General features: G+C 41.1%; 11 protein-coding genes across 16 annotated transcripts in view; 9 read left to right on the top strand and 2 right to left on the bottom strand.

Annotated features, from left to right (window-relative positions):
* Window positions 1-13,908: 13,908 nt before the first annotated feature.
* tkta (transketolase a) lies at window positions 13,909-27,260 on the top strand (the record flags this gene model as incomplete). The annotated part of the gene is made up of 14 exons (XM_084062631.1): window positions 13,909-14,015; window positions 16,158-16,275; window positions 16,538-16,651; window positions 17,185-17,282; window positions 19,300-19,491; window positions 20,499-20,617; window positions 20,775-20,971; window positions 21,598-21,762; window positions 23,555-23,711; window positions 24,568-24,698; window positions 24,842-24,925; window positions 25,196-25,289; window positions 25,901-26,023; window positions 26,927-27,260. The coding sequence occupies 14 exons, from the start codon at window positions 13,909-13,911 to the stop codon at window positions 27,112-27,114; spliced, it is 1,887 nt and encodes a 628-aa protein (XP_083918757.1). The 3' UTR covers window positions 27,115-27,260.
* Window positions 27,261-27,418: 158 nt separating this feature from the next.
* Window positions 27,419-30,565, bottom strand: LOC311048716 (uncharacterized protein). Of its 2 annotated transcripts, XM_084061986.1 has the most exons (8): window positions 30,307-30,565; window positions 29,764-29,801; window positions 29,572-29,643; window positions 29,390-29,458; window positions 29,009-29,059; window positions 28,832-28,894; window positions 28,660-28,735; window positions 27,419-28,488 (listed from the first exon to the last, which is right to left on the bottom strand). In XM_084061986.1, exons 2-8 carry the CDS (start codon window positions 29,795-29,797, stop codon window positions 28,467-28,469), a joined length of 387 nt encoding a protein of 128 aa, XP_083918112.1. In that variant the 5' UTR covers window positions 29,798-29,801; window positions 30,307-30,565; the 3' UTR covers window positions 27,419-28,466. The 2 variants fall into 2 exon arrangements, 1 of the variants encoding a protein (XP_083918112.1); XR_014601106.1 differs by lacking the exon at window positions 28,832-28,894.
* Window positions 30,566-31,589: 1,024 nt separating this feature from the next.
* bicd2 (bicaudal D homolog 2) lies at window positions 31,590-51,585 on the top strand. Of its 2 annotated transcripts, XM_084061192.1 has the most exons (8): window positions 31,590-32,172; window positions 39,887-40,099; window positions 42,446-42,598; window positions 43,255-43,716; window positions 44,710-45,675; window positions 46,398-46,549; window positions 48,972-49,206; window positions 50,339-51,585. In XM_084061192.1, exons 1-8 carry the CDS (start codon window positions 31,933-31,935, stop codon window positions 50,339-50,341), a joined length of 2,424 nt encoding a protein of 807 aa, XP_083917318.1. In that variant the 5' UTR covers window positions 31,590-31,932; the 3' UTR covers window positions 50,342-51,585. The 2 variants fall into 2 exon arrangements, with proteins under 2 accessions (XP_083917318.1, XP_083917317.1); XM_084061191.1 differs by having other exon boundaries at window positions 48,972-51,585.
* Window positions 51,586-53,131: 1,546 nt separating this feature from the next.
* Window positions 53,132-58,633, top strand: card19 (caspase recruitment domain family, member 19). The gene is made up of 6 exons (XM_084062124.1): window positions 53,132-53,215; window positions 53,948-54,087; window positions 54,909-55,065; window positions 55,768-55,830; window positions 55,963-56,028; window positions 56,182-58,633. The coding sequence occupies exons 1-6, from the start codon at window positions 53,209-53,211 to the stop codon at window positions 56,292-56,294; spliced, it is 546 nt and encodes a 181-aa protein (XP_083918250.1). The 5' UTR covers window positions 53,132-53,208; the 3' UTR covers window positions 56,295-58,633.
* Window positions 58,634-60,511: 1,878 nt separating this feature from the next.
* On the bottom strand, window positions 60,512-77,109 carry ninj1 (ninjurin 1). Its single transcript, XM_084062125.1, has 4 exons — window positions 76,972-77,109; window positions 65,081-65,321; window positions 60,978-61,167; window positions 60,512-60,879 (listed from the first exon to the last, which is right to left on the bottom strand). The coding sequence occupies exons 1-3, from the start codon at window positions 77,029-77,031 to the stop codon at window positions 61,028-61,030; spliced, it is 441 nt and encodes a 146-aa protein (XP_083918251.1). The 5' UTR covers window positions 77,032-77,109; the 3' UTR covers window positions 60,512-60,879; window positions 60,978-61,027.
* A 7,483-nt stretch (window positions 77,110-84,592) lies between these two features.
* Window positions 84,593-123,909, top strand: wnk2 (WNK lysine deficient protein kinase 2). 2 transcript variants are annotated; one of them, XM_084062520.1, is made up of 27 exons: window positions 84,593-85,888; window positions 92,271-92,443; window positions 92,563-92,783; window positions 93,867-94,024; window positions 94,453-94,541; window positions 94,922-95,141; window positions 96,556-96,826; window positions 97,460-97,788; window positions 97,940-98,824; window positions 99,516-99,623; window positions 102,246-102,350; window positions 102,725-102,904; window positions 103,283-104,065; window positions 108,998-109,047; window positions 109,181-109,343; window positions 109,437-109,553; window positions 109,688-109,861; window positions 110,521-110,560; window positions 110,939-111,100; window positions 111,358-112,232; window positions 112,419-112,476; window positions 112,619-112,677; window positions 112,796-113,373; window positions 114,055-114,287; window positions 114,892-115,110; window positions 119,568-119,890; window positions 121,116-123,909. In XM_084062520.1, exons 1-27 carry the CDS (start codon window positions 85,151-85,153, stop codon window positions 121,437-121,439), a joined length of 7,635 nt encoding a protein of 2,544 aa, XP_083918646.1. In that variant the 5' UTR covers window positions 84,593-85,150; the 3' UTR covers window positions 121,440-123,909. The 2 variants fall into 2 exon arrangements, with proteins under 2 accessions (XP_083918646.1, XP_083918645.1); XM_084062519.1 differs by having other exon boundaries at window positions 97,937-98,824.
* A 978-nt stretch (window positions 123,910-124,887) lies between these two features.
* Window positions 124,888-140,387, top strand: LOC311048582 (inter-alpha-trypsin inhibitor heavy chain H3-like). The gene is made up of 20 exons (XM_084061845.1): window positions 124,888-124,962; window positions 126,353-126,513; window positions 126,946-127,050; window positions 127,139-127,301; window positions 127,443-127,553; window positions 129,552-129,680; window positions 130,470-130,586; window positions 130,732-130,900; window positions 130,988-131,098; window positions 131,678-131,859; window positions 133,049-133,228; window positions 133,572-133,699; window positions 134,251-134,552; window positions 135,394-135,612; window positions 136,170-136,295; window positions 137,453-137,557; window positions 138,044-138,212; window positions 139,066-139,214; window positions 139,518-139,605; window positions 139,824-140,387. The coding sequence occupies exons 1-20, from the start codon at window positions 124,894-124,896 to the stop codon at window positions 139,936-139,938; spliced, it is 2,898 nt and encodes a 965-aa protein (XP_083917971.1). The 5' UTR covers window positions 124,888-124,893; the 3' UTR covers window positions 139,939-140,387.
* A 3,745-nt stretch (window positions 140,388-144,132) lies between these two features.
* On the top strand, window positions 144,133-165,000 carry LOC311048581 (inter-alpha-trypsin inhibitor heavy chain H4-like; the record flags this gene model as incomplete). The annotated part of the gene is made up of 19 exons (XM_084061844.1): window positions 144,133-144,201; window positions 145,937-146,097; window positions 146,347-146,451; window positions 147,322-147,484; window positions 147,606-147,716; window positions 148,760-148,882; window positions 149,172-149,291; window positions 149,988-150,156; window positions 150,257-150,367; window positions 150,755-150,936; window positions 152,896-153,075; window positions 153,778-153,905; window positions 154,034-154,245; window positions 154,340-154,575; window positions 157,409-157,481; window positions 158,476-158,580; window positions 159,222-159,393; window positions 160,019-160,167; window positions 164,984-165,000. 19 exons carry the CDS (start codon window positions 144,133-144,135, stop codon window positions 164,998-165,000), a joined length of 2,586 nt encoding a protein of 861 aa, XP_083917970.1.
* On the top strand, window positions 163,476-175,082 carry LOC311048953 (uncharacterized protein). Of its 3 annotated transcripts, none has more exons than XM_084062328.1 (15): window positions 163,476-163,561; window positions 164,984-165,238; window positions 166,001-166,253; window positions 166,620-166,717; window positions 167,156-167,267; window positions 167,532-167,573; window positions 168,012-168,133; window positions 168,246-168,302; window positions 168,470-168,533; window positions 169,239-169,465; window positions 169,946-169,999; window positions 170,114-170,165; window positions 170,715-170,810; window positions 171,032-171,070; window positions 172,169-175,082. In XM_084062328.1, the coding sequence occupies exons 2-15, from the start codon at window positions 165,131-165,133 to the stop codon at window positions 172,867-172,869; spliced, it is 2,025 nt and encodes a 674-aa protein (XP_083918454.1). In that variant the 5' UTR covers window positions 163,476-163,561; window positions 164,984-165,130; the 3' UTR covers window positions 172,870-175,082. The 3 variants fall into 3 exon arrangements, with proteins under 3 accessions (XP_083918454.1, XP_083918453.1, XP_083918452.1); XM_084062327.1 differs by having other exon boundaries at window positions 166,001-166,262; window positions 172,175-175,082; XM_084062326.1 differs by having other exon boundaries at window positions 166,001-166,262.
* Window positions 175,083-176,343: 1,261 nt separating this feature from the next.
* Window positions 176,344-180,620, top strand: creld1a (cysteine-rich with EGF-like domains 1a). Its single transcript, XM_084061622.1, has 6 exons — window positions 176,344-176,458; window positions 177,614-177,780; window positions 178,459-178,542; window positions 179,156-179,251; window positions 179,589-179,729; window positions 180,109-180,620. The coding sequence occupies exons 2-6, from the start codon at window positions 177,618-177,620 to the stop codon at window positions 180,327-180,329; spliced, it is 705 nt and encodes a 234-aa protein (XP_083917748.1). The 5' UTR covers window positions 176,344-176,458; window positions 177,614-177,617; the 3' UTR covers window positions 180,330-180,620.
* Window positions 180,621-198,901: 18,281 nt separating this feature from the next.
* The window catches only part of erc2 (ELKS/RAB6-interacting/CAST family member 2), a gene marked incomplete at its 5' end in the record, with an annotated part of 60,496 nt that continues 35,903 nt past the window's right edge, over window positions 198,902-223,494 (top strand). Inside the window, 4 exons of the mRNA XM_084061843.1 lie at window positions 198,902-199,582; window positions 219,763-219,936; window positions 220,849-221,115; window positions 222,371-222,445. Coding sequence (XP_083917969.1) covers window positions 198,902-199,582; window positions 219,763-219,936; window positions 220,849-221,115; window positions 222,371-222,445 — 1,197 coding nt within the window. The remainder of the gene's footprint in view (window positions 199,583-219,762; window positions 219,937-220,848; window positions 221,116-222,370; window positions 222,446-223,494) is intronic.

Raw genomic sequence — 223,494 nt, 5'->3', positions numbered from 1 at the left:
GGGAAGGGGTTCATCAGGTTTAAATATAATCTTTTACTCTTCAAAATCTCAACAAGGATCCCAACATTAAGCCTTTCAAATGAAACGGGTATTATGGGAGATAAAGCCAGCTTATTATCGCAGCACTGATTGCAAAATGGTACACAGTGAAATCATCCGTGTTAATTGAACTCTGAGTCAGTGTAAAAATAGATCAAAATGCACCCTTGTGGGGTCCATTTTACACTCTTGCCACAAACGTGGTTATAGGTGATCACAGTGATCAACCCTGTAATGCTTCAGGTCCTTGTGTTCTTCAGTATTGACTAATATAAAGATGCTTTAAAGGAATAGTTAACTCCTCAAAAAAACGTATTTTCTATCATGAATTCAAGGCTTCATAGGGTGTGTAATTGATAGAAAATAAGTCTTTTTTAGGGGTGAACTACTCCTTTAAATCTAAAACAGACATTACTGTTTCAAGAACCCCATCTTAAGGAAAACATAACCTAACCAAAAAGCAATCCTGAATTACTTGAGTGTGTGTGTGTGTGTGTGTGTGTGTGTGTGTGTGTGTGTGTGTGTGTGTGTGTGTGTGTGTGTGTGTGTGTGTGTGTGTGTGTGTGTGTGTGTGTGTGTGTGTCTGTGTGTCTGTGTGTGTGTACATGTACAGTGCATGTATGACAAGTATGACTCCAGCTCAAACCTATGGCTCAAACACACACACACACACACACACACACACACACACACACACCGATTAATATGTAAGTCCTTGAATTGCAAGCAGGCCCCGCAGAGAAAGAAAGACAGAAACAAACAGAGAAGGTCACATTGCAGGGATCCATGTTCCAACAGGATTTAAATGTTATTACATTCCAGGAAAAGACATGTAGCCAATAGTGATTATTTTTGCAAATATAGGCCTAAATTACCCAACAGTCAGTGCAATTAGCCTCCTCAGCAGCTGCTGTACAATGCTATGCTACCACTGTGATGTGCATGGCCCAGGCTATGCAGAGATCGGACGGAGACACACACAATGCATTTCATCTATGCGGCTCATTCATTCATTTCAATGCTACATCGATGACATCGACCTGGCGACCGAGATGAAAATAGACACACTGGTGACATTCCCACGGGCGACGCGTGACATAATGCCACCATTAAACGTGCCCGTTGCTTCTCCTTGAACGCAGTCAGGTAGGAGAATGAGCTCAAATACAGCCACAATAAAGCCTAATAATGTATCATAATCCAATTACGCGAAGCAGGTGTCACTTTGCCCCACAAAAGCACAGACCTACAAGCTTATTATAGCTAACAATGCCATGGCGATGCGACGCGTTGTTGTGGGCTGTTAGATCTGTTCTTGTCTTTTTGGCAACAATGTATCCGCGCTGATACATTGTTGCCAAAAAGATCAGATGCTCCCCAGGAGGAACAGCTGGCAGCCGTTGTTACAACAAAGCTCCATCACTAGCCTACAGTAACCTGCCTGCTGGCGGTCACATTGTAGCGTTAGGCTACTGTACACATGCACACACACAGTACAAATGACATTAATTAACCAACTTAAAACCGAAAGCAAGTTCCCATTGTAGAATGTGGTGATGGCTGGGCCATGCATTAGTGTCTGTGAACAGGAGGTGAGCTTATTATAGCAGCTACTCTTTTGGTTTGGGAAAAACGAAGGACGACCTGGGTCAGAGCCTGGGAAATGGTCCATTATTTAAGTGTTTGTCCTCCTCTGAACATAACGAGGACAGCGAGACCATTGAGAACATGATATAGATCTTAATGCTATAGCAGCAGCAGCGCTATTAGATTATAGACACAAAGACACCGGCGTTGCTGCCAATCCGTTCATTTACCTTTTCTGAAGACTTGTTTTCATGGCCTCAGTCCTCTCTCAATAAGAGAAAAAAGTCCCAGTTCTTCTACGAAGAAAGAAACGCAGCAGCAGGTCCTGAAGTCTCAAACGGCGAATTCAAATGCATCGGCTTCTCCAGGGTGAGAGGAGACACATAATAGAGAGCCATGCATTAATGAAGCCCTTTTCCTTCCATGGTTGCTGTGTTGAGAGCAGCAGGAAGAGAGAGAGAGACAGCCAGGAGGAGAGAGAGAGTGCAGTGCGCACAGAGCACAGAACACTACTGAGCATCATCATCATCATCATCATCCCAGTCCACCGTCAGTGAGTATAATGAGTGCATCATCATATCCTCATTTACATGGCATTATCTACAATATATGTTTTTTGGTGTGTTTTTACTGAGGAACACAAACATACATGATGATTTTCACAATCTAAATTGTTATAACAACTGCATCTGTGTCAGAGATTATCAACCTTATTAATTGCAAAGACCCCCACTTTGATATGCATTACAGGCCACAGAAACCAAATTTGATTTTAACCACTTAAAGGGATAGTTCACCTCCCAAAATTACTTTTTTTTCCCTATCGATTAGTCACCCCATGGAGACGTGAATTTATGGATTTAGTTTTTTTTTTTTCTTCACATTCCTAAACCAATAATTTGATGACCGACAGCAGTTCTGGAAGGAGACACAAATAGTCTCCTTTCTGTCTCCCAACGGAACCGCTGCCTACCTACCTACTGGTAATCAAATTATTGGCTTAGGAATGCAACAAAAACTGACTAATCGATAGAAAATAAGTAATTTTTTGGGTGAACTATCCCTTTACACCCCATGTAAGTAACCGGAGTCCCTCAGGGCTCAATACTAGTATCTTTTCTATTTTATGTTATTGTTGGGAAAGCTTTCGTTGAAAATAGCAGATCGACAAGCTCAAAACGCGACGCAACGCGTCACATTGTGAGCTTGTCGATCTGCTATTTTTTCAGTGAAAGCTTTCCCCACATTACACATTGCTGGGGTTTTCGGTCTATCTATTCCTAACTATAAATCATAAGAACACCGGCATACACAGTACACCCACCATCAGTTTTTATATCAACTGCATCTGCTTCTAAAAGACCACGGCAAATTGAGATGTTTACTTGTCATTGGCTAGGTAGATTGAACTGTGTTGCTGGGAAACTGTGGCATACTAATATTGATTTTGTTTGGTCATTTAGATTGCATGATGTCTTCATTTAAGAGAACAATGGAACAATAGAAAAAGGAAAACACCATGCAAATTGGTGCCAAAAACACTGCAGTTCCATCATGGTCTGGTTTTAGGTTTAGGGGTCCCTGACTGTCCATCAAGACTGTAAAGATTAGATTCTATATCACAAAATGCAAGAGCATTTTAATGGTAAAAAAAGGAGACCATACTGTTTCTTAGCTGAAGTTACATAAATGCTGGCTTATGGGGCATGCTCACCTTTCTCTGGAGATTAGGTGTAATTTAAGTACCTTGTTGAAGGCGTATACAACACTGAAGGGCTGACATAACGTCCTTAATGGTGTGTCTGTCCACTCCCTCATCTGCGCCTATAGCATACCTCTGTGACTATGACCACATCGAATATTGTATTCAGAGTATAGTGCAATTAATTGTACTTTAAATACAATATGCAGTTACAGCAGCCTATACATAGTTTTTTTTCCTTTTTTGGAAGTTTTTGTTTTTGTACAGTTTTTGTACATTTTCTGCTACTTTTATCGCTACCTATAGGCATAGCAGTGGCCATTTTGTGGTGCCACCGATCGAGAGCCCATACATTTTTCCCGTAGAGATTTCCGAAAATATTTATATTAATTATTCTAAGCCTGGAACCAAGCCATCCAGGCAGTAGACACTTGATTCTGTGTCAAAAAATATTTGAATGTTGAATATATTTGTTTTTATTAAATATAGTATATCATATAATAAAATATCCTGATGTTTTTTGACACATAATCAAATGTTTTATGGTCATTATCTCATCAGGAGCCTGGATGGCTTGGTTCCAGGCTTAAAATAATTCATATAAATATTTTCGGAAATCTCTATGGGAACAATGAATGGGCTCTCGATTGGTGGCACCACAAAATGGCCGCCACTGCTATGCCCTATTGAGTGTGTTCTTAATGAGAAAGTAAGCCAACACCTCAATGGCTGATCTACTTTCACACTCATGACTATCTCCCATTACATTACAGCTGTTCCAGTAATCAGCCACTTTCTGGAATATTCATGGGGGAATAAACAGCATAGTACTGGTTTTAAAAAATATAATTTTGTTCTAATATTGTAAGCAGCACACATTAATGATATCTGTTGACATTCGACGCTGTTGAGTTGTCTCCATACTGTAGATCCACAAATGTCTTTTTTGAGACTCTATAACACTCATCTTTCTATGAAATGTGAGAGATGAATTATTAGGACTTAATAGAGTATCCTAAATAAAAACATAAATACTCATTTAAGTTTACTCTAAAGTAAAAGAGTTAACCATGTAGAATGAAGCATACCAATACACAAAGACATAATTACCAAAGCACCTGTACAACACCTGCCACATGTAGTGTATGAATCCCACCTTTATTAAAAACTAATGAGCACTTGATACACTTAACCCCCAGAACACCCTTCAAAAAGTCAGTCAGGCCGCATTAAACACTTATAAGGTCAATATTCCATCTGTGGTGAGGGTAATCATTCTGAAATCATAAACCTTCACATTGAGTATCGCTTTGTAGTTGCCGTACTACTGAGAGTTGAGCTGTTTTGTTTACAGGTATTACAGAGTTAGTGTTGCTTTTTTTAACCCACATAGTCTCACCTGCTGTATTGCCTTAGTTTTACACTTATAAAAATACCTGACAGAAAATCTATCGGCAGAATTTTCCTTCGAGAGCAGTTTGCTCAAATAAATAACAGCTACCACAACATAACATCACTCTGTACTGTGAGCTGACAAGCTAGTTACCTTCAAGAGATAACAAACCTTTTGAGAGAGCACCTACCTACCTGAATACTGTAGAAGGGCAGAGATGTGGCTTTGTCATTACCTGTTAAGTCCCAGTTAATAACAATAACAACAAGGGTCCTCTCATTATCTTCTCTGGTTAGTGAATGAATTAAAGTAAGTAAGTTGTGCACCTAAAGCCTTCGTGAATGATGGAGAAATAGTAAGGATTGGGTTTGCGTGTCATATCAACTTACCTGTCTGCCCAGGATAATGGTTTCTTCTAGAATCTTCTTGAATTATTCATTTCTGGATGAGCTGGGGTGCTTAAGTGTGTATTGACAGTGGGTAACTCACCAGCCATTGATAACAGCTGTTCATAATGATTACCTTTGTTGAATATAATCAGACACAATTAGCGGTACAATGTAACTAAATACCCTGGTTACTTCTCTGTAAAAATGATAGTGTCAATTTAACTATGAGGGTTAAAAATTGATCCTTATATACTGTATATATATATATATATATATATATATATATATATATATATATATATATATATATATATATATATATATATATATATATATATATATATATATATATATATATATATATATATATATATATATCTTTAATAAACAGAAAATACATTTCCGGTAGGTGTCAAAATCTCAGCCAATCAGGAGAATGTACCCATTTTTAAGCTTATTTTTTATAGTGTTCCAGTTCCAATTTTGCATGCTCATTTCTTAGTGTCATCACTTCCAATTTCACTTATCTCAACCTATCCTGGTTGAGTTATCTATCCTGATTGGATAAAATTGGAAATGAAACTGAAACTGAAACGAAAATGCATTTTCTGTTTAATGAAGAGCTGGAGAGACAAGGGGACTCCTTTTACTGAACAAACACTCTATAGCAATGAGTACTATCAGAATATAGAGCTATTTAACACTTATTTTAACCAAAGAAAATCACTTACCCTACCTTTAATATGGTCTTTGCGCACTTTAAGTGAAATAATAACTGTACATTTGTATATCAGATACTCAATAACGATGTTAAACATTTATTTAGCTGTGTTCATACTGATGAAGTATTACATATATGATGATCTTTATTGACTTGCCAACCACTTTCAACCTGGCAACCCAATTTTGGCCAAGTCATTTATAAGCCACATTTTTCAATTTTCTTTTGAAAATTTCAAGAAAGAAAATGTAAGAAATTAAAAACTCAACATTTTTAAATAATAGCGACAATAGCAGATGTGAGCTTGTAGCTCTGCTATATTCAGTATTCCCAGTAGGGTTGTCCGATATTGGCTTTTTTACCGATAACCGATATACCGATATTGTCCAACTCTTAATTACCGATACCGATATCAACCGATACCGATATATGCGGGGATTATTGTGATTAGGGTAAGCTCAAATTTCATATCACACACACCATATACAGTAAGAACTCCTGTAACTTATTTATAAAGCAAAAAAAAAAAAAATTTTTTTTTTTTTTTTCAAAAACCGATACCGATATTTTCCCGATATCAATTTTTATGCTAATATCGGCCGATAATATCGGGAGGCCGATAATATCGGACATCCCTAATTCCCAGCATATAAGTATATAGGACTTAAAAAAACAAAATGGTTGGTTAAAAACAAAAATATGTCCCATCCCATCATCCATCATCTCTTTTCTCACTCTATTAACGTAAGTAAGCAGGTCGTACATAACTGGCTGGTTGCGCTCATCCCTCTGGGACCTATTATATTGGAGAGGGTCAGCATTTTGCCCTTCTCCAATATGAAATTTGGATGCAGTTGCAGACATTACATTCCTGCTTCTTTACAAATATACACACTGGCTTGGCTTTTTTTTTTACTCTGCCTTGAAGAATGGTTTGTCTTCGCCCTTCTCTTGAGATGTTCTTGACCTGGTTTTCTTCCATAACGACAGAGATCACTTCATGTGGTAGTGACTATGGTGCTACTGCTATATTTTATGATGTTCATTCACCTGAAATGACTCTCTTTCACTCTCTCTCTCTCTCTCTCTCTCTCTCTCTCTCTCTCTCTCTCTCTCTCTCTCTCTCTCTGTTTGTGCACCCCCCCCAATAATAATAATATATACCCCTACTCGATGGTCCCCAAGAGACTGGCGCATTGCAGTTCATCATTCACAGACAACATAGTTAAAACACAGATAGCAGTGGCCCCCAGGGTGCATTAATGATTAGAGATTGAGTGCCGTGGCCCCCAGAATGCATGGATGCCATAGCGAGAGGGTGCAGTGATTAGGCTTTTGGTCTTCAGGCATCATGATCATTTTTCGGGATGAATCAAAAACGACATCTAATTATACATGGTTTCCGTTGTGTCTGACATCAGTGCATGTTGAAGATCTCTATATGTGCTTTTTACATGGTTTCTGTTGTGTGACTTGTGTATGATATCAGTGCATGTTGATCTCCATACATGCACATGCATTTGACAGGGGCTATTTGCATTTGACGTTTGGCGGTGGCCGGTGGGATTTCACGTCATCTAGGGTTACCCATAGAGTTAAAAATAATAGAGAGGGCACCTGGAAATCCCTGCCCATCCACTTGCATTCAGTTGCTCACTCACCCAGCGCATAGTCCTAAATCACCCCTTCTTCCAGGTTGTGAAATGTGATGGGCGGGGCCTATTTGGGGCTTCTGCGACACGTTATGCGTCACGGAGGTGACGCGTTTTACGTCACCTCCGTGACGCATAGCACCACCCCGTGCACAAGCTTGTGCGCAAGCTCGTGAGTTGAGCCCATTGGTCAAAACCGTTTTCGCTCGTTCGTGACAGTGGCCCCAGGCCGTTTTAAGCTGCAGTACCTAGTATGAATGGAGGAAAACATGCAAGGCAGTTCGGTACCTGTGCTCATCGGTAGCAGTTAGGGGTTCAGTGTCTTGCTCAAAGTACACTTCGACACGTAGCAAGAAGGAGCCGGGTATTTAACGTGGAACCTTCGGATTCCAAGGCGGCCACCACTCTACCTCCTGAGCCACTGCCGGTTGACATAGAGCTCCTTATACGGAACACGGATATGATTTGTTTGAGTATGATGCCATATTTGGGCGTAGCTGCAGTGGGAACTCTATATATGGTTATGTCTGAGTCATAGTGAACTCTATAGATACGGTTGTGTCTGAGTCATAGTGATGGGGCCCCCAAGGGCCACGGTGGTCCACTGAGTGTGTGTGAGAGAGAGAGAGAGAGAGAGAGAGAGAGAGAGAGAGAGAGAGAGAGAGAGAGAGAGAGAGAGAGAGAGAGAGAGAGCAAAATGAGCTACAAGACACGCCATGCGGGGAGATTTACTTAAAGACAATTTCACACACTGAACAAAAATCTGCTTTGTTTTATTTAATGTTTTTATTATACCAATAGGATGGTGAAAGACATTTGCCAAAACAATTCTGTGCCTTTGATTAAACATCAAATATTTAGACCCGAACATAAATGATAGTATTGCAGCATAGCTACATATCCATGTGCACTCACGCGATGATCACTGGTTTTGCATGTTTATGTGCATCGATGGTTTTGAGTCATGTAGTGTGTGTGTGTGTGTGTGTGTGTGTGTGTGTGTGTGTGTGTGTGTGTGTGTGTGTGTGTGTGTGTGTGTGTGTGTGTGTGTGTGTGTGTGTGTGTGTGCGTGTGTGTGTACTTGCGTGTGCGTGCGTGTGTGTGTGCATGCAGTGTATGTGTGTGTGCATGCACAGCAAAATCCCGAGCATTAATTTACATCTGAGAGCATAACAATGGACCCATAAGGGTCCGTTTTTACACTTTTCGTGTAAAACAAACACTCAGCATTTTTGCTGTGCAGAGGGTGGGGGTTCTTGAAGGAGAGCAGTGGTGATGGAGCTGAAAGCCCTGCAGCACAGCTGTTCTCCCTGTGCATCGTCAACTCTCTACCACGGAGACCACAACACACGCTCAGCCAACCCCCCCCCCCCCTCTATGCACCCCCCCTCTGCACCCCCCCCCCCCCCCCCTCATGCATTCTCTTCTTCCTTTCTCCGCCCCCTCCTCCTCTCCCCTTTCGTCTCCTTACTTCCCTTCCCAGTTTTCTTGCTGATCTATCGCTTGTCAATCTATTGTCATACAGTGATTCTCATTAGATCTGCTAATAGCTCCTCTTGTTTTCTTGACGTTTGAATAAAAAAAGAGAAAAGAAATACACCACCCCCCAAGGATGGTCATGTAATTGTGCTGGGAGGGCAGTAAATGGCTGTCTAATTGAATGCTCCATTGATTATTCAATCATAAGTGCTGTGTTCTTGTCATGCTCTCTGATGGGGGGAGGGGTAGGAGCTCCCAGATGGAAGGGTAAGCGCTGTGTCATCATGGTGACCGCAGAGCCATTTAAGGAAATGGAGTGATAAAAGCAGAGTGGAAGAGGCTCAAAGCCTGAAGGTGCATCTGGCATTAAGGCAAATGTAGCAAAGTCCACCAATGTGTGTGTAATTGTTTGATTTCCATGAAGTGTGGGAATATTATCACACTCACATACATAGAGTAATTTAATATAGTTGATGTGTGTGTGTGTGTGTGTGTGTGTGTGTGTGTGTGTGTGTGTGTGTGTGTGTGTGTGTGTGTGTGTGTGTGCGCGTGTGCGCGTGCACGCACATGTACAGTGCATGTTCACGTGACTTCTGCATTGATCCCGCTCTTAACCCTCTGTAAGCCAGTCGTCGAGGCAGCCGAGGCTGTTGGCACAATATGTTTTTGATTTATTGAGTTTAGTGGCTACTGTGTTATAGTAAGACCTTGTCTCATTTGCTCTTCTTTTTCTGCCACCGTGATTAAATATAGAAACATTCTCTCTCACTGAACGTACTTTCGCTTCAGGAAGTGTGCAGCTGTGGATGTCTGAGATTGGTCGAGGTTTGACACGTGGCACTGTCTTCTCAAACTGCCATTGGCTGGGACCGGTGGGGGCTTTTTGAAGAAAAGTGTTTCTGACGGGGGCCCAGGAGCCCAGAGGAAGTGCTGGGAAATGGGAGATGGACAATGTTGGTGGGAACAGGAGGATGGTGGTCTGGGTGGGGGTTGGAGAGATGCCATCACTGTGTCTTGTAGGGCGAAGGTGCTACGAAATGACCTCAGAGAGCAGCAAAGGCTTTGCTGTATAGGAGAGGATGAACATTGGTTAAAGCAGTAATTTTCAACCTTTTTTTTCTTTCAAGGACCCCCAGTTTGATATGCGTTGAGCCAGGGACCCCCATTTGATCTGGGGAACCCAACCTTTACTGTAAAATCCTCAGTGTTAATTTAACTCTGAGAGTGTACTCAAGTAGTTAAAGAACCGTAAGGGTCCATTTGGTTGTCAACTATCAATAGTTTATTTTGGGACCCCCCAGAACCCACTCAAGGACCCCATGCTGAGTACCACTGGTGTACGAGAGCATCCATGAGAGATAGAGGTGCACAATAATTTGGAAAACACAGTGACCTTAGTGAGAGCATTTTAGAGAGACAATTATTCACAGAGAACACAGCAAACGATCATACAATGTGACTGGACTCAACTTATATCAACGATACTTTATATTCTGCTCTACAGTGATAGGCAGGCTTCCATTTTGCTCCATCTAAATACGTTAATTAGGCAATGGTTTGATTGTCTAGGCAAAATAGTAAATGCAGCAATCTCCTCAAGCGTGGAGCCTTGTTGCCTTACACTTATTGGGAGACAGTGTCCTCTAGTGGGTAATGTTTGAAACACACAAGTCTATTTTTAAGCTTGAGTGAGTTCAATTAATGCCTTCGGATTTGATTCTGTCACCTGTGCTGTAAAGTCATTAAGAATAGAGTAGAAAGTGTGCACAGGCAGTGGTGGAAAGTAAGTACATTTAAGTAAGTACAAGTAAGTACATTTATTTATTTATTTAAGTACAATTTTCAATACTTTTACTTTTGCTCCACTACATCTCTGAGACAAATATTGTACATTTACTCCACTACAATTATTTGAAAACTTTAGTTACTAGTAGTTACTGATTACTATTACAAAACGTATATTAACCACTTCAGACCTATTTAAACTTTGGCTATTTGAAAATAGCCAAAGATCTACAATTATTTGAAAACTTTAGTTACTAGTAGTTACTGATTACTATTACAGAACGTACATTAACCTCTTCAGACCTATTTAAACTTTGGCTATTTGAAAATAGCCAAAGATCTACAAGCTCACAACACAATGAGTACTTTTACTTTTGGTACATTCAGTATATTTTGATGCCAATACTTTTGTATTTTTAACCAAGTACATTTTGAACACTGGACGTTTACTTGTAACAGAGTATTTCTACATGATGGTATTGATACTTTTACTTAAGTAAAAAGCAATTTGTACTTTTTCCACCACTGTGCACAGGGACTATGAACATAGTTGTCCACTGTGACCAGCCTATTTACCGAATATCTAAGATGTGCATCTGATCTATTGGTAATAAATGAAAGCAACCTCTTCTGTTAGTGTTTAGTGTTAGGTGTTTTATGATTACTAGGATAATGCCATTTTGTTTCTTCAAACATCCACCACTCACGCACATCCCCTACTTATAATTTCAAGGACTGTTGTTCTGGATTGTACCACAGATCCATTTGTATAGACTGATAGATAGACTGATATACTTAGTCATATGAAAATAGACATAAATCTACATTCCATTAGCTCTTCACCAGTGCACTAAGGTTTTTGAAGCACACACATTTTCAGTTTTTCTATTCCTATATTAATGACACATTTGTGAATATTTTTCACAATATTATACAAGAACGCGTAAGTCTTATCACTCCCCACCACTCAGATTTTTGTGACTCTACCGTATTAGCCTGTATTTAGTCTCTTCCAGATTATCTGTTTCTACATATTGTGAAGGGATTAAAAAAATCCATTGGGCAGATGGTAAAAAGGGCAAAGTTTCGACCAATTTTGTCCCTACATCTTCCATGCACTTTCAGATACTGATGCATGTTGGAAACAGGTCAAATGTACTTCCAAAGTTGTCCCCCTAGATGGCAGGCATACCTTCTACTTTAAAACAGTCACATGTCAGATATTATGTGCACATGAATGGACATCTTGGTCCAAATGTTCCATTCTATCCAAATATTTGACGGTAAAATTGTGCAATGAATTTCACTGTCATTTCCTCCCACAATTCTTATTACTATTCATCGGAATACAATACAATAAATAGTATATATCTGTTCTATAAATTCTGATCTATAAATTAAATTAAGGATAAGATTTTAACCATTTTTAATTATATTGGTAAGTAATCCTCAGTGGCAAAAGAAAATACATCTATCTAGAAACGATAATAGCATCCGTGGTAGAAGACATGCTGGTTTAGTGGCTATTAATCTCTCAAGAAAGGAAAAAAAACGGCAGAGAGCGCTGTTTTTTCCTTTTTTTTTGACGATTGAGTTCCATGTCTGTTCCAACATAGATATAGAAACCTAGATACCTCATTGGCCTCTGCAGTTCATTGGTGCGACCTGTATCACGGCCGCCATTTTGGAGAAGGCAAGCCTCCTGACTGCTGGCCAATCACAGCGCGTCTTTTCCGGGACTTGGCAGAATCTAGTTGTATAAAAATATTATTTTATATTTTTATACAACTAGATTCTGCCAAGTCCCGGAAAAGACGTGCTGTGATTGGCCAGTAGTCAGGAAGCTTGCCGTCTCCAAAATGGCGCCCGAGATACAGACGCCTCAGAGCCGGAGGAGGCGTCTACCTTTATACTGTACGCACTGTATGTGTTCCAAACTCTGGGTCATTCAGAAGACAGGTTTAGCGGATTGGTGCAAAATATTACGTCTGAGGACTCTAGCAGGAGCACTCATCCAATGTCACTTTGAGTATGCATGCACCTCATGGTACTATAGCACCACAAAGGCCTTAAAAACAAGTCTTCAGACATCCCAAAACAAACTGGTCAGGCTACTGCTTGGCCTTACACCTACAACTCATTTAACTCCTGCTCATTATGCTATAGGGTGGGAGTACAGCAACTTGCTATGAGCCTGGTCTACAAGACACCCATGTACCTGTCAAACTACTATACAGTTCTGGACTTGTGCTCTTCTATCACCCTCTACTGCTTACTGGCTTTTAAATGTCCTGTATGCAATTCACATTGCACAAACTGTACCTTTATTAAACTTTAATTTAAAGAGTGAGCAGGGTAAGGTGCAAACGATGCATCTGCTAGCTCAAATTAGCTCACCTGCAGACCTTCATTTAGTCATTTCTTTCTTCACTTCACGTCCCACTGAGAACAAGTGATGCCCTGACCAAAGACACTGTGTGTGTGTGTGTGTGTGTGTGTGTGTGTGTGTGTGTGTGTGTGTGTGTGTGTGTGTGTGTGCGTGCGTGCGTGCGTGCGTGCGTGCGTGCGTGCGTGCGTGCGTGCGTGCGTGCGTGCGTGCGTGTGTGGTCAAGAACAAAGAACAGGCACACATCAGGGTCTGAGTTATGGGTTTGGACAGTGAAGCCACAGACAATTGTGGTTTGATGCGTCAAACGTCCTCCCTCCTCCCATCCATCCATCTGCCCCCAACCACACCCCTCCTGCTGTGACCCTCCCCCCCCACCCTTCCCCTTAGTACAGTAACACCCATCCCACGTCACCGGGCTCCCCCTCCTTTACGTGTGTTTTTGTGTTGTGTGTGTGTGTGTGTGTGTCACTGTGTGCGTATGTACAGTATCTGCACGCACGAAAGGATAAAACCTGCTTGTTCTCCTTTGCATCCCTCTCTCTGCCACTCACACACACACCAGCCGGGTGCATCTCTGCCAGGCCAGCCCTTTAACTCCCACGCACTCACACACACACACACTCACACACACACCCACTCACCCACTCACACACATACGCACACACACTCATACACACACATTCACACACACACACAGCATACCGTCGTTGTTGTTGTTTTGTTGTTTTCACCCACTTTCTCTGGGGCTGTGGTGCTTGAAATTTTTGGCTTCATGGAGGACTATCACAAACCTGACCAGCAGACAGTGCAGGCACTGAGGAACATCGCCAGCCGCCTCCGGATCAACTCCATCAAGGCGACCACGGCTGCAGGCAGTGGGTGAGTCTCTCCGCTACTACTGAAGCACATGATGGAGCACATGCATGGACAAGTTCACTCAACTCAACACCATCCAATGCGCAAAATGTTAGTCTAGGCGCAAAAATCTGATTTCGTGCAAATATGCATATTTGCACACCTATACTGCACACACTGTGCAGTCCTCTGTGTTAATTTAACTCTGATAATGTATTAATTTATACATTATGATATCTGAGATTTCTGTACAATTTATACACTGTCAGTGTTGCAAATGGATTAATTAGTGCAGGAATTTACTGTGCATATTTCTAACTGCTCGCTCTCTCTCGCTCTCACACACACACACACACACACACACACACACACACACACACACACACACACACACACACACACACACACACACACACACACACACACACACACACACACACACACACACACACACACACACAGATACGCATGCTAGTGAAAAGGAACAGCATGTACCGCCTTTGTTCTCATGCTCTGTTAACGGTATAAAATGATCATGAGTTGTTTACTGAGATGAGACCATTTAGTGTATCGGAGGGATAGATATAAAATATTGTCTATCCATGTTGTGTAATAAGTACTGTAAAGTTATAGTAATATTAAAGTTATTTAAGCTTTTATATATCATATTATGCATAATGTAAATAATTGTAATTACTTTCACAAAGCACAACCCCTAATGATGGACAGATGTTAGACAGATAGAGATATATGAATATAACATATTATATATAAATAATATATTATTTTCGGAAGTCACCCATATGTGTTCAGATTTATGAGCATTATACTCAAACATATCTTATACCCTTCTTTTGTTTTGGATTTCCATTGTATTTGTTTCTGCCGTTTGAAGAATAAATATTTTTATTTTGTTTTAATATCAAGATGAATTGAAATGCAATGACCTCAATGTCTCATCGTTTGGTAGCTGCATGTTGCACGTATAGATATGCAGACTGCACGTGTGTTGGACACATGGCCCCAGTGGGAACCATATTACCATGCATACTGTACTGTATGCTCGCCTTTAAATGCCTCTGGTAGAATCTTGTTGTTTTGTGGAATGAGATTTTAGGAAACAAAATTGGTCAGAGTGATGATTAGGAAGAACCATTAATGTTCTGTGTAGGGGTTTGGCGATAAAATCATTTGGGGTCTGAAACTGAGACCCCAAACTTCCAGTGTTAGTTTAAAAAACGTAAGTAACCATTGAAAATAAGTTTTAGTGGTTCATAGTGGTCTACTTAAGTGTTTTGTTCTAAAGAAGTATCAGTATTTTATCAGTGTCTTTGATCAGTGATAAAAGAGGCCTATACATACTGTAGTCTAGCGTAACCGCAATAAGCGTAGCCACAGCTCCGCCTACTCTCTTTCTCAAGCGAAGTAGGGTGGAGCTGTGAAAAGTCTGCCTATGCGAGACTAATACCTGCTTACTTGGTTTCAAATCAGTGCTACATGGTGCCCTCTCTGGATGGTTCTATATGACACCTGGAAGCTGACTTTATGGGAGGCACATTTACTTATTATGGTAACTATTTATTGATACAAAAAAAAAGAAAGAAAGCTCAACCAGTCGTTGCAGAACTTGTTATTTTTTATTTTACACTCAACGACAGTATCAATGGTAATAAGACACAACAAAAGAGTAAATCTGACATGATTTGGAATCTTTCCAAACTATTCTTCCATCTGGGGCTTCAAGAAACGCAGATCGCAAAGACATTATGCATGAAGTTTGCTGTTTAAACCTGAATTTACATTTTATTACACAATGTGATTTGCTGGTGGTCATTGAGATCATACAATGTATTTGGCCACTGATGGCTTCTGTCTGCACTGTTGGGGTGATCTTGTTCTTGACTTTGATATTTGCTAAATAATTAAAAGCTTAAACATTTGAATGCAAAAGGTCAATTAAAATGCCTTTTAAACCAATGCCCTGTGCATGTGGTGTGTGTGTGTGTGTGTGTGTGTGTGTGTGTGTGTGTGTGTGTGTGTGTGTGTGTGTGTGTGTGTGTGTGTGTGTGTGTGTGTGTGTGTGTGTGTGTGTGTGTGTGTGTGTGTGTGTGTGTGTGTACACACATTGATGTAGATATTTGAGTAACAGAAGCCTATTTCCTGCAGGCACCCAACATCATGCTGCAGTGTAGCAGAGATCATGTCTACTCTCTTCTTTCACTCCATGAAGTTTCGCCCTGAAGATCCCAGGAACTTCAACAATGACCGCTTCGTCCTGTCTAAGGTATTAAATGTTTCATGTGTGTATATAACAATGAACAGCCACCCATTAGGGTCTGAGTGTATTCTCATACTCATATACATACATTTTTGTAAAATTTGTACTTTTTTACTCAAGTCAATTTTGATTACCGGCCTACCAAAGTATTTTTTTCATTGCAGTATTGATACTTTTACTTTCGTGAAAAATGTCAGTACTTTTCCCACCACTGTGTGTATCAGTGTTGTCTGACAGACTATGTGGTTGTGTATCCGTCCTCATGCAGGGTCATGCCGCTCCTGCCCTGTACGCCATGTGGGCAGAGACAGGCTATCTGAAGGAGAATGAGCTGCTCAGTCTGTGTCAGGTTGACTCTACCCTGGAGAGCCACCCATCGCCTGTGAGTGCTGTCCCTGTGAGTGTCCACTGTCTGCTACTCCCTCAGCCCCCTCACCCCCCAGCACCCAGCATAGCATGAACATTCAAGATTGCTTTATTTGTCTTTTGTTTCCCATCTGCAAGCAGCTTTGGAAAAAAAACGAAATTATGTGTCTCCTAGTTAAAGACAGCAAAATCATAAAAGAATAAAATAAATAGTGCAGAAAAATACTACTACTACATTTTTTTTAGAATTCATGTCATAAAATACAAGCATAACCAGATAAAAACAGTACAAAAACTGAATGAAATTCATCTATAGAGTTCATCTCATCTAATGAATAGGAATGCATACCTCCCAAGTTCATATACTGTACTATCTAGTAGGGAGTATCATGAAGTAAATATTAGCCTTAAGTCAACTGTGTGTGTGTGTGTGTGTGTGTGTGTGTGTGTGTGTGTGTGTGTGTGTGTGTGTGTGTGTGTGTGTGTGTGTGTGTGTGTGTGTGTGTGTGTGTGTGTGTGTGTGTGTGTGTGTGTGTGTGGCAATTTCAGAGGCAGCAATTTGTGGATGTGGCCACTGGCTCTTTGGGACAGGGGCTTGGTGTAGCTTGCGGAATGGCTTACACTGGGAAGTACTTTGACAAGGCCAGGTTAGAGTTCACACACACACACACACACACACACACACACACACACACACACACACACACACACACACACACACACACACACACACACACACACACACACACACACACACACACATGGGCTTTTTTTTGGTCGCATTCCTAAGCCAATAATTTCATGACTGGCAGCGGTTCCAGTTGGAGACACAAAGAGGGTAAGGGTAAAGGTTAGGGTTAAATTATTGGCTTAGGAATGTGACAAAAACAAAAACATATCCATGAATTCAAGTCTCCATGGGGTGATTAATCAATAGGAAAAAAAAAGTTTTTTGGGTGAACTATCCCTTTAAGCCTGGTCTTTTCTTTTATCTAATTTTGCAGGTTCTTCCATGTATTCGGGTGGTGAAGGTTTTTTACATTTTTTATTGTACAGTGAGACTATTTGTGGGTGTGCAGCGTGGCTGCATGTTCAGCTCTCCCAATTCTTCTGCTCTAATAATCACAGCCCCGGCAGTCATGAAGCCTAATTTAGTAGGACGGTGTCGCTTCCAAAACAGGAACTGATCTCCGAGCTAACGTGTCGCATAGGGCTGTCACCGTTACAACATTTAAGTTGACGATTCATTGCCACACACAATAATTGCGATTAACGATTTAATTGTGTTTTTGGCATTGAACATTGGAACATATGAATACAAAAAAAAAATCAGTTTGGCTTTTAGGCTTTGTGAACAAAAGTTGCAGAAGGCAGATATTATGACAAATAACTAAGACAAATAAATAAGAAATCAATTTTTGGTTGTTTTTTGACAAAGCTTGTAGATCTGCTATTTTCACATTTCTTTTATGTTTTGAAAAATGTTGCATATGACATGCCCAAAATAGGGATGCTAGGTTGAAAATGGTTAAAGGGATAGTTAACCCCCGAATGCCTTTTTTCTATCTATTAGTCACATGGAGACTTGAATTCATGTATATCTTTTTGTTTTTGTTGCATTCCTAAGCCAATAATTTGATGACCGGCAACGGTTCCGGCAGGAGACACAAAGAGTCTCCTCTGTGTATCCTACCGGAACTGCTGCCTACCGGTCCGCTGGTCATCAAATTATTGGCTTAGGAATGCGACAAAAACAAAGCAATATCCATGAATTCAAGTCTCCATTGGGTGACTAATCGATAGAAAAAGATTCAATTTCTTTGGGTGAACTATCCCTTTAATCTATGTTAAAATACTATGGGCTCGGTAAGACGGTGCTGTGTGTGATGTGTTTCAGACAAAGAAGTGAGGGTCAATAATCGTACCAGTCAGCCACTCCCAGCAGGGCTACCAATCCATTCTGTCAGATTAGGGAAAGTGGACCAATTTGACTGGAAAAGTGTCAGGGAGCATTAGCTTGCAACATGACACTTCTCACTAACACACACACACACACACACACACACACACACACACACACACACACACACACACACACACACACACACACACACACACACACACACACACACACACACACACACACACACACACACACACACACACACACACACACAAACAGTGGTGGAAAGTAACTAAGTAGATTTACTCAAGTACTGTACTTACTTAAGTACAGGTATTTTTTTAGTTATTTTTTACTTTACTTGGGTTTACTTGGATCTTCAATACTTTTACTTCTACTCCACTACATCTCAGAGGCAAATATTGTACTTTTACTCCACTACAATTATTTGAAAATGTTAATTACTAGTTAATTTTTATATATAGATTATTATTACAAAACATACACTCACCATTTCAGCCCTACAGTATATACTTACAACGCTGCGTTGTGAGCTTGTACTGTAGATCTGCTATTTCCAAAAGATTTTTATACATGCTGAACTAACAAAATTACTTTTACTTTTGGTATATGTTGATGCCAATACTTTTGTACTTTTACTCAAGTACATTTTTATTACTAGACTTGTACTTGTAACAGAGTGTTTCAACAGTACATTGCAGTATTGGTAAAGTATTGTTTTGTTTTCCACCGGTCCTCAGCTATGATGTCTACTGCCTGATGGGTGATGGCGAGCTGTCAGAAGGCTCTGTCTGGGAGGCCATGTCCTTCGCCTCCCACTACCAGCTGGACAACCTGGTGGCCATCATGGACATCAACCGCCTGGGCCAAAGTGACCCGGCACCACTGCAGCACCACCTGGAGAAATACCAGAAACGATGCGAAGCTTTTGGGTAAATAATTAATGAGAGAGAAGAAAAGTTATATATGAGCGTTTCAGAGGGTGGTGTGTGTGCAGGGGCGTCACGGCCATTCACTGTGCGTACGACACCCTCACCTCTCACAGATCCGTGATTTCATACCCCCCACTTAAAAAAATAAATAAATAAAAAAGATAATAAATCGGTAAAATCAGGCAAAAATAAGAATTAAATAACCTAACCCTAACCCTAAAACCGAAATAAAGTAACCATAACGCGAAAAAAAACTAACAAAATCTGCCCAAAAAACGCACAATTTTGAATAGCCAAAGTGTAAAGTAAGGGGTATAGTCCACCGAAAGTCCATCCCCCCCACCTTCTGAGAGCCCGTGACGTCCCTGTGTGTGTGTGTGTGTGTGTGTGTGTGTGTGTGTGTGTGTGTGTGTGTGTGTGTGTGTGTGTGTGTGTGTGTGTGTGTGTGTGTGTGTGTGTGTGCGTTCACAAGTTTGTGTGCATGTGTGCAATGCATTTGTGTGAGTGAGTGGGTGGGTGGGTGTGTCTATTGTATGCTACTTCACCCTGAAGAAGACATACTCTGTCAAAACATTGGTGTCTTAAATCATTTTACAAAGTTATTGCATCGTGACTACGAGCTGTGCGACCTCTTTTCTTTGAAATATGTTTTTCTTGGGGGTGCCCGCTGCCCTAGCAGTCCAGGCGCAAACCAATGCAGCCTGACAGTGTGTTGCGGGTTCAAATGCCAATCCCGACGACCTTTGCTGCGTGTCCTTCCCCGTCTCTCTCTCCCTCTTTCCTGTCTCGACCTACTATATACTGTCAATAAAGGCCAAAAAGCCCAAATGAGCCCAACATGAATCTTTTGTATGCTCAACATGAGTCTGCGTACATGAGGCACACAATACCACATACAAAGTGATCGCTGTGTGCCTCAACAACACCTCTGGGGTGTGTGTGTGTGTGTGTGTGTGTGTGTGTGTGTGTGTGTGTGTGTGTGTGTGTGTGTGCGTGCGTGTGCGCAGCTGGCATGCCATCATTGTGGACGGTCACAGCGTGGAGGAGCTGTGCAAGGCCCTGAGCCAGCCACGCCACCAACCCACCGCCATCCTGGCTAAAACCATAAAGGGCAAGGGCATTCCAGGTACTTCAACGTCTGTTGATTCTCATACTCATCCATTCTTGTACAAGTACAATGCCCTCTATATTCAGCACACATTCTGAACCAAAATGATGCATCGTCAGCCAGCAAATCCAATGTGTTCATTTAATGATGTAGTGTTTGTGTTTGGTTTTCAAAGCTGCAGAGGACAAGATGGGCTGGCACGCCAAGCCTCTGCCCAAGGACATGGCAGAGGTGGTCATGAAGGATCTGCAGAGTCGCATCGTGAACAGCAGCAAGCGGCTGTACCCTGCTACGCCCATGGAGGACGCGCCGCCCGTTAGCCTGAGGAACATCAGGATGCCCAGCGCTCCAAGCTATAAGTCTGGAGAGAAGGTATAATCGTCCAATGACCAGTGGTGTAAAGTAACTACGTGTACTCAAGTACAATACTTAAGTACATTTTTGTCTCCGCCGTATTTTTTTACTTTATTTTACTGGAGTATTTCAAATGTTCTGTACTTTTACTTTTACTTCTGTACTTTTACTACATCTCAGAGGCAAATATTGTACTTTACCTCCATTACAATTATTTGAAAACTAGTTACTTTGTAGATTTTGATTATTATTACAAAACATACATTAACCACTTCAACCCTATATAGGCTACATTTCGGCCATTTTTAAATAGCCGATCTACAAGCTCACAATGCGTCGCGATAAGTAAAACATGTCAGTACTTCTTTCATCACTGCCAATGACCCACCAGCACATCAGTGCTCGCGCACACACACACGCACGCACACGCACACGTACGCACGCACACACACACACACACACACACACACGCACACACACACACACACACACACACACACACACACACACACACACACGCACACGTACACGCACACGCACACGCACACGCACACGCACACGCACACACACACACATAGACGAAAGGAATAACAGATATTCACCCATTAAGTCAGTTATAATGACTGATTGATTTCTCTCTATAGATTGCCACTCGTAAGGCGTATGGGATGGCCATCGCCAAGCTGGGCCGTTACAATGAGCGCGTCGTGGCCCTCGATGGAGATACCAACAATTTCACCTACTCTGAGATCTTCAAGAACGAGCACCCTAATCGCTTTGTCGAGTGCTACATCGCTCAGCAAAACATGGTACAGTATGACCTCTCCTTTACCCAAACACATGCATTCGGCCTATTTTCCCCAAATAAAATGTGTTCAAATGTGACGAAGAAAGGATGATCCGTTATTGCAAGGTTTCACATTCAGTTTAGTCTCCATCAAGCTCTCTCTGCAGGACGGTGCCTTGCATGGTTTCCTCCGCCTCCGCGCTGTAGAAATGCAGTCCATTTTACCATTTCTCTGAATCACACGTCTTCACGAATATTCAGAAGTGGATTTTCCACGTAAAGCTCCTCTCTGAGTCTCTCTTCATATCCAGTGCTGATTTGCTGAAAAGTAAAGTACCCTCTCCTGCCTCTGATTGGCTGAGTCCACCCACATGTCTCTTGTCTGTGTGTCTGAGGCTTGGATGATTAAATAATGCATTGGGTGTTCCATCCATGATGCGGGTGACCCACTTTACAGCGCACCGCTCTGTGGTGTGCTGCAAGGCAGCTGCTGCCTATGGCTGGCCAGCCTCCATCTGATCTCGTCCCTGTTTAGTTGACCCTAGTAGATTAACATTTTTGGGAGAGACGATCAGGCCCTGCTGGATTTAATGTAGCAGCGCCAATCTAGGTCAGGCGCATGTGTGATGTGAAGCCGTTATGACAGTTTTTGGAGGTGAAATATTAATCAGTGCAGAGGGTGGGGCCATCTGGCTGGATGCACCACAGTTCTCATAATGTCGCATGTGCAGAGCTGCAACAACCTTCATTCAAAATGCCCAAATTAGACAGGCTTCAATGAAATTGGTAGTGAAAGTGAGGCATGAACCTATACAATCAAATGTTTATAGAATTTTTTTTGTTATTGAATGGAATCAACTATTATAGATAATTGAAGTATAATGTAACCTTACTAATAGATCAGTGGTTCTCAACCATTTTCATATCATGGTCCATTATTTATTCAGCATTTGAGCCACGGACCACCATCTGATGAGGTTTAGCCTCTCAGACCCAAAACGTCGAATATTTTGTTAAAGTTGGATACAATTTTGTCAAAATAACAATTCCTCTACATTCTCTAATTGTGTAGACGTCTTGTAAATTAATTAATGCAGATGTTTAACAATAATTTAACTCTTGAGAGCGTAAAATGAAACCATTACGGGTCCATTTGGTTTCATTTTACAATCTCAAGAGTTAAAGATCTATAAGGGTCTATTTGGTTACCAACTCTCCATCATTTAGCTGGGGACCACCTAGAACCCCCTCAAGGACAACTGGTGGTCCCTGGACCTGGTTGAGAACCACTGCTATAGATGGGAATGCTTCAATGTTCAAATTAACAAATGTAATTTACAATATTTGAGTCTGATAAAGCTCTGTAGCATCACTTCCACACTTTAAAGGAATTACCTATGGTCAGTTTTTGCAAGCGATTCATGGTTGTTGTAGTTTCCTTTGGCAATCTTGATCATATTTAGACACATACAGGAGATGAGCTCAGGGATTGGGGAGGCCTTTCAAGACAGGAAAGAGGAAATGATCCGAGGAGGAGGCATGCCAAAGATTCCACTCATACGTGACAGTAAAGCTTCTGAGCTTTGATAGAGGCTCTCCTCCTCACTGAATCGCGACTCTCTACTAAACTTGAGCTTTGGTTCAAAGAAGCAGGATCCATCCCTTTTATATGACATAGATGCAGGAGATTTCTGACCCTTTGGATGTTCATCTCAAGATCAAATGTGGGGGAATCATAAGAATTCATCTGAAGCACTAGAAAATTATAATAATAGCCTTCCATTCCTTGACTCATGCTTATTCATGTCCTATAGGTCAGTGTTGCCACGGGCTGTGCCGCCCGTGAGAGGAACGTTGTGTTTGCCAGCACGCTGGCCTCCTTCTTCACCCGCGCATATGACCAGCTCCGCATGGCTGCCATTTCAGAGAGCAACATCAACCTGTGTGGCTCCCACTGTGGCCTGTCCATTGGTTAGTAAACCCTCTCTCTCTCTGGTACACACTTCAATCCCTCCCATCATGTTCTGCACCGACAACTCTCACGAAAGACCCTAAAACACCAATGTTCACCATTTCCCAATGTAACAGGAAGAGTGGGCACCTCGATGTAAGATTGGCTATTTTTCCCAAAATGTTAAAAAACTAAATATTTGGTAAAGCAAAAGGAAAGCAAAGTATACATGAGAACATGCTTGAACATTCGCCAATTAAGGCCTAATATAGCTACAATATGGCTACAAAACCTGTATATCCAATCATTTTGGGCATAAACACAATAAATGTAGGTAATGATAATGATGTACCGTGCATGTTCCCATCATGTATACTTTACATTACTTCCGACCATTTTTCTTTTTTCCCCTACATTTTGGACAAAATAGTCAATTTTATATCAAGGTGCCCACTCTTCCTTAGTGCCCACTCTTCTTGTATCCCTTCCCAAAATCCATTCAAAAGAGACCCTAGTCTCACACCCTCCTCTATGGAAATGAGTCACAAAAATGAATGTTCTCTGTGTGCGCGCGTGTCCTTTCTCTCCCTTCCTCTAATGTTGTGTTTTCCTTATACCCCTCACCCCTCACCCCTCACCCTCTGCTGGTGTGCTCCTAGTTCTCAGCCTTCCCCTCTTTCACCTTTCCTGTCTGTCCTGGAAGCTGTCACCAGGGAACCAGGTGTCCCTCTGTTAGTGCAGGTACACTGCATGTCTATGTCTGGACACCTGCATGCATACTGTTGTAGCTGTCAGTTGACCCATGGCCACTGGCCAATAGATACTATTCGTGGAGTGGTGATGTGAACAAAATGAGAGTCTTTCATGTATTTCCAGGAGAGGACGGTCCCTCTCAGATGGGACTGGAGGACATGGCCATGTTCAGGGCCATTCCTACGGCAACCATTTTCTATCCCAGTGATGGTGTGTCTACTGAGAAGGCTGTGGAGCTAGCTGCAAATACAAAGGTACTTAAAACCTACACAAAGCTAGGTGGCTTCCCGAAAACATATTTATGTGACATTATCTCTTCATTATGAAATAACTCTTTTGATATTGAAATATACTGTACTAATCTGTTTTACCTTTTGTTATCCTTTTGTGTATGAAGGGTGTTTGCTACATCAGAACTAGCCGCCCAGAGAATGCCATCATCTACAACAGCAATGAGGACTTCCATGTTGGGCAGGCCAAGGTAGAACAAAAGTGTTTTATACCACTTAAGCCCTATTTTATACTCTGCTGCCCAGCGACAATAGCCGATGTAGCTCACAATGCATCCTGATGTTATGTGTTGTATGTCTGTTATTTGTGATTTTTCTTTTTAAGTATTTCACCTATAATAATGACATGCCCCAAAATAGAGATGCCAGGTTGAAAATATTTTTTAAATAAAGGAGATGTGAGAATCTGGGGTGATGTGTCCTCCTGCCTGACTGTCAGTATTTCCTTTCCTTCTCACCAGGTGGTGTACCAGAGCAAGGAAGACCAGGTGACTGTGGTGGCAGCTGGGGTCACCTTGCACGAGTCTCTGGCTGCAGCTGAGCAGCTCAAGAAAGGTAAAGTCTGAGTATATAGGTACAAAGAGCGCTTCAACCAGTTGAAGGTAGAAGGGCTCGTCTGTGCTCAACAGGGACAACTTGAATCAGAGAGAATAATTCCTGGGCACTTCAGGAGAGACTACCCAAATAAAATACTGGAGCACTCGACTGGTTTGCACGTATTTATTATTTCCTCAGAGTCAAACGGGAAAGTCTGAGCATAATAGCCTACAAATACTGTATTAGACTGTGTAAAGAATGATGACCTATGGCAAAAAACGTAAAACAGCACTGAACTGAAGTGTACACACTGCAAAGGTCTGAGTGTCAGTTTACTTAAGAGTTAATTAACGTACGTTCTTTAATTAAAATGTATTTTTAAAATGCTGATCTAGTCCCGAGCAGTAATATTAACTGCACCTCCCTTCAGCACAAGCTTTTCAGTCAGATTTCTCACATAGTTTTCTCCAACCAGGTTTCAGTGAGCCCTGTGACAATCAATTCATTCTACTGTGGAATTATTTTTAAAAGTTGCTTTAATCAAATCTTTATTTCTTTGTGATACTAGCTAAAGCTTTAAACTTTTTTTATTTATTTTTAACAATAGCCTACATGATTGTTTTTTTCAGAGAGGATCTTCATTAGGGTCATTGACCCATTCACAATCAAACCACTGGATTCCAAAACCATTATTGACCATGCCCGCACCACCAGAGGGCGTATCATCACTGTGGAAGATCACTACTATGAAGGTGTGTTTTCATGGAATCTATTAATATTTTAGAAGGATTGCCAGCCTGGTAACCATTACATTTTAGAATTATAGCTACTCATTCTATTCTATATGTGGTTGGGGCCATCTCATTGGTCTCTAGACTCTAGACCAAAACACTCTAGACTCTAGAGTGTGTTGCGATGGCTCATTTCTATTTGCTCAGCGACAGAGATGTGATATGGCGGGATGTATTTCAATTGGCTTAGGAGAAGCGGAGAGTAGTGTGGTGCATGATTTTAGCTGAGAGGAGAGAGAGGAAGAGCGCTGTCAGATTTCCTTGGCTGAGCGTGTGCCCAAGGGGCTTTCTGTGACCTACATAATACAAACAGCTATGCCAATCCAATGTGGGCATGCGCCTGGGCACGTTAACATAGTGGGTGGGGGTGGGCAGCGGCATGGACTGAACCAAAGATATGAGGGGCATTTGTAATCAGCCAGACGTTGAGCATCTAACTGATTTTTACCTCTGGTAAATACAGTGTGGTAAAGTAACTAAGTACATTTACTCAAGTACTGTACTTGAGGTATTTGTTTTTACTTTACTAGAGTATTTCCAGTTTTCAGTACTTTTACTTCTACTCCACTACATCTCAGAGGCAAATATTGTACTTTTACTCCACTACAATTGCTTTAGTTACTAGTTACTTTGTAGGTTTTTATTATTATTACAAAACATACATTAACCACTTCAACCCTATATACATTTCGGCCATTTGAAAATAGCCGATCTACAAGCTCACATTATGTCCTTTATACATTTAAATTTTTGCAGTAATAATCCTTTAAGAAAATACAGAAAGGTGAATGGATCTCTCTGAGCCAGAGAGAGAGACAGTACCCACTGCGTTCTCACTCATGTGACCCATTGATCTTTCCACAGGTGGCCTGGGGGAGGCAGTGTGCTCAGCCGTGGTCAATGAGTCTGGCTTCAGTCTGCAGCGCTTGGCTGTGTCTCATGTTCCCCGCAGTGGCAAGCCCCACGAGCTGCTCAAGATCTACGGCATCGATCGTGACGCCATCGCTCAGGCCGTCCGCAAGATGCTCAGCGGCTCTGCCAACGCCAAGTAGACCTCCTCCTGCCTCACCCAACTGTTAAAAAGAAACAGTATGTTTTCAAGGTGAATATGACACCTTGACTCCCTTCACTGTGAATCCCCTTGTGTGTTAAATAAAGTAATGTGAGTTTGTGCCGTACATTTTGAAGTAAAGTTACACATCTTTTTTTCTTTCATGCATCTGTCACAAAGATACAAACACCCATATCCGACACCCCCTTATCCCTGCTATGCCACAACATCACCTTCTGCTACGATGAGCCAAGAAACATGGCCGGCAGTTTACAGTGGACACTCATCCTCATACAATAGTTTCTTACATGCCCTCCTGACTCAACAAAAGTATTAAGTGATGCACTCATGTGTTTTTGAAATGTTCTTTGATATGTCCAACCGAATGCAACTTACGACAATCTATTTTAATACTTTTATATTATTCTGATGTAGTTCTTACTGGGTGGGGCATATAGTGATAGGTGTGTTTATCAGGACAACAATCTGTGATAGATTTAAATAGATTTCATGTTAGTAGAAGTCAGTTATGGAGAAAATAAAATAAACCAGTGTAGGTAGGCCATAAATATTCACACAGACATCCACTTAAGTTTGACCCATCATTCCTAAAACCACAATGCACATTAGCAAATTACTTGACGGCGTTGAAATAGCAGAAGGTGCTAACATTTTCCCAAATATCATCTGCAAGTATGTCTTTGTGTGGACAACAACATAAGGGTACGTAGAGTAAGGATAAGGTTATAAAGTAATGATACAAAGCTTGCTGGTGCTGATGAAAAATGTGCTTTATTGTGGCCATGAAGACGTTGGTACAGTTTCATCCGGATAGTAAACCCCAAAACACTTTGTTTGTCATTTGAACATTTGTATGTACCTTAATTTCATCGAATAAAGTCCTCTGCATTTGAGTTGAATAGTTCATGAGTGATTGGTCTTGTTTTCCACAGTAGGATGTGTATACTGTACTATGCAGGTTGGGCATTATAAAGGTATAAATTAACTTTATGAAATTGAACTTTTCAGTGAAACAGACTAAATGTGTCTAAATAAATTACACATACATATCAATAAATTACAGCATGCATTACAATAAGGTATACATTTATTTTCTCAAATCATATTTTTGTTATGGTTGAGGTAGGTTCTCTAGAAAAAGCTAGTGCAAAAACTGCCAAGATTTGTTCATGAAAGTGAATGACATTGACAATGTTCAAATATCAGTCTCCATTGTTACTCCAAAATCCAGTTAGAATTTAGCATAGCCCTAAATGTCAACACTTTAGTCCTTCAAACAAAGGTCTGCTTGGTTAAAATATGTCCAGTCCACTCTATCACCATTTGGCTCTCTTAGTACATCTCTCTCAACTCCCTGTTTAAAAAGAGAAAGAAATACATTATGAATGATGTAGTTTCAATAATGCACTTATAAGTACTTAGCTCCCATGAAATTCACCAACTTTGACCTCAATCTATCCTGAATCTATGAAATTACAATGGTGTTACAGTATGTTGTTATGTGACCTTATTGTGAGCTACCTACCACAGAGAGGAGTATTTCCGTTTTGCTCCTCGAGAAGCAAAAGCCATGATCCCAATCCCATAAGACAGTGTGTAAACTGCAAGTGAAATATATCAGCTTTACCACACTAAAGCTATTCACGTATAATTCTCATATTAAATATACTGTATCATTAAACACCACAAGACTTTACCATGATATGAGTTCAAGTTTATAACGGCTACAAATAAAGCAGCACATAATCCCCAGTACGCATCTGGAGATGGATGGAAAGTAATGTTAGCTACATGTAGGCTGCGCTGATCTACTTAGTGCTGGAATTAATCAAAGCTATATTGTAAGAACAATTATGAATTATTATAAACTTTACCTCTTCTATCATATGGCTGGCCTTTACATTTTATGGTATGGGCTGGCAGACCTGAGAAAAAAATATGCACAGTACATACATATCACACACACACAAAGTTTGGAAATTTGTGTTTGGTAGATTTTTTATCTGGTGTAATGGTGCCACCTTTGTAAGGAACATGGATTTGTGAGAAAGGCAACTTTTTGTGTTATGTATCTACAGTACTGTACATAATAGTATATACAGTATACATATACATATATATAATACATACTGTAAATATATACATAATAACTATACAGAACATATGGAATTCAAAGTAAGGAAGGAGAGTTCTACTAATACAGACAGATAACAGAGTGTCACTTGTTAAAAGTGTTAAGGTGAAGTGCATCTTACCAGACACTATGCCAACCAACTCAAATATTACAATGAAGAACACGGAGGCGAATGCAGGAAACACAAGTGCTAGAAATACAACATAACACTGTCTCTGAACAAGTCCACCACATAACCTTCCTTCCAATATACCAAACCAATAACAGGAGTTATATTATAGTAGCTCATTAATGAATACTCACAACGATAGGGCCTATAAAGTGCCATTCCGGACCCCAGTCCAAAACAGACAGCAAAAAAATGGTAAAACTTGTCTGTAAATAGAAAAAAAAAAAAATACATGCATGTTAAGTAGATTTGTAGGTGCCATTTCCTTAATGTTTTTGGAAATAAACTTTCACTTTCAGTTCAGGCAATTATAAGTACAAACATACAGTGCTGGTAGAATTCTTGAATGATATTGTCCATAGTCCTGAAAAAGAATACAATCCTGTTATATCTTGGTAATACACCACCAGAGTAACATAAATAGTTTGACTCATAAATACAGGAGCCTAAAATTTGAATTGTAGATAGCCTACTCATTCCAATACAGATTACAATGCTGCTATTTATGTGTATTTTATTTGTCTTATAAAGTCATCTAAAGTCCTATAATAAAGTGTTGTGTATATTTAATGTTTTTACATTTGATATCTACTTCTATTCTAAATAGCCTATTAATGTTGCTTGCACAAAAATAATTTCACCCACTCTTTTACACATTTAAACTTGTGATGTGACAATAAAACTGAAGTTGAGTTGAAGTACACTGTTGTTGTTGCTGCTGCTATGATGACACCTGAACTTCCCCCAGGTTTATTTTTAAACGTAAATTAGATAGAATGAACGAAAGAACCTGACAAACAGTTAAAGTCTAACAAGAAACCCATTAGAGAAAAGAAAGAAAGAAAGAAAGAAAAATAAATTAATAATACGAACCATTCAGTAGGTTGTCGGTATGGCTCAGGATATGACTAGGAGACTGCAGACTTCCTGAACCAGTCTGGCCACTCTGTCACAGCATTCATGAGTGACATCAGGTCAGGAATGTCCCTAAAGATATAAAATACAGAATGACGTTGACAAGGTAAATATTAACTCAGCTTATTTATGACTTGCTACTACTATTCTAGTGAAACTCATTCAGATTAAATTTAAGCCCTGAGAGACAGCACCAACAACTGGGAGATAAGAAGGGAAATTTGAACTGATGACTAATTAATTGCACTGTCTCTACAGTGCTCTAAATTCCCCTGAATGCAATATGCCACTAATATTTACACTACACACAAATGTTATGTACAGTACATTCCTGCTCACTCATACCCCCTACTGCTTTAAACACACATGCTGCATGCATACTCATCTTTATTTCTTCCAGACATTTATAATATACCTGGAAGAACGAAAGAAAAAGCTGTGTGACAGAAATTTTATTTTGAACTCTGTCAGATATGTTAAAGTATCTTAAACCAGCATAATTGCTATTATTTTGGAATTGAGAAAGCCTGACACTTGGTGAAATGCCTCAGAGCCTTTGTGTATCTATCCATTTTCTACAAAGTTTACAAGTTCATTTTTAAAAAATCCATTATTTTTATTTTATTATTTTATCTGAGTTTTGGTTGGAATCGTAGCATCGCTACATAGTCCCTAGATGGCAGTGTTGTGTCGACAATTCGTTCAAATTTTCTCTGGTCACTACAGGCGCGCGAGCAAAGCATTCTGGTAGTTGAAGTCAATATGGTAAAACATTTACGCATTCTTCGATATAACGTCGCAGTACCGAAAACTACATTTCCACTCCCTCGCATTCGGGATTTGAACCGCATGCGATGTAGCCTCAGCCCGTGTTGCCAGGTCTGCTTATTATAAGCAATTTTGGGCTTGTTTTTCTGTAAAGTTGCTTGTAAATATTGGTAGTTGTGGGTCGCGTTTTTTGGCTGGTTTCTAAAGTGCAGTTGCTTATGGTGGGCTTACTTTGGGGTTTTCAAACCAGTGGTTCGCAAACATTTTCAGGTCAAAGACCCCCAAATGAATATGCATATGAAAATACTCCCCATTTTCTTTTTTCCCCCTGAAAATAGCCAGTTTAAAGCGCTCATGTGGCCTCGACTATCAGTCGCTTCTTTTCGGCTTGTTTTCATAGACCCGGTTGCTTGTTTCTCTCTCAAAACCTGGCAACACTGGCCTCAGCCTGCCTATTTCCAAGCGGTGATCTCAGCTTATAGTGGTTCCCCTTCAGTCCAAAGAATCTAAGCGACCGCAACAAAAATAATTGAGAATGTTAAATACAAGTATAATTCTCCGAACTGGACTTTGATGATCTCTCTTGGGCAGAAGAAGATAGACGAAGGAAGAAGGGGGTCTCAATGCAAAAAGTCACAGTCATGGAGTTGAAACACAGAAGGCACTGACTTTTTTTTTCTGGCGGATTTTTCTGCACTGCTTCTCTACTAGCCTCTAGGGCTGGGTCCCGTTATCGCTGTTGTGGTCGCTGGATCATCTGGACCCGGGACGACAACAACAGGCCCTAACTAAACCCCCCTAAAAGTCCTAAGATGTCTATGGAGGACCAGGAATATCCAGAGGCGACGCTGGTGACAGAAGCCGGGCCGCAATGGATGCGATCGGAGATCGAGCGTCTGTCTCGGGATCTGCGGGAGACGAGCCACGAAAAGATCCAGGCGGCGGAGTACGGGCTGGCGGTGCTGGAGGAGAAACAACAGCTCAAGCAGAGATTCGACGAGTTGGAGACCGAACACGAGACCGTTCGACAGGAGCTGCACCAGCTGAAGGAGGTAAATAATAGCGTTGAGGTCACTAGTACTGTTTAGTAACTAAACAACTAGAAGATGGGTATTTATCTTTTATTTTGATTTATTACCAGTCTCTTTTGAAAGTCAACCCACCACCAGAACAAAAGATAACCGTCAGAGCTGACTTGTCACCAGAGGTGGAAAGTAACAAGTACATGTGTACTCAATTACTCAAGTACAATTTTGAGGTATGTTTTACTTTACTGGAGTACTTTACTTACTTACTTCCAATTTTCAGCACTTTTACTTCTACTTCACTACATCTCTGACGCAAATATTGTAGTTTTACTCCACTACAATTATTTGAAAACTTGTTTCTTTGTAGATTTTGATTGCAAAACATCCATTACCCACTTCAGCCAGGCCATTTGAAAATAGCCGATTTCCAAGCTCACATTGTGAGCTTAGATCTGCTATTTTCAAAAGATTGGTATACATTTTATACATTTGAAAACCTGTGGAATGGGACATTCTGCATAATGAGTACTTTTACTTTTGGTACTTAAGTAAAACATGTGAGTACTTTTCCCCCCACCACTGCCTGACACTCGGCTAAAGCTGGCAAAATATTAGCCTTGGGCCAAGACTATGACAGATGAATTTGATGGAGTCTGACTTTCACTGTCAAAATGGATTAAATTCATTAAATACATCTTGATCCAAGGCTAGCAAAATATGCAACGCTATTCACACATTAGATGTATAACTTCTATATCAAAAGCATGTAGGGCCCATACCATAATTTCAACACAAATACCGCAATGAACCATTAGTTTGTTAGGAATGGAACACCACCACTGAGTGCTGCAATTTAGGTTTTATTTAGGCCAATTGGCAGTCATCCGATACCATGCTAAATCTTTTGGTTGCGTGTGCAAAAATGCATTTAAATAAATGACATCCCTAGGCTTCCTCTCATTGACTTGTCCAGACTGGCTCCTGGTATGTCTGTTGCTCCTGGCCTGTCAGATCACCTCCACAGCCTGTCTGTCTGGCAGATAGGTTTAGCTTCCAGTAGTTTTTTTTTGCTGCATAGCAGCCTATGTGGCCCTGTAACTGTGAGAGTACAGCAGCAAAGCAGTTGTGTTAAGAAGACTGACAATAACCATTAACCATGACTGCATACATTTTTCAATTTGTGTACAAAACACATCAAACCTTTTCACATGTTAACCTGCATCAGCCACATCATTTAAACTGATCTTGTAATTTATTATTTATGCCCCACATTCCCCATGATGGTGATGATGAATAGGCTCTATGACAGCCGCCTTCAGGGTTAAAACGTTTAAGTACAATGGAAAAATCGATTTTAGATTTAAAGGTCCTTTACCACTCCATAAAAAGGACCATGAAAACCATAACCACATCTGTGGTGTACTGAAAAGGTGCATGTTGGTGTTACTTATTAGATCATTGGTTCTCAAAGTGGGGTCCGGGGACCCCCAGGGGTACTTGAGGGGGTTCCAGGGGGTATCCAGCAAAATGTGTTAATATAGTATCACAATAACTATGACCTTTTATACTTTGGCTATTCAAAAATAGCAGATATACAAGCTCATAGCGCGGCACCGAGTGCCGCGCTATGAGCTTGTAGATCTGCTATTTTTGAAAAATCGTGAACATTTGTGCAAACCTTTGAATATACATATATTTTTAAGCGAACATTTGTTGCTCAAATCTTAGCTTCTGGGGGTCCCTGGAACAAAATATTTGAGATGGGGGTCCGCGGCCAGATACACATCATTTTTGGGGTCCTTGACATGAAAAAGTTTGAGAATCACTGTATTAGATGACCACACTTAAAAAAAAATAAGAAAAGATTATTTGTTTCAGCTTTTCTTTATTCTAGATAGTGGCAGTGAGAGAGACTGAGAAGGCAGGACAGAGAGGGGATGACATGCAGCCAAGAGCTTTGGGTTTGATTCAAAGCCAGGACCGGCTGTGGGAAGATCTATAGCCTTATTTATGTGGTGTGCACTCCCACCAGGTGACCCACCATCCACCCTAGATCATGACCCCACTTCATATAAACCACACTGAAAGACATGCTGTAATTAAACAGATTTAGTTTTTACATCTGTCAGGCTACATATTGAAATGACTCTCGGTCATTACAGTGTAATGTAATGATTAGAGATGTACCGATAAGATTTTTCCCTTCCCGGTACCGATTCCGATAACTTCGCATCGGTCGATACCGAGTACCGATCCGTCACCAGTGTGTAATTTAAACAAATCTAGGACAGTGGTTCTCAAAGTGAGGTCCAGGGACCATCTGGGGTTCCTTGAGGTGGTTCCAAAATGGACCCTTACAGGTCTGTAACTCTGAGAGCGTACAAATGGAAGACAATAATGTAAATGGTACAGTAAGAGTATAACCCAGTCGTGCAACATCAACTGAAGCATTCAAAAATATTACTGTAAATGAAATGTGATAAATGACATGGTATCGGAATGGCATAGACTGGCATAGTCACCGATACCAGCATTTTTAGGCAGTATCGGCAGCTTTACCATACTGGTATCGGTATGGAAATAACTCTAGTTAATGATGAAAGTGTATTGGGTATATTCTCTCAGCATGTGGTGGCTTATTTACCGTACAATGCAAGGACATAGGATTATAGGATTTAGTGTTGGGTAGGTTATGGAATATTATTGCTACAGGTTAGCCTAGACGAGTATGTCTAGACTCCAGACATGGGTTCAGACACCTGTGGCTGTAAAACCATAAGCTGATCATGTTTAAGGCACTTACAGTCTTAGTCGGCCACGTCAGTGACTGCAACACAATTGAGATTATCATCATCTACATCAATATCAAATCTCAAAATGTTGTAGTCACAGGCAAATATACAGCAGCATAACAATATTGTATGGTCCGGTGCAGAACGTACCTAAATTATTGCTGTTGTGTTCAGTTATGGCAATAATTGTCTCAATGGCAATGCATTCACAGCTTCAAGTTGGTAATAGTCTCATTTTATATCCTGCTACTCTCTGCAATGCAGCAGATCCTGTCAGACATCTTGTTTACATCTTGACTGCAGGTGGTATATTGTAATGTTTGTCGTCGGTTAGACTCGGTAAAGCTGAAGTCGGGGGGGCTTATCCTGATCAAAAAGTGAGAGTGAACCTCAGCTCGTTAACTGCTGTCAGCTGTAATCCTGAGTGTTAATTTAACTCACAGTGTACACAAATCTCCCTGTCAGTGTGGATCGTTTGCATCTGTTTCCCCTCTGTTCATGACTGGATGCCTGAAGATGCATTTTGAAGCCCAGTTTAACCCATCTAAAAATGTGTTATTATAAATTATTATTATGTCTTAGTATAAAATAATGATCTTTAGCTCAAATATAAAATGACACGGGTGCTTTCCCGGTTTTAATGGGTTAAACTCACGGTGTCACGCATGGACAAGAACAGATTTTCAAGCTAAAGACGATCCCCCGTCATGTGACTGACAGAGTATGAATTAAGGTTAGGATCTGTCTTTGTTGTCCTACAATGCAGAACAGAGGTCACAGACTCACAGGGACTGATGGTCTGCTCTCTGCTGTGTCTGCTAGCTAACAGCTGCAGCATCTTTCCAGCTATTTAACAGTCACCTGACTGTTAAATAGAGGGAAACCAATATGGATTTTTCAAGGGCGATAGCGCTTCTTATAGTTTGGAGAACGGGAAGGCCGATATCAACCTTTTCTTTTTTTTACTCCCTCATAGATTCCAATATCGATCATTAATGTCATGGACACTTGACCCAACATTGCATCTGATTCCACTGTCTGTGTACAGTACATGCCTTTCATTCTAGGCATGTTCATTTACCCTGACTTACTTTTCCCAGCACTTTATAACCATTCTTACTCACTGTTTAAGAGCATTGCTTAAAATGTTATTTCTGTGAAAAATGTTAATAGAATTGCACTGGATAATTAAAGGACCACTTCAATACAACTAGTCCTTAATACTCCTTATTAATGCTCATTATAAGATGGCACCATTTTTGTCAACACTCTCTGTGTCTTAAAGGAGGGCTGTGGACAGTTCCAAAACCAGTGATATCATCGTTAGGCAGGTTTGGTCATTTCAAACACGATTTCAAACTATTTTTTTCATTAAACCAATAACAATAGCTTCTATTATACCATCGATGATGTCATTGGTAGGCAGGTTTCTTAACTGTCCATAGGCCACCAATGAGACTTATATGGCCATTAGTGAGGATCAGTTACAGTATATGAAGATATGGTTGAACATGGGGGAAGTGCCCCTTGCACATAATTATCAACAATGTATATTATTTTTAAAAAGTAACATTTTTGAAAAAGAATTGTAAAAAACGAATGCTAGTGTCCACTGTCCATAGCCGCTTATGATATGAAATATTACCTCTATTAAAGCCTAATTTATGCTTTGTATGACCGTCTCACTTACCGAAAGTAGCTGATTTTGAAGTAAAAAAAACACAATGCAACAAAGTATCAACAAGGTTATTCAGCTTACAGGACAGTAAGGCAGTACTCAAGAGATCTGCCAGGAGGCAGCGTCTGGAACTGTGCCTTTTGAATTCAGAAGCTGTCCTGCTTTGTATATTAGACACTGGTCTGACTCCCAGTGCAATCATTTAGACGGGTAGTCTAGACCAGTGGTTTTCAACCCTTTTCATATCAAGGTCCATTATTTATTCGGCATTTGAGCCACGAACCGCCATTTGATGAGATTCAGCCTCTCAGACCCAAAACGTAGAATATTTTTGTTATGGTTGGATAAGATTTTGTCCACAATTTGATGCTGTATTGATGTTGCTAACATATGACAGGCAAACGTTGATCAAAATAACAATTTGTTAATTAAGTAATGCAGATGTTTAACAATGATTTAACTCTTGAGAGTGTAAAATTTTGCGCTCAAGAGTTAAAGATCTATAAGGGTCTATTTGGTTATCAACTCTCCATTATTTAGCTGGGGACCACCTGGAACCCCCTCAAGGACCACTGGTGGTCCCCGGACCATTGTTTGATAACCACTGGTCTAGACTTACTGAATAAACAGAATGATCTTCAGTTACACGCCTGCAGCTTATCTGCTTAGCTTAGAATGAGAGATTGGGCTCACATTTCACTTTGAATGAATTTCATTTTAGTGGTGGTAAGGAATATTTAAGTGTACCTCCCCGTTTGTTTGAGTCTGCGACTAATAGCCAATTCCCTGTTGTATGTTCGTGGGAGGTTGTAGTCATGGAACAAAATCTTGATCCAGTTTCTTTCCCAATGAGTCATTGTGCTCGACTGTTCCTCTGTGTCTAAGGAACTCATTCTCTGGATACCTCATGAGTCTGACTCTCCTCTGTTCACAGTGCAGTGTCAGCAGCACTGCTCACAATGACACGTTTAGCCACATTGCATTATGAAACTGCAGTAACACTGTATGAAGTCTACCTCAACTGTCTCTGACCACTGCGGTTGTTTTTACATTCTTATTTGGCCTACTTGAATACAAAATGTAGAGAAAAAGAGAAGTTGGGTGCGCAGGGACTGGCAGAGCCCAAGCTCGACGGTGAGATTTTAACCCATTAAGACCGGGAACGCCTCTGTGTCATTTTAGATTTCTTTGGCTATCCCAAAATAGCAGACATAGAAGCTCATAGCGCAGCACCGAGTGCTGTGCTATGAGCTTGTAGATCTGCTATTTTTGAAGAATTGTGAACATTTGTGCAAATCTTTGAATATATATATTTTTTAAAGCGAACATTTGTAACTGTCAAATGTCTCAACAACTGTGTTAATTTTTCTGAAAAACTATTGTTGCTATATCAGTGGTGCTCAAACTTTTTCATGTCAAGGACCACCCAAAATTATATGTTTTGCCGCCGATCCCCATTAAAATATGTTGTTACAAAAAAATATTTATTCAAAGATTTGAACACATTTTTCAAAAATAGCACATCTACAAGCTCGTAGCACGGCACTCGGTGCCGTGCTACGAGCTTGTAGATCTGCTATTTTTGAATAGCCAAAGTATAAAATAATGGTTATAGCTAAAAAATCTAAAATGACACGGATGCGTTCCCGGTTTTTAATGGGTTAAAGACCATTCTAAACAGGGGGACTCAATGCATTACATCATCGGTTGGCAAATTGTCCCGGTGCATGTTTGGACGGATGTTCTATAGGCCTGGGGTCAGCTGGCTGTGGGAACCTTAGATTAGTGTATTCACCCTGTTTAAACTGTCAGTGTGCTGTCCTGACTGTGTGACATTTTGAGTCTGCTATTTAGCTGTCACTGTAGTATTTAGCTGTCACAACGTGTCGCAGCGTGTGCTTGTTGTGCTTGTAGATCTGCTATTTTCAGAGCGCAACACCCGAGTGCAACCAAACATAAAATGACTTGTCTTTTAGTTCTACTGGATCTCTTCTCCAATAGTCCCTCCCTAACATTTTATTTGTTGACGAAATTGTCAATATGTTTTGGTCATCATAGCTTAGGTTTTTTTTCGTCAGTGAAAAAGGTAGTTGCTGAAAAGAAATCGTCATAGTTTTCGACGAAATTAACACTGCTGTAGTAAAGACTAGATTGGGACAAAGACATTTGTAAACGAAAGAGAATAAAATGACACTGTTCCATTTACTTCTCAGATGGGGTGTGCTGTGACAAATACAATTAATGCTAAGTTAAAACCCACCAAAATGTTGCAGCACTTAAATGGGATAACATGCTCCATCTCCCAAAACGAATGAATGGTGTACATGTCCAATGCAGCAGCCATTCGAGTTTAACTCTGAGGTCTTGTTGACAGTGGATACTATTGTAGCTCTCATCCAGTGGTGTGTTCTAGGTTTTTTCGGAGGGCATACGATAATCATTCCCTGCACGACATGCGTGTGGTCAATGGATGAACTGGTCAGCAGTGGTGGTAAAAGTACTCACACATGTTTTACTTAAGTAAAAGTATCAATATACTGCAATGTAAAAGTCCGGGATTCAAAATGTACTTGAGTAAAAGTACAAAAAGTATTGGTATCAAAATGTACTTAAAGCACTTATCGTGACGCATTGTGAGCTTGTATATTTGCTATTTTCAAATGGCCCAAATATATATAGGGCAGAAGTGGTTAATGTGTTTTGTAATAATAATCAAAATCTACAAAGTAACTAGAAACTACATTTTTAGCGGCGCTAGCCGCTCTATACCTTTAGGTATAGAGCGGATCCTGCTCTATACCTGACTTTGTCCGTGTGCGTACGTCAACGTTCTGATTGGTCAGGTGCGTCAACAAAGTGATTGGTCAAGCTTCACATGACACGTGGCTATAAACACATTATAAACACATATCGATGACAAAATGTATCAAAGGCGCCGCTACCTTCACACAGGGTGTGATTTTTCAAATAATTGTAGTGGAGTAAAAAGTACAAAATTTGCTTCTGAGATGTAGTGGAGTAGAGGTAAAAGTACTGTAAATTGGAAATACTCCAGTAAAGTAAAGAATTCCTCAAAATTGTACTTAAGTACAGCACTTGAGTAAACTAAATTTGGTTACTTTACACCACTGATGGTTAGTACAGGGCTACACTTTTTCCCAAAACATTGTGCATGTCATACTACGTACAGTATATAGCGTAACACGGTAGAACACACCACTGCTCTCATGTCCTCTCTGAGTTCATTCTCTCTCTCTGCTCTTCACAGGCCTTTGGACAAGCTCACTCTACCCACAGAAAGGTGGCAGCAGATGGGGAGAGCAGAGAGGAGAGTCTGATGCTGGAGTCTGCCAGTAAGGAGGCCCTGTACCATCAGAAGGTCCTGGAGCTGCACAATGAGCTGAGGCAGGCCAGGGCCTCCCTCACCAGCTCACAAGCAGAGAATGAGCGCCTGACCTCTGTCGCCCTGGAGATGAGAGAGGTGGGCAGGTTTTCATGGACATAGTATCGATTGCTCACTAATGAGTTCAGTCTAATGACAGTTGAGCCTGCTTGCATACTGTACTGGTGTTTATTTGCAAATGGGGAAGTATGATCCAGCTGATCTTAAATGAATTGACAAAAATAGTAGCTTATTGGTGAAATTATTCTCCCATCTGGTCTGGATATGTGTCCACCACATGTTATATGAAACATAAACACTCCACATGAGATGTTTATGGAATTTATTAAAGAAAACAAATGGACAGATTCTTCTGATGGCCTACAGAAAGTCTTACAAATGTGCAAAAAAATGTATTTCTAGAAAGTTTCATGAATCAAATGTGAACTAGTTCTCAACATTATGTCAATGCACAAATGTGAGACTATTTATGTGATACCTTATAGAAATTGACTGTTGATAGTAGGGGTGTGCTGATATATCGTCACGTGACATATCGTGATACGTTTTCGTGCCGATATGTATCGTTTTGGCGTTTTTTTTGTTGCAATAATAATAATGCAAAAACAGAAGTATTTGTTTGCATTTGCTTCCCCCCCCCCATATTTTCATAAGTCCCCCCCCCCCCCATATATTTTCATAATAAAGAAGTGCCATGTATCGCTTCGTATCGATATCGTGAGCCCAATATCGTGTATCGTATCGTGAAATTAGTGTATCGGCACACCCCTAGTTGATAGCGATTACTACTGAATTAATTCTAATTGACTCAGCTGGAAGCAGATGCTTCTAATGAAAATGACCCTAAACCCTGATTTATACTTCCTTGCATGCTGTGCAAAAATAGAAGATCTACAAGTTCACATGCGACTCGTGGTGAGCTTGTAGAGCGGCTATTTTCGACACTCACAGCTCATCGCATCGCGACATATAAGCTTGTAGATCGGCCATTTTGGCATGGGACACCATCGGCGATCGCTGATTGACATGACCAATATGTAGGCCACTTTATTAACCCACAATATACATCGAATGATATTCTATTTACTACTTGCATAATGGGGACACATTAGTGTTGTCATATACATTGACCTTGCAGATGTCACCCCTGTAATTTAATTCATGAAACCATTATCCAAACGTTCTCTTTTGGACTGCTTCAGAACCGTAGCCTATGCCTACACCTATGCAGGGTCCCCACGGTCATGAAATTCCTGGAAATATTTTGAAATTAAAAAAAAAAAAATCCAGTACTGGAAAAGGTTTGAAATTGATCAAACATCATCAAAGGTCCTGGAATTTATCAAGGGTCCTGGAAAAATATTTGGCTATGCATTGTTTTTGGCTATTGATTTTGTTAAAACAAAACATTTTCATAAACATGAATAATATTACACGAAATATGTAACATAAGTAGTTTTTCACCGAACGGGCTGTGTGACGGCAGCCTAATGTATGTCTCAAACTTTATTTTTGCTACACTGCCTATCTTTGGGCATTCTACATAGGAGTAAGAGACACATTATTGGGCCGAATGATTGTTATATAGGCCTGGAAATTGGGCTAAATATTCTGGAAAAGTTTTGGAAAAGTTTTGGAAATTCATTGCTAAAAATGTGTGGGGACCCTGCCTATGCCAGTACTTAACAGGTCACACAATGGACCATTGATATGCATCCAGCCAGGGTCATTTCTATGTTAATTCGCACTATTGACACTCGGCACGAGTCGGCAGCTTTTGTAAGAGTTAATAAAAGGTGCGAATGGCTGTTTTTGATTGATGCGCGAGGGCCAGCCAATTCAGCTAATGTATCCATTGTTGTCGGAGGAGCTTCCGCCTCCGTCTTTCAGCAGCTAGGCGGGGCAAGGGCTCAATTGGCAGGGCCACTGCCCGAGTTGCCCAGTACTGACTACGCTTCTGGTAGTAGTACAGTAGGTGGGCATAGTTGGTCTATGCTTGTAGTGGGCAATGAGACAATCAGCATTATATTCACTGTGTGCCCAACAGGAAACATGATGTAACGGCCCTCTGTGAGTGACACAAAGCATGTTCTCTCTGTGGACTCACTGTAGTTTGGATTGTTAGGGGAATGTTGTTTCTTTCACTCATAATGTTTTCAGACAAATCAAATAATGTATGCCAGCTTGCCCTCTCAAAAGTGAATCGCTTGGAAGTAAACGATTTTCACACCCACCTTTCGTTAAAATGATACGCAGGCATGCAGGCATATCCTGAACATAGTGGTTTTCATCCCAGTGCCAGTTAGAATCATTTGGAACTGCTATGGGTTCCCCTATTTTCCCCCACACCCACGGAAGTCTTTCATCGTGTAACTTCTGTTTTGCCTTCCTTTCTTCCCTTGTTTCTTGTCCTGATTTGCTCAGAGTTCAGAGATGACAGAGCTGCAGCGCACTCAGCTGCGTGATGACATCAGAGAGTACAAGGTGCGGGAGACGCGTCTGCTGCAGGACTACAGTGAGCTGGAGGAGGAGAACATTTCCCTCCAGAAACAAGTGTCTGTGCTGAAACAGAACCAGGTGAGATCAATGACCTGGGCATTGTTGATTGTTCAACATGGCATGGTATTTCTTTATGTTGCCTACATGTGTTTAAAGCAGCAATTCTCAACCTGTACCATAAGAATATTGCAAGTGGGCCCCCAAATAAATGCCAAAAAAACGAATGAGCCCCTGTTGAACCCCATGTGCATGCCCAGGCGTGTTATTCACTCGTGCATGTCACAGTTTGAACCGGAAGTGGATTAAAAAGTAAATGTTCTTCAACATAAAGCGATGTTTTGAAATTAGCGATATACGACTAGATTAGATTAGACACTTGGGATCACACTGTAAGCATCGTTTTGGAGTTTATTTTTTACATCTGTCAACTGTCATTGCATAGCTTGCATGAATACCGTATACCAAAGGGCAAAGATCATTGTTAATATAAATGTTAAAAGATTTTCATCAATCTCCAGCCTTCATTTGGGCTCCAACTTGAATTAAATAAATACAGGTATTCAGTACAATACATCTTGAACAAATTTGTGTTTCAGCATTTTACCCTCAAGGTTTTGTAGTTCCCAGGCATATTATGCACCCGTATGTAGTGCTCTGCTTTTATAGAGATATACGGTACCTCTCTGAATTGAATACATATGTTTTGGGTCCTCATCTGGTGTCGTTCGGTGCAGGTGGAGTTCGAGTGTCTGAAGCATGAGATCCGCCGTCTGGCTGAGGACTCCCAGTGCCTCCACAGCCAGCTGGAGGAAGCTGTGCGTCTGCGGGAGATCGCTGAGCGACAGCTGACCGAGGCCCTGGAGACCATCAAGACTGAGCGCGAACAGAAGGCCGCCCTCCGCAAGGAGCTCTCCCACTACATGACCATCGGAGACTCCTTCTACCATAGCTCCTTCAACATTTCCATCGATAACTTGAAGCTCGGCGACGACACCACCACCATAGCCGAGCCTGACAACGATGACCTGATCCGCGGCTTTGAGAATGGCTTGGTCAAGTCCTCTGAGGGTGACAATGACAACAGAAGCTCCGGGAACAAGAGAGGCGACTTCAAGCCAGCTCCCAGCCTGGTGGATGAACTGCTGAGTGAACTCAACATCTCTGAGATCCAGAAACTTAAGCAGCAGCTGGTACAGGTATGGCTCTTCACATGCAGCTTTATGACCTTTATGAACTACCTGCGGAATGGCCGTACTTTATCACTGAGGTAAACGATATTAGGTAAACATCTTACCTACTGTAGTGGTTGCCCCACCTCTTCATCCTGAAACACTCACATCGATCAATAGTACTGAATCACCTTGCAGCTTGGGCCCAACACGCAAAGAAAACACATAATACAAACATAGAGCAAGCAAACAAAACAACTTAAAGCAGCGCTATGTAGTTTGGGGTATGGTGGCCACTTTGGACACAAATAGCATGGCAGCCAACGTCCTTGACTTCATTACCCAAGATTCTCTGCAAGCATGTCCGGCGAGGACACACTGTGATTGGCCAGTTGTCGCTTTGACAGGCAGTTCTGCCTTGGTGCCCTGGCAAATGCCAGGATGAAACTCATTGTCTCCCCTATACATAGAAATACAGTCAAGCCCCTAGCAGGGACCTACCCTGAGTCTATACATTTATGGAAGGATGATTGTTATTGCTTGAACATGTAACTTTATAATGTTGTGGTGGGACATACAATATAGTTGTTAAAAAGCTGCTTTAAAGTAAAAAGAAAAGAGTTACCAATCAATATCATGTGCATGATATGTAACTGAATAGAATGGAATGGATCACTGTGCTTGAAGATAATTTTGAGTTGCATACATTATGAAAGAATTTTCTCATTTGGAAAGTCACATTAACTTTCATTTCTTAGAGGAGCTGTCACCACTTTATCAGAAAACATCTGAATGGCCACATATATTGTGTGACAAAGAAATGAAGCCATCTTATTAGCATATCCAAGTTGCAGAAGCTCTACTTCGGCATACAAAGTGTTGGCACAGATTGCATTTTTACCTTGCACTTTTAAACTAAGTTTTAATATGAACTGACAAAGAAACTCTCATAAACTCTGCATAATCCCCTGGAAAATTGTGCATATAACCAATACGCAAAACCTCTTTCTATTTCTGCAGATGGAGCGAGACAAGATGTCCCTCATTACCTCCCTGCAGGAGTCCCAGAAGCAGCTGGAGGGGGCCAATGGCTCTCTGTCGGAGCAGCAGGAGGTTCTCAACAGGCTGACAGAGAACCTCAGTGCCATGAGGAAACTGCAGGCCACCAAGGAGCGCCACTCTGCCCTCGACAGCGAGAAAGAGAGGGACAGCCGAGATGCCGGAGACGGAGACTACTACGAGCTCGACATCAACGGCCCCGAGATCCTGCAGTGCAAATACACCGTGGCCATCTCTGAAGCCGGCGAGCTCAGGCAGGAGCTGAAAACCCTGAGGGCGGAGTACCAGGCGTGCCGGAGCCAGTACGAGGAAGAGCGAGCCCGGCTGGTGGGCGACGTCCGGGACCTGAGCGACAAGGTGGCGTCACTTGAGAAGATCGGCCGAGGGGACAAAGACGAAGTGGCCCGGCTGCAGAGGGAGCTCCGTCTGGTCAGCGAGTCTGCAGGAGAGTCTCTCGGGAGCCTCAACGTGGCCCAAGACGAGCTGGTGGCTTTCAGCGAAGAGCTGGCCAACCTCTATAACCACGTGTGCATGTGCAACAACGAGACGCCCAACCGCGTCATGCTGGACTATTACAAGGAGGGCAAGGCCAGTTTAGGCCGGGGAACCGTGCTTCTGACCAACGGTCTGATCCCCGAGACGGATCCTGACAAGGCAGAGGCCATCGACGCTACCTCTACCCGTCCAGAGCCGATGAACATCTACAACCTGGTGGCCATCATTCGGGACCAGATCCGCCACCTGCAGCAGGCCGTGGACCGCACCACGGAGCTGTCGCGCCAGAGGCTGGCCACTCTGGAGATCAACACCGTGTTTGACAAGGACAAGGAGGCCTTCATGGGCGAGATCCTCAAACTGAAGTCGCTGCTCAGCACCAAGAGGGAGCAGATCGCCACGCTCAGAACCGTGCTGAAGGCCAACAAACAGGTCGGCAAAACAATTGGAATTTTCTTTTTGTGTTTTGAGATGGTTGTGATTTATTTCTTTCATAGTGCTGTTGTGTCGATATTGAAATACATTTTCAAGTGAAAACAGATAAGAAATAGTGATGATGGACAGTCCTGAAAAATAATTACCTGGAGTTCTAGAACAGCGGTTCTCAAACTTTTTCATGTCAAGGACCCCCAAATTGACACTTATTAGCCCGCGGACCCCCATTTGAAAAGATAAGCCAGGGACCCCCATAAAATAAGATTTTTTTACTGCTCAAGCAGTGATTCTCAACCATTTTAATTTCAAGGACCCCCAGTTTGACATGCATTAGGCTACGGACCCCCATTTAATGGCATTTACATCTCTGGGACCCCAATTCATATCGTAAAATCAATGTTAATCTAACTCTGAGAGTGTACAAATGGAACCAAATGGACCCGTTAAGGTCCATTTGGTACACCATTGTACAAATGGTTTGGTACACCATTGTACAAATGGAATTGGTACACCATTTGTACACTCTCAGAGTTACAGACCCATACAGGTTTTTTGGTTCCTGTCCATCATTTAGCTGGGGACCCCATGGAACCCCCTCAAGTACCCCTGGGGGTCCCCGGACCCCAGTTTGAGAACCAATGTTCTAGAATATAAGATTAAGCATACTACAGCACATGTAACATAATAACCCTGCAACCCCCCCCTTCTGTGCCCTCCAGACAGCGGAGGTGGCCCTGGGCAACCTGAAGGCCAAATATGAGAATGAGAAGGCCATGGTGACAGAGACCATAATGAAGCTCCGCAATGAGCTCAAGGCTTTGAAAGAAGACGCTGCCACGTTCTCCTCACTCCGAGCCATGTTTGCGACAAGGTAAGAAATGCAAGCAATGGTCAACAAAAACCGTTGCCGTTGACACATATGTCACATATATGAAATTTAAGATTAATACTTTTCTCACAATTTATATAATTTCTCAGTCGCCACGACTGATTTCAGTCATTTGGATTCCATTGGAAGCCAGCTTGTTGCAGCATGTGGAAGCATGTGGAAGCATGTTGCGCAGCGAAAATAGCCTATCTACAATCTCTCAATGCGTAGATAGTTAGATAGGCTATTTTCGGTTATTTGATTTAAGTTTAAAGCATTTGAAGTGGTCAAACTAGCAAAATGTCCAGAAGCATCTTCCATAAAACCCTAATGGTCTTGGATATTTCATATAAAAGCACAGGTTAAAGCCTCAATCAGCGATTTCTTCACCTGGTTGGCAGTATATAGAACAGCAGGAACAATATTAGGTTACTAAAACATCATCATTTTACATATTGTGTTAATTGTTTAGTAACCAGTGCTAGTGTCGGGGGGGCTCCTTTCACATTGTTTCACAAATCGCATATTAGGACTTGGCCACCTTTTCAGACGTGAGATTTTATTTTGCTTTAATCCATGAATTTGTCTTTGATATTATTTTTGGGCTAAGAATGCTTATCACTTCCATATAATTTCTTTATTGAAAGCAAAAATAGACTGGGCCCTTAAAAATAGCTCAGTCAGCTGCACCAGTCTGTGTGTGTGTGTGTGTGTGTGTGTGTATTTGAGTTTGTGAAACTGCATTGTGGGAGTTGTCTGATGTAATACTAGAGCGCAGTGAGACTGCTGGCAGAGTCTTCATCCCAGCATCTGGAAAAAAAGCAGGCTGGAGAATGAGGAAAAAGTTGACTTGAGCAGCAATCCCAGAAAATTTGCACCACCTGCTGGAAATAATCATTGTAGAACGTTTACTCTGTCCGTTTAAAGATCCTCTCCAGACTCGTTTTAACCACTTTCAACCTGGCGTCCCTATTTTGGGCATTTCAAAAACTCCCAAATTTGATCCTGTCCAAATAATTGTGAAATACTATAGTATATAGACAACACATCCCAATGGGACATGTTGTGAGCTTGTAGATCGTCTATTTTCCGTGCGACACTCGTACAAATTTGTATAAAATGTGTCTTAAGTCATTAAAATATGTAATAAAAAGAAAATCATCTGCCATGATTAATGTTTTGTTTAACATGGTTATTCCACATACAAAGAAAACTCAGAAAAGCGTCTGAAAGCACATCTACTCTTCTTTGATAAATAAATTTGGTATCTATTAATAACATTATTAAGCCTTGAGTCTTAGTTACTCCAACCGAGAATCCATGGAGAAATGCAAACGATGCGAGGAGAGAGGGAATATATTTTTAGACACTGAGACGTGCTTTCCTCTGAAGCGTCAACGATTTCTGATTATGGCAACATAGCTGAACCGCCAGCGTCCGTCCTCCGTTATATCAGTGGTTCTCAACCTGTGGGGGTCCCGACCCACAGTGACAATTTAAAATATAAAAAATTAAATATAGACCTTTTTAATACCTAAAAAAAAAAACATTACTGCATCAAAAGTAATCATCAAACTATATACTATAAAAACTGGTCAAACATTGGCCAACTTGTCAAATAATATAAGAACGAGGCAAACAAATTGAAAATAGCTGATCTACAAGCTCACGTGAGCTTGTAGATCAGCTATTTTCACAATGTTTATCTATGGAACCAAGTCAAACTAAATGTAATGCCTCAACTCCTACAAATCCAAGTGCTTGTCAGGGTCGGGGGTCCCCAGTTCAAATATCATTCTTTTTTTTTGGGAGGGGGGGTCCCCAGTTCAAATATAATTATTTTGGGGCGTCACGGCCTGAAAATGTTGAGAACAGCTGCCTTATATGACACACTTGACATTACTGCAGACCATTTCCCAAAGCATACTGTTGTTTGATTTTCGAGGAAGCCACTGGATTCCATTCATTTCAGCACTTTATATAAAAGGGAAATCAACTTGCATAGATTAGAAAATTGCTTGTGGCAAGTAATCCAATATGCTATATAAATGTGCAGTTATCTTTTGTCAAAGCGATGCTATTGTTTCAATTTGATACATAATATGTGAGGCTGGATTGGTTTGAAAAGTCAACACGAAAATACTTGCTGGAGAAAAGATTGGTTTAGCAATAAAATTCAAACATCCATGACTTATTAACCACACAATTACGTTTGACCAACATTGATGAAATTATTCAGCTACGTTTGGTAATGTTTTTAATGGTGTAGGCTTTGTAAACAAATGTGACATGTAAAACTAAAGCAAGTAAAAGGAATCCGGTCTATGTTTATGTACGATACATGGCCAAATCATGTTTTGACACTGGTGTGGTCCTTTTTAACATGATCTTTCGTTCTCCTCTCATCCTACTTCGTACTTCTCAGGTGTGACGAGTACGTGACCCAGTTGGATGACATGCAGAGGCAGCTGGTTGCTGCAGAGGATGAGAAGAAGACGCTCAACTCTTTGCTGCGTATGGCCATCCAGCAGAAGCTGGCCTTGACCCAGCGCCTGGAGGACCTGGAGTTTGACCACGAGCAGGCCCGCCGTAGCTCTGGCGCAGCCGCTGTAGGAGGCAAGAGCAAAGTGAAGGGCAAAGGAGCATCGGCCAACCACCGTGTAAGTCACAGACACCTGCAGGGCAGTCCTTGAGCCCAGAGGCTTCATTCCAAGAGAGATTTCCGGGGACATTCGAGGCCTGATGTTTATGCACCATCACCTTTGCATGCGCTCGTCTTCTCTGGCACAGTGGTCCCTGTGGTTGCTATAGCCATATTTGCATTTGCATGGTAATTTTACCACTGGAACCCCAGCATAAGTAGTCTACCCAACAATAGCAGATCTGCAAGCTCACAAAAATGCACAACGAGGGGGGGAGGAATATCCCACCATAATCAAATGTGGGGTTTTGCATTTTTTGTTTAAAAATGAGATGGTACTCTACTATCTTGTGTGCCGCCTTACCCCTATCTTGCGCACCGCCTTACCCCTTATGCCCAAACTTTTTTGGCATTATTTACTTTTTAGAGAAAATAGTTAAAATAGCCGATCTACAAGCTCACAACATGTTGATGTAGATTGGCTATTTTCACTATTTCACTACCTAACTATGCTATACTATAATAACTAACTATAATATACTAACTATTTACTTGTTAAAAAGTTTAGGCATAAGGGGTGACGCAAGATAGGGCCCTTTAAGTCTATTACCATAGAATATAAACCCTTTATTATATTTTTATCTGGCCAAAGAACCATTTAAATGTCACACGAAAATGGCCATTACAATTGACAATTTAGGCATTTGGCTGATGCTCTTCTCCAGAGCGACTTGCAAGTACGAGTTCAGAAAGCAGAGTAAGCATGAACCGTTGCCAACAAACAGGTATGGTCACGTGGCCTGATGCATATGAAACTGGGGGTCCTTGAAATGATCAAACAATGAAATAAAACATAACATTTATTTTTGAATATACTATATTTTTCATACACTTGTGGGATAAATGTTTGTGCACATGGGGGGGGCAAATAGTTTTTAAGGGAATCCTCCCTCCCCTGATCGTTGAAACCAATCTGCATGCTAATATAACATTACTGTGAGGTCTCTGTGTTGTGCCACCAGCTTCACTGACGCAGCCAGCTTCTTAACACATTGGTGTTTCATCCTAAACTACAACTTTACTAACACAGTGGAAAGTGACATTTGATCTTTGTCCTCTAAAATATGTGATTTTTGACTTTCTATTTGCAGTAAAAGTGTTCAAGCCAGGTGTCCTTTGGGATATCCTTCAGTGTGTATGTCACTGTTGCCACGCATGGACATTTCTTCAGTATTCCATCATGGATTTTGGGAACCTTCTTCTAACTGAAACAGTTATTCGCTACAGGGGATTTTGTTTCAGAGTACAAACACACACAAACGCCTCTGAAATGACCCTGGAAGGTTCAGTACAGCAGTGCAACCGCAGAAGGTATCATGTACTGTAAACGTATCAAGACTTGCGGTATGGACGTACAGTACACACTGTAATCCACTCAGTGTTTTGACAACATTTCACCACTATGTTTATTGAATCAGATGTTTGTATATTCTGACTACTCTGTCTTTGCCTGTTACCCCCGCTGACTGAGCACTTTTGTTTTATAAACTTCTTTTTTTTTTCATTCATCTTAAGCGGTAGTACATTTTTACATATTGTGCATGTATAGCCACCAGATTCAGAACAACACTTCCAAGTACTGCAACTTATGTGTATTTATATTTATTTTCATGAAGAAGATGGGGAAAATATATCTGATATTATGGTCCATTCCTGGAGCCTGTAAACAATGGACCCACAGAGTGATGAGGTCCCTGCAAGAAAGATGTGGAAATTACTTTTGAAATAATAATTTCCAAAATAGAAGCTTAATTTTTGCCTTGGTTAATTTACCTTTTGGCCTTAGATTGTGTAGTGCCTTCTCGGCTCTCCACGGAAAGAATATTGTTATTTTAACTAGAGAGACAATTCTTCCTCTGCAGAGGAATATGATGACAGCAATATGGTTAGAGATATTATTTTATTATATGACCGAAGCATCCAGCTACAACTCCAGGATGTGTCAGGTTTTGTACAGGCCTCTATGGCCTAATTGTTACATTGTTCGCTGAGTGAAAGATTCAGGTTTGCTTGTTACGACTGACTGACTGACTGACTGACTGACGAAGAGTATTAATGCACATTTATTTATATACCAGCTTTCTTAAGTTAAGGTGAAATGATAATAATATTCATTAAGGTGTATTCATGAAGGAGAGTTTTTGTTGCAATTGTTTTAATACAATATTATGAAAAACACCTTTTGCGTCCTAAAATGCATTTTAAACCAGGAGGAAAGTTAGTGTTGACAAACCTGCAGTGCCATTTTGCAGTTAGCATACAGTAAGTGCAATTTGTGTTACACGGAAAAAAAGTTGATGCTATGCTATTGTAATAAAGTAAAATATTTTTAATGTTGCTCAAGTTCTTGATCCTAATTAATTGAGTTTTATATCTTTTTACTATAACTTTAAGTCTTTGTATTTATTTGATACAATGTCAAGCTGACTTCATCCTTGTTTCAAGGGAATTTGGCTGGATCCGGTAGGTCAAATGTTCTACCGGCCAGTCTTGTCTCCGTGTCTGCTTAAAGTTATTCCTCATGAACAAATAAATCTAACTTTATAATTATTATATGTATGTATGAAGTATTAATTTATGTTTAATGTATATGGTTATATGCCATCATTATTTTTACCAAGAAGAATGTTGACGTGTGTGTGCTTGGATTACACAAGTAAGTGATGGACATTAAACCTGTGGGCATGGTGTTGCCCTCAGGCATCAAACTACCTTTTTAGACTTCACACTGCACCTTTAAAATATGAAATATATAACACCAGACCCATCTCATGAAATAAGGGGCTGAAGTGGCTTTGACCTTTGTCTGTGGACATGGAAAATGCTTTTCTGGAAAAGCCCCATGGGAATATCCCCTTTTAACTATTAGGTTATGCACATGCTTAAAACATTGATATACTTAAAATGTTGATTTATTTAGTTTTTTGTTGCCTCAAGGCAACGCATGCAGTTTGTGCACATTTGTGGTCAATCCATCACCATCATAGGACATACAATTTGACCTCCAGGTAGCATAATGGTGGCTGATCATCATCCCTGAAACGAGAGCTCACGGGGTGGATAGAGAAATGTAATGAGAATCTGGGAGTTTATTGTTATTATGATTCCCCCAAAAACGTTTTAACAGTAGATGCAGATAATTCCCTGTGTTCTGTTGAATTTTGGGATCAAGGAAAAATGACAATCAAGGAGTCCTCAAGGAGATGTGGTTGAAATCAAGTAGACTACTGCAGAATCAAGGAGGGTTGGCAGCCCTGTTGATGACATGCCAAAATATTAGGTATTTTGGAATATTTTCACCTATAATGACATGTCCAAAATAGGGATGCCAGGGCTTAAGTGGTATTTGCCCCTTTGTAGCAGGCGGATTGAAGGTGGTTTCGGGCCTGGGGTGAATCTTTGTAGTCCTTCATCCTTTCCGGTAGGAAGGCCCACTGCTATGTAAAGGCCTCTCCCTCTCTACGGCGCTGGGCTGGCCAGTGGCTAGCTCTGGTCCATAGCGTTAAAAGAAGGAGTTACAATGTTTTACTTGCTCCACTGCGTCCCCTACAGATCTTGTCAATAGACAATTTCTATTGACCGTATCTGTAGGGGGCGCAGTGGAATAACAACATTGTTTTCGCATCCGGTGGAATATTTTCTTCTCTGGCCAAATAGCAAATAGTGTATTTTAGACGGGAGTTGGGGGGCTCAAAGTGTTACCACTAAGGAAAGTAGGCTTTCAACATATTAAAACTGTATTTTTTGGTGAGTAGTGAAAGTGTCTTTTTTATTTGTTAACTGTTTACTACAGTCGAGAGGCTGTGCTGTCGGGGATATGCGGGCAATGCCCGAAAAGTCTCATAGCGTTATGGTTAAGGAGAACTCTATGGACCAGAGCTAAGTCTAGTAGCCAGTGGCCACTACGGGTCCCGATGACGTCAGGGGGAGTGGCTGAACAAAGGACAGAAGAGACTCGACAATGGGAGGTTTGTAGCTTCACTCACAACTCGTTAAATAATGTGCTTATTTGACCATATATCTGGTTTCTTTTTGATGGATTCGCATTAGTGTTGTCTATCGGTTCAACTCATGAACACGGAAAAGACTAATAATACGTTGTGCAAAGTCCACAAGATTCATGTTTACGTCTTGAGGTTACAGTGTCATAAAAGTTTCTTAAACGCCACCCCACGAGCAGTGTGTGTGTGTCTGGATGCCCTTGTTGACACTTCAAATCCAAGGAAACGCACAAGCAAATGTATCGTTAATTCTCTACATTGCAACTGTAGCACGTTTGTTTTATAACTCATTCATGACGTAGTTATCATCACGAGAGAGCAATGCATGTTTTTTCTCAACATGCATTGCTGGTTTACTACGGGTCCTTTTTAATACACTAAAGCAAGCCTAGCCTTGGATCAAGACTATCATAGATGTATTTGATCTATTTTCACATTTGCATATCTATGATAGCCTTGGGTCAAGCCTATCATAAATGTATTTAATCTATCTTTACATTTGCATATATTATACATATGAAAGCTAAAGTCAGACTCGATCAAATACATATATGATAGTTAGTCTTGATCTAAGTCTAAAGCAAGCCCTATAGCATCATCAAATGAAATCTGTATGAATATGAGCTTAGCTGATCATCGTGGACATTTTGTGAACGAAAAGCATGTGGACCTTTTTCCATGTTAACTTTTTTTTGACAGACAGCTTCCGTGACCAGCTGCTGGAGGACAACGGGTTCCTCAAAGCTGACCGCAGACTGGACACAGATCTGGTGGACAAACTCATCCTGCAGCTGAATAGGATCTACCCTCAGATCCTCACAGACAAGGAGGCCACCAAAGTAAGTGTGATCCATCCTGAATATCAAACAGCTTCTTAGGGGTTTTTGCTTCTTCTGTCAGTGTCTCCGTTGTTTTGCACCAAAGATTCTGTAAAAAAAAAAAAAAGAAGTTTGGTAAATAGGCTTGCTTCTTGTAGGATGCAGCTCTTGAGCATCAGCATAGTATGTACGTTTTGCTATTTTAAAATCTAACCAACTCAGACTTATAAAAAAGACAAACTGGGTAATCATATTGTATTGTGATTATATAAACCTATTTCAGTGTGCAAGTAAAGACAACTATTTGTATGGACACCACACGCAAAAAATAAAATAATAATAATTTAGCAAAAAATGCATCAGGCATTTGTATGGTGATGAATGGTTTGCTCTTGGGTGTTGGGTTGCCAACTACCTGAAATTAAGGGACAGATGGCCGGGCGTCCTTTATGTCCTAGAAAAATAAGGAACGCCTATATCTCACTGTACATATGTACAATTCTTGTATGTTATATGAACCACTTGATCCCCAGCATCCATATTCTGGGGTAATATCCACAAATACCAGAACCACAAGCTCGATTGACTTATTTCTGGTGAAGAGAGTCAACTCAGGTCCAGTTTACTCAGTCTAGAGGAAATAAGTGGTTATAACCTGTATTATAGTATATGTACAGTATATGAGCTGTTTGAACTTGTGTGTCATTGATTGATTCCCCAAAATAAGGAACAAAGTTTTCCCTTATCAGTTAAATAAGGGATTTTTAGTTTCCAAATAAGGGAGGGACGATTCCTTATTTCAAGGGACGGATGGCAACCCTAGAACTTGTGTGGTTGTCCAGTTCAGGGACTTGGACGTGCCCACCAGTGTTCGGCTGGCAGAGCTCCTGACACACCTGCAGGGAAAAGGAGACGAAGCTTGTCGAGAGTTCTACAGAGCGCTCCATCTGCATGTGGAGGACGTGTACTTCAGCCTGCCCACACGCCTCCGTCTCAGAGGTCAGTCTCTACAACTCCATGTCCTCTGTACCCATTATTTTTCTATTGTTATCCTATTAAGACCTGCTGGCCGATTCTACAAATGTCTTCTAAATGTGGATTCTATGTTTCTAACAGTTTAAAAAAAAAACATATGTTGCTATATCAGTCAAACTTTTTCATGTCAAGGACCCCCAAAATTATAGGCATTTGGCCGCCGACCCCCATCTGTTTTTTTTGGGTGCCAGGGACCCCCAGAAGCAAAGATTTGAGTTAAAAATGGTCACTTAAAAAAAAAAAAAAATATATATATATATATATATATATATATTATTATTTTTTTAGCTCAAATCTAAAGTATGGGTATATGGGTTAAACCCTATATACTTAACCGGGGTCAGTCAGGGGTCTATCAAAATCTTATTTCTTTCTCTCTTTACCAAATTTCTCCAAGACAAATAGCTGATCTACAAGCTCTACGTGTCGCAGCGTGTTGTGAGCTTGTAGATCTGCTATTTATGCTGAATGTACAGTAACCCTCATGACATTCCCAGAATACGAATGCTAGGATTGAGGTTAACAATTTATTAACAGTTATTCAATATAAAATAGATATGCGGACGTTACAATGTACAATAGACTATAATTATACATAGTAAAATGTGTGTGATCTTTGGAGTATTTTTGGGTGTACAATAAACTCTTGGCCTGTCTTTGCTTCAGATGCATCAACTCCATTGACACAGCCAAGTCTCTGCCAGCCGAGATATGACCTGAATGACAGAGGTAAGAGAGGAGTGGGGAGTCAGGACATTGTTGATTTCTATGCATGAGTTGTGAGTAATACACAGCAAAATCCTGGTCACAAGTGTAAAGTATTATGTTGACTCTGCCACGTTCATCTCTTTCTTTTTCCAGATCCTGTGTTCTTTCTGAGCTGTTTCAGTGTTGCTGTAGGAATGGCCATATTATACTACTACAGCGGTACGTCACTTTTCTTTCTTTCTTTGGTTCTTTCTTTCTTTTAAACACCTGATGCCATGTTAGTGTCGAAATCAGATATAGTCATCAGTTATAGGCATTTGAATAAACATTGTTCCAATTAATGCTGTTCATTCCCTGTTTCCCCCCCTGTAGAATCTAAACTCACCGGTGGCTACAGAGCCCTTGGCATGGCAGCTCTGGGTCTGGGCAAAAAAGCTCAGGAGGTTCTCATATGGTACACAGAAAAAACCCTCACAAAACAGTGAGTGTGTCCATCATCACAGCTACTACAGGAATTATCCCTCTGAATGGTACCAAGACCAGGCCACCACAACACATCATGAATTCAGAGGTTGATTCATGCATTTGTACATAATTGTCTATATATATCGTTATGCTTTGTTAATCTGAAAGGGAACAAGAAAATGCACTTTCAGATTTACGTTTTGCACCATTCTCATTTGATATTTCAGGTCTAGATACTGTTAAAGTCACAGTTACACATATGACAAGTATGTAATGTTACATATGGGTTAACTAGTCTTGCATAGCCAGATGATCAGACATGTCCGTTTACTAATATGTCTAGGCCCAGGGCAATCTAGAGAAAACCACTGCCCGCTGCCTTGAAAACCAATCCTGAGACCGTCCCAATCTGAAGGCCTGCCCCAACGTCTTTGCATAAGTTTCCGTGAAGTGTTTTTACATTACCAAAAGGTTTCCACTAGCCAATTCAATACATTTAGATGTCACCAGTCGTATCAGTAGGCGGACATCTCTGATCATCTGGCTATATGAGGCTATGGCAGGGGTCTTCAACAGGGGGTCCTCGGGACCCCTAGGCGTCCTCAGAGCTACAATAGGGGGTCCGCCAAATCTTTGTGTGATAGGATTTCGTTTTTTTACATTAGCCACTTGAACACTAGAATTCCTTTTCTGAGGGGAACATTAGCCGAAAATAGCTGATCTACAAGATCTCAACGCCTCGCGCTGCGAGGCGTTGAGAGCTTGTAGATCGTCTATTTTTGGCAAAGAGGCTATAGGTGTACAGCTAGGGGGTCCTTGGCCTGAAAACGTTGAAGACCCCTGGGCTATGGGATAACTGTTTTTTCTTCTTCCAATTCCAAAGTGCATCAAATAAAGCAGCATTCCAATCACCACCATTTGAAAAGAAAACCGCGATTGTATAGATAATATGAGATAAATATATATATATATATATATATTTGCAACACTTTCAAAACACATTTTAAAACAACCAATAACCAGCATACCACATTTTATGACATTGAAAAATAAAAGTAGAGATCCTGTGTGCTTTTGAACAGAAGCTTCGGTACAGACCATATTTGTAAAGGTGGTGATGTGAGGCATAGATCATCTTAATGTGTCCATTTCTTTTTATCTGAGGGTGTACGAATGTAACCATTTGGGTACATTGAACACACAGAGGTAGATTAATTACTGATAAATAATGAGAGGTTTTGTTAGAATACGAGGGCCCTCTCCTGGCCAACACGGGTATCTACATATCACTCTTATTACATCGTTTGCTCAGCGATTGTTTCGTTTTGTTTGGTTCTTTATCCGTATAAAAGACTGGACTTTTGACGAACCAGCTATGATTGTCGATAATGGCGACTGTAAACGTTCTAGACGCGTCTCCATCGTTACATTACCGCAGGGACGTAATCGGCGCATGCGATTGGTCCGACCGAATCAAATTATGCAGGCGTCGCGCGGTGCATTGTGGGTGAGTTGCGGACGAATATAAGTAAATGACACATTAAAACTAAAAGGACAATAATGATGGTGAATGTTTTACAAAGATAACTAATGTAAACTGGTAATATGATTAATTCTGGCGTTTTGAATATTTATAAAATCGGAATGGCAACCACAGGTGAGAGTGCCTGGGAGAACACGACGTATAAGTAGTGGGGTCGACCATCTCGTTGTCGTGTTGTATGAAAGGAGAGAAGGTTAGCACTCCCCTTGACAAGGATGGAAGAGGTCCTAGTGGCCTTCAACACATATACGGTTAAGGCATTGCCACCTACTTCGTGGCATCTCTAACCAAGTTTTTTTTTGGTATCTGTAATCACTTGTTTATGAACCACTTATAGGCCCTGTTTATACTTAGCCATGCGGCGAAAATAGCCGCTTGTACATCAGCTATTTTAGATTTTTTTTTTGTTATGAGTTTGCCCCAAATAGGGAGGCCATGGTTAATGTGGTTGATGTTTGCGGTATTTATAGTAACAACTATATTAAAACGTACGTTATTTCACCATGAAAACTTAAAAAATAGGAAAAGGTGCAAATCTGACACTGACTCCTACTACTGTCTGTACCTCATTCTGTCTGATGAGAGCAGATGGGCCATTGCTTGGTTTAATAAATATTTATAAGGGATTATACAAATATGACAGTTGGGATATTATTTTAAATTGGTGCATAATATACAGTACAATGTTAGTGAGTCTGTATAGACGTCACATTCTGTGTACTGAATTTAAAGAATGCCTTAGATCACAAGTGCCATGATATGTGACAGTACAATAAATAATGGATAACCAAGACAATGAAAACAACTTGTATTGTGTTTTGTCGTTTTATTTACAAACATCATTGGTCTCAAAATGGTCATTTTCTTTACAGTGCAAAAGATTATACAGATTATAAAGCTGGGCAAATAAATTGGTCCTTTAAAATGGTGAACAGAACACGTTTTCAACATAGACAGTATACTGGTCTTAGGTTTACACTGTTTAAAAAAACTAAACAGATAATGAACTATATTTTTGCATAGAACTCGGCATGCATTGAACTTAGGTTTGAGAACTGTAAACACTGAACAGTAAAAGCTTTGACCACTAGAGTGTAGCATTGTTCAAAATAAAGCTGCTTTATCAGGTAACAAGGCCTCATCTAAGGCAGTAGGATTCCTGATGCTGTCAACGCTACAGCTGCAGTAACACTGAAGGCCTTGAGCCAGAGCCCATGTAGACAAGACACACACTGGTCCAAAGTACAAACCTCACTGAGAGGTGAGTTCTACTAGTCAAGTGCTTTGGGAATCAGTTGTGATGATTAAAACAATTACAAAAAGTATATTTATGCAGTTCAGAGACACTAGAACTGGGCAGAGTTTTTAAGGCATTCATCAAGATGGTAGGCTAATCGAATGCTTATGATATGTAGATAATACAAGGCCTTAAATAAATTGCATATTTTGTATAGAGTATCATAAGAGTTCTCATATGAGGTAATAAAATTATCTTATAAAAAACAAAAACAAAGCTTGGATATCCACTGAAGGGTAGGTGCAGCACCAACGAAAATCACAGGCAATTTGAAAATAACATTTTGCACACTGTGGCTTAAAGGGGCAGTCAAACTTTTATTTGATTAACGTTTTGATTAAAACGTCTTCCTCACAATCTGAAGACAACTTTTTATTTGAAACGTTAATCAAATAAAGCTTTGCGGGACTGGTAGCCCTTTAAGCCACAGTGTGCAGCACTTTTATTTTTGAATAAAATTGATCATTAGTACATAACATTACATAAAAACTGAACCAATAGAATGCCTGTATGCAGTGGTGTAGTGGTATCTGGAGAACTGGGTATACACACATTTTGCAAAGAAAAAAAAGAGTCTTTTTGGCAGATGACTGAGTAAAATACAAACAAGGTACTCTTTGATCAGGGTGATAACGTTGATGCACAAAAACATGACAAAATAAATAAAAGGAAAAATAAAAAGGCTTTATTTGTGACTACTGTCACCCTGATGATGGCCAGTGTGCCGGATGCTTGTGTTTTAATCCTGGCTATGCATTAGTCATCGTACAAATAAAGCCCCGTCCCTAAGGATAACCATAGGTATGTATGATATAGCCTATATCATAACTGAAGAAAGTATTATGTAGTTGTGTAAAGAGGTAGTGATATGTGCTCAAGGAATGATCTTTAATATGACTCATGGAACACTCAGGTGCTCTTGAAGAAAATGGCTTTGAGGTCATGCTTTAAAAAAACCCTCAAATCTATCAAAAGTATTTCTTGTTTCTACTCTTTGCAAGAGTAACTTCGGTTTGTCTCCAAAAGTGGAGAAGAGCAGCAACAAGAAATACTTAGATTTGAGTAACAAAAAAACTTTAACAAAAACCTTTCTAACAAGACAACGACAATGATGATATACTTTATTAATAGCCAAAGGGGTAATTGATATTGTCACCAGCACAGAAACCCATTAAAATGTCCATCAAAACATAGGATCTGTGTTTAAAAAAAGTATATTATCATCATCATCATCATCATGTGCTAATTCTGTTGTTAACATCCTTAGTTGGTATTGTTTTGTAGTGTTTCTTCCAAATCACACTAAAAAGAGATGAAAAGAGAAAGTGCAATGATTTGAGCTGAGAGCAGTGTGTGTGTGTGTGTGTGTGTGTGTGTGTGTGTGTGTGTGTGTGTGTGAGATGCTGTGGAGCGAGAAAAATGCTAATTATTTTCTTGACTTTTCCACAGCTAGTATCGATATTCAAACTGTTTCAAATCTTCAGAATCACTATGTAACATTTATATTTGTGACAAGACTAACTGATTGCTGTAAACGTAGTACCCACTGAAAACGGAGTGGTTATACAGCATACAACTTTGTATACCCTCCACTACACCACTGCCCTTTTGCAAAAAGAAGTCGACTATAAATCAAATCATGAAAGGACTTGATGGGCACATCAAAATCCTCGTTTCATCCTTTAGTTAACTGAGAATGTCAGAGCTGGAGACTTGAGGGAGCCTGGATCTGTCGCTCAGAAGTATCACACAATAACAGCTGCGCCTGTTTCAAGACACACAGTTGTCAAAAAATGGTGCCCGTAATTTATGAATGAAGACAAGAATTGTCCATATACAACAATGGAATGCACTGATCCCCACCTGTTTGAAATGTTGATCTGAAGGCAGAGTGGTCATTGGGGAGCAGCTGGTCATGAGCTGGAAGCGTTGGAAGTGCCAAAGGCTGTGATGAAGACGTTGACGACGACTATGATGAATACAAATGCCGTGGCGACGTTCTCCATGATATTAAGCCTGTAGTGCATGCTCTCATCATTCAAGTTCCACTTCACTTTGGAAAAAAAAGACAAATGGAAAGTCAGTCAAATTCAGCTTAGTCACAATATTGTCCTCAATGACTAGAAATTAGCCAGAAGAGGGCGCTACAACAGAGCTTACCATAGCAGAATTTCTTGCGGATGAGATAATAGACTAATCACTTCTGAGTCTTCTAACATAAATGAACAGCATGTTGGCATGTGTTGCCCTCGAGTGAATATCTGTCATGGTAATTCAATGACATTTACATGCCTCGCTGGTCCAGAGAAGAAAGATGTGAGAACCAGGTAGAGATGGACAGGTTTTGCATGTTTCATGGCATGCACCACCTTAGAGCTGACACATACTACACAGCATGTCAACAACATGAAATCTGCGTGTAATCGTAACCTGTTCCTCTTTGCCGCTGTCACAACTCTTCTAGTATTTCACCATGACAAACCAAAAGTAGAAAAAATACTTAGTGCAGAAGTATACAAAATCAGTACCTGGTTAGCAGATAATATGTTGCCTCTCCATCTTGGCAAAACAAAGTCGATACTCTTTAATGCTAAAGAAAGAGTATCGACTTTGTAAGTGACCCGACTTTGTAAGTGACCCTGAAGTTACAGCCATTGGAAAACGTTACATAATCAGACTGCATATTCGACAATAATCTATCTGGCGAGAGTATGGCACTAAAATATCTCAAAGGTGACTCAAAAAGTAAAACTTCTCGCCAATTCACTGACAGAAGAGCTTTGGAAATCTTGGCAGTGGCAATGTCGTTTTGATTATGCCTGCACATCCTGGTACAATAGCATCCCTAAATCCTAAAGAAAATAAGCTGCATAAATCTCAAAATAAATAATTAGGTTGACGCTTAAACTCCATCCCAGAACTCATGTCCTCCCTGCTAATTTCAATGGCCTCGGGTGGCTCAGAGTGGAAGAGTTTCCGAATAATGTGGCTCCCATTTATGCAATTACATTTTAAGGTTTGGTGATGTTCATAGCTCCTCCACCAGAGGAAGCTCCACAGACTTTGTACCATGCAACAACAAAAAACAACTATGTGAAAGCACTCTTTTTTTATACTAGTCTACAGTCTACACAGCAGTCATGTGGAATCAGGTCAATTAGCATTATTGCTAGCTTCAAGTCCTCCCTAAAGTGCTTACTTTAGGCACGACAGCTGGTCCTGATTAAATGTTTTTTTATTTGTTTACACTACTGCATTTATTATCCCTTCTAGCCCCCCACCTATGACCAGGGGCGCGACTAGAAATCCTGGGCCCCTTAATAATATTAGCAAAACTGACACATAACATTTTTGTTAGTAGCAGAAATGTATCATATAATTATACAAATCACATATTACATATGGCAGGGATGTCGAAGCCTTTTTTAAACGGGCCCACATTTGATAATATGAAAATACCATAGAGTTAAAAATAAGGAAAATACCGTAGGACCAACTGCACCTCCTGTCAGGGCCGCTTCTCCCTACACGCACACTACGCAGGTTGCGTGGGGCCCCGCCTACCCGCCGATCAAAGGAGCCCCCTCTCCGCCCTCTCCCTTCAGCAGAAAATAACGTGCATTACTGCGTTCACATCAGCGCAGGCTGCGCAGCGCTGCTTGTCACCCTAAAACCGAAATAAAGTAACCAAAAAAGTAACTTTATCCGCGGGAAACCCGGAAAAAAATCACCACGCGCGCACAGCATGTGTCCCGTATCATGCGTAGAGCCCCTGTGGAGTCTAAAGCGGCACTGCCTCCTGTTATACATTTCTTTCCAAAACAAACTGTTTCATGTAGCCTCCAGTGCAATAACAATTGTCTTTTGTTAAAATTGCAGTGTAGCCAAATGTAATCCACTCAGGTATGAACAGGTCTGTACAACACAATCAGCCTATCTTTCACATAATGAGAATCAGATAACAAGTCATAAGTCTTATGGACTAGCAGTTGTTCAATAACCAAACAGCCAATTACAATGCGCCTGTCCCTCTAGATTATGGGGTCTAAACAGTTGCCTCGTTCCTCACGGTTATGGGATTGATGTCTCTTAGAGTAAGAAACACAGCTGTGCCTTCGGGTTAACAAGGTAAACACTCACTTGTAAACACTTTGCAAGTTGTTTTTACTGGCGACAAGAAACAAAATGCTACACAGCGCAACTTAAAACATAAGCAAAATCACCAACACTATGGACATACAAGAAAAAAATAGGTTCTTCCTATCTGCAAGTATTTTAGCCTGGCATCTCTGGCATGTTCCAGCAGAACTTCTGTCTAGTTCTCAGCTTTCTGCTGTTGTGTTATGGCAGAGTGAGCCAGAGAGCACAATTATTTGATTGTATTATGTAATACACATGACAATAAAGTTGAACGGAACTGAACTGAATCTTTCAGGATCCCCCCCCCCCCTTTCCCCGCCCCTGCCTATGACACAATCCCTAATCCCTATGGCCGTTATAATAGAGAGAACACAGGAAATTGGAAACAGCTGAAAGCAGAGGGAATCAACAAACAACTCTTCATCTGTCTCTTTGGCTCCTCACACTCAATGGCTTTCTCTGTCAGGGAAAGATAAAGTCCGTGTGGACAGGGGGAGGAGGGGACCCTTCACTCTATGACAAGATAAACTCTGAACTAGCATGGGGACATTTCTACAGAGAGTTTTACCCAGAAACTCAAATATTGACCACTGCAACCGATAGTTTATTTACAATGTAAGATTATACATTTTGGGAGAGTGAGCTTTGAATGGGCTTGAGAATTAGTTTTAGGATAGTGCCTGAGATTATATATTACATTATTAATACTATCATGGCATGGCTGTGTTAACTAGTTCAGCGGATAAACACGTTTCCAACTCAGAGATAATACAAGAACAGTCCTCCACGTCAGATGATTACATTTGGAAATCACAGAATTCCTTAATACCAGTGCTGTCGAGTGACTCATATGATATCATGCCACTGATCAGTAAAGGCCATGTGACAGTCAAGTCCCCAAAGTGGACACGAATCACTTACATTTTGCATAATGTCCCAGGAGAAAACTCAATGCTTAGATCCAGCTACTGAGGAAGGCAGAGGCCAATACAACTTAATTATTCCTTGAGGGCAATTAAATTTAGTGCACCAATAAAACAGACAGGAAACAGACCATCTTTTTCTTTTTCATTTCTGAGTATGGATTGTCTTGAGTTCTTTGATATGGAGTGATCCAGCACTAGGTAGATTTTTGGGGGTGAGAACACTGACTTCTAATTAACCACTTTGGTATACTTCGTCGTACCACAAATCGAGAAAATTGTCAGTCTACAAACTCAAACCTGTACCGATGTGACATACCGATGTGATATATTTTTGAGTATTTCAGTCATAGCTTTACTCTTTTTACATACAGTAAGCATATGAATAACAATGTTGCTAACTAACAATGAAATATAAATGTTGAGGAAAACATACGCTACCCAATTCCCTAGCCATCTTTTGTCGCCATTTCATCACCCATCTACAATAGGCTCTATGCACAGCAGCCATATTGGGAATGAATTGGGCCCCTTCCTTACTTCCTTCACAGGTGTTACCAATGTTACTAATTAAGGCTCTGTTCCATTTAGTGTGGCACAGTGGTTGTCTTATTTTCAAGGACCCCCATAACTCTCAGAGTTGTACACTCTCAGAGTTACACACCCACCATAAGGGGCCATTTGGGAACCAAAATGGAGTGTTTCTAGTGAGCCAAAATGCACGATATCAGCAACCTGACCAGAATGGAACAGAGCCTTCATTAGTATCATTGGTAACACCTGTGAAGGAAGTAAGAAGAGGCCCAATTTCTTTCCAATATGGCTGATGTGCATAGAGCCTATTGGGACACTAGGGTTCATGTGGTTAATTTCCCACCCTGCACTGTACTGCACCGTACTCACCAATAAAGATCAGCAGTACTCCCACCACCACCTGAAGGATGAGGGAGATGCTGATGAGTGTGATGAGGGGAACATAGAAGGTAAACTCTGGTCCTTGCTCCATCACAGCCTTCAGCTGGGACGCGTTGGCCATCAGCAGGGCCACGTCTAACATGCTCTCTGCTGCACTCTTCTTGTTGGCATAATGGTTCATGTTCAGTGGACCTCGCTGACCCGGCCAGCGGCTCCGCCGTGGTGGAACCTGAGCAGAGACACTGGTGTCAGTACGAAACCCCCCGCAAAAAAACAATGACATTTGTAAAAATTTGGGGCAAGTGAGAGTTGTGACCTTTGACATTCACAATCCATTTTTAGACTGAGAAGGTTTTTCGTCATGTTTTAAACTGTATCCTACCTAGGGCAAAGCAAGGCAAGAGTATTTGCATAACACAAATTCAAATTCAAATATACAAGTCCACAACACGCTGCGATGTGACATAATACAATTGTGAGCTCACAACGCATCTCTTGATCACTTGTAGATAAGCTATTTGTGCTTATCTAGAACAAAGTCACCTGTAATGACATGCCTAAATTGGGTAGCCTGGTAAACCCCCCTCCCTCCGGAAATCTCATTTGCATTTGCTGTGAAACAAATGTGTGTCGCAAGCTTCTTCCATTTGACGGTGTCAGGTTATAAATTGGGGACACCAGGTTGAAAGTGTTTAACAAATTGAATGGCATTGTATATCAATGTTTTACATTTAAGGATTTTACTGCACATCCACAATCTACAGCATATTGAAAATACGATGACAAAAATTTTTTAATTAAATATTGATAGATGGCACAGCTACAGAAAACCTGGACTTGATATTGAGCACACAAAAATATATCCCTAATTTCACTTGGTATTAAATTGTAATTTGGGTTTAACCAGAACTGTGCAATCCATATCCCCCACAGTAATGATTTTAAGGAATTGAAAGTGTTGAGTGGTAGCCTGGCTCCAGACCATAAACCACAGGGTGGACTGTAGTCAGGCTGGTTTAGTGGTGGAATCTAAAGAGGAACAGTTTGTTTACAAGAGTCCTGAGTCGTCACAAAGTGGTTTTAAGCAAAGAGAAGTCAACCCCTTCTGGAAGGCATTATTTCCGCTTGACCTGGGTTACAACAAGGTCAGAAGGGAAGTCTCCACCCATACGGTGTGACACGGACAGGAAACAGACTGGAAAAGCTATTGCCAAGATTCTTGGCGGTGTACTGACACTGTCATAGTGCTAAAAATGTAGTGGCATGGAAAGGCAAGGAGAGCAGGGAGGGATCTCATGTGACACTCAGTCATTTGTAAACACAATAATCTACACAATAGGTATTTGTGGTACGTGCTTCCTTTCACTGGAGTGGCGAATAGAGGAGCCAATTTCTATTCCAAAAATGTCATACCGTAACTAAATATATTACATCACACAAAACCAGTGGTGTAAAGTAACTAAGTACATATGTACTCAAGTACTGTACTTAAGTGCAATTTTGAGGTATTTGTACTTTAATTGAGTATTTCCAATTTCCAATACTTTTACTTCTACTCCACAACATCTCAGAGGCAAATATTGTACTTTTACTCCACTACAATTGTTTGAAAACTTTAGTTACTAGTTACTTTTTGTAGTTTTTGATTATTATTACAAAATATACATTAACCACTTCAGCCCTATATACATTTCGGCCATTTGAAAATAGCCGATCTACAAGCTCATTGTGAGCTTGTAGATCTGCTATTTGTAAAAGATTTGTATCTATATTTTAGACATTTTGAAAACTTGTGAAATGGGACATTCTGCATGATGAGTACTTTCTACTTTTGGTATTTAAGTACATTTTGATACCAATACTTTTGTACATTTACTCAAGTACATTTTTTATTCCGGACTTTTATTTGTAACGGAGTATTTCTACAGTGCAGTATTGATACTTTTACTTGAGTAAAAAATGTGAGTACTTTTTCCACCACTGTAAATAGATTCACACAAACCCCTAAAAAACAAACATTACCAAACCTTACATCACAGAGCAAAGCCCCAAATGAAACCCAAACATTACCAAGACCACTCTCCCCTTTTGCCAGAGTAAAGCAGAGCACTGTATGTTTCTTTTGGGTGGAGCTCGGTCTACAGTACCTCTCTAACAAGGACAGCCTTGTGCCCCAGGTTGGCATCGTGTAATACTGAGGTTCTGCTGTGCATGCTTTCCTCTCAATCTCTGACAACCTGCCAGACCACGGCAGAGAAACATGTCCTTGTGGTTGACCAACAGGTGTGTGCACAGTGAAATCGTCAGTGTTCATTTTACTCTGAGAGGGTTCAAAATGGAACCTATTTGTACCCTCTCAGATTTACAAATGGCTAAAAAATATATATAGTATTTTAGTGTGTGACATTGTTGCTGTGTTTTGTTTCCCAAATTGAATTGGAGAGTTTCTCTTTTTTAAGCTTGGTGGATTCTTAGTTTATATTTTGTCTTAATTTATTTGCCATCACTGTCAGCTTCACATCTGTGATTGATGTACTGATACTGCTGTCACAGTAAAGAGGCTTTACAATATCAGATCTTTTTTTCTTTTTGAATCTTTTTTTCATAATATTAGCACTATTATAGGCGGCCTACATTATTTATGTATTCATTTATATTATCAATTGATAACATGACACCCTCATAAGAGTTTGCTTAGTAAATCATATAATATAATATAATAAATCATAATATACATAATAAATTATAATGTGATCAGTGAGTTCGAGGTACAAACTCTTTGATTTGGGAATTTGATCATATTGATTCAGATATGCTAGTTGTTCTTTCTACATTTGGTGCCAACCATGAGTCAGTAATAAGCCCTGAGCATTGCGTGGACTGACCCTGCACATGCAAGACACAGGTTTAACATAAACAATGAGGAGAATCAACAAACATAGAGCTGAGTTAGAACAATAATGAGTAGTTCTTCTATGCCATCGCTTTGGACCGCCCATGGAAAACTAAGCAAAGCCAGCTGGGAGGTCAATTGTGTAGAAAACCAGTATTGATATTGTCGCTGTCGGGTGGAAACCTTGTATGTCCAAAACCGTACCTTTTATATTATTATTTTAAAAACATTTTAAAATTGAAAATAGCCGATCTTCAAGCTCACAACACATGGCGATGCAATGCGTTGTGAGCTTGTAGATCTGCTATTTTCATTACTTTTGTGCGACACTCTTGTATGATAAAGGCATTAATTTAGGAAAAAAACATAAAAGTTGAAATATGGTACATGATACAAGGTTTCTGCCCGACAGCAACGATATGCAGCTTTACTTCTTTCAATTATATGACAATGTAATGTATGAGTTCTGACCCATCACAAAGTAGACAGACAGTAGTCATTCAATTCTATCCTCTTTTCACACAAATATGCTTTATAAAATCTTGTCTAGGTCTTGTATTTCTATGTGTCATGTTCATGTTCTAGTTTTCATAGTTCTATGTTCACGTCTTCCCCAGCTGGATGTCATTTGTAATCAGCCCTAATGTACTGTATATATTAGTCTTGTTCCCAAGTCAGTCCTCCTTTTTGGGATGTTTAGTGTTTGTGATTGTGATGTCTTTCTCTGTTTATCTGTATTAAAACACACAATAGTGAGTTTTGAACTCTACCTGCCCCGCTTTCCTGCTTTTGAGTTCTCACGACACCAGTACATAACACTGTGCTTCCTCTGGTGACTGCAATTTCCCCAGCAGGATCAATCTATCTAGGTCTATCTATTAGTAACATTTGTTCTATACAAACAATTATATTATTGTCATTATTAATATTATTAGCCAATTACACTGCTACTCCATTTATAATTGTCCACAATGTGATTTCACATTCAATAACATGGTTTCTGGTTTGTACATTTCTGTTGTATTTTAATGTGAAGCACAGTTAAATATGAAATGTGCTATTAAAATAAAATGGACTTGAGTAGTCAGTGTCAATAGGTGTTACGTGTATTGCTTATAGGGGCATTTGTGCGTGGTTGTTTTTTTTCTCCCCACTGCCCTCTGCCCTCTCTGACCAATCCTCCCCAGCTATTACCCTCTAAATCCCTTGTGTTGCCGCCCATCTTCCTTTTTCCCTCCTGCCATGCTTCCACTAGTCTCTAACACAATAGTTTCAATAGTTTTTTCAGTCCTAACCATATTCAGTTCTGCAACATTTCTTGAATAGCCAACTGTATTACAAGGAAGGGTAGATTAGTTTTGGGGTACCCTTTACATTTTTACACACGTAGGTGACTGTTTCTGTTATTTTACACTAGGATAGGTGAGTGCCACAGGTTGAAATTTCTGTTTGTATTTCTTTCTTTTCCTTTATTTATTCAGGGAAGCTCATTGAGAGCAAGCTCTCTTTTTCAAGGACGCCCTGATAACAGCATATAAAACACATACATAATGAAAAACAATAACAAACATTTGAATCACATTACAATGTCACAGATGCAAATAAATATATATATATAAACACTTTATCATATAAAATACAGTGATGGGTGAGATAATCATCGCCAGTAATAAAACGTAGGGCACACTGCTTCAAGAGGCTTCAGTGTGGAGAGTGAAGCATGCATATACACTATACAGCACATCACCATAGTCAAAAACAGACATTATTACAGATTGAATAATAGTCTTTCTGCTGGAAAAAGAAAAACAGGACCTGTTTCTGTAGAGGAAACCAATCTGTCCTCTTAATGTTTTGGTTAGGTTCTCCACATGAACCAACCTTAAATGCGAGCTTGTAGGCTAGTAGCGATACTAAAAGTGGGGTCTGGGGACCCCAAGGAGTCCTTGAAGGGCTTCAAGGGAGTCCCCAGCACTCATAGTTTTGAACTAAATTGGCCTAGATCTGTACTACAAGAGTGTACAAATGGACACTCTTGTAGTTACAGAATGTACAAGAATGGACAAATTTGTACATGAGGGGGTCCATGACCACAATTTGCTTATCAAACTGGGGTTCCTTGAATTTAAAAAGTTTTGAGAACCCCTGGGACTAGTCTATATCCAAATAGAGAATCTACCCCAACCTGAAGAATTCCTTTATCCATGTTCAGAGTCAATAACAGGCAGCTGTTTCATACAGTTTCTCTCCATATCTAAGAGACCCTGAGCTCCTACACTATTATAGATCTTGTTTATCTCCGTTCGAAAGGGAGTCTGTCTCCAGATATTCTTTTTGAACATTTTAATGAACTAAATATCCCCTTTGTACAACATTCAAGGATGAGGCCAGCACAAAATGTTTACCCCATAAGATGGTCAGATGGTCAGTCAGATGGTGTATAAGATGGTCAGTCAAAGTTCCAGTTCTTAAATGAACCATTGATTATGTTTTGGCCCACCATCTAATGACTAATGACTGTCCCGAGGCCAAACGTTCTTGCCGACGACCCCTGATCTGTTAGCCCAAGTTACTTTTGAATAAAACTCTCAGTTCACTCAAACATCTGTCTTGTTTCAATCAGTAATTTGGGTACATGTTACTGTCCCTCCTCCCTAGACCACCAACTGGGACGTAACAATAGGGAATGGGATTCTTTGAGTCGTCCAGGAGATGTAAACAGTCAAACGTTGACTTTTGCTAACTGGAGTGGGATGGTTCTTCTCTCATCCACCACGTTGCCAGACATGAGAAAGCACTTCTACACACCTGATTTAATTTCCCACTCATGAATAGTCTCAGTATATCACTAGCCTCATGACACACTGAGCACCTACTAATCTGTTCAATTTACTGCCTGTTTCCTTTGCCAGCAGGCAGCTTCCCATTGAGATAATCTGTTTTCTGTCTAATCTCCTGTGTTCTGGAATCCGGATCCTTGATTGTTGTCTGGATTTACCAATACTCTTTTCCCCTGTGTGCCTTAGCCTGATCAGAGAGATTACCTGCTCTTTGGACCTGAACCGTTTGCCTTACCCCTTCAAAACGGAATCCCCCAAACGGTCCTATTGATATCCTGACCCCCTCCTCGCCCCTTTGACCACGATTCTAGCCTCACCTCATTATAACCTCTCTCCTGTTTCACTTGTTTGTTAAATAATCTGGATTTGTTTTCCCTCTCTCTTTGCCTCTGTGTGCCTGCATTTGAGTCTTATCTTGCTCCTCGCCTGACAGATTAGTAGGCCAGTAGGCCATTAGTATGCCTCAGCAGGCATTCCTGACAATGCCCCTCAGAACCTGTCTGACTTGGGTATACAGGTTGCCTTTCTGGGAAGACATGACCAAACCATCCAAGAGCTGCAGGTGTCCCTAGTGAATCCGTCAGCGACAGTACAATAGCTCTCCATGTGCCTGCAGTTCAGTCCCATCAGTAATTTGCCTATAAAACTGTTCTTTATTTGCCAGGGGCAATTCCTGTAACTTTATCACTACGTATGGACCTGTGTTATTAATCATTTAAACCCTATACACTTTGTTGACCGGGGTCCCCTGGGCTTTATACCTGGTCCCCTACCTTGTTACCTCTACACCGAATCTCTTTGTTGAAAATAGGCGATGTGCAAGCCCACCACGTGTTGCGTTGCAACACGCTGTGAACTTGTAGATCTGCTATTGACCTTGTAGATCTGCTATTTTGTAATTGCCTATTTTCATTGAATGTTTGCCTATTACGATACGGACAGAATAGGGACACTAGGGTTCACGTGGTAAAAAACAGGGGAACTCCCCCAGATCCTGAGAACTTACAGTTTTTCACAATTGTTAACACACGTTTCTCAAAACAATAACGGCTTTCTCAAAACTGCACACCAAAACTGCAAATCTCACACACAACATGCTAAACCCTACTCTCCCTTTGCAAAATGACACTTTGCCATCAAATCTTTTAACTGTTCACAAAATGGAACTCGTGTTTTCATTTGGTACACACAGCCATATTTTCAAATGACACACACAACATGCTAAACCCTACTCTCCCTTTGCAAAATGACACTTTGCCATCAAATCTTTTAACTGTTCACAAAATGGAACTCGTGTTTTCATTTGGTACACACAGCCATATTTTCAAATGACACACACAACATGCTAAACCCTACTCTCCCTTTGCAAAATGACACTTTGCCATCAAATCTTTTAACTGTTCACAAAATGGAACTCGTGTTTTCATTTGGTACACACAGCCATATTTTCAAATGACACACACATACCATTCATTGAGTACACACAACTAAGCATGTGCTGCACACTACCAAACATTTACAGCACACTGCAGGGCAAAATTGAAAACACAATCATAGAAATGGAACACACCATATGAATGACATTGACAATTTCTTTTGTAAAATGACTCAGTGTAGGCCTACTTTTTTCATAGTGAAACATAAAACAAAACACAAATATGCAGCCAAAAATGTGTTATTTCTCTATATGATTTAGGCATCATGCCTCCGGTTCATGTCTGGTCAGAGGGCCATCCACATCATAGGCAATGTTCTCCCTGTCCAAGCAGCGTTGGAAGAAACGCCTCGAGTGGCACATGAAGCCCTGACAGACCTCAACAGTGACTAGGGACTAGGGCGATTTTCACGATTTTTGTATAATGACATTTTTCGATTTTGAATTGGAAAAAAACATATTTCACTAATCGAGAATCGTTTGTTTTGAAAATAATCGGAAAATAATCGGAATCGTGACCCCAACAATCGGAATCGAATCGAATCGTGAGATAGCAGAAGATTCACACCCTAACAGTGACGTCGCCACAAGCCTCCTCCATGGCCTGGAGCAATGGGACCCCCGGCTCTGTGGGTTCCGTTCATTTACCCTCCACCTCCAAGCTCAAAAGAACTCCTCAATGGGATTCAGGAAAGGAGAATAAGGTTGAAGGTACAGCACGGAAAAATGTGGGTGGTTCTGGAACCACTCACGCACTGGAGCAGCCCGGTGGTGCAAATTGCTCACCAGACCTGAATGTTTAAAGATTTGACTATTTGTGTGTTGTAGGTTGAGGCTTTGAGATTTTATGTGAGAAGTGTGTGCAAAAACTGACATATGTGTAGTGTTTGGACAACAAGGTGTGTTGTAGATTGATGCTTTGAGATTTTATGTGAGAGGTGTGTGCAACAACTGAACATTGTGTGTAGTGTTTGGACAACATGGTGATAATGTGATTGACATCAGAGTGTAAAGAAGGAAAGTCAGAGTCTAATTCAGATAAGGGAGTGCGAAGTAGTGCCAAATTGGGTGGAGCGATTAGTCCATGAAGTTAAGGTTGTGAAAATTGTGCCGAATCTTCGCTTTTTGTGTGTTAACAATTGTGAAAAACTGTAAATGTAGTAGAGCTCTTAAAGGTGCATGCAGAATTGGCTGCCAACATCCTCCTTCCTTCCACTGTTCACTGATATCTGGATTAAACACGAAGATTAACCCATTCAATCCGGGAACGCATCTGTGTCATTTTAGATTTTTCTTTGGCTATTCAAAAATAGCAGATATACAAGCTCATAGCGTGGCACTCTGTGCACTAAATCTTTGAATATATATACATTTTAACTCAGATCTTTGCTTCTGGGGGTCCCTGGAACACAATAGTTTGACATGACATGAAAAAAGTTTGAGAACCGCTGATATTATAGCAACATAAGGCAAAAAAAAAACATTTGTAGAATCCTCAGATGCAAAGATTTGAGTTAAAGATGTTTGCTTTAAAAAACATATAATATTCAAAGATTTGCACAAATGTTCATGATTTTTCAAAAAAATATATAGCCCAAAGTATAAAATAGTGGTTATAACTAAAAAATCTTAAATGACACAGTATGCGTTCTCTGATTGAATGGATTAAGGAGAGTCTGGAGTCTGGACAAAGAAAAGCACTTTACCAGACTGCAACAACTGCTGTCAGTTCCTAGCAAGATATTCTGCAAGATCATCATGCACCGAATGACATCAGACATGACATATTGTGAGATGAACAAACAAGCAGGAGTTGGGGAAGGCAAACAATGCACATACCAAAGCTTCGCTCTAAGGAAAAATCTATAACAACTATACATAAACTTCATTGACTTCCAGGACCTTGAAGCCTCGGGAAGAACCTCAGAATTGATGGTATTCCCTCTTATCCTCCAAGCGTTTTACAACAGCTTTTTTCCTTTTCCAGCACTGTATAGGTGTAAACAACACTGGCAGCTTTGCATTAGAATCTGGACTCTGCCAAGTATAATATCAACATTATTATTCAACTAACCTCACCATACACATGGTCATAACGAGCATAACAGAAGATCAGGTGAGATGAATGTGATGGACTCTCTATTCCATTCCTGAAGTTTTTGACTTTGCTAATGATCTAGCCCTGATCTCACAAACACACTTATAGGGGAAAAACAGCTAGACTCTCGTTCTATAGACAACACGTTGCACTGGTGATCATAAACTGCAACAAAACCACAGTCCATACCAAATACATCCAACATTACAGATATGCCAGTGGACATGGACTGGACATGTGCTCTGAATGGAAGCAACAGCAATTCCCAATGTTGCATTACATTGGACACCACAGGGTAAATGAAAGAGAGGGAGGCCCAAAATAACATGGTACAGGGCCATTGAGAGAAAAACATCACCCAGGCACCAACTAAAAGCTGGAGAACTACAAAGAAGGCCAAAAACAGACAGACGTGGGGGGATGTTGTTGCTGCCTCCCTCTCCAACATAGAATCAGTTTTCACCATTGTTAACACACAAAAAGCACACAAGCACACAACACACAATTTGCACCCTTCGCTTCATGTAACTAATTGCTCGACCCAATTTGGCACTACTTCACACTCCCTTATCTGCATTAGACTCTGACATTCCTTTTTTACACTCTGATGTCAATTACACATCACCTTGTTGTCAAAACACTACACACAATGTTTACAGTTGTTGCACACTTCTCACGTAAAAGCTCAATCTCAGCATCAACCTACAACACACAAATATTCAAATCTCTAAAAATTCAGGTCTTGTGAGCAATTTGATGACCCACAGCGGATCGCTTACGTTGTCATCTGGGACAATGTGAGCTTCCACCGGGCTACTCAAGTGCGTGAATGGTTCCAGGACCACCCACATTTTCCCGTTCTATATATACCTTCCACCTTATTCTCCTTTCCTGAATCCCATTGAGGGTTTTTTTTTCAGCTTGGAAGGTGGAAGGTATATGAACGGAACCCACAGAGCCGGGTTCCACTGCTCCAGGCCATGGAGGAGGCTTGTGTCAGTGTTGCGGCCTGTGAGGGCTTCATGCGCCACTCGAGGCTTTTCTTCAACGCTTTCTCCTTCTTACAAAAGTAGAAATGGCTAATTCTCCAGAGTCATTGTCATTCATATGGTGTGTTCCATTTCTATGATTGTGTTTTCAATTTTGCACTTTAGTGTGTTGTAAATGCTTGGTAGAGTGCAGCAAAAGCTTCGTTGTGTGTACTCAATGAATGGTATGTGTGTGTCATTTGAAAATAATGTCTGTGTGTACCAAATGAAAACCCAAAAATCTATTTTGTGAACAGTTAAGAGATTTGATGGCAAAGAGTCACCTTGTGAAAGGAGTGTCAGGGTTTAGCATGTTGTGTGTGCAGTTTTGAGAGAGCCGTGAGAAACGTGTGTTAATGGTGAAAAACTGTAAACAAAGTGTAACAGGACATTATTATTAAATTATACAAGCTTCCCCCTCCAAAAAAACTAAACAGTCACATAATTATGTGGACAGTGGGTTCATGAACCACTTCCCACTACAGCTCAAATATGGAGTAAAATTGTGTGTGTGTGTGTGTGTGTGTGTGTGTGTGTGTGTGTGTGTGTGTGTGTGTGTGTGTGTGTGTGTGTGTGTGTGTGTGTGTGTGTGTGTGCGCGTGTGCGTGCGTGCGCGCGCGTGTGTGTGTCTGTGGACTGGACATACTCCTCACACTATAGCTTGGTATTATAAACAATCCTATTGTAAATCCTAATACTTGCTGTATATGCATCGATGAATTAATAGTCAGGCAAAAATAATAACTGACTTATAACTGATAACATGTGCATTGAAATATTTGTGGGCCGTTGTGGAGGATTCATGATGTACTGCCCAACAATAGCCCAGGCTAATCTGCCTTCATACCATTGCAGGCTTTAGGGGGAATTATCAATGAAAACAGGAGGGGGTTGGGGTCTCTGTGAACAAGCGTGTATTACCACAGTGCTACAGGTGGAATTTCACCCATTTGCTAAATCCAATAGGCCCACAATTAATTGATATAAGTATTCTAATTACAAAGCCACTTGATGAATGGATTCCTTAGGTGGTAAAAATGAATGACCTTAGTTAGGCTATAATTACCTCTTTATATCACGAATCTGACACCCAGTGCATACTGTAGATAAGCAAAGGGTAGGCTACACACTCCTTACGTACTAGTGTAGGCTAACTGAAGCACAAAGTTATAGTTACTTTTTAACTTTTGGTAAAACATTCACAATAGCCTCGGATAGTCTAGTGCCTTAAATCGACCACCAGGCTCTACTTATGTCCCCAAACTATTAGAATACGGTAAAACAAACACATTCAGTTTAATACTCATTCATGGTTATACTTATTCAGTGAGTAACACCGGTCTACTGGCCGACCGTCATCTTCAAACGGTGAAGATGGTGATGGCTGATCTGCATGAGAGGCTGATATAGTCGCTGATTTCCAGCATTTCTCGCATGTTTGCGACGGGTAGTTATGTGAGAATTCGACTTACGCCGGATGAGGAGGACATGACTTAGTCATATGAAATGCACAGGGCAGGCAGGGACGGCACCGTGCCCTTTGTAACGGGATCGGTGTGGTGTGGGTTCAGTTATATCTTCTTACCTCGGTCTCGCCGTCGTCTCGGTCAGCATCGCCGTTCATTTCCACGTTTTCAGATGCCATCTTCGTTTAAAGTTGTAATACAATGTGAGTGAATGCCGCCAAAGCTGTTGCAGTCTGTCTGCGCCAGTGGGTTTGTAAGTCGACGGTCCAGTGGGCAATGTTGCTGTGACAAGAAGAGGAGAGGCTGTATAACATTAACTACCGCCCCTCAAACATGGGGGACGTTGGTCCTGACTATCGGGATGTACTGTAGGCTACTGGCTACCACACGTTATTAGTTTACACTGAAATGATTCGCAATTTCGTAGGTTAGTAGTTATTACGCGGTATTTATAAACACATGGTTCCATGCTGTAAGCAGCATCACAAGCACTTAAATATTGATGTTAGTGTGTGATTCCCATTTCCCACCAGAACAGCACGGTTTAGTTGGGCTAATTAGTACCACCTTGCGTATGTTTGTGGGACAGCAGCTTCTATGCTGGGACATAAAGTAACATTCACAGCCATGAGCCTAATCAATATTTTTTATTTTTAATGTAGGCTACATTTTTATAGATTATTTTGTTTCTTTGTTTTTTTCTTCTTTTTTGTTTACCCCTTTTTCTCCCCAATGTAGTTGTTATGCCAATTTGTCCCTCCCCACACACATTTATCTGTGTTGTCACTGCATCCTATATTACTGCTTACCCGCCAGTGAGGAGCCCTCACCGGGAGGACGTGGAGCCTCCCACCCAACACTTCCAGCTGACAGGTGCTGCCCAGCCCGTAGGAATACACACAGTGACAAACACATAGGTACAAGTACTGTACACATGGGGTGCCAGTTTTTTTTAAAAACAGAGTACACTGAGTGCCAGGATTTTTAACCATTTTTGAGGAGCCGAGATACAGGCTTTTGAAGTCATAAGTTAACCAGGAAGTGGATTGGAGTCTAAATCTTCTGATTATTTTTTTTCAAAATCTTTCTTTTTTCAAAAAACGTATATATACGGTTTTGGCACTCCATGGTTGTATTCCCAAAACCGTATATATTTTAGTAAAATTTTGAGGTACTTTTACTTTACTGGAGTATTTCCAATTCTCAGTACTTTTACTTCTACTCGACAACATCTCAGAGGCAAATATTGTACTTTTACTCCATTACAATTATTTCATTCATTTGAAAACTTGTGAAATGGGACATTCTACATAATGAGTACTTTCTACTTTTACTCAAGTACTCAAGTCTGTCTGTCTGTCTGTCTGTCTGTCTGTCTGTCTGTAATGAAACACTTATTTCCGATGTGGTCCTGAAAAATATATACAATGAATAGGCTAGTTGAATAAATTCCGTAGCACGTTAATTGAACTCACGAAATACCAAACCACTAAAAACCTGAAAATAAACAAAAAATCCTGCAACAAATAAATACACAAATTAAACCGCATCACTAGCCTGTAGCTTTTTCCATAACAGTATTCTCACTTTTTTTAAAGGAAAGTTTAGGTTGGGAATGCCTGACACACAGAGGCAGCTCATTCCAAAGAGAAATATCCTTGCAGTGATTTGTAAAACCCACACACAGACGTAAAAGGTGTTCAATAGCACTGATTTATTCAAGAAGATAGGAGGGCTGCGACCGACAGCGATGATTTGCAGTCATCTCCTTCATCTTCCTCATTTCTCTCTCTCTCTCTCTCTCTCTCTCTCTCTGTGTGTGATATTCCTGTTATCAGAAGAAAATGAATCAAAGTCCATTTCCTTGTTTAGTCATTCCGCTTTTTTTCAGACTGAGATTCACTCGTCAGTCAGAGAATGAGACTGATGCGACACGAAAAACTAACCGAGAGGCAAATATCAATCGATCAATAAATAGATCAATTAATAGACGGACAAATCATTTGAACAACCTGGCAGACCGACAGACTGTTATCTGCTACAATCTCTGAGGTAAGACAGGAAGATTTTTAAAAAGTGCTAAAACTATTACTGTTACTGAATACCACAACCACAACTACTACTAGCCTACTACTACTACTATAACTACTAATACTATTGATACTAATGTTATTGTTGTTGTTTTGTCTTCTAGTATTCCTCTGCATGATGTAACAGCCTCAGAGAACATTCCAGATCAGGTGTGTGACCGGCAGAGAAAATGGCTTCCTGTTTGACTGGTCAGGAAGAGGAGCTGACCTGTCCCGTGTGTCATGACATCTTTAAACATCCCGTTATGCTGTCCTGTGGCCACAGCTTCTGCAAAGACTGTCTGCAGGAATGGTGGACGGATAAATCAACAAAAGAATGTCCTGTTTGTCAGAGAAGATCTTCCAAGGATTATTCTACAAACTTTGCGCTGAAGAACCTGTGTGAGAATCTCTTGAAGGAGAAAGGCCGGAGCTCCTCGTCGGTGAGCTCTGAGGTCCTCTGCACCGCACATGGTGAGAAGCTCAAGCTCTTCTGTCTGGATGACCAACAGCCAGTGTGTGTCGTGTGTCGCGATTCAGAGAAACACACCGGACACAAGTTCTTACCTGTGGACGAAGCGTCCGGACGCTGCAAACAGAAGGTCCAGGAATCACTGAAGCCTTTAAAGGAGAAACTGGAGGTCCTTGATGAAGTTAAAACAGATTACGACAAAACAGAAAATCACATCAAGGTTCAGGCCAGGAACACAGAGACGCAGATTAAGGAACAGTTCCAGAATGTTCGTCGGTTCCTACAGGAGGAAGAGGAGGCCAGGATCGCCGCTCTGCGGGACGAAGAGGCTCAGAAGAGTAAGGAGATGAAGGAGAGGATTGAGGGTCTGAGCAGAGAAATGGAAACCCTCTCCAATGCAATCCAAGCTGCTGAGGACCAGCTGAGAGCCGACGACCACGTCTCATTCCTGCAGAACTACAAGACCACGATGGAGGGAGTCCAGCTCACCCTGCAGGACCCACCGCCGGTCTCAGGAGCGCTGATAGACGAGGCCAAACACCTGGAAAACCTGACCTTCAGAGTCTGGGACAAGATGAAGGACATTGTCTCCTACACTCCTGTGATCCTGGACCCCAACACTGCTTACCCTGAACTCATGCTGTCTGATGATCTGACCAGTGTGAGTTGTGGAGAGGAACAGCTTCTTCCTGACAACCCAGAGAGGTTTGACTACTGGGAGTATGTCCTGGGTTCTGAGGGCTTTAACTCGGGGTCTCACAGCTGGGATGTTGAGGTTGGAGACAATACAAGCTGGGAAGTAGGTGTGTGCGTGGAGTCTTTCCAGGGGAAGGGAAACACAGCGGGTGGATGCTGGTTTATAGAGTTCCATGAGGGTGAGTACACAGCATTCTTCCCATCAGGGCCTGATGATGAGAGGACTGATCTCTCAGTGAATCAGAAACCCCGGAGGATCAGAGTCCAGCTGGACTGGGACAGAGGACAACTGTCCTTCTCTGATCCTGATTCTAACACACACCTACACACCTTCACACACACTTTCACTGAGACACTGTTTCCATACATTTATAATGGTCATGATGATGGTCCGTCTCTGAAGATCTTACCAGGGAAGATCAATGTCACTCTGGAAAACCACAGTTAGAACGTCTAGCGTCCAATAAAAAACTATGGAATATATTGATCTGATATTGATTAGGAGTTACCTATGTCCATGGCAATCTGAAGGGATTGGTTTATGGCACGTTATTAATTATACATTTTTTATTACATGTGATTATTTAATGAATGTATCATTCAGTTTTGAATTGCTTCGGTATTACACAGACAGACAGACAGACAGACAGACAGACAGACAGACAGACAGACCATGCTTTAAACAGATACAATTATTCCTGATAACATGCTTTTATTTTGTGTATAAACGATCATTTTGTAATTATATTGTTTTTTATATATTGGTTCATTTATGGTTCATGTTTGAATTCTATAGTTTCTATGTGACATTGATGATGTCTGTTGATGAGTATTTGATCTTATTAAAGGTGATGAGAGTAAAGTGAGTCAGATGTGTGTTTGTAACAGTCAGCATTCAGCAGATCATACACTAGATATAAGGTTTATAAAACACATACATACAGAGAGTGGTGGACAGTAAAGTACATTTACTTTAGTACTGTGCATCAGTAAATCTTTTGAGCATTTATTTTTCTCTTTTTTTGCAAGCTCATGACTTTCACATTTCAAATAGAAAGATTGTATTTTTTACTCAATTAATTTCTAGGAAGGGACTCTTCTGACCCAAACTTAACAAAAATACATTATGAATTAACCAATAAGTCACTTTTGTTAATGTATTTTCTGACATTTAAAACTGCACTATGTAACTTTCCGCCTGCTTGCTCAGGGGATACATTGAATCTTGACCATCAGGTCAAAATCCGTGTCAGATCCTGTGTCTAGGCGAGATATGGCCTTTGACACGATCTAAATGTCTCAATAGAACAATATACTTATTTTCTATCAATTACACACCCCATAAGCATTGCATTTTTTTGTCGCATTCCTAAGCCAAAAATCTGATGACCGGCGGTCTCTGCGGTAGGAGACTCTAAGACATTAGCATCTTTCCGCCGGTCATCAAATTATTGGCTTAGGAATGCGATAAAAACAAAGAAATCTCCATGAATTCAAGGCTTCATGGGGTGTGTAATTGATAGAAAATAAGTATTTTTTTGGGCGAACTACTCCTTTAACATAGATTGGAAAAAATTACATTTTATTAATAAAAAAATAGTTACATGTTTGACTTTGCATAGGATACAAGCAGGCCTGATGTCTAATGGAATGCACATTCCATTTTTTACCTGCATTTGTGTGTTGTCACTGCTGTTGTATCCTAATGACTCACCTGCCAGTGAGGAGCCCCCACTGGGAGGACCTAGAGCCTTTGTCCTACTCCTCCCACCCAACACTTTCTGCTAACAGGTGCCGCCGCAGCCCTTAGGAAAGCGTGCAGTGACAAATGTTACCCTTCCTGTTCGGCTTCCCACCCCCTCCCCCGTGTTCTGCTATTTCCGCTATTTTTGCATTTTTTTTCTCCCTCTCAGATTCTAGACTTCCACATTAAGCTTTTGACTCATCAACTGTCCCCATACAATACACAACTGATGTTCTGGAGGTCCTATGAGAAGCGAGAGTTCCTGCTGACTGTGTCTTCGTAACTTTGTATGTGGAGTAATGTATACTAATATTGACCATAACGATTAATTGAAAGCTTTGCAACATTTCCTAGGGAACAGGCTTCAGATTATTTGCCTCCTTCCACACTTCCCAGACTCTACTCTCTTCTGGCTCCCAAAGTGTGGAAAAAAACTCCCCATTGCAGTTAGAACTGTGGATTCACTCCCAATTTAATTTAAGCTAAAATGCACCATTTACCATGTACATAAAAGCAATACATATATACTTAACTATTACTGCAGAGAGAAACTTTTCATATATTGTATATCAGCAGATCACCTGTTTCCATCTGCTTCTGTTCTCTCCATCTTCCTGGCTCACTCCAGCCACCTGCATGTCCTCTCTCACTGCATTCACACCTGAGCTGATGGTCTAATCATTTCTGATCTTGTCCCTCCTTGTCACTCCTAATGAGAATCATATAGCATCCTCAGTTCTGCCACCTCCAGCTCCGCCTCCTGTCTTTTTGTCTGTGCCACTGCTTCCAAGCCGTACAGAATGGCTGGTCTCACTACCGTCTTATAAATCTTCCCTCTCACTCTTGCTGGTACCCATCCATCTGTCACAAATCACTCCTGACACTTTCCTCCATCCGCTCCACCCTCTTCTTCACCTCTCTTCCACAATCCCCATTACTTTGGATAGTTGACCCCAGGTATTTACCATCGCCACCAGCTCAGTTGCTTTGTGGTTGGAGTGTCCGCCAAGAGCCTGGGAAGTCAGGCTTGATCTCTCTGCCCCCTATCATATGCTTTTTCTAGGTCCACAAAGACACAGTCAAACTCCTTCTGACCTTCTCTATGCTTCTCCAATCTCCATTAGCACTCTCAGGGCGAACAGCGTGTCTGTAGTGCTCTTCCTTGGCATAAACCCGTACTGCTGCTCGCTAATTGTCACCTCTCCTCTATAGGCTATAGGTTCCCCTACTCTTTCCCATAGCTTCATGTTGTGGCTCATCAGCTTTATACCCCTTTAGTTACTGCAGTTCATGTACATCGCCTTGTTCACTTCTCCACTGTTCAAGTATGTAATGTTTATGTTCATGATACTGAATTATTTTGCTGATTACAATGTAAAACTAAAGTTAAGAATCTTAAAATCTATTAAATAAAACACAAATCTAAAATCCAATATCATTTAAGAGTCTGCACATATATGCGATTGGTGATTTAATAATTAAGTATGATCTTGTCTTCCAAGATTGTGTTAAATCTAGTGAGGAACTCCTCTTCATATAGTTGCCCTCACTTCCTTGATACTGTATATCAAATACAGTACAGTATAGGCCTACCCAGGACTAAATGAAGCAATTGACTTTAGTCCTTTCTTATAGGTGATGCATGTGCTCCAATTCTTTGTTGTTGTAGGACATGGGACATTATTTTCTGTTACTTTTACACACACGCACGCACACACACACACACACACACACACACACACACACACACACACACACACACACACACACACATACATTCATAATAACACATCTTGTACAGCCACCTAGTGGTCACTCTACACTTGTCATCTGTGAGTCTACTGTCTTCCTACTCAGGTGTTTTGCAAATAATCACAATGAAAGGGGGAATGTATTAACAATGGTTAAGTTACACCCTGAAGAAGGCTTTCCCCTGGGAGTGTAGCCTATCCCCTTTGTTTTGATATTGCCAATTTGAAATAGCCACTCAATAAATAAAGGCTTTTTAAACTTTCTTGCCAGAAGAGTCCCTTGAATTTCTTAAGTTGCTATGGTTTAATAATGTTATTTTGCAAGATCTTGTTTTGTAAGTAGCCTATCAATCATCTTGAAATTCAGTTTCAGAGATGATAATTGCATTAACGACAGACCTCCGTTCATGTATCTCCTCCATTGGAGGTCTTCCGCGTCACGCTGTGGGCGGACCGGGCGGACAGAGCAGGTGCAGACCCATAGAGAGAGAGAGTTACGACACGCTTTGATCTCGCCGCAAAGTGGGCCGCTATGGGCTGTAGTTCCAAACATTGGAACTTCTTCATTGAGATAGAACAAGCATTTCCGCATTCCATTCTTAAACGCTAGTGTCGTCACTCTCATATTAGATCACGCTGAGCAGGTGGTGTGTATAATATAATCCATGACAACCATAGGATACTGAGGATAGTGGGTACCGCCTAAAAACGTGCACACTTATTGGATACGTGTTGTTGCTAGGGGCGTGGCGGTGGTGGGACTGTCACTGTAACGGAGCCCTGTAAACATTCCTGCCAAACCTTTATGAAGAAGTGACATTTGATGTGAGGAAGACAGATCTGCTGAGAGAGAGAGAGATGCCCTGTGTGCTCAGCATCCATCCTCCACACTGAAGCCACTGTGCCGCAGTGAGCACCATCTGATAACGCTATTCAGCTGCAGGAGCAGGACATTTAAAGTAGTGGCAGACAGGCTGACGCTATAGTTAAACGAACGATGCAGAAATATGGAGGTCACACGTCTCATAGTTGATTCTTTTTTCTTTTCTTTTTTTTTTACATTCACCAGACCAGAGACGGGATGGAATAACGCTTACATCGGATGACAGCTGCGCATTTGGCAGTCCCGTGATCACCGTTCTGAGGGATTAGTAATCACCCTGGTAGGGATTGGTCTGCCGCGGAACGCATCACATTTTCATGGAACCTAGTAAACAGTGTAGCCTACTGTCATCGGCATAGGCGTATAGGTTAAAGTGGCAATGACATCGAGCCCATCTTGAATAGCACCGCTGCTGCCTGCTGCAGCCAGCCAAGTGGATTGACGCGTGACAGGGATGGATCAAGGGACCCATGTCTAATAAGTGTTAACATTTTATAATTCATTCATATATGTCAGACTGCATAACAAGGCCTGCTGCTATCCATGCTGGCAAAGAAGTGCGTCATAATCGCATGTGAGTGTTGCAGGTAAAGGCAGCACGCTCTCCTCCTGTTAGTGGGAGGATGTTGATGGTCTTCTCTGAAGCATGTCACCGGTAAGTGTTTAGAGCATTTACTGGGGGGATGGATTCCGGAGAGGACTCGGGCTCAGATCCGCCGGCACTGGGACTGGGACCATCCACATATTCATCGGTGCCTAACATCCTAGAGCTCAAAGCGAGCGCCTGCAGGCCCATCTACGAGAACGGGGCAGATCACAACCTTATGATAGAGAATGCCACCCTGCGAGGAGCCAGCGATCCCAGCGCCGGACCCTTCCCCTCGGGGGATTACCAAGGGATGGTCCGGCGGCGGTTCATCCGCCGAAGCCTGTGGTTCTCCGACGCGGACGAGCTGCCCATGGACAACCCGGAGACGTGCGCCGTCAACAACAGCAGCCCCACCGTGGTCAGCATTCACCTGCGCACGATCGTGGATCGAAACCGGTCCCGGTCCCGGGCTCTCCTTCTGGAGAACGCGAGCACTACGGAGAGCGAAGGAGCCGCTGGACTGAAGGAGAAAGATAGCGGCGCCACGGAGAGCGTGGTGAGCGTAGTGGATGAGGAGGAGAAACCAGACACATGCACAGAAACAGTAACAGAGGAGCACAAGACGGATAGAGTCGATGGATCGTCGTCTGATGTCACCGGGAAGGCTGGCAGTGATGAGAACGAGGAGGAGGCAGGGATGAAGGCGGTGTCCACCTCACCCGGGGGCCGCTTTCTCAAGTTTGACATTGAGCTCGGGAGAGGGTCTTTTAAAACGGTCTATAAAGGTCTCGACACCGACACGTGGGTCGAAGTAGCGTGGTGTGAACTGCAGGTGGGTTGACTCTGGTAATCATAGTCCATCATCATCAGGATAAACATCACATCTAATATCAGACTTAATTTTATGTTATTTTGTATTTTTTATTTGTTTTAATTTTATAACCCTTAACTCTCACCCAGTAGCCTTACTCAGTAGATCTTACTCAGTATAGTAGGCTAAAGACCAATTCTTTGTTTACTAAGATTGAGACGCACAGGTGATTCTTTCACGCAATCAATTCCCAACCTGTTGTGTGTTGGCCAATGGCTAGTGAGGTGGGTTTCATTGCATGCATACTGGTTGCTCATACTGGTTCTTATCAGTGTGACGTCGTCTGTTAAGGGGTCAATATAGCCTTGGTCCACATAGGCCTACTGTATACACACTATGAAGAGAGAGAGGGAGATGCTATGATATGTTATAGGATACTGTCCAGTTGTCACAGACAGACTGACTGACTGTATAGCCTACTATATGTCTACTTTTTGTTGGCAACTAGGCTTTCTGACTGTGCAGCCAAATAAATAAGCCAGATAAGACACAGCACAACACAGCACACTAAACAAAACACACTTTTTTCCTGTGGGAGAGTGAGAATACAGTAGGTCATGACTCATGGAAACTGAAGGGAAGGAGTGGTTAGCTTTTATCTATATCGTTATCCAAACTGGGTAGCGTTCCCCCTCTTAATCCACTGGATGTTAAATGCACTGCATTTTACAAATTTGCTCGTTTGCTGAAATGCTTTAGAGACGGTAGGCTAGGCTATATACACCTGAGAGACAGAGAGAGGGAAAGATTACATGATGTTATGAGGCTGTTTCCTATAACTTGTCTACTTTGAGCTTGCAAAGGCAGGACCTAGTTGAATTACCCATTAAGACTTGAGGCTGATTCCACAAATCTCTAAATTTAAATCAGTTTTCACACTTTCAAAAGTTTTGTAAAATGTAAAAAAAAAATAGCAGATGTACAAGCTCGCAGCACGGCAAGAAGTGACGCGCTGTGAGCTTGTAGATCTGCAATTTTTCAATAGCCAACGCAAAAAGCAAAAATGACACAGATGCTTTCCGGTTTTAATGGGTTAAAGGTAAATGCATGCAAAGCCATCCTCCCTATAAATACTTAATGTATGTCTCATTGTCAGCTACGGCTCACATACTCATACAATAATCACCATTCTTTTTGGTTTCTGTTGATGAACTGATACATTTAAATTTCCCAAAGTGGTAAAAAGTTGGGCATTGTTAGTTTTTAGTGTAGCAGCAGGTTCCGGAGAAATCACAGGAGTCATGCAGTTTATTGGTTCACTAATCTGTGTGCTTTTGGTAATTTAAAGGAGTAGTTCACCCAAAAAAATACTTATTTTCTTTCAATTACACACCCCATGAAGCCTTGAATTCATGGAGATTTTTTAGTTTTGTCACATTCCTAGGCTAATAATTTGATGACCGGCAGAAAGATGCTAATGTCTCCAGTAGGAGACCCTGGAAGTCTCCTACCGGAGACTCTGCCGGTCATCAAATTATTGGCTTAGGAATGTGACAAAAACAAAAGAATCTCCATGAATTCAAAGCTTCATCATTGTAATTGATAGAAAATAAGTAATTTCTTTGTGTGAACTACTCCTTTAATGATTAGTCTCACTGACATTTTATCCATGTGATATACAGACTAGCATAACCCATGAGTTAGGCTAGTAGTTTTATTAGTTGCCCATATAGAAGATAGATCGATAGATAGATACTTTATTGTCCTTGCGGAAATCCATTTTGTACCAAGCAGCCATCAGGATACAAAATATCACAAAACATAACATACAGTAAATACACAATACATTGACAGTTGTGTAGAAAGATCTTTCCAGTCAGGCAAGTATGTAACTGACTGACTATGTTGGTACTGTAGCTGTTGGTTGTTTAAATACGGGCGTGTGTTTTCTAGAATTGTTCCACATCTGTTGTTCTATGTCATTCAAATAAAGTGGTATTTAACTAGTGAAAAGTAGGAAGAGTGGGTTAAGAGGGCCTTTACTGTAACCAAAATATGCCAGGGTCAGTCCCTGAAGCACATTTGTCATTTATTGCCAAAGCATCTTTTAAGCAAAATACTGAACCCAGAACCTCTACCTGTTCTGGAGCAGCTGCAAATGGCCAACCCTGCGCTGTGAAAATGTGTATATGGCACAATATGTTAGAGCTCTATCTTGGAAGCATTTTTCAGTATTTTGAAAAACATTTTAAAATAGTGAAAATAGCCCATCTACATCTACACGTTATGTGCTTGTAGATTGGCTACTATTATAATATGTTTTTCAAAATAAAAAGAATGCCTAATAAGGCACCGCGCAAGATAGGGCCCATAGATAATATAGCCTAAACCTCTATTTCATTGTGCTTACTTTGCTACTTAAATTAACTACAGTGTACCTCAAAACTGCAACCACCTCAAGAGTTTACGTCTTTCGTCTAGATGTCTACAGTTTGGCTTCACTTTTGAATTAGCCTGGAAACCAGAAGAATCTGCCATTGCAAAAAAAGAAAAACTAGGCTACTTTTTAAAAGATATTATATTGGGCTTTTTCTGCCTTTATTGATATTAGGTAGGCTGACAGGAAATGGGGAGAGAGATGGGGGGGGGTGACACGCAGCAAAGGTCGTCGGGTTCGAGAGTCGAACCCGTGACTAGCCTAGGTGCCCAGACGGTTACGCCAACCGTCCGGGCCATGCCAGGCTAGTTTTGAATAGCACAGCGTTGTGTTTTGTTGAAGAAACCTCCCACACAGGGTTGGGTGGGGCTAACCCCAATCCTGACCCACAAATACAGTACAGTACATCATTGTCACACATAGATAATTGAGACAGATAAGAATGAAGAATGTTTCAGACCAGCCAAATGGTGGAATTAAAGATGGGCACATTTCCTGTTCCATATCGGTTAGCACTGTGATGCAGTATAACTTGAATTGTGGTGGCTTGGTTCCTATAGGAAGACCCAAGGATGATTCAGCCTTTATTCCATCCCCTGAGATGAGACCCTGCCCTTCATTGCCTCTGTGCCAAAGTCCCTCTACAATGAAAATACAGCCTTTATTTATCCGCTGTGATGGGGCTGTGTGCATTTATTTATCACTGTGTCTTAAGATAAGTGAAGACGAGTGAAACGGTAGACAATGCAATGGTAAAATCCTTTGTTAATTTAGCCATATTAAGAAATCTAACCAAATGGACCCTTATTGTGGGAGTGGGAGCATTTGGTTACATTTGAATACTCAGAGTTAAATGAACACATATTTTACAGTGTTGATGGGTTAATTAAGATTCAGAAGAGAGAAGATGATGACTGATGTCGTGACCAAACGGTCAGTCTGACTACCCCTTGTGCACATTTATGCTGCTCAAACATCTGCTCTGCTGTAGTGTTTGATGAGCGAATGACATTGCAAAAATTCAGTCGCTGCAGAGAATGCTTTGGATCAGTTTAATGTAGACCTTTTTATTTGACAGGTTCACATATTATTTGGACCGTCTTGGGCAGTATTGTTAGGAATACTAAATGAGAATACATCCCCCCGTGGTATTACCAAGCAGATGTGACTGGAGAGTGTATCGCGCTGATGCAAGCCTCCTGCAGCAGAGATAGTTGGAGAGGAAAAGGAGAGAATGAAGGCGGGGGGGAAAGGGTGGGTTCAGCTGAGGATAAAAGAAATAGACCTAGTATCTGATACAGTGCACAACATAGTTCCTTACAGTACGTTGACAGTCTAAACCGTTCCATTAGACGTGTATCAATGCTGTTAATTTCTTTTGTTGCGGTTTGCTGCCTCGTTTTTTAAATGACCATTATTTATTTGGGGATCACGTTAAAGCCGGTGCTGTACCGTAAATGCCACACCCTGTTTGGATCTTTGTCAGTTCACACTCTCCCTTGTGTCCTTACCTCACCTCTTAGCATTGGAGCATCAGTTTGATAGTCAGATAAAAAGCCACCTCCCAAGAAGAATAAGCATTGTCGTGGTAGTTAGATTGCTTACTAGCAATAGTATGCTTAGCAATACTACCCGTAATATAAGATGCAAGGCAGGGTATACACTGCATAGGTCACTATGGGCTGCGATTGAAACATGACTCTGCAGCATTTGTCAATAATCAATGCCAGGGGCTGCACATCAATGTACATAATACTCATTACTGACTGAAATACTATATACTGTGTACATATATATTATATACTGTGTGTGTGTGTGTGTGTGTGTGTGTGTGTGTGTGTGTGTGTGTGTGTGTGTGTGTGTGTGTGTGTGTGTGTGTGTGTGTGTGTATATATATATATATATATATATATATATATATATGAATATATATATATATATATATATGAATATATATATATATATATATATATATATATATATATATATATATATATATATATATATATATATATATATATATATATATATATATATATATATATATATGAATATATATATATATATATATATATTTCCATTAAAATTTGGATACTAGATATAAAGAAAGAGAAAATCAGGAGGTTAAGTGGCATTCCTTGGTGTCAAAGCTATGGGCCGTATCTGACAAGCTGACCAAAGAGAAACAGAAATGTCAGCCGTTTTACTATTTATACAACAGTTCAGGGAAGGTAGGTGGGTGCACAAATATTGATCCAGCATGTGTGCACATTCACCCAGACCGTACACCCAGAGAGGTAAGACTTACAGTCCCAATCCATGATTTTATGACAAAAGTCTATAGCAAATAAAATGAAATAATATTGACATAACATGACACAGTATAGTTGATCATGAAAAATATCCAATTTATGATGAGCCCTTTCTTCCTGAAAATGTTATGTATCTTCACATAAAGGTGTTACCAGGGATGGATTTGCTGGGGGGATGGGGGGAGATCCATGCCTTTGCTTTTGATATTCGCCCTATATTCATAAAACATTTTTGGCCGGTGGGGATATGTTTGACCTTCTGGTCAGACTGAATTAAGAACATGCATTTCCTTTTAGGAAATGTAGACTGTCTGATATGTTTGACATTATCTTTGATAACATCACAATTTAACACTTTAATATAAAACAACAACACTCCTGACGTCCCTATTTCCAGCAAACTTTCTAAATGTGTCAATTTTCTTGTATAAAAAATTACAGATCTAGCTTTAGATTGCCTATTTTCGATATTTGTCATACAACAAAGTAAATAAGAAATAGAATACATAGAAAATGTCCTCCCCTCAGTTTTCTTTTTTTTCCCTTTTTTTTTTTTACAAATGGAACCCTGGGTGTTACAGTGCTTCATGTTTTATACACAGCAGGTAGAAGATGAGTACAGGCCCCTATGCTTCACTCACTCAAAATACCAAGTTTGTTTGTAGTCACTCCAAACATACAGTACAGTGACAGGCAGGTCTGACAGAGCCCTGCCTCTGCAACACATGGGCTCATCGGGACTATGAAGAGAATGGTGGACTTCCTGTTAGTTGGGGGCCAGTGAAATTGACACACAATTTACAATTTAGGCATTTAGGAGACACTCTTATCTAAATAGACTTACAAGTGCGAGTTACATGCCTCATCTTAACCTCCAAATCTCTTTGCCGAACATATTTTCGCAGAATGTTTGTCTATCTTGACCTGCCCGTAAGGGATGTGGTTAGGGAAGAGAAACATTGTGAGGAAATAGGGATGGGTCAGAGTAACCGATTATTCAAATTATCGTTTTTGATGATAAAAATGTATTATCAAAAACATATATTTTGTAATAACGCTATTTCTTTGTGTGCAAAGGCTATCCTATCCTCCAAAGCCTGCCCATAGTAACTACATTTTAGAGTATGCCGGCTAGTATGGGTGTAATAATGTTTCTGTTCTGCATTAGCATTGTCATGTTAGCTAATGTACAAGGCTAGGCTATAGAAGAACAAATTCATGAGGATACCAGAATAAATTAATTGTTGAAGCTTTTGTTTTCTTAATGGTTTTGTTACAATAATGTAAAAGATGCACATGGTACTGTCTTTGTTTATATCTAAAAACTGGTTGATAGGCAAATGCAATGCTGTTATTGTAAGGTAGGATGGTGAATGGTGTCATATTTGTCAGTTGATGAAAGAAAGAAAAATGTCCCCCAAACAATGTTTCTAAATAAAATCCCCCCCAAAAAGATTACAAAACAAAAAAACAATTGAATAATCGTTATTAATAGCAGTAGAATAATCAACTTTGATTTTGGGCAGTCATGCACCCCTATGTTAAATTTGAACAGATTTCCCAAGCATCTCCTCAGTAAAGCTCTGAGGTAATGCCAAATGAGTGTTTGTGCAAGCCTGGGTATTGATTTGATGTTTTTTCCCACTTCCCTCAGGAACGAAAATTGTCGAAAGCTGAGAGACAAAGGTTCAAAGAAGAGGCGGAAATGTTGAAGGCCCTCCAGCACCCCAACATTGTGCGCTTTTATGACTTCTGGGAATCACCAGTGAAAGGGAAGAAGTGCATTGTTCTGGTGACAGAGCTGATGACCTCAGGGACACTAAAGACGTGAGTCAATGATTGCATCTGTGTTACAGGACATCTTAGTCAAAGCAAACATTTCACATGAAACCATGGTGATCTATTGGATTCTCAAGAGGTCGTGTTGGCCTGTTGTCTTCCTACAGGTATCTGAAGCGCTTTAAGGTGATGAAGCCAAAGGTTCTTAGAAGCTGGTGCAGACAGATTCTAAAAGGCCTTCACTTCCTCCACACGAGGACGCCACCAATCATCCACCGAGACCTGAAGTGTGACAATATCTTCATCACAGGCCCAACGGGTTCTGTGAAAATAGGAGATCTGGGACTGGCCACGCTAAAGAGGACCTCCTTCGCTAAAAGTGTCATTGGTTAGTTTATCGGTTGGTAATCTGATCTGTTAGTGGTTGGAATGCAAACAATGTGATTCTTGTTTACACTGTATACATTTTTGAAGTGTATGAATTGTAAAAGGGCATTTGAATGCAATTAAGATAGAATAGCTTAGAATAATACAGGAAAAGAAGATAATAAAATGACAGGGCACAAGAAACAAATCACAAACCACAACAAAAAGGCAGCGGCAAACAGAAGTCTACATCTTTGATTTAAAATAACAGAGTTGTAGCAAACCTGCATGATTGTGTTTGTACTAGATATGTCTTGCAAAGAAAAGTGAATGCTGCTTCTGCACATTTTGTTCTGACTCTGGGTTCATCAAGCAGACGTGTCCCAGACAAACTGAGAAGTCTGAATGGTTTGTGATGTAGCAAAATGTATTTTTGGCCCTAAACCATTCAATGCTTTATAAACCAAGTCATATTTCGAAATAAATGTTTTTCACAGACAGGAAGCCAGTGTAAAGATCTGAGAACTGGAGCTATATCATCCACTTTCTTGGTATTAGTAGTAAGGACTCAAACAGCACCATTCTGAATCAACTGCAACTGTCTGATAATGTTTTAGGGGAGACCTGTAAAGACCCCCTTACAGTAGTTGAGTCTGTTGAAAATGAATGCATGGCCTAGTTTTTTAAAATCCTGCTGAGACATCCATGATATTAAGCAGATAGTAGGCTGACTTTGTAATTAATTGTCTTAATGTAGCTGTTGAAATTCAGGTCTGACTCCATGATTACACCATCATTTCTGTCTTGGGTTGTGGATTTTTAACATTACCAAGCAGTAAGCACTGACTTTTAATCGTTTGTAATTAGCCCCCAAATCAATCGCTGAAATTCCTACCTCTGCCACACTGTCTGTGTTTGAATCTTCAGTATCCTTTATGGCTGTATAATGCAATGGTTCTCAAACTGGGGTCGAGGGACCCTCAGGGTTCCTTGAGGGGGTTCCAAATGGACCCTTAACTCTGAGAGTTATGGGGGTCCTTAAAATCAAAACGTTTGAGAACCACTGGTATGATGTGATCCCCTGTTGACTGTATTCCCCATGCAGGCACCCCAGAGTTCATGGCTCCAGAGATGTACGAGGAGCACTACGATGAGGCTGTGGACGTCTATGCCTTTGGGATGTGCATGCTCGAGATGGCAACCTCAGAGTATCCCTACTCTGAGTGTCAAAATGCTGCTCAGATCTACCGCAAAGTCACCAGCGTGAGTTCATGGTCATTACAGTTACAATTGCTGGCCTGGGGGGCCATGCTAGAAGAAAATCAAATGTCGCCTCAAATGTCAAATGTTCTTCAGCATGCATCGTTTTGTATGATTACTTATTTATTACGCATAAATTATCACACTATGCAAGCAAGTACATTTGAACTATTACTGTATAAGACTACGACAGACAAGATCATTTATCGAAACCCAGCATTTGTCATAGAGACTCCTTCGTTGCATTGTCATAGTTCTGGAGATCTCTGCAAGGAATATAAACAGCACTGCATGGGAAGTCTGTCCTTATCAGTTTGTCTTACCACGAAACAATGCTGTTTCTTTAGCAGGGAATGCAGGTCACAGGCTGAGTGTGGCTGTTTTGTCTGTGTTCACATAACACTTTGCTATTCTTTGCCTTTTATCTCCAGGGAGTGAAACCTGCCAGCTTCTGTAAAGTTAGCGACCCAGAGATTAAGGAAACCATTGGCGAGTGTATATGTCACAAACCGGTGGAAAGGTGAGTGGATCTGGCCCTATAACTTGGTCTTGGAGGCAGTCACATACCCAAGACAGATTTTTGCTTCGGCTTCAAAGTGTTGTATGACAGAAATCATCTATTTAATGTGTTTTCAACTGAAAACAAGTGTCACGACACACTGTCGCCGTAGCATAAATCAAGCTTTAGAGGTCAGGGGCCTCTTGCATTTAGACAGAGGTTGCCCCTGACAAGAGAGTTTCCATCGTTGTTTATGTTTCTCTGTTACAGAAGCATGACGTTGGTGCCAGTATTTGGCTAGGCTACTGTTGACGCTTCTGTGTGTTGTCATAATTACTTTACTGACACTGTGAACTTTGTACTGTTCAGCAGCGGTGTGCTTGCTTGTGTGTCGTCTGCAGGTACACCATCAAGGAGCTCCTGAACCACGCCTACTTTGCGGAGGACACAGGTGTGAGGGTGGAGCTGGCCGAAGAGGATGATGGGAGTATATCGTCCATTGCTCTGAAGCTATGGGTTGAAGATCCTAAAAAGCTGAAGGGAAAGTACAAGGATACTGGGGCCATTGAGTTCAACTTTGACCTAGAGAAGGAGGTTCCAGAGCTCGTAGCCCAAGAAATGGTACACAAGGAGAGACAGTAATTGTGCAAATATTGTATTTTGGAAATTATTATACATACTCATACTACATACGTATCAGTATCAGTCAAGTGTAAAGCAAAGTTTTCATTTGAATTACAGTACCGTTACAAACTATTAAACTTATGATGTGCCATTTCTTATTTGTAATTGGTGAATCTAAATTAGATAGATTATGAATCATGGACTTAGCCACTGACTTGGATTTGAGGCTTTGTGGTGTCTGAATGAATAGATGCTTTGTTCTCCAGACTGTTCTCTGGTAACCTTGACTTTTGCTGTGCTGGACAGGCTGCTCTGCTGCACGCTATGTTCTACCATTTCCCTAGCAGCTGGCTCCTATTGTTGAGAGGATAATAAAAAGTAATGCCTGATTTATACTTGGTTGTGCGGTGTGTTGCACACTGAAAATAGCCGATCTACAACCTCTGAGCCTGTAGATCGGCTATATTTGGTACGCGTCAGCGGCACACAACTATGATTAAATCAGGCTTAACTTGTCTGTCTCATGGTACCACTGCCCCCTCTAAATGCTAAATGGCTTACTGTATATAGTAGTGCCTTTATCCAATTACAGCACTACCTTTGGCCCCTTTGATTAGATGTGACGCAACTTAGGGCTCATCAGTGGTCACATTAAGTAAATTGCAGGTTATGAGCTTGTAGATTGGCAATTTTCACTACTTTTCCATGACAATGTCATACCACAGAAGCATAACACAGGCATTAATAAAAAAAAGAAAACATAAAAAGATGAAATATGGAGTTTTCTGTCTGACAGTGACAAATAATATGTAACTTGATTCTGAATGCTAGAGTCACTGATCCAATTATCCTCAGACTTAAATAAAGGAACACTCTAGGACAGGGGTTTTCACATCAAGGGCCATTATTTATCGGCATTTGAGCCACGGACCACCATTTGATGAGATTTAGACTCTCAGACTCAAAACATAGAATATTTTGTTATCGTTGGATAATATTTTGTCGACAATTCCATTCATGCTGTATTGATGTTGGTTCCATAGGAGAGATGACAGGCAAACGTTTCTTCTACATTCTCGAATTGTGTAGAATTCTTGTAAATTAAGATTTTTAACAATAATTTAACTCTTGAGAGTGTAAACTGAGTGTAAAACTTTACATTCTTAAGAGTTAAAGATCTATAAGGGTCCATTTCGTTACCAACTCTCCATCATTTAGCTGGGGACTTGTGGTCCCCGGACCACTGGTTGAAAACCACTGCTCTAGGAAACTGGGTAATCTTTTGTGGTGTGAGGCTGTGAGCACAGGAATCAAGTAAACTCACTGATGTACTGTATCTACTATCGCCTTTCAGTATGACTAGCGTAGTTCATGCAGAATCCTAACTGAACATCTCCCACGTGTCCTGCAGGTGGACTCCGGCTTCTTCCTGGACAGCGACATGAAGATAGTGGGGAAGTCCATCCGAGACCGCGTGGCTCTCATTAAATGGAGGCGTGCGCGGTTCCCGTCGGGAGAGAGGGAGGGCCCTGCGGTGAAGAGCGCCCAGCAGAACCTCCTGCAGGTGCCCGGCACGGGGATGATACCACAGGGAGTCGCCCTGGCCATGGCAGACAGCGAGGAGATGGAGGCCGAGCAGCCTACCGTGCTGAGCACCCTGCCAGTCACCACCATTACCACATGTGAGAGAGCCTGTTATAACCTCCATAATGTACATTTAACACACAGAGGAGTCATGGATCAGATCTGTGTGTGTGTTACAAAGGGTACTTAAGATTGTGAATCACGCCTATGAGTCAGTTATACAGCACTGTTCCCACACAGTGGGTCGGGCTCATCTTTAGGCCGCGGACCAAATATCTCCTTTTTTTCCGTTTCCTAAATAAATATATTTCAAAAGATTTTAAAAAGTTTAAACAAAAAAAAAACCTTTTCATCAATTACAAATAATTCCAACATTAAAAATAAAGATGAATTAAATGAAAAAATCTAATAATTTGTAGATTGGCTATTTTTGAATAGCTGAGGTATAGAAATAGGGAAATAGCAGATCTACAAGCTCACAACACGGCACGAAGCGACGTGTTGTGAGCTTGTAGATCTGCTATCGTGCTAGATCTGCTACTTTCCCGGGCAAACGCGTAATTTCTCTTTTGGGTCTTGAGCCAAAAGGTTTAGAACCCACTGAGCTACAGTATGAGTCATGATCCAGCTCCTGAATTGTAATGAGGCCATAATAATACACATTCCTTAATCTCTCCTGTGCCTTTAATGTATTGTAATATTTTACCCTGCTCTATTACTTGTTGTTCCAGCTGACAGTGGAGTGGTGTCTGCCCTCATGCAAACAGACAATCTCAACGGTCTAGGTCTAAGTGCCACCTACCAGTCACTTCCAGAGCCCATTTCCACAGCTCAGATTATGTACAGTCCCCCCCCTGCACAGCCCCAGCCTCAGCTACCACCAGGGTCGTACCAGCAGCCCACGCAGCAGCAGCAGCAGCTTTCGCAAGAAAACTACTCACAAGCGTCCACACATCCGCACCAGGCAGCGTACCAGCAAATCAGCGGTCAACTACAACAACAGGGATCCTATCCACAGCCTGCAGCACATCTGCTCCAGGGTCTGTACACGTCTCAAACAGTGAGTGACCAGCTCAGTTCGTGTTATTCTCTCACTTTAACATTTTCTCCATTAATCTCCCCCCATTGTTTGCCATGTTTTCTGTCAGAAATGTTGTAAAATAACAAGCAAATCATATTTTTTCCCTTTCATCAAAATTGTACCCAAGCAGCGGCACTCCAGTGAGCCCTTATATCTCGTATCTCAGTCGGCCTCTCTCGTCACAGAGAGCTCGGGGTGCTTAAGGCATGGAAGCGCCCCCTTGTTTGAGATGCTGCGGTGTAGGACCCACTCTCTGAACCCTCAGTCAAGCTGCCATTCCATGCAGGACCTGTCTCCACCAGGGTGCACAGGTGGCCACGACAGCTTGGCGCTCAGTGCCGCTCGCAATCTAGATTATAATTATAAACCTCAACGTCCTCTCTTGTCCTCCCATAATCATCAACATCATCATTCCTATCATGATTTAGCAAGTCACTCCAACGCAGGTCACCTCTCGCTGCCCTTAAAACGCCCGTCAGAGCTGCGTCTGAGCCCTCTGCTTGGCACCCAGCCCCACCGCCACTGCAAGGCCTGTACGTCTCTCCCGCTGAGGGACAGGACTAATGCCGGTGGCTCTCTGGGACACAAACACATGCCCCCTCTTCCCCCGGCACCACCACAGCCTTCTGCAGTCTATAAGTCCTCTCTCAGGGCTCCACCCTCTCCCTTAGTGTTAATCAGTCCAGCGTCTTCGCCCCCAATGGTGACCTCACCGTCACATCCTGCCCCACTGTCTCCCCTCGCCTTGTCCCCAAGGAGTCTGTATGGAAGCGGGGACCTCTCTCTTCTCGACCAATGCCTCCACCACATTGTAAGCCGCAGGACGAGCCCGCTCAACCTCCCTGAAAAGGGAGCGCACCACCCCCCGCACCTCAACTGGGAGGTCGGCTGGTTCGCCCCCTCTGTGCTCGAGCGCACCGAGCAGAGTCGAAGCATGCCGCTCTTGTTTAGCCCCCGCCCGGACAGAAAACTGCCGTTATGCTCACACAACATGGAGGACAGACCGGGTCCAATGGTAGGTGAGAGATGGGAGCCTTTGCCACGGGCAGCCTGTTGTAACTGCAGGGGCCTGGCGCTGTTTCCTCTTCTGGTTCTGCCAAATGCCTCGCTCCGCTTCCTCTGCATCTTGAATGATGAGAACCAAATCACCGCAGCTGAACTCTGCCCTTGCTTAAACCACAATCAAGATTTTCCCCTTTTTTCTGTATGAGTTTCTGGCTTTGATGGGTAGAGGTGTAAAACAGAGGATAGTAACCTACTGTCTAATAGCATAACATAGTTATAAGGGGGGGGGTTCTATAACTAGAACCCTGCCAACTGCTATAAGTGAATCACTATCTGCCTTCTGTTTTCTGCTGATGATTGTCACTGCCTTAAAATACAAAAACTTGCATGATCAATCGGTTGCATATATGTAATAGTGTAATTCCACTCTCTAGCGGTCTGTTAATATACTTTGTCATTTGACAAATAGCGTAAATAGCTGATCTACAAGCTCACAACGTATCGCATTGCAACGCGTTGTGTGCTTGTTGATCTGCTATTTGTATTATGTTTTTCTTATATTTTTATATATATATATTTTAAAGACTTGAAAAATCTTGATCTATTTTTGAAGCATTTTCCCCAAAATAGAAATGCCAGGGTTTTAATATGGTTAACATTACTGTACTGCTTCTGAGGGTCTCATCTCTGTTTCGGAATAGACCATCTCGGCTCCAGCAACGCCGGCCCCCTCTGTGCAGCAGAGCTTCCCAGCTGTATTCCCCGCTGTACAGACGCAGCAGCTCACGGCCCAGCCTGGCCAGGAGCAGGTATGTACTCTATGAACCCAACTACGTCAGCCTCCGCTAGCAGATAGAGATACAAACAGTGCAGCAGAATTATGCACGGGATAACATGGAAGCCTGGCTGCAACACTCTTCTTGTGGCCCGGCTTGCGGATAGCCCAGCAAAACTCCACCTGACTGTCGGTGCCTCTAAACCGAGTATACATTTGGATTATATTGTTTATTTTGATTTATCAGCATTTTTGGACTGTAGGCATAAGCACAAGCCTGCTTGGCTGTCAGTATGCCAACACCAAAATAGGAAACTTTGTCTTCTTTATTGGCTGTTAAGCAATCCAAAATGACTTGCTGCGGTTTTTATGGTATAGGCATTCAGTCATCACCGCCAAGCTGCTGAATGCAGGCAACACTGCAGAGATACTTATTAGCCAGCAATCCCCTTCGCTGCAAGAGAACACACGCACGTGCACGGTCACGCTCACGCATGCACACACGCACACACACACACACACACACACACACACACACACACACACACACACACACACACACACACACACACACACACACACACACACACACACACAGTATTATCTAAACAAGGGATGGGACGATAATCGTTATTATCGCTTATCGTGATAAAAACAACCCTCACAATAATCGTATCGTGGAGATTTAAATGTATCAGGAAACTGTCCTCCGTCATACACCAGGATGAATTCGCTTTTGTTGAGCTGCAAATTCAGGACCACTTAAACCCTCTGTACTTGATAAAACTGACCTGCAAAGAGCACATTTGGTACGCTCTTATTTCAGTCTACACACAAATAGATTCGCCACAAATATCCAATCTACAAGCTCACAACGCGGTTATGAGCTTGTAGATCGGATATTGTTGGTGAACGTTCCCCCCAGAATAGGAATGCTCTGGGTTAAAGAGTTAAGCAAAAGTGCCATTTAAAGTTTTAAGCATATTTTGCAATTATTTTTTGCCACAATAATCGTAACATGTCATTTTCATATAGTCCCATCCCTAATCTAAACCGACAGCCCTGTCTACATTTTTCTGATAGGCATCCCATGTACTATTTATTATAGTTTAGAAGGATAAAACATTCTGAAGGTTTTCCCTTACTGAGCTGAGAGCTCCCTGCTTCATGTACCGTATATAATATCCATGTGTTTGTACACGTGCCTATGAGTGTGCAACTGTGCATGCGTGCATGCATGATCCGCTGCTGTGAATATTTCATTGGTAGCATACAGTATTTACTGTATGCATTTGCTGTGCTTTGCCTGTTATCAGCAGAGATGTAGAGATGTACCAATACCCGCAACTCGGTACCGATACGATACAATACCAGTGTGGAATAAAAAAAAGGGGGGTCAAGGGTTTCTTGAAATTAGATAGTTTGAACACATAAAAAAATACATTCATAATTGTGCAGCTACAAGTTAGTAAAATAATAATGTAAATAGTACAGTAAGATAATACAGTAGTGCAACATCAACTGAAACATTCAAATTATTACAATATCGTCATGTGATAAATGGCATAGACTGGCATACTCGCCGATACCGATACCATCATTTTAGGCAGTATCGGCAGCTTTTCCGAGCTGCCGATACTGGTATCCGTATCGGAACAACTCTACTTTGATGCAGATTGTGTTTTCTTTTGGTTTCCTTCCTGTCTGTATTGCTCTTAATTCCAATTCCAGCCAATTGGGATCTGTTCCCAGGCAGACCCACCACCTCTTCCAGATACTGTGGGCTATAATGGACTGTCACTGTTAACCACTTAAGCCTTATTCTGTACCCCAGCTATTCAAAAATAGCCCAAAAAAATCATGTCCAAAATAGGGACGCCACAGTTAATGTGGTTAAGAGACCCCTAGCATTGGATCAAGACTATCATAGATGTATTGTTATCGAGTCTGACTTTTACTTTCATATCTATGATAGTCTTGGGCGTTACCCCCCCAATTATGCGAACTTTATGGGCGGATGTCCAATTGGGGGGTAAAGACCAAGACGATCATAGATATGCAAATGTCAAAATCGATAAGATACATGTACTGTATATGATAGTCTTGATCCAAGGCTAAGAGACCCCCGGACAGCCAGATTGTAAAGAACATTATTTTAACATAAGAGCAAGGCAGATGCTGTAAAGCATTGGTTCTCAAAGTGGGGTCCGGGGACCCCCAGGGGTACTTGAGGGGATGCCAGGGGGTCCCCAGCTAAATGATTTATAGGAACCAAATGGACCCTTATGGGTCTGTAACTCTGAGAGTGTACAAATGGAACCAAATGGACCCGTTAGGGTCCAGCGTTAAATTAACATTGATTTTACAATATGAATTGGGGTCCCAGAGATAGAAATGCCATTAAATGGGGGTCTGTAGCCTAATGCACGTCAAACTGGGGGGGTCCTTAAATTACAATGATTGAGAATCACTGCTAGAGCCGTACAAATCTTCTCTTATGGGGGTCCCTGGCTTATCTTTACAAATGGGGGTCCTCGGGCTAATAAGTGTCAATTTGGGGGTCCTTGGCATGAAAAAGTTTCAGAACCACTGCTGTAAAGTATCAAATATATATTTTTTCAGCTTGAACTTGTTTTTTCCTCCTTCCCTCTTGCAGCTGCTACCTAGCGTCCAGCCTGCTGCCGCTCAGCTGAGTCCTCCTCCTGACATACCTGTCTCCAGTGCTCCTCCCCCTCTCCAGCCCCTGCAGAACGGCACACCGGTAGGTTCCGCGGCAGGACATTATCCATCCTACGAACACAGCGACTGACAGTTTGATCTACGTTAGACCCCCCATTTGATACCATTTCTTAATTTATTGGTAACTCTTTGACTGCCAGAGTAATAGTGTAACAGTGTGCCACAGCTGCCATCAAAAACAGCGATTTTACTGTACCTTTCTTTTGTGTGTGTGTGTGTGTGTGTGTGTGTGTGTGTGTGTGTGTGTGTGTGTGTGTGTGTGTATTTCGGCGTGCGTGTGTGCGTGCATGCGTGTGTTCTGCCGTGTATTTCACTGCAGGAAATAAACAGGAAGTAAATGAGCTTTTATTTTTTTAAATGACGTAATTTCCGGATGCATGTTCTCGCCCCAAACAGGCACCCAGCATGGCAGCGCCCATCCCAGCACCACTTGCTATGACCACGCCCGCTACGATGCCCCAGCTGCCACAGGGCTGCCCACCCATTTGTCAGCCCAACCTCGGCCCCCTCCACCCTGTCCATACCGTGCCTCCTTCCCTGGTACAACGTACCTCATACCCTGAGCAGGACTTCCAGGTGAATATTGTACTTTTACTCCACTACAATTATTTGAAAACTATCTACTTTGTAGGGTTCTAGATTTTCATTATTATTACTAAACATAGTACATTAACCACTTCAGCCCTACATACATTTCGGCCATTTGAAAACTTGTGAAATGGGACATTCCGCATTATGAGTGCTTTTACTTCTGGTACTTTAAGTACATTTTGATACCATTACTTTTGTAATTTGTAAATTTTGAATTCCGGACTTTTACTTAAGTAAACAAATGTAGTACTTTTTCCACCACTGGTCTTGGTTTCTGTGTGGCGTTTGGTTGACATACAATAGGAATAAACCATATCATGCATAAGCTGATGGGAGACTCTAACATGTGCCGCTATCTTTCAGGTACAAATGACTCCAAAGGGGAGTATGGGAGATGCTCAGGTCTTGGCTCCAGTTCATCCTGCCGTGCCTGTTGTCCCCGCCCCACTTTGGCGAGGCAGGGTGGATTCAGAAACTGCAGTAGCTGGACTAGACCTCACCATACCTGCAACGGCAGCTCCTAGAACCCTGGGCCCTTCACTACCCCAAGCCCCACCCCCAGCCTACACCTCTACCTCTTCCCCGGCATCGGCCTCGGCCCCGGCCCCGGTCTCTGCATCAGCTCCAACCCGAGTCTCTGTGTCAGTTCAAGTTGACACCCAAGACCCTATTCAGAACATAGCCTCTGCCCCAATACAAACCCATGTCCCGGTCTTAGCCCCAGCACAAGCTGCAACACTTCCTCAAGTCCCAGGTCCAATCCTGGTTCAAGCTCCAACAGCAGTGATAGTCCCGTCCTCAGACCCGGTCCAAGCTCAAACGACCTCTCTGTCCAGTCCCCCTTTAGACCCATCTGCGGCCTTATCTCTAAGCACAGACACATCTTCAGTCCCAGTTCAACCATTGTGCCCAGCCCCGGGTCCAGTCTCGTCTCAAGTTCAAGCCGCTCTGCCAGCTCAAGTTCACGCCGTGGCCCCTGCCACTGCCCCTCCTGTCACAGGCCCGGATCCAGCTCCTCTTCTGCAGTCTGCTGGCATGCAGACAGCAGTGCCAGCAGTACCTGAGTGTGCCAGCCTCATCACAACGCAACAAAAGCTAGACACTGAAACTGCATCCAGCCCCCCTCAAACAGAGCTTCCTGTAGAGGTACGTGTAAGACCACATTTTCTATAATATATCAACGATGTACAGTGGTTGTACCTTCATAATGTCAGGGGTGGCACCCCTCTGGCGCCTCTGTGGTACCACTTACTTTTGTGGTACCGCTTTTTTCTCTGTGGTGCCACTAGATGGCGGTAGAGAGCAACTAATGCCCAGACATAGGCATGTTGTGTCTATTTGAGACAGGGCTGCTTTCAGTCAACAGATAAAAGCTGCAATTGAAGCTGAACTTGTTGAGAAGTGAAACAAATAATTGTATGGGTTATATTATCAAGATGTATTTTGGTAAATTGCACTCAGTGGGCTACTAAATATAACCCTCAGGAATGAAAGGGTGAATGCATTTCAAAGTGATTGTTATTTTTATTTTTTGTAAACATAGAAAATAATGCAGTCCTTAGGATGAATTCAAAAGCAATTGTTTCTTTAAACACAACTGTGTTTCATGGTGGAAGAAGTACACAGACATTTTACTTAAAGGCATTGTAGGGAGTTCAGACATAATCAAAGAAAAAAACTGTTGTCAAACACCGCCCCTCCAGCAGTTCTTTTCCCCGACCACCAGGGGGTGACGCAGGGGGGACTTTTTAAATGAGTCATGCCCAAAATAGGTTGCCTTATGCGGATACAATTCGCGGAAATGCCCGACCCTACGGTTCTCTGAATTTATATTTTTAAATAGGCTCTTTCATGATAAATTGACCACATATATGAAGCTAAACAACTAAATTCTATCCAAACGATTTTTTAAAAGTAAATTATGTGCCTCAAAAAAGAAGTTTGAGAGCGTTTTAAAACCGAAAGTAAAAAGTTGATACGGGCACGGACGCGCACGGACACGCACATGCGTGCGTTAATTTACGACCCGGACATAAACAACATGAACATAAACAGAAGGGAAAATACGGATTTCAGACAGAGGACTGTGTTTCAATGAAGGAAAACACCCCAGCATCATTATATAGTGGCTGATAGAGGGGAGAAAATGCAAAATATATATATATACATATTTTTTTAATTTAGGCATAATGTTCCCTACAATGCCTTTAAGTAAAAGTAGCAATACCACAATATAAAAATACTCTATTACAACTGAAAGGCCTGTATTCAAAATGTTACTTAGCCTAAGTAGCCTAACTAGTAACTAAAGTTTTCAAATAATTGTAGTGGAGTAAAAGTACAATATTTGCCTCTGCAGATGTAGTGGAGTAGAAGTAAAAGTACAGTAATACTCCAGTAAAGTAAAATACACCTCAACATTATTTATTAATTTCTAGGCCCCCCAACCTGGAATCAAACCCTGCTCTGCAAACTGTAAGGCCAACCCCTACTCCACTACACTACTGGTACAGTGATAAGTCTGTGGGGTCAGGACGTGTCTCGTTCTCTATGTTCTGTGCACTACTCCTTGGAAAGTCAGATAAAAAGCTTGCAGCTCCCAAAGCTGCTACTGTCTGAGAGCAGTAACTAGTAACTATAGTAGTCAACTAAAAGCATTATAAACTACTGTCCGGCACAATTATATTGTTTTAGAATGTGAAACAGAGTTAAATGAACACAGGAGAGTATAATGTACTAACTAACTAAGGACCCCAATTTAAACAAGCCATATGGCTTTCTTATTCCTATTTAGCAGCCAGCTTCCTATTTAGTCGACCTTGGATTTGAACTGTACTTTCATGTGCTTTTTGTCTGCAAACTTCTAAATAAAGTATTCAATCAATCAAAAATCTTTTCATGGTTGGAAAAACAGAGAGAGAATGAGAGTTTTCATCTGAAGAATTGCTGGGATCCACAGAAAATCTCTGCTATCAGTCTGTCTGTCAACGACATGCAAATTAACTGGTTTAGCAATAGCACCTTGGCCAGGGTCTTTTGTTTAAATTGTCTCTAGCCACACTTCATTGTCATCACAATGGACTTTGTGCCCTCCCCCCACACACACACAAGCACACTTTTTCAATTGCAGTTTGTTTTCATTTGATTTTAAGTGGATTTGCTAGTTTCGTTTTTAGTTTGTGAAAAGGCTTAGTTTTAGTTGAGTTTTTAAATTAGTTTCAGTGTTAATTTTAGTTGTATTATTGTAAGGGTAGTCAGGGGCAATATTCAACAAGCTCAGAATAGTGAAAATGGCAGATCTACAAGCTCACAACACGTTGCATTGCTACAACTGCTGTTCTCATCGGCTGTGTGGAGACAGAAATGAAAACTGATTCAGATGTGTTGCTTCATCATTCTGAATCAGCTTTGCTTAATCATTCATCAAAAGTTATGGAAGCTCTAATGAAGGAACGGGACTCAACTGGTGACGTTGACAGAGAAGCATCAGAAAGATTCATCAGACTTACAAACATCCCATCAGAGAGAATTTGATGCATTTGGGGTTGACCTTAAAAATGCAGTCGGTGCCCAGTTAGTACTGAAGACAGAGAGAAAAACTCTAAAAATGTAATGAAAACAAAGTGCAATTGAAAACATGTAGTCAAACAAAAATACAAATGTGTGCGTGTGTGAGGATAAAATCTCTGTTGATTTATCTCTGAGAGGGTAGCCTAAAAATGTATGTATCCACTAGTAAAGTTACTCTGGTTTGGTAACAAAATGTAAAGTGCGTTATAAATAAAATCCATTATTATTATTATTATTACTCTCAGAAAGTAGCAGCTTTGGGAGCTGCAAGCTTTTTATCTGACTTTCCAAGGAGTAGTGCACAGAACATAGAGAACGAGAAAGGTCCTGACCCCACAGATCTATCACTGTACCAGTAGTGTAGTGGAGTAGAGAGTGGTCTTACAAGCTGCAGAGCAGGGTTTGATTCCAGGCAAGGGTGCCTAGAACTTACATGTACATAATGTTGAGGTGTTTTTTTACTTTACTGGAGTATTACTGTACTTTTACTTCTACTCCACTACATCTGCAGAGGCAAATATTGTACTTTCACTCCACTACAATTATTTGAAAGCTTTAGTTACTTTGCAGATATAAATTGTTATAACACATACATATTAACCACTTTAGCCCTTTTTATACCACGGCCATTTGAAAATAGCCGATCTACAAGGTAGATTGGCTACTTTAAAACATTTTAGTACTTTTGGTACTTTAAGTATATTTTGATGCCAATACCTTTGTACTTTTACTCAAGTAACATTTTGAACGAAGGCCTTTTAGTTGTAATAGAGTATTTTTATATTGTGGTATTGCTTTTACTTTAGTAAAATGTCTGTGCACTTCTTCCACCATGAAACACAGTTGTGTTTAAAGAAACAATTGCTTTTGAATTCATCCTAAGGACTATGCATTATTTTCTATGTTTACAAAAAATAAGAATAACATTCACTTTTAAATGCATTCACCCTTCCCCTGTTGCTAATAATGTACTGTAGAGTTCATGGACTCACATGCGCCACATGGTGGCCGTTCAGCCACACTACACCTTAAAAAAAGGTGTCAAATGTGGCACCACCAAGTAGTAGTGGCGCCTCTGTGGCACCACAGAGGCACTCAGATGGTATTACTGCCATTCTCAAGTGCTAACCACTGTAGATGCAGATACTGTATGTGTATCAATCATTTAAAAATATTTCATTTATTTTATTGTCTCCGCCAAGCTGAACGGCTGAAAGCTTGGTTATGTTTTCGCCCCTGTGTGTGTGTGTGTGTGTGTGTGTGTGTGTGTCTGTGACTGTATGTCTGTGTCTATGAGCAGCTAATCTCTGGCACTGTTGGACATTTGCACATTTTCTGACATTACCCCTACAGCTTTTGTCCAAACCTCACGCAAATCGGTACACATTATCTCTATAGTCATGTGATCAAGACGATTTTTCATAATTATTCCACTAAGATTGGCTTCCAAAAGCTTCCAAAGCTTCCAAAGTGGCCTAGCTGTTTTGAACAAATTGCCACAAACCATAAAGGCAGTTTCCCGATTGCCGTGGAACTTTGCACATACATTCCCACTGGGCCAAGCAAGAAATGCCACCTCAAAGGTTTCAAATTGGCCTCATGGTGGCGCTATAACAGGCCGATTCACATTTTCGCAGGTCATACAATCGTCCTAATAGACCACGCCCATTTCCACCTGACAACATCAACGCCATTTTGCGTTTTCTTCAGAATCAGAATCAGAGAGCAGGCAACATTGGTAAAAACTGCTGATGCATTCAAAGTGCAGTAGAGATACTGTACAGTACTAATCTCATCTCATCTCTTTGACTGGAAGGATGCACACCAGTAGTCTTGAGGTGCTGACCACGGTGCAAAAGTCTAAAAATGAAAAGAAAGGTCGTAACCACAATGCATAGATGTATTTAGTAAGAAACCAGCGTTTCGACCTGTCACAGAGTTCTGTCAATGACGTTTTCTTTGCAAAGCACAGTTTTTGCTGCTACTCATACCGACTTTGTCCAAACCTCACCCAAATTGGTACACCTTATCTCTGAAAGCCAATCATCGGAATAGAATCTTAAAAATCTGACAGATACATCTTGATCACATGACTACAAACAAAGTTTGCGGGAGAAACTGTTGTTGAAGCATAGTTACAACAGAATATGGCATCCAGATAAATTTGTGAAAATCAATCATTAATAATTTGTATTGACAAAGAATGTCACCAGGTATAGGGGTATTAAATACATACAAGTAGTGATATTTTATATACACTGTTGTGGTCTTGAGGCTTTTCAGTTGTGTTTTCAGTAAGTTGGCATGTTACAGTATGATAGGCAGATATGTTTTACTTTTTAAAATATCTATATTTTGATTAAATACAGAAATGTACCAGAAATGTTACTTAGGGCAGATGTTAGGGCAGACAAAAAATGGCACAAATATTGTTAATATGTACAATCATTAACACGTTTTACTAACTCTGATGAGCTGTTTTCTTACTTTCTGTTATTTCACTCTTAGGATGTGATTCAGGAGAAACCAACGCTATTACCCAACTATGCCTATGACAGGTGTGTGAACAGTGATTAACAGTCATTCAGGTGTTGAACGTTGCACCTCTGCTCTCTACTTTTACCAGATGGACAGTAGAGCATAAAAAAAGACAAAGAGTGTTTTATGTGTGTTGTGAACTTTCCTTTATAGTCTCAATTCTGACGTGGCCTCTGGTAAGGAAACAAGTGATGGTTATGAGAGTTTCGCTGGTGCGGGGAAAGTGGATGGAAAACACAGGAAACACCATCGCAAGTCAGCACGCACGCGTTCGCGACAAGAAAAGACCAGCAAACCCAAACTGAGTATCCTTCATGTGAGTCATGACCATATACAATCATTTTGTGTAATTTGACACATGTTTGGACATAGTTATGTTTACCCAAAATCAAATTCCCTCCCCTTACAGGTTAGCAACACGGGCGATAAAATGGTGGAATGCCAGCTGGAAACCCACAACCACAAAATGGTGACGTTCAAGTTTGATCTGGACTGTGATGCTCCGGAGGAAATCGCCACTTATATGGTATAAGGTCATGACATAATGCTTGCTGTTTTCTCAACTGCTTTCTCGTGTCCTATAAAATATAGTATATCTTGACATGTAGTGATTGTGGTGGTATTAATGCAGCTGAATAATGATAAAATTGTTGACTACAGGTAGAGAATGGATTTATTCTCCCCATTGAGAAGGAGATCTTCATTGACCAGTTGAAAGACGTTATGGACAAAGCTGAAGACATGTTAAATGAGTACATGGAGGGTGAGATGAGCTCGATTCTTGGGACCAGTCCCCAGAAAGACCTTACTTGTGAAGGACTAGTAGGGGGAGAGGTAATGCCTGCTTAACTCAAACATGAACGTAAACGCATATATGAACACATACAGTATGCATAGCAATATACGCATTCAAATTCCGATCATATATATTACACAAATATATACACAATACACATTGACAAATACAAGACATATACAATAAACATGTGTATACAGATACGAGAGCATTTTGAGTGCAAGATTGTTTGCACTAATACATTAATATCAGTTAAACTGCAGTATAATCAGAATCAGAATGCATCTTTATTGTCACATCACATTACATAAGTAAGGTGGGTGAAATAATTACTTGTGCAGGCTCATCATTGTGCGGTTAAAAGATAGGTAAAACAAATAGAATAAAATATCTAAAACGTATGCCTGAAAAATACAGGCACATGATTCCCGATAAAGCCGGTTGATTTGTATACTGTATGACTCGTGCATGTGTCGGCAGCTGTTGCAGATAGATGATATGAACACTCTTGGTGCAATGACTATACAGTGGTTGTCTATCAACCGCACACACTTGTGACATGTAAAGGTACAATTGCAGATGCAGATACTGTAGGAATGGATGTACTCAAGATTACCGTAAACATACTCTAGAGATATTATACAACAGAATGGAACAGTGACAGCGACACCTTCTTCTTCTTGTTCTCTATGTGCAGAGTCAGCAGAATGGAGCACCACAAGTATATCAGCAGAATGGTAAATGAGTTTCCCTTCCTCTGTAGGCCACACAGGTTTATTTTTAATTTTCTTGTTTTAAGTATTAAAAGTACAGAAACCTGTGCTCATTCTTGCATGGTACTGCATTTAAATGTCTTAAAAATAGTAATTTATTTTGCTGTGTGTGCAGTTTTCTGTACTTTTTTACTCGTGATGTTTGTCAACCCAGCACCTTTTTAAGATGTACAGTACGTGTGACTACAACACCTCTCGTTAAGTGCAGCTCTTCTCTTCTCTTCTCTTCTCTTCTCTTCTCTTCTCTTCTCTTCTCTTCTCTTCTCTTCTCTTCTCTTCTCTTCTCTTCTCTTCTCTTCTCTTCTCCTCTCCTCTCCTCTCCTCTCCTCTCCTCTCTTGCAGTTCTTCAAACTGGAAGGAGGTGGTTCATAATCTGTCCCGTGGAGGAGACTCCCTCATCCAGTCAGGAGACTCCATCTGATGGAGCAGCCACGCTGTCCCCTGGGAGCGCGACTACAGTTCAGCCTGCTGACGGTGGCACTGCAGGGCCAGCTGCAGCCAGAGGTGACTTTACTTCTAGAGACTACCATTCAAGCTCAAATCCAGGGCGGCAGCCCCTTCCAACAATAGTCCAATAGCGCCAGCTGGTGGCAGCCAAATGAACGAAGATCCCTTTGACATGAATTGTTGATATATTTTAAAATAATGTTCTGAATGAAGTTGACATTTTTACACTAAACGCTAAACTGTTTTTTTTTTTCCAAATCCATGAAAAATATTCAGTATATTCTGATCAAGTCTTTTGTTTGTCCTCCCCACAGAAGAGGAGTCTGCATCCTCCACAATGTCTGGTGGAAGCGGGGGTTTCAACTACGAGGCCTATGGATTCTGTAGTCCTCCTGTGATGTCCAACACGGACCCTCTCCTCCTGGCCATGCTGTCGCCTCCTGTCTCTGCGCCGCCCACCCTCGGGTCAAACGATCGCGATCCCATGAGCAGCTTCATGCAGCCCGGCGTGCAGCCAGTCCAACCGGCCAGTGCTCCACCAATGGGGGCCCCCTTGGCCCTGCGCAATACCTTGTCTCTGGACGAGTCACAGGTGGCTCGTCCCAGCTCCGTCGCCCCCATGCATGCCGTTCAGCAGATGGCGGAGATAGCGTGTGCTGCCTCCATGGTAGACGAGGTGCCCTGCTGCCCGTTGGTCATGCCCTTGTCCCTGGATGTGGCTGGCGCCCAGGCCGCGGCTGCCCTGACTCCTCTTCCCCTCCAGGAGTTAGTAGGAGCCAGAGATCCTCTGTCCGCCTCCTACCAGTCCGGTTCCCGTGGAGATCGCCCGCAGCAGCCAGTGGTTCTCCAGCAGCCTTTTTCGAGTGTGGGCAGTGCCAAGGTATCCTCGCTGCCCCAGAGCCCGGCACCGCACCAGCATGCCATGGGGCCCAGCGAGTCCGACGGAGAGGGGCGGATGGCCCGAGGGGGCTTTGTAGACAGCACCATAAAGTCTCTGGACGAGAAACTGAGGAATCTTCTCTACCAGGAGTATGCGCCCATGTATCCGTCGGGCACCGCTGCAGAAACGCCAGGCTCGGGAACCGAATACATCCAGTCTCCCCCCGGTCCGGATAGCGCCTTGCTGGGGTCAGGAAACAGCACGCCAGGCCCTATTGGTGAGGGACGCTACAGGACAGGAGAGCAGCTGGTAAATATAGAACCATTCATTTAGCTCCAAAGGCGGAAATGTGCGCTAACGCTCGGCAACCTTTGGGACAATGCTGCTGACAACGTCCCAGGAATGACCGCACTGTTAACAGTCATTAACTCTCTTTGCTTCATGTTTTCTCATCTTCTCTACTTCATTCTTTTCTCATTTTGTCATTTTCTATAGCCTCAAATTCCAGAGAGAATGGATAGTTTGAGCACACTCAGTGACTCGGCTGTGTGTGGTATGTACAGCATGCACTAATCTCTCTAACAGCCCTCTAGAGTGAAGTTGATGGTTCCCCTCAACTTGTTATAAATCTGTTGTATTTGTTGGTTCAATACTGTGATGCTGCAGTGCTCAATATTGTGGAAATCTCTTTGCAGCTTCGAGGAGGCACTTCCCCCACTCGGCTTCCTGCTCAGGAACAAGAGGCCGATTTAAGGTATAAGTGAGACCGTTTTTCATCACATTTGCCTGTTACGGAAATAGCATTTCACCTGTAGCCACGTAAAGCTTTAATCAGAGCAACGAATGCATTTTGACGCTCGTGTCATGGGTAGATCATCCCTGACGTGACTGCCAGAAGAGACGTGAAGCAAAGGAGCTGGAGCAGCGCCGCCTCGCCGGTGCATCCCTCGGTTTACATCAGGGACCACGGGCAGACCGAGGCCATGGCCGGCTCCACGACCATTGGACGTTTCTCTGTGGTCAGCACCGAGGATGACATCACGCTGAGGACACAGGCCAGCAGCCGCTACTCCGCCCCGCCAGACTTCTACCTGGACACACCCCCCTCCCTGGCCAAGCGGGGTTCCCTGCCGCGCGCCGTGACCTCCCCGTCTGTCCCCGCGGACGTCACCGTCCACAGCCGCTTCCTCTCGTCAGACTCGGGGGCCGACAGCAGCCCGGCGAAGATGCCTCCCGTGACGCCGTCTCGGCACGGCCGATCGGACCGCAGAGGAAGTGACCTCATGAAGAGGGCGGTGGCGTTCCTCCGGCGCTCGGGGCGAAGCAGCAGCGTGCAGAGCTCTGACTCACCGAGCCGGCACGGGGGCATGCAAGGTTATGCCAGCAGTGACAACGATTCCGAGATGGAGGACTCGGATATGAAGAAGGAACTGCAGAGACTCAGAGAGAAGTATGGTTCGCAATGTTGATTTTGACAGCAAATTTTAGTTTTCGTCATAGTCTTTTGAATAAAATTCCATTTAGTTTTAGTCATATTTTAGTCACCTGAAATGTTTTAGTTTTAGTCTAGTTTTAGTCGACTAAATATCATAAGATAGTCGACTAAATCTACAGTTGATTTAGTCGACTGTTATGTATTTTGGCGGTGCCTTGATGGCGTCGTAGATTTTACTCTTGGTTGCATGCTGAAAATAGCAGATCTACAAGCTCACAACACGTCGCAGCACGACACGTTGTGAGCTTGTAGATCTGCTATTTCCAGAGCGCAACACCCGAGCGCAACTAAACATAAAATGACTTGTCTTTTTTTCTACTAGATCTCTTCTCCTCTAGGCCCTCCCTAACATTTAGTCTAGTTTTTATTTGTTGACGAAATTGGCAATATATTTAGTCTTAGTTTTAGTCATCGTAGTTTCATTTTTATTTCGTTTTTGTTTCGTTTTTATTTCGTTTTTATTTCATTTTTATTTCGTTTTCGTCAGTGAAAAAAGGGAGTCGACGAACATTTTTAGTCATAGATTTAGTCGACGAAATCAACACTGATGCTTCTTCGTCAATGGCTGTGTTTTCTTTGTTTCTCGTCTCGTGTCTGCATGCTAAATGTTTTGTTGTGTACTTTTACCTCCCTCAGACATCTGAAAGAGATCTCTGAACTGCAGGCCCATCAGCGAGGAGAAGTGGAGCTGCTCTATCATCGGCTGGGCAAAGCCCCGCCCCCTGGGCTGGGCCTCTCGCACACAGCACCCCCTACAGGCCGCAGGAGGAGGTCCAGCAAGCACAAACTTAAGGCTGGCAAGCTCCTAAGCCCCCTGGTTCAGCAGTTCAGAAATGTCACAACCAAAAGCAGTGACTCCAGCAAAGCCAGTGAGTGTTTGTTTAGCAGAATATTTACAGTAGGTAGTACAGGATATGGCTATGCAATTCTGATGGGTGGGGGTGTCATATTTTTGTGTTTTTGTGTTTTTGTGTGGGTTTTTGTGTGCACACACGCACGCACGCACGCCGCAGCAGCACGCATGCCCTTAGCGGCCTAACGGTAAGGCCGACGGAAATGGCAGTGAATATGTTGGATGCAACTCAAAGTGAACTTTACTCAGGTATCTAGTTTGTCGCCGTCTGACCTTCCTAGCCGTGTTATAAAGAAAAACAGGCGACAATGGCCAAAACTCAATCGAAAATCGGCGATCGAAAATCGGTGAAAGTGTCCGTTTTCAAGATGCCATTATCTTTGGAACGGAAGGTGCAATCTGCTCATTTCAAAGCTTGTTGGATGCGTGGCTTTGAGGACATTAGGCACATACTGACACCTTTTCGGGTTTTTTGGGCCTAAAAGTATGGTAATTGTTCGAGCCTCGGGCCGGCCCAGTAGGGCCCAGTTAGGGCCGGGCCTTAATTTTCAGGCCCGTGGAGAACTCCAGTTTTTATCTGGCTGTATAAATGTATTGTCTGTCTATGTTTGTTTGTACAGATGCATGCGAAACCACGGTGAGTTTAAACGGATCTCCCGCCAAAGGTGCGGTCCCTTTACTACAGCGCAACCGGGCCGGCACCAGCCATCTCCCCAGCTCCACCTGTCCGCCTGTTCAGACCCAGCAGCCATGCTCCCTCAAAGGATCCTTGTCATCTGACAACATCTACGCTGGACTCCGTGGAGATGGCACTGGCACACAGGCTCAGCCTGGGCAAGGTGACCACAGAACACAACCCAGGAGTCATTTGTTTAGTCACATGACCACACTGGGTGTTAGTGAATATTTTCTCTCTGGTGTTTTGATATGAGCCTAGAGCTTAAGCCCTATTTTATTCTTAGTTGTACAACTTTGTTGTGCATAAATTGAGAAAAAAGCGGATCCACTTGCTGACAAAGCATTGCTTAGTGAGCTTGTAGATCTGCTATTTTCCTTTTTTTTTTTTTACATTTGTGAAAATCTCTTTAAATGTTTGGAATTTCTTTTTAAATGTCACCTACAGTATAACGACATGCCCAAAATATGGATGCCAGGTTGAAAGTGGTTTATTTACTTCATTATACATTTCTTTCGACAGTTGTCGCTCGATAAAAAAAAGCGTTTTTTGAATGAACAAATAAATATTTTTCTTAATTTTGCTCATGAATAGGGACGGGATGATAATCGTTATTATCGTTTAGCGTGATGAATACAACGTTTTGTTGAGCTGCAAATTCAGCGGCAGAGCTGCAAACGGCCCGATCTACAAGCTCACAGCGTGTTGCGTTGCAACACGTTGTGAGCTTGTAGATCTGCTATTTTTGCTGAACGTTCCCCCCAGGGTAACAAAAGTTATTTTTGCCTCAATAATCGTGATGTGTAATTTTCATATCGTCCCGTCCCTACTCACGTTTCTACTCATGTTTCTACTCATGTTTTCTGGACAAACTGACTCGCTGTTGGTTACCGCTCTGAATCTGCTCTATAGCCTCTAGGGCTGCCATTATTAAGACTAAATTAAGAGGAGTGTGCACCTCTTACCTCAGTGTCCTCTTTCCTCTAGTGTTGATTTTGAATGTAAATTTTGATTTAGTCATAGTCTTTTGAATCAAATTCCTCATAGTTTTAGTCATTTTAAATGTTTTACTGTTAGTCTAGTTTTAGTTGACTAAATATCATAAGATTATAGTCGACTAAATCTACAGTTGATTTAGTCGACTAAGATGTATTCTGGCGGTGCCTTGATGGCGTCGTAATGGCTGATTTTACACTTGGTTGCATGCTGCTTGAAAATAGCCGCTCTACAAGCTCACAATCTATCTACAAGTTGTGAGCTTGTAGATCTGCTATGTTCAGAGCGCAACAACCGAGTGCAACCAAGCAGAGAATGTGTTGTCTTTTAGTTCTACTGGATCTCTTCTCCACTATAGTCCCTCCCTAACATTTTAGTCTAGTTTTCATTTGTTAATATATTTATGTTTGTTTTAGTCATCATAGCTTAGTTTTTATCTAGCTTTTATTTATTTCGTCAGTGAAAAAAGGTAGTCGACGAACATTTTTCGTCATAGTTTTAGTCGACGAAATCAACACTGCTTTCCTCTTCTCCTCCTCCTCCTCTTCCTTCTTCTTCCTTCTTCTTCTTCTTCTTCTTCTTCTTCTCACTCCTCTACAGGCTGGCCTAATTGCCCTCAACAACCTACTGAGAGAGTGACCTATAAATCAAGTAGCAACAAGACACGGGCTAGATTCCTCAGTGGGCCTGTTTCTCTGTCCATCTGTTTGTATCTAGATCTCCTCCGTACCCTCACCCTTTTTGTTTCCTTCATTTGTCGTCAGTGTGATCAATCATCCAGTGGTGGAAAGTAACTACTTAAGTACTGTACTTAAGTACAATTTTGAGGTATTTTTTTTTACTTTACTGCGGTACTTTCAATTTTCAATAATTTTACTTCTCCACTCCACTACATCTCAGAGGCAAATATTGTACTTTTTTACTCCACTACACTTATTTGAAAACTAGTTACTAGTTACTTTGCAGATTTGGATTATTATTACAAAACATACATTAACCATGGTAGCACGTTATATAGGCTACTTCGGCTATTTGCAAATAGATACAAGCTCACAATGCATCGCGATGCGACGCGTTGTGAGCTTGCAGATTGGCTATTTTCAAATGATTTCTATACATTTGGAAAACTTGTGAAATGGGACATTCTGCGTAACGAGGACTTTAGCTTCTGGTACTTTAAGTATATTTTGATGCCAACACTTTTGCACATCGTCTTTTACGCAAGTACATTTTGAATACCGGACTTTTACTTGTAACAGAGTATTTCTACCTTGTGGTAGTGATACTTTTTACTTAAGTAAAAAATGTGAGTACTTCTTCCACCACTGCTATCATCACATCTGTCTTTTGCCTTGTTTACTTCCTCAGTTCCATCCTTTTATTTCATCTTGTGTCTGTCACTTCTATTTTGTCTTTTTTGTCCTTGAATCGCCGTGATTGTTTCTCTTACAAGAATCTTGTTTATTCAAACCCCTCACAAACATTTCTTGGGAGAATTCAACCTTTTCAAACTCATAAAATCGACTGGTTCTGCCCGGTTCTGTAGTCTAAGGTTTGGATAAGTAAGGTTTAGGGATGGGACGATAATCGCTATTATCGTTTATCGTGATAAAAAAAAAACGCTCACAATAATTGTATCGCAGAGATTTTAATTTATCGTGAAATTGTCCTCTGTCGTACACTAGTTTGAATTGGCTTTTGTTGAACTGCACATTCAGTCCCACTTAAACCCTCTACAGCCTACTTTGAAAAAACAAACCTGTAAAGACCGCATTTGGTATGCTCTGTCACAATTGACTACGCAAATTGATTCGCCAAAAATAGCAGATCTACAAGCTCACAACGTGTTGCGTTTAAACGTGTTGTGAGCTTGTGGATCGGCTATTTTTGGTGAACGTTCCACCCTAGAATAGGGATGCTGGGGGTTCAAGTGGTTAACAAAAGTGCCATTTTATATTCTTAAGCATTTTAAGTATTGTTGATTATCGCGATAATATCGTTAATCGCAATTATGTTTGCCACAATAATCATGATATGTAATTTTTTCATATCGTACCATCCCTAGTAAGGTTTTGGCTGAGCTATACAAAGAGGTTGGCACCTTGGTATTAATATATGTGCGTGTCTATTTTTATCGTGCTCTGCAGTGTTGGGGACGTAACACATTACATAAGTAATGCTTTATGTCATGATATTACTGTAAGGAGCAATTACGTAATATATTGTGGTACTTTTACAAATAAAAGTTAGGAATTTAACCATATCTTTCACTTTTTTTGTGAAGTTTTCTGAAGCACTGAAATGACAAGGCAATTTCTCTCTTCAAAATATACTGTATATACCCTGCAGGCCTCCACCGCTAGAGGGTGCTGCAGCGACATTTACAATACATCTGATATGCTTTTAATACTAATAACATTATTGTAGCCATCTTTCCTATTCCATTTAGCTTACCCTCTTCCTTTTAATATTACGCTTAGTCCTTGTGTGCTTCATTTGAGGGTGCTTTGTCAAAGTACCACAAAATGAACATAACACATTACTTTCCACATCATTTTATATTGTAACATACCTTATTACTTTTGATTGAAAGTAATTAGTAATATGCAATCTATTACTATTATTATTTGTTTTACGTCCCCAACACTGATGGAATGTATGAACTACCTGCATGAGGAAGACTGCTTTGTTTTAGACAACTGACCTCATCTTGCTTTCCCATAACGGCGTGGGCTTAATGCTTCCCGATGACGTTGCATCCAGCTAATTTAGCAGCCGCGTTTGACATTGCATCCAGCTATTGAGCAGCACCCTTTGACCATGTAGTGACGTTTTTGCTCCATGTGTACAGTACCGTGTGACATTGTGATTGTGTGTGATTCGCAGGGTCGACACTGAAGCGACTGTGTCTCGGTAAAGAGCGTGGCAGCAGTACGTACAGTAGAGTCAACTGTGTAAAACCTTCACTGGAAATCATAGCTCAGTGGTTCTCAAACTTTTTCATGTCAAGGACCCCCAAGATTGACACTTATTAGCCCGCGGACCCCCATTTGAAAAGATATGCCAGGGACCCCCATAAGAGATAAGATTTTTATGGCTCTAGCTGTGATTCTCAACCATTTTAATTTCAAGGACCCCCAGTTTGACATGCATTAGGGCTACAGACCCCCATTTAATGGCATTTATATCTCTGGGACCCCAATTTATATTGTAAAATCAATGTTAATTTAACTCTGAGAGTGTACAAATGGAACCATTGTACACTCTCAGAGTTACAGACCCATAAGGGTCCATTTGGTTTCTATCCATCATTTAGCTGGGGACCCCCTGGAACCCCCTCAAGTACCCCTGGGGGTCCCCGGACCCCACTTTGAGAACCAACGTCATAGCTCATGCGGGAAACTGTTCCAACGCAAAGTATGTATTTGTGTGTGTGTGTGTGTGTGTGTGTGTGTGTGTGTGTGTGTGTGTGTGTGTGTGTGTGTGTGTGTGTGTGCGTGCGTGCGTGCGTGCGTGCGTGCGTGCGTACGTGCGTGCGTGCGTGCGTGCGTGCGTGCGTGCGTGCGTGCGTGCGTGCGTGCGTGCGTGCGTGTTTGTGCGTATGTGTGTGTGCGTATTTACCAGGGTCTGGGCCAGGAACCGGAGCTTCCAACCATCCGCAACAGCCACCAGCTGGCGCCACGCCCCCTCCTCACCAGCCAGTGATGGGCCTGGCCCAAGCCCAGGCCAACAACAGCAATAACAAGAAGGCCAACTTGTCTGGTACAACGATAGGCCACAGTGAAATGAATCTGACCGAGGACCTCCAACGGCTGATGGACAATTGGGCACAAGAGGTCCTCGTCGTCACACACGGGCCACACACTAACTCTCTGAGCCTCATTCGGCAGCAGCTGTGGGACGAAAGAGCGTTTCAGACGCACGAAAGACTGGCAGGTGCTCCAGAGGTGAGTTTAACGATGATTAGTTTATGTAATGTTGATAACGGAGAGAAGTATTGTATAATTACTGTGTGTATAATTGTTGAGGGAAGCCAGTGTATAATGCTAAAACAATCGTTTTTTTATGATTACATTCAGAAAGTAAAGCTTTACACACACAAACACACACACACACACACACACACACACACACACACACACACACACACACACACACACACACACACACACACACACACACACATTTTAAATATTTAGTTATGCCTTAAAGGAGCACTTCACCCATTTTCAACCGTATCTTCATATGATTGGTCCTCACTAATGCTCATTATAATATGGTACCATTTTTGTCTAATCACTCTGTGTCTCAGAGGAGGGCTGTGTACAGTTCAGAAACCTGCCTACCGGTGACATCATCGGTAGGCAGGTTTGGTCATTTCAAAGAAGGCAAGAACAATGGCTTCTATTTCAGCATGCTAACTTTCACCAGAAGAGAAAGACCGCAGTTTCTATTAGCTTGGCATTCCCATTGATGATGCCACTGGCAGGAAGGTTTCTAAACTGTCCATACGGCCCTCCTCTGAGACACAGGCTGATTAGACAAAAGTGTGAGAACTACTGATTTGGAAGGCATTTGTAGACTCGGCCTCGGATCTTAATGGGTTAAGACCAAGCCCCCAGAACCCAGAGGTTGCATTGAAGCGCATTGGACATGCTGGCCATTCATAGGTACGGCAGCTTAAAACGGCCTGCCCTGGGCCACTGTCACGAACGAGCGAAAACGGTTTCAACAAATGGGCTCAACTCACGAGCTTGCGCGCAAGCTTGCGCACGGGGTTGCGCACGGAGGTGACGCAAAGCGCGTCACCTCCGTGATGCAAAACGTGTCACACAAGCCCCAAATAAGCCCCGCCCGTCACATTTCCCAACCCGGAAGAAGGGGTGATTTAGGAGTATTGGGTGAGCAACTCAATGCAAGTGGATGGGCGGGTATTTCCGGTGCCCTCTCTATTATTTTCAACTCTATGGTTAAGTCAAATTGGCCACTTACTGTACAGACAATGCCATGCAATTTCAAGTAGCAGTGCTCCATGGGAAAGAGATAACGCTTTGCGTTATATTCCTTTCGTAGAAAGAGTTTGTTTTCATTTCATGCTTCGTCGTATGATGACAGTTACAGTGGTTAACTGTTTCCGAAAGTGGCCTGAAAGTGGTGTGGTGAACTCCCCAGGTCTCCTCAAAGACGGCGCCTGACCACAAGGGCCCCCGTCTTTCCGTCTCATCGTGGCCCATGAGCGAGAGCCATTCGTCGGTGACGAGGACCAACCCCTCCCCGGGGCTCCATCCTCCTTACGAACTACCTTCTCCTTCTCCTCCGTTGTTCGGGGGCTCATCTTCGCCCGTCTGCGTGACGCAGTGGCCCGGGTTGCTGCCCGACCTCGCTTCGGGCGTCTTTGCCTTCCCCGCTCTGTCCTCAGCTTGGGGGGGTGTGCCCACCCCTGGACCTCCAGGACCGCCGTACGAGCCCCCCGACCCCAAAACCAGGACTCTTTAACCCCCAGTAGCATCATGTCTTATCCCAAAAAATGAATTCTCATTCATTTATAGCGCTAGTCTACCTACAGTGCATATGCTGTATATATTTAACCAGCATGTATATTTATAGTAGCCCTCTGTATATAGCAGATTTGTTTCTGGAGTTTTATGTTATTTGATTAATTTGCATCGACATGCCTCAAATCCAGTACAATGCAGTACATAACTTTTGTGTGCAGCATAATACCTGGCATGGATGTGCTGCAGTAGTTCATGTAAGAAGATGCTTTATTAGCCCATTGTGGTTTGAAAGCGCACATTTGTGTACATTACAGCTCCTTGAATTTGAGTCATTGATACATTTCTTCCTATATACTCTCTTAAGTGGTTGTATATAAATCTTTCATGTTTGTGTGACCCATATTGCCCATTCTGTATGTATTCTCCCATGTGTATATACTGTATACACTCCTGTTAGTCTGTACATAGCCCTTGTGTGTTTGTACAGTTAGCCAATTCCATACGAAGGTGCTGTGTTTCTCTATGTAACACCGAACCATTCACCATCACACCCTCACTGTGAAGCCTTGTCTCTGTGGTCATTAGGGCCAGTTGCTTTAAGCCTGATGTACAACAGTAAGTGCTGAACATATAGCTGATCTAAAAGCTCACAATGCGTCACATCCACGACGCATTGTGTGAGCTTGTAGATTTGCTGTTTTCGGCCCGCGACATGACGAAGTACAAATCAGGCTTCTCTCTGCTCTCTCCTTCCAAAGATAGGTTTCCTTTCCTTTCCATTAGCAGTGACACGCACAAACTCTTGAAAGAACTTGAACATTATCTTCAGGTAAAACAAAAAAAAAACATGCGAGAGTGCCTTGAATTGCAGTTTCAGCTTTCTGAAGAGCATTTAGAGTCAGACAGTTGTCCTTCTGTTTGATGGGTTTGCCCTCCCACGGTAGGCTCAATTAGAGGATTTGAACAATGAATGTGGATTCAGACATGTTTTAATCTACTGTAACAACAACCGATGTGACATGTTTTACATAGCAACTAAAAAGATCCAGACTGCTGAACTTGGAACACTATACAGCGTAAACTCATGCTATTGTATTAGAACATCCATTATTGATTTGTGCAAAATGGTCCTAAACCTTGTCAGGCGATGTAATATCATTACTGAGACTTTTCCTCTGTTAACTGAAGCTGTAACATGCACCTTGGCAGTGCGTCTGCCCTTCTTGAGTCGCAACGCAACCTGCATGAACACACTGATATATTGTTTGTGCACAGGTTGATATGGCGAGTTAAGGTTAATGTTGAGCGGCCGTGTCATACTACAAAAAAGATAGTGCCGATACCATAAAACAAAGAAGGCTGCGTAGGAGTCTTCTCCAAATCATGATAACCCCATACCTCTACAATCTGTAGCTTTACATACCGATGCCTTTGTGTTTCCTAAGAGATTATATTTTGGTTTATGGTGATGGTGGTGATTGTTGGTGAGGGTCGACATCATGACATGCATGTTATAGACTGGTGGAGAATGTGACCATTGAATAACCACACGGTTGGACTAACATGTTTATGTTTTAACGTATTTGTACAAAGTGTGGGTTGTTCCGGGCTAAGGGCATTACGTGAGTCATCTGGCTTGTGAGGCCGTTCAAAATGCAGTACGAGTGGTTGAATCCAGAGGATTTTTAACAAAGATTGTGTTGACATATGATAGATGTTTAGATTTGAATGGCCTCGAGTAGATACAGGTTTGTCTCACCATCAGTGATTTACTGTACCACACTACCGCTGTTTGATAGACTAGCCGCTGCTTTTTATGTCTTCTTATTTTACCGCCTCTGAAAGCCATTCTAGTGTATTCAATTCATTAATGCCTTCCGGTAATCAGCAAAAGAATGGAGATGACATTTCTTGAAGACTTGCGTTGTTCGACAGAGCCATATGGAGAAGCCAGTCAGTGAAGTTTGTGTTGACTGCTGAATAAACTTGACGACAGTGTCTATTTTAAATCTCTGAACGGTTTCCAGTGCAAGTCACTGTGCTGTCATCTCTGACAGCCAAACGCCTCCTTTCCAACTCATATGGTCTTGAACTTCAGCAGTTATAGCTTGTCACAATATGAATCCTTTCATATCAGTGTTTAGCTAGTTTGGTTCATTAAAATGAACTTTTGTAGACCCAACACAGGGTATCTTCCACGAAATACAGATGTTTTATGTAAACATGTCAGCTATGCAGCTATCTTCATGTGCTTTATTACAGTAAAAGCCTAATTTATACTACAGAGAACAATGGTGTTGCTTCCTTAAATTGACAGATCTTGTAGGCAAGCAACACTGGTGCGATGGAATATAAATTAAGCTTAGACTCGTCATTGATCTGTTTATTGCTTGCAAAGAAAGCTTGTATGATTGCTTTTGCCTGCTGTCTAGCGTCCCTGCACTTTCCTGACACGGTCAGTAGCACTCTTTCACACAAGCTGTACATACTTGATGACAGAAACAATAAAACTCATTTTTGCTTGATACTATAGTGTTCTGTCATGTACTTTTGTTACACTGTGCATTTAACGAGAGAAAAGTATTTTTTTTAACAGTTACCATGGTCCTGTTGCCTTTGGGTATAAATTGACAGCCTATCTGAGGATCTGAGTCTTTCAAATTGTTTAATGTGTGTGTGTGTGTGTGTGTGTGTGTGTGTGTGTGTGTGTGTGTGTGTGTGTGTGTGTGTGTGTGTGTGTGTGTGTGTGTGTGTGTGTGTGTGTGTGTGTGTGTGTGTGTGTGTGTGTGTGTGTGTGGTGGAAAGTAACTAAGAACATTTACTCAAGTACTGTACTTAAGTACAATTTTGAGGTATTTTTACTTTACTGGAGTATTTCCAATTTTCAATACTTTTACTTCTGCTCCCCTACATCTCAGAGGCAAATATTGTACTTTTATTTGACAACTTTAGTTACTAGTTACTTTGCAGATCTAAATAATGTAAACATACATTAACCACTTTAGCCCTATTTTATACATGGGCTATTTTCAAACATTTGAGTACTTTTACTTTTGGTACTTTATGTACCATAAGCATATTTTGATGCCAAAACTTTTGCGGTGTGTGAGACAGTCAGTCAGTGAAAAAAGGAGGAATCACGTACTGGACGGACGGACAGACAGACCATTAGTAGTTTAGTTTACTATTGATATTCACAGAGAACTGATATCGGATATAATCATTACAAGAGCTTGGCTTTTTGGACTGATGACAGAAGAGTATACATTCAATGGTGACCTCTGTGGAATGGACTGAATCTACTACCCAGTGTCAGCATAAAAAAGGAGGAATCTCATATTAGAGGGTTTGTCCCTTTAAGAACTTCTGCACACTGCTATTGTCTGTCCTCAGCTGAGTTTAAAGGGCAGGTTGAACAGCCCAGGCATCATTTTGTGTGACTGGAGCCCATCATGGAGAGAGTGGTGCGACTCACCCTTCTTGGGTTGTTGCTGGCTTTTGTTTCTGCAGCACCAGTCAAGGTAAGGTAATATAATGACATGCATGTATTGGGGTGTGCTGAAAAACAGAGAGTAGCACTGCAACTATTAACCCATTCAATCCGGCCGGGGAAACACATCTCTGTCATTTTAGATTTCTTTGGCTATTAAAATTAATAGCAGATATACAAGCTCATCGCGCGCTGCTACTTTTGAAAAATCGTGAAAATTTGTGCAAATCCTTTTGCGAACATTTGTAACTCAAATCTTCTGGGACAAAATCTGGAACAAAATATTTTACAAATGCTCGCTTTGAAAAATGTATATTCAAAGATTTGCACAAATTATCACGTTTTTTCAAAAATAGCAGATCTACAAGCTCATAGCCGCGCTATGAGCTTGTATATCTGTTATTTTTGAATAGCCAAAGAAATCTAAAATGACAGACACGCGTTACCGGATTCAATGGGTTAACATCAAAGGAATATTTAGTCTGTGACGTAACAGTGTAACATAACAGATCAAAGTTAAACCTTCTGAAAATGTGTTTGTTATTTGAACGCAGACAGGAGATGATCTCATGCAGTTGAAAGGGATTTAAAGCTTTTCTCAGATCTGTGACTGTACTTTAGCCCAAAATAAAACGTTTCTTTAACAGTCAATTGTTTCAACACAGTGAACTATGTCTCTTTGACAAACACCACAACAGATGTCAGAGGTGAAGGACCTGCTGACTGTTGTTTAATACTCTGCGACTCTGTCAGTGTGTGTGTGTGTGTGTGTGTGTGTGTGTGTGTGTGTGTGTGTGTGTGTGTTGAAAGTAGGAGTACTAGGAGAATGTACAGGCCTCTCTTGTTGTGGAAGGCAATTGAAAGTCCAAAAATGAGGGTTGATATAGGGGGTGTTTCTGCCGTAGGACCAATGAGATTCCCAATGTGCTATTGAAGTAACACCTGCTCAACTACTTCTTTCTTCTTTCACCTTTATTTATTCAGGAAGGACAATTCCGAGCCAGCTCTCTTTTCCAATGACGCCCTGATTACAGTGTACACAGCATACAATTTAAACACAATACATTATATTACATTACAGGATAATAACATTTCAGAGTGTACAAGTACAGTTAGAGCTCAGAGTATTTCTCATAAGTAATTTGAAGCGATCAAGTGAGATCAGGTTCTCCAATTTTAGAACCGATTGTAGAGAGTTCCACATGTGAGGGGCATAGTAACGAAAGGCTGTCTTACCCAGTTCAGAATTAGCAGAGGGAATTTGTAAAATAATGTAATCCTGAGAACGGGTGTGGTGATGGCCAACTTTGGGATGTAATAGGCTGTTAAGATAGTATTTGCTTTGTTCAGCATTGTTTTAATTCTCTGGTAAGTTCTGGTCAGTGGTCAGTTGTGTTGTGTTATGTGGTGTATATTTCCAGGAGGATTGGGACATCTACAGCTTCCACATCAACTCCAATGTGACCAGTCGCTATGCCACCACTGTCGTCACCAGTCGCGTTGTCAACCGTGTGGACGCACCCAAAGAAATACATTTCCAAGTCAGGATCCCTAAGAATGCATTCATCAGCAACTTCAAAATGTGGGTCTCTAGAAAAGATATCACCATTTTTTATTAAACCTTTATTTATTGAGGTAGACCTCTTGAGATATGAAATCTCTTATAGGATAGGGACCTGGCCAATAAAAACAAACATACAAACAGAAAATAACAGAAAAAAACAATTAAAAGCAAAAATAAATTAAAATGAAAGATTTTGGCTGTGTCAAATACTGCACTTGACAAAAGTGACAGTTTCCAACTCGTTCATTCTCTATGAGCTTTCAAATTGAGATAAAAGCCTCATAAGTGACCAGACCAAACTTTCCAAGTTGGAAAAAGGTAATTTCTGGTGAGCGATTCTGCAGTATGATAAAGTAACCTCTAGACTGGATGTGCAAACTGCAAAGTGCATTTTAGTTTAAAGACAAAGTACAACGAGGCTTCAGCTCTTTCACTGTTGCTCTTTCTCAGGCGTATTGAGGGCCAGATGTATGACGGTGTTGTGAAAGCTAAGGAGCAAGCACAACAGCAGTACACCGAGGCTGTGTCCCGGGGCGAAAGTGCTGGTGTGGTCAGGTAAATGATGGAGCTGTGCATTTTCAGTGTGAAATAGTAACATTCATGTTTTAAAAGTATGAAAACGAGATGCGTCTTTCCGGTACAGTTCCGTGGGGAGAACACTCGAGGAGTTTAAGACCTCTGTGACTGTGGCCGCTCTCCAAAAGGTGACCTTTGAACTCACATACGAGGAGCTTCTGAAACGCACACTGGGCAAATATGAGCTGCAGATCCACGCCCGACCCATGCAGCCTGTCAAAGACTTCAAGGTGAATCTGATTGATTCATACAGTGGGAATCAGTAATACGAAATGCTATTAAATCAAGTTGTGAAAATACTGTAGCAACTCATACAGTTTGTCCTTGGTTCTATAACTCAACATGTATGTTTTGTTTGTTTTCAATGCCAGATGGACGTATACATCAATGAGAAGCCGGGCATTACCTTTGTCCAGGTTAAAGGAGGGCTAAGTACCAATGCTCTAGCCAATGCCATTACAAAAACACACGCTCACAATCAGGTAACGTTACTGTCCAGTGCAGTACAACATTATACAGGGCAATATGTAGTTACAGTACCAGTGTTGGGTAAACACATCACATAGGTAACACAAAATATGTAACAATATTATTTTTTAGTAAAAAGGTACTTTTACAAATTGGGTAATATTGGTTACTACTATATGTTAAGCAAATAATTACTTTCAGAAATTCTCTTTACTATAACTTATGACAATATAATTTGTCCATCATTTGCAATGTACACTTTTATTAGATTACTAGAGTTTCGGGGGGCTACGCCCCCCTCAACCCCAGCCGCGCACGGGGCCCAGCGTGGTCGCGTGTATATTGGGGTACCCAAGTTGCCGGAGTAAAACTGTCCAAAAGGAAAAGAAAAAAAAGAAAACATTTTGGGAAAAAATGTTAATATTGATTGTTACCTTGGTGGTCCGCGGACCCCCTGGTGGTCCACCGACCCCCTGTGAGTGTTGGGACCCCCGGGGACCCCCCTGGAACATGGCGGACCCCTTCGGCTGTTTTTTTTTTTTTTCATGCACGGTTTGCTTGTTTCTGTCGCTTGTTTTTGAGAACCTGGCATGACTTGGCAACCCGACTGACATCACTGACGTATCCTTGGTATTTGTACTTCTGGGTTGCATAATGATGACATCACTGTCGAGTCCTTTGATGTCATGAACCTAGGCTGGTGTGTTTACCAGAATTACCAGGCCAACGTGCAGTGCTGTGGCCGTCGGCGTTTGTTTTTGTGTTTGGGATGAACATGGCACGTGAAGGACGGACATATTGTGATCGAGACATGAGTGAAGTGAAAGTAACGTCCTGGGTGGAACAAAGGAGGTACGTAAGAAGGGGGGGGGGGGGGTTGAAGCAAAGGAGCTGCTTGTGTGTTGTTGTGGAGGAGATGGGCAGAGTGCAATGGCGGCCGCTCGTGTTGTTTCGGCGAAACCCGTCGCCGTTCGGTGTCGGTGGTGTGCACGGTAAAAGGTACGAAAGTGTTTCACGTTCCGTTTTGTCCGAAATGTCGTGAGTGGGAAAAATTATGTTGCGACGTGGAAACTGTGAAGTGAGCAATGATAGGTGCCCTACGCCACCCGTAAATTGTGAAAGGCGGCCGTGGCTAGTGTGTTGGTGACATGTTCTATGGCGCCGTTGTGTTTACTCGATTACAGAGCTGTGGCTATAGACCCCTTAACAGACGACGTCACACTGATAAGAACCAGTATGCGTGCAACCAGTGTGCGCGCAATGAAACCCATTCTGTCAGGTCTCGCTAGGACGCGCCTCACTAGCCAACACACAAGAGGGGGTTGGGGTGTGCTGAAACCAGCAAACCCCGAAACAACAGGTTGAGAATTGATTGCGTGAAACAATCACCTGTGCATCCAGTCTCAATGTTGGTAAACAAATAATTGGTCTATAGCGTCAGCGGCGCGCGGAAGTAACTTGTCGTTTATATAATTAGATTGACTATTCATTTGTGCAAGATACATATTCAGTATACTGTATTTGAAGAATGTATTGCTACAGGAAAACCCTTAACAAACTTAACGAGCTTGTAAATCTGCTATTTCTGCAAATCTTTGAATATATATTTTTAAAGCGAACATTTGTAACTCAAATCTTTGGTTCTAGGGGTCCCTGGAACAAAATATTTTGAGATTATTTTCTTTTTTCTCCCTTTTTTTAAAATTTTGTTCAAAAAAGCTAACATAAATAAAAATGCAGGATTTGGCTGGCACAAATAGTGAATTTGAAAAAAGAGAGTTTCCAACACGTTCCTGCTCTATGAGCTTTGAAATTGAGATAAAAGCATGCTCAAAAGTGACCAGACCATTTGTAACTCAAATCTTTGCTTCTGGGGGTCCCTGGAACAAAATAATTTGAGATTATTTTCTTTTTTCTCTCTCTCTTTTTTTATATTTCATTCAGAAAAGATTTTTTTCAGAATTGGCCTCAGGTCTTAATGGGTTAATGAGTGATGTATATCCTGCTCCCAGGCTTGGGTGCATTTTTACCCTACAGAGCAACAGCAGATCATGTGTGACAGCTGTGGACCACAGGGAATGAATGGAGATCTGGTTATTGCCTATGATGTCAACAGGGACGCCTCACTGGGAGATGTCAAGGTATGGTGAGACTTCAGTGCAGAACATCCACAGTGTGCAGGTGATCCTGTCTTAAACTAATTGTACATTCTGTATGTGTAAGAAGTTTGGATTGGATGGATGACTCAAGATACTGCTGAAGCTACATTATATTATTTAATGTCATGTCAACTTAAAGGAGAATTTTGGACTAGCCTTTTCCTTACCTTTATATGTTGTTTTAATTCTCCTTTAAGTATAGAGGAATTGACTCTTACACTTACTTTTTGAAATCAGTGTCTCTGTCTGTGCGGCACTGTTCCATTCTCACTGCAAGATACAGAACAGAGAAAGAGGACTGATTGACTGTCTTGAAATGAGCAACTGTACAACTGTAGCCTGCATGGCCAGGCTAATATCGCTGTGTAGAGATTAGTCTGGAATCTCTGTGTAGGACCTGCATTTCCAAGGGGCTGATTTTAAAACAATGCTCTGGTGATAAACCCGCCCTACATTTGCATACTGGGCCCTGATTGGTACCCCACAACTTAGGGAGCATTTTTTTGCACTGGCAGATTCGTCTGGTTTCCAGGCTAATTTAACTGCCCCATAACACTCCACTTGCAGCTGACAATAAAACCACTCTGCTACAGTACGAATGTAGGAAAAGTGACGGCTCAATAAGGCTCACCACAGCTCATGGCTTGTTTAGCATCTATTAGCACGAGACATTGTAGTAGGAATTATAAGTGACATTTATTGTCATCTGCAGTCTTTTCAGTATTCCATACTGACGGTAGTTTTCCCCCCGTTCTTTTCCAACCTGCAAAGGTGTCTGGTGGGTATTTTGTCCATCACTTTGCCCCAAGTGGTCTCCCCCGCATACCAAAGAATGTTGTCTTCATCATTGATCGAAGTGGCTCCATGCATGGCAAGAAAATGCATCAGGTATGGCACAGTGTTTGTATAGTGTTTGGCTACATTTCAAAAGCATACTGTTGTTTACTCGCACTAAGATCAAATGAAATGTTGCCAATTGCCATACACAAATTAATGAAGTTATTCTTATTAACGAAATTATCATTTTTTTCAGACCCGTCTTGCTCTTCTACACATCTTGGGAGACCTGGCGGAAGAAGATTTCTTTGGTTTGGTTATTTTTGACAGCAGTGTTTCCTCCTGGAAAAGAGAACTCTCCCAGGCCACCAGTGAAAACCTGGCAGCTGCCAAAGAGTTTGTACGGCGCATCCGAGACGCAGGAGGTATACCGTCCTGATCTATACACTTCTGTCAGAGCTTGTGAAATGATGCCAGAATCAGAATGGCAATGAAATGTGTTCTCATTGCAGCGACCGATATCAATGCTGCCGTTTTGGAAGGTGCAGAAATGCTGAAGCGACAGCCCAGAGAAGGCTCTGCATCTCTTCTAATACTTCTCACCGATGGTGATCCAACCTCAGGTAATACCCCCCCCCCCCCCCCCACCCTCCTGTAATCATTCTAAAACCCACCCTCTAGATAATGATTATATCTGATCAGTTCTGTATGGATAACAATGGCAGACTAAACGACTTCATTTTCAAGTCATTTGGTTACAGTGGTGTAAAGTAACAGTACATTTACTCAAGTACTGTACTTAAGCACACTTTTGAGGTATTTGTACTTTACTTTAGTATTTCCAATTTCTAATACTTATACGTATACTCCACTACACCTCAGAGGCAAATATTGTACTTTTATTTGACAAGTTAGTTACTAGTTACTTTGAAGATATAAATGATTACATTATAAAACATACATTAACCACTTTAGCCCTATTTTATACCTTGGCTATTTGTTGTGAGCTTGTAGATCTGCTATTTTCAAACATTTTAGTACTTTTACGTTTGGTACTTTAAGTATATTTTGATGCCAATACCTTTGTACTTTTACTCAAGTAACATTTTGAACACGTTTTACTTTTATAATGTGGTATTGCTACTTTTACTTAAGCAAAAAATGTTTGTACTTTTCCCACCACTGTTTGGTTATCATTACAGGGGTGACGAATCTCGAAAGAATACAGGCCAATGTAAGGAAGTCCATAAATGAGAAATACCCTCTCTACTGTCTTGGTTTTGGATTTGATGTCAATTTTGAGTTCCTGGAGAAGATGGCGCTGGAGAACAACGGTGCGGCACGACGGATTTATCAGGATTCAGATGCTGACTTGCAGCTGCAGGTTAAGAGATATTTCACTTCATTTCCCTCCAGTTTGTGGGGTTTGATGTAAGAGTTAAGAGATATGATAAAATTCCAATTAGTGTTTGATGTAGAGTTACTATATAGACCATTGGTTCTCTTCTCATTACACTACATTACATTACAGTCATTTAGCAGACGCTTTTATCCAAAGCGACTTACAATAAGTGCATTCAACATAGGTAGGGAACGAAACTACTAATCACCAGAAGTCTTAAGTGCATTTCCTGCAAAAACAAGCAACCAAGAGTATACCTAGCGCTAAGGTAAAAGTGCAATATATCAGCTACCTACTTTCTTAAACAGATGAGACAAAATAGCAAAATCAAATGAGCACGAGCTAAAACAAATAAGTGTATCGACTAAACAAGATCCAATAAAACAATACAACAATAAAACAAGAGTTCGTACAACTAGTTAACAACAAGTAGGCCAGGCAAAGAGGAAGGGTAGTGTTTCCTGATGAGGTGGGTTTTCAGCCTGCGGCGAAAGATGGGCAGTGACTCTGCTGTCCTGACATCAGTGAGAAGTTCATTCCACCACTGTGGGGCCAGAACAGAAAAAAAGTCGTGACCGTGTCGATCGACCAGAAGGACCCTTGAGTGACGAGGCTCAAAGTGGGGTCCGGGGACCCCCAGGGGTCCTTGAGGAAGTTCCAGGGGGTCCCCAGCTAAATGGGGGTTAGGAACCAAATTATGGACCCTTATGGGTCTGTAACTCTGAGAGTGTACAAATGGAACCAAATGGACCCCAACGGGTCCATTTGGTTCCATTTGTACACTCTCAGAGTTAAATTAACATTGATTTTACAATATAAATTGAGGTCCCATGATATAAATGCCATTAAATGGGGGTCTGTAGCCTCTAATGCATGTCAAACTGGGGGTCCCTTGAAATTAAAATGCTCGAGAATCACTGCTAGAGCCGTAAAAATCGTCTCTTATGGGGGGTCCCGGGCATATCTTTTCAAATGGGGGTCTGCGGGCTAATAAGTGTCAATTTGGGGGTCCTTGACATGAAAAAGATTGAGAACCACTGATATACACTTCTCACTGTTGTATTTAGTTGATTACTGCATGTTCTACATTTCCAGTAGCAAAATATCAGCAGCAGCATCAAGACTGAATGCTAAGGAAATTCCCAACTATAATATTGCTGTATTTCACCAGGGTTTCTATGAAGAGGTTGCCAATCCCTTGTTGACAGATGTGATAATGATCTATGTTGGTGGGACTAATCTAACCAAGACCAACTTCAGCCAGTATTACAATGGCTCTGAAATCGTGGTGGCCGGTCAGATCACAGACAACAACATCGACACGTTTATTCCACGGGTTGTCGCCCTTTCGGTAAGGAAAGCTGCTCACTGTCAGTGGTGGAAAGTACTGTAACTAAGTGCATTTGCTTGAGTGCTGTACTTAAGTACAATTTTGAGTTATTCGTACTTTACTTGAGTAATTCCAATTTCCAATACTTTTACTTCTACTCCACTACATCTCGGATCCAAATATTGTACTTTTACTCCACTACATTTATTTAAAAACTTTGGCTACTAGTTACTTTGTAGATTTTGATTATTATTATAACAAAACATACATTAACCACTTCAGTCCTATTTACATTTCGGCCATTTGAAAAAGTCTTTCTTGACAGTAACTGTCCTGACACAAGGATACATTTTGATGATCCTAGAAAAGCACAAAGATGGAGTTTGAGTCTGAGAAAGATAGCAGGCCGGAGCCCACTGGAACCATTTCTGACCATCACCACCTCCAGAGGGTCTGGGCCTACCTCACGGTGAAACAGCTCCTGGACAAAGAGTGAATATGCTGTCAATAACCTATTCTAATCATTATTGTCACATGTTGAGTTTTACTGTGTGTAATATATGATTCACAGTCATGTGACTCATCAACAACTTGGTAACACTTGCTCATAAGGTACCCGTAATTAACGCTTAATTTATGATTTCTTAATACATTATTTAAGCATTGATTAAGCGTTAATTAAGCATTAATTCATCATGAATGTATCATGAAATCCTTGTAATTCATGTATTAACTGATGTAACTATCAACTAATGATTAACTGATTATGTTAATTCATGATGAATTACAAGAAATTCATGATGAATTAATGCTTAATTAATGCTTTATTAATGCTTAAATCATGTATTAAATAACTTTGCTTAACTAATGATGTTAATTAATCATGATTTACAAGGAATTCATGATTAATGAAGGCTTAATGAATGCTTAATAAATGCCTAAATAATGTATTAAGTAATCATAAATTAAGCGTAATTACGGGTACCTACTGTATGAGCAAGTGTTACCAACAACTTTGCACTGACATCATGTGTCGATCATAGGTTGCAGTTAGCTGACGCTGAGAAGGAGAACGTGAAGAAAGAGGCCCTGGAGCTGTCTCTGAAATACAGTTTTGTGACGCCACACACGTCCATGGTGGTCACGAAGCCCCCAGGGGAGAACACACAGGTTCTCCATAAACCCAAAGAAGGAGAGAGACCGATGATGTCAGCAGGAAGGACTGGGTTAGGCCCTGGTTCCGGTGGCACACAATCTCGTGGATTTGGAGGACATGCAGTGCTGTTATCCTCAGGCGCTATGGATTCACCCCCTGACATGGGTATAGTAGGCTACGGTGGTATCGGTATGTTTACATACAACTGCATGTAGAACACTGTCGTGTCTCTCGTGTCCAATTAATCCAGTGGTGTAAAGTAACCAAGTACATTTACTCAAGTACTGTACTTAAGTACAATTTTGAGGTACTTTTACTTTACTGGAGTATTTCCAATTGTCTATACTTTTACTTCTACTCCAGAACATCTCAGAGGCAAATATTGGACTTTTACTCCACTACAATTATTTGAAAAGTTTAGTTACTAGTTACTTGCAGATATAAATTATTACATTATAAAACATACATTAACCACTATAGCATACCGAGGCTATTTGAAAATAGCAGATCTACAAGCTCACTGTAAGCTTGTAGATCTGCTATTTTCAAACATTTTAGTACTTTTACTTATGGTACTTTAAGTACATTTTCATACCTATTCTTTTGTACTTTTACTCAAGTACATTTTAAAGTTTAAATTTTTACTTAAGTAAAACATTTGAATACTTTTTCCACCACTGTCCAAACCTAATCTGTTTTTTCCGCCTAAAATGTCCATAAATGGGGTGTACAGGCGGAACAGGGTAAAGTTCCTGCCAAGCACTGGAGACTGGCGTTCAACTGGAAAGGACTTTTAGACCGTTTACAATACAATACAAATTTGCAAAAAAACTGTGAAATTGGTGACCTTAATATATTAACCGACAGTAACATAGCTATCTACAAGCAAGCAGCCAAGCATACAACGCGTCCCAATGGGATTTGCTATTTTCTGCCATTACTTTTTGACAATATATGTCCAAAATAGGGATGCCAGATTGAAAATGGTTAAAAAAATTGTTAAGCAATATTCTTTGTCTTCCGGTTCCAGACTCTGTCCACCGTTTGCTACAGTCTTCACCAAGTAAGACTAAAGTCACCCGCGTGATCCAGTCTCAACCAACTTTCACTAAACTCACCCGCGTGATCGAGGGTCAACCAAGTGTCACTAAAGTCACCCGCGTGATCGAGGCTGAACCAATTTTCACTAGAGTCTCTCAACGAGGCAGCCGCGTGATGCAGTCGTCACCAACTAGGAAAAGGCCATCCGGTAGTATGCATTGCACAGTAGCTATTTTTTTAATAGCCAAAGAAATCAAAATATGTCACAGATGCGTTTCCGGTCTTAATGGGCTAAAGACCAGTTCATGCTTCTTTGCATGACTGTGGATCTTGACAGAAATAACTCATAACTCAGTTCTTTTTCTATGCCATCAGCCCAATTCCAGCCTGTCATTTACGTAATTTTACGTGCTACCGCTTTGGCCCACCTTTACCCTGTCCTGCTTTTGTAATTTTGGTGTCCTTTTCTCTAATTGAATTAAGCAATTTGCAAATATGGGTTAATAAGGTATACTGCATCAATGAGCATCCAGGTGACACAGGGATAATGTAAGGGGGGAATTGAAATCTTAGCCTGTCTGCAAGACACATCTCTACGCTACAAACTCTGTGTAAATAAGCAACACCAGTAATACAAAACAAATAAAGTTATTTTCTTGAGAAGCTATAACTTCGTCAATCGTCCAAGGAATCATTCTAAAGTACTCTATAAGTTAATAGAAAGTCCCTACAAGTTTTGTAATACAGTTTGTACTTTGATTGCAGCTATGGACTACAGCTATGATGATGTTGATGTTAGTGATGACCTTATGATGATAACTCATGAACCCGCTGATTTTGACGTACCTTATCAAGCACCAACAACAACAGAAGCACCAAGAACAACGAAAGGTATTGTGCATGTAAATATGATTTTTGTAAAAAGCCATGCATTTCTAATAAAAAGACACATTTAAAACACTTCAGTTAGTTTCATTATACTTTCATAAACACTTAACTAAATTGAGCGACATTACATACGGTAACTCATGAATGAGCTTTAAGTTGTCAAAGTAAAAGCACGCCTTACTGGGTCACAACTCATTTATGCATGAACTGAAAATATGAAACTTAGAATAATTTTGATGTGTTTAGAAAATATGACACTGAGTTTAAATTAGTGAGTAAAGTGTGTAGTCCTACTGTGCATTACTGGCACCTACCCTAAGTCATTAATAATTGTACAGTAGCCTATACAGTAGGCTACTTTCTATTAAAAGAAATTCATGAGAATACATCAATGATACAGTATATGTATATGTGCTACAGCAGTGGTTCTCAACCTGTGGGTCCCCACATGATTGGGGGGGGGGGGGGGGGCACTGGGCTACAGTATGTCCCTAAAATTCAGCAGGCCTGCAAGGTCTGATTAACCCATTCAAATCCGGGAACACTTCTGTGTCATTTTAGATTTTAGCTGTAACCATTATTTTATAATTTTTGAAAAATCGTGCAAATCTTTTAATACATATTTTTTAAAGCGAACATTTGTAACTTAAATCTTTGCTTCTGGAGGTCCGTGGATCAAAATATTTTACAAACGTCCGCTTTAAAAAACATATTCAAAGATATGCAAGAATATTTTTGCTTTATAAAAAAATTGCAGATCTACAAGCTCATAGCACGGCACTCGGTGCCACGCTATGAGCTTGTATATCTGCTATTTTTTAATAGCCAAAGAAATTAAAAAATGACACAGATGCGTTCCCGGTCTTAATGGGTTAAAGACCAGTTCGTGCTTCTTTGCATGACTGTGGCTCTTGACAGAAATAAACTCATAACTCAGCTCTTTTTGTCAAGCGTCGTTGTGAAAAAGTATAAAATGATTGAAACTTAATTTCATGTACATTTGTCTATATGTATTGGCCTAACCTTTTTATTTGCAATATACACTTTTTTCTCTCCTCTCTCTCTCTCGATTTGTTTGTATAATATGACATTGAGTTTAAATTATCTCTCTCTCTCTTTCTTTCTTTCTCTCTCTTTTTCTTTTTCTCTCTGCTTTTAAGTCCCTTTCTATCACAAGTTTCTGCTAGGAGCTGAGAACCAGACCCTCCCGCTATGTTATGATGTCAGTGCCAAACATCTGAAATTACTGCGAGACCCCGACACAGGTCACTGCAGTATATTATCCTGCTCTTACATTTTGTTTGACTAATAGCACTTGCATAATGTGTTTAAATATCTATTAATTTGCCCTAAAATGCCTAAATCTGTGTAGTGTTCGATACATGATGTATGTCAAGTTTCTTAGGGTTATAGGCGTTTGGTCCCTGCTCAGGGAACCATGCTTACAGTAGCAGTGGTGTAAAGTAACTAAGTACATTTACTCAAGTACTGTACTAAGTAGAATGTTGAGGTATTTTTACTTGAGTATTTCCAATTTTCATTACTTTTACTTCTACTCCACTACATCTCAGTGGCAACTATTTTACTTTTACTCCGCTACAATTATTTGAAAACTTGAGTTACTAGTTACTTTGTAGATTTTGAGTATTACTACAAAACTTATATTACCGACTTCAGCCCTATATACATTTCGGCCATTTGAAAATAGCCGATCTACAAGCTCACAATTGGTATCTCCTCTGCTGTCCCAGGATTGTCTGTGAACGGGAAGCTCAGACGATCACTGCAGGGGGGCTTCCAGAAGATTGTTATTCACTACAAAAATCAGCATATTGAGGTGAACACCGATTCCATCACTGTGCGAGACGGACAGCTTGTGGGAGCTTTTAACTGGGGCCAGGACCACACAACAGCAGGAAGGTACCAAAGCCTACGTAAAGTCCTCAGTGTTAATTCAATTCTGAGTGCATGAATGGATCCAAAATGATATATGAACTCTGATTGTGTAATAATAGGGGGTTAGAACAGTGACATCTTAAAGGGCAAGACCACTTTGGTAGAGGTTTGGGTTGTGTAGTTTCCTTGCCATGATGTATACTCCAAAGGTGGACAAGAAATCAAAAATAATTGCTCCATTGATTAGAAATTGATAATTCAAGATACTGTATGCTCCCCATTGACATACATTGTACGGTGAAACAGCTCTCAAAGTCACTCTTTTCGCACATAAACGAACGCAAACGAAGTTGATTCAGACAATATAGAACATCACCAAACCCAGTACTGTTTTTTTTATAAAAAGGTTAACTTCCTGTTTATTTTGCTATTTTCATTAGGAAGAATAGAAAACCCGGACTGGATCCGGATCTTAAAATAGTAAAACAAATAGGAAGTTAACTTTTGTATTAAAAACACAAACAGTATTGGGTTTGGTGATGTTCTATAATGTCTGAATCAACTTCGTTTGTGTTCGTTTACGGGCTATAAGAGTGACTTTGAGAGCTGTTTCAGTGTACAATGTACAGTAAGTCAATGAGATGCATATTTTGAATGATCAATTTCTAATCAATGGAGCAATTATGTTTATGTCCTGTCCACCTTTGGAGTTACATCATGGCAAGGTAACTACACAACCCAAACCTCTACCAAAGTGGTCTTGCCCTTTAAAAAGGATTCATTTGTCATAATCTATTTTTTAGATTGCATTTGGGTTGTATATTTTGTGTTAGGCCCATAAACATAAAAGTAAGTTGGGATGCTTGTTTGTTTGTAGCGTCACACTTATTCTGCGGGACAATGAGATGGACGTTTCAATCGGAGATACACGTATTGTCATCCTGCTTCATCAGAACAAGGGAGAGAAACTTCTCTGGCCTGTCTTGAGACAGTTTCCATCAGGCAACAACACTGAAGGAATTTTAGGTGAGTGGGATCATATATCATGTGTGTAAAAAAGTACAAATTGGATTTGTGTGTGTGTGTGTGTGTATGTGTGTGTGTGTGTGTGTGTGTGTGTGTGTGTGTGTGTGTGTGTGTGTGTGTGTGTGTGTGTGTGTGTGTGTGTGTGTGTGTGTGTGTGTGTGTGAGTGTGAGTGTGTGTGTGTGTGTGTGAGAGAGCGTGTTTGCCCAGGTGGGGTGCATGTGTGCTTGAATTTTAAAAGAGATACCACTTTTAAAGACAAGTATTTTCAACTGTCAGTCTTGTCTTTGTCGTCTGTCTTCCAGTGGCAAAGCCTGCAGTTTATTCCATACTGCAAGAAAACTCCATTACAGCAAAACTCAGAATCCATAACATGGAGGTTATTGCGCCCAGGTATGGTCCAGTGTATCTGTATTGATCTTTTTAAGTGTCATTCCTGTCAGTGCATGACCATGTCTTTACCAAGCCTTGTGAGTTTTCCCACAGCTTGATAGTTGCAAAGGTTTACTGGCTAATGTGACTCTGTGGCTGAACATTTGCCATCTTTCACAAAGTGACGTAATGATACTACTAGCACCACTGTACCAATACAAATTATGTTTTTCTTCTAGAACACCCGCTGTGGACTACAGTGTAACCTCTGCCCCGACACTGGACTGCTGGTCTGTGTCTCCTGAGCTCGCTCTTCAGAGAGAACCGTCTGACTTCCTTGTGACACAATTATAACTGAGTGCACCATCGCACCAAATAAATCTCAAACAGTTTAAAAATACACTCTGATTTAATATACACGTGTGTCTGTGAACTGCTAATCTCCGGCACTGTTGGCCCGATCGACGTGAAACTGTGCACGCACACTCCCTGGATGGGAGTTATATTACTCCTATAGAGTAGAGTCAGATTTTTCATATTCCATCCTGATTGGCGAATTCCAGACATTACTGGCCCACAATAACCTACCTGACCTGTGCTCAGAGGAGCACTTTTTCTAGTTACAAATTATAATTTTTTGTATTACTCCTACAGATTTTGTCCAAACATCAAGCAAATCGGTACACATTATCTCTATAGTCATGTGATAAAGGCCGATCTGTCCGATTTTTCAAATTCCATCCTGATTGGCTTCCAGAGTTTGCGAGAGTGGCTCAAAATGCCTCAAATCATAAACGCAGCGTCCAATTGCCGTGGAACTTTGCACGCACATTGTTTCAGTGTGTGCTGTCAACTCAGATGGCCAAAAGCCTCTTTTCTAACTCATATGGTCTTGAGCTTCAGCAGTTAGCTTTTCACAATATAAATCCCTTCATATCTGCAGGGTTGAGCTTATATTTTGGTTAAATAAACAGACTTCTAATCTGTTTATCGCTTGCAATGAAAGCTTGTTGTGATTGCTTTTGCCTGCCGTAAAGCCACCTTGTGCTTTGCAAATGTAATTTCTTCTAACAGTTACCATGGCCCTGTTGGCTTCGGTTCTATCATGTAAACAGACAGCCTATCTGAGGATCTGAGTCTTTCTAATGGTGTGATATATTTTAACCTACTTAAACCCTCTATTCTTAGTAAAATGCACCTGAGTTACTTGTACTAGACCGCCTTTGTCCTTCCACACCAACTTTCTTAATTAAAAATAACCAATCTACAACCCGAGTTTGTACATCTGCAGTTTTTTGGCTAATGTTGCCCCCAGAATATGAATGCTGGGGTTAAGTGTTTAATCCATGGTTGAACCGAGTACCGGTAAATATCTTCTACAGTGCCGCTTTAGACTCCACAGGGGCTCTACGCATGATACGGGACACACACGGGACGCGCGTGCATGTGTCCCTCGCGATTTTTTTTCGGGTTTCCCGCGGATAAAGTTACTTTTTTTGTTACTTTATTTCGGTTTTAGTGTGCTGCGCAGCCTGCACTGATGTGAACGCAGTAATGCACGTTATTTTCTGCTGAAGGGAGGGGGCGGAGAGGGGGCCTCTTTGATCGGCGGGTAGGCGGGGCCCCACGCAACCTGCGTAGTGTGCGTGTAGGGAGAAGCGGCCCTGACAGGTGAGGAGAATCATGTGTGCATGGTTGCATGTGTGGATGGGCTTATGGGTGTGAGTCTGTGGGAGCGTTTGTGTGTATGTGTGTGTAATCGGCAGCACTGTACTGTACTTCTTAAGTACAATTTTGAGGTACTTTTACTTTACTGGAGTATTTCCAATTTTCATTGCTTTTACTTCTACTACGGTACTCCACTACATCTCAGAGGCAAATATTGTACTTTTTACTCCACTACAATTATTTGAAATCTTGAGTTACTAGTTACTTTGTCGATTTGGAGTATTAGAAAACATGCATTAACCACTTCAGCCCTATATGTACTTTGGCTATATGAAAACAGCCGATCTACAAGCTCAAAACGTGTCGTGATGTGACGCGTTGTGAGCTTGTAGATCTGCTATTTTAAAATATTTTAATACATTTTGAAATGGCCATACTGCGTAATGAGTACTTTTAAGTTTTGTAGGTACGTTTTGACGCCAATACTTTTGTACTTTTTGTCTATTCTCAATACCAGACTTTTACTTATAGAGTATTTCTACATTGTGGAATTCATACTTTTACTTAAGTAAAACATCTCGGTACTTCCCCCAATGGTAATCGGTCCTGTCTGTTTGTTTGTTTGTTTGTTTATTAGCCAGATGACTTGACAATGGAGAGACCGTTGCACCCACAGATGCATTTTTACTATTGTTATCCCTAGAGAACTGATATCACATATCAACATTGCCAAGAGGGTGGATTTTGGACTGATGACAGGAAGAAGAAAGGTAACTGACACACAATAGAGGGCTGTCTTCTGTGGAATGGCCTGAATACCCAGTATCACATGTGTCATGAAAAGACAGCAAGAGGATGAGCAATTGTAAAATCTCCAATCATTGGAATTAATACTATGATATGATATGATATGATATGATATGATATGATATGATATGCAGTCGTGCAAAGTAACTAAGTACATTTACTCAAGTACTGTACTTAAGTACAATTTTGAGGTACTTTTACTTTACTGGAGTGTTTCCAATTATTTATACTTTTACTTCTACTCTACTACATCTCTGAGGCAAATATTGCACTTTTACTCCACTACAATAATTTACAACTTTAGTTACTAGTTACTTTGCAGATATTAATATATTTCATTATAAAACATACAGTAACCACTTTAGCTCTATTTCATACCTATGCTATTTGAAAATAGCCAATCTACAAGCTCACAACGCGTTGCATCGCAAAATGTTGTGAGCTTCTAGATTGGCTTGTAGATCTGCTATTTTCAAACATTTTAGTACTTTAAGTACATTTTGATTCCAATGCTTTTATACTTTTACATTTTTAATTCCGGACTTTCACTTCTACATCGTAGTATTGATACTTTTACTTAAGTAAAACATTTGAGTACTTTTTCCACCACTGATGATATGTGTGATATATGTATCATGTTCTGATGTGTGGCACTAGCAAGTTATGCTATGGCCAAAATCTGTTGGAAGAATATCAAAAAGTATGCTCTGAAGAAAATGGTACATGGCGGAAGGTCTAGCCATGCAGAATTGGCCATGGCCTACACTACAGTATATGGGGAGGTGCGTCAGCATCAAGTAATCCAGAGAAAACTAGAAAAAGTGCTCCTCGGCGCACAGGTCTCCGCCAGGTCAGGTCAATTATTGTGGCCTCCTGGTGGCGCTATAATAGGCCAATGTGAAAAGGGTGTCATTTCTTCCTCGGCCTAGTGGGAATGTGCGTGCAAATTTTCACGGTTATAGTTAAAAATGCAAATCGGCCTGTTATAGCGCCACCATGAGGCTGATTTGAAACATTTCAAGTGGCATTTCTTCCTCGGCCTAGTGGGAATGTGTGTGTGCAATTTTATGGAAATGGCAAGCTGCGTTCATGATTTGAGGCAGTTTGTTCAAAACGGACCAATCCTGCAAACTTTGGATGGCAACCTTAACCAATGAGGATGGAATATGGGAAATCGGACAGATCAGGGTTGATCACATGACTATAGAGATACTGTGTACCGATTTGCATGAGGTTTGGTTAAAAACTGTAGGAGTAATGGGAAAAAAATGGGTTTTGCACAAATCGGCCTCATGGTGGCGCTATAACAGGCCCATGTGAAAAGTTTGAGGCAGAGGTTCTGAATTGGCATCCAGGGAGTGTGTGTGCACAGTTTCGCACCGGGCCAACTGTGCACCGTTGGCCCGGTGCACAGTTTCGCACCGGTCCAACGGTGCCAGAGATTAGCTGGTAACACACGGACAGGACGGACGGACACACGGACACACAGAGACACGGACACACACACGGACGGAGGGTAAAACATACTCTCTCGCCAGCCTTCGGCCTGGCGGAGACAACAGCATTTTGATTCTAAAACCTATGGTTCAAGAGTTATTATAGGCCAAAACCTAAAGTAAGGTGGTATAGCACCACCATGAGTCCAATGTGAACAATTTGGGGTGGAGCGACTTGAATTTGGGATGGAGACATTTTGTGCTGATTGGTCCACTAGTTTCCGAGATGAACTATCGATATCATGCACAGACAGACAGACAGACAGACAGACAGACAGACAGACAGACAGACATAATTATTAGTTTAGTTTACTATTGATATTCGCAGAGAACTGATATCGGATATAATCATTACAAGAGCTTGGCTTTTTGGACTGATGACAGAAAAGTATATATCAATGGTGACCTCTGTGGAATGGACTGAATCTACCCCAGTGTCAGCAAAAAAAAGGAGGAATCTCATATTAGAGGGTTTGTCCCTTTAAGAACTTCTGCACACTGCTATTGTCTGTCCTCAGCTGAGTTTAAAGGGCAGGTTGAACAGCCCAGGCATCATTTTGTGTGACTGGAGCCCATCATGGAGAGAGTGGTGCGACTCACCCTTCTTGGGTGGTTGCTGGCTTTTGTGTCCGCAGCACCAGTCAAGGTAGGGTAATATAATGACATGCATGTATTGGGGTGTGCTAAAAAAAAAGTAAGTAAGTAAGTACATTTTATTTATATAGCACTTCTCACAGAGAGGGCTCACAAAGTGCTTCACATACATAGAGATTAAAAACAAAACAGGGTATTGAAGTTGGTAGAACAGAAAAGGCCTGTACAATTCATCTCAAGCAGCACAGAAAATAACAACACAAACATGGAAATACAATCATGTAACATCTGCAAAAGCTTGTTCAAATAATAGCGTTTTAAGTTTGTTCTTAAAAATGCCCACAGAGGCTGCAGTTCTTAAGACATGTGGAAAAGCATTCCAAAGCTTAGGAGCTTCAGCCTGAAAAGGCTCTGTCACCTTTTGTTCTTAAATTAGTATTGGGAACTGTTAACAGACCTTGAAAAACAGAGAGTAGCACTGCAACTATTAACATCTTAGGAATATTTAGTATGTGACGTAACAGTGTAACATAACAGATCAAAGTTAAACCTTCTGAAAATGTGTTTGTTTTTTTAATGCAGAAGATGAGTTGAAAGTGATTTAAAGTTTTTCTCAGTTCAATGATCGCTCTCCAGGAAAAGAGGAATTTGGAACATTATATTTATTGAATCTTTCCAAATAACAGCAACCCCCTCCCCCCAGTCATTACTGGTATAATGTAAATGTCTTAAACAGTAAATAGTTTCAACACAGTGAAGTGAACTATGTCTCTTTGACAAACATCACAAAATATCAGGGGTGAAAGACCTGCTGACTGTTGTTTAATACTCTGTCAATGTCTGTGTGCGTGTGTGTGTGTGTGTGTGTGTGTGTGTGTGTGTGTGTGTGTGTGTGTGTGTGTGTGTGTGTGTGTGTGCGTGTGCGTGTGCGTGTGCGTGTGTGTGTGTGTGTGTGTGTGTGTGTGTGTGTGTGTGTTTACTTGAGTAAAAGTACAAAAGTATTGGTATCAAAATGTACTTAAAGTGCCAATAGTAGAAAGTATATACAGAATGTCCCATTTCCAGTTTTCAAATGTATAGAAATCTTTTGAAAATAGCAGATCTACAAGCTCACAATGCGACGCATTGTGGGCTTGTAGATCGGCTAATTTCAAATGGCCGAAATGTATATAGGGTTGAAGTGGTTAATGTATGTTTTGTGATAATAATCAAAATCTCCAAAGTAACTAGTAACTAAAGTTTTCAAATAAATGCAGTGGAGAAAATGTACAATATTTGGATCCGAGATATAGTGGAGTAGTAAAAGTATTGGAAATTGGAAATACTCAAGTAAAGTACATATACCTCAAAATTGTACTTAAGTACAGTACTTAAGTAAATGTACTTAGTTACTTTCCACCATTGCGTGTGTGTGTGTGTGTGTGTGTGTGTGTGTGTGTGTGTGTGTGTGTGTGTGTGTGTGTGCGTGTGCGTGTGCGTGTGCGTGTGCGTGTGTGTGTGTGTGTGTGTGTGTGTTTACGTGTGCGTGTGCCTGCCTGTGTTTGTGTTTGTGTTTTTGCAGAAAGTTGTAGTACCAATGGATGTACAAAGGCCTCTCTTGTGAAATGCAATTGGTAGTTGAAAAAGGTTGATATAGGGGGTGTTTCTGCCATAGGACCAATGAGATTCCCAATGTGCTATTGGAGTAACACCTGCTCAACTACTTGTTGTCAGCATTTCATTTTCCTTCGCTGGTCAAGTCCTGGTCAGTGGTCAGTTGGGTTGTGTTTTGTGGTGTATATTTCCAGGAGGATTGGGACATCTACAGCTTCCACATCAACTCCACTGTGACCAGTCGCTATGCCACCACTGTCGTCACCAGTCGAGTTGTCAACCGTGTGGACGCACCCAGAGAAATTAATTTCCAAGTCAGGATCCCTAAGAATGCATTCATCAGCAACTTCAGAATGTGGGTCTCTAGAATAGAGATTAATTGAAAAACAAATCATGAATCATGAAAACTTACAAATTATTAATTAATAATTAATTGACATGACAGCGTCAATCATTGGAAATAATGATTAATTCCATTGAGCGATGCTGTTGTACAATAAAGTAACCTCTAGACGTGATGTGCAAAACGGCAAAGCACATTGATCCCCATTTTAATGACAAAGTACAACAAGGCTTCAGCTCTTTCACTGTTGCTCTTTCTCAGGCGTATTGACGGCGAGATGTATGACGGTGTTGTGAAAGCTAAGGAGCAAGCACAACAGCAGTACACAGAGGCTGTGTCCCGGGGTGAAAGTGCTGGTGTGGTCAGGTAAATGATGGAGCTGTGCATTTTCACTGTGAAATAAGTGATTGATTGATGTACTTTATTTAGTAAGAAATGAGAACAACAGTACATGGAAGTACAGATTCGCAATACAAGGTCTACTAAATTGGAAGACTCATTAAAGCACTGGGCTTGTTTCAAATGAGTTCCCCACCGAATCCCCACGCACACAAATCATGATGACATATAAGAGACAGACAGATATACACACTACTATAGAATGTCATACAATCAGTTTACAGGTTACTGGTATGATGAGTGAAAAATATGTACAAAAGAAGAAAGAGAGAGGGGGGGGGGGTAGGGGGTAGGGGGGTAGGTTGGGTTAGGACATGGGGTAGGTTAGGACTTGGACATTTTCAATTGCAGCTTCCTGAAGGTGTATTTTTAGGGCAGTTTTGAAAGAGAGTAGGGTTTTACACTCCTTTACTCCTTTTGGTAGGCCGTTCCACATTTTTGATGAATAGTATGAGAACGAGTTACTACCCTTTGTTGAGCCAAGAAAGGGTTGGACAAGGTTTGTGGAGCTGCCTCTGGTGTTGTGATCATGGACATCTTTAACATTTTGGAAGTATTTTGACAAATACAGGGGGATCCCAATGTTGTGGTGTACCTTGAAGACCAGGCCCATAGCAAGTTGCTGTACTCTGTCCTCAACCCTAAGCCATCCAATGCTAGCAAAATGAGCAGGGGTTAGATGGGTTTTGTAATTGAGGCCAAGAAGTAGCCTTACAAGTTTGTTTTGGGATGTTTGGAGCCTTGTTTTTAAGGCCTTGGAGGTGTTGTGATACCACGAAGTGCAAGTAACTTTCATGTTTTAAAAGTATGAAAACGAGATGCGTCTTTCCGGTACAGTTCCGTGGGGAGAACGCTCGAGGAGTTTAAGACCTCTGTGACTGTGGCCGCTCTCCAAAAGGTGACCTTTGAACTCACATACGAGGAGCTTCTGAAACGCACACTGGGCAAATATGAGCTGCAGATCCACGCCCGACCCATGCAGCCTGTCAAAGACTTCAAGGTGAATCTGATTGATTCATACAGTGGGAGTCAGTAATAAAAATGTAGTCACCTTTGTGAAAATACTGTTTGTCCATGGTTCTATAACTCAACATGTATGTTTTGTTTGTTTTCAATGCCAGATGGACGTATACATCAATGAGAAGCCGGGCATTACCTTTGTCCAGGTTAAAGGAGGGCTAAGTACCAATGCTCTAGCCAATGCCATTACAAAAACACACGCTCACAATCAGGTAACGTTTCTGTCCAGTGCAGTACAACATTATACACGGCAATATGTAGTTACAGTCAGTGTTGGGTAACACATCATATGGGTAACACAATATGTAATAATATTACTTTCATGAGTAACTAAGTACTTGTTCTATTACAAATATGGGAATATTACTCTTATGCCATTTGAAATATACACTTTTATTAGATATTTCTAAATATTTACTATTTAAGTAGGGTGCTGCAGCTTCTGAGTTGTTTGTGTTTCTTGATGACATTGAAATGTATTATCAATATTATTTTGACATTTTTTTCTATTCCCATGAATCCTCTTCCATTTAATATTAACCGTGTCATTTTGCACTTCATTTGAGGGTGTTTTGTGAATGTAACACAAAAGTAATATACATTACTTACTGTATCACAGGAAGTGGTACTGTAAAATTTGACCTTTAACCCAATTTAGACCTGTTACACCTTGACGTTGTTATACCTTTCAAGCTGGGAACGCCTCTGTGTTATTTTAGTTGTTGCTGTAAATCGATCGCTGTCGGGCAGCGTCACACAAAAGTATCAATAATAGCAGATCTGCAAGCTCGAAAAGCAGCGCGAAGCGAAGCGTTTTGAGCTTGTAGATCTGCTATTTTAGCTATTTTTGAATTAGAATCCTGAAAAGTAACAGTTTTGGACATCCGACAGAGACGATATACTAATAGCAACATAATTTTTTTCCTTTTTTTTTTCTTCAGAAAACGTAGGTGGGAGTTAGAACGTGTTTTTATATATAAATGTAAAAAAGCACAGTTACATTTAAAATACTTTGTCTAAAAGGGCTGTTCAAAAAAGGGCTGTTCAAAAAAGTCCTTGCGGTCTTGTTTCCATTGAGGTCCTTGGTATTCAATTCATAGTCCTTAGCACTGCCCAGTACAAATCTCATTTGATGTAAAGGGTATATATTAAATATATCTCAAGTCTATAGTCAATCTAAACTATTTATTTGTGCATGATAAATATATACTACATACAGGAAAAACCCTTAATGAGTGATGTATCCTGTTCCTAGGCTTGGGTGCATTTTTACCCTACTGAGCAACAGCAGATCAATTGCTGTGGAGAGCAGGGAATGAATGGGGATCTGGTTGTTGCTTATGATGTCAACAGGGACGCCTCACTGGGAGACATCAAGGTACTGTATGTAATCTTAAAGCTGCACTATGTAACTTTCCTCGATTTGAATCTGGTTTCCAGTAGATAATGTGTAGTAATTTGTGAGTTTTTAACTAAATCTGTAGCAAAAGGTGTTTTGAAGAAAATGCAAAATGTAGTGCTGTGAGTGATTTTCACTTATTATTATTTTATTAAAATAGTGTGAGTTGTCTATCCTGATATCCCAAATTGAAAATGTATTTTGTTTTCACTAAAGAGCTCTAATGTTTCCAGTATCCTGTACTGACTGTACTCATCTTCCCATAAAGGTGTCTGGTGGTGGGTATTTTGTCCATCACTTTGCCCCAGGTGGTCTCCCCAGCATACCAAAGAATGTTGTCTTCATCATTGATCGAAGTGGCTCCATGCATGGCAAGAAAATGCTTCAGGTATGGTGCAGTGTTTGTAGTCTTTGGCTACATTTCAAGAGCATACTGTTGTTTACTCGCACTCACTCGAGATCAATGCAATGTTGTCAGTGGTGGACAGTAACGGAGTAAATGTACAGTACTTGAGTACTGTACTTAAGTACAGATTCTGAGGATCTGTACTGTAGATTTTTTTCTTTCTTAGTCGAGAACATTTCCAAGACAAATATTTTACTTAGTTTGTTTGTTTTTTTGTTCTGGTTCCTCAGCCATTTCTATGTTTTTATAGGTGTTTCTGCAGGCTTTGTATAACCTAGTGGTTCTACAAGCAAGCACATCAGAGTGCGTGCAGTGCAGGTGGTTTCAGAGAGTTACTTCTCTGAAACAAGAGTTACAAGGTCCTATAAATTCATTGTGAAAACATTACAGCAATTCATTGATATAAAAATTAAGAAATGTACTTCTACTTTTACTTTTATTTGTACTTTTAAGTATTTTTAAAAATCATGTACTTTTGAATACTTAAGTATATTTAAAAGCAATTACGTTTTTAGTCTTACTTGAGGAACATTTTGACTGAGCTACTTTTACTTGTAGTGGAGTAAATTTGACCAGGAGTTTCTGTACTCTTACTCAAGTACTAGGGTTGAGTACCTCTGAATGTTGCCATACACAAAATTAATGAAGTTCTAATTCACAAATGATCAATTTGCTCAGACCCGTCTTGCTCTTCTACACATCTTGGGAGACCTGGCGGAAGACGATTACTTTGGTTTGATCACTTTTGACAGCAGTGTTTCCCCCTGGAAAAGAGAACTCTCCCAGGCCAACAGTGAAAACCTGGCAGCTGCCAAAGAGTTTGTACGGCGCATCCGAGACGCAGGAGGTATACGGTCCTGATCTATGCACTTCTATAGGCTGTCAGAGCTTGTGAAATGATGCCAGAATCAGAATGGCAATGAAATGTGTTTTTCTTCTCATTTCAGCGACAGATATCAATGCTGCCGTTTTAGAAGGTGCAGAAATGCTGAAGCGACAGCCCAGAGAAGGCTCTGCATCTCTTCTCATACTTCTCACCGATGGTGATCCAACCTCAGGTAAAATGTTATGTAAAATATAATGTTTTTCATTTTTATCATGTTCATTATCCTTTGCAAATTAAAGGGATATTTCACTTTAAAAATGTATTTAGATCATTTTATTGTCTACTCAGGCTATTGTGAGCCCCCCAGACACGCCCCATTCCTATACAAACCCATTACAATGGGTTTGTATAGGAAGGGGCGTGTCCGATAAAATGAATATCAAATATCTAAATACTGAATCAAGCAACTTAAAAACTGTCCAGGGTGCTCACAAAAGCCTGAGTAGATGATAAAATGACCCATTTTTTGGGGGAGAAAGTGAAATATCCCTTTAAGGCACCACACTGCGCATACGATACGTTGCACGTATCCAACCAATAATGTTGGTTATCATTACAGGGGAGATAAATCGTGTAAAGATTCAGGCAAATGTAAGAAAGGCCATAAATGAGAAATACCCACTCTACTGTCTTGGATTTGGATATGATGTCGATTTTAAGTTTCTGGAGAAGATGGCCTTGGAGAACAACGGTGTGGCACGGCGGATTTACGAGGATTCAGATGCTGACTTGCAGCTGCAGGTTAAGAGATATTTCATTGTCTCCGCCAGGCCGAAAGGCATGGCGAGAGAGTATGTTTTACCCCCTGTCCGTCCGTCCGTGTGTGTCCGTGTGTCCGTGTGTCCTGTCTGTGTGTTACCAGCTAATCTCCGGCACTGTTGGCCCCGTCGCACAAATGCCACCGTTTAACATTACCCTATTATAGCGCCACCAGGAGGCCGATTTTTTTCAACACTTTTCTTTTTTGTATTACTCCTACAAATGTTGTCGAATCATCATGCAAATCGGTACCCATTATCTCTATAGTCAAGTGATCAAGATAGTTCTGTCCTTTTCATATTCCATCCTGATTGTCGAATTCCGAACATTGTTGGCCCACAATAACCTACCTGACCTGGCGGAGACCTGTGCTCCGAGGAGCACTTTTTCTAGTTTCATTTCATTTCCTTCCAGTTTGTGGTGTTTGGTGTAGAATTATTACAGTAGACAACACTTCTATTGTTGATTATGTAATTTCTAATGTAATTTCCAGTAGCAAAATGTCAGCAGCAGCATCAAGACTGTATGTTAAGAGTTTGGAGGCACCACAGTCAGTAGCGCTGTCGCCTCACAGCTAGAAGGTCCTGGGTTCGACTCCCGTCGGGGACGCTGTGGGCGCTGGGGGCGTGTCTTCTCCTCCGCGTCATCAGCGCCCATACCCTAGGTGGGGTTGGCGAAAGGGCCTACTCTGTGTGGAGTTTGCATGTTCTCCCCATGTCTCCTAGGGTAGTTAATACCCTCACAAAAACATGTAGTAGTAATCCTGGTCGCTATACCGCCTCCCCCATGACAGCCGGGGTGCCTGATGGAGGGGAAGGGAACTGGTTGGAATAATGTGTTTCTTCCACGAGCTACGTCCTACCGGGGAAACTCCCCCCTGTCAAGTGACAAGAAGGTCAGTTGGCTCTCATGCATTGAAGGAAGCATGAGCTCGGCCCTGGCCTCCCTAGGCTGTGGGGGACTGGTGTAGCGCTGGTGTAGGGCTGGTGTAGCGGCTAGGATCACTTAGGAAATTCGCACCGGGTGAAAAAAATGGGTTCCAAAAATCGCAGGATAAAAATGTAAAAGATAAAAGACTGTATGTTAAGAAAACAACAAACTATAATATTTTAGTTTATTCTTATTTAACAGGTACAATGTAGAATTTGTGACATACATTTCAGCAATGAAAATGTTATACAGTGCATTGTACCAGATATAGCTACGAGGACATTTTCATCTGCAGTCCCTGGGTAGGTGTACAACAATAAAACAGACCAATCACAAAAAGAAGTATATGAAATCAGTTACAGCTTTTAGTTAATTATCGGACAGTTTGCATTGTGTTAGAAACATGCATACACTTTTAACTTTAAAAGTTGTTAATATTATTTTACATTACACATTATTATTAAAAATAGTGACACTTGTGGTGTTAAGGGTCAAAATTGACCCGTATGCCATAGACGGTAAAAAGTCATTTATTTTTCATAAACCCACACTTCATTTTACTCCTGATAGCAAATGCTAATTGAGGACAAGTTTCTCTCACTCTCAAACATTTAAACATTGAATATTGACAATTTGGGGGGAATTGAGCCACGCTTCTCGGCTGGGTCAAATTTGACCCTTAACATCACAGATGTCACTTTTTTTCAATTTCACTTTTTTTAAATTTGTTGCGTTAAAAATAAAAATAGCTGTTTCTGAGGATATCGTGAAGCCTTGTTCCAATTAAGAAATGTAAAGGGTACATTTTACCTAATTAAACTTGAAAATGGGTCAAAAATGACCCTAACACCATGGAAGGGTTAATTGATTATTTCAGTTGAGATTTAAAAGCTTGCAAATCAATGTTATTTTTAATGTCCATGGAAGGGAAATTCCAAAGACAAATAGCTGTACTGTATATGAAAAAGAGGATTATCTGAATTGAGTGTTTTGTATTGTGTATTTCACCAGGGTTTCTATGAAGAGGTTGCCAATCCCTTGTTGACAGATGTGATAATGATCTATGTTGGTGGGACTAATCTAACCAAGACCAACTTCAGCCAGTATTACAATGGCTCTGAGATTGTGGTGGCCGGTCAGATCACAGACAACAACATCGACACGTTTGCTCCACGGGTTGTTGCCCTTTCGGTAAGGAAAGCTGCTCACTTTGCCCACACTGACAGGGAGAAGTAAATGACAATGAACCACAGACAAGTAACTTTTTGCAACATGCTTGCATGAACAAGTCCTTCTTGACAATTAACTGTTCTGACAAAAGGATACATTTTGATCATACTGTACATGGGCAACTGTCAGCCCGGGGTCCACATGCGGCCCCTGCCTTCACTTAATGCAGCCCGCAGGTTAATATCGTAATACTGATAAATTGATTTCAGCTGTTCCAATTCCAAACATGCAATCATGACCTGCTTTAATTACTTCAGTCTACTGTATATTGTTAGTTTAATGACTTTTTTTTATGTCCAATGTATTTGTATTTAAGTTAACTTTAAGTTCAAAGTTAACTTAACTAAATGCTTTTGAAATTAAATGAAAATGTTGCTTTTCAGGATTACAATTCAAAAATAAATCGAAAGAATTCAGGATTCCAATTCCAAAATAGCAAAAATAGCAGATTTACATGCTCAAAACGTGTCGCAATGCGATGCGTTTTGAGCTTGTAGATCAGCTATTTTTGCTACTTTTGTGTGGCATACTACAGTAGAATGACAAAGTACGGCATTCATTTACGAAAAAAGTTAAAATATGGAGATAAGAGGTTTCTGCCCTGGAGTGAGTGTGTCTCTTTCCATCATCAAAGTTGCCCACCCCTGATTTTGATGATCCTAGGTAAACGTGAAAAAGGTGGAGTACGAGTCTGAGAAAGATAGCAGGCCGGAGTCCACTGGAAACTTTTCTGACCACCACCTCCAGAGGGTCTGGGCCTACCTCACGGTGAAACAGCTCCTGGACAAAGAGTGAATATGCTGTCTATTTAACCTACACGTGGCACATTCTGGAGTTTTACTGTGTGTAATATATAATTCACTCATCAACAACTTCACAACACGTCAGCGACTTGTGTGACATCATGTGTCGATTATAGGTTGCAGTTAGCTGACGCTGAGAAGGAGAACGTGAAGAAAGAGGCCCTGGAGCTGTCTCTGAAATACGGTTTTGTGACGCCACATACGTCCATGGTGGTCACGAAGCCCCCAGGGGAGAACACAGAGGTTCTCCATAAACCCAAAGAAGGAGAGAACCCATCAAGAAGGGCTGGGTTAGGCCATGGCCATGCTTCCAGTAGTCCACACTTTCGTACACAATCTCGTTCTGGAAGTTATTTTGGCACACAATCTCGTGGATACGGAGTTGGTGGTGCTTCTGGTGGCACACAAACTCGTTCTGGAAGTTCTTTTATCACACAATCTCGTGGATACGGAGCTGGTGTTGGAGCTGGTGGTGTTGGAGCTGGTGGTGCTGCACCTTCGTATCCACAATTTCTTGGATACGGAGGTGGAGGTGGAGCTGGTGGTGATGCACCTCCGTATCCACCATTTCTTGGATACGGAGGTGGAGGTGGAGCTGGTGGTGCTGCACCTCCGTATCCACCATTTCCTGGATACGGAGGTGGAGGTGGAGGTGGAGGTAAAAACTAATTTACATATTATTCTATGTAGAACACAGTTCTTTAGTTACAACTCCCCTGTACCCAGTGGTGGAAAAGGTGCACACATTTTTTACTTACTAGTAGCAATACTGCAATAGAATAGAAATACACTGCTACAAGTAAAAGTCTGGTATTCAGAATTGACTTGAGTAAAGTACAGAAGTATTGGCATCAAAATATACTTAAAGTACCAAATGTAAAAGTACTCATTACACAGAATGTCCCATTTTAAAACTGTATAAAACTCTTTTGAAAATAGCAGATCTACTATTTGTATTATTATTACAAAACATACGATGCGACGCATTGTGAGCTTGTAGATCGGCTATTTTCAAATGGCCGAAATTTATATAGGGCTGAAGTGGTTAATGTATGTTTTGTAATAATAATACAAATCTACAAAGTAACTAGTAACTAAAGTTTTAAAATAATTGTATTGGAGTAAAAGTACAATATTTGCCTTTGAGATGCAGTGGAGTAGAAGTAAAAGTATAGAAAATCGGAAATACTCCAGTAAAGTAAAACTTCCTCAAAATTGTACTTGAGTACATTACTTGAGTAAATGTACTTAGTTACTTTACACCACGGTCCTGTACCAACCTAACCTGTTGTATAAGATTATAATCAATCTACACATCAATGTTTACTGAGCTTATGTAGATCTGCTAATTTTGCTTTACATTTTTTAAGATTTTGAAAAGATATCATAATGACATGCCCAAAAAAAAAGGGACACCAGGTTGGACGTGGTTAATGAAAAGTCCCTACACTTTTTTTAATACATATTTTTTAGCGGTGCCAGCCGCTCTACACTTGACTATGTCCGTCCGTATGTCCGTTTGAGCCTGGATGTCCGTTTGTCCGTTTGAGCCTGGATGTCCGTTTGTCCGTTTGAGCCTGGATGTCCGTTTGAGCACGGGCTTTAAACAGCTATAACTCCAGTTCGCAGCATGCCAGCAAGTCCAAATTTGGTATGTGGACTTAGACCACCAATAGGGACGAGCATTGACTGCTGAAGCCCCGCCCCGCCCTATTATAGCGCCACCAGGAGGCCACTGGCTTTAAACAGCTATAACTCCAGTTTGCAGCATGCCACCAAGTCCAAATTTGGTATGTGGACTTAGACCACCAATAGAGACGAGCATTAATTGCTGAAGCCCCGCCCCGCCCTATTATGGCGCCACCAGGAGGCCACTCACCAAAGGCACCGCTTCCTTCACACAGGGTGCGATTTTTACTTGGTTTTCAGCAGTGGTATAAAGTAACTAAATACATTTACTAAAGTACTGTACTAAAGTTCTGTACTTAAGTACAATTTTGAGATACTTTTACTTTACTGGAGTATTTCAAATTTTCAATACTTTTACTTCTACTCCACTACCTCTCTGAGGAAAATATTGTACTTACTTTGCAGATATAAATGATTACATTTTAAACATACATTAACCACTTTTGCCCTTTCTAACTATATAAATGGCGAGCAACTTCCGCACCCTCGGTGATGACACCCCACAGCTCTGTTATCGGATAAACAACGCACCGCCAGACCACATGTCGCCTACTGACTCGCCACGGCGGCCGCACTGAATTTACGCCTCGCGTAGGGGACATCTCACTGTTCACTACACCTTCTCCACCGCGCAACATAATTAATTCTACTCACCAAATGTCGGACAAAACGGAAGGGGAGGCAGCTTCGTACCGTTTACCGTGCGCACCACCTCATCACCACAACAGCAGGCAGCCGCTGCGGGGTTTTTTTCCTTTTTTTCCAAACGTTTTTTTTTGTCACCATTTTCTCCAGGCACCATTTCTGGTGTAACGTCGGGTGTTTCTTTTCACCAGCCAATCACCTTTCACGTTGCCACGTCCGTTGCCACGTCGCGCTGACGTACGCTTAACAAGCGCTGCCGTGCGCACAATGCAAACGAGCCCAAAGGCGCGCAAAAACAAGCCGACCATTGCTTACACACAAAGTCAGACCTGGCAACGCAGCCTACGCCAATCATGTGTGAGAGATCTACAAGCTATGGGCCAGAGACGCCACCGTATCTTAGCAACAACTACAGCGCTCACTCTCATTGGTCGTGTCACGCTAACAGCAGTCTCCAGACAATGGCATCGCAGACAGCTTGCTGTTACTGCTGTAGCCATCACAGGCAGTTGCAGCACGACGGACAGGGCGCTGTGATAGCTGCCATGTCGCTAACGCTAACCTGGTTGTCATGCCTGCAGCGGCTGTGCAATCACTTTGTCAACAATGCACGTTCGTGTGGTGAATGTCTATATTGCTGCTCAGTTCGTCCATTGTAGATGGTGTATGTTTGTGTGTGTCTTCTGGAGAACTATGTAGCTCCACACCAACTACAGTAACTAACGTAATGGCAGGACCGCCCCAAATACACGTACTCACAACAACACCTATTTTTCATCATTTTCTAACTTTTACATTACACTTTCTTACAATTTTTTTTTTTTTTTTCCCTTTTTGCAAATGTTACTTAGACAATTTGTCTACCCCCATATACACACGCCCACGCGGGCCCCGTGCGCGTACATGCCTCTAACAGCCATAATCCCCATCTATACTGCCCACTCTGTGCTGCAGCTACACGGATACAGACACAGGGACACGGAGGGACCAACAAACGCAACGCCCCGTGCGCGGCTGGGGTTGAGGGGGGCGTAGCCCCCCGAAACTCTAGTTTTTATATACATAGGCTATTTGAAAATATTTTTTTAGCACATTCTCTAGCCTGGTAAACCATGCCGGTCGTGTGAATTCACACTATCATGTTTTCTGCAGGCCAGGCGATGATCAGATATGAGCCTTCTCTTCCAGCAACTGCTATCTCGCCCCAAAAAGTACCACCGACAACACAAGGTATTGTGCTGTAAATACCATTTGCGTAAAGTCACAAATTTCAAATAAATAAAGGCCTTAGCCTATATGAAAGACAAGGATTTTACCAACACATTTGAAAAACTTCCTTAGTTTCTTCACACATTAAAAAAAACGACTGTCACATAAACAAGACTTTATTCAGTCCTTATTTCCATCAGGTATTCATTGTGTGGGTTGGAATGGTTAGTTAGTAGGTTGTCAGAGTAAAAGTAGCCTATGCCTTGCTGAAGCACTTCTCTGCATCACTAAAATCGCAATGATTTGCCATAATCGCATTCATTTTTGCATAATCGTCATAATCGTATGATTCGTATCCCTGTTTAAAAATGTTCATACATTTTCCAAAAATTGCAGAAATAGCTGATCTAGAAGCTTACAACGCGTCACTTTTTGACGCGTTGGTAGCTTCTAGATCAGCTATTTCTACTATTTTGAAAATTATTAAATAGGTCAGTCATTTCTTTGAATATTTAAGTTATTTGTCATAACTGCCCTGTGCAATTTTTTATTACGAAGCCTAAAAGGCAAACAGAAGTTTTTATTCATGTACTAGCTTGTAAATGGTCTGCATTTAGCATATAGAAATATATTGCTTTACAGTACAAAAATGTGTTTTACATTTGTGTTCTGGGATAGGGCATAGCAGTGGTGGCCATGTTCTGGTTCCACTCGGAAAAAGCCAAGCTGGCGAAGAAGTTTTCGCCAGCTCTTACATACAAACGGGAGGGGCCTAACTGTAGGCCTACTCGATCAGGACAGATAGGGGTTCCTTTTCAAGGGCAATTCGACATGACACTAGGAGTAGATCGAACCAGGGTAACTTTGGGTTCATGTATGTGTTTGCATGCATGTGTTTGTCTTATTTGTCATTGCACTCAACACTCTCTGTCTCTCTTTCTGTCCCTCTCTTTCTCTCTCTCTTTCTGTCCCTCTCTTTCTTTCTCTCTCTCCTTCTCTATAATATGCTTTCTAGTTCCTTTGCGTCACAGGTTTCTGCTAGGAGCTGAGAACCAGACCCTCCCACTATGTTATGATGTCAGTGCCGAACATCTGAAATTACTGCAAGACCCCGACACAGGTCACTGCAGTATATTATCCTGCACTTACGTTCTGTGTTCTGTTTGGCTATATAGCCTTTATAATATATGTTTAACCCATTAAATCCGGGAACGCATCTCTGTCATTTTAGATTTCTTTGGCTATTCAAAAATAGCAGATCTACAAGCTCATTGCACAAAAATTCCTTTGTCGCATTGCGACGCATTGTGAGCTTGTAGATCTAGCCTGGCGTAGCCAGACTATATCACTGTGTGGATATGAGTCTGGTGCTTCCATGAGGACGTTTTTTTTCCCAAGGGGCGGGATCAAAACAATGGCCCTCGACACAATTGGTTAGACCTACAACCAACTACCAATTTCAGTCTCCCATATTCGAATACTGGGCCCTGATTGGTCCCCCACGTCTTCTGGAGCAGGAAATGGATTCTCTATGGAGCGGTGCCAGACCCAAATCGCAGAGTGCAATTTTTTTTTGCACTAGCAGATTCGTCTGGTCCCAGGCTATTGTAGATCGGCTATTTTCAAATGGCCTAAATGTATATAGGGCTCAAGTGGATAAAATTCCTTCAGGTAATAGACTTTTGGTCCCTGCTCAGGGAACCATGCTTACAGCAGTAACCCAGACATTGTTGTGAGTTGGTATCTCCTCTGCTGACCCAGGATTGTCTGTGAACGGGAAGCTCAGACGATCACTGCAGGGGGGCCTCCAGGAGATTGTTATTCACTACAAAACTGATCAGCGTATTGAGGTGAACACCGATTCCATCACCGTGCGAGACGGACAGCATGTGAAAGCTTTTAACTGGGGCCAGGACCACACAACAGCAGGAAGGTACCAAAGCCTGCATTGATTGCTTACCTTATACTAAGTGATAAAACTCTGTTCATACTGTAGTAATGTACATAGTAAAGGCCTCAGTGTTAATTTAACTCTGACAGTGGCACCCAAATGATGAATTTACATCTAAGATTTTATTCTGTAGCAACAGACCAGTATGGGACTTTCATGTATGGATCAGTAAATAAAAGTAAGTTAAAGGGCCTTTCTGTGTGGAGTTTGCATGTTCTCCCCGTGTCCCCTAGAGTAGGTACCCTCACAAAAAACATGCAGTAATCCTGGTCTCTATACTGCCTCCCCCTGGTCAGCCGGGGCGCCTGATGGAGGGGAAAGGACCTGGTTGGAATAACGTGTTCCTTCCACGCGCTACGTCCAACCGGGGAAACTCCCCCCTGTCAGGTGATAAGAAGCGGCCTGCTCACGCCCCATGCATTGAAGGAAGCATGAGCTCAGTTCGGGGCTCTCCCCAGGCTGGCAGGGGGAGAGTAGCGCCCAGGATTACAGTTTAGGCAATTGGCACTGGGTGAACAAATGGGTTACAAAAATGGTCGGATTTAAAAAAAAGATATGTATATATATAATTTTTTTAAAGTAAGTTGGGATGCTTGTTTGTTTGTAGTGTCACACTGATTCTGCGGTACAATGAGATGGACGTTTCAATCGGAGATACACGTATTGTCATCCTGCTTCATCAGAGGAAGGGAGAGAAACTTCTCTGGCCTGTCTTGAGACAGTTGCCATCAGGCAACAACACTGAAGGAATTTTAGGTGAGTGGGATCATATATCATGTGTGCAAAAAAATACAGATTGTGTGTGTGTGTGTGTGTGTGTGTGTGTGTGTGTGTGTGTGTGTGTGTGTGTGTGTGTGTGTGTGTGTGTGTGTGTGTGTGTGTGTGTGTGTGTGTGTGTGTGTGTGTGTGTGTGTGTGTGTGTGTGTGTGTGTGTGTGTGCGTGCGTGCGTGCGTGCGTGCGTGATTTGTCTTGTCATCTGTCTTCCAGTGGCAAAGCCTGCGGTTTATTCCATACTGCAAGAAACCCCCGGTACAGCAAGACTCAGCATCCATAACACGGAGATTACTGCTATCAGGTATATCATACAGCAATTCTGCTCAACCTTCTTAAATCAAGTAAAACATTTGAGTATGTTTTTCCACTACTGACTACTAGTGCCATTCTACCAGTAAGAATAAAATGTTTTTCTTCTAGATCATCTGCTTCGGACTACAGTATTCCCTCTGCCCCGACACTGCGCTGCTGGTCTGTGTCTCCTGAGCTCGCTCTTCAGAGAGAACTGTCTGACTTCCTTGTTGCACAATTATAACTGGGTGCACCATTACACCAAATAGATCTCCCACTGTTAAGACCTGAGGCGATTCTTTAAAAAAATCTAAATCCTAACAGTTTTTTGAAAAAAATATCAAAAATATTTGTTCACGATTTTTCAAAAATAGCAGATCTACAAGCACGTAGCGCGGCACTCGGTGCTGCGCTATGAGCTTGTAGATCTGCTATTTTTGAATAGCCAAAGAGATCTAAAGTGACACAGATGCGTTCCAGGTATTAATGGGTTAAAACTAAACACTTATAAATTGTAGGAGTGTTGAGTCTAATTTATACTTTTGTCACACAGTACAATGAAGTATATGAACTAAGCTTCGCAGTGTCAGTTAGTTATACCCACATGTGCGGTACCGGTAACAACTGACCTAGCCTGCCACTGAATAAATAAAGTGTTCATGTCTTTGTTGTTGTTTAAACTTAAAGGGTAAAGTCCAACAGAACTACTTTTTTTGTTTGCACCAGATGTAAGTCTCTGATCAGACGGTACAAAGAAAGCATTCTTTATATTTTATTTAGTTCTCTATTAATGAATCTGTTAAAAGAGCTGCCTGCCTGAGAACACAATACAATCTGAATGAAAGTAGATGCAAAAATACTGCTAAATGTACTGAATTTGAATATGGCTACTGATATGGATACCGTTTGTGCTTTAATAATAATAATAATAATAATAATAATGATAATAATAAATAGCTCTAAACTGGTGATTGGTGCAGTTTACACAAAAATCCAATGTTTTGAAAAAACAATGGAATCAAAAGAATTGCCCCCCCCCCCCATTTGGGGGTCCCCAGATGACAGTGTTGTGACAATTTAATTATTATTTTTAAAGAAATTAAATAAAAAATACCATTACTACATCAAAAATAATCAACTAACTATAAAAAAAAAAACTGGTGAAACATTCGCCAAAGTAGTAAATCTTTATTTCGGTCCATTTAAAAGGTGTAGGCTGAAGCCGAGGCTTATTTTGCCTACCCTTTTTGCAACAACTTAGGTTTAGAAAAAAAAAAAAAGTAAAATTGTCTAGAAATATAAGAAAGAGGCAAACATTTTGAAAATAGCTGATCTACAAGCTCACAACGCCTCGCAAGATCTGCTATTTTCACGATATATATCTGTAGAACCAACTAAATTGAATGCCTCAACTCCTACAATTCCACGTGTTTGTCAGGATGATCCCTAGTTCAAATATGTTTTTTTGGGGGGTCGCGGCCTGAAAAGGTTGAGAACTACTGTCACACTAATCCCTTTACTACTGTATTTCATTGTTTGCTCGTCTCCACACTGACCTGAAGGTGGAGCTGTCTGACTTCACTGACTCAATAGTCAATGACATTTTGTATAGTTTCTCTTTCTCCAAGCAACTTGTTATGTTTCTTTTCAAGAGACTAAAGCCTAATTTATACCCTTTAATATAGTTATTATTATTTTTTCTCTTTAGTATAATGGACTTATTACAGAGGTCATCACCATGCTTGCTGATTTGTGCTTGGACATTTTTGTCAAAATGTTATTTTTGCTACAGACATACACAATGGGCTGTCATTAATATTACCAGACAACATATAGACCTAACCGTAAATGTATCCTAGTGGACTCTAATCTGCCATAGGGGCTTTTTCTTCTTCTTTCGTGTATCATCCTCAACTCAGCATCATGTAGCCAGTGGTGTAAAGAAACCAAGTAATATTGTTACTTTTTAAACTAGTAATATAAAGTATAACTTATGACTGACCTGAGTAACTTGCCCAACACTGATAGTAAGTGGAGTATAAATGATGCTGACTATGATAGCACTGAGCAGATAAGAAAATTCCATAAAGTGTTGTGTAAGTCTGTAAGAAAGCAACACTTCATGGACATTCCTCACAGGTAGTGGAGTCTTCTGTAGATCTGTTTGTAGTCAAAGCATCGCGACGCATTGTGAGCTTGTAGATCGGCTATTTTCAAATGGCCTAAATGTATATAGGGCTGAAGTGGGTAATGTATATGTTTTGTAATAATAATCAAAAACAAAAAAGTAACTAGTAGCTAAGTTTTCAAATAATTGTAGTGGAGTAAAAGTACAATATTTGCCTCTGAGATGTAGTGGAGTAAAAGTATTGAAAATTGGAAATACTCCAGTAAATTACAAATACCTCAAAATTGCACTTGAGTAAATGTACTTAGTTACTTTCCACCACTGGTAAAGACACTGTATGAGCATGACGCAATGTGCCTACTACTGTAGCATTATGTCAAAGGCTTAACAACGATTATCAGGTGTGAGTTGTAGACTTGTTAAACTGGAAAGACCAGGAAATGCACTGATCCGTGGCAGGTATGAATGAATGAATGAGACAATCAATGCAACATTTAACACAGTGTTGAAATCGAAATGACTCCAAACCCATTGTTTCACAACCTATTTTCCACAGAAATGTTTGTTTCTAAAATAGACCATAGAAGGTGGAGGTCTATTTTGACAATGCAATGGCAATATCCATGGACTTTAACCAGCCTGTGTTCTGTTATTGGTCACAGTACAATGAAGAATGTAGAGCAGTACAGTATAACGTACTGTGTGTTTGCTTAAGGGAGTGTTTAAGAGAGAGAGAGAGAGAGAGAGAGAGAGAGAGAGAGAGAGAGAGAGAGAGAGAGAGAGAGAGAGAGAGAGAGAAAGAAGGAGGGGACTGGGGACACACTACAGTAAGTAAAGTGTAATGTCACGCCTTGTACTATATTGTCCTGAAGCAGTCATAGGGTGGCTGGCTTGAGAAATGGTCCTGAATACACTGAAGACTGGATTTTGTAAGACAACTGTTCAACCTCCACATGGTAAGTAGCCTACTATATCACTGCAAATGTATTTGATCATTACTAATGGCATGTGATTGTAATGCTGCTAAATGAAGATTCCCACACACTCGAGAAGGGCCTTTCCCATGAATAGTAATTTATTAACATTCAGTAATGTATTTTTATTGGGTTAATAGGCAGGGGTTGTTGCGTGCTGCTGTGGTGAGAAGAGAACCCCAAATGCTTGGGTGTTTTTATATAGCTGACACAGGGACTGACTGGACAACTGGTATACTGTACAAATGAGGGGAACGAAAACTAGACCAAGGAACATAATAGCATAATTACAAAACCTGGACTAGACAATGAATGAGCCACAAAGTGGCACAAAGATCCTCCCTAGGGATGGTCCCAAAAATATGCTTGACTGGGGTATAACATCCAGTTTTGGGTTTTTGATCATTACCATGCTGCCCTGCACTTGCGTGCGTGCGTGCGTGCGTGCGCTTTCTGTATTATTTTCTGTAAACGGAAAGTAAAAGTAAAACAGAAAGTTTCCACCAGCTGCTTAAAAGAAGAAGAAGATTGTTTCCTGGAAACAGTAGCCTAGGGATAGTTTGTTTACTATTCTCTATTAAGTATAAAAGCCTCTAATGTTGGAGTTCACATTTATCTTCTTTCAGACCCAGCCAGTGATTTATTCAACAAATCTATTTTCAATTAGCTCATGCTTCTAATAAGTAAGTCAGTATGTCAGGAGCCGATCTCCTGTTTCCCATAGCGTGATGTTCAAGTACACACCCTAGACATGACTAGTATGTCACAGGAACCAATCCAACCCTGATGGTGAGCACCATTGAGCAGGCAGTGTAAAAGTATTGATACCGCAATGTAGAAATACTCTGTTACAAGTAAAAGGCCTGTGTTCAAAATGTTACTTGAGTGAAAGTACAAAAGTATAGGCATCAAAATATACTTAAAGTACTAAAATGTTTGAAAATAGCAGATCTACAAGATCACAACGTGAGCTTGTAGATCGGCTATTTTCAAATAGCCTATGTATACAATAGGTCTGAAGTGGTTAATGTATGTTTTATAATATGATAATTTATATCTGCAAAGTAACTAGTAACTAAAGTTTTCAAATGATTGTAGTGGAGTTAAAGTATAATATTTGTCTCTAGAAGTACAAGTACTGAAAATTGGAAATACTGCAGTAAAGTAGAATTACTTCAAAATTGTACTTAAGTACAGCACTTGAGTAAATGTACTTAGTTACTTTACACCACTGCAAGCAGGGAAGATCAATTATTACACTCTCAACATTAAGTTGACTCTTCATATTTGCGTTGGGGTGTAACGGCTTAATGCTCTTATAGATCTTCCAAAATCAGGACCTTGCCTTGCCTCTCCAGATTTACAGTGTATGGCTGTCATCATCTGATCTTTTTCCTTCTTCAGGTCATGTGAAGTTGTGAACAAGTTGTTCAACACTGTGAACAACCAAATGTCACAAAGAAGTGACCTGCCACAGAACAGACCATTCATGACCCAGCCAGCAGGGTCCAGCGTCTCACTCAGAGGGGGAGAAAAAAGGAAAAAAAAAACATGTTTTCTTCTGCATGGACGTTGGGATATATCCTGCTGACACTCGCAACACCAGCCTTGGCTTTGTATACCACTGGATATGACAATCAAGAAGTTGTTTGCTCGGAGGTAGAGTGTACATAAACACTGCACTGCACACAGAAGCGCAAATATCCTGTTCTATACACAGTTTATATTGTTGAAGCACACATTTCATTTCCTTGGATACACACTGGCATATGTTTTCTTAATTTCCTTTTGGCCACCGTGCACATCATAGATTACACCTTTCAAATATTGAATCAGTATGGACGAATTATAAAGTCCTGATAGCGTGTAACAATAGAACGATCTTTTTACTATATAAAGCATTACCTAGCAACATATGTCTCATTAAGTAATTAAGAAAGGTGCTGTGAAGCTACTGCATGATTTATGCTCCGCCATATGACAATCATGCCGGGAAAGCATCTGTGTCATTTAAAATTTTAGCTATATGTAGCACTGCTTGGCTATTCCAAAATATCAGATATACAAGCTAATAGTGCGTCACTTTGTGCCGCGCTATGAGCTTGTAGATCTGATATTTTGGAAAAAACGTGAAAATGTGTGCAAATCTTTTAATATATATATATTTTCAGTGAACATTTTTAACTAAAATCTTTGCTTCTGGGGGTCCCTGGAACTAAATATTTTGAGATGGGGGTCGGCGGCCAAATACATAATTCTGGGGGTTCTTGACATGAAAAAGTCTGAGAACCACTCATATAGCAACATATGTTTTTTTTTTAGGATTTAGAAGGCATTTTTAGAATCGGCCTCAGGTCTTAATAATGGGTTAAACTGCATTTTGTTTTAACCTGTATTTTCTTTACTGTGTCTCTCACACAGAATCTGTCAAGATGCAGCGTGAGGGATGAGATGCCCATCCCCTCTCTCTCTCCTACAGAGAATGAAGCGGCGCATGTTACTGGTATGAAGGTGCAGGCCAATATGGCCTGTTGCAATAAGGAGGAAGGAGCACAGTGCGCTTTATGCCTGAGCATAGGAATACAACTCAATATAAATCTGAATGAAGGAACAGCAGCTGAAGGAAGAAGCTCTGGGCTTCATGGGGAGGAGGACGACCACAAAGGGATCAGAAGTAAGAGAGGTGTGTGAACATCCTCTTCAGCAGTGATTCTCAACCTTTTTTTTTATTTCAGGACCCCCAGTTTGATATGCATTAGGCCAGTGGTTCTCAACCTGTGGATTCCCTCCGGGGGTCCCCATATTTTTTTAGGGGGGGTCCCCACATGACAGTGAAGTGACAATTGAAAGACTTTTAAGACCTTTTTAATGCCTCAAAAAAAGAAAGAGGAGAAAAAAAGACCATTACTGCATCAAAAGTAATCAACAAACTATACTATAAAAACTGGTCAAACATTGGCCAAATTGGCAAATAATATAAGATAGATGCAAGGATTTTGAAAATAGCCGATCTACAAGTTTGTTTCTGTTGTTTCTGCAGCATTTGTTACAGTGTGCTACACTGCTGCACCCAGCTTGCCTGTTTGTAAGAAGGTCCAGTTCACAGTAACTCCTACTACGCCTACAAAGGAGGCCCAGGTAAAGTTCAATCAGGGCACTACGACATTTAAACTATTATATATACTCCGAAAAGGTTAGGTGTATTTTCACTTATAACCACTTTCAACCTGGCGTCCCTATTTTGGGGCATGTCAATTTCCAAAGATTAACATTTTCAAAATGTTTCAAACATTTTCAAAATTGTCAACACGTTGCATGGCAATGCATTGTGAATTTTTACTATTTGTTGTATGAAGAAGTTAATCTCAAGACAGTATGTAATCTGTGTGTGTGTGTGTGTGTGTGTGTGTGTGTGTGTGTGTGTGTGTGTGTGTGTGTGTGTGTGTGTGTGTGCGTGCGCGCGCGCGCGCGCGTGCGTGCGTGCGTGCGTGCGTGCGTGCGTGCGTGCGTGCGTGCGTGCGTGCGTGCGTGTGTGTGTGCGTGTATGTGTGCGCGTGTGCGTGTGTACATCTACAGGTGACTTTAGTAATCACTAAGCCGTCTGGAGTGTTGTTCAGCAGCAGTGTGTCTGTGTTTGTTCTCTCTACTAAACTAAAGCAAGACCTTGTAATGCCTTCTATCGATGAAGGTACAGTATGTCAACTCAGTACTCAGTATATCTGACACAACATTAGAACATGAATGCTAAAATTAGCATGAATAATAATGATGAAAATAATACAGTTGTTTTTGTAGCACTTTTCTAAAAGAGTTTACTATGTCTTTACACAGCACACACACAAAATACCCCACAACAGATTGATATTTTTGTAAAGAGTTTTTTTTAGCACCCAAACCTTTCTGTGTTTCTAAAAGAATATTGTGTTTTATACATATTCCTGTCTGTCCTCAGTCTGTGCTCAAGCATCACAGGAACGCATAGAGGAGTGTGATGGTGAGTGACACTCTGATCATCTGAATACATTGATTGCTAGTTTTTTTGTGTGGTTTTAATGTAGTTTTATTAGTTTAATTGTTTTAAATTGTAATATGCATTAGTCAGCAAGATTCAACAAGGTCAGAAAAAAATGCAAAAATAGCAGATCTACAAACTCTCAACGTGTCAGTTTCTGCTATAATGTTAGTTTTAATTAACTATAATAACCCTTATTGATGATACTTGTTAACTTGTGGTGATGGAAAACAATGCTGACCTAAAGTGGCCATGGCTGGTTATTTTTTGTATTTATTTGTTTCTATATATCCTAGTTACTATTAGCTGTAACTAACCACAGTTGTAAAAGTCTGTACCAGGGATCTGTAGTCAGAAACCAGCTTACACAGATTGAACGTAAATCTCCTTGAGTCTTATTTTGTCTTGTCTTTCTGTCAGTCCCCAGACTCAACAGTACAATTAATCAGGAGAGGAATCAGGTTGAGCTTCATGTTGATGACAAGAACAAGGGCCTCCCTACTGTTGTCTGCCTCCAGTATGAGAGGAATGGAAAATGCCAGGTAACCTTTCTGTTGGCAATTATATTTCATCATATGAAGTTTTTTGTTGTTTTGTTTTTCTCTCACTTCCTGTTTACATAATAACCGCTTTGTATTTTATGTCCATGTGTAGTTGTGGAACAGGACGAGCATTCCATTATACCTCGTCACATCCTGCATGTGTCTCCAGGTACTGTATAGGGTTACCCTGCTCAGGTTACTGGGTTAATATTTGTGGTGTCATATTTACACTATGACCTATGTTATGCAAGTGTGAGCACCTGGCTATTTGTTTACACTTGCATCGTTCGTGCGTGTGTGTGTGCGTGTGTGTGCGTATGTTTGTGTGTATTCCAGGTATGGTGGGATGAGCGTGACCAGAGGTCACGGCGGTCCGTAAGCTGCCCCTTCACAAAACATGGTGAGAGTCAGTGGTTTGTTTTTTGTTGCCAAATCCTTTCCTCTCTCAGTTTAAAGGTGACAGGATAGTGGATTTAGTGTAGAACAGTGGTGGAAGAAGTACTCACATGTTTTACTTAAGTAAAAGTATCAATAACCTATTGTAGAAGTCTGTTACAAGTACAAGTTCAGCCTTCAACTTTTACTTTTGTAAAAGTACAAAGGTATTGACATCAAAATGTACTTAAAGTATCAAAAGTAAAAAGTACTCATTATGCAGAATGTCCCATTTCACAAGTTTTCTGATGTATAAGATGTATTAGAATCTTTTGAAAATAGTAGATCTACAAGCTCACAATGCGTCGAATCGCGACACATTGTGAGCTTGTAGATCGGCTATTTTCAAATGGCCGAGATGTATATAAGGCTGATGTGGTTAATGTATGTTTTGTAATAATAATCTAAATCAAAAGTAAATAGTAACTAAAGTTTTCAAATAATTATAGTGGAGTAAAAGTGCAATATTTGCCCCTCAGATTTAGTGGAGTAGAAGTACTGACAATTGGAAATACTCCAGTAAAGTAAAGAATACCTTAAAATTGTACTGAAGTACAGTACTTAAATGTACTTTGTTACTTTCCGCCACAGGCATTAAAGACACTGATGTCTTCTTTGCTAAATCTGCTCTTTTGCTACAATATTGAATTTCCTTCTGTCAAAATTCCAGAGGCCTCCCAGAAGACTGTATGGAACAATGTATCCATGTCTGTAGTCCAGGGCCAGATGACCTACAATGACGCTGCAATGCTGTCATGGAACCTGTCTGCCCCCTGCAGGCTAGAAGGTGAAGTGTGGCCATGTCAGCAAACAGCACACAACAAGTGCAAGGAGATGCAGGGCTTCAGGTGGCCACTGTCAAATGGTACCTGGAGACAAAACAGTAAGGGACAATGGGTAAGAGTAAACCTTAAAACATTATTTAACGTTATTTGTTGCTTTAATTGTGTTACTGGGGTGTAAGTGATATTTCTTTGTCAAAATCAGTGTTAATATAGCTTTATATTCTGATAGCAATCTCTCCACCTCTCCAGCTCTTTAGTAAACAGGAAATACATGTTCAGGTCAGGATGCCAGGAGAGAGAACTATACAGGATACAGAATAAACAAGTGATATTGGAAGTGATACAGACAAAGTCGTAACTGGAACGCTATAACATTTAAGTTAAATAATAATATTTGTCAAGTTCTCTCTCCTGATTGGTTAAATTGGTATCCAGAGCTGATAATGTATTTTCTATTTAATAAAGATGGAGATATGGGGAGATATGGAGACCCCTTTTACTGAACAAAAACGTTTTTTCTCTTTATTCTTTTACTAAAGTATATCGCTTGCACCCTCTTTAATAACAACTGGGTTGACTATTTAATCCGCAGGAGATTCCGGGGGTGTTTGAAGATATAAACATTCAACTTTCACCATGTGTAATGGTAATTTATTTCAAGCTGTCCCCCAATGTATATAATATATTATGCATCATAGAATTTATCAGCAAAGTATGCTTAAAATACAGTATGCTAAATGATCTGTTTACTATTGTATAGGCAAAATGTAAAGGACTGGACAATTACCTGGGTCCCTTCTGCATCAATGACAGTGAGTATGACTGAATGCCACTGTCACAGGGCATTCTTTATAATTTATTTGGAAAATGAAAATAAATACATAAAATAAATGAAAAGAGACAATTGAAAAAAAAAACAGGTTTTGAAGTTACAATGGGGTTGTATAGGAAGGGGGCGTGTCTGATAAAATGAATATCAATTATCTAAATACTGAATCAAACAACTTAAAAACTGTCTGGGGTGCTCATAAAAGCCAGAGAAGATGTTAAAATTACCCCAAACATCCAACTAAGTGTTCATTTCTGATTTCCTATTTATTTTATCGTTATTTTGGCCAGCCTTATTTTTGTTAAGTTGTCGCCTCCGCCTAGTTTGTGGAGGTAAATGAATATTAAAAAAAAACTGCATTACTGGACTTGGACCATTCTTTCGGCCAACTGTTACAGCCACATTTTAGGACAGATACATTTTTAAACTTTGATGATTGATGATTCAATGAAATTGATGATTATGGAACTATGATAGATTCACTACAACATAAATTGGGATTAATAATCATGTTTACGTTTACCCCTGACAGACACCAGGGGCCGGTGGAATCTATTGGTCATCGCTTCAGTGCTGCTGCTTTGTTTGGCAGCTCTAATGTTCTGTCTCCTGCATCACAAGCTCAAGAGTATGTTTTTACTCCTTTCCATTTTCATTTTTTTTTAAATTTCTTCCTGTGTTACAGAGCGGAGAACATGTTGATAGATTATTCACTTGAATTATTGTGTTCCTTCAGTAATTTGTGCCTTTAAATAATTAAATAAAGATGATGTTGACAGATGATAATGATATTGAATAATGATGAATAATATAATGATCATTCACTGTTTTTATTTTCTGTTACTACAGGATGGGCTCAGAGCTGGCGCTATGGTAACTGTTTACAAAGTGAGTTTACTAGTGAGTTTACTATTTATACTTGTACTGTTGTACAACGGTGTCACGCGGTGAAAATAGCAGATCTACAAGCTGACAGTGACATGCATTGCGTTGCATTGCAATGTATTATGTGCCGGTACACACACATAATGCCCCAAAATAGGGATACTGGGTTAATGTGGTGAACAAGTCAACACTCACTTACAGCAGCGTTTCTCAACCTTTTCAAGCCGTGACCCCCCCCCAAATAATCGTATTTGAACTGGGGACCCCCCACCCTGACAAGCACTTAGAATGAGTTGAGACATTACATTTTGTTTGACTCGGTTCCACAGATGGATATTGTGAAAAAAGCGTTGCAAGGCTTTATGAGCTTGTATCTGCTATTTTCACAATGTTTGTCTCTTTCTCATATTAATTGACAATTTGGGCAAAGTTTGACCAGTCTTTATGGTATTGTTTGTTGATTACGTTTGATTCAGTAATGGTCTTTTTTCTTTTCTTTCTTTTTAAAAAGGTCTTAAAAGTCCTTAAATTGTCACTTTACTGTCATCTGGGGCCCCCCTCCAGGGTAGGTTTACAACCACTGACTCAGGGACGTCACAGGCTCTCAGAAGGTGGGGGGGATGGACTTTCGGTGGACTATACCCCTTATTTTACACTTTGGCTATTCAAAAATAGCAGATATACAAGCTCATAGCGCGGCACCGAGTGCCGCGCTATGAGCTTGTAGATCTGCTATTTTTGAAAAAGCGTGAAAAACATTTGTAACTGTCAAATGTAAACAAATTTTGTATTTTCAAAATCTTACGTTTTTTGGTTGGATTTTGTTAGTTTTTTTCGTGTTTTGGTTACTTTATTTCGGTTTTAGGGTTAGGGTTAGGTTATTTAATTCTTATTTTTGCCTGATTTTACCGATTTATTATTAAAAATAAATAAATAATTTTTTTTTTTTTTTTTTTTTCAAAAAGTGGGGGGTATGAAATCACAGATCTATGTTAGTGAGGGTGTGTCTTACGCACAGTGAGTGGCCGTGACGCCCCTGAGGTTTACAACCACTGACTTACAGTACATAACCCCTCGTTTCTTCTCTCCTCTCTCTAAAAGCAACAGTCAGAGGCCATGTGGTGCTGCTGAGCCCTCCAGAGGGGGGCAGCGCTGTGTCAGAGTCCGTGTGTGGGCTGGGCTCCCTGCTCCGTGACCAGGGCTTCAGTGTGTCCGTGGATCAGTGGAGCAGAGTGGAACAGTGCTCTCTGGGACCTCTTCCGTGGCTGCACTCCCAGCTCCTGCATCTGGACAGCGTGGGGCGGGGGCGAGTCGTGTTGGTCCTGACCCAAAAGGCTCGGGACAGGACAGAGGAATGGAGCCGTCAACACCACCACCACCAGGATGCTGCCGCTTATGGAAACAGAGAAGAAGACAAGGGACCCTCTCCTCAGGCGTCTTCCCCTTACTCTGATCTGTTCACCGCCGCTCTGTGCTGCGTCGGAGCAGACAAGAAGGCTGGCAGGGCCGGCGAACGGTTTATGCTGGTGAATTTTGAGGCTTTTACCACGTCGCAGCCGCCCTGCGGCGACAGGGGATTACCGGAGCTTCTTCAGGGACTGACTCTGTTCCACCTGCCCTCCCAGACGCAGGCACTCCTGTCTGAGCTGTCTGCGGGACGGAGGATGATGAAGCAATGTGACAAAATAAGAAAGACAGGGGGGGTGTATGAAACTGACTGGAAGAAAGTGGATCAGTTGAGGATGCCACACCATAAATGTCTTGGAACTGAGAAAAACTGGGAAATGAAGCCTTTAACATAATTACCATCCTACAGTATACCACAATGAATGGATTTTTATAACTTTATGCACAGTATATGGTATAAGCTGTCTACATCTGTATAAGTTCTATTTTCATAATTTATACTTTAATAAGTTGAATTCTATTAAAGTTGTGATCGATTAACTATCGGGTGCTTCGGAAGTGGTGACCAGCAAGTCCCTGGCCCATCTGCACTGAACGTCCCTGTGACAGGTCAGAGGGATGTCAGACCCTGTCACAGCCCTATGACATGATACTGACATCATCAGTAATATGTCAGTATCATAGTCAGTATGATGTCAGTATCATGGTCAGTATCATGTCAGTATCATGGTCAGTATCATGGTCAGTATTGTGGCCAGTATCGTGGTCAGTATCATGGTCAGTATCATTGTCAGTATCATGTCAGTACCATGGTCAGTATCATGTCAGTATGATATCAGTTTCATGGTCAGTACCATGGTCATCATGGTCAGTATCACGGTCAGTATCATGGTCACTATCATGACAGTATCGTGGTCAGTATCATGTCAGTATCATGTCAGTATCATGGTCACTATCATGACAGTATCATGGTCAGTATCATGTCAGTATCATGTCAGTATCATGTCAGTATCATGGTCACTATCATGACAGTATCATGGCCAGTATCATGTCTGACCTTCTCCGAAGGCAGCCCAGGTGCTCATCCAGGCTCTTGTCATCTCCCGCCTGGACTACTGCAACTCCCTCCTGGCTGGTGCTCCGGCATCTGCCATCAGACCTCTGGAGCTTGTTCAGAAAGCTGCGGCTCGTCTGGTGTTCAACCGCCCCAAGTTCTCCCACACAACTATCCTTCTCCGTTCTCTACACTGGCTCCCCGTAGCAGCTCGGATCCAGTTTAAAACCCTGGTGCTAGCCTATAGGGCAGTGAAAGGAACAGCTCCTTCTTACCTCCGGGCTATGGTCGATGCCTACACCCCTGCCCGACCACTTCTCGGTCTGCTACCTCGGGGCGACTGATTGCCTCGTCACTCAAGGGTCCTTCTGGTCGATCGACACGGTCACAACTTTTTTCTGTTCTGGCCCCACAGTGGTGGAATGAACTTCCCACTGATGTCAGGACAGCAGAGTCACTGCCCATCTTTTGCCGCAGGCTGAAAACCCACCTCTTCAGGAAACACTACCCTTCCTCTTTGTCTGGCTTACTTGTTGTTAACTAGTTGTACGAACTCTTGTTTTATTGTTGTACTGTTTTATTGGATCTTGTTTAGTCGATACACTTTTTGTATTAGCTCGTGCTCATTTGATTTTGCTATTTTGTCTCATCTGTTTAAGAACGTTGGTAGCTGATATAGCACTTTTACCTTAGCGCTAGGTATACTCTTGGTTGCTTGTTTTTGCAGGAAATGCACTTAAGACTTCTGGTGATTAGTAGTTTCGTTCCCTACCTATGTTGAATGCACTTATTGTAAGTCGCTTTGGATAAAAGCGTCTGCTAAATGACTGTAATGTAATGTCAGTATCATGGTCACTATCATGACAGTATCATGGTCACTATCATGACAGTATCATGGTCAGTATATGGTCACTATCATGACAGTATCATGTCAGTATCATGGTCAGTATCATGTCAGTATCATGGTCAGTCACTATCATGACAGTATCATGGTCAGTATCATGTCAGTATCATGGTCACTATCATGACAGTATCATGGTCAGTATCATGTCAGTATCATGGTCAGTATCATGTCAGTATCATGGTCACTATCATGACAGTATCATGGTCAGTATCATGTCAGTATCATGTCAGTATCATGGTCAGTCATGTCAGTATCATGTCAGTATCATGGTAAGCTTATATGCAAACAGTCCCATAGCTACTTTGAACTATAACATATTTAGTCATTATGCTATGATTGCTAAATGTAGCCTGCTTATATCAAAGTAGTCTACTAAGTTGTTTTTGTTTTAAAATACCTAAATCATTTAAGCTAAATGTAGGCTACCCTGTCCTCCAAATAATTAGCTGTAGGCCACCAAATTAGGCTATATCAATTAAATATGCCTACCTTGTGTTGTCCAGTAGGCCTATAGCCTACTTTATTGTTGTTGTTGTTGTTGTTGTTGTTGTTGTTGTTGTCGTTGTTGTTGTTGTTGTTAACCTGGTCCAATTTTCTGTTGATCTTTGTATTAAATTTTTTTGTCAAATAAAGCAAGTTTATGGACACTATAGCCGCAATAATAATAACATACATTTTGGAGCAGTAGCTGTGACATGTCCTTGATGATATACTAATTATATCCATGAACACTTGTTTGTCTATAAATACATGTGCTTATCTGTGTGCATGGTGCATCCAGAGCAGTGATTGGCCCTCCACCAGTTGCGTTAGAACGTGATAGGTGCCACAGAAAACGGCCTGTTGAATATAGTCTACTTGATAGACCGGAGGAGCGGTGCTAGTGTTGCCATGTCTGCTTATAATAATAATAATCCAAAATAATAAAACTTTATTTATATAGCACCTTTCAAAACTGGGTTACAAAGTGCTTTAGAAAGGAAACAACAAAATAAAACAACACAGTACTGTCACAGCCCTGTATAAGCGACTTTTTTTTTATGTAAAATTGCTTGTAGTTGCGTTTTTTGGGCTAGTTTCTAAGGTGAAGTTGCTTATTTGGGCTTGCTGTCTAATGTTGTTTAAACCAGTGGTTCTCAAACATTTTCATGTCAAGGAACCCCAAATCAATATGTAATTGTCTAGCTGCCGTCCGCGCACGATCGTATCCCTATCTGAAAGTACCGAGATACGAACCCGGGTCTCCCGTGTGGAAAGCAAACATTTTAACCGTTAGTCTAAAGCGTATACATTATCACTTGGGGGAGATATTAGAATTTCACGCCAACAGGCTGAGGTAGTGACCCATTCTGTTACTCAAGGGACCCCCGTACCAGATTTGTGTTTAAAAAATATTTCAACTTTTTCACTTTTCCCCCATGATTTATTTGAAAATAGCAGATCTGCAAGCTCACAACGCTTAGGTTTAAAAACTAAATGTGATTGACCCACAGTGGCAGCGGTGGCCTAGTGGTTAGAGGGGCGGCCTTGATACCGGAAGGTCCCTAGTTCGATTCCCCAATTCATCACATCAATCATGAATCACCGCTGAATAGCCCTTGAGCAAGGCTTCCATGCAGGGTCCGGCTGGAAACAAGCTTCGTGCTTAGTCCGACACCCTGGGTAAACAACAAACTTTGCTTTGCTTTGCTTTACCCAGTTGCTTACTTTTGGGCTTGTTTTCATAGAATTAGTTGCTTCTTTCTCTCGCAAAATCTGGCAACACTGAGCGGTGCTCTGGTGCTTACTAACCTCGGTCCCAGCCTCACTCATCTGCGAAAAGAAGTGGGTGCTTACTGATCGCAGGGCGCCCCGTCCCCTCGGCATGTTGCGGTCGTGTTAACGAGCGCACCTCTCAGTTCTCCAGATGAAGTGCGGTCTGTCTGCAAGCAAAGCTCTGCCATGCAATGATATGTCATATAAATGACTATTAAACATGTTAGCGAGTCTGTTTGCCGACAAGTCAAGTTGATAATCGACACACGAGGTAAATATCTTCCAAATGTGTGTAGTGTATAGGCTATTAAACTTGTTCTTAAACGTGTTCTCTTAGACTTAGGCTAATTTAATTTTCATAGACTGCATTAACAGCCAGGATAGGTGGGCACCAAGGAAGAGTGGGCACCTCGGTGTTAAATTGACAATGTTTTCCAAAATGTTAAAAAATAAAATATTTAGAAAAAGTTTTTTTAAGTAAAGTAAAGTAGGCCTATACATGATTACAACATTCTTTAAACATTCGACAATTAAGGTCTAGTATTTCTACACTTGCTACTACAAAACCTGTAGCCTATATCGAGTCATTTTGGTCCATAAACAAGAAAGAAGTTGAATGATAAAATTAAAGGTAGGGTAAGTGATATTGTTTGGTTAAAACAAAAAGTATTTTGTTAAAAGGCTAAAGCACTATATTCTGATAGTAATCATTGCTATAGAGTGTTTTTTTCAGTAACAGGAGTCTCCCCTTCTCTCCAGCTCTTTAATAAACAGAAAATACATTTTCCGGTAGGTGTCAAAATCTCAGCCAATCAGGCGAAAGTACCCATTTTTAAGCTTCATCTTTATAGTGTTCCAGTTCCAATTTTGCCTGCTCATTTCTTAGTGTCATCACTTCCAATTTCACTTGTTTAATCTATATCCTGATTGAGTTCTCTATCCTGATTGGATAAAATTGAAACTGAAACGAAAATGCATTTTCTGTTTTATAAAGAGCTGGAGAGACATGGAGACTCCTTTTACTGAACAAACACTCTATAGCAATGAGTACTATCAGAATATAGAGCTATTTAACACTTATTTTAACCAAAGAAAATCACTTACCCTACCTTTAAGTCTGTCTGAAAATGATGTATCATGCATGTTCACATCATTTATACTTTACATTAAGACCATTTTTCACGTTTTTGATAAAATAGCCAATTTTACATCGAGGTGCCCAGATGTCCCTAGTGTCCACCTACCCTGTATCCAATGCATTTTACCCGAGTTTACAAAAGGTTTAGGCTATATAGGCCTATACTTTTGTGTTGTTTTTCTTGCAGAGGAAGCTTTTATTAGGCCTTCTCACATTAGCAAATCATGCTTTATGTAGGATCAGTGTGGTGACGACTGTTCCCTCATGTTTATAACAATTGACACATAGTGGAATGATGGCTCACTGGCACCTGCTGCTGCTGGCTGCCTGCTCAGTGCTGTGTGGAACGGTTGTGGTGGACAGCTGTCCAGATGCCTGTAGGACATGTGGAGCAGATCACAAGCTATGCCTGCAATGTGAACACGGATGGCTACTCCATGATAACACATGTGTAGGTACTGGAAGAACGCTCTCCTTTTCTCTGTATACATTTGTGTAATAAGTGCGAGTAGTGTAAATTGTAGCTAAGTACACATTTACAGAAGGCCGTTTAGCTCAGCTGTTTAGAGCGTGGTGCTAATAATGCCAAGGTCGTGGGTTCAATCCCCACAATGGCCAGTCTGTTTTCACTTTGAATTGAGTACAAAGGACCCCAATGGAAACAAGCTAATGACTTTCTTGTTTTTTTGGTATTCCTATTAGCTGACCTTGTATTGACATACTTAAGTACAATGTTGAGGTATTCTTACTGGAGTACTTCCAATTTTCAATGATTTTACTCCTACTCCACTACATCTCAGATGCAAATATTGCACTTTTATTATTTATCAATTATTTGAAAACTTCAGTTATTAGTTCACAAAGCTTGTAGATCTGCTTGAAAGTGTGTGAAATGAGACATTCTGCGTGCACAAGTACTTTTACTTTTGCTACTTTCAGTATATTTTGATGCCAACACTTTTGTACTTTTACTCAAACAAATTTTGAATTCCGGACTTTTACTTGTAACAGAGTATTTCTACTTGTGGAATTAATACTTTTACTTAAGTTCAAAATTTGAGTACTTCTTCCAACACTGTAAAGTGTTCACGTATATGTGTAAAGTACGTAAAAAAAAGTTTTCCATGTTTCAGACATTGATGAGTGTGGCACAGAACTGGGACAGTGTCCTACCGCCACCTACTGCTTCAACACAGAGGGTTCATATGAATGCCGAGGTCAGTGTCAGAGGAGGTCGTCTGCAAAGGAAATATTGTTGTCTGTCTAATGCAGTGGTCGGCAAACCTTTTGACATGAAGTGCTATGTTTTTATTTTCTTGATAGTCAGTGTGCCATATCAATATGTGCAATATATAATTATGACACCACCATCGAAATAAAATGTTTCCAACAGATTTAGATTTTCCGTATACATAACAACCTTAATCTTTCTTTTGAAATATTGTCTTTCACATCAGGGCATTGTAAAGATCAACTTATATAGAAACAATTACTATCAGAATATAGAGCTATTGAACACTTATGTAAAAAAGAAAATATCACTTAATGCATTTGCTCTTCTTCCTCCACTTTGTTTTGAGTTGGATGTAGCCTGAGATTTGTACTTTGCGGTAGTTAGTTACTTAGTTAGTTAAAGTTTATTAAGGTCATAACATAAGCCATATACACATACTGTATGACATTTCGTTCAATAAAAACAAAAGGGACAGTATCGTATCGCTTAATGAAAATAGACGATTGACAAGCTCACATGCAGCGCTGAATCACATTTGTAGATTTCCTATTTTCTGTTTTGCTTAATCATACTGTAACTGTTCCCTTGTTCTACAGGCTGTGACCAGGCTTGTGTGGGCTGTATGGGCAGGGGTCCTGCACGCTGCAAGAAGTGTTCCCCTGGGTACAGGCTGACAGGAGCCAAGTGTTTGGGTAACTTAAAAACAGACACGTCCTGGGAGTGCTAAATGTCTGGAAAGGCTAAACTAAAGCCTAATTTCTACTCCACCGTACTATAATGTGGCGGCTAAATTGTGGTTAAATAATGGTTAAAACTGATTTTTATATTAACTCATTTGGATGGGGAACACCTGGAACATCCTCAAGGACCCCTGAGGGTCCCTGGACCCCGCATTGAGAACCAGTGCTGTAGATCAAACTTTTTAGCTTGAGACCCAAAAGAGAACATTTTTGTCAGTGCTGTATAGTTGACTCTTATCAGTGTGAGTATCTCACATTCATTCCTGCGCTTATTGTTTCCATCATGCAGACATAGATGAATGCGGTGAGATGGTTCTGGCCTGTCCTGGCCTGGATGAGTTCTGTGTCAACGTGGACGGCTCGTTCCGCTGTCGCTGCGCTGAAGGATTCAAGCGCAAAGACAACGTCTGTCTGAGGAAGAAGCTCCCCAGTGAGTGGTGTTCTCTAGCTCAGCATAACACGCATGCAGTGGGTGTATGGAAACTAAAGTAACTGTACTTTAGTACAGTTACAGTTATTTACTCTCAAGTACTGAGGTACTTTTACTTTACTTGAGTATTTTCCCATTTTTCGATACTTTATACTTCTACTACACTAAGTATCAATACTGCAATGCACTTAAATGCACTTAGTTACAACCGTGTACTCTCACATAAGTATGCTCCGACAGACACGCACACACACACATGCCTGCGCGCGTGCACACACCCACGCACGGACACACGCGCACACACACACGCACGCACGCACGCACGCACGCACACACACAGGCTTTTCACATTTTTCACTCTTCTTCTTCCCCCGTGCAGGTGCTGCTGAGAGAGGATTGTTTGATGACATCCAGGAGGACGAGGTGGAGGTGTTGCAGCAGATGTTCTTCGGGGTGGTGCTGTGTGCTCTGGCCACCCTGGCCGCCAAGGGGGACATGGTCTACACCTCCATATTCATGGGAGCCGTGGCGGCCATGGCAGGCTACTGGCTCTCCGACCGGGGAGACAGAATGCTCAACAGCTTTCTGAAGGGTCGTTAAAGGGATAGTTCATCCCCAAAATGGCTTTTTTTCCTATCGATTACCAGCAGCGGTTCGGGTAGGAGACACAGGGTCTCTTAGAAATATCCATGAATCCAAGTCTCCGTGGGGTGACTGATTGTAGTGTCTAGGTCTTGTATTTCTAAGTTTGTTCCCTGGTATTGGATCTGTTTCTCTTTGCCCCAGCTGTATCTGATTTGTAATCACCCCTCATTCACCCCTCGTTTGTTTTGTCTGAGATGTTCTTGTTCACCTTCGTCCTGTATTAAAACACCCAATAATGGGTTTTGAACGCCACCTTGCGTGGCTGTCCTGCGTTTGGGTTCTCACCACACCGGCACGTGACGATGGTTCTGTGACTGCAGTACTAAGAGTGGCGAGTGGACTTGTTGACGCTCCAACTGGCTGGTCGACTGTTTAGAGGGAATCGTTTGATGCACCGGCTGGTCAACTGTTGGAGGGGATACTACTGAAGCATGTGCTAGTCGATTGTGATGGTCAGTAATATCATGGTCAGTATCATGTCAGTATCATGTCAGTATCATGGTCAGTATGAATGTGAGGAATAGGTGCTACGTGCTCCTGGTGAGGGCTCCTCACCGCCGTCACCGGCAGGTTTGGCAGTAGGGTAATAGCAGTGGGAACACAGAAATGTGTGGGGTAAGGGTTAATTGGCTATCTGAAAATTGAATGGGCGACATGCGGCTTGAAACTTGCAACTATGATGAGCGTATTCATGTTCCATGGACGATAAACCATAACCATTTAAGTGATCCCGTGACTTTTCCTCTAGTACTGGTCAAAACGCTAATTTTGCATGCAAGCTACAATATGTGAAACGCTACTAATTTTGGTGACCCCATAGCCTTTCGCCCCTTTTCTGTTTTAACAGCATTTTGCAGCTTTTTGAATTATGGTACTTTACTTTTTCATTTTTAGCCCGACTTGTGAGTGCCATCTAAGGATGACAATGTCGTTCGAGTCAACCCGCTGTGGGCCAGCCTACAGGGACTGCTAGGGATTACTTTTAAACCAGGGGTCTTCAACGTTTTCAGGCCAAGGACCCCCTAGCTGAGAGAGAGATGAAGCAGGGACCCCCTCCTATATTGTATAACACTGTGATTTAGGTTCAACTTATTTTTTTACTTGGTCTGCCCTTTTTTCCCTCTACACCAAACACTGCGAGGCGTTGTGAGCTTGTAGATCTGCTATTTTTGGCTAAAGTTCTCTTCAGAAAAGGGTTTTTCTGCTAGGGTTCAAGTGGTTAAGGTAAACAAAAAAATCCTATCACACAAAGATTTGGCGGACCCCTTGTAGTAACTCTGAGGACCCCCTTGGGGTCCCGGACCCCCTGTTGAAGACCCCCGTTTTAAACAATTAGTCTTGGCACTCCAGAAGACTGTGTTTCCAAGGGTGAGTCAGTGATGATCAGTGCATGACTCATTCCAGCAGTCTGACACAAAAACAGACAAATTAAATGTGATGTTGTAATCATGCTGTACTCACATACAGACATTTCCTGAGACTCAAATGCCAGGATCCTCAACGCATATAAGTGTTAGGTTGGTTTAGTTCATGGGTCTTCAACAGGGGGTCCGGGACCCCTAGGGGGTCCTCAGAGTTACTACAGGGGGTCTGTCAAATCTTTGTGTGATATTATTTCTTTTTTTACATTAACCACTTGGACCCTAGTATCCCTTTTCTGAGGAGAACTTTAGCCAAAAATAGCAGATCGAGGCGTTGTGAGCTTGTAGATCTGCTATTTTTGGCAAAGAGGCTATAGGTGTAGAGGGAAAAAAAGAGCAGACCATGTAAACAAAAAATGTCCCTGCTTCATCTCTCTCTCAGCTAGGGGGTCCTTGGCCTGAAAACGTTGAAGACCCCTGGTTTAGTTCCATCAGAGAGTTGAATGTGTTTTTGTGAGTCACCTGTCAGTGATGGGAAAGGTGACGGACAGTTGGGGGCATTGGACATGAGTAAGCCAGCCATACCAGAACAAAGAAACTGCTTAATCATTATGCCATCTTTATCTAGGCAGCCTGCACTGACAGATATTACCATAATTGGAGCCCATTTCCCAGAATTTAACCAACTCACTTTCTAACCCACCATTCATAGCCTATCATCAGACTTTTTACATATGAACTTGATTTTGGGGTGTGTGTGTGTGGTCACTTTAAAAGACCTGGAACGCATCTGTCGCTTTAGATTCCTTTGGCTATTCAAAAATAGCAGATATACAAGCTCATAGCGCGGCACCGAGCGCCGCGCTATTTTGAAAAATCTTGAAAAAAATGTTTTCGATTTTTTCAAAAAACTGTTAGGATTTAGAATTTTTTAAAGAATCGCCTCAGGTCTTAATGGGTTAACACCCCTTCCCACAAATGTATGGAAAAGCTTTTTGCAACAAACCGAGGGAAATTATCTCAAATTAATACTACATTCTTTTGAGCTGTATTTATTAGTGTAATTCAGAACAGAACACAACAGTGCAATGATAGACAATAGGGCTGAAGTGGGTAATGCATGTTTTGTAATAATAATCAAAATCTGCAAAAACTAGTAACTAAAGTGTGCTAATAATTGGAAGTGCAGTATGAGATGTAGTGGAGTAGAGGTAAAAGTACTGAAAATTGGAATAATAAGTAAAGTAAATTTACTTTAAAAAAATTCATGTACTACTTTACACCACTGCAAAGGAGCCACAAGAGGTCAGCAGAGAGCACATTACGAAACCTGTTAATTACTTTGCCTGCTCCTGAGCAAAATGACAAATGAGTAGTCTGGGGAGAACTGTCTGCTCAGGTTTTCCTCTCTCACCTGTCAGTCATAGTCTTTATTTATTTACTTGACATTCAGACTGCATAATCAATACACAGCCCTTTGATAATTAAACAGCCCTTTACCAGTTCTCAATCCCTTCTAAAGCAATGTAATGGGCGAAGGAGTATTTCATTGTAGATTAGAGCAGAACGGCCCGCACACCAAATAGTTCCTATTAAGAGGATTTTATTTAAGAGAAAAAGGTCTCTCTCTCTCTCTCTCTCTCTCTCTCTCTCTCTCTCTCTCTCTCTCTCTCTCTCTGTGTATTCACCATTACACCATAATGTATTGTATTTATGCAAGCAACCATAATGCATGGTATGCATGATGCATCATGCATATCCCTCTGCCAAATAGTGTACACTCATCTCTGCTAAAGAATACTAGTTGCTACAGTAAGTAGGTCTTATAACTCCAGGAGGCTAATAAGCAGACGATGAAGATAGCAGTCATGGGGACATTGTCTAAAGAACAATAGGCAGATCTACAAGCTCACAACACGTTGCATCGTGGGTCTCTGCTGGGGGGTCCCTGCCTGGACCCCACTTTGTTTGAGAACCACTGATTTACAGTGTCAAGCCGCTGAATAGAATACTGAGAGAGCAGCTGTTGATTCATTCTTTCATAGTAGATCAACAATACATTGGTCAGTCTTACATCAGATTGTGTTTAGCACGCAGCCCTGTGGTAATATAATACTCATCACTGTATCCTTTATGACACAGTCAGTTGTTCTTCCCCAGTGGTGGCAAAAGTATTCAAATGTTTTACTTGAGTAAAAGTATCAATACTGCAATGTAGAAATACTCTGTTACAAGTGATAGTCCGGAATTAAAAATGTACTTGAGTAAAAGTACAAAAGTATTGGTATCATGTAGGTTTAGTACCAAAAGTAGAAAGTACTCGTTATGCAGAATATCCCATTTCACAAGTTTTCAAATGGATACAAATCTTGCTGTACTGTATATAGGGGCTGAAGTGGTTAATGTATGTTTTGTGATAATAATCGAAATATACAAAGTAACTAGTAACTAACATTTTCAAATAATTGTAGTGGAGTAAAAGTACAATATTTACCTCTGAGATGTAGTGGAGTAGAAGTAAAAGTATTGAAAATGGGAAATACTCCAATAAAGTAAAAATACCTCAAAATTTGACTTAAAGTATATTTACTTTGGTTAGAATAAGTGTTAAATAGCTCTATATTCTGATAGTACTCATTGCTATAGAGTGTTTGTTCAGTAAAAGGAGTCTCCCATGTCTCTCCAGCTCTTTATTAAACAGAAAATGCATTTTCAGTGCTCTCTCCTGATTGGCTTAAATGTTGTCACCTACCTGAGAATGTACTATATTCTGTTTACTAAAGAGCTGGAGAGACCCCTGTGACCCAACAAACTCTCTGTAGCAATGATTACTATCAGAATATATTACTTGAACCTTTTTAACCAAGCCCCCCTCCAAAAAAATATCACTTACCCTACCTTTAAGTACAGTACTTGAGTAAATGCACTTAGTTACTTTACACCACTGGTCTTCTCTGTCTCTGAGACACAATAATCAATACAAATTATCCATAAAGCCCTAGTTGGAAAGTTACCAGAACACAAGTCGTTATTGATTCCTCCCCACACACATGTGTGTGTTGTCAGTCACTGCTGTCGTCTCCTACTGCAGTGGTTCTCAAACGTTTTTGGCTCAGGTCACCCCTGTAAATAACCTTTTCATCCACGGCACCCCATAATTACATTGTTACTTACTTACTTATAGGACCCTCCATTTATGTCATATTACGGTACTTAAAAATTTTAATATTTTTCCGCCTAAGATACAGCATGTCATGAGGAAAACTTGAGAGAGTATCAATTTCCATTAGGGCAGGTTTAAAATAATTCTATACTTGACGTCAAAAATAGCAGATCTACAAGATCACAGCGCATCGCGTTGCGATGCGCTGTGAGCTTGTAGATCGGCTATTTTTTACAAAGAGATTTGGTGTCGGTCCAAAAGTGATATATGGATCAATTCCAAATATTATCAAAACATTCTGAGGCACCCCTGGACTGGTGTCACGGCACCCTAGGGTGCCACGGCACCCACTTTGAGAAAACCTGTCCTACTGACTCACCTGCCAGTGAGGAGGAGCCCCCACCGGGAGGACGTAGAGCCTTCGTTCTACTCCTCCCGCCCAACACTCCTCTAAATTATTCAAAAATTCCCCCCCAAAAATGTAAACATTTTCAAAAAAAAAATATATATATATAGCAGATGTGCTGTGAGCTTGTACATCTGCTATTTTTGAACAGCTATAACATATAAATGGATGAAGTGGTTAAAATGATTGTGATGCTGTATTAACACCTTTTGCTGGGGACCCCCTGGAATGCCCCCAAGGACCCCTGGGGGTCCCTGAACCCCATTTTGAGAGCTAATGATCTAGTCTCTACTGGCCACTTCAGGATTATGCTAGAAAATCATCCACCCATCCATCCACCTGTAACTGCAATTAGTTGCAATGAGTTTGTTGTTGGTTTGTATGTTTGATACTTTGTGACGGTTTTGCTTATTAATTATTTAGTTTGGTTATCCTTTTCTGTGAGTTGTTGTAGACCTACCCTTGAAATTGTTGCAAATGAGGGCTACTGTATATAATCAAAGACCAGCCTTTCTGAATAGTCAACACAAAATGTACTATTATTTTACCTTATAGTTGCAGGAGGGCTTATTGGTTTTTCGGTGAGTAAGACATCAAATACGTTTGTTTCCATGGTTTGTGGAACAAACTGAAATAAACCGACTTATCTTTCTGCAGATTGTTGAATTTTGCAGTGTTGTATGGCTGTTGTCCAAAGCCGTGTTGGATGGAGAAGAGTCGTAGATGGCCTATGCTCCACTGGGAGCGATGGGCCTAAGTAAGTAAGTATGGCTGTTGTGTTTATATCCGTGTGGTGTATGAGCTATTAACATATCAGGCACTGTTGTATCATGGTACACCCATAGTATGTCAGATATAGGCCTATATCTGTATTTTATCACAAATCCAGGTCTAAAATTGTCCTTTGAGTAGCTTGCGCAGGACACTAATGTAGAGTAAAAATGAATGGCCCTTTAATAATAGCACACATCACCATTATTAAGTCAAGGGACTGCGACTGGTGACAAGCAGTAATTCATGCCAAGAGATCTAACATTGAGTGTAGGCGGCCAAGCCAACCGCCACATTTCATCCACCCATCCAACAGCCATCCCATCCTTAGCCAGATGCCACTTTAACAGAAGTGGTGATGATGCTGCTCTCTATATAGTGTGTAGACTGAGGAGAAAACCAATGGTGTAGAGTAACTAAGTACATTTACTCAAGTACCATACTTAAGTACAAATTTGAGATTTTTTTTTACTTCAGTCAGTGGAGAATTTCCATTTTTTCTCCAATACTTTTACTTAATACACCACTACAATTATTTGAAAACTTTAGTTACTATATAGTTACTTTGTAGATTTTGATTATTATTAGCCTACAAAACATACATTAACCACTTCATCAGCCCTACAGTATATTCATTTCGGCCATTTGAAAATAGCTGATCTACAAGCTTCACAATGCGTTGCATCGAGCTTCAGCTATTTCCAAAAGATTTGTATACATTTTGAAAACTTGTGAAATGGGACATTCTGCATAATGAGTACTTTTACTTTTGTACTTGAAGTAGGCCTATATTTTCATAATAATAATAATAATAATAATGACTTTAGAAGGCAGAATTATACATATTAATCCAAGTAGAATTAAGCAATACAAAATAAAAATAAAGGTAATACAAATAGTAAAAAAAAAAACATAAAACACGAACACAAGATGAATTTAAATAAAATACCAATACTTTTGTACTTTAACTCAAGCATAAGTTTTGAATTCCGGACTTTTACTTGTAACAGAGTACTTCTATACATCGCAGTATGGATACTTTTACTTAAGTAAAAAAAAAATGTGAGTACTTTTTTCCACCACTGGAGGAGAGAACTCGTGTCCGCTGCTCCAATGACAGAGCAGGATGCTGAGGAGAGCGGCTCAGACAGGAGGAGGCTGCTGCTCCTGTGAATGGAGGCAACAAGACACACCGTCTGGTGATGTAGATGATGGGGAGGAAAGGAATTAACATCCAAAAGAAGGTATGTGCCCACCGTTATTCGATCATTATATGTCGAGTTATGTTAGCATTTTTTTTGTATTAAATCTACCAAGCACATAGGCTTATAGACCTACCTGTATCTCGTTGTATTAAGGATTTCGCTCAATGACTTGATGAGGGGAGAAATGCATTCATATTCACTGCTGGTCGATGAGCTGTCACTGGTGGTCAGTTTAGGGATGTAAATGATTTGTTTCAAAGCCTCTATTTGTATGATGATATCATATTCAACGATACAATGTATAGCCATATAGGTTTCAACGGGCGTCTCAAGACGATATGTGATGACAGTTTTGCTCATATTAACCGTTATTTCATTGGTCTACTCGAGCGCACGACGCACACACACACCACGTTGGATCATCAGTGCACATCAAATTATATGTTGGCTGGCCTATTGAATTGCGATTTGTACATTCGTCTTGGTTATTAACGATAGTTCACACGCGGTCAATTTCTTTTTTAAATTATTTCAATAAATGATCGAGGCCTAGAACTGATAACTATAAGCTACAGTATAGCCTTAACGTCGTAGCCATATAACCGTAGCCGTATAGTTTCGACATCTCATGTGTAAGGTTGTAATGTGTCAGTCTTGGCTGGATGGAATAATGAATGCATATTATCTCTGGTGGACATTTTGTGATTCGGTTTGATATATTCTGTGCGTTATAAACTATACGCTACATGTGTCCCCTGTGATCTCAGGCTACCGTTGAAAAAAAATGACATTTTCTGGGCTGACAAGAGAAGGGACCATTTGGAAAAGCACGTTTTCATTCTTTGATCCCGATCGACCAATCATTGAAGCCAGCGGGAGGGACGTTGTTTGCTATAGGACCTTCTAGATTCCATAGTAGAATATATATATATTATGAGTGGAATGTGTTCCCTTGGCCTGCCACATCTATTTGTCTTTAATATCGAGGCTCTGATAAAGCAGCTGTTTCTAGAGCATATTTATTTCCAGAGCACATAATAGCAATGATTAATCATCCCACAGGTCAAGATTCTTATCCCACGAAATCCTGTGCTTTAGAAAGAAAGAATATTAATTAGCCTATGTTTCTCAGATTAGGATATGCATGGCTCAATTTTGGAGATAATTGCATCACTGTCAATGCATATTACCAAATATAATTTGAGTGAAAAATACTCATGGGCTACATTATATATTTGTCGTTCAAACTCAAATAAAATGATAAACTGATTTGTACTGCTGTGGTAAAACCCAGAGCTTCATATTCTTTGATTTAATCTTAGTGCAATTTACAAGCTCTCACTATAAATTCAATCTCCACAACCATTATTTCATTCTGAAATTCAATTCCATTGTGGTGAGGTAGAGCAAAATGCTGGATAACAGTGTTCAAAGGCAAGCCTCAAGATAGAACGGCGCCTCTGCCTCACTTTGTGAAAAGGGAATGGCATGGTAGCTGCTGCCCTTATAGAAATAAAGCATTTAGCCCCAAGAACCATGCATTTACTGCAGGCTCACTGCCCATGTTGAAATCCTTTTCACACTGCTTCTGTATACTGTAGCCTACTGTACTCTGTTCTGTTTCTGCACCACTAATTATCTGTGAATTACCAGTGATAATTCCTTCAGCAATGGCATTTGCTTCGTGTAACTATAGGATGTTTCGTAATGACTGATATACAGTAGATGGATGAACCACAATATCTCTAATCAAGGATGATTGAAATCAGCACAGTGCACAACCGAGCCCAATATCAATGGATAAAAGAACCATTATTATGCCATGTTGGGCACAATGCAGTCATAGCTCTTCTCCCTATTTGTGTGTGGGTAATTGTTTACAAAGAATGCAGTGTTTGACGTCATAAAAGCAATACGTTTTGTTTTAATAAGCCACCTTACCGCCTACTGCTATACTCTACTGGGGCCTTAAAGAAAAAAGGAAAAGAAGCTGCACCACTCTCTTTCTCTTGGTTGGGGAGATGCAGAGGAGCTTATTACCAAAAGTATATTGAAGTGCTGGATGGTAGACAGTTGGCATGGTGCAGCCAATATTCTCCCAATCCCCAATATTATATTACGTCCCTTTCCCTACTGCACTTTGGTAAACTCCATGCAGTACAACCATTGTTGCGGTGTCTGCTTATTATAAGCGATTGTTGAGTTGCTAGTTAATATTGATAGTTGCGGGTTGTGGTTGTCTGGGGCTTGTTTAGCTGCTTATTTGGGCTTGTTTCCTAATGTTATTTAACCCACTGAGACCTGAAGCCGATTCTACATGTCTCCTAAATCTCAACAGTATTCTGAAAAACGTATGTTTCTATATCAGTGGTGCTCAATCTTTTTCATGTCAAGGACCCCCAAAATTATATGCATTTGGCCGCGGACCCCCATCAAAATATTTTGTTCCAGGGACCCCCAGAAGCAAAGATCTGAGTTAAAAATGTTCGCTTAAAAAATATATATATTCAGAAGATTTGCACACATTTTCACGATTTTTGAATAGTCAAAGTGTTCGTGTCAAGGAACCCCAAATTAATATGTAATTGTCCGCATAGCCCCATCTGAAAAATAATTGTGCCAGGGAACCCTATATACCAGATTTGTGTTGTTAAAATGCTTTTAGGATTTTTTTGAAAATAGCAGATGTACATAGGTTTAAAGTGCTGATGTATAAGGCTGATGCATACTACCATTTTCAAGACGAAATAAAATAGTTTCGGGAGGGGTCCCCGACCTGATTTTATTTCAGTGATGTATGCATCAGCCTTTTGGTGGCTTCTTTTGGGCTTGTTTTCATAGACCTGGTTGCTTATTTCTCTCGTAAATTCTGGCAACGCTGAGTACAACCTCACTACAGTACCTCTTAAACCAGGTGCTTTGGTGCAGTATATGGACTTGGCATTTTTTATGTCAGGTGAAATATTTGATTTGATTCAAAAGTCATGTCATTTTCATTTTTTTTGCCAACCAACAGCATATTTTCTGCAGTTAATAATGACCATGTTCAAAGATATACAAACTTTGAAAAGAAAGAAAGAAAGGAAGGTTAAAGGAGGTGATTTTTTTGTTGTTGTTAAAATAAGTGTTGAATGTGTCTCCAACTCTTTAGTAAACAGAAAATATATTCAGGTCGGGATACCAATTTGATCCAATTAGGAGAATGAACTCAAACAGGACACAGGATAAACAAGTGAAACTGGAAGTAATTTTTAATTTATTATTTTTAATCGTGAAAATGTATGCAAATCTTTGAATATATATGTTTTAAAGCGAACATTTTTAACTCTGTGGTTCTGAGAGGTCCCTGGAACTACATATTTTGAGATGGGGTTCCGCTGCCAAATACATATCATTTTGGGTGGTCCTTGACATGGAAAAGTTTTGAGCACTGATATTATATCAACATAAGTTTAAAAAAAATATCCCATATCAAGGGGTTTCCTGTTTGCCAACGTTGCCATGTCTGCTCATAATAAGCAACTTTGGACTTGATTCTTAAGTGTAGTTGCTTATTTTGGCTTGCTTCCTAATGTCTTTTAAATCAGTGGGTACCACATTTTTGTCATGTCAAGGACCCCCAGATTAATATGTATTTGTCCGCGGACCCCCATCTGAAAATATTTTGTGCCAGGGACCCCCATAAAAAGAATTGTTGTTAAAATGTTTAAAAGATATTCAAAAAAATCATGTGTTGGCTTGTAGATCTGCTATTTTCAAATAGCTGATGTAAAGTGGTAAAACTTCGCCTAGTCGTTTTTTGGGGGCTTGTTTTCATAGACCTGGCCGCTTGTTTCTCTTGCATAATCTGGCAACGCACTGTTTACCTGCATTACACCTGTAGCCTACTAGGGAGGAAGTGGACAGATATTGAATGAAGCAGCAGAAAAGGGTAATGGCGCCACGCAGAGAAGGGCCAAGAATAAGGTGGATACGGGCTGGGGCGGAACCTGTCAGCAAGGAATGTTAGGCGGGAGGAGTAGGACAGATTTTCTACGTCATCCCAGTGGGCGCTCCTCAATAGCAGGTGAGCCAGTTAACACACAGAAACGTGCAGTGGTGGAAAAAGTATTCAAATTCTTTACTCAAGTAAAAGTGCTAATACTGCTATATAGAAGTAATCTGTTACAAGTAGAAGTCCAGAATAAAAAAATTACTTGAGTAAAAGTACAAAAGTATTGGCATCAAAATGTACTTAAAGTACCAAAAGTAAAAGTACTAAAATATTTGAAAATAGCAGATCTACAAGGTCACAACGCGTCGCGATGCGATGCGTTGTGAGCTTGTAGATCGGCTATTTTCAAATAGCTTGGGTATAAAATAGGGCTAAAGTGGTTAATGTATGTTTCATAAAATCATAATTTATATCTGAAAAGTAACTAGTAACTAAAGTTTTCAAATAATTGTAGTGGAGTAAAAGTACAATATTTGCCTCTGAGATGTAGTGGAGTAGAAGTAAAAGTATTGGAAATTGGAAATACTCAAGTAAAGTACAAATACCTCAAAATTGTACTTATGTACAGTACTTAAGTAAATGTATACTTAGTTACTTTCCACCACTGGAAACGTGTGAAGGGAGGAATCAAATGGCATACGAGGTAGAAAAAAATAATAGATAAGAATGTTATTGTGTCAGAATACCGCTGGTAGGCCTATGTAACGCGATTGTGGGTTTATTTTTTTTATTCTTTGATTTATATGTCTCTCTCTTTACTCCTTCTTTATCTATCCATGTGGGATTCCTGTAAAGTATCCATGCCGGTGTTTAAGGCACTGGTCAATGAGAACTGTCAAATCTAAGAGACTGGGTCACCCTTGTAATTGGATGGTGAGCCATTTAGCCTTGTGGGCTCAGGACCGTCTATCATTTCATGATAGATCTTCCCCCCTTTTTGTGCTCCATATTTCCCATCACTCCCCACGTTATGCTTATGCTGCATAACAAAATTAATCAATGCTTAAAAATAAACAATGTTGAATGAGGCCCACTGTTTCGATAGTATAGATTTGTTCACATAAACAACTGTAGCAGCTGTATATACCCCCTCACACCGGCACAATGGCAACTAGATAGTTGTACTTTTGAAAAGGAGCCATTTAGCCTATATGCAATGGAATTGTTTTTCCAGGCGTATAAGGAATTCAGCTCAGCGGCTCTCTTGGCTTGTGTTAGAGTAATAATAGTCATTTTACATAAAATAAACAATGTGTCTTTCAAAAGGGTGAATTGTCATTAACTAGCAACTTTAAAGTCTTGTAGACTGTTTTTCCTCACTGTTTCAACATGAATGAATGGCAGTGAATAATGTTTAGAACTGTAGCCTACTAACCTATACTAAACTTAGTATATAATCTTCACTGTAGGACTCCTAGGTTCACTTGTTGCTTTGTGTATTGTGGGTTGTGTGTGTGTATGCGTGTGCTTAGCCTCTACTCCTGTTGTGACTGACTGTCAGAGTGTCTGAGTTCTTGTTGTCCTAGTCTAGTCTTCTTTGCCTTGTCATATGTTTTCCTCTTTGTCTCTTTCTTCGGACTGTGCCCCGGGCCAGTGTAATAGCACTGCAAATACCAAACCTATGAACCGGAAACCGGTAACCGGTAACTGGAACTATTGCCCCAAAACACACTCACCCCCATTTGTTTTACTGAGGTTTAGGTTAGGTATAAGGTTAGGTTTAGGCATAGTTTTACTGAGGTGAAGTTTAGGAATAAGATAGTTCTAGGCATAGTTTTACTGAGGTTGCGTTTAGGAATAAGGTTAGGTTTAGTTTAGGCATAGTTTTACTGAGGTTACGTTTAGGAATAAGGTTAGGTTTACGCATAGTTTTACTGAGGTTACGTTTAGGAATAAGGTTAGGCTTAGGCATAGTTTTACTGAGAATGTGTTTAGGAATACCTGGTGGCGCCGGATTTGACCCGGGGCGAGCGTTCTTGTATTATATGAACCTATAATGCATACAGTACACTTACTGTATGTACACACAATGTTTTGAAAATAGGGGCAGTCTCTGCTAATGGCTAGAAGTCCAAATTAAACCGGTATGGTCCTTTAAGCAATCACTATCCTGACTTCACAGACCAGCAGGGCCACTGAAGATAAGAATGGCAGAGCTGGCTGGTGTTACAAAGTATGTGTGTCTTGTGTGTGCTCTGTGTGTATAATTTTAGTTTAATTAGCTGGCGTCTCTCTCCGGAGGGACTATCTGTAGGCCTGTCACAATTATTACATAACGTAATCGTCTAATTGCAATATTATTTGAGATAATCGCAATTATTTTGTCATAATCGTTTCCATGTTAAAAAAAAGATCTACAAGCTCACAACGCGATGCAGCACGTTGTGAGCTTGTAGATCTGCTATTCCAATTTGTGTGTGTGTGTGTGTGTGTGTGTGTGTGTGTGTGTGTGTGTGTGTGTGTGTGTGTGTGTGTGTGTGTGTGTGTGTGTGTGTGTGTGTGTGTGTGTGTGTGTGTGTGTGTGTGTGTGTGTGTGTGTGTGTGTGTGCGCGTGTGCGAGCGTGTGTGTGTCACACAAGTGACATTCTTTAGTGTATGATTGCTGTTGTCATGTTTTCAATTGCATCTGTCACCCAAAGAAAGGGTGGGCTGGATGTTCTATGAAGTGGAAAGCACCTGTATCCATGGAGCTATACGCATAGTTCAACAAAGTCTTGTGTTTATCTTGTAATCACCCCGGCAATAACCGAAACATGACCAGACCATCTGCAGCCTGTCGGAAATTCACCAGTTATATCTGTTTCTCACCTTTTTATTGAATCTAAAGTTATATAAGACTATCTAGGTGCTTCATCCGTATTAGCCCAGACAGACTGTAGTCACCATGGCAACATACCACGTCTCAAACAAATCCGCAAGGAGCAGGCGAGAATCCAAAATCCAGAGATCAGGCTGTAAAAGGTCAAATACACAGATCAGGCAGAACCAGGTTTCAGGGAAACAGAACGCAAACCAGAGGTTATGGAGTCAAGACTTGAAGCACTAGGTAACGACACTTGACAATAAGGCCATGAGTGAGTGGGAATACGATACGATACTATAATACTTTATTGTCAGCCCACACTGACAATTGTCTTGCGACCCAGCAGCCACACATGCAATACACACATTTGACATATAACACAGAAACAAAACAAAATTACATACATAAAAACATGAAGACAAGAGCAATGTCCACCGCTCAGCCTACCCCAGGCTGTGGCCAGACTCCAGATTCGACTGATGGACAAAGGACTTCTTCGGTCTGACCTTAGTGTATGTTGGAACACCATATCTCCCTCCTGAAGGCAGCAACCGATATTCTCCATGCAAAACATGGCTAGTGTTTGAAATGATGATTCCTTGCCAACATTGGTGGAAAAAGTACTCACATGTTTTACTTTAAGTAAAAGTATCAATACTGCAGTATACAGTACTTGAGTACATGTACTTACTAGTTACTTTACACCACTGTTATACGTAGAGGTATAGAGTCTCTCAAGTGGTTTGTTCAATGGTCCAGTAACAGTTACATATCTGTAGGGCTGGTGAGGGAAAGCGGAAACAGGCGAGAGAGTGGTCTGATTATTTAGAGCACAATACATGTGAGAATGCAAGCGAATGACTATCGCCTGCCGAGGCAAAATTAAATGATTGTTGTGCTGAGCGTGGGCAGTGCAGTGTGATGCACACGCTGGTTTGTAGTCTGACTGGATGCTGTTGTGTTGGTCACACATGAGCACTCACTAAAAAAAACACAGCGGTGTCATGAACTGTCTGTTGTGTACCTTTATTATGTGGTGATGTCCTAGTGTTTCCTGTTTTGCCTTGTTGCCTCTTCCTGTCTTGTCTCACCAGTATGTAATTGCATCTGTAGTTCACCTGTGTCCTGTTCAGTCTCAGCCACTCACGTGTTGATTGTAGTGTTGTTTCACCTGTGTCTAGTTAGTCTTTGTGTATTTAAACCTCCCTGTATTTGAAATTGGCTGATATAATTATAGTTGCTGCTGTGGTAGTCCTGCCCTTGCACCAACTGATTTGTAGACAGCTTATTGTGAGTTTGATAATAAATGATCATTGAACTTGATCTGCTCTGCCTCATGCCCGGTGTTCACTCTCCATTCCGACATCTCACCACTCCGACTAGTGGCTTCCGCGTGCGGTTAGGGTTAGGGTTAGGGTTAGGTATAGGGTTCGTCAACGTCGGAAAGGCGACATGTCGGAAAGGAGAAATGCACCCCTCATGCCCTGCCTCTGTTCTGCATTTGGGTCCAACACATGTCCGCTATCGAGACAAGAGGTTGAACTTTGACGTCGGGAGCTTCGGCTCTTTGTTCACAAAGAACCAAATGCATGCGCCAAATAAGTTAAAGGAACACTTCACCCCCATTTTCAACCATGTCCTCATCTTCATATCCTCATCTGTCTCTGGTCTGTGTCCATAGCCCACCTCTGGGACACGAGTAGAAGGAAACGGTGCCATCTTATAATGAGCATTAAGGAGCTGTAAGTGATTATTTTTTGTTAAACAAAGTGTTAAATAGTATATCATGATAATCATCGCTATAGAGTGTTTTTTCAGTAACATGGGTCTCCCAGTCTTTCCAGCTCCTTAGTAAACGGGGAATACATTTTCATGTCGGTAACCTCTCCCGACATGAAATATCTCTCCCCTTTCCGGTCTATAACTACTTCACTATCAATAAAGGCATAAACCCCCCCCCCTCCCCAAATAAAACAATATTGTTTGTAATGTTCATACACTTGTCCACCCAGTTCTCATTGACGTCAATGCGTTCCATCAAACTTATGGCTCTCATTTGTGTCAATATTATACCATAGATACACATATCCTACCATAGAACACATATCCTTCTCTTCTTTACATAGCCTTCATTGGTGCATGTATGACCATAACTTTAGGCCTGGTAACGGCGGGGCTGAGGAGAGACATGTGAACAGGTGTTTGGATGTGTGGGGCAGTCAGGTGATGAGGAAAGTAGAGAAAGTCTGAGGACATCTAGTGGATCAGGGATGGAACAGCAAGGGCCAGCTCAGGGAAAGTAGAAGGAAAGTACATGGCTGGAGGAGCCATGTCCTTTATTATTAATGATCTGTAAAATTCTGACATTTAACACTATCAGAATGGAATGGAATGGAAGCAGTGGTGGAAAAAGTACTCAAATTCTTTACTGAAGTAAAAGTATCAATACTACAATGTAGGAAAAGGAAAAGTCCGGAATTAAAAATTCACTTGAGTAAAAGTACAAAAGTATTAGTATCAAAATGTACTTAAAGCACCAAAAGTAGAAAGTACTCATTATGCAGAATGTCCCATTTCACAAGTTTTCAAATGTATAAAATGTATACAAATCTTTTGAAAATAGCAGATCTACAAGCTCACATTTTGAGCTTTTTTGCAAATGGCCGAAATGTAAATACTGTAGGGCTCAAGTGGTTAATGTATGTTTTTTAATAATAATAATCACCCTCATTATCCATAATATCTTTTTATTTTGCTGATTGTACAGCTTTACTATTTGCACTATAATTAATTGTCACTGAATTCTATTTTTGTGCTGCGGGGGGGGCTATTTTGCAATATCCATGTCATTACTTTGTGATAAATGAATACAAGCCCCCTCATTATACTCACTTCCCTCTGTAGCCACTACTAGCCAGCATAGGCTGCTGTATTTAGAGACCACAGCAAAATCCTGGATCTCAAATTACATTTGAGATTGATTCTCGTAAAAGGGGGGGAGGGGGGCGGGGGGCACACACTTAGACACAGAAAGATATTGATTGACGTAAGTTCAAAGCTCAAGATATGACTATTTTCAGATCAGTGCATATTGTAGTAGTGCCTACAAATATATCTGAGTAAATCAATCTGGATATTCCTTTGCACATGAAGAAAGAGAATCCATCTTGTAAAGCCAAGCTCCACTATCTGAGTAGTTGAATTCAAGTAATGTTTGATCTCAAAAATATCTTTATTCTCCTCGGTAATTGACATCATCAATGCATGTGTGTATTTGTGAAAAAACATAATTGAAATATTATAATACAGTTCTTCATCAATCTAACAATTGCTTCATACACGTAAACATACTTCCATACTTTTGATTGGCTGTGAAAAATAACATTCCCCAACATTATAGCAATTGAAAAATCATTGATTTAGGCATTAAAACAATAATACATGCATGATAAGATTAAAGATAACTTAAGCGGTAAGCGCTAGTATATTCTATTTGAGTGTAGCCTGTGGTTCTCAACCTTTTCAGGCTGTGACCCTCCAAAAATGATAATATTTGAACTGGGGATCCCCGCACCTTGACAAGCACTTGAATGTAGGCATTCAATTTAGTTTGACTCGGTTCCACAGATAAATATTGTGAAAATAGCAGATCTACAAGCTCACAACGCCTCACAACACGAGCTTGTAGATCGGCTATTTTCAATGTTTGCCTTTTTCTAACCGTATATTATTTGACTATTTGGCCAATGTTTGACCAGTTTTTACAGTATGTTGATTATATTTGATGCAGTCAGTAATGGTCCTTTTTCTTTTCTTTCTTTTCTTTTTTTTTTTTGGTATAAAAAAAGTCTTAAATTGTCACTTCAATGTCATCTTGGGACCCCCCCGGCCCCCCACCCCCCAAAATCATGTGGTCACAGGTTGAGAACCACTGCTGTAAAAAAAAGAAAAAATTATTGGTCTACATTAAAAAGGACTGGGATGAGCGCCTGCATTGGGGAGAGAGCCAGGTTGACATTGGGATTCCCTGTGGCTTGACATGGAATTATAGTCCAAACAAAATGACAAAAAGAGGGTTCGCTGGTAGTGACTCATGCTTCCCTATATTAGACCCATGAAGCTGTCCCTTTCTCTCTGGAACCCCGGTCTCATGCAGAGAGTGTCAGTGACTCCAAGGCTCTGCCACAGCCCATCGTCGCATATCATTATTTTCTATAGTCTTGTGTCTCTTTCACAGTGGTGGAAAAAGTATACTAACATGTTTTACTTAAGTACTTAAGTCAAACGTATAAAATGTATACAAATCTTTTGAAAATAGCAGATCTACAAGCTCACAATGCGTCGCATCGCGACGCATTGTGAGCTTGTAGATCGGCTATTTTCAAATGGCCAAAATGTATATAGGGCTGAAGTGGTTAATGTATGTTTTGTAATAATAATCCAAATGTACAAAGTAACTAGTTACTAAAATGTTCTAATAAGTGTAGTGGAGTAAAAAGTACAATTATAAAAAAATAAATACTCCAGTAAAGTAAAAGTACTTTAAAATGTTACTTAAGTACAGTACTTGAGTAAACGTACTTAGTTACTTTACACCGCTGCTCTTTCATCTTGACACATTTTATCCCTCCATCTAAACAATTACTTTTGCTTCTGTTTTTCCTGCAGATCAGACTTTGAAGCGCTCCCACCTCTCCGGGCGAGGCAATAAAAGCACTCATGTGTGATTGGGAGAATCGGAGCATCGGTCTCATTACAGTGCGCCCCTGGTAAAGGAAGGAGGACCCTCCGGTGGTTTACACCTCTCTCCCACACGTGCAGGACATGTACGGCAGTGCCAGAGCAGTAGGCCATATAGAGAGCAGCCCCGCACGGTCCCCGCGCCTGCCGAGGTCCCCCAGGCTGGGCCACCGGAGGGCCAACAGCGGGGGCGGGGGTAGTGCGGGGGGCGGCGGCAAAACGCTCTCCATGGAGAACATCCAGTCCCTCAACGCCGCCTACGCCACGTCGGGGCCCATGTATCTCAGCGACCACGAAGGGCTGGGCTCCACTGCCACCTACCCCAAGGGCACCATGACCCTCGGGCGCGCCACCAGCAGGGCCATGTACGGCGGCCGCGTCACCGCCATGGGCAGCAGCCCCAACATCGCCTCGGTGGGGCTGCACCAGGCCGACCTCCTGTCCTACAGCGACCTGGGCTCCCTCTCCATGCTGCACCACCACCACCACCACCAGGGCGTGCCCTCCGCCCTGCTGAGGCAGGCGATGAGGAGCAGCGGCGGGGAGATCCTGGAGATGCAGGCCCAGCTCCGGGACACGCAGAGGGAGAACGAGCTGCTGCGCCGGGAGCTCGACCTGAAGGACAGCAAGCTGGGCTCCTCCACCAACAGCATCAAGAGCTTCTGGAGCCCCGAGCTGAAGAAGGAGCGCATCATGCGCAAGGAGGAGGCGGCGCGCACCTCCATCCTGAAGGAGCAGATGAGAGTCACCCATGAGGAGAATCAGGTAAGGCTGCGCCCATCGTCCGCACCCTCGCATTCACGGGTTCGTTTGAACGCCGGATTTTGATTTATTCTCAATCCATTCTCTTTGCTTTGGTCCCTGCCTTTCAGCGTCAGTCTCTCTCTCACTGTTCTTCCTTGTGCTTTGTGCTCGTCTCATCATTCTTGTTTCTCCAAAAGGCTCACTTTGTCAATCTCTGAGTACTCTCGCTCTTATCACGCTAAGTTATCTCAATCAATGCATTGCTGAACCTCTCTGGAAAGAGTTGTGTGTTTACAAAAAGATAATGAACTGGTTGTAAATGAATTCAGTCTGGCTCTACATACTGTAGTTTCTGATAATACTGTTTGAGAGAAAGCTAACTGGATGAATCCATGAGTGGCATGGTATTTCTTGTCCATTGTACTTCAAGAACCTGCCCAACAGGTGAATTGTGTGTGTGTGTGTGTGTGTGTGTGTGTGTGTGTGTGTGTGTGTGTGTGTGTGTGTGTGTGCGTGTGCGTGTGCGCGCGCGTGCGCGTGTGTGTGTGTGTGCACACTTTTTTAGTCTAGGATTTATTTTTTCTCCCCCTTCTTCTTATTTTCTTTTTCCTCTCCATTCCATTTGGCCCACCTGGCACCCATTGGCGGCCCCCACTTTGAAAACGTGTGCTCTGTTCAGCCGAATAGATCTACAAATCTGTTGTTATCCTGTAGCAATGACACACCTGTTGGATATGAAGTAGATTGTTTTGTGCAGCGTTGCAGCTGCAGACAAATAGAACGCACGGTACAATAAATGAATGGTATAATGAGGAAGGTGTCACATATTACTGGACTGGGCTCTGATGTGAGTTTTGAGGCCAGGCGAGCCGTGATGCAGCAAATTGCAAAACGCCTCAAGCTAATTTCAGTGGCTGAAAAGTGCCAGCTGGTTGTGGCGTGTTCGCCTCAGCTCCGTCTGAAGGCCTGATTTATGTGTTGGCTAACAAAGTGTCGTGCGACGTGTCGATCGAGAAATGTATGTTTTTTTGTATGTTTTTTCCGTTTTTTAAATACGTTCTTTTCGGTCGGCGATTTGTCGCGGAGCATAAATCAGGCTATACTTGAGTGATGGCCACCGAACATCCTCAGCAGCAGGCTAGCTATTCATTACTCTCAGCGGCAGACACTGTCACTCCACCTCTCAAGGTTACAGCAGGATACTATTAGGCTGATGTCTGACTCCCACCGCGTGTGTGTGTGTGTGTGTGTGTGTGTGTGTGTGTGTGTGTGTGTGTGTGTGTGTGGGTGTCAGCTGCGTGCACACACTTGTGGACACGTGGCTACGTGCCTTCGACACATTTAAACTGAGTTCTTCAGTTCAGTAGAGGTGACGCAATCTGCAGTCAGTGCACTAGCTGGTCTTTGGAGAAATGACCTATAACTACTACTATAGGACGCCCAGCATTCTGCTTCACAAGTGGATGCCCTCCAGCTCTGGAGATCCCTAGAGGGCTACATCAGGGACCTCACATTTCTCTCAAATCTAGCGTGGCAGTCTATAGAGCAGTGGTTCTCAACCTGTGGGTCGGGACCCCCAGGGGGGTCTCCACATGATTTAAAGGGGGTCCCCAGATGACAGTGAAGTGACAATTTAAGTAACCTTTTTAATACCTAAAGAAAAAGAAAAGTAAGCAAAGAAAAACACCATTACTGCATCAAAAGTAATCAACAAACTATACTGAAATAAAATGAAAAAACTTGGCCAAATTGTCAAATAATAATGGCTACAAATAAAGCTTTGAACACACAGTTATAACATTGAAAGTATCATTACGTTACCTCATTACATACAGTACAGTTCTGAACTTGTGCGATTGCCATTAATCCATTAAAACTGATAAAGCATCTGTGTGTCATTTTAGCTTTTTGCGTTGGCTATTCAATTGCAGATATACAAGCTCACAGCGCATCACTTCGTGCCGCGCTGCGAGCTTGTAGATCTGCTATTTTTTTAAATATTTTTTGAATAATCTTGAAAGTGTGAGTACTGATTTAGAAGGCATTTGTAGAATCGGTCTCAGGTCTTAATGGGTTAACAACATCAGTAAAATAATCCTTCCACTATGTATCTCAGTACTAGCGTAGCACGCAGTGTTGGAATATTCCCAATTAAACGTGTCAGTGCGTACGGTGTTTGCGCCCATCCCCACATCCATGAATAATGGCTGTTCGTGACCACGTTGCTCCCACACATGAAGAGAAGCTTGAACACACGGGTTATGATGACTAAGATGACACACATGCACAAGCACGCACGCACGCACGCACGCACGCACGCACGCACGCACGCACGCACGCACGCACGCACGCACGCACGCGCGCGCACACGCACACGCACACGCACACACACAGGCATATGATCGGTGCTTAAAAACATACTGTGGGTCCTACAGTATAGTTTGGTACCCTCCCCCCATGGCCCGGACCGCTACGCCAGCGGTCCGGGCCAGGCTTCAATGTAGCCTGACAGCGCATCTCGGGTTCGAGTCCCGATCACGACAGCCTTTCCTCCGTGTCACTCCCCATCTCTCTCTCTCTCCCCATTTCCTCTCCGCCTACTATCAATTATAAAGGCATAAAAAAAGCGCCCAAAAATAGATCTTAAAAAAGAAAAAGACTGTGCTTCCTCTAGCTGGGGCCATATATATATAGTAGTGTACAGCACATCTGTCTTTTCACTGCATGGTGACATGCAACAACCCAGAGCTCAAAGTTTTTTTTTCTTCGCATGGCTTCAGCAGAAAACCATGTCACGTCTCAAGAAGCTGTATCTGTGCATAAACAGAAGTGTGATATGGGAGGCTTAGCCTCCATTTTGGGGATTGGGTTGATGAGTGCTGACTGGCTGGCTGAGCAGCAGGCCTCCTGAATCAGTCAGATATGGTAGGCTACACTCCTCTCTCCAATGGACTCACTCTGGCTTCAGCAACACAGCCGTTTCTATACCAATCAAGTCCAAATGACTTAGAACAGCTTGTAGCATTGTTGTAGGCATGGGCAATATATTGGGTATATCGTAATATTGCGATGAGGCATAAGTGGTTTTAATGACTTAAGCCTTATTTTATACATTATTTTTTCTTTCCAAAACCTTAAAAAACGTCATAAATTATTACAAGTATTTATATTATCATTACAATATAGGTACAATATCGATATCACAGTATTTTGTCAAAAATATCGTGATATTTGATTTTGTCCATGTTGCCTAGCCCTACATTGTTGTACTAAATGGTCACGTCTTAGTGTGTAAACCATCTTGCTATTCTCAAGAAGAAGCAATTGTCTTGTGCTGTAGACAGTTTTTTCCATTTATAACCACTTAAGCCTGAGACCGACATAAGAGGAAAATAGCTGATGTACAGTACAAGCTCACACCGACACACAATGTGTATAGTTTAAGGATATGCCTAGGCTATTTTAGAGAATGTTTGGCCATGACAACATGCCCAAAATAGGGATGCCAACGTTAATGGGGCTAACAGTGGTGGCATTATAATATTTAGACAGATTACTTCACGGTAGTACAAGTTCCCTATTGTAAAACATGCATTGTTACTCTCACATCATCTGACTTACACCATCTCTATCTAGAGATGGTGTAAGAGTAACCATGCATTTCTCAGGTGTAATTTTTCACAGCATAAATTATTTATGACGTTATGCTTGTGCTAATAGAGGCTTAAGGCACCTGAGGCAAAGTGCAAAGATCTTCTGTGAGACAGATGTGATGATTGGCCTAAAATGACTCTATAATTAATGAGGCAATTTGTTCTTCAGTCAGCCTCTCAACTAGCCCAATGGGTAGGAGCAAACCTTCCCACTGGAACCTTGCTTGCATTCAGGACTCATGCATCCCACGAATCAAGATACAAATGAGCAGTTACAGTAACTAGACACATCTGCCTTTTATTAGCTGACACACTTCATTAACTCTGGCGGGAGGGATGTAGATATATCATTCACAGCAACACAGCCCAGAGATCTGAAACCCACGGACAAGGCTAAAAGATAGACATGGAATCCTGCCATTGTACAGAACACACGTACAAATGTAACTAAATGGACCCCTCGGCACACTCTCTGCGTTACATAAGGATAAATTAACACAGGATTTGAACTGTGTGCCCATGACAGCCCCATGCTGCTGCTGTACACGTTACAGTGAACATATTCAGCTTCTACTTAATCAAGCTGAATAGTCAGACAAGCTCTTCTTACAATCAATATTTACCAACACAGAGAACAGTGAATAACTGATATCATGAATAGCTGTAACTCCATCAGAGGCTGTGTACAGAATACCGTATATTATAGGCCTGCTGAAGGTACACATTTATCAAACACAGCTCTAGGCCAGCGGTTCTCAACCTTTTCAGGACGGGACCCCCCAAAATAATCATATTTGAGCTGGCCGGGGCCCCCCCACCCTGACAAGCACTGGAGTTGAGGCATTCAATTTAGTTTGACTCGGTTCCACGGATAAATATTGGGAAAATAACAGCTCACAATGCCTCGCGTTGCAAGGCGTTGTGAGCTTGTAGATTTCACAAATTTTGTTTGTTTCTTATATTAGTTTCTTATATTATTTTACAATTTGGCCAATGTTTGACCAGTTTTTCATTTTATTTTGATACAGTTTGTTGATTACTTTTGATGCAGTAATGGTCTTTTGCTTTCTTTTCTTTTTCTTTAGGTATTAAAAAGGTTACTTAAATTGTCACTTCACTGTCATCTGGGGACCCCCTTTAGATCATGTGGGGACCCACAGGTTGAGAACCACTGCTCTATAGGCTGCCACGCTAGATTTCAGATGTGAGAGAAATGTGAGGTCCCTGATGTACCCCTCTAGGGATTTCCAGAGCTTGGGGGCATCCACTCGTGAAGCAGAATGCTGGACGTCCTAGTAGTAGTTATAGGTCATTTCTCCAAAGACCAGCTAGTGCACTGACTGCAGATTGAGGGCGGATTCACACTATGGTCCCAGGTGCGCACCCCGGACCACATGGCAGATGTTGTGGTAGTGTGAACGTAGCGTACCGTTCCCCGTAACGCATCACCGTTCCGTACCCGAAACCACCTGGGGAGGTAGTCTCGGGTCCGATTGCTGCGGACTCAGGAACGGTACACGGCAGTGTGAATCCATCCGTACCAAGAGAAGGAAGTGGACTACTAATCATATATCATTTATATATTTTTATAATGACGCATTATTTTAGCTGGGCTATACCTTCTCATAGTTCTACTTGAATGAGAGACGACGTTACATTTTGAGGTTTCAAAGACCAATGCACACACTGCTTTGGTTGTTGTTTGTGTGATAGGTTTTTCTTTTTACATTAACCCCAGCATCCCTTTTCTGAGGAGAACTTTAGCCAAAAAAAATACAGATCTACTCACGCTGCGAGGCGTTGTGAGCTTGTAGATCTGCAATTTTTAGCAAAGAGGTATAGGTGTAGAGGGAAAAAGAGCAGACCAAGTAAAATAAAAAAAGTTTAATCTGAAACACAATTTTATACAATATAGAGGGGGTCCCTGCTTCATCTCTCTCTCAGCTAGGGTGGTCCTTGGCCTGAAAAACGTTGAAGACCCCCTGATCTACAGCTTATATTAGTGGTCAGAGTATGGATGTCATGCCATATATATAGTATGCCCCGCCGCGTTGGACACAGGAAGTATCATGTGGACAGTCAATGTGCTCAACGGATCCCAGAAGCTGGCTTCTCGTTAAAAGCCAAGTTCAATCTCGGCAGATAAAAAATAATGGCTCCTGCTTCTGCTTTTATAGCGGAAACAACAAGTGAGATGATGAGATGAAAAAGGAGAGAGAGGCATGAGGGTAGAAATAGCTGCAACAGACAGAGAGCATTATAATGTGATAATGTGGCACGTTTGAGATTTGCGTGAAAGGTTGAAGAACAAATGCATTGCAGACAATCAGGACATCTTGTTAGCCCAGAAGTGTCTCCCTCACACATCACATCCAGCACATCCAGGGCTTTAGATTAGATTAGATCGGGTGAGTGTGCAAGAAAAGCCTGCAGAGAAAGAAACAGAATGAACAGAATGAAATGTGGAGAGCAGAGAAGAGACATGGAAACAATCGAGAGGAGAGAATGTCAGGGAAAGTCAATGAAGACCTGTCAACTGTGCCATTACCTTTTCTTCTTTTTTTTTTTTACTTAAGTAAAAGTATCAATGCTGTAGAAACGTAGAAATGCTCTGTTACAAGTAAAAGTCCGGAATTCTAAATGCACTTGAGTAAAAGTACAAAAGTATTGGTATAAAAATGTACTTAAAGAACCAAAAGTAGAAAGTACTCATTATGCAGAATGTACCATTTCAAAAAGTTTTCAATGTATAAAATACATAAAATAAAGTGAAGGTATCGCGACGCATTGTGAACTTATAGATCGGCTATTTTCAAATGGCCGAAATGTATATAGGGCTGAAATGGTTTTGTAATAATAATCAAAATCTTCAAAGTAACTAGTAGCTAAAGTACAATCAAATAATTGTAGTGGAGTAAAAGTACAATATTTGCCTCTGAGATGTAGTGGAGTAGAAGAAAAAGTACAGTACTTAAGTACATGTACTTAGTTACTTTACACCACTGCCTTCTCCCTTCAGTCGTATGTGGCTGAGAGAGAGAGAGAGAGAGATAGAGATAGAGAGAGAGAGAGAGAGAGAGAGAGAGAGAGAGAGAGAGATAGAGAGAGAGAGAGAGAGAGAGAGATCCAGTGGTTTAAGAGCTCATTGATCCTGCTGCCCTTCCGGTCGTACAGCTCCTATAGTCTGTTTAAGGTGTAACAAGCCGTAGTGGATCTGTGTGGTTGAGCGAGGCTCCCCAGGGGTCTGGATGGACTGAAGTGACTCACCACTGCCACGGTGGGGTCAGTCAGTGTGGGGGAACACCACAGTAACACACCGTCATGATGAGATTTGAAATACAACTGGGGCCCTATTTACGCCAGTGCCTTATACCAGGGGTCTTCAACGTTTTCAGGCCAGGGACCCCCTAGCTGAGAGAGAGATGAAGCAGGGACCCCCTCTAAATTGTATAAAATTGTGTTGCAGATTCAACTTTTTTTGTTTACTTGGTCTGCTCTTTTTCCCCTCTACACCAAACACCTCTTAGCCAAAAATAGCCGATCTACAAGCTCACAACGGCTCGCAGCGCGAGGCGTTGTGAGCTTGTAGATCGGCTATTTTTGGCTGAAGTTCTCCTCAGATAAGGGATGCTAAGGTTCAAGTGGTTACGGTAAAAAAAAATCATATCACACAAAGATTTGGCGGACCCCCTGTAGTAACTCTGAGGACCCCCTGTTGAAGACCCCTGCCTTATACCCATTATCCCTACACTTCTTTGACATTTTTTACTATTTTTAAAAACATTTTCAAAATAGTTCAAACAGCCAGCTTAAGCTCACAACGTGTCGATGTAGATCGGCTAGTTGAACAATTTGTAGATCGGCTAGTTGAACAATTTGATCACAGAGTTTTAGTTTAGTTTCATTTTCAATAGGTTTTGTAATTAGTAATAATACCTTTTTTGTATCTATAGATACCTGGACCTAAGCTACTTTTCACTTGACGGGTTTCTTTATTGTCACAGTGTCAAAGGACAGCAGCTGTGTGGGTGTAAACTAAAGCATTCATCATTGGTTGTTGCGAAATTGAAATAGAGAATGAAGTAATAGAGAACGAAGGGCAGACACTGACTGATGTTTCGCTCACATATCTTCATATTGACGCGCATGTGTTAATGGTCTGTATTGGTCTTCCACTGATATATTGCATGGGTGCATAGTCCATCAATAATGGAACCAAAATAACAGAATATAATCAAATATTAACACAATATACTATACTATTTTGTAATACTCCTGTGTGTGTGTGTGTGTGTGTGTGTGTGTGTGTGTGTGTGTGTGTGTGTGTGTGTGTGTGTGTGTGTGTGTGTGTGTGTGTGCGTGTGCGTGCGCGTGTGTGTGAGAGAGACATTTATAGCTAATATTTCTCTGTTATGAAGCCTAGATCTGTCACTGACAGTCCCTGTAAGTTAGCCGCTGGTTCATTTGTCCAGAAATGGTGACAGGTCTGCAACATTGTCAAATATCATTCTTTATCACATACCAAATTAATCCAATATCTTCGTCTTCTATGTAGGTCAGTCCCTACTCCCTTTGCATGATCAGAACCCCATTTGCCCTAAAACGATTCAGATACAGATACATTTGCATGAGTCAGAACTGTGCAAAATTGTGTGATGAGTAATGCACCACTACGTATTCATTACAATAAGTTAGCATTTGAACATGCAAATTCTGTCACTGCACATTAATGTGTTATGCTGATTAATTCATGTGAACTGCAGTATATTCTCTTATATTTGAACAATGGCATTTTTGCACAGCATATCGTATGTATGTATGTATGTTATGTATGTTTACTTATTGTAAGTCGCTTTGGATAAAAGCGTCTGCTAAATGACTGTAATGTAATGTAATGTACTTTTATATTGCAGTGAGATAACTTTTGTTACATGGTATCAGTTATTTGGTCTCGAAGAATAAATTCCAGTGCAGCAAAATATGAGAAACTTGTAAAAGTAGTGTGGCAGGCAGATATCATACTCAAATGTTAAAACAAAATGTGCCATTTAATGTTATTGTCTGTGTGTGCTATTCCTCCCATATCTCTGTGTTCTCTCAAGATTCTCCAGAGAGTCATTCAGTATTGATATTCAGCAACGTCTGATCTCCTGCACTTACCCCGGCCGCAGACTCAAGTTACATTTTAGTCTACCCCTGTATTTAGGGGTGTAACAGTTAATAAAACTAATTGGTTTAATTGATTATACAAAAATAATACACTTTTATAAAATAATCAATTTTGAAAAGCAAAATCGATGCCATTTTCTTTTTTAAATAAATACCACAAAATGGAAAGCGTGTTGCGACGCGATATGTGAGCTCGTAGGTATAGGCTGTTTTCGTGCAACACTATTGTATGACAAAATATTAAATAGGGAAGAAGTGGTTCATCGATTTGGTCAATTATTTAATCAATTTGATCTATTTTTTTAAAAACACGCCTCTCAATTATTCGATTAAACACGCCTCTCAATTATTCGATTAATAGAAAAGGCAATGAATAGAATAATTGAATAAATAATAAAATAATGGATAGTTTGAAGCCCTACCTGTATCAACTCTCCTCAGGGCCAAGTGCAGGTGAATAAATGCTGTGCTTTGCTGGGTTGGTCGTGGGTGTAATAGTATATTGTCAGCCATCATCACATACAACACAGAGTTTAGAAATGCAGCAAGCAGCAGGGTGGTCTGAGTCAGCGCTTTAGAACTGTCTATGTGTTCCATTTAAAGACAGTGACACACACATGCGCACGCACGCCCGCCCGCCCACACACGCACACGCACACGCGTACACGCTCACGCACACACACAGGAACCTGCAACTGTTCACACCCCTGCTCTGTGGAACAGTCATGTTGGAGCTATAGGGCGATATTGAACATAACATGTTTTAACTCCTCATTGAGAAAATACATGACATTTTTAATAAGCATTTTCCCACACAGTAAGTAAACTATTGATATTGTGTAAATCTAAGTTCACTATTGAGTCACAGAACTACGGAGTGACATCAGCACTGAATAACATTCAAATCTGAATTTTGAGTGCAGACCTATTTCTTATATAATGAGGTCTGCATTAAAAATTCTGACTTCTTCTTTATTCCATATTTTATACAGCTAGGTAGGAGGAGTACGAATGACTCCCCCCTAGCCATATGAATTATGGAATAAAGAAGAAAGAATTTTGAGCGCAGACATAATTTTCTTATAAATCTAACCACATTTAATTTAATCCATTTTGTAGAGTCACATACATAATACAAATAACTTAACTTTAGTTACTAGTTACTTTTTAGATTTAGATTTGTATTACTAAACATACATTAACCACTTAAGCTCTCTATATAGTTTGGCTATTTGAAAATAGCTGTTCTACAAGCATCGCATCGCGTCGCATCGCGACTGGTTGTGAGCTTGTAGATCTGCTATTTTCAAAAGATTATGATTCTGCACAATGAGTACTTTTACTTATGGTACTTGAAGTATATTTTGATGCCAATACTTCTGTACTTTTACTGAAGTAAATGTTGAATACTGGACTTTTACTTGTAACAGAGTATTTTATTCATGATGGTATTGATACTTTTACTTAAGTAAAAACATTGAGTACTTTTTCCACCACTGGCTCTATGTGGGAGATGTACTGTATGTGACGTGTCAAGCAGCTGATCAATTGGCGATCCACTTAAGCTCACCCGATTCATTGCACTTTGTCCTGTTGTCAATCAGTGCTGCCACTGATGTTGAACTGATGTTTGCTCCCACCACCACCACCCCAGCACCACCAGTGGGCTCTGCTCAGGGGCGTCACGGCCATATTTTTGAATAGCCAAAGTGTAAAGTAAGGGGTATAGTCTACCGAAAGTCCACCCCCCACCTTCTGAGAGCCTGTGACGTCCCTGGCTCTGCTTTCCCTGGGGGGTTTGTTATAGATGTATATATCTCCCTGCTCTTAAATGGTTGTCTGCTAATGTGCTGAGTGCATAGCAGAGCCTGAACGCCAAGATCAAATATAATATTCACACTTGTATTTACGTTTGTATAAATACAGTGTTCTCAAGCTATTATTGGTCTCAATCTATTGGTGAGTTATCAGACTGAAACTGAGCAAGTGTCGATGCGAACGTGACAACATGAATGAATGCTGAATCTGATCTGAACTGCAGTGAAAGAGAAAACCTCTCTGGACACAAAACTAGACTAATACTGACCCAATATTCACTGAGTCATGACCAGTGGTGGAAGAAGTACTCAGATATTTTACTTAAGTAAAAGTAACAATACCACAATATTAAAAAAAAGTATTGGCATCAAAATATACTTAAAGTACCAAAAGTAAAAGTACTAAAATGTATGAAAATAGCAGATGTACAGGCTCACAACGTGTCACGATGGGACACATTGTGAGCTTGTAGATCGGCTATTTTCAAATAGCCTATGTATAAAATAGGGCTGAAGTGGTTAATGTATGTTTTATAATATAATAATGTATATCTGCAAAGTAACTAGTAACTAAAGTTATCAAATAATTGTAGTGGAGTAAAAGTAAAAGTATTGAAAATTGGAAATACACCAGTAAACTAAAAGCAGCTCAAAATTGTACTTAAGTACAGTATTGAGTAAATGTACTTAGTTACTTTACACCACTGGGTCATGACCCAAACCCAGAAGGATTCCCGTAGCCGGTGCAGCTGTGCCAGAGATCTAGTGGTGAAGAGGACCCAAGAATTTGACCACTGTAAATTTTTAACCCTCTGCACAATTATGCAAATGGATTTCATTGGACTGCCTCGTCCAATTCAGCTCCAAGAAGACAGGATATTGATCAGGCCAGAGAAAGACAGTGCGGATGAAATTGGGGGAAGGGGGGGAGGGGCGCTGGCAGTTGAGATGACAAAGTGTTTAAGAGATGCAGAGGGAGGAAAAGCAGGGAATATAGTGAGTAAGAGAAAAATGTTCCCTGACCTAAGCAAACCCCTGGCAGGAGGAAGTGGAATGTCACCGTGCTTTGGGAACGTCTAGTGCTTAACAAGACTAAGAGTCTAAAAGCCCCCCGCTATAGTGTGGTTTGAATCGAACAGTTGGGCTGAAATGTAATAAAGGGGAAATGTAAGATTACTATTAGTGCCAGAATTGTGTGTGTGTGTGTGTGTGTGTGTGTGTGTGTGTGTGTGTGTGTGTGTGTGTGTGTGTGTGTGTGTGTGTGTGTGTGTGTGTGTGTGAGACGTGCGTGCAGGCGTGCACGTTATTTAAAAAAAAAAGACACACAAAAAATAAATCCACCCAGTCATTTATAAGACATCTTGTTTGGGACTAAAGTGGTGGACGGACAGACTGATTGACAGCTATCCTTAGAGCCCTGCCGCTAGCGGGGCTAAACATGGTTCTCCAGATTTATGAGTGAGTTTGGGATTTTACATTTTAATGCCTGTCACACCAATTTAGCATCACAGCGTCCCAAAATAAATCACTTCAATGATGCCCGAGACCGAGTACAGTCAGTAGTAATATACAGTAAAATCCAGGGTGTTAATTTAACTCTGCATGAGGTAGGTTTTTAATACTCTCAGATTAAAATTGTTATTACTGTTAGAGGGCAGATACAAAGCCAGCATGGTGATGTAGTGGACCTTTCTAAGTGAAGGCAGGTGACACAGAGCCGGCGCGCCCTATTAGGCAGAGTAGGCAGTTGCCTAGGGCGCCACTAGGGGGGGGGGGGCGCAAAAAAAAAAAAAAAAAAAAAAAACTTTTTTTTTTCCTTTTTTTTCCCAGTATCTAGGTGGCGCTGTGGCAGAAAACGGTGGCGGGGGGGGGGCGGGGGGCGCCAGGAAAAATATTGCCTAGGGCGCCAAATTACCTAGCACCGGCACTGAGGTGACAGCATATGTGTGTAGTAGCTACAGTAGGCTATGTGTGATCAAATGGATGGCTGTGTGTGTGTGTGTGTGTGTGTGTGTGTGTGTGTGTGTGTGTGTGTGTGTGTGTGCGTGCGTGCGTGCGTGCGTGCGTGCGTGCGTGCGTGCGTGCGTGTGCGCGCGTGCGTGCGTGCGTGTGTGTGTGAACAGTTGAGGGGCTTTAAGTGGTTTTAGTGTACAGGATTAAAATGGCTGTGGCTTACATAAGGGAGCGTGCGGCTGTGGTGGAAGTAAGATGAACTGGCACACTGACCAGGAAAGGCCTTCTGGCAGTACAAGCACTGCCCCCTGCTGGGTGGAAGAGCATATGGTTCAAACACATGCCATATCCACATTTTTGTAAACAGACGTGTATTGGTATTTCCGGGTAGAATGTCTATGGATATTTACACAATATACAAGTGTCTAGAACATTAGCTATGGATATTTACACAATATACAAGTGTCTAGAACGTTAGCTATGGATATTTACACAATATACAAGTGTCTAGAACATTAGCTATGTGTAGTTTGTCAACCTGTGGATATTTAGAACAATATAATACAAACATTTGTGTTTGTTACATTATTTCTCTGTTGTAATAATGCTTCTTGGCAATAGCTTTTATGCTGTTGTAAAACATGTTCATTTCCCTTGTAAATTGTGCCCCGTTTGTAGGGAACATGCATTTATGGGATGAGCGGCGCAGCTGAAAATGTGGGTTGCACCCATGAACAGTGGTGTATAAGTAACTAAGTACATTTACTTAAGTACTGTATAAGTAGGTATTTGTACTTTACTTGAGTATTTCCAATACGTTTACTTCTACTCCACTACATCTCAGAGGCAAATATTTAACTTTTACTCCTACAATTATTTGAAAACTTTAGTTACTTTTCAGATATAAATTATGATATCATGAAACATACATTAACCACTTCAGCCCTTTTTATACATAGGCTATTTGAAAATAGCGGATCTACAAGCTCACAATGCATCACATCGCGATGCGTTGTGAGCTTGTAGATCTGCTATTTTCAAACATTTGAGTACTTTTACTTTTGGTACTTTAAGTACATTTTGATACCAATACTTTTGTACTTTTACTCAAGTAACATTTTGAGCACAGGCCTTTTACTTGTAACAGAGTAGTTTTATATTGTGGTATTGCTACTTTTACTTAAGTAAAATATCTGAGTACTTCTTCAACCACTGTCATTGACTGCAGTACAGTATGTACTGAGCAAAGAAATGACACACTGATGGGTGTTCTATTATATAATTCCTTTTTTTCCTGCTTTTATTTGTGTTGTAGAGACAGTGTGCAGACAGACAGGAAAGGCAGAAGAGAGAGAGAGATGGGATGACATGTACTGTATAGCAAAGAGCCTCGGCTTCAGATTCGAACCCGGGCCAAGAGCGTATAACAGTTAGCCTGGCATTGGGCAGACTGATAACGTGGATTCACTCTCACGTTCCTCCCCGGTATCAGTCTGGACTTTGGCCCATAGGGAGCGAGTATGAGAAATCTGAAAATAATTTTGATGCTTTTCACTGTTGTACGGACAGCAGTTGAAGCGCAGTCACTGATTGCCCCGATACTTTTCTGATTTCTCATACTCGCTCCCTATGGGCCGAAGTCCAGACTGATACCGGGGAGGAACGTGAGAGTGAATCCACGTTATCGGTCTGGCCAATGGCAGGCAATATAGCAGTGGCCTGTTTGGCACCGGCGCTGAAGTCAGTCAGAAGTGAAAATCCCTTTCATTTTCTCCATAGATGATATTTTAACCCATTAAAACCGTGAAAGCATCTGTGTTATTTTAGCTAAGTTTATTTTTCTTTCAGAAAACTCGTAGGATTTAGAAGAAACCTCTTATCTCTATGTTGTGTTTTTTTTCCTAGATTAATGCCCACTTGATCATACTACAGTGTCACACAAAAGCATCAAGTAGCAGATCCACAACCGCGGCGCGTTTTGAGCTTGTAGATCTGCTACATTTGCCGTTTTTGAATTTGAATCCTGAAAAGTAACAGTTGTGGACATATGAGGTTTCCACCCGACAGAGATGATTTGTAGAATCGGGCCTGATCAGGTCTTAATGGGTTAAAGTGGCCCCTGATCCAGAAAAAAAAAATGTTACCTCCAAAATCCAAACTGCTACGCTCTATAAAGCGTCCCTTTCGTAAATAGTTTAACTTACGTTTGAAATTTGTATTTTTATTTTCATTATTCTATTAACATTACATATAATTACATGAAATTGCATGACATCGCCCAGCCAGCTTATTTCAAAACTCACATTCAGCTCTTTCCAGAATGGTTCTGTTGATCTGAAGTAACTTATAGAGGCATAGCCGTGGCGGCCATTTTGTGGTTCCACAGATAGAAATACCATTCATTTCCCCCATAAAGATTTCCAAAAATATTTATATAAAATGATTTTAAGCATTTGATTCTGTGCCAAAACATATTTGAATTTTTAATTGTATTATATACCATATTTTAAAAAAGAAATCTAAATGTTTTTGACACAGAATCAATTGTTTTATGACCATGATTCACCAGGAGCCTGGATGGCTTGGTTGCAGGCTTAAAATAATGAATATAAATATTTTCTGAAATCTCTATGGGGAAATTTGAAAGGGGTTTCTATGTGTGGAACCGCCCCTGCTATTCCGTATTTGACTGAAGGTACATTTGTGACAGTGATGTTGACAGCATGTCATACAGTATGATTATATACAGTATGACGTGCAGTATAATGTATGTACAGGTTGACATACAGTATGATTATATAGTATAATTCACTGGTTCTCAACATCAGGTCCCGGGGACCACCAGTGGAACCGTAGGGATCTGTTACTCCGAGAGTGTACAATGGGTTAATCTCTAGCTGGGCTGGGACCCTGATCTGCACTGTAAAATCTGCAGTGTTAATTTAAAGGGATTCTAGGCAACATTAAGCCTAAATTTAAAAAAAAAAATATATATATATATATATATTTTGCATTTTTTCCCTCTATCAGCCACTATATAATGATGCTGGGGTGTTTTCCTGCATTGAAACACAGTCCTCTTTCTGAAATCCGTATTTTCCCTACTGTTTATGTTTGTCCGGGGCGTAAATTAACGCACGCATGTGTGCGTCCGTGCGCGTCCGTGTCCGTGTGAACTTTTTACTTTCGGTTTTAAAACGCTCTCAAACTTCGTTTTTGAGGCACAGAATTTACTTTTAAGATAGCGTTTGGATAGAATTTAGTTGTTTAACTTCATATATGTGGTCAATTTATCATGAAAGAGCCTATTTAAAAATACAAATTCAGAGAACCAGCAGGGGCGGGCAGTAACGCATTGTATCCGAAGAAAGCAACCTATTTTCGGCATGGCCCCTTCAGAAGTCCCCTTAACTATGGAAGTCCCTCCTGCGTCACCCCCTGGTGGTCGGGGAAACAAACTGCTGGAGGCGCGGTGTTTGTTTATTTCTGAACCTGCCGTCAATCCCTTTAACTTTGATAGCGTACCAATGGAACGAAATGGACCTGTATACATACATACAGTATATAAGTGTCCATTTGGTTCCACTCTCAGAGTTACAGACCCACACGGGTCTATTTGGACCCACTGGTGGTCCCCGGACCGTACGTTGACAAACAGTGGTATGATGTATAAGCGTGACGTACAGTGTGGTGTACAGTATGATGTACAGTATGTACTGAGCAGAGCCATATAAGGAGAGTTGCGTCACCTCCGTTCACTTCATCGGGCCAGTCTTCTACAGAGCCTTCTATTAGCGAATAGTGACAAAGCCCTGAACCAGGAAGTTTACGGAATGCACTGTAAGAGTCTATGAGCGTTTGTCACTATTTAGAGTTTACATGAACCAACATATACATCGGCTATTTGAAAATAGCAGATTTACAATCTCACAACGCGTCGCGATGCGACGCGTTGTGAGCTTGTAGATCGTCTATTTTCAAATAAAATATTGCGGGGAAATTATGATAAGCAGATCTGGCAACCCCGGATGGTGGACATAACTAAAGTACAGCTGGGGGACAGAGAGGGAGAGCGGCTGGCTGCCTGCCTCTCACTCATTTTATGTGTTGAACCATCCATTGTGTGTCGCATCATCATGCTCTCTGACGCTGTGTTTTACCATTCTTGTTTTTTCGTTTTCTGTTCACGCCCAATGCTCTGCAGCTGCTGGATGCCAGGAGAACCAAGGTTTGTCCCTATGTTTGCAACCGATGTGTCGTGTCTGCACAACATAGAGTCACCCTGTTGTGTGACGCGTGTTTATAAACGGAGACCTGGCAATCCCTTTTGAACCTCCACACACACACACACACACACACACACACACACACACACACACACACACACACACACACACACACACACACACACACACACGTGCACACACAAGCCTTTTCCCCTTGTCTTGTGAACTTTCCTATACTCCCCAATCCCGCCCCCCCCAAAGCCCCGCCCTCACCTCCAACTCCTTTAACCCATTAAAACCGGGAACGCATCTGTGTAACCGCTTTAACCATTATTTTATACTTTGGCTATTCAAAAATAGCAGATGTACAAGCTTTGTATATCTGCTATTTTATTTTAAAATCGTAAAAATTCAATCAGTCTTTGAATATATATATTTTTTCTTCTGGGGGGGTCCCTGGAACAACATATTTTCAGATGGGGGTCCACGGACACATTTTTGGGTACATTTGTAGAATCCCAAGAAGCAAAGATTTGAGTTTTGTGTTTGTTTTAAAAAATATATACAGTACATATTCAAAGATGTGCACGATTTTTCAAAAGAATTGGAGATCTACAAGCTATAAGCTTGTAGATTTGCTATTTTTGAATAGCCAAAGAAATCTTATAAAATGACACAGATGCTTCCCTGTCTTAATGGATTTAAAATATATATATTTCACTCCAACCATGTCTATAGTACACTATCTACCTCTGCCTATATAACGTTTCACATTCTACAACCCTGTGTACGTACACCCAGGAAACTGGATTCAATTTCAGTATTAGAATCTGAAACTGCCTGTGTCCACTTTTTTCCCCTGCTGTGTGAACCCTGCTGTCTGTGGCCCATTTTCTATGGGTTAAGCTGCATAACGTTTTCTTTCGATCTCCATCGAGACTTTCCAGTCAAGAATCAAGTCTTAAATACTCAATGGAAACTGGGCCCTGATGTTTATTGCTCAAAACCAAACTTGAACACTTCGGCACACATTAAAGTGATTTAATGAGTGTTTTTGGTTAAAATTAAACAGTGAAAGCTCTATATTAATCATTGCTACAGTATATATATTACAGTAACAGGGGTCTCCCCTGTCTCTCCAGCTCTTTAATAAACAGAAAATACATTTTCAGGTGGGTTGCCAATATTACCCAATCAGGAGAGAGTACCCATTTATCAGCTTAAGGTTTATGGTGTTCCAGTTCCAATTTTGGCTGCTCATTTCTTTGTGTCATCACTTCCAATTTCACTCCTTATCCTGTACAGTATGACTTCTTGTAAATGTATTTTCTGTTTATTGAATAGATGGAGAGACTCTTGTTACTGAACACTACACTCATAGCAATGATTACTAGCTATTTAACACTTACTTTAACAACAAAATATCACTTTACTGCACCTTTTAAAGTGTGTGAAGATAAAAGAAAATTGCTAATTTGAAAAGGGGGGGGGGGCTGATACCAGTAAAAAACACATACATGACATGCCTACGGACATGCCTACAGTATATGTGTACACCTATTTCACAGCTCTTCCTGTTGGATTATCTCACATTTTCTCCTCCAATGACCGCTGATCATGTACACAATTGCAGCTTAATAGTCTTTAATTTGTACATTATGTCATATAACCGTGTGAAAATAAAACATTTGGGAAAGCGACACGGTCTCACGACCAAGTCTAAACGAGCCATTAGCCTCAGTATGCTCAATAAGTTCTTCTTATTTTTTACCCCGTCTGAAGTTTGAAACATGAGATCTTTATCCAGCCTTGGCTCAGACGGGTGGATATTCATCCAAGACCTCCTCATCATCATCATCTTCATCATCTACTGGGAGATGAAGGGATGGTGTGGTCCTGGAGGTCTGCTTTGATTAGCAAGTAAAAAGAACCCTTATGAAATCCACTCACGTGTCTGAAAACAGCACGGTTTTTCACAGCACACTGCTGTGTTAGTCTCTCGGACAGCTATGATTTATTTGAAAGCTTTAATGTATCTCCGGCCTGTCTAAACAAAATTGAAAAAGACATTTCAAATGATTACATCTCTGAGTAATATTACTACGGTACGTATGGAGGAAAAATATTTACTATACTATTAATCTGTCCTCTCAAATCTTCCCCTGGAAGGACTGCCATCTTTGGGTCAGATTAATTCATTACATTTTCATGGCATTCATTCAAAGGTAAGTCTTGTGTCCCTATAAGCCTATGTTTGAAGTACTTTAGCATTATTTGGAGCCCATTCATGTCTACATTTTTCACAGAACCTTGGGGACAGTCTTTAATTATTCTGAATCTGTGGGTTTGTGTGTGTTACTGCCCTTAAGAGGTGTGTTACTTAAAAACACCTTGCATTGAGTATAATGTCTTCTTCAAAGTATTGCATTCCTTTTTGAGAATTACTGGTGTGTGCTCTTTTTTGTGTGCTTGTGTGTGCATACGTGCGTGGGTGTGCGTGCGCGTTCCTGCCGGCGTACGGAAAAAAAGGAAAAAGGAAATGTAATTTGTATTTATTATCTATTATATGTTTCCAGTTTGCAATGCCAAAAACACACTTAACCCATTAAAACCGGGAAAGCTGATTTTTGCGTTGGCTATTCCAAAATAGCAGATCTACGAGCTCACACCGCGTGTACATCTGTTATTTTTTTATTTATTTTTTATATCTTGTGAAAGTGTGAGAACTACTGATTTAGAAGGCATTCAGGTCTTAATGGGTTAAATCGTTAATCGGAATTATTTGTATGACAATTAATCATCAAGTAAAATGTCACGATCGTGACTGACAACCAGTGGTGGAAAGTAAGTACATTTACTCAAGTACTGTACTTTTTTTTCAATTTCAATTTCCAATTTTCAGTAGGCCTACTTTTACTTCTACTCCACTACATCTCAGAGGCAAATATGTACTTTTACTCCACTACAATTAGTTGAAAGCTTTAGTTGCTAGTTACTTTGTAGATTTAGATTATTATTACGAAACATACATTAACCACTTCAACCCTATATACATTTCGGCCATTTGAAAATAGCCGATCTACAAGCTCACAATACGTCGCGAAGCGACGTATTGTGAGCTTGTAGATCGGCTATTTTCAAATGCAGTTTTCAAATACATTTGAAAACTTGTGAAATGGGACCTTCTGCATAATGAGTACTTTCTACTTCTGGTACTTTAAGTACATTTTGATATCAATGCTTTTAAATTCCGGATACTTTTACTTGTAACAGAGTATTTCTACACTGCACCATTGATACTTTTAAAAGTAAAAAAAAACGTGAGTATACTTTTTCCACCACTGCTGACTCTGTCTATACGTCGTGACGATTTCCCCACACAGCATCTACAGCTGACCATCCAGGCCCTGCAGGACGAGCTGCGTACGCAGCGGGACTTGAACCACCTGCTGCAGCAGGATGGCGTGGGGCGCTCCGCCATCGACCACTTCACCACCATCGAGCTGACCGAGGAGAACTTCCGCCGGCTGCAGGCCGAGCACGACCGGCAGGCCAAGGTTAGTTAGTTAGTTAGTTACAGTGGTGGAAAGTAACTAAGTACATTTACTCAAGTATACTGTACTTAAGTACAATTTTGAGGTACTTTCACTTTACCGGAGTATTTTCCCAATTGTCTATACTTTTACATCTACTCCACTACATCTCAAAGGCAAATATTGTACTTTTTACTCCACTACAATTATTTGAAAACTTTAGTTACTAGTTACTTTGCAGATATAAATTATTACATTATAAAACATACATAACCACTTTAGCCTTATTTTATAACTAGGCTAATTTGAAAATAGCCGATCTACAAGCTCACAACGCGTCGCATCGCGACGCGTTGTGAGCTTGTAGATCTGCTATTTTCAACATTTTAGTACTTTAAAGAGGTGGTGCCATGTTTTTGCACTTTTTCTGTTTTTCATGTGTCTATGAGGTTGATGGAACTTCATTAAGCCCCCCGGTGGTGGTTTTATGGTGTTTTATGTCTTCTCTGACTATTTGGAGTTTCTTCCTGGATGCTGAAACCTTGAGGGTCAAACGTGCCAATAGAGAAATAGCGCTTTAGTGACATAGTAAAAACATACCCTCCCCCTCATTATCATAACACAACAGGTGTGGGCATGAGGAGGCGGAGGGACTAGGACTGGTGGGTGGTGCTAAGGTGGTGGAGGAGGTGCTAAGGTGAGAACCAGGTATACTTAATGAACTGGAGGCGTGTCCACATAAAAACATAATTTTAACAATTTCTGTACACTTTTTTGAAAAAAATCTTCCTCCTAGTATAACCATAATACCTGATGATCATGTTTTAGGGGGGGAAAAAACATTGAAAATCATGGCACCCCGTCTTTAAGAGTACTTGAGTACTTTTTCCACCACTGGTGATTGCTTCATACATATTATAATATATGCAATCCAAGGAGCTCTTCCTGCTGCGGAAGACCCTGGAGGAGATGGAGCTGCGGATCGAGACCCAGAAGCAGACGCTGGGCGCCCGGGACGAGTCCATCAAGAAGCTGCTGGAGATGCTGCAGAGCAAAGGGCTGCCGCCGGGGGGGATGGGGGGCCGCGCCAACGAGGAGGAGGAGCAGGAGAGGGCCCGGCGCATCGCCGAGGCCGAGAACCAGCTGGGACACCTGGAGGTCATCCTGGACCAGAAGGAGAAGGAGAACATTCACCTCCGAGAGGTAAATGATGGATGAGTGGAAAGGGGAAGAGAGGTGCCGTTGTGTAGAGCAGTTGGTTCTCACACTTTTTGCATGTCAAGGACCACCCAAATGATATGTATATTTGGCCGCGGACCCCCATCTCAAAATATTTTGTTCCAGGGACCCCCCAGAAGCAAAGATTTGAGTTACAAATGTTTGCTTTAAGAATATATATATTCAAAGGTTTGCACACATTTTCACGATTTTTCTAAAATAGCAGATCTACAGGCTCGTATATCTGCTATTTTTGAATAGCCAAAGTATAAAACATTTAAGTGGATACAATTATTGTGATGCTATATTAACACATTTTGATTGGGACCCCCTGGAACCACTCCAAGGACCCCAGGGGGGGTATTAATAATAATATTGTGAAAATACCCACATATTTCTCATATTATTTGACAATTTGGACAATGTTTGACCAGTTTTTATAGTATAGTTAGTTTATTCCTTTTGATGCAGTAATGGTCTTTTTCTTGTATTTTTTTTAGGTATTTAAAAGTTCTTAAAAGTCATTAAATTGTCACTTTACTGTCATCTGGGGACCCCCCCAAAATCATGTGGGGAACCCCCCCTGGAGGTCCCGACCCACAGGTTTAGAACCACTGCTGTAGTGTACGTACGACACCAGCAGTAACAGTAAGGAACAATGAAACATATAAATCCTGTGTGAGTGTTAATTTAACCACTTTAAACCTGGTGCCCCTATTTTGGGCATGTTTTTGACACGTACTGTACAGTAAGAGACAAAAAAATTTGCAGATCTATATAAGCTTGCAAAGTGTCACGATGTGACGCGTTGTGAGCTTGTAGATTGGCTATTTTTGCTGCTTGACACCATCTTACCCAGAGTATAAAATAGTGGTTTAAAAAAGTATAAAATGTAACTTACCATTTTAAAAGGATTTTGCTTTGTGGCCTGTCTGAATGGATCAGGGTGTTATTGGTCTTTTCATCACAAGAGGGCAGCACTGGGCTTCACAGTAAATGTGATGTAGAACGTGAGGAGATTTGAATGGAAACCCTCCACCTCAGTGGCATGAATTGTACAGCAATTCCCAGCTCAATAGCATGGAATGGCCAGCTTTATGTGCCACGGAAGCTGACATTATGCTATAAATTGGTGGGCAATTTTTACTGCCGTGTTTATTTGAATGTTGTGTTCAGTTCAGTTCACAATGGTATGTGTTTGTTTCTCCACATATAGCCTAACTTGTGTCTTTGTTCTAAGGAACTACACAGGAGAAACCAGCTGCACCAGGATCCAAGTAAAACCAAGGCCCTGCAAACCATCATAGAGATGAAGGTACGAGACTTCTCAACTTCTACAGTAAACACATGAATGACGCTTTGAATAACTGTTAAAGGAGTAGCTCACCCAAAAGAAAACTTATAATATTTTCTATCAATCAAGCAGAGTCTCCGGTATATGAAACTCAATTGAGTCTCTTATATTGATGACCCGGTCATCAAATTATTGGCTCAGGAATGCGACAAAAACAAAAAAATCTCCATGAATTCAAGGCTTCATGGGGTGTGTAATCGATATGCAAACATAGTAGCTTCTATCGTGCATACTGTGTCATCATAGCTATTCCAGCTACAGTATCTCCATATCATAGTCTCTGCTATGCCATTGCTGAAGAATAATAATGGCTCTTCACAACAGTGCCTAGTGTATATAGTCTGGTGGTGGTTTAACCTATTCCTGCGTTAGAGAGAAACTAGACCAAACCAGACCCGAGAAATATTGTCGAGCCCCTCCGCCAGCCAGCTGCAAACTGCAGAGCCATGACATCACTTCCTCAAAATAAATCATGACATCACCGCTGAGCTGACACAACCTCCTCACATCACATGGGGCTGGATGAGCATCGGCACTGAACAGGTCCCAGCATCCCCTAGCGCTGGTCATGTGACCTGTTAGGGGAAGCCCCGCCCCCTCTGCTGTGAAGGAACTCCCCTGCATCTCTCTCTCTCTCTCTCTCTCTCTCTCTGTCTCTCTCTGTGTCTCTCTCTCTCTCTCTCTCTCTGTGTGTGTGTGTGTGTGTGTGTGTGTGTGTGTGTGTGTGTGTGTGTGTGTGTGTGTGTGTGTGTGTGTGTGTGTGTGTGTGTGTGTGTGTGTGTGTGTGTGTGTGTGTGTGTGTGTGTGTGTGTGTGTGTGTGTGTGTGTGTGTGTGTGTGTCTCTCTCTCTCTGTCTGTGTGTCTCTCTCTCTCTCTCTCTCTGCTCCAGTGCTGTATGGATGCTACATGTAATAGCAGCAGGAGTAATCCTACCTCCCTCCCTCCATCCTTCCGTTTCTCCCTTCATCCCTCCCTCCCTCCCTCCCTCCCTCACTCACTCACTCACTCAC

Source organism: Gymnoscopelus microlampas, assembly GCF_963454915.1.
Source record: "Gymnoscopelus microlampas genome assembly, chromosome: 7".
NCBI classification, from domain to species: Eukaryota; Metazoa; Chordata; class Actinopteri; order Myctophiformes; family Myctophidae; genus Gymnoscopelus; species Gymnoscopelus microlampas.
Note: the sequence above shows the minus strand (reverse complement) of the source record. Positions and strands in the feature narration are given on the sequence as shown.

Excerpts from the sequence above, each read along its gene's own strand:
- LOC311048582 (XM_084061845.1), top strand. The coding sequence starts at position 124,894 with ATGGAGAGAGTGGTGCGACTCACCCTTCTTGGGTTGTTGCTGGCTTTT. Across the intron at positions 126,514-126,945 it reads TTCATCAGCAACTTCAAAAT|GCGTATTGAGGGCCAGATGT; the intron begins GTGGGTCTCTAG and ends GCTCTTTCTCAG. Across the intron at positions 130,587-130,731 it reads ATGGCAAGAAAATGCATCAG|ACCCGTCTTGCTCTTCTACA; the intron begins GTATGGCACAGT and ends CATTTTTTTCAG.
- creld1a (XM_084061622.1), top strand. The coding sequence starts at position 177,618 with ATGATGGCTCACTGGCACCTGCTGCTGCTGGCTGCCTGCTCAGTGCTG. Across the intron at positions 178,543-179,155 it reads GGGTTCATATGAATGCCGAG|GCTGTGACCAGGCTTGTGTG; the intron begins GTCAGTGTCAGA and ends CTTGTTCTACAG. Across the intron at positions 179,252-179,588 it reads GACAGGAGCCAAGTGTTTGG|ACATAGATGAATGCGGTGAG; the intron begins GTAACTTAAAAA and ends TCCATCATGCAG.
- bicd2 (XM_084061191.1), top strand. The coding sequence starts at position 31,933 with ATGTCTATGGAGGACCAGGAATATCCAGAGGCGACGCTGGTGACAGAA. Across the intron at positions 40,100-42,445 it reads TCGCCCTGGAGATGAGAGAG|AGTTCAGAGATGACAGAGCT; the intron begins GTGGGCAGGTTT and ends TGATTTGCTCAG. Across the intron at positions 43,717-44,709 it reads TTAAGCAGCAGCTGGTACAG|ATGGAGCGAGACAAGATGTC; the intron begins GTATGGCTCTTC and ends CTATTTCTGCAG.
- LOC311048953 (XM_084062326.1), top strand. The coding sequence starts at position 165,131 with ATGTTTTCTTCTGCATGGACGTTGGGATATATCCTGCTGACACTCGCA. Across the intron at positions 168,303-168,469 it reads CATCCTGCATGTGTCTCCAG|GTATGGTGGGATGAGCGTGA; the intron begins GTACTGTATAGG and ends TGTGTATTCCAG. Across the intron at positions 169,466-169,945 it reads AAAACAGTAAGGGACAATGG|GAGATTCCGGGGGTGTTTGA; the intron begins GTAAGAGTAAAC and ends TTTAATCCGCAG.
- wnk2 (XM_084062519.1), top strand. The coding sequence starts at position 85,151 with ATGGATTCCGGAGAGGACTCGGGCTCAGATCCGCCGGCACTGGGACTG. Across the intron at positions 85,889-92,270 it reads TAGCGTGGTGTGAACTGCAG|GAACGAAAATTGTCGAAAGC; the intron begins GTGGGTTGACTC and ends CACTTCCCTCAG. Across the intron at positions 92,784-93,866 it reads CTTCGCTAAAAGTGTCATTG|GCACCCCAGAGTTCATGGCT; the intron begins GTTAGTTTATCG and ends TTCCCCATGCAG.
- LOC311048716 (XM_084061986.1), bottom strand. The coding sequence starts at position 29,797 with ATGGACAATATCATTCAAGAATTCTACCAGCACT. Across the intron at positions 29,644-29,763 it reads TCAAGAATTCTACCAGCACT|ACAAGTTTTACCATTTTTTT; the intron begins GTATGTTTGTAC and ends TTCTATTTACAG. Across the intron at positions 29,459-29,571 it reads ACTTTATAGGCCCTATCGTT|CACTTGTGTTTCCTGCATTC; the intron begins GTGAGTATTCAT and ends TTGTATTTCTAG.
- card19 (XM_084062124.1), top strand. Across the intron at positions 55,066-55,767 it reads CACACGCCTCCGTCTCAGAG|ATGCATCAACTCCATTGACA; the intron begins GTCAGTCTCTAC and ends TCTTTGCTTCAG. Across the intron at positions 55,831-55,962 it reads ATATGACCTGAATGACAGAG|ATCCTGTGTTCTTTCTGAGC; the intron begins GTAAGAGAGGAG and ends TTCTTTTTCCAG.
- ninj1 (XM_084062125.1), bottom strand. The coding sequence starts at position 77,031 with ATGGCATCTGAAAACGTGGAAATGAACGGCGATGCTGACCGAGACGAC. Across the intron at positions 65,322-76,971 it reads GAGACGACGGCGAGACCGAG|GTTCCACCACGGCGGAGCCG; the intron begins GTAAGAAGATAT and ends GTCTCTGCTCAG. Across the intron at positions 61,168-65,080 it reads AGTACTGCTGATCTTTATTG|TGAAGTGGAACTTGAATGAT; the intron begins GTGAGTACGGTG and ends TTTTTTCCAAAG.